This window comes from Podarcis melisellensis (genome assembly GCF_964234715.1).
Source record: "Podarcis melisellensis genome assembly, chromosome: 4".
NCBI classification, from domain to species: domain Eukaryota; kingdom Metazoa; phylum Chordata; class Lepidosauria; order Squamata; family Lacertidae; genus Podarcis; species Podarcis melisellensis.
This window is the reverse complement of record NC_138531.1, coordinates 36047672-36336029: the sequence shown is the minus strand read 5'-3', so window position 1 is coordinate 36336029 and position 288358 is coordinate 36047672. Positions and strand designations below refer to the sequence as shown.

The 288358-nt window shown below is 41.0% G+C and overlaps 1 protein-coding gene across 6 annotated transcripts; it reads left to right on the top strand.

Moving 5' to 3' along the window:
- The first annotated feature begins 62871 nt into the window (after positions 1–62871).
- NLGN4X (neuroligin 4 X-linked) lies at positions 62872–216883 on the top strand. 6 transcript variants are annotated; one of them, XM_081907558.1, is made up of 8 exons: positions 62872–63645; positions 85057–85141; positions 98659–99535; positions 132132–132191; positions 135668–135820; positions 194451–194636; positions 198019–198808; positions 213208–216883. In XM_081907558.1, exons 3-8 carry the CDS (start codon positions 99064–99066, stop codon positions 214052–214054), a joined length of 2508 nt encoding a protein of 835 aa, XP_081763684.1. In that variant the 5' UTR covers positions 62872–63645; positions 85057–85141; positions 98659–99063; the 3' UTR covers positions 214055–216883. The 6 variants fall into 6 exon arrangements, with proteins under 6 accessions (XP_081763684.1, XP_081763686.1, XP_081763683.1 ...); XM_081907559.1 differs by lacking the exon at positions 62872–63645 and adding an exon at positions 63839–63857; XM_081907560.1 differs by lacking the exon at positions 85057–85141 and having other exon boundaries at positions 62872–63270.
- The last annotated feature ends 71475 nt before the right edge of the window (positions 216884–288358 follow it).

Here is a 288358-nt window from a genome sequence, read left to right as displayed (position 1 = left end):
ATAGTGTTCTATATGCTAGGAGATTGTTTTTAGTCCAGCTCCTCATCTCAAAGTGTTATAGCACAGCATGGATGCTACCATGTGTTTAACATCTAAGTCACACATACCAGTGTGTACCTATTTATCTACTTGCACATCGTGCTTTCAAACTGCTAGGTTGGCAGGAGCTGGGACCAAGCAACGGGAGCTCACCCCATCACGGGGATTCAAACTGCCAACCTTCTGATCAGCAAGCCCTAGGCTCTGTGGTTTAACCCACAGCATCACTCGCATCCCATTAACTGTGCATAGAAATGCACATATTGTTGAAAATGGCATGCAAAATGCATTTAATGGGGGCAATGAGCTTTGCAAAAATGTGTATAAAGGAGAAATTCAAAATAAAATGCTGCTGGATTCTCACAAGTTTATTGTTTGTTTCGTGTTCTTTAAATGCACAAACTGATGTGGAAATGTAGAGAACTACACTGAACCTAGCAATGGGAAAATAAGAAACTGAGAGAATCCGAAAGTGACAGATTTGCACACACCTACACCATGATCAGCATAACATCTGCAGCTCCCCACACCATGTAGAACCCTAAAAGTGATTAGGGTTTTATTGCCATGCACAGTGACAGGCAGACTGCAGTGCCTGAATGTTGCGGCAGTGTTAAGTGCATGGTCCTGCAGCCCTCACCAGTGGACCCATCCTATTCATGTAAGTACAGTGGTGCCTCAGGTTACATACACTTCAGGTTACATATGCTACAGGTTATAGACTCCGCTAACCCAGAAATAGTACCTTGGGTTAAGAACTTTGCTTCAGGTGGTGTGGCGGCAGCAGGAGGCCCCATTAGCTAAAGTGGTACTTCAGGTTAAGAACGGACCTCTGGGACAAATTAAGTACTTAACCCAAGGTACCACTGTAATGTAATCACCAAATCCTCTGGCAACAAATACACTTTGTTACAAAATACTTCATTTTGTCATTCCCAAATCTCCTTCCTTTCAGCTTCAGTAGATGCCCCTGTGTTCTAGTATCATGAGAGATTTTCTGCACATCCTGCACTCACCTCCTTTTTTTAAAAAAAAAAGATATTTATTAAAGTTTTACAAAGAGAAAGAGGTTACAAAGTAAAAAAGAAGAAAAATGAAAAATAAAAAGTACAAAAATACAAAGAAAAAATACAAAATACAAAATACAAAAAAAAGAAAACAGTTAAAAACAAATCAATCTTTTCATATCTTATATTTCATTTACTTGTTTCCCTGACCTCCTCACGCCTCCCTTTTTTGTATTCCAGTTAAATTAGTTAATTCAGCAAATCCTTTCCCTCTTTGTTTTTATCTTAATCCTTTACCTTAATGTATTGTAACTTTACCTTCTCGCTTAATAACAATCCATTTTTACATACTCTTTTATAACATTACTGCCAAAACCACTTAACTTCATTCTGACATCATTCTAACATTCCTTAATTTAAATTTCTTCCAATCTTCTTCCACCAGCTCTTCTCCCTGGTCTCGGATTCTGCCAGTCATTTCCGCCAGTTCCATATAGTCCATAACTTTCATCTGCCATTCTTCCAGGGCATCCTGCACCCACCTCCACCCTTCTTTCTCGCTTTCCCTCCTAAACTAAAAAATATTGTCAAAACTCAATTAGGGGAGTGGTTCCAACTTAAATCTGCTCTTTGTCTTTATATGTTTCCACAGATGCCTGGCTGCTACTTTTACATGAGCTGATACAATGTGGCCAGCAATGTGTTAAAACCTTTATGACAAATATTGCGACTTAATGCAGTAGTCCAGAATTTTATATTCCCTTAATCTAAGGATCTCCTTTTCTGCTTCTGTAATCCTGCATTAATCCTTTCACAGCTAAAAGAAACACACTATTGTACTGCAGAGATCAGTGTCAGGCTCAGTTGCATTTAACATCTTTATTAATGAACTGGAAGAAAGTGTAAGCAGCACATCAACAGCAGTTGGAGACCATAATAAATTAGTTTACCGCAAAACACCACTAAAGACAAATAATGCTATTAATATAAGAAGACCTAGAAGGTAACAAACAGAAATTTAACCTGGAAAACAGGCTGTTATGCAAATAGGGGGGCATTCAGAAGAAAAATACCAGTGCTGCATTCCAAATATCCTCTTTTTGAATAGCCAGAATCGATGAGAAAGAGAACAATAGGAACCGAAGTGCTGTACCTTCTTACCCAAGAGTAAGCCCCATTTAGTGCAGTGAGATTTCTCAGCAGATAGCTGTAGAGCTCCATTGGAAAGACACTTTCGATGCCTGCTTACTCAAAATCCTGTTTACCATGTCATTTAATGGGACTTTCTGCCATGAACAGGTGGGATGTAGAGAAGTGGTGGGAGGAAGCAGCTGAGGAACCACCAAGCAAAGAGTTAGAGAATGGTGAGATGATGATGAGGGAGAAGAGGAGGAGCGGGAGGTGTCAGAAGCTGAAGAGGTAACTGGGCTTCGTGAGCTGGGAAAGTCTGTGGCAGAGATCAGTCCAGAATCAGTGGCAGAAGCTGATGCAAGAGAATGGGGTAAAGGAGACCAGGAGGCAGAGATGAGTCAGGCTGATGAAGAGTCCTGCTGTGACAATCTCCCCTTTCCTTGTCTCCCAGAACCAGAGGAGGCATAAAGAGGGTGGAGGAAAGGTTGGCATCACACAGGTGCAGTCTCCATTTGCTTGGGGGGGAACCCTGGAGAGGTGGCAAAGCATCCACAGGGCAAGACCTACCAAGAATGAGCTGCTGGGCTCATTACACCTGACACTCTGCCAAGACTGTGCGGTGTTACCTCCAACTTGAAGGGTGTGATTTACTGCGTGCTCGCTTTTGTCACTTACATTCTAGTAGGCGAGTAGCAGTCTGAAAAGCATTTCCACCTGGCCAAGATCAGGCCTAGGAGGAACTATTGACACATGTATGCTGAAATATAGGGAAAGATGACTATTGAGCACTGTATACCAGACCACTCACAATCTGTTTGCAATTGTGTAGTAGAATAAAGGTAAAGGTACCCCTGCCCGTACGGGCCAGTCTTGACAGACTCTGGGGTTGTGCGCCCATCTCACTTAAGAGGCCAGGGGCCAGCGCTGTCCGGAGACACTTCCGGGTCACGTGGTCAGCATGACATCGCTGCTCTGGCGAGCCAGAGCCGCACACGGAAACGCTGTTTACCTTCCCGCTGGTAAGCGGTCCCTATTTATCTACTTGCACCCGGAGGTGCTTTTGAACTGCTAGGTTGGCAGGCACTGGGACCGAGCAGCGGGAGCGCACCCCGCCGCAGGGATTCGAACCGCCGACCTTTCGATCGGCAAGTCCTAGGCACTGAGGCATTAACCCACAGCGCCACCTGCGTAATGTGCTGCAAATCTGGATTTTGACTGTGTAATATCAGTTGCTCAATAGCAGCCAACCTTATAGAACTACAAGGGCCACTACTGCTGATGTTGTGCTTCCTCTTATTGCCCTGCCTTTAATTTATTTATTTTTGTTGATGTCATCAGTGGCACTAATGGCAGCCACACTCTTCTTCTTTCCCTCCCACTCTCCCTTGCAGGTAGAAGTGCCTTTCATGCTCTGCTGCGAGCTCTTGGTTCCTGGAGCTCCTTAGCAGTATGGATGTACTGCCCTCACATTAAGTTTTTTATATACAGTACACAACATAGCAAGAAAATAGCATTCGGTTCACAGCATCAATGATAAAGCATCATAACACATGGAAAGAACAGCTGACTCCTGTAAAGTTAATGAAGCCAGTCACATTCAGGTATCCCACTTGGACAAATATTTACTTGGAATCATCCACCATTCTTTTCATGCTTGCATAGTGGTTGGATGACAATACCTGTAACTCTGTACCTAGATATCCGTATTGGCTCCACATTAAATCATTTAATTGTCTCACCTCTCTCTGTCTTGGACCATTTGTGTACAGGGAGGAAAAAGAAGATCCATACTAAAATTTCTCCTGAGTTTCTTACTGGACAGCAATTTGTGTGACCATTCTAGGTGTCTCCTTGATAATTTTCGGTTGCTTTGTTTACTGAGGTATCATCAGCATCTTTGTTTTCTACATTTCGGTCACCATCTTTCTCTAGTGTGTATCACTCTTTGTAAGTGATTTGTGAGTTCTGAGTTTAAATAATAATGTACTTAAGGCTATTTATTTCCTAATACCCAATGGCACATATGGCTTACAACATTGCATTATATTTCTATTTCATTGTGTTGACATAATTAACATTTTAATAACATTTCAATCAGGACAATCTGTCAGCGAAACACACGCTGATTTAATTTCTGCTGAATTTCTCTTAGGCTTGCTAATGTGTCATACCAGCAGTAAAACTCTGTAGTAGATTACAGGATTGTGTTATGACTGTGCTGCGGCAGAAATGACTGCATCCTTCAACTTAAGTGTAATTCTGAAAGCCTAATACTGGGGTGGGGGGGTGGGGGTAGTATGTGGGTATATATGTACACCCAGACCCACACCCACCCTGATCCTCAGCACCTTTGTGTGGGTGTAAGTCCAATTGACCTCAGTGGAGCTTGCTTCTGAGTAAAAATGCATAGGAAGGCAAGTCTTCTTGAAATCAATAGGGCTTCTTGCCACAAAAAAAGATGGCTTAGGTCCTGGACCTAAGTGGATAGTGCATGAATCATTATGGCAGAACTCATAGCTTCAACCCTATGGCTTCCACAGCGTGCTGCAAGGGGGGTTGACCTTTATGAAGTAGCAGATACAATCATTATCTGATACCTGAAGAAATGTCTCTCCCAATACCAGCCTGGCCATGGAGGAAGATTTCCTTGTTGTCCTCTCACCAGGTGAAGTGCCTAGTGTGGTGACGTGTGAAAGGACCCTATCTGGGATGTAGAGATGGGCATATACCGGTATGTCAATTTTGGTTTCTATCAGTTTCTCATTTTTCCAGTCTGAAATTCAGCTCTCCACATTTCTACAAGGTCATCATGAAAATGGTTAACATTTTAGTAGGAATTTCTCCTAATGTGCAGATTTCTAGCACAAAATCTTTTCCTGATATAATGCATTTCTATATGCTGTTTTAACTAAAACAGGGCTTTTTTCCAGCTGTAACTCACGGGGATTAAGTTCCTCTCAGGTGGGCTCCATTGCTATTATAAGAGAACGAGGAAGGTGTTCATGGTGAGTTCTGGCACCTCTTTTTCTAGAAAAATAGCACTGCACTAAAATATACATTTTAATGCACAACTTTACCCTGGGTAAAGCATGGTGTACACATTAGGCATTTGAAAAAACAACAACAGAAGGATAGTTACTTTGATTCACTTCTTTCCCAGGCACCAGCACTCTGATAACAGACAAGTTTTCCCACAGATATTTGCGACATGAAGCTGAAAAGGAGAAATAAATTGCCAAATTTCCCCTCTGAGTTTTACTCAGAGAATTAAAGCACGAGCCACCATCACTTATGAATGCAATCAAATGCACATTTACCTATGGGGAAGTAATCCCCAGTGAGCACATTATAACTTACTTCTAAGTAAACATCACACCGACACATCCTGTCAAATTAAATGTAATTCCAAAGGTGAGCTGACAAAAAGAATAAATATAACCAAAAGAGTAAAGCAAGGATGCGTCCTGGCACCTCACCTATTCAATCTATTCTTAAATGACCTGGCTCACTATCTCGAGGACGTAAATGGGCATCCTTCATCATTAGGACACCATAAAATAAAACTGCTTCGGTGCACGGATGATACTACAATCCTCTCTCAGACACAGGTCAGTCTCAGAAGTCTTTTGAAATTGTTCTCTTCCTTTGGCAGATCAACTCCCTGGGAATTAACTATGGAAAATCCAAAATCATGGATTTTTTCCTGAAAGCCATCAAATTGCCAAATGGAGACTAGACAATTACCCCATTGATCAGGTCAAATACTTCAAATACTTAGGAATATTCTACCAGTCAAATTTAAATTGGAGAACACACAGATGCCAAATGATCATTCAAGCAAAATGTACCTCTTCTGCTATTCTTCATTTTTTCTTCTGCAGAGGCAACCAGCTAGTCCCTGCTGCAATAAAAATCTTTAATGCCAAGGCTATCTCTCAGTTATTGTATGGCATTCCAATTAGGATACAGGCATTTAATAGAGAAGTTGAACAAATTCAAGCCACTTTCCTTTGCAAGATCCTTGGTGCCCCTAAATGCATAAGCTATCTAACCTTATGCGTCGAAAGCAGCCAACGCCTGGTGGAAACCAACGCGTGGCTCATTACAATCAAGGCCTGGCTGAAAATACATTACAGAACAACATCAAATTCCCTTTTCAACTTCTATGCTTGAAGACCGTACATCAGCTGGATGGTATTATACAGTAGAGCAATTCAGGACAAAATGCACAGTTTGGGTATTGCTCTGGAGAACCTCGAAGTATGTGATGAGGGCTACATACTCTAAACAATCAAGCAGCAGCTTTATGACCATGAAAAACAGCATCTATCTCCTTACACTCCAAGACACTGTTCTCTGGAGGCCCTAGGCATAACTACATCTTAAGGATTTTGTACCAATTACCTAAGGGACCTACTACTACCTTCCCAATGAAGAGCTTTTATGCTCACAAGACTAAATGCTTTTCCCTCTGCAGTGATTACAGGTAGATACTTGCAAATTTTTATCAAGCCCGCCTGTGTGCCTGGAAACACGGAGTGCCAGATTCACTGGACCATATTCTTTTGGACTGCCCTTTGCACAGCAGACTGTACAACAGATGCTGAGCAAGATGCTGGACCTGCAACCCACGGCTCCGAGAGAAAGCCAAATGAGGTTCCTCCTAGCGGACAGGGACAAGGATGTTACTACCTCAATGGCTTCCTTTTTAATCTCCATCTCACTCAAAAGGGTTCTGAATGAATCATCCCTGGAATAGACAGGGTGAAGCAGAACAAATGAGTGCCTTGTGACCCTCAACAACCTTACTCCTGTCCCTTTTAAATTTGTCCCACAGATTTGAAATGTCTTAACTTGTAATGCCAATAAAGGTATTTGTATTGTATTGTATTGTAAGTAAATATTCCTGCTATATGGTGAGTCTTTTAAAAGAGGCCCCGTGGAACATGTGTACTCTGTATCCACCCTGTATTGCATTTCTTATTTCATTGGGTAAAGTGGGACCTTTTAGGTGCTTCTTCTTTCTTTCTTTTTGCTTTTGAAAGGGACATCTAATGTGTTGCTCCAAAGATGTTGGACCCCCATCATATAATCCATCAGCCTAAATGGTCAGTAAAATAAGGAGGACACCATATTGACTTATGGTCATCAATGTGTTCAACCCAGGAATTTATGAACAGCAGCATTGCTAATATTCTCACTAAGGACTGAATATCATCTTCTCTCTATTTTTTCTAGAATGTTGCATTTTGGCCTTTTCTGCTATGCACACATAGTCCCGGCATCAAACAAGCTTATAAAAATGAAAAGAAAACCTTATGTGGGCTCTTGTCATTGATGTTGAGTATCTAGTGCTGGAGGAAAGACATTACATAAGCACACGATTAATATTAAGGAGTTTATATTCAAATATTCTTATTTTTCTCCAAATGTTAGGTGTCATTAGTCCCCTAGAGAATTATACTTTTAAAACTCATCCTGTCTCTATTATCATCATTGCTAGTGCAAACAAGAAAAGATGCTGGTTTGTACCATTAAAGCAATTCTACTAAAATAAACAAACCATTTTACTTTTATATAATGGTTGAGGGTAATGAGATGTCTGGGGAAAAATAATACTGACAATGAATCATAGAATCTCAGAATTATGCAGTTGGAAGGGACTCAATGGGTCATCTAGTCTGACCCCTGCAATGCAGGAATCCTTTGCCCGATGCTGGGCTCAAACCCGCGACCCTGAGATTAAGAGTCTCGTGCTCTACCAACTGAAGTGCATCTTTCATTTGGTTAATTTTGTAGAAGATGGGGAGAGGGCTGAATTTTATTTATTCTGATAAATATTTTCCTTTATTCATTCAGAAAACTAAAATGTATGGCCTTGCAATTATGGAAGTCAGAGGAAATTGTATTTGCCAGCGGATATTTTGATTCATTAAACATGTCCAGTAATTAATGATTACTCTCTGGAGGGCTAACCTTTGAATGCATTCATTATTCCTTTCTTCCCATCTTTGCCTTTAGCTGTCCTAGCTTTTAGGATTGGATGTCCTTCAACTTTGGCTCCTCTGCTGCTTTCTCCCAAGAGGCTTTTCTGTAGTCGTGCTTTGATTTTCTCCAGCTCTTTAAGTCATCTGGCATATAACCCATCTATCCTTCTCCTTTTGTTCATCTGGGAACTGATGGCTCTCTACCAAAGTGTTGAATTCTCCAGAGAACCTTGCAGCCGCTCCTCTGTAAATAACTACAGTGTACAATGGTTTGCAGGCTTTTTTAAAAAAAAAAATCTAGAATAAGCTTGCAGTGAATTTTGTAAAGCATCTATAGGGTTTCATGCCTTCTCTAGAGTAGAAATGCTGTAGTTGTTCAGTTGTTGTTGTTGTTGTGTGGCTTTTTTCTGTTTTTTAATAGTAGTGTCTGACTTTCCCCAGTTGACCTTTAAGATTTATGTCAGTTTAAACAATCAACTTACATGGCCTTGCTTTCGCATTGTTCTAGCTATTCAAAAGCTTGTACATGCATGCAATTTTCAAACAGAACAGATACTTTTACCACAACAGATGTGGTTTTGTTGTTGAACATGCAATTAGTCTCTATCAGACAACAAATACATACACTATGTTTGTGTGTATTAGAGGAGGAGGGAAAAATTGGGTGTACATTTTGCTTTGTTAGAACCCTATTTTCTTATTGAATTTAGAACCTAATGAAACTTCACTAGAACACTAATAGAAACTGTCCACCTCTATTCCTTTGTGCCAGAGCATCTTCCTTGTTATTGATGCTATTCCCACACTGGTAGAGCTTTAGAACCGCTTATAGTGGAAGTCTCTGTTGTATTTTTCTTGTCAGGCAGCATTTGTTTTGTTTTATTTCTTGGGCTCTTTACTGCCTTAACATTACTATGGACTTCTCTGGATTGCACATTTTCCCTGCAGGAAATGGACTAATCTTTTCCCCTCTCAAGGTCAAATTTCTGTTGAATCTTGAAGACTAACGGTGCACATTCAGAAGGGCTTTAAATTTACAAAGCGCTGCGTAAACCGTAACTAATCCTTGCCATGCCCAAGGGAGACGAGTAAATTTTCTGGAGCAGATGGTACCCATTCCTCATAGAAATGTTGATTAATAAGGAACAGGGTTTTTTCTTTTTTCTTTTGCACAAATACCTGTAACTAGATACTTCTAACTTACCCACTTCACACCCCAGATTCAATACATGCCTACTTCTGAGGGAAATGCTACTGTTGTGGGACTAGCCCTCTGATCAACTGGAGTGAAATCACAGTTGACTGAAGATGCTGAAAGCACAGTGGGAGGAAATCGAAGGCACGGATGCTCTGAACTGCTCTCATGGCACAAAAATGTGCTGACTGTCGAAAGAAGGAATTGCTCAGTGTTGCATATTTTTCTCTGTTTTTGTGTGTGTCTCCAAAGCCTGAAACGGGTGCCTCGGGGTCTGGGACTAGCCTGATGAACTACTGTGAACTTTCTGGGCAACCCTCTCCAGGCAAGAAGGGACAAGGGATGTACAGCATTACCTTCCACATGACTAGAAGGGACTATGAAGCCTTTGCCCAGCCACCTGCTCAAATGCACTTCAGGCTCCAACTTAAGCTCAGGTCCCTCAGGCTAGAGTTGGTTATGGCTGCATGTGAACATAAGAATAAAGGAAACCGTCTCATACTGGGTCGATTGTTTGCTCTGATTGACAGCAGAACTTCATGGTCTCTAGGTGAGGTCTTTCCAATCACCTGCTACTTTCCAATCACAACTCTCCATGGAGGCGTGGACCAATTCTCTGTCCAGGGCAGCTGCCTACCAGTTGCATCTTGTATACAAGCTGAGACCCTACCTGCCAATGGACTGTCTTGCCAGAGTGGTGCATGCTCTGGTTATCTCCCGCTTGGACTACTGCATGCGGCTACTACATGGACTACCACATGGGGCTACCTTTGAAGGTGACTTGGAAACTACAGCTAATCCAGAATGCTGACTGGGAGTGGCTGCCGAGACCATATAATACCAGTCCTGAAAGACCTACATTAGCTCCCAGTACGTTTCCGAGCACAATTCAAAGTGCTGGGGCTGACCTTTAAAGCCCTAAATGTCCTTGGCCCAGTATACCTGAAGGAGTGTCTCCACCCCCATCGTTCAACCCGGACACTGAGGTCCAGCGCCAAGGGCCTTCTGGCGGTTCCCTCACTGCGAGAAGTGAGGCTACAGGGAGCCAGGCAGAGGGCCTTCTTGGTAGTGGTGCCCGCCCTGTGGAATGCCCTCCCACCAGATGTCAAGGAAATAAACAACTATCTGACTTTTAGAAGACATCTGAAGTTAGCCCTGTTTAGGAAAGTTTTTAATGTTTGATGTTTTATTGTGTTTTCAATATCCTGTTGGAAGCTGCTCAGAGTGGCTGTGGAGGCCCTGCCAGATGGGCAGGGTATAAGTAAATAATAATGATAATAATAATAATAATAATAATAATAATAATAATAATAATAATAATAATTTGATGCTTTTAACTGAAGATGCCATATCTGGGACCATCTGGAGGCAAAGCCAGTGCTTCTGTCGCTGAGCAACAGCCTCTCCTCACATCTCTCCCCAGTGTTCGCCCCAATGTTATACTTTTTACTCTGAAGAAGAAAAAGAGTGTTGTCATTAGATAAACATATCAAACTGTTATGTACTAAGCTTGGATCCTAGAACAGTTGGCAAGTAGGATCCTAGAATGCAACAACTGATTGGCTTGCAGCAGCAGCCCAATCAGACCCCAGGAGGAAGCTAATCAGCCTATTAGGCTGGTAGGACCATAGAATGCAACAACTGATTGGCCTGCTGTAGCAGCCCAATCAGGATCCAGGAAGGAAGCAGAATCAGCCAATCAGGTGGGACTCATTGTGTAAAGAATGTAAATAAAAGCTTGAGGTTTTGGGGGAAACCAATCACTGTTTTACAAGCTGCAATAAACAGCATGAAATCATTGCAGGACTCTGAGTATATTTCACAAACCTTGTCAGCTAGAATGTCTAAGTCAAGAGTGGGAGACCTCATGACCAGGATCCAAATGAGGCCCCTTAGAAGTCTCTCTCGACCGCACCTCTCACTAGACCTGTTTCGCCTTTCTCTCAAGTGCCTTTGCCTGGCTGGAATGTGCCATTGAATTCTGATGGATGCCTAGAATGTTATTTTTGTTTCAGACATTACAGATTGTGGACAAAGTGAACTGTTTCAAGAAGTGGCAGAAAGATATATCTAAATTTGTCTGGCAGGGCAAAAAGCCCAGAATTAAATTTAAGATATTAATTGATGCAAAAGACAGAGGAGGGTTTGCCCTGCCGGACCTAAGACTGTACTATGAATCAGCAGCTTTCTGCTGGTTGAAGGACTGGCTACTTCTTGAGAATACAGACATTTTGGATTTGGAAGGATTTGATAATAGATTCGGTTGGCATGCATATATTTGGTATGACAAGGTAAAAATTCATAAAGGATTTAAAAACCATATTGTTAGGAAAGCATTGTATAATGTCTGGACTCGATATAAGGATTTGTTGGAAAATAAAACTCCTAGGTGGTTGTCACCAATGGAAGCTAAGGAAGTAAAAAGACCTAATATGGAATCCAAATGGCCAAAATATTGTGAAATCTTAGAGCAAGAGAGTGGAAAAATTAAATTACAGAGTTTTGAGAAAGTAAAGTCCAAAGTATGAGATTGGCTTCATTATCATCAAATAATGGAGGTGTTTAAACAAGACAGGAAAATTGGTTTCCAGTGGTAGAGATCTAAATTAGAAACAGAGCTGTTAGAACCCAATACTAAGAACTTATCAAGAATGTACGACTTGCTGTTGAAATGGAATACATTGGATGAAACAGTTAAATCAGCTATGATTAAATGGGCACAAGACTTTGGTCATGACATTATGTTTGCGGATTGGGAACATTTATGGACCACCGGTATAAAATTTACGGCATGTAATGCCTTAAGAGAAAATATTATGAAAATGATCTACAGGTGGTACATGACCCCAACCAAGCTCGCAAAAATTTATCATCTGCCCAATAACAAATGCTGGAAATGTAATGAGACGGAAGGAACCTTTTATCACCTTTGGTGGACCTGCCCGAAGATTAAAGCCTTTTGGGAAATGATTTATAATGAAATTAAGAAGGTACTTAAATGTACTTTTCATAAGAAACCAGAGGCATTTCTCTTGGGCATGGTCGGCCAATTGCTGTCAAAGAAGGATAGGACATTTTTTATGTATGCTACCACAGCGGCAAGGATTCTTTTACCAAAGTATTGGAAGACACAAGAACTACCCACACTGGAAGAATGGCAGACAAAGGTGATTGACTATATGGGACTAGCAGAGATGACCGACAGAATCCGTGACCAAAAAAAAGAGACGGTGGAAGAAGATTGGATCAAATTTAAAGTATATCTGAAAAACTGTTGTAAAATTGATGAATGCTAAAATGTCAAGGGAAAGGAAAATATAGAATTACAGCTGTAATCGAATAAGGGTTAATCGAATAAGGGATGCAGAAAAGGGGAGGTAAGGGGAAGTCCGAGAAGCAAGGTTATGAAAATAAGTTTTTTGAAATTATACATGTTTATATGTTTTGGGTTTGTTTTTGTGTGTGTATTGTTTTGTTTTTTATCTGTGTTGGAAAACTAATAAAAATTTTTTTTAAAAAAAGAATTCTGATGGATGCCTCTTGCTTGTCTGGATCGAGAATAGAAAGAGAGAACAGGTCACCATCTCATAGAATCCTCACCTGCTTCCACTTACATGTTCCCAATGTCTCTGGTCTATCACTACCAGACTTCCCTTTTCTTAGCTGACTCAAAATGAGAACAATCATTTTGATTCGGGTTCACATGCTACAAATTGGGTTGTTCCAATATACTGGCAGAATGGTCCCATGCTCCCAGCTGAATGTTCATCCTTTCCTCCCTGGACTAGCATCCCAGGACTCAGAAAGAACAGAATCAAGGACTGGTAAGAGTCCCCTTTCTCTTGAAATAATTTATAGAATCATAGAATTGTAGTTGGAAAGGATCCCGAGGATCGTCTAGCCAAACTCTTCGCTTCAATTCTCAGCTTTACTGTAAAAATGCCCCACGCCCTCCTCCCCTTCCTCAGAGGTTGTATTGTATTGTGCAGCTGTGCCTTAACCCCTTCAACTTCTTCTCCCTCCACTTGTGGGAAGCCAGTGCTTAATCATTTAATTGCTATTTTGTTATTCTTTCATTTAAAAAAATCTCAATTTCTCGAAAAAGAAATGGCAGGGATTGAAATCGCCTTGTAAAAAAAACAAAGCCACAGTATGTCATCGCATGAACCATGCCTTTTAAACCATCTTTACACTGAGATTTCTCTCTCCCCTTCCTATAAAATCAGATTATTATTTTTTTGAAAAGCAAACACCAAAGTTGCCTTATATGAAATCAGTCCCCAAGATTTATATAGTTTATAAGTTATCTCATGCTGTGCTGTTGTTGTTTGTTGGCCTATCAGAGATTAACAGTGCAATCCTACGCATGTCTAATCAGAAGTAAACATCATCGAGACTTTCTCCCAAGTAAATGTGCTGATTTGAATTACTAGGACAATTTAACACATATTTCAGTTCCTTACCATCCCTAAGGAACACAAGATGCAGAATTAATCATTTGCACCAGTTAAGCGTAGGGAGCGTTACTGGAGTGGGGAGTTCCAACTTCCCCAAGTGTTGAACATCTTCCTTTTGCACTGATTCTGCACTCCCCCTGTTATAAATCTGATCAACAAAACAAAGTACTAGGTGATCACTGTGAGGTCAACATGACTTCCCTGTGGCTTGAAAAAGGCTAAATTAGCGCATGCTGTGTGGTCATTAAAAACCTGTTAATAAAAGATCTGGGAACCCTCACCACAGACCTCTTCACATAATGTTGTTAAGTGCACAGGCTGCCATGTTTTTGTGTATACAAAAATTACCATGAGCCTAGCTGAAGAGAGAGTGCTGATGAAAATAATTAAGCCCATGCCTTTGATATTATCCCGTTGCTTCAGGGTATTCAAATTATCTATGAATGCAAAGCATGAACCTTATTCCTTGGTGAAAATAGATTTCCTTGTCCCCAAGCTGTTGTGAAACCATCAGGACATTCTTATTTGGTGCTTGTGCAAGATGGCATGTAATAAAATAGTTTTGATGGAAATGGGGTCAGCTCAGCCAGTAGCAAAGTACAGATCCTCCCACTATCACCAGAGCAATGCATCAGTTTGGATTGAAATATGCACGGCATCACTGCTCTCCTGAGTAATTAGAAGTACACTGTAATTGCCTATTCTGCTTTTTACAGAGTTATCAGCCTGGCTCCTTAATAGAAGCTGCATAAATAATATTTCAGAAATAGCCAAAAGTGGTTCTGTGGGAAGGACTGCATATTTTGAAGATAACATGTTATGTTAGAAATTCTTCAAAGGCAAAAATTCCATGTTTCAGGAGGGCAACAATGGACATTGGTGGAACTGGAAAATTAATTATTCTACATTCCTTAAATACTGACTATGCAAGTGTTTATCTTCTGGTTCAAGTCAATGAGACCACTTTCCTTAAAAAAAAAAATACCACTGACTCCTACTTATTCATACACACACACACACATATATATCATTTTATTTGTATTCCACCTTCCCATAGTTAAAATCATTCTAAATGTGGCTTACAACATGAAAAAATACATAATTACAAACAAAACAAAGGTAGATAAATAAAACATCAAAAAGTATGCAACCAGATTGAAACAGTTTCCACATAAATCATAAGATCTAAAATAAGGAATAATAATAATAATAATAATAATAATAATAATAATAATAATAATAATAATAATATCAAGAGCAGCAACAACCTCTCCAACAAGCCTACCCCCCAAAACAATATCCCAGCCCATGAGTCTGTTCATCAGCCTCAGCTTTTGTAGCTGGAGTCAGTCAAGGCCCCTTCCTCCTAGCCAAATTGAAAAAGTCCTACAAGGAAGGAAGCAGACCTTTCAGGACTTACAGCCAAGGGAGGAATCCAGTGTCACATGCTTCTGATCATTCCACCAGCACAAGCATTTCTGCTTGCCAGATGAAATGATTTTCCCAAGCACCCTTCCCCACTGGATTTAGGGAGGCATGGGAAGGAGAGAGGGAGAGGGGCACCACATTACACTAAAGGAAGCCCTTCTGCTACTTTTCACTGTCGTGCCAAGTTAGTTGAATCCAGGCCTAAATAGATTTGATAAGGACTAGACCCCATTGAGCACAGTGGGATTTCCTTCCAGGTTTCAATGCATAGGGACTGTCCTGTGAAAAGCAGTAAGTGCCTGCATGCTTTTTTGTGGGCCTGGTTCAGGCACTTATTTGACCTAGTGTTTCAATTGCCATGCATAAAGCATCTACACAACACAGTAGCCCTCTTCTTACTCATAGAAGGTGGCTGTCTGAACTTGGGAGCCTCCTGTACTCATGGAACTTCACACATTTTAGAACCCTGATTTCTCAGGGTTCCAAAACAAGTACAGAAAGCTCTCTGCTTCGGATAGTTGTCTTCAACAAGCTGGAAGGCTTGTTGAAAATAAGATCAGTCCAGAGGGTGGGGAGGAGAAGCTATCATGCCTTTTCCCACTATCCCCATCATCTGCTTATTTTGCAGTATTTGTGATGTCTGAAGACAACTAATATGCAGGTATTTCATATGGAAGCCTTATAGATAGGATGGCTAAGTATCAGTGCCTGAAGTGTTGGTTATTCTTACCTTTTTAATGAATTCTGCTACATCTGTTTTATCACAACACAGAATGCCGACGCTGGTCCAGAGGGAATTCCCCCCCCCCCCCAGTGCATGCACAACAGTTTTCCAGTAAAGAGTTTCTGAGAAAAACCTAAAGAAAACTGCAGCAGATACAAGAATGATTTATAGAAGTTTCTCTTTCATGAAGGATGAGCAGGTAGTTCGGAGAGCCATATCCTTGACTCAGAAGGAAACATGATTTCTCTTGGAGCACAAATGATAGGTATGTAATGCCAGTTCACCACAGGACAAGCTTGTAGAGCCTTACTAATGCTGGGCCACCAGGATTTCAGAAAGCTATTTGTACAACTGTTTAGTTAATTCTACTGTTGAATACAAAGCTTTGATTTATAAGTTCTTACTTGACACTCAAGATGAACATGACAGCTTTATCAGTCAGGAACCGTTGCAATCCATGTTATAAACACTTACCTTAATTTAAGCAGGACTCCAGAAAACCCACAAGAACTCTCTCTAGTGCAGTAAGGAGGAAGCTATTTTTAAAAACACTTAAACACATGTGTTTAGGTGAGCACTCTATGACTACTCTGTATCCATAAATCCAAGCATTGAAAACCACTTCTGGGAGTGAATTGTTTCCGTTCCAACTTGCTGTCTTTAACTGTACACAAACAGAGCTAAGAACTCTTTAGTATGCAGTGTATTGTACATTACTACTTCCCAACTCTCAGCAGTTGGCTTCAGTGAAGACGGCAACTTTAGAGTCATTTACAGCTCTCTCGGGGACTGTTTTTAATCATGCTAGGTTGGAGTAATTTTTCGGCAATATTTCTCTTAAGCCAGTTTATCAGATGCTACAGAGAGGTGCTGCATCACTATTAGGCAGGTCATATTGTGGCAAGTGATTCCTATGGTTGGGTAGATTAAATGCTCTTTATGGCTTCCTGAGCATAGCCTTCCATGATGAGGCAAGTGCATGAATGCATACAGATGATCCAGCTCTTCCAGGGTGATCTCTTTCATCCTACTGGAGGCCAGAAATGATTCTAGGGATGAGGTACAGATCCTTGTTGTTTACCCTAATAGCTTATATTCATAAAATCATGTAATTGTAGAGTTGGGAGGGATCCCGATGGTCATATAGTCCAACCCCCTGAAATTCAGGCATCAGAGCCAAAGAATCCTTGACAGATGACCACTTGATCTCTGTCTAAAAACCTCCAGCGAAGGAGAGCCCACCACTTCCTGAAGGAGTCCATTCCACTATCAAACAGCTCTTAACATCAGAAAGTTCTTCCTAATGTTTGGTTGGAATCTCCATTCATGTACAGTCATACCTTGTTTTGTGACCGGGATCCGTTTTGGAGCCCTGGCTGTTAGCCAAAAAGGATGCAGGGCAAAACGTTACATCTGCACATGTGAGCGGAGCGGTTTGCACTTCTGTTCATGCGCGAAACGTGATTTAGCGCTTCTGTGCATGTGCGAGCGGCAAAACTGGAAGTAACCCGTTCTGGTACTTCCGGGTTTGCCAAAGCGGACGCTAGATGAGGCGGATGTTCGTGGAGGTATTACTGTAATTTGAATCTATTGGTGCTACCCTCTGGAGTAGCAGAAAACAAGTTTGTTCATCTTCCTTGTGACAACCCTTCAGATATTTGAATATAGCTATCCAATCCTTTCTCAGTCTCCTCTTTTCTAGGTTAAATATACCCAATGTTCCAGCTTGTCAATATCTTTATTAAACTATGGTGTCTAGAACTGGACACAGTAGTCTAGGTAGGGTCTGACAAAGCAAAACAGAGTAGTACTATTACTTCCCTTAATACGTCTGTTAATACAGCCTAGAACTGGTGCAAAAAGAAGATATATATGAATGTATATATGAATGCATATATTATCCAAGAATTGTTTGCATTTTTTACGGAAATTCAGGAAAAAACTGGCTTCTTTTTAAAAATAAGGAGGAAAATTGGAATTAGAAAAAAATATCTGTGGATAAGCTTGACATCAAGATTTTAAGAAACTTCCAACCATATAACTTTGGATATATGAAGTAGCAACACAGATCCTTGAAGACTGAGCTGCACTTTACTGTCTCTTTTCTAGCTGGTGAAATTGTTGATTACCATTGTGATTGTAAAACCTTTTTATTGTTCTTCAGCTGTTCCAGATTATGTGAAAAAAAGCAAAAAGTAGGGGAAACACAACCCATTTTCCCCAGCTTTAAGTTGCATTCATCATGTTGGCAGTCAGAAAGTAAAATTTGACGCGAATTCATCATTCCTTTGGAAGCTGTGAAGAGAGGAGAGGAGTTTTAACACTGGAAAACAGGAATCTCCAAGGCACGATTCTTAAATTATTAGGCAGGGTGCTTCCTGTGGCTTCTACAGATTTGGGCCATATAGGATTAATACAGAAAACAAATAAACAGTGGCTTTTAGTTCCAGTAATCAAGACCAATAAGACCAGAACTTGGTTATCTGCAGAAATATTTGTGAATTCTAAAATGGGCAGCTACAGCAGGAATTTAAATTGAATTAGTTAACAAGCTACAAAACCATAGATTGTGAAGATACTTAGGAGCTCATATTGTCCAACTTATTGCTAAACCCAGTGTCTGAAATGCACAATATACACAACTGCAGTATCCCTGGCAATTGACTTTCCAGGCAGCAAGTTTCCCATGAGAAAGTATAGCTCTCAGAGTCAAAAGCAAGGTTTGTCATACAGCACTTAGACACTGAAAACCTTCAGATGACACCAGTGGAGACTTTTAAAAGCCAGATTGATCATGTTGGGTGGTTTTCATTGCATTATAATTGTAAACTGCTTTGCTATTTTTAAAAATGAAATTGTGGCATACTTTATTTATTTATTTATTTATTTACTACGACCATCTCTTGAGGATCAAGGTAAAATCTACAAAGATAATGTAAGAGTTGTTGCTCATGTCTGTTGGTGGGGCTTTTTGTTAGATATATGCTATTTATCTCTGTCCTTCCAATGCTTCACCACACCTTTTCAGTTGGAGGCTGTTGATCATTCAGACAAAACAAAACCTATATTCTTAGCTTCCTGTCTGTTTTCTTTTCTTCCTTAGCATAGATTTTTTTTTTTGTAATAGCATTTGTGCCACTCATCCTTCAAGTCAATGAAGGCTAGTTTCACTTGACACAATCTCCTAGTAACAAAATTCAATACATTTTCTTACATTTTATTATTAGTTTTTAATGATTTCTTCTGTTTATGGTTACTAGTAAAACATACGCGGGTCACCAAAACATGTTTAACTAACTGCTGTGAAACATTTACTTTGCTTCAAGAGTTAGGAGCTTTTACAACAAATTACTTTCAGAAGGGTCAATAAATCATTTATAAGGCAATAAACAACCTTTAAAATATCAAATGAGTTTGTAGTGGTCATTGACTGGTGAGAGCTGCTTAGTGAGCCATCCATGGGAAAATAAAATAAATGTCAACTTATATGCTGCATAAATATCAATTTTATGTTAATTCAATAATCTTTATAATTACAGATACAACCCTGTAAGCATAATAGGAAAAAAATTGCATATAGAGCTTTTTGATGTTTAAATGACCTATGGCTACAGTATTCCTATTTCTGCTATATCTTTAATTTGCAAATTCATTGGGGGCAGAATTGTTATTTACTAGCAAAGCCTGGCTGCCATTAAACTTTGCTTTTTTCCTCCAATTCATGTGCTCGCTTGGGCACACCATATGGGTGCCTTTTCTAGCTGATTGGAATACCTAAAGTGGGACTTGTCCATTGGCTGTTAAAAGGTCGTTGATGCCTCATTCAGAGAGGGTGTTATTTCAGCAGCAGCAGCAGCAGCAGCAGCAAAGGAGGCTGCAAGTTGTCTACTCACCCCTAGCGACTTTGTCAAGTCCTCAAAACTAATCTATGACAGAGATTGTCTCTGAACCTAGGTTGGTCAGGATGAAGGCATACTCTTTACGTTTATGTTTATTGGACTCTCAGAACCTTCTCTATAAAATGCCATGTCTGGAGCTTTTGTTTTTCAGTTATGAAACTACATTTTCTGTTGCAAATCTTCATTTGATGATTGCTGGCCATTTGCCGCACAAAGAATATACTACGAATTAGAAATTTGATAGCGTTCCTCCATCATTTTTGCCATAAACACAGTGATGCACAGTCTTTGTGTAAGCAAATGAACATGATTTAGCTTTTCCGCTTCTAAGGGCAAAAAATCATCAAGAAAAGATTTAGAAAACAAAGCACCATTAAGTGTGCTCATCTAAATGATAATAGAGCTGACTGGAACATGTCCTTCATTTTTTTTTTTAAAAAAAGGTTTGCCTCAAATTGGATGCCAATTTCTATGGAGCTATAAATAAACTAATGGAAGATTTGAGAGGGAGAAACAAACTTCCGATTGTGTATTGTTTTTTCTCTCTTTTTTTAAGGAGCAATGAATTTTATTTCACATTTTCCTCAAAGAATGAATGACTGGTAGTGCTCTTCAGGTCTTATGCACCAAAATAACGTAAACAGGTTGTGGAGGGCAGTGGGGATGAGTATGCTGCTCTGCCCCTGTCACCATTCCAGTCACTCTGAAAAGGTGCCTGAAAAGGCCTAGCATGCTTTGGTCAACCCAAGTTTGTTCCCACACCATGGTCAGGTACTCATAGGCATGGAGGAGAGATTTAATTCCATGTGTGTTTCAAGCTGAATATCGTAAACCCACACTTTTTGAAACAATAGGCAAACCAAGACCCACCAATGTGTGAAAGGTGGGCCCAGGCGTTGAGGGGCCTGCCCAAAGTGCTTGCTTTTGGCTTGATCAAGCTCACAGGCAGTTTGTCTTTCTTCAGAGGTACCATGCAGTACTGCTGGAATGCAGAAGATGTGGTGCTCTAGATGCTGGTCCTCTAGACTCTACCTATGAGCCTTGGCCAGCGTGGCCAAAGGTCAGGAAAGATGAGATCTGTAGTCCAGCAACATCTGGAGGACCACAAGTCCCCATACACTGCTATATTGTAAGGAGTGACCACTCCCCCCCAAAAAACGATCACTTAGCAGTGCTTTTTTTCGGAGGGAACGCATACCCCTAAACATTTTGTGAATCTAAGTTTGGCCTCATTGAGGGGCAGTATTTCAATATGAGTAGGAAAATGCGAGTACCCCTAAACATTTTTGTTAGGAAAAAAAGACTGCTTAATTGTGATTGTGAGGTCTGGGTAGATTGTTCTCACTGGATATTGCTTGTATTCATCCATCCATCCATCCATTCTTTTCTCTTTTTTTGTATTTTTATATCCCCAGTCCAGTAGCTCAAGGGAGTACACAAAAATCAATCTACTTCATTAGTGCTATAAAATGGAATCATAAATGTGCGTAATAAAAGCAGGCTAAAACTAATTAAAACAGAATTAACAATAGAAACATCCCCCTTTAACTAGCCAGTAAAATAAAGTCCAAACCAAAATGTCTACCTGCTCACTGGTGCTTACACAATTGCTTCCTTGCCTGTTGTTGTTGTTGTTGTTTCTATACAGTCCTTCATCTGAAGATAACACAGCAGTTCACAAGATGTGAGCTGCTCATATGTTTAGTAACTCCATAGCTGACAAGACCAAAAAATCATGGAAGAGACTATTCATCTCACCTGTATTTGTAGCTGAAAAGATTTCTGGGTCGTCTGCACTCAGTCCCAGAGCCTTAAAAAAAAGAAGAAGAGTGCAACAAGCAGAGTCACAAAAAATAAGAGCTTGTTTTTGGAAGTTTTGCATTTTCATCAGGTAATGTGCATATTGGCCAGGTAATGTGCACACAATTATGCCATTGTATGCGCATTTCCCCAAGTGTCTTGGGAATCTTTTGTTTAAAATTATTTAACAATCTACTCTTCATGGTTCACAGTCATTAAGCGAGGGACAACAGTAACAGAAAATAAGGCTGTGTTTCATTGAAATTCAACTCAAACTAAAAACAGACACTATGGTAAGAGCATATTATGCATAACCCCTGGAGAACATGCAAACCTCTGCCTAGATATCAACATTTCCTAAGGTTTGCTGGAAATAATGCACAATCCCTGGAGAATGTACAACAACCTGTTAACATATACAGAACTGTCTAAGTACCAGCGGCAGGGGAAAAGATTCTAAGCTTTCTCCCGCTTCCACAGGACTCACAATGCTGGAAACTGAATTGTGGCTCATAATATTGTCACCTATATTAGGAATGGGCTAAATTGGTTTGTTTTGTATTTTCATATGAACCTTGCTCATTCCTAAAAACAAACAAACATGTGAACTGAAATATAGCTGTCATTTACAATGTACATTATTCTGAATTTTGTTTTGCTGTTCTCCAACTGAAACACGCATGCAATAGAGCATATAATATGGGAAGATGTGCATTAAAAATAATGGCAAATGGAAAAAATGCCCAATATTGGGCAGTATGGGCATACAAAAATCTCTCTATAATTTTTGAGAATTTTTGATGAATGGGTGAAGTCCCTGAAGAGGATGGAGCAAGCTTGTTTTCTCCTGCTCCAGAGGCTAGGATCCAAACCAAAGTGACAAGAAAAGAGATTTTGACTAAGAGCTGGAAGAACTTTCTGACAGGAAGAGCTGTTTGACAGTGGAACTGACTCCCTTGGAAAGGGGGTGGACTCTCCTTCCTTGGAGGTTTTTAAGAAGAGGCTGGATGGCCCCTTTTCAGGGACGCTTTAGCTAAGATTCCTGCATTACCGGGGCTTGGATTGTATGACCCTCAAGGTACCTTCCAACTCTACAATTCTATGATTATATGAAATGTGCGCTCAAATGCTGAAATATATATATATCATTATCACTTTTAAATAAATGAATAATTGATGCAGAAACTTCTAACTGGAAACTGAGAAACCAAAACTGCAGATTCATTTTCCATCATCTCTATCAGGGATGTCCAACTGGTTGACCTTGATCGACAGGTTGATCCCCGAGTGCTAGTGGTCAATCACGGTCGATTGCGGGCTCATTTTCCTTCGGGGAGGGGGGAGAACGTCCGCCCCGCCCCTTGCAAAAAAAGGAAGGCGGGGTTAACACTGTGTGGTTTATTGTTGGTGAGCGACCCCTAACATGATGTTTCATGGTACTTCCTCTTTTCTGTTACCAAAGGGTTGTTTGGTGATCCCTATTCACCTAACCAAGCTACAGTGCTCAAAGTGGTTTAACAATCATTCTCTCTTCTAGGGAGCTCAGGGAATGTAACTGTGTGAGGGATAGAGGGCCCACTTAACATGTCTCTGGACCCTTAAAAGACTATACTTTCCAGGAAGCCATGACTGCTTAAAGTCGTATGATACTTCTTAAAATGTATTGTGCAAAGGGGGCATTAGGAAAGTGTCTCTGTCAGACAGAGATGCATTCTTTCAGATACTTGGGACGCTAACTGCATGCTTGAAAAAGCATGTTTCTCATTCATGCGTTATACATTTCCTGAAGAAAACACCTATGTGTTACCACAGTAGCTTCAGCAAAATGATTACGGCTTGAGGCGGCCTGCAGTAAGCCACGGCTGGAGGGAAAGCGTAACATTTCTTCTCCCACCTCCTTGGGTGCACACAATAAAACAACTTTGTCAAGATTAAATGCTATGTACAGAAATGGGAATGAATAGAAATGAAATGTCACAAAAATAATTTTTTGCTAGGAGGAAGGTAATTTTCTTAGGAAAGCTTTGACAAATGCAAAATACTAGCTCCAGTAGTTCATAAACAGTGCAAATGTCTTTATCGCACAAGTTATACATTGTGTTAGTTGTAAAGTTCCATTTATAGATATATCTTTAATCAATTCTTCTTTTACTAGACTTAAGTATATGACTTCCAGGAATAGATGTTTAGCTCAGTAACACCTCTGATTCTCTGCAGCCTCTTGTGCACTAATATTTTAGATAGCAAGAAAAGAAATAAATGGCTCATATCTATTCAGTTGCCAACATTGCTTCAGTCTACTGCCATTGTCCCTGTATTTTAATTCTTATAAATCCCCCAAGTTTTTTCTCTTCGTATATTGCCTGCATACTGGAATTTGCTGTATACTTCGCAGCACTGTGAAGTACGGTAGGTGGAAAGGGAGGGATCTTAGGACCAATCAATAACTGCTTTGAAAAAAGTCCTACTCAGCCCATTGGGATAGGGGATTAACAAGAACCCACACCACATATCAGGAGAGAGGGAGGGTGCAACAAAGTGATGTGCACAAGGCCTTCCCTCACCTTCACTCCAGGAGCCCTTCTCCTGAGTCATATTTGTAGAATGGGAAAGAGTAGAGGGAAATGTGCCTTTGCAGCAAGAGTGGAAACACGTTTTGAAAAACACTATGTGGCTTTCTCTGCAGCTTCCTGTCAGATGTAGGTTCCATAATTTCTTGGGAACAAGGCCACATTTCATTGCAATGCCTCACTTCCAAGGCATTCTGGGAAGTGTGGAATTGGTGTGAGGGTCTCTCCATCCTTTTATCTCAGCTGCTCTCCCCCAAGGCATACAGTTTTGGCCAGTGATTTCAAATAGTTGGCCTCAAGGCCCCCCGAACCCACTCCCCAGAATAAAGACATGACGACACAGTAATTAAGGTTAATGTTAATGGACATAATTTAGGCCACAACTTTATTGATTATAGAATGTGAGCGATATTGGCTTAGGCATTGGTAAACAAGACTATATCTGACTTCCGGCCCGCTTTGCTGGAAGTCTGCTAAGGGTAAACCCCAAAGGGGGAGCCCTGCTGACGTGAACCGACTCAAGCATCCCCTGGGTTCCCTGGGGTCGTGGCATAGTCCTAGCCCATCCGGGGGCTTCGGACAAGATCCAGACTCCTGGATTCCTTTAACGGAATACCGTACAGGATGAAGGGGCAGGTGATGTCCGCACCTCCCCTCTCCCACACACTGCTATTCTGGCAAAAGGGAATGAAATGGCATCGCACCAGGGTTTAAATTGCCCCAGCCACACCCTCAAGCCTCCTGATTGGGTGCTCGGTGCTGTGACATGGCCGGGACACCTTGCCATGACATGGGAGGTGGGTGGAGGTGTGCCAGGGAAGCCAGAGCACAACACGCCCCTGCTGTGAGGCGGAAGCGACTTGCCTTATACAAATAAAAATACACAGGAAAGGAAAATGGGGTGAACAATATGTTATGATTGATTTAGCATGTTCCATAGTCACAACCTGTAGTTCAATTTGATTTAATTCAGAAATATTCTACAAGTGGTTTTCCCATCTGAAATCTTCACAAAAGCATTCATGGGAGCATTTGTGAATATTTCTCCTCCTCCTCCTCCTCCTCCAGGTTTCCAGTGCTTCCACATATTCCAAGTTTAGTAAGCTTGTCCCTGAGGGAATTTTATTTTTAAAAGGACCTCAGGAAATGGCAGCACATTATGGTTTCATATCTCTCTTCACCCATGCTCCCCATGTCCTCGCTTTTAGAAAAAATAATAATTCTAATTACTTTTTCTCCAGGATATTAGAAAAGCTTCATCTGTACTTCCTTTCTTTTTGTAATTCCATTTGAAGCCAGAAGACTTGCATTCATTTTGTAATGTCTTGAAATCATTGGTGTACTCCATTGCTTATCTGGGGGTCCCTGCCATAGCTTAATTGCTTTATTGGTTTACAGTCCCAAAGGAGACAATTCCCAGTTGTTCAATCCCAAATTTGTGTTTGCATAGAGAGATTTAATTTAAACTCATGTTAATTGTTATGCCTATGAAGAGCTCTGCATGTTGCAAGATAAAACTCGCCAGTGCGTAAATATATGCCCATTTTGAACACATTGCCAAACATGAAAAAACAAAAAAACTGTGTGTTTTGATAATAACCTCAAAATACAGTCAGGAGCAGCAAGCCCATTTTGGAAAAAAAATGCTATTGACTTATGGGGGTGAGAAATCACTTTTATTATTAATGCTGTAATTGCTAACATTTCTCTTTTGCTAACAATTTGCAGATACATTGTCCTGCTCAAGGGAAGTCATAGTACCACTCTGTTCTGCTTTGGTCAGACAATACCTAAAGTATTGTGCCCAATTCTGCACAACACAATTTAAGAAGGATATTGACAAACTAGATCATGTGCAGAGGAGGGCAACCAAGATGAACAAGGGACTGAAAACCAAGCCTTATAAAGAATGGTTGAGGGAGTTGAGTATGTTTGCCCTGGATAAGAGAAGACAGAGAGGAGATAGCCATCTTCAAATAGCTAAAGTGCTCTTGGTCCATCATATGAAACCAAAAGAGTAAACTAGAATATAAGCTTTAACCCACTACATAGGTTGCACAGCACCTTCAAATACAGTTACTGTGAAGGCCCTTGTGTTCTCACTCTTTTCCCAGAATTCTTTATCAACAGGATTTATCTGACAGGCTGTTATCTGATGTAAACCCATGCAAACAATAAGCAATGGTGGCATATATACAGCATCAATGGCCCTGTAGAGCCGAGGATGGTAAACAATGCCTGATGTTGAGCAGAATGTCTGAGAAACAGTCTAGAGATTTCCATGCAGTGTTATACCTGCTTTCACTTCTTTCTCTTAATAAAATAAAAGGAGAAATCATTTATTTGATAGGGTGTGTCAGCTTTATTTCCCCAGATGTGTAAATGGAGTAGTTCCACCTCCCTCAGTCTTGGTTCCCAGATTTGTAGGAGTTTCATGTGCAATGTTTTTGACTGGCACGCAAGGTAGCGCTATACTGTGTACCCATTAGAGAAAGCCATGTGCGTGCTTCAAATATTTGATTCATGAGAAACAGAACATGGGGCCTGGATCCAACGAATCTGTGGCAGGGCACTGCTCATATCATGCTGCAGAAGGGGTAAGACTATTATTTCTGCTTCTCGTTTCCCCCTGCAGGTTCCTGCACTCTGAATCTACTTCTTTTGGACCACCATGAAAGGTGGCATGGGGGGCATCAGAGGGAAGGAGGACCTGGCAAAAATACTACTCCCCTTCTTGCCTTTAGGATGCTCCACTAGCTCAATGAACTTTGTACAAATGGAAAGAGCCCTTCTGCTAAGAGAAAGCAAGTCTAGATCCAAGCCTAAATCTATTAAAAGTTGCCAAAATCTGCACATTAAAAAATAAGAAATGGAAGTAAAAATGTCAGCATAATTAGGGACCAGATAGAGGAGAAACATAAAACTCAAGTGCCCAATGTGAAAATACAAAGTGAAAAGCTGAGTGTGACTGTTAGCTTACATGCACAAATGTGACTTGTGCAGGTATCTCATATTGAATGAAAAGCTAATTTTAATCACAAGATCTTTATTCAAAAAGTAAGGAAAAAATATTGGTTGAAAAATAGAAACAGGAGTCAATACCATGCAACATTACTATCAAAACTCAAATAAGCATTTATTGTATCTCCTCTTGATGTGAATAGAGGAAGCAAAAAAATCATCAAGGCAAAGTCTCCCAGAACAGTCTACATCATTCATCCTTCCTGTGAACTGGAACATGGACAGAATATTAAGAAGAACAACACTGTCATTAATAAACAACAAGGAAAATGCATGTTTTCCAAGGCCTTTTACGCTCCCTGTTGTGCCATCAGGATACAAAGGCCGGTGGGATGAGATTACATCAGAATCTATCTATGGATGCAGTGTGGAAATCATAACAGTGAACATCTGGAGGTAACTTTTTACTGTGTAACTGCTAAAGCCCTTCGGAGTGCTTTGAAAATGCACCTGCTATTAGCTAGCAAAGTGCTCAAGTGGGATTCTGGTATCTCTTAAACCAAACTAGCATTGAGCACAAGCCTGTATGAATACAATGGCAATAGTATGGTAGAAACCACTTTACAGAGACCAGCTCCCATGCTGTTTCTAAACTGTATACTTGTAATTCAGCTCAAGCCAATGATGCCAAGAGTTTTAAACTCGGGAACATCAATCCATAAAGAAGTCTTTGGCTGGTGTTTGTTTTTAGGCCTCAAAAAGGCTAATAGTAGCTGGTGTTATGGGCAAAGTGTGTTAATTCAATTATTAATTTTACTTAGGCTGAGATGCAGTCCATTCTGACTTTACCAAAGGACAAAACTGTGTTGTTGTTGGTCTATCATGGGTCACCTTGCCCACAAGTCTCTCATAAAATGTTTCTCTGAAACCCTTTAGGGAAGGGAAGACTTACTTCAATGAGATTATCTGAATGGAGAATGGCTGAACCACATCCATGACCGTTTCTGACTTCTGATTATCTCCTCCCAGTTCCAAGGAGGTTAACGGGGAAGAGGTCTACAATTGCATGCAGCACATACCATTTGCATCCTTTTATTAATAGATAGGCCATGTATTTTCAATTCAGTAACCTATTTCAGTGACACAGGAGAAACACAATGGCCACAAAAACAAGAGTACCTCTCATAGTTACAGTTGGGACATGTTTTCACCAAAGTTTAATAGGCCATTGATTGTAATGATGATTTCAAGGGTCCAGTTTGTCACTGAAACCAACATGGTTTATGAAAGTTTAACTTTGGCTGAATTGTAGTGTAATATTTTATATTTTGAAACAAATGTTTGTTGTTTCACAGTCCCCTAATGAAAATCCTTAGGGTTTTAAATATATCAGATTGATCATTGTTTAACAAAAGTATTTTCAAGAGCACTTTTGGGAAGAGCATTTTAAAAGATGCCTACATTTTCAACATCAAGATAGTTTAGGAGTGATTAACATGGTACCCACTAGAAGTTGCTGGAATCTCTGACCATTGATCATACAAACTGGGATTGATGGAAGTTGTAATCCAATAAGACTATGTTGGCTATTTCTGATGTAGGCGGTATTCCTGTGTATTTCACATTTGTTGCTTCTTTCAGCAGCAGGGAATATAATCTCCCATTGCAATGTTGTTCAGTGTGATGTAACAAATTTAGAAAAAGTTCTGAACAGTGCTATAGTATGTTTGTATTGAAGAAATCAATGGTTTTTGGTAGAAAAGGTAATGTTTTGCTTAAGTCAACCTAAGAGACTCAGTCTTTCTGAGGATCACTGGTGAATGCTACCTCCCTCTATTCCACTCACCCAAGGGCAGGAATGCTAATAAAAAAGAAATTCAAAGAAATACATTGCAGCCTGCAGTCTTGAACATTGACAAAAGTGTTGGCTTGGAAATGCTAATATGGCACCTGATACGTTGTACTCGGAGGTTCTGAAGTAAATATACAGTTGTTTAATCAAAGCTCCAAATGTGCTCTGATGCACACAGAGAGCTCTCCTGCCAAGAGGAACATTCTCATTGACTTCCTATCCTTTCACATGCACAGAACTTTACCCTTCATCCAAGTGGATAGAACAGCTGATCCTTAAGGAATCACTTGGTAGGAAGCATTTTAAGTGTTGTGAATAAGTATAAGAAAAAAATATCTCATGGACCCTGGATAGGCAAACTAAGGCCCGGGGCCGGATTCGGCCTAATCGCCTTCTAAATCCAGCCCATGGATGGTTGGGGGAATCAGCGTGTTTTTACATGAGTAGAATGTGTCCTTTTATTTAAAATGCATATCTGGGTTATTTGTGGGGCATAGGAATTCATTCATTCCCCCCAAAAAGATATAGTCTGACCCCCCACCACCACCACCACAAGGTCTGAGGGACAGTGGACCACCCCCCTGCTGAAAACATTTGCTGACCCCTGTCATAGACCAAATGGTAACAATCATGCTGCGAATAATTGCTGCATTGGCTGCACACTTCTGTGCTATTTTCCCAAACTTACAGTAGTTTTACTACTGCAAAACGTGGCACAATACCCATTATAGCCTTTGCCACACTTATTGGCCAGTGACACAGAGCCATCCAGTTCAGAACCACCATGTTGGATTTTGGGAAAGTTTGTATCCATTTGGATGGCTTGAGGAGGCCTTCTCCAAGGTCTTGTCCCCGTTTCATGTTGCAAGCTGCTGTGATTCTGTTCTTCCATGGACCATCAGTGCCACCAACAATGATTATTTGTTTACAGTCCACTGCAGCATTCCTGGTGACCTCAAATGCTTGGAATACTTCTAACTTATTTGTGGGTTAGCTAAAAACCTCATGCAGATGAGTGAATTTTTATCTTTTTCAGGATAGGTATCGAACATTCCTAAAAAGCTGTCTGGAGACCAGAGATAGAACCATCCTATGGTGGTGGGAAGTAACCACAACAGCCATAGTCTTGCTGTAGCGATTGCAAGAGGCTTCTGCCTCTTCCCCTCCTCTGGAAGTTATTTTCTTTCCTCCCTCCCATTGCAGCCAATGGGAATTACTTGTGCCAGGAATGGAGTAGTTTGGGACCCGTTAGAGGATATGCCATTTCAGCGGCCCCCAGCATGCCTATTACCTCTGGGACATTTACACCCACAGGACTTTCTATGGGCACACTGGGATGGATGACATAAGTGTTGTCCTGCTGGTGGACCTCCCACTCCAATGACAGAGTGAGCCTTGCACCACTTCCAATGACCCTTTAGCTGGACTTTGGGTGGCATTGGAATTGTTCCCTCCATAATACATTAAGCAGCAGGTGCTTGTTTGAAATGGACACAGGATATGTGCATGGATTGAGAGGTTCAGTTCCTGGCCTGAATCCTCCAGGGTGAAATCAATCACCTTCAGAGGAGTTGTAGCAATGAATGGTTTCACTTTCTCCTTTGTTTCCTTTCCTTTTCCCTTTTCATTCTATTTCTCTTTCACAATCCCAATCCCAATGTTTGATATGTTTGTATTCTAACCATGAGCTTTGTTCTGTAGAATAATTTGAGGCTATTATCTCTTATTTTGATACTTCTTAAACTATTGATCATGACCCAGCACCATGACCCTCTCTTCTCAGATGTGTCATTATGAGAAATTGGAAAAGCACAGAAACTCCATCAATGACACACAATATGGGAAGTGCTGGTTATGAGAAAATTGGCATGCGACTTACTAGATAAATGTAGCAACTCTTCTGCCACCTGGGCCCCATCTATTTCTCTCTTCTCATTTTTATAAGTTATTTTCACTGAACTGCCATCACATCTGCAACAATCCTAATTTCTTGAAATGCATTCGTAATGGAACTTCTCCATGGCTAGAGGGGAAAGGAGCATATATGGCTAGAAAAAAATATTATCAAAACAAACCTTGTGGGTGCCATTAAGGCATTGCTAGTCTAGGGATGGGATGACTCAGAATTCCACCAGTGTCATATCCTGTGGCTTGGGGACAAGCTGGATACAGTGGTACCTCAGGTTACATACGCTTCAGGTTACATACGCTTCAGGTTACAGACTCCACTAACCCCGAAATAGTGCTTCAGGTTAAGAACTTTGCTTCAGGATGAGAACAGAAATCGTGCTCCGGTGGCGCGGCAGCAGCAGGAGGCCCCATTAGCTAAAGTGGTGCTTCAGGTTAAGAACAGTTTCAGGTTAAGTACGGACCTCCGGAACGAATTAAGTACTTAACCTGAGGGACCACTGTACTTTAAGAGGCAGGGAGAGGCTGTTGCTTTAAGTTTGTTTCCTTTTACTTCCTTGTAGCATGTAACAAATAATAATGCATGGCATGACACTACCACCCCCTATCTCCTCGCATCCTGCCTTGCCAGCCACTGTGGGGCTCTGATTCAGTTGTTCCACAAAATGTGCTTTGGGATGAAAAACAAGCAACCCAAGTCAGAATTTCCTTCTCCTGCCCTGCCACCAACCAGATTTCACAGTTACCTAAAGGTCAGGAGAGAAGGGATTCTGAACAACACCTTGACAATTATCTTCTGTTCCTTGGTTGTTTGGCAGGAAAATGGAAACTGTGCAAACAAATGCTCTGGGTGGCACAGGAGAGAGAAAAGATTTTATTGTCATTTCTAGAGAGAAATGAACAAATGAAAGAGAGATGTGCATAAAAGTGTGTATAATTCACGTTTACCCAAGGAAGATATCCACAAGCTAAATACATTACACAATTCACTTGATCTGCACTTGTAAACAATGAATCAGATGTGCTACATGTCAGGAATTATGCACTTTTTCATCCATTTATTAGAAATTGTTTTCATTTAATTCTTTTAAAAACAAATGCACATGGAAATCTGATCTTGCTGCAAGGAACAGCATATCCTTCTATTCTCCTGACAGAGGGGAAACAAAAGGCATTGGATGCCACTGCTTAGAAGAAAAGCTACAGAGGCATTCTCCAGGTAAGATGTGTGATTCTGGAGGTAGAAGAGGGGTTTCTCAAGGACTTGAATTGCCTTTTCTCAAGGACTAAGGATCTTTTGGAAGGGGTGACACTCAAGGACTTGTTGAGTTTTGCAGGAGGACTAAATACCTATGCACTATGCTTTTAGGTATAAACCAAATCATATTTTAAGTGTACAACAAAAAATGCAAAGCATGGATGGGATAAACAGATATTTACAAACATGCCCGTAATAGAAGAACGCTCGCTGTGCAATGTATGAAATAGCCTTAACTGCTCACCATCTTGGGGGGTTCACTTGCCATTCCCTCAGCTGTGTGGCTTGCCCATTGCAGCCATTTACTTGGCCAACAAATACCTGCAGTCCAGCTGCTCTCTGCCAGACTGCGTGGATCTGCAGAGGGCCTAATAGAGGTGGGGAAGGAGGGCATGTTTAGGCAAGGATTCAGCCATGGCAATTCCAGGCTTGAAGTCGGCCCTGGGCAAGATACCCTGTGCAGAGGACTCAACCTGTGTCGCTGCACCATCTTGACTTTTCCACCACTGCTGCCTCACTTTCTTTCTCCTGGATGCCTTGCTATTATCCCAGTTTCTCTGCTCTCTCCCCACCACCTTACCAGGAAGTAGGCTCAACAGGAAGCACTTTCAACTAAGAAGGGGAGCCCTGTCATGAAGTAGTGAGCAAGTATCGCTGGGTGGGGCCCCCCAGGCAAGTGGTAACAATTAGTCCCCAAAGTGGCTGCCAGCATTCCCCAGCCCCTATAAATCTTCGAGTTAACCTGCTGAGGGTGGAGAGAACATGCTTTGTATGAGACAGATGTTTGATGTTCTGTAGCTGGTGCCAGAGATGACACAAATAAATCCTGATAACCCGTTTGGTGCCTGCGTGTGAGTGATTAGTAGCTTGGAGGGAGGACTCAGAAAGTGACCCCCTCCATGACAGGCCATTCCCATTTGGTCATCACCCTGGGCAGTCTACTCCCTCTCGGCACCTACTATATCAGGTGGCAGTGGGAAGCAGGCAGAAGGATGGACAAGTCACCTTGTGGGCAACTTTCTAGGGGGCTGCTTTCCACTGGTGGATGTAGCAGAAGTAGATGTGGCTACAGAAATCTCCACCCTCCATCCAAGCAAGCAAGAGATAGCATCAAGGACATATTCCAGCCAGGTAAAATCATTAGAAGACAGTGAACGTGTCCAGTGAGGACTTCAGTCTGGGAAGGAGACATGGCCTGGGCAGAGTCCCAGGGCAAGACTGAGGATTGGAGGGTCCCATTTGGCCCCCTGGGGTCTGGATTCCCAACATTCAAACCTGCAGTCTGGTCCTAGTGGGCCATCTGGGCTTAAGGGCTTTTGTCTCTTTTGGCTCCTGGCTCAGACCTCCTGTTGTCCTACATGGAGATGATTCATTTTTATTTCAATTTTCTGTTAGTCTGATTTCTCCAGCCTTTCCCCTTTATATTTACTGGGTACAAGAAAACACAGTGCAGAAATCAACCGACTCCTCCTTTTGTAGCAGAACGCTATGGCTGTGATAGAGGGTCTCTATAGCAATGGCCCATAAACTCTTCATTGGCGAAGTCGGGGGATGCAAATCAAGAGCTAAGACACCCAAGGTCCTGCCCTTGCTAGTGTAACAAACAGCATTCAATTAGCTTTCCTGGTTTGCTATTGGCAGCCTATGTGTTTTGCCTTATTTTAAATCCTGGACTCCCTTTACAGCAGGCATATTACTGCCACGGATCATAGTCACTGCTTGCTGTTCTCCTGGAAGAATTATACTTAAGCAGTGGTTTCAAATAAGCCACTTTCTGACTTAGATGGATTTATTCTATCAAAGCTATCCATTCTTCATCAGGGGGAGCCTCTTTTATGTCCACAAATGCTGGCAGCAAAGGACGTCTAGAACTGCATTAAAGCTATGGGGATGTGGGCAAAGACAGCAGGAGTTTTGACAAAGGCAGCAATTCAGTTGGTTTGCTGCGGTTGAATCAATCAATTTGGGAGCAGCACACTCTCTCATCACTCCATATTACGGGAGAAGAACCAAAGAGCCTAGTTCTTTTGAGGCCAACCTTCCAGAGTTGGGGATGGGGGTGCATTCCTTGGGTAGGTATGGATGAGCTTATCTCCATTTCATATTTTTCCAACTGTCAATCTTCCACATTTCCAGATCATTTTACATTAGAAAAAGCAGTCTTCATGGGGGGGGGGGAGCCACGACAATTCTATTGTGAACTTCTCCTGATATGCATATTTTTGCATGCAATTACACACACACACACACACACACACACACACGTATATATACATATATATATATAATATTCTGATGCACACTTTATCTAGCTAGCAGATGAATTTTTGTACATGTTGACTTGACACGTTGACTTGACTGGAGTACCTACTGCATTGAAAATTCAAAGAAGTGTGAATTTCGAAGGCTGTCTATTGCTTTGGATTGCATAGTATTTCAGAAAATGCAAATTTGGTAGGTTCACCTTTAAATGCAAACCACAGGTGCTGCGTTGACCTAAGGTTGAAGGGGCCCAGCTCATGCATGTGATGTCATATGTGTGGCATGTGACATCACACGTATCTCCCAATGCTGCACAGGGTGGTGCAGCCTTCTGTTAGATGTGGGAAGGCCCAATGGGGCCCAACACAGGCCACAGAATATTGAAGGGGGCCTTCTCCTTGGAAATTTTGGGGGTCCCTCAGCCCCCACCCCCATGGTGCCTCTGATGCAAACTGAGACTACATTTGTCCACAAAGCACTATGTTCCCACTTTAAACTGTCATGGCTTCCCCCAAATAATACTAGAAGCTGCAGTTTGGGTTAGGGTACTGAGAGTTGTTAGGAGACTCCCATTCCCCTCCCAGAGCTACCATTCCCAGAGTGGTTTAAGAATCAATCCCACCTCCCTGGCATTATAACTGTTTAAGGACAATTGCAGACCAAGAAAAGCAATGGAGGAGAGTGTTGAGGAGAGTCTGCAAAGGTGTGTGGTCTGGCGAGAGTCCCAGGAGCTCAACAAAGTCCTGAAGGGCTGCATCCAGCTCCTGAGCCTGAAACTCTCCATTCCTGCTCTATGTTATTGATCTCAGAACAATATTTCATCCCTAGCACTTCCTCATAATTATTTCCACCACCACTTGCCTTCCCCTAAATCTCTAAAGCAGCTGCTAGGTTTTCTTCCTCCAGTCATCTCCTGTGCCTTCAGCGCTTACATCAGCAGAGCACATAAGTCTTCCCTTTTGCATATCACAGTTGAATTTCTGCATGTATTTCAACTGCTGGAGGCACAGTCGTCCCGTGATTTCTTGCTAAAATCCTGTAACTTTTTATACCACAAATGTTCTGGGTTATTTTTGTTGCACTTTAGCTCCTCCAGACATCGATGGTGTGGCAGCATTGGGGAAGCATTGCAGAAGAAACGAAAGCAGATAAACCCACCACTTACGCACTATTATTGTTTCAAGAACATGTTGCAAAATACACCTGCAATAAATTAGCACTCTACAGGGGCCACTAATCCCTGGAGAATTATTATTGGAATGCATTCTACATTGGATTCATGTGTTGTTCAAGATTCCCAGGGGAAATTCCCACTTTCATGCCTGCTAAATAGTTTAATGGAAACCCTCAGTGTGTCACTTTTAAGCTGGGGTCATGAATATTGTGTGTAATAGGTAAGGGTGTGAACTGTGAGCTAGCAGGTCCTATTCACAAATGGCCAGTGTGATACTTGTAGTTGAAGTGGGGTGGGGTGGGGGGACATTAATGGGATATATTCTGGCATCTGTATCTATTTGAATGCGTAGTGTGCATACACACATACACACACACAAACACACAAATGGATCTCCTGTTATCTAGTTTGGGAGGAAGAAATTACTTCGCACACTGATAGTCTGCTGGCCTCATGCACTCATAAGAAAAACTGAACAGCAGCCACTTACCTCGTGCGCACACTAAACGATAGTACTTGTATTTCTCCAGATAAGAGCCTGGAGAACAAGTGGCCTGAAACCATTTGCCCTACTGAGAGGATAGCCCAATTAAGATAATGGCCAAGGTGCCCTTGCTCTGTGCTGTTTTCAATTATACATGAATAAAAAAATGTTAAATCAATATGCCAATCTGCTCTTCCAGTACCCTCTAATAATAAAAAGGCTTTGAAGGAGCCCCAAAATGTCAGTAACATGGGAGATGCATAAAATGCACCAGGGCACAATCTTGCATCCTCAGAGAGTGATGGTTGAGGCTCTATCTGGCCCCAGGATCATTTACAATGTTATTAAGACCTGTAGGGTCAATTCAAAGGGCCTTAGGAATAAGACTGCTAATATATCTAGATGATATCTTAATAGCAGCTCCATCAGATGAACCTCCATTAGTTCACATAAAGGCCACAATTCATTTATTAAAAGCCTTGGGCTTTGTAATAAAGGAGTGGAAAAATCAATCTTTTCACTTCAAAAATCAATAGCCTACTTACATTTTTTGGGGGTGGGGGTGGGGAAAATACTCGGACCATGACAATAATGATACCTTGGGAAAAGAAAAGAGTTAATACCAAAAGGAGGAGGCGGGGGGGGGGGAAGTGTCTGCCGAGGTAAAAGACTTTCAGGTGCATTATGTGGTTAGACATTTTTCTGTCATCTCGTTCCCTTTTCAACTATTTCCAGATTGTATAAAGAGCTTGTATCTGAGCTGGCCTTCAAACGCCACACCTGTGCATTTGAGGCAGAGTGGAGGTGGCAGATTAGATTTCAGGAAGTTTAAAATATTCCATAGTTGCATGGAAAGTGACCTAACATAATTCAAGTGAGTTCAGCATATCATGCTTCTGGGGAGGGGTCATAGGTGATGGAGCAGAGTCATAGTTGTGGATCTAGACCAGGGGCGGCAAACTCAAATTCATCGGGGGCCGCATCAGCAGTTTGGTCACCCTCAAAGGGCCGGTTGTATCTGTAGGACTATGTGTCCACTCTTTATTATCATAAATTATTGTCACTGCATTCAATTATTACTGTTTTTTGTAATAATGTAAGTAATAACTAGCTCTGAAAGCAGAAACATAGTCAGAATAATGGCAAGTAGATATTCAAATGTACAATTATTCTACAATTTATTGAAAAATGGTTTTTGGTAACAGACAGTAATTATTTTTTTAAAACATACAAATATTGCCAAACACTGTTTATTACACATATGGCAAACACAAGGCATTAACATTTTTTTAACTTTTCTGACTAGATGACTGACATCGTTTTCCTGAGGTCAGTCCATCGATGTCTGGCGTTAGGTCTTGTGCTGTAGCAATCCGCAAAACAGCATGGAGGTTGGCATGCGCTGAATATAAAAACAAGTGGAGGTTTCCTGAATGCATGTAAAGTGGAGGTTTCCTGTGTAGAACGGCCGGCGCCGCTAGAAGGCAGACGTTCTCTGGCTTGTAGGCTGCCGCACATGCGCTGAAGAGGCGGCTTTCTTGTGTCAAAAAAAAAAAAAAGCGATGATAAAAGGTGAAGGCTGGTGGCCCATGGTGGCTACACAGGCCACATGACGAGGTCTGGCGGGCCGAATTTGGCCCGTGGGCCTTGTGTTTGACACCCGTGATCTAGACTGTCTCAATTCAATCCCCAGTATCTCCTGGACAGCTGCTGCCAGTCATTGCAGACTACAGATAAACCAGTGACCGCTCCTCACTTAAAATGGGGGGCGCCCTTTGCGCGGACGCGTGCAGCCCCTAGATCTGGAGCGGCTCCAACAGCATAGGCTTGGCTTTGCCTTCCCTCAGGTGGGATACCAATCCCACCTGGGGGAAGCGTTGCCAAGGAGACCAGGCCAGGTAGGGGAGGGATTACCTGCCCACACAATAGAGGGAGGATCTTACCTGGGAATCCTCACTTGGCTCCAGAGCTTCTCCCACCCTACCCACCCTCAGTTAATGTCTTATTTTGCAGGTTAACTTTTCTTCACAGGTTTTGCAGGTTAACTTTTCTTCATAGGTATGCGGGCACTGCTACTTTAAGGTCGCTGTTAAAGGGCCGGAAAGGAATTTTGCTGCATTGGCAGGTTTCGCCTTTCCCGTAGCAAAACGTCACAACTTTGGCGGTATCAGGCCTTGGGCAGAATCCTTTAGTCCATATTCCTCTTTGCAGCGGCGATACCAGGGTTCCCCATTAAAGGGGTTTCTGAAGGGAGGCTTTGACCATACGCCGAAAGGTTGTCATTGCTCTCCCCTGCGGTGGCGGCGTTACAGGGGCGGCTATCTCTGCTTGAACATATGTTCTCCAGAGCTGGCCCATCCCCCACACACACTGGATAACCCTGATGCTCCCTAGGTCTCCGGCTGGGGACTGGGGAAGGAGAACGCCCAATGCCTGAGCCAAGGTCTACCCACATTTGAAATTTAATAAAGTTGCGGCCAATTTAATCCCATAGCATGTTGTCTTGAGTCGTTATTCCACATGACGGGGGGGGGGCGCGGGATCTGGGGACTCCGCCTGTCCAAGCAATGATCTGACTCACTATAATTTTATTATTTTATTATTGAGTTTCCCCAGTCACTTTGGGTAGCTTCCAAAACATATAAAAACAAAGCAAACCATCAAACATAAAAAACTCCCCGATACAGGGCTGCCTCTTCTGCACATGTTCCAGCTTGTCAATAGCCTTCTTAAATTGTGGTACCCAGAACTGGACACCATACTCCAGGTGTGGTTTGACCAAGGCAGAATGCAATGAGACTGTTAATTCCCTTGGCCAGGACAATTGACGTCTGTTGATACGTTTGTAAGGTAAATCTGTTTTGTCATATTCAAGTGGTGTTATCTTTTTACTTAGAATGACAAAAGCTAATTCTGGTGTTTTGAGTAGGTGTTTATCACTTATCATATGCACAAATCTACTTTCATTTGTATATGATTTGATTTAATGTGTCTCTCTGGTAATTGCATCTTCCTGATCCTTTTAAGTAACTTGAAGGTAATGAAGTGAGGGAGCCACTAGGAGGTATTGGGTGACTTCCAGTTATACTACAGAGAAAAGTGAGGAAATCAAATTGCAGAATTCTACTCATAGTCATTGTATAATTCAATAACATTGCAGCAATCATTGCAGCAAAGGTTTACAATGCTATGAATTATCCCCTGCTTTCTGTTGGCATTGCTTCCCAAGAATAACTTAGTTCAGAGTTTGGGTAATCTGTATCTAAGCATTCCATAATTTATAGCTTTGTGGACCAGTTATGTCATCCTACCTTTGTAAAAACTTTGTGAATTATATATTGGTTGCAAGAATAACTGTGATATGTGATGATTTTTTTTAAAGGTTTCCCGATAATGACATTGGAGGAAAACTACTAATCTACTAAATATTTTGAAAAGTGCGTTAGTCTGTCCTTTTCTTTCTTTGTTCTCTATACATTCGGACACCTCTCAAGAGATCATTGACAAACATGGTGTGAAAGTTTCATTGACATTCAGACACCATTTTGAATAAATATGGTGGACCAAAATGAGACTTTGCTCATTTTTTTGGCATAGGTTTGGCTGCCTCTTGAGATAATGTTCCTAAATATGGCATGAGAGTTCTTGAGGTGGGAGTGTTTGGACAATGAATGCCATTTTTAACAAAGGTGGCAGACTGAAACATGGCTTTCATGTGACTTTGCTATGTATGGTTTTTGGCATAGTTTTGGACAGCTCTTAAGATATTGCTACCAAACTTGGCACAAGGTGGGATGGGATGGGAGTCTACTTCAATGTTTCATTGCCAGTCACCATTCTGAATCCAGATGATGAACCAAAATGTGGCTTTAGATTGACTTTAAGCAATTTTAAAAATATAGTTCTCCTCAAAAAGTGAGTTCCTGTCAAAAAGCAATTTCACTCAGCTATTTCACAGTAACCCCCTAAACTCAGGCATTTGCTATTGTCATCACAAATTATTATTTGGGGAACATGCTTATAAACTTAAGATCATAACTTAAGAAGTATTAAGAGAGTCATCTGCCTTTTTGTTCAAAACCGATCAAGCTTCAGCTTGACAACTGAAGTTTTTGCCTGCAGATGTATCTACGCCAAATTATGACATTAAATGCATATTTGCATTTATTTTTTTGAAAACCACAGGTTTCAAAGATCATTGACCAACAGACACGATAATCATGGGGAGTCATGTAAGATGTGGAGGGAGTAACTTAACCCTTTAATCTTCTGCTATGATCCTTAGGTGAATCTGTCTTCTGAAGCTAGTACTAGCTTTGGGGGGGGGGGGTAAATCTCCCATTGCAAATCTCTCCTGAATGCAAATAGCACTTTCGAAGTTTTCCTAAAGATCATAGCGGTTTGCAGGTTTTTTTGTGAATCAAGAAGGAGGGTTGGGAGAAGAAATGAGGGGTGGCTTCTCTGTGTTACGACTTTCCATATTTGTGTGTTATTGGAACTGTAGAGTTTGTGCGTGTGTGCCTAGATTTTGAGAGAAGTATTGAGGTTTTGCTTTCCTGTTTTCCTTTAGGTTTCAACAATGTTGTGTGTGAGTTTGTGTGTTTTTGACTGCTGTGAGAACAAGATGTTAGACTAAATGAGTCTTTGTTCTGATCCAGCAGGATATTCTACCTTGGTGATTATAGCATGGGCTTTCTATACATGGATACCTGTTGTGGAATCATCTTATTAAATACAAGCAGAGGTTTCTCGTTGTTAAGGCAGATGCACTCAGTGCACTCCCAAGCCATTTACTCCTGATGCTTGTAGTTTCTAGTTATGTCTCCTCTGTGAGAGGAGGCTGTGGTTTGTGAGGAGAAGTTGGTGGTCCCAATAGATAACTCCCTAGGCTGCATCACACTTCACAGAAACCAATTGGCAATAACATCCTTGTCTTCATACCTTATAAAAACAAGCACACCATAGGATCTGGAGATGTAACTTAAATATCCTCCTCTCTATGCTTCCAACAGTGGAGGCATTGATCAGGGTTGGTAGTCATGAATGTGTTATGAATGTGTCTAATCCCTTTTGCTATATCACTATATTAATCACTGGACTTTAGGTATTCCGTAACTTCTTTTTAAACAGACATCATGCAATGTAAACATTTTCCCTCAATACAGAAGTTGTTACCTTGAATTACCAAGTGCAAAAGTCTAATTATTTGGATGCCATGACAGTATTTGTTTGAGATGCATGACCTTTTGCAGAAGTTACTTCACTTCATGAGCAGGTATTACTGAGCTTATGTTAATGTACCTGTGAACACTCTATACTGTCAAGATTGTTGTTGCTGGTGACTCTGGGATAAGAACTCAGGATTAGGCATTAGAAACCATTTAAGGATGTACTAATCCACTTTGCAAATTGGAAAGTCAACATCTTATTTCTAACGAAGAGGCAGGCCAACAGTATCTTCTATTTCCTTGTGATTTCTGCACATTTAAAGTATTAACAACAACCTCGTATATTATATATTATAAAAAGGCATTCTATTAATGCCATCAATAGAATGTTGTATCAAATGTAAGGAGTGGGAGTTTTCAGTTGAATGTGTTTTGGTAAAAAGTGTCAGGCTGCAGAATTTTGTATTATGTGTGCAAAAAACCAGAGAATGACATTATTACCTGAACTTTATCACAGAATGAGCTGACTTTTATTTGTCTACTTCTCTGAGAAAAATGCACGGTGCTTTTGTTAGGAATGCCAAAGCTATTACACAGATTGCAAAATATAACAAATCCTCAATGAAAAAAAAGGTCAGTTGTATTTGCTTCAGGACTAAGAATAGCCAATGGAAGATGTTTATATGTCTACCCTGAGTTCCAGAAACATTTAGCAGAGGACGTCATAAAGAGCCATTCAGCATTTCCTAATTTCTCAGTGGAGGATATTTTGGCAGTGACATTTGAAAACATGGAAACAGTAGAATTCCAGTAGCAGTAATGACTGATTTATCTCTATAATTGTGTCCTATTTTATGCTTAAGATTAGGATGCTAAGAGCCAAAGCAGATGTAGGAGAATAAACAACCACAAGGATAATACTATGCAAACAGATGATAAATGTAGTTTATGAATTCTTTCTTCTTCAGGACATTAAGACAACCAGAAAAATGAGGAAACGATGGTGAAAGGGACTTTTTATCCAGATTCAGAGGCAGAATAATTCTGACTACTAGATGGTGGACAAATCCCAAGGAATGGCAATAACTTTCTTGCTCTGCTGTTAATTTCTCCAAATATCCAGGGGGGGGGGGGAAACACTGGACAAGGACATTTCATATTTCCACACAGATACCATCATATGACTGACCAGAAAGCTGCCTGCTGAGCACTGAAAGAGAGTATTGGAGAATGTTTTTTTTTTAAATGAAAAGTTTCATTTAACTTATTTAAAACGCTGTGGAGGGAAATCCTCTGCTGCTGTCATTTAATCTGAGTGGGTGGAGAGATTTCTCAGAACTATTCAGCTTTCTGGTCAGCCATTCAGGTTTCTGGAAAACCTCATGAAGGTAATTTTGGAGTGGCCTTTTCTAAGCAGGCATTCTTTGAAAGAAGGAGACAGAGAAACTAGCTGAAAGCGACTGTAAATAATGGCTAAAAGCAGAAAGAGACACCACTCAGAAACTCCATAATGGTTTTTTGGGGTAGGAACAAGAGCAAGGCCATCCCCATACACAAATGTTTCTTTGATAGTCTCCTGATGACCTTTACACATGGATTTTTCCCCCCAGACATTCCCCCACATGAATGGTTGTGGGGAAACAGGCACAAATATTAGCACAGCACTAATTCTGACCAAAGAATTGCTGAAGAATTGATGCTTTTGAATTATGGTGCTGGAGGAGACTCTTGAGAGTCCCATGGACTGCAAGAAGACCAAACCTCTCCATTCTTAAGGAAATCAGCCCTGAGTGCTCACTGGAAGGACAGATCCTGAAGCTGAGGCTCCAATACTTTGGCCACCTCATGAGAAGAGAAGACTCCCTGGAGAAGACCCTGATGTTGGGAAAGATGGAGGGCACAAGGAGAAGGGGACAACAGAGGACGAGATGGTTGGACAGTGTTCTCGAAGCTACAAACATGAGTCTGACCAAACTGTGGGAGGCAGTGGAAGACAGAAGTGCCTGGCGTGCTCTGGTCCATGGGGTCATGAAGAGTCAGACACAACTAAACAAAATTCTGACCAGGTTGCATAAGGTATGTCTTATGAATGCCCAAGACACAACTAAAATTGTCTTAGTTCAATGACTGAAATTGTCATCTCCACCTGTAGTTGAAAACATTAGACTTTCAACACTGGAAAAAAAGGAAGGAGGTACCATTTGTAATTGTCAGACTGGAAATAAAAGAGGCAGGACAAAAAGTATGGAATTAAACAAGGCCACTAGCTACTACTTAAGTAAAAAAAGAGCTAAAAGACCCCTGGACAGTTACATCCAGTCAAAGGTGACTATGGGGTTGTGGCACTCATCTCACTTTCAGGCTGAGGGAGCCAGACAGCTTTCCAGGTCATGAGGCCAGCATGACTAAACCGCTTCTGGCACAACAGAACACCATAACGGAAGCCAGAGCGCACGGGAATGCTGTTTACCTTCCCACCACAGTGGTACATATTTATCTACTTCCACTGACGTGCTTTTGAACTGCTAGATTGGCAGAAGCTGGGACAGAGCAACAGGAGCTCACTCCGTCGTGGGGATTCAAACAGCTGACCTTCTGACTGACAGGCCCAAGAGGCTCAGTGGTTTAGACCATAGTGTCCCAGCTGTGTCCCAGCTACTACTTAAGAACCTCAAAACTCAAGAACTTACCAACTTATAAACTTAGTAGGGGAAATGAGACCAACTGTGGGAAATATGCAAATCCTTCGTCATGCTCCTAAGCTTGGGTAAGGGAAGTTAGCTGGTTCCAATTCCAGCTCGCTCCCCCGATATTCATTAAGAGGAGAAAGGTGGTTTTACCCACTCAAAGCCCCACAACTCTTAGGTGACTGACAGAGGTTAACCTCAACTGTGATCCATACGCCCTCAAAGCAAATTTCTGGAATCTCAATTCAGCTGAAAAGTGCCTCCGGGTAATTAGAATTTCTGTTAGCATCTTCCCTTGCCTGCACACACCTGCCAAGTGATCAAGACCAATCAAGTCAATCAAATCGGTCTCATCATCCAACACCCACTACTAACTGCTCCTTTCCAGCAGTACAGTATGGAGCAGGTGAACAAAAATTTCTCCTGCCAGCCAAACAAAGCAAGAGAAGAAAATTATTATTCTCAGCCCCAACTATGGCGACCTGTTCTATTTACACTGCATACTGGGAGGGAAGGCTGTGTGCCATATCTTGTGAAGGAGGAGGAAGCCAGCAGGAAGTCCTTCTGTATTCTCTGCCTGCTTCTCCTGTGTCTTGATCCTAGCATCCTTTTCAAACTGGAAGTGGCTTATTGCCAGTCTTCTGGTTCCTCCACAAAGGTGCTCTTAAGTAGAATCCTTTCAGTTGGAACAGGAGCTAAGTTGTCCAGGAAATGGACAAACAAGATGGCTATTCCTTTTCCAGTGAAGGCTATTATTTATTCTGTTTTGGAATATACACTGTGACACTGAAAATTTGGATCACATTATATTAATATAAAACATCTTAAATTAAAAACAACAACCAAGCAACCATCTGTGGCGATCACACAGGGTCCCCGGATGTTTCACAGTCTATTGACCCTGTGCCACCACTGTGGTTGCTTCCTTCTCTGCCACCACCCCGTTTCTCACGGGGACACACGGAGTCCAGACAGTTGTTAACATAAACCATTAATTAAGTTTATTTTTAAATGCAGGAACAAGCGTATGGTTACAGTTTATTTTTCTCGTGTCAGTTTCCTAATCTTAGTTCCTAACAACTCCAAACTGATTATTCCAACTATCTATCTGACTCAACTTAACAATTCCTCTCACTCTCTCACAATACAACTCGACCAATCCACTGTCTATTCCGCCCTCTTCCTTCTCCAACACCCAAGCCTCAACTCCCAACTCCCAAACCTCAACTGACGTTCAAAACCTCCCACTCTATCTTTTACTTCCCCCTTGCATTCTCACTGGCCAATCACATCACACCCATTTTAACCCTTTCCTTGATCCATCCTAGGAGGCAATCGCCACACCATCTAAACAGAATTTCAGCAAAAGTTAGCTCCCAGAAACAAGTAAAATAGAGATCCCCGTGCTTCAACATCATCCTTCAAACTTGTTGATGCATGGATTCCCATAAACTGAGTCCTATGGCAACAGAGAAATGATGGCAGTGGTGGTGTGAGTGGTGTGTTTGTAAGACATGGAGGTACCATTTCATTATTCCTTCTAACATACCAAATGCTGGACGTAGTATCTTGTTAACCTGAGGTCGTCTCTCAGATTTCAGTTTCAGTGGGATATTGAAAGCAGTCATTCTTAAAAGTGAAGGGCCTTCCAAAATTAATCATAAGATATGAATTCATTCTGTGTTATCGACATGTTTTTTCAGATACATTCTAATTTTAATTTTAACAGGGCCATTTCTTATTAAACGAGTTCTGTTTGGCATTGTTATATCAAAAGCAATTTCACAGGTGTTTATGCATAATATAACTTTACTGATTGAACCAATGTTAATAGCAGGGTTTCAGAAGTCCTCTGGTTTCCCTCCCAACATTCTTACCTTACTGAAAGGGAAACATAATGAACTACTTTAATAATAAAACCTTAAAATGAGGTGAACACATTAAAATTGAATTACAATAAATACATAGGAGTCACAGCCAGTCAATGAGCAACAGATCTCCAAAGGGATGATCTTGCCTTCCTCTCCTTGGATCTCTGTACCTTTTAACTAATAAGGCTATATGTTTAGCAATTCGTTGTATTAGTTTTAAAAAACTGTACAAGCTCTATGGGTTTTCTGAGGCATGACCTATGAACAGCAGTGTCCTTATTGCCTGGAAATCTAACATTTTCTAGCTGACTGCCCATTGCTGCATCGCTGCCTCTTACTATACATTAACAAGGGGAACGTTGCAGATTTCCACATAGTATTTATCACTCCCAGTACCTCTTAAAGCTATGTGTCTATGGACCATAGCTCCAATATTTCAAGAAATCAGAAAACTAGCATACTACCCCAAAATGGTAAAACGCTAGATTAGCAGAACATATCCTCCCCAGATATAATCCTTGTTGACATTTGATCCCAGAAATAGGTGTAGCCTTTATTGCATCACCTCTATCTAATCATAGGGCTGTGACCTGAAAGCAACATTTTGGACCCATGGAGCTAATGGCAGAAGCAACAGTTTACATCTGTTGGATCCAGACTTAAGTCATGCTCAGTGCAGAACATTTGAAATCAATGGGATTTAAGTCAGTCAGGACTTACAGAGCAATCATAACCATGTCTACCTAGAAGTTCTATTGAATTCAATGGGACTTACTCTTGGATATGCAAAGTTAGGATTGCAGTCCCATTGATTTCAGTATGTTTACTCTAAACATGACTAAATCTGGATGCAACCCTATGTGGGCTTCTGGAAAAAGAAACCCCGAGTTCTGAGACTGCTTCAGCTGTGAGATCTGAATTGCCCCAATAAAATTTGACTAGAAAGCCAGGAGGATCGGCCTCTGAATTGGCTTCCAAAGATTGTCTTCAGTTGTCGGTGGTAAAGAAGGCAATGGATGCCCTTCATTTATTTCAATGGTGCACTGCCCTGCCATCTTGAGGGCAACCCCCACCCACAATTATTAGGATGGATTGGTTTTTAATATATTTCTGCCCTCAAGAGGGGCTGTAAATAAGAGTTATGAGAATCTGGTGTCAGAGGCAGTTTTAGGGAAGTCCAACCAGTTCGGCTGCAGGGGGAACCACAACAGTGCTATAGTGCAAGAGGCACAAGAGGCAGGGGATGTTGAATTTTAGTGTTGCACCTGATGCCGCTGAAATTTGAGATCCCAAAGTCTGCCAATGCTGGTGTTAGTGTAGGAGCACAAATATGATTTGCAGCATTCACACACTGCCTGTCTCTGCAAATTGTGCTGGAGAGTTTCAAAAACACTGGTGCTTTGGGGGCACCAGACTGTGGCAGAAGAATAAATGAAGGAACCTCATGTGCCATCAGTGGTCTTCTTAGGTAGCTAGCGGATGACTGGACAGCTACCTTCTTTTCAGGATACATTGTCAATGTATTCCCACTTCTGGTATCGAGTCTAGTCACCTCATTTCACCTGCAGAAGTAGAGGTCATATTGATAAGAAACAGTTGCCCATTTCTAAATGAGAGCATTTCCCTGGGCAGTGAAAGCTGGCCCACTAGGTCTTTTCAGGCATTGGCTCACCAACCTCACAGCTCCACCTGCTTGTATTCTGACTTACAGACAATCCAGGGGATGTCACTGCAAGTCAGCTTCTGCTTCCTTAGTGTCAGTGTCATCCCTATAGAACTCAGGAAGGAAGAGTACAGGGACAAAAATAGAAATAGTTGACTCTGCCTTTGATGGCTTCTGCCTCCATTGGCTGTTGTTATCCCTGCCTTCTGCCCTCTTGGTGCCAATGGGCACCAGCTAACACTGTCCCTGGGTACCACGTTTTGACCCACCAGACCCAGCCACTGCCAAGCTCCTCTGTTGAGAGTTGCTTGACCAAGTGTGTGTGTGTGTGTGTGTGGGAAATAGCTCCCATCCATGCATACTTTGAGACAACCTAGTCACATCTGAATGAAATATTTTTACTCTCCTATTCCAAGCAATGGGGAAAACCGTTAGTTCACCATCTCCTAGCAGTGCACTGCCCTCTCCTCCGGGAATAAGAAGTTGATAGTATACACAGAAATGTTGATTCTCTTACTTTTTTTCCCCAAATACTTTTTATTGCTTTTTTGTAACAACAAATAAAATAAATACTCTTACATTCAAAAATTTGTATGTCTTCTTATTTACCCTGCGCCTTATTGGTTCTCTTACTTTTAAGGAAGATACACCTTTGTGGTATTTTGTTAGTGGGTTATGCCTGTAGAGGAGCTTTGTATTTATGGAGAAATACAAAGATTTCATGTTTTATTCTATATTATGTATATATTATGTTTCTATAGTGTCAAAAATGTAATAAGATTTCCATTTTCACTTGGCGCTAGTAACACCAACCATACATTTCCTTCATAATCTTTTATTTTTTGCCTCAAGGAAAATAGACTGGGGCTATGTACACCGGATACCTGTAAAACACATTTGAATCGCATTATTTCCCTCAAAGGATAATGGGCACTACAGACCCTCCAGATGTCCCTATTTTCCAGGAATGTCCCTCATTTAGAGAAGCCATCCTGGTTTCTGATTTGATCCCGGAATATTCCACTTTTCCTTAGGATGTCCCTATGTTCATTGGAGAAATGTTGGAGGGAATGGTAGGATGTTCCTATTTTCACTGGAAATATGTTGGAGGGTATGGCGTTATCTGACCCCCGAGACATTTGAAGGCAATGCTGTATAGGGAAGGATTTTTTAAAAAAATATTTACTGTTTTATTATCTTTTTATATATGTTGGAAGCTGCCTACAGTGGCTGGGGCAACCCAGTAAGATGTGTGGAGGTATAAATAGTAAAACTATCATTATGGAACGGGACGTCCCTATTTTCATTGAAAAAATGTTGAAGGGTATGGCATGTAGTTTATCCATCACAGAGTTACAATTAGCAGCAATCCCTAATAAACGCTAAATGCCCAAAATTTGCTGCAGGGGACCACGTGCTTCAGAAGTACTTTAACACTTAAAGCATATGCCACCTTATTCAAAGTGATCCACCTTATATATGAGAGCCAGTGTGGTATAGTGGTTAAGAGCGGTGGACTCGTAATCTGGTGAACTGGGTTGTGTCTCCGCTCCTCCACATGCAGCTGCTGGGTGACCTTGGGCTAGTCACACTTCTCTGAAGTCTCTCAGCCTCATGCACCTCAGAGTTTTTGTTGTGGGGAAGGCAGGGAAAGGAGATTGCTGGCCGCTTTGAGACTCCTTAGGGTAGTGATAAAGTGGGATATCAAATCCAAACTCTTCTACTTCTTATATGCCACCTTATTCAAAGTGATCTAAACATTGGATTAGAAATGGTGATTCTTTCTTCTGTGACCTTATCAAATCACACCTCACTTCATACTCCCAAATATCTTCAGGGTACCACTGTGCCTTAGCTTCCTTGTGCTTTTCTTCTATCTGGGCCCATAGACACCTTAAAGATCACTGCACTGAGATTGCCAAGGAGCATAAACAGAAGTAATAAGTGACTCTACTAGGAGCTAAGCACTTCCCTATCATAAAATACAATTCCTTACTTTCATGAAATGATTATATACTTCTAAATCTTTGGCATTATTGTTATTTCTGAGCCTCCCTATGTATCAAAAATTGTGACGTTACTTTGAGGAAGATAATGGAGATTCAATTACTTTCATAGTTTATCATCCTGAAAAAGAACATGGCCACACAGTAAAATGGATATTTTCTTTATATGTGAATCCTGTGCTGCTGAATTACTTAAAATACGCAAGAAAAGTCAGGTGACTCCCTCTCTCTCTCTCCCCACTCCCTCCCTCTCTTTTTCATATGCTAGATTAACCCCAGTTTAATTGCGGGGGGGGGGGAGGAGGTGCAAATTGCAATTTGTGTATCTTTGGACGCAATGATGTACAGCACTTTTCAAATCACATGAAAAATGCAGCACCTGCAGTTTGCTTGATAGAAAATATTTACAGTAACTATCTCTGGGGTAGAGAAGGGGAACATAATTACACTACTGCAGATTCTCATGCTTAGTTTAGAGAAAATGCATAACATGTTAATGGAAGGGTTTTAAGTGAAGCAGAGTGAAATAACACAAATAAAAACACTTCCGTCAACTAATACCAAATGTTAATCAAGGGCATGAGCCTGCATGGGGGAAGCAAGCACTTTTGAGTCCTATTTATTTTAAAGGGAGTGAATTAGGTGCACGCTTAGAAGTCCTGCTAATTTCAGTCGGAGACTTCAGTGTATCAGTTTAGCAGGGTCAGGCTCAACCCAAAAGTACATAATGTCTTTGAAAATCCTAACCATAAGGTTAGCTATATTTCTTTCCACCAAGCCTAGTGTATCTCATAAGAGCTATGAAGCCCAGACACGATCAAGACAAAGTTAAGAGTTATTTAGTCCCACTAATTTTCACTGAGTAAGGAATGTTGCAATCCTCACCACTTATATGGTATGGGAGGAAGCCCCACTGAAGTAATAGAGAGTAAATATTCATAGAAATGGGCAATAAAGCTCTTCCACTGAAATCAAAAAGCTAAATCATATCCATCCTTTTATATTTGATTCTTATGTTTATTTTGTATTTTAGACAACACTTAATATCACAGCTACTGCTGGAACCAACCATCCTTCCATAATTTCCTTTTTCTCTTATAAAATAGAAGACAAGGGCTAGCAGTGTAAGACACAGGGTGGAATTCGAAATTGTACTGATATGGATACTAGCCATAATACGGCTATAAGCCATGGTGGTTTTGCTCTGCCTTGCTGGTCAGAGACAGTAAATGCTTCTGAATAGCAGTTGTTAGAAACTAACTTGAAGGGATAGTTCTTTTGAGCTGATGGCTTGATTGCTGTCTTCCCATAGGTATCTAAGTGGCCACTGTGAGAACAGGATATGGGAAGAGATGGGCCATGGCCTGATCTAGCAGAGTTTTCTTATGCAAATACGGTTATTCCATCAGCACAAACATTCTTGCTTGTAAGACAGAGCGATCTCCCCTGTCCTCATTGCTCCTACTCATTGTTACATGGAAAACCATATATCTAAAGGCATCCAAATCGGTGCAGTTTAGAATATTTTGGTCTGCCATCTTGATTCAAATTGGTGTCCGACCATGTCCAAACATAAACAAAAAAATGTTTCCGGAATCATCATACCAAATTAGGTGGTGGTATGTTCAGAAGCGTCCAAATGTAAAGAGAAGAGACAGGAAGACAAAACACATTCCAACATATGTTGTAGAGGTTGTCATTATTGCACCTCCCCAAGTGACTAAAGCCCCATATAGCCTGTTTGAAATCAGATTTGTATTTGTGGTCTTTTCAGCTGCTCACACAATACGTCCTTTTTAATGTAGATGCTACAAAGCTTATAAACAAAAACTCCTTCCAGCTTAAATTGTCCTTATGAAGCAATGAAAGTAAAAGCACAGATAAACATGATTATGAATGACACCCGTTTATTTGCTGTATTTATGACAGAAATCCCATTATGCAGACACTTTGATGGATGTGATAAAAGAGAAGTTTCCTGAATACAGGCCGAAGGAGTGTTTGTAAATCTGAACATTCTAAAACGTTTCTCTGTGTCTGTAGCCATTGAAATGCCTTTAACCAGATAAAATGGGAAAGAATAGATTTGAATCCTTTCAATGTGGTTCCTATTGAAACCAGACAGGCACTTACAATTTTGATATTTTGCTACCACTTGAAAACATTCCTGTTACACCAAGTGTTTTCAGATAATTAATTTGTTTCAGTGCGGATCATTTGTTCTGTATTTTACAAATTTATAATTTTGTGATGCCTTAATTATTTTATTGTACACTATCGGGATATTTATGATTTATAAAAAGCCAACTCATGGAAAGTAAATAAATCTGCTATATATATGGTTTTAACAATGTGTCCATATGTGCTTGTAGCAGAGGTGGGGGGTTTGTAGGGTTTTGTTTTTGTTGTTCTGGTTTTTATTATATATTTTGTGTTTTTATCTTGTATTTTTATTCCATGCACAGCCCTAAGATTTACGGGTGAAGGGCTGTATACAAATTTAATAACATTAATTGCAGTGTCCAGCACTTCCCCTTCCACATTTCCTTCTCCAGAACAGAAGAGCCTGAGTGAGAGTGCTAATTTTGAGATAACACAAGCACCTTCTCCCCAGCTTTGGAGCTACAGAGGCAGTAGTGATCACTGCATTACTTCTGGGTCAATCTCTGCCCTCCTCTGCCCACACTGCACTTTTGATATCAAAATGGATACACTACGACCTTTGATGTTGATTTAAGTGTTCTGATAATCACATATATTCCAATCCCACACCATTTGCGCGTCGAGGTCCCCAAGATACCCCCAAAGAAAAACACAATTGACCCTTAATTTTTGTTTATTTGTTTAAGGTTTTTGGTATAATTTTGGCTACAACTTTATTCAAATTACAGCAATGTGAGTGGTTGCTTAGGCATTGGTAGCACTAACTGACCCCGCACGGGGACAGCTCTGACATTCGCACCCCCCGCGAAGTCAGGAAGGGTAAGTCACCTGGGGAGAGAGACGGGACTGGGAATCATGCCTCACCTCTACCCAGAATGCTCCCAGGGGCTTGCGTGGCCCTAGTCCCTTGCCAGGGGGTTTCGGACAAAAGCATGGGGAGCCCCTGGGTTCCTTTAACTGAAAACCCTTGAAGCAGCAGTAGCATTTTGGAGGGGCAGGCACAGCCGAATCCATACCCCTCCACCAACCAATTCCCAGACCAATGCCTAACCGCAAACCTTACAAGTTGTGACGATTTGCTATGCAGTAGGCAAAAACCAAATGGCACCAGCCAATCAGCCAAATGGACAAAATTCCTACCAGGCCCCTGCCCCAAAGCAGACGACCCCATGACAGGCATAGCAAGGTCAAGCAAACAGCCTAACATTAGGGAAGGGAGGGCGGGTGAGCCGAAGCACGCAGCGAAAAGAGGAAGTTCGTCGCTGCGTGCATTGTATTTAACAAATAGGGCTGTCAATCAACAAATGGCAACATCTAGATTTCTCCAGTAACAGCCCGACCCTGCTTAAAGGATGGCCAAACCATTTGCCTAGCAACAGTGAGGTGTCTTGTCAGCCCCAACCGCAACTCGTGCTCTCCATGAGGGACAACGCACTTTTGTGCTTTAAAAGTCAGGCTCAGTTGCCTGTAAAGGGCCCAGACACAATTTGATGACCAGTATAGATGGTATAGGGTTGGGCCAATATGTTTACCTCTCATCAGCAGTCTGAACCAGATGAAGTTCCAAAGCAGTTTCCAAAGCCAGTCCAGTATTGACAGCAATGCGCTAATTCTGTCTGGAATTCAAAAGCATGAATTCCTTTGGTTGTGTTAGTCTTCTCCAGAGAGAGAGAGAGATGCACTTGGCAGGCTAAGGTGGCAAAAAGCATGACAAGCCACCAGCAGATCATATAATTGCATCTCCCTCTGCCCAGGATGGCATCAGAATTTTATTTTTTTTTAATCAAAAGCAGAGCACCCTTAGAGCACTGAGCACAGCTATTGCATCTTTATGTAATTTAAATTGAGTTTTGTTGAGATGTAAACCTCTTACGAGATTCTTGAAATATAAAGCAGCATATAAGTTGATTAATAAATAAATATTGCAAAAAAGAGGAAAAGAATAGAGGGGTTCATTCTGTTGTCTGCTAAATTTGGGCAACAAGGATTCTAGAAAATCTAAATGGCTTGGCTGCTGGCTCACTACATACTATTATTATTATTATTATTATTATTATTATTATTATTATTATTATTAAACTTCTTTTAAAACCTGCCTCTTTCCTTGTTCTGAAATGTGTTGTTTTGGATACGAAGCATAATCACCCTCTTTTTCTTTTTTTAATGTCGTAAAAATCAAAACAGCTAGCAACCCTGAGGAAAGTCTGCTTCACCTAGGATTGAATAAGTTTGTTGATTATAAATGGGAATGTATCAATAAATAATCCTGCCTGAAACATTGTGCCTCCTGCTTTTCAACTGTATTTGGGTAAGTTATCTCAGAAACGCAGCAGGTGCAGAGAGACTTTCTCATTTCTAGCGCTGTCATCACAAGCAGCAAATTTTATGCTTTTTGACGATTGACAAATGATGTTTTTTTATGGGATTGACACTAAATAAGAATTTAATTTAGTGGGGCTGCCTTGTTGACTAGTGCACAGAGAGCCCAGCTCAAGGCCTGAGCTTATTTAGGACATTGTAACACAGAGAGAGAGATGTTCTAGTTTTTAAATTTACTTTTAAATGTATGTATTGTTTTCCCACATGGGCATAGTGAATATTACTGCATAGTACAGATTGGGACGTGGGTGGCGCTGTGGGTTCAACTGCAGAGCCTAGGGCTTGCCAATCAGAAGGTTGGCAGTTTGAATCCCCACAACGGGGTGAGCTCCCGTTGCTCAGTCCCTGCTCCTGCCAACCTAGCAGTTTGAAAGCACGTCAAAGTGCAAGTAGATAAATAGGTACCGCTCCGGCGGGAAAGTAAACAGCATTTCCGTGTGCTGCTCTGGTTCACCAGAAGCGGCTTAGTCATGCTGTCCACATGACCTGGAAGCTGTACGCCTTGGCCAATAAAATGAGATGAGTGCCACAACCCCAGAGTCATCCGCAACTGGACCTAACGGTCAAGGGTCCCTTTACCTTTATAGATTGAATGGCTATAGGGCAGAGCTGGAGGGCTCCACAAAGAGATTCCCTCAAGTAACTATGTCTACCCACAATTCTCGTCTAACTGTTCCACTTTGCTCATGGTTCCCCACTTCTTGCAGTTCGACAGTAACAAAAGAGTGAAAGGAGATTAAATGTGGTGGAATGTGGGACAGAGTTAGAGTGAGTGGCAGGTGGAGAGTGTTGAGAATGACATCGGCTGGGAGAATGAGAGGGAATGAGGTGAAAGAGACAATGGTTGCACAGAAGTAAAGTTAACTGTTTAGGAGGTTAGGATATTGCCTCTCGGTCATGTTGATTTTTGCTTAGCCGAAGGACAGGACAAAGTTGGAATAAGCAACTGTTCAGTATGTCCTGAGGTAGCTTAGGGATGCATTCCTGAGTCCCTCCTGTAGAAGCACCCACCACTGGCAGAGGAAGAGGAGTGCGGGGGGAGTATACTGCCCCCGGCAGTGCGATACTGGCAGGGTGCCATCACGGCTGCCCCACCCCAAGGACACGCACCAGACCCTGCCTGCTCTTTGCCCCCCAGTGCCGGAGCATGAAGCTCCACCACTGGCACCAACAAGCCACAAGTTGCAATACCAGTGTGGGAGACCCAACTGTATATCATCTGAAAACAGAGAAGAATGAAGCAATGGTTCTGCAATGGTTCAATGCAAAGAGGAAACAAGGCCACTGATTTGGAAGGAGGATTTATCAAGTATAAGAGTTTTCTAAGGCATCATAATCCTAATACCTGCAGATGATTTTGGCTTTTAATTTGTTCTTATTGCCACAGCTCTCACAGAGTTCATGTTGAAAGACTTTCAATAAAAACTAAACAACTTAAACAAACATATCCTCAGCCTAAATGAAGGTTAAAGCCCTGTAAGAAATTTGTGGTTTGAGGACCCGATCCCTGCTTTGTGGAATGAAGACACACAGACACAGAATATAAGGTTAATGGGCAAGAAAAGGCCACAACTTTATTGATTACAGCAAGTGAAAAGGTATTGGCTTAGGCATTGGACCACGACAGAATGACTCCACCCACTCTGAGAGGGGGTGAGCCCAAAGGGGGTTTATTCACCAGAAGGTGGAGCCTGTTGATGCTAATACAACTATAGGCTCTCCCCTGATGTCACAGAGGGTCGTGCCATGGCCCCCCGCCACACAGGCATCGGACAGGATCCACGACCGCCAGATTCCTTTAACGGAATACCCAAAATTGAAGGGGTAGGCAATGGCCATACCTAGCCCTTCCACACACCAAGAACACATTCCAATGCCTAACCTACCCACCAATACCAAGAAAGTTGTGATGATTGCTACCAGGTAGGCGAAAAAACCAAAAGACCTAATGCCAGATGTAAAAATTCCTACCAGGCCCCCTGGAAAACCTGGGTGACCAACCTAAGGTCCATAGCAAGGCCAAGAGAAAAAATTAAGCCCTAAGCTCTAAGGGAGTGGAGGATAGGTGACTCGCGACGGGAAGGTGGAAAATGAGGCAGAAGGGCTGGCGCAGCAGTAACTTAAACTGCAATCCACGCCCCCTCAAAGCCGCCGGTTGGGCGCTTACCTGGGGGCGTGGTGCGCCAGCCAGGTGAGCAGGGGCAGGGGGCATAACGCCCCCTGCATGACACAGAAATCACCTCCCGCCCACAACACCTCCCCTCTTGTAGGAGGAGAGGCTTTACAATTAGTGAAATGTTTTCCAAAGTGACCACATTTTAACAGTCATAATGTAAGTCCACCTGAGCCTACATGGATAATAATAATAATAATAATAATAATAATAATAATAATAATAATAATAATAATAATAATATATTTGTACCCTGCCCACCTGACTGGGTTGACAAAACAGTTCATTGGTATCTGTCCTAGTAGGAAAAGGTGCAAAAGCTACACTCAGCCTTGTAACATATTCGAAGTAAGATCCTCTTTAATAGCTGAGGAGATAAATGGAACACATTTTATCCCTGGATTCCGTACTCTCTATAAAATTGCCAATAAACATCCCCTCTCAGACTGAAGGTTCCGATAAAAGTAGTAGTGGGTTATTCTCAAGCTGATGTTAATATTTCCCTTCTCAATTGGGTATTGGCTGTTAGGGAAGGAGATAGTAGAAGATTTCCAGTGCTCTCCACTGCTGTCACTCTTCTTTGCCCAAAACCAAGTGATATTTGAGGATTTTTCTGTATCAATATCTTTTTAACACCTTCACACCTTGTGTCTGCTGTCCTTAGCATTCACATCATGGGATATATGTATATATTTAAAATGTTTGCAAATATTGAGCATTTGTGCCTGTTTAAAGATAAAGGCATTATGCACCGCCAGTACTGTCTGCCTTGGAAATAATCTATCTCCAATATAAGAGAGGAACGATGTAGGAATGTGTGATTAGCCTCTGATTATTTCAGTCTTCAGCAGCAGTGTGTGTTGTTGGCATCCATCTGTCTCAAGAGACAATGGATTGTGCCTTTGGGGGTGAAATTAAGCTGCTGGAGAATCACAGTGCCAGTTGTGGCTGTAGGGACCGGTAACTCGTAACTGCTGCCTCCCACATTTTTGCTGCATTATTAGCAATGAAGTCTGGGCAGTGTGGATGGAGGTCCTGGGCTGCCCAGATAACAATACCTCCCTCTCATCCACACTGATGTGGTCCAAAGGGAAGCAGAGCAATACATTTGGCACCAGTTTGGTTACCGGAATTGATGGAATTTGACCTACAAGAACTGGTCCTACAATTTGACCTACAAGAACTGGTCCAATGGTAAAAATTCAAACTCTTCTTCTAAAGAACTTTACATTTTACATGATGTATTTGTTTTCATATTTTAATCTTCTATTCTGCCTTGGGAGAAAGGTGGTATATAAATGCAATAAATATATGTTTTAAAAGGATGACAGAACATCATTTTGAAGCCTATTTACCATTGCCAAGATTGCCTCCACATTGTAAGCTGTTTTGTCTCTAATTGCAATTACTTGGATGAAAGGGAGGGTGAGATCTGGCTCATCCGTGGATACAGCTGTAGTTATCTGGCAATTATTTCTGCAACCATGATAGCACCTTTTGAAGGTGGCATGTTCAGAAGAATTGTCTCTAGGTCACTTGCACTGTACCTAGGCATGTGCCAAGTCATACATATCCTCCATATTGTTTGCTATTACTCAAGAAATAATGTGGCTAAATTTTTGACCATGTGAGTGACTTGTGGTGGGAAATCATATGGCCCATGTGAATTTCCAGATCCATTTGACATCAGATATTGAAATGTCATTATCTATTTTATTTAACCAGAAATTCAGAATCTATCTCTGCTTAAGCTGACAACTACTTCTGGCTAGCCTTCTCTACCTTAAAAGTAGAAAGGAGTGAAGCTTTTTCTATCAATAAAATTATTGGGAAACGCTTCAGTATATGACATTCTCCTTCTCATTCAGTTCTTAAAGCCCAGATTTCTGAAAGACTCCTTTAATCAACGCTAGCAAGAGGAACAAAGACTTCTGATTTCAAGAATTGTTAGTGAAGTGGGTATTGACATTTTAGTATTTTGATGTGAAATGTATCCATACTCCACCTTTGCTTTGCTATTTCATATGCTTTGATTTGCTTTTGCAGGCCTGCCTGTTATTGTTTCCTCCCAAACTAAAAAGCATGAAGGTTTTTTGAAAAGGTCTTCCTGCCTCCCAAAGAAACCAGCTTCTTCAAGATTTGCTTTTCCTTTCTTCCAGAATATGGCTTCCACTGTGTTTCAGGCCAGGTGTTGGATTAATAAACAGCAGTGCGGATGTCAAAGAGCAAACAAAATGAGTGACTTCAACCAAGGCTCAATGGAAGTGGAATAATTGAGATAGAGACTTGCTTCTCTCTGTCCTTCCTAATGTCAGAAAGCCTGATAAAACAAAACATCAAACATTAAAAACTTCCCTATAGAAGGCTACCTTCAGATGTCTTCTAAAAATTGTATAGTTATTTATCTCCTTGACATCTGATGAGAGGAAGTTCCACAGGATGGGTGCCACTACTGAGAAGGCCCTCTGCCTGGTTCCCTGTAAACGTTGGTGAGCCACTCCCAATGAGTGTAGACAGTGCTGAACTAGGTGAACTGATGGTTCAGGCTCTGTGTAAGACAGCTCCCTGTATTCCTGTGTCATTGGCTGTCCTTCTCCTCAACTCAGCAAGCACCAAGCACCAACAACCTGAACTCTAACTCCAGCACCCCTCTCTGATGCCTGGACCTATCATGCCTACACTTCCATTGGCCCCTGTAGTCCAGCTGCAGCCAATCACACTGTCTAACTGAAAATTCCAAACCTGCACCCACCAGTAGAACTATGCATATCTTTTTACCTTTCTTTTACATGTTGAGAATTCTAACACCAACCCTGTCAGTTAAGGCCCCAAGTGACAGTCAAACTAACTTTCACCAGACCAGACAGAAAACTTCCCACATCAAACACATTACTATGTACGTTGCAATACAAATGTCAGAATGCATTACACAATGCCCATTAAACCTTAATTCAAATAAACAGGTTTTCTTCACAATGTCATTTGTACATTTAACTCTGGAAGGTTGTAGATGCCACATATCAGAGAGAAACCAGTGTCTACAAGACTGGATCAGAAAGTCATGGGTTCAAACGTTGTCTCTGCCATGACCTCATTATGTGGCCTTAGGCAAGGTACCCTTCCCCATTCTCAGTTCCCCAGTCTGCATATGGAGATACAGTCTTACCTCATGCTACGGACACTTCAAATTATGTGCTTTCGGGTTGCTGACTGTGGAAAACCTGGAAGTACCAGAATGGGTTACTTCCGGGTTTCCCCGCTTGCACATGAGCAGAAGCACCAAATCGCGCTAGTACCTGCGCAGGTGCGACAGTTGCACACGTGCCTCCATCATGGATTATGTCCGCAACCTGAGATTCCACTGTAATAATACTGACTTGCCATATTGGGTTGTTGCTGTTGTCAAACGCTTTTATAGACTGCTTCACGGCATAAGGCCTTTGAAGTGGTGTACAAGATAAAAAGAGAATGAAACACAAAGTCTAAAAAATAACAAAACCATCCCTCCAAACTCCCCAAACCACAAAACAATGTCCTCAGATATGAAACAGATATTCCATAAGTGACTGGGTTACAGTGTGGAACGTGACTGCTGATGCTGCCATTGCTGCAACACTGGTAAGAGAACGCCTGAAGTCTTGCACCCATGTGGCTTGCTCTGAGGTTCTGGCTGCAACCTCTCAAGCAACCTGGTTGCTAACCATGATGTCACAGCAAACAACAAATGTGGAAGATTTTAGTGATTTTCTTCCCTCTGCGGGAGCTACGATGCTGCTAACAGTATGTAGGAGGAGGTTTGGTTGGAGGAAGAAGCGAAAGGCTTCAGGGCTTCCAGTGCCAAATAGCAGACCTAAGCAAAGGTGATGTGGTGCAAGAGTTGGGAAGAGGAGTGAGGATGTCATATGCCAGAGACCAGAGCAGTTGACAGACCTTCCTGTGAATGAGGTGATAATGAGACTTTCAAGATTTATTGTTGTTTGTGACAGATTAGCATAGAGGAAGTCAGAGAATGAGGAATATAAGCAGAGGAATGAGACTGAAGACTCTTTCCTTGGATGGAGTCCCTACTTCATTAGCAGTTTAAATGTTAACACTCTTTCCTGGATTGTTTGCATTTCTAATTAAGGGCACCTCAGCTGGCTGATGATTTTGTGTTAAACATCTATGTGTTGAACCTATGCAATCAAAAGTAAGCACCCCAAATTCAACAGAGTTTATTTGTTTAATTCCATGGATTTATGCATAGGATTGCAGTTATGCAACATGGCTGATCAGCGATGTGAACCCAGATCTCCTTAGCCAAGTTCTAACATCTTACCCACTGCACCCTCCTTTTCCAGATCCCTATTCTATGCCTGTCAGCTGACACCATCTATTGCAGCTGTTATTTGGGAGTATATACTATACTATACTATACTATACTATACTATACTATACTATACTATACTATACTATACTATACTATACTATAATATACTATACTATACTATAATCTATACTGTACTATACTGCAAATCTCTATACTATATTTGCAGTAGTCTGTCATCACACTATTTTCATTGGCTTTTAAAGGTAAAGGTGGCAATGAGGAAGGATGGTGCAGGAAGAAGAAGGAAAGGACTCTTAAGAGAAGGCCTTGGTGGAGGGAAGAAGGGTCTTTCTCTGTGTGGCAGTTTTAGTCCTCTGATAACAAGTGGAACAGAAAGAAGAAATTATGGAAGGGACAGATGGAAGTGGATGGGTTTAAAGGAGACATTTGCAGTGCTGTGGAGGAGCAATGGGGGGCATTGTTAAAAAGAAAGGGGTTATGTCAGGGTCCTTCCCTTCTCGATGTACTCAAACTTCTTGATATTTCATTCTTCTGCTGCCTCACATGAGAGACATAAAGAATGTGGAACCATCAAATATTCCATAATAGTTTCACACAATGTCTTTCATTCCTGGTACCATATGTGGTCTTCAACATGAAGTTCCAGATTCAGTGTACAGTGATAGCTTGGGTTACATACGCTTCAGGTTACATACGCTTCAGGTTTCAGACTCTGCTAACCCAGAAATAGTACCTCGGGTTAAGAACTTTCCTTCAGGATGAGAACAGAAATCTTGCTCCGGTGGCGCGGCAGCAGCAGGAGGCCCCATTAGCTAAAGTGGTGCTTCAGGTTAAGAACGGACCTCAGGAACGAATTAAGTACTTAACCCGAGGTACCACTGTAGTTATTTAGAGCAGCTATTTCATTGATGAGCAACATCCATTAACTGAACTTGCCCTTGAACACACAGTACCATATGTCATCATGGTGCATACATGCAAAGGGGGCTACAAAAGAGGGAGGCATGGAAATGAGGGTGAAGATAAAAGTGGGGGTACAAAAGGGGCTGCAAAACATGAGGGGATGGTGGCTTTGTAATTGGGCAGAAGGTGATAGTGTTGTTTAGAAGTTGCAATATGTGGAAGGACAAAGAGGATGCTATCGTAGGGGTGATGTATGAGCATGAGAGGGTTTCAGAAAAGTAAGGGGAGATATAGGGTGAAGGTGAAACTTGGTGTTGCAAAACAGAAGAGAAAGGTGGCTTCAGAAATAGGGTTGGGAAGATGGAAAGGGGGTTTAGTAGTTGCATGGTGTGTGAAAGGGTCAATGGGGGAGAAGGGATTGCTGTGTGTAGCAAGAAGGTGGCAGGGCTCCCTTAGTATGCGTATGCACATACAGCATCCTGAACCTTTGGATTCTCCTTGGGGATGGAGCTAGATGGCTGTCCTGATGAGTAGACATATCAGGATTTGGCACAAATGAGTGGTCTTAAATCCATCTACAGTGGTACCTCGGGTTAAGAAATTAAATCGTTCCGGAGGTCCATTCTTAACCTGAAACTGTTCTTAACCTGAAGCACCACTTTAGCTAATGGGGCCTCCCACTGTAGCAGCACTGCCGGAGCACGATTTCTGTTCTCATCCTGAAACAAAGTTCTGAACCTGAAGCACTATTTCTGGAGTCTGTAACCTGAAGTGTATGTAACCCGAGGTACCACTGTATACTCAGAATAACCCTCCCACCTGTGGTTTGATGGTCTATTGAAGTAAATCAGGTTCAAATAACCCTGATCCCAGTCCTTACTGCGACCTATCATAACCCGAGTCTTAGTTTTGATACATCATTATTATCAAAAGCATTTATATCCCACCTTTTACCTAAAGAACTCAAGGTGGCACACATGGTTCTCCCCCCATTTAAACTCCACAACAACCCTGTGAGATAGGTTGGTTTGATATTCAAATTCAAACCAAACGTGGAGCCACTATATTGTACTAGAAAAGGCATCTGCAACTCGTATGAGGTGTGTGTGAGAGAGTGATACTCATGTGTCCATCACAGCATTTCTCAGTCATCCTATCAGGTGCAGCAATTTCCTATGATTTGTTACTATTGGAACAAGTTTGCAGGCGTTCACTGCTGGTAGTGGAAACACCATTTCAGCAGGCATGGTGGCACGAAAGGGTTAAGAGCGTGCACTGAGTAAAAGAGAAGCTAGACCAAAAAGTAGGCAGGGACTCTAGAGAGGAGGAGGAGTCTTTCCTTCTAGATACCCCCGCTTTTTCCTTTTCTTTTTTATTCCTACATGTGTACAATGCCCACCTGTTCAACCACTACAGCCACCCTTGATCCTTCTGTTCCAGCTGGTTTGCACTAGGCTTCGATGCTCTTTGCATGCGGTTGTAGATGTAGGTATGCTTCCTGTAGCGATGGGGCCGGCTGCGGAGATCTATTGGCTGCCGGCTTTGTAAATTCCATTCAGTTTGGTCCAATCGCGGGAGGAGACAGCCTGGCACAGCCTGGACCGCTCGCTCGCTCTTCAATCTCGCTCTGCCTCGCCGATCAGTCTCGCTCTCCCTCTCGCTGTCGCTTGTCTCCCTGCAATAGGCAAGCGGAGCTCCCACTCCCAGACCCAACGCGCCTTCTTCTTCTTCTTCTTCCGCTGCTGCTGCCGCTGCTGCCGCCGCCGATTGCAATGCATTTGCCGCTTGAATGTAGGTCATTTACAACAGAAAGCGCCGGGTTCTTTCAAACCTAGTGCTGTTGTGGTTGCTGCCGGTTTGGGGTTGTTGGTTGGTTGGTTGGTTGGTTGGTTTGTTTGGTCGCTCTCCACCACCAAGATTTTCTGCTCTCTTTTTTTTTTTTTGCGAGGGGCTGTTGCATTCCTCTGGACTAAAGGGGGAAAAAACAACCCAAAACAAAACCGTGTTGGATTTCACACGCACACCACGCGAGCTAGGGGGTGGGGGGAGGAAAAGAAGCTGGACCCCGGCGAAGCCTGCTGTGTGCTGCGATTCTGCTGGAAGTCGCCTGCGAAGAAACAGGCTGCCAAGGACCCCTAAAACACAGAGGCAGCTTCCTCCGCCGAGGTAGGTACAAACCAGAGCTCTGTCCTTTTTGCCTTTTCCTTCCCAAACTCCCCCCCCCACCTCTTCGTTTGCAGCTGGTACTCCAGAGGGGGGACTGGTTTGCTGCAGTCGTCTCTGCACTGTTTTCGGGGGGGGGAGCATTGCCACCCTCTTATTGGGAAAAAGGGAATACTTCCCGTTTCTCAGCACTGGAGATGATTTCCATGTCTCATGTATGTAATGCATCTCTAGATCTCTTTGCCCAGGCACCCTCCTATGTCCCTGGACCACCGCTCTTAAGGGATGGGGGGCACTTTGCTGCAGTCAGCTCTTTAGGAAGGCTCCGGGGCTCTGTGTGAGATGTTTACAAAGTAGCTCTGCCTTTACAGGCAAATAAACAGAAGAGTGTGGCGGAGAGGGAACGGGGGGGGGGGGGACGGACGGGGACGGCGGCTCATATCTGCAGTACACAGAGAGAGATAGAGCATTGCTACAGTTTCAGCAAACGGGGGAAGGCAGAGCTTGGGAAAGGAAACAGCACCCCGGTGCCCTGTTCTTTGCAGCGGGGGTGGGTGTTGAGAGAGGCACGCTAAGCTTTGATTTAACCTCTCTCCCCCCCCCCCATGTCTTTTCCTAAGAAGGAACGATTTTGGAGGCTCCCTGGAGGCATTCAGCAAGTCCTTTTCTTTTTCTTCATCTGCCGGAGGCTGCCTGTTGTTTTTTAAACCCACGTGATTGATTTCCAGGGTGGCATTGGGGTGGGTTCTTCTCTCCCCCCCCCCGCCTCTATCGGCCCTCTTTATTATTTGTTTGTATGGTGGAGGTGGGGGTATAAAGAGGGTAACATAAATCGCTTATTCTACAAAGAAGCGGGGCAGGACCCCCGGGCAGGGGTGGGGGGTGGAAATGAAGAGAGCAGGATTGCAGGGACGGGAGGGGATTTGTCTGTCCAGAGATTTCTGCACCTTCCTGGAAACTGGCTTTGCGGGGGGGGGGGAGGGAGGGAGAAGCGGACGCTGCCTCATCTCTTGCCTTGAATGGTTTATCAAAGCTGCCAACTCTTGACTTTCTAGTGGAAAGTTAAGAAGCCTAGGACTGATCCTCTCCCCCCACACCCACTTCTGCCTAAATGCCCAGAATCCAGGGGCTGCCTCTGCTCATTGCTGCCTCCCCCTCCTTCTCTGCACTGCAGCTGCTTTCATTTTCCGACCCCCCCCCCCTCCCCGCTCGTGCTTTTCACTCTGCAGGGCGCTGTGAATGATGCTCTGTCCCTTCTGCAGCCACCCATGAAGGGGGTCAGAAGAGCGGCCGCCTAACTTGTTACCCTCTCCTCTCCCCCACACCTTTTGCTTAAGCGGTTTCCTTATCCTCACCCCCACACAACCCCCCCCCTTCCCCAGCCTGCGTGGTGGGACCTCTGTGACGTGTTTAAGATTGCAAGAAAGGAAGACCCTAGTTGTGGGACGAGAAGCAGAGCTTTCCCCGCACCCACCCCCTGTCAAACCACTGCAGACACGTCCAAGTCCCTGATGCAGACAGGTCTCCTCCATCTGCTGTCCCTCTTTGGCACCAAAAGGGTTCAGCTACACACACACAAATCCACTTTCAGCCTGTCAGGCTAACCCATCGAGTTTCTCTAACCATGCAGAGATGCCAGACAGTTTTGGACATCCTCTTGCTTTCCTCTCAGTGACCAACTTTGCCGCCTCTTGGTTTGCCAGACCCATTTCTGTGGGTTTTGTTTTTTCAGGTTAAGATGCCTATCCCATTCCTTCCGCAAGTTTCCCAGCCATTTGCCAGGTGATCACGGCTGCCACTGCTGCAGCCAGCCCCCAAGGGTAAAGTGAAGTGAAGTCACCAACCACGCAGGCAACCCCCCACCATCTTGCAGCAACAGTTAGTGATCCTGTTTGATAGGATCTGTGCCTCAGGGTTGACAAGAACCAGGTACAAGAAAGGAAATCCTAGAGGTCAAGAATACCCACCTAGGGGGTATATTCTCTGCTTTGAGTATCCTGTAAGTAGCTACAGTAAGAGATGGAAGAAGGAAAGTGGATTTCCTAGTCTGGCCATCATGCTCCCTAGCTGGCTTTCCGGTTAGTGGAGATTTACAGGTTGTGGTTTCCTGGTTTCCATTTTGAGTGCAGAGAGGGATGCATTGGAAAGTGGCTGCATTCAGCGACTGGTTAATTATGATCCTTACAGTTCAAAGCTATGACAGTGAGTTATTTCAAGGGAAGTGGTGGTAGAAATAAAGCAAAGCTAATTGTCGCAGTAGAACATTTTCCATTCTGAAAACCAGCAAGACAACCATCTCTATCAGTCCTTTTGCTATCCATACAGGATAAAGAGAAGAAGAAGAATATAACTTTATTTCTTTTCTTCTTGCGCCTTTTTTTCTTTTTTGGGTAGAAAGAAGCAGGTGTTGCTCTTGCGAGAAGATTCCACAAGGTGGTGGTGTGGACACTTCTTAATGATGTGTATTTTATTTATTTTTTGAAGGAGGTTTGGTCAATTGCTTGAATGGCTTTGCTTCCATGCACTTCTCTCTGTATCTTAAAAAGACTCATTGTGTGTCTGTTTTGCAAATGACAAAAGCAGGATTGTTGTACAAATCATGGGATATATTCAGCCGGGCCTACTCTCCTTTCCGTTGATAGTGTCTTCTTGGGAAAGAGAAGGGCTTAATGAGATCTCGAAGTTATATCTATTTTTATATATATGAGAATTTCAAGAAGGGCAGGAACTGGTTGTGTTTGCGATGAGATGTAGCAATGGTATTAAATGATATGCAATAGAATAAACTCTCTTCAATTCTTGGTTGTGTTCAATAAATCAAGTGTTCTGGATTAAACTGTAACAGGTCTGGTGATTCAGTAACCAGAGGCAAAGACTTGATGTGGCTATTGAATCCATTACACTAGCTGTCTTTGATTTTGCTGCCAAGTTCTTGCTTTGGTTTGTGTGTGTGTTGTGGAGAGCATTGCAGTCCCTGAGATGTAAACAATTTCTCTTCTTGAGATACATTATTTTATTTTATTTTTAATGGAGTAAAAGAAGCAAGGAGAGAATATATACCCTTGCTGTAACTTTCACTGAGGGAAGAGGGGAAAGGTCTTCCTCTAAGCTGAAAAAATATTTTGAATCTGTATGTTTAAGGTGGGGCATATAGGACAATATAGAGATAGTGTGGCTTGAAAGGAAAGGGCAAAAGGGCGTAGCAATTTGGCAGCATTTTCATGTGGACATAACTTGGATTGCTACTTTCTTATCGTTTTTAGGAATCTCTGCAATATGGAGCTTAGTGCAAATTTGAAACTCAGATTTATGGAAGGCCAGAAGTATTTTTCTTACGTAATACAGAGAGATATTGAGACATAAATGGTTTCCTTGCTATTTTGGGAACAGGATATGGTTGATGGTATCATTCTGTTTTATTCACTGGATGGAAACCTTTCATTCCTATTTGAATTTATTGGTTTATAAATTATTGTTTCCAGTGACAGGTGGCCCTTGATCTGGTATAGGAGTGTATCTTACTGGTTTTAATCATGTAAAACTCTTCATATATAAAAGTGCTGTCTATCAATAATTTACACAAGCATAAACATTTTGGTGGCATACCAATGAAATTAAAAACCAAAGAAGTTATTTAATGTTAAATTTTATTCTGAAATGATTCAGTAAAAAATTGCCTTGCCTTTCTTCATAACTATGGGGAATAAATGCAAATGTAATTTCATTTGTTCCTTGGATCATAATTGCATTGGGTCTCTCATGCTGTTTCTTTCTAGTGGTTTCTCATTAATTCTATAATACTTCCAGGCCCTAATATAGTCTAGACATATGAGGAAAATGGCTGGTTTATTACCCTACAAATACAGTTACCTTTAAATCTATGTGTTGCATGCGTCAGAATATTTCATTTCCAGAGTGAATAGGAAATGTGTTGGCAAATAAGAATAATAATTAAACTAAACTAATGCAAATAAAAACTGACTGCCATATATGATAGGTAAAATGAAAGTAATTCCTTTTGTACATTGTGTCTATTGTCATCTCAGCAGAATTAACTATTATTATTGAATTTTGACTGTATTATGAAGTAAAAAAAAAACCCAAACCAACTCCATGTGTCCCACTTCGCTGCACAAATGCTCTCTTGAATCTGTTCACTGAACTTCATGTTCTTTAACAGCCAGTTTGTCTCCAAAAGAAAAATGATAAAAGGTTTGTAAAAAATGGCTGTCTTAATACGAGGATGCCAAGCTGAAGTTCATCAGTAGTCAGCGAGATGAAGCTGTGAATCACAAGGAAGAGGCACTTGCTTGCAGTCTCCAAATGGAAATGGCTTTAAAATGTCCGTTTCTTGCATGGGGGCAGGAAAGCGTGCACTGCTGTTTTTGATGGGCCCTCAGTTCAGCTGCTACTTGTCTTTTAAAGGTGAGGGCCTGTTCTCTGAGGAGTTCGAATCACCCACTGTGTGGCACAGATCCACTTGTGTGGAACAGCAGCTGTGTTTAAACCTCATAGAAGGTGCTGTCATTCTGCCATTTTATGACCTTCTGTGTAGGGGGGGGGGGGGAAAACAACAACAACAGAGTGACAGGAGGCTTTTGTGTGCCCAAGGTTCATTAGCAATGCATATGCCTAAGTACCTGGAAACCTAGGAATAAAGAAAAAAGAAATGTTATAAAACCAGGCCAAATGCACAAAACTAGCACTAAGCCATTCAGAGCCACAGTGGGGCTTTCCGTCCAACCTGCATCTGTTCTTTGTCACCATGCAGCTCAGGTGTACTGAAGCGATGTTTGTAAAGCATTTATGTTATGAGCCATTTTGATCCCCACATCTGACAGGGTTATGTATTCAGCTCTCTCACCTTTTAATGGGCCTCGTTCTGTTTGCTTTAGTAGTCTCCTGATATGAATTCCAAGGGAGGGGGAAATGCTTGTTGTCTGATAGAAATGAGATTTCATTGGCACTATTCCTGGAAATAATGGGTAGTGAAAGCCCGCTCAGTAGATCCGAAGGTGAGGGGGAAAAGCAGGAGGTGGGGGTGGGAAATGAAAATTGTGTGTGCACAATGGAAAATTCCTAAATATAACAAGTTGCCATTTATCTTTTGGAATATTAGGAACAACCATCTTTGATGTTCACAGTTTTTAAGGGTTTTTTTTTGGGGGGGGCAGTTCTTCTTATTCCATCCTATCTTCACAACTCATCAGCTTAGGCTAAAATATATGACTTGCCCAAAACCATATGGTGAGTTTCATGACTTACACTTCTCTCTTTCAACCTCAACATTTTGTTCAGGGGACCACGTGAATTTGTGAGGGAAATGGTTGAGAATTTTTCTAAAAGAAAATTGGTACATTTTTTTTTAAAAAAAGAAATATTCAAAAGTAAGAATGGGATGCAAATTTCCCCCTCTGCAATCAGGTTTGACAGTTTCTTGTTCCTAATTCACATTTACATAAATTAAAAAGTAATTTAATTTGTGATTCCAAGACTCTGGAGAGGAAGAGTGGAAGAACAGCAGAGCAGCATAAAGAAAAGAGCTATCTTCAGAATGAAGGCTTTGCCAAAAGGCCCAATTTGGAAAACAAAAAGTTTGGAGTTGTGGGTTATGACCCTTGATAATCAGCTTTATTTCACCTTATCTGATCTACCTGTTCCATAATGAAAAGCATATATTGGGGGTGGCAAACCCGTGGCCCTCGGTTAATGTTGCACTAAAATAGTGGCAAGAAACTTTTTAGCTTGAAGGCTGCACTGCTACATGAGTAACCTTGGGGATGACCTGTTGGTGGGGGGTGGGGCCAGCACTGAAGTGGATGGATTAACAGGTGTGATGTTTACCTTTGTGGAGAAGACCACATTCCAGCCATGCAAAAGCCAGAGGTTTCTACAAACACATTACTCTGTCCAGCAAAATAAGAGGCATTATCATTGTTCATGTACACATTCCAGCCAAGCAAAAGCCCCTGAGGTCATGGAGCAGGGTCATTGAGGTGTGTTGTAGGGGGAGAGGTGTTACCTTGAGAAAGGGGGGCGGGGTAGAGAAGCCTGAAGCATTGCATTCATCTCCTGTGCCTTAGGTCACCTCCTCCATCACCCCAGGTCTACACCTACCACTACCATCATCCTTGCCCACTGGCCTTCCTCGCTGTGGCTAATAGGAACTGGAGTCTAATAATATTGGCAGTGTCATAGTGGAGGAGTGAAGGTTCTTCATCCTTGGCACAAACAGAACCTGTGAAACATTTTACTGTATGTACTTAACTGAGACCAGAGACCATAGCCCATTGAAACATTGTCCTGAACCCATGTGGGCTCAAAGTGAAGACATGGAAGGACTGCACATGTAAGACTGGCATCCAGTGTCCTTTTTGGACCTTATATTTTGGTTGCACACACTTAGAAACATCTGCATGATAATCAGTCTTTAAGAATGATTCAAATTTGTCAATGAAAATGGAGATAGGGGCTATTTAGTAAATACTTGAAGCTCCAGAAAGCTTCTGATAAAACCACGAGTCCTCACCAAACTTTGGATACACATGATATGTGGCTTTGTCTTTGTATGGACTATTGTAAATGATTAAAGAACAGGAAGGAGATGGCCAGAATAAATGGAAGGATATAAGCAATGGACTTCCCCAAGTATTTCTGTTGGGAGGAACTGATGCTGCTTAACTTACTAATAGTAAATGATCTGGAGTCAGGACTGAGTAATAAGGTTATTAGGTTTATGGATGCCACCCAATTATTCAGGAAGGTGAAATTCAAAGCAGGCAGAAGAATTTCAGAAGCATTTCTTCAAAATGCTGAAAGGGCAACAAAATGGCAAATGATATTCATTGCAAATAAGAGCAGGTGATATCATTGCTCTTGCAGCAAAGTATTCTAAGTTAATGCATTTGCTGATGAAATTTGAATTGGCTGTGATTACACAGGACTAAAAAGATCATGGGAAGTGGTGGACTGTTCACTGCAAATGTCAGCTTGGTATGCCTCAAGTGTTTCGAATTATTAGGAAATGGCCTGAAAACAAAACAGTTGGTATAATGCCTTTATATCAATTGATGGTTCAGCCATATTTGGAATGCTGGTTTATATCACTGATAATAGAAGAAAAGTATAGGTAGGACAGGCCAAGATTTGTAACCAAAGGATCTACTGAAAAGAGGTGGGTAGGAAGGAGGAGCAGGATGCCAGCATCGGCAGTAGATGGACCAAGGGTACTGTAGGCAGGTGTGAAGGAGTGGAAGGGATGGGCAGCAAGCATGAAGAAGAGTTTGGATTTGATATCCTGCTTTATCACTACCCGAAGGAGTCTCAAAGCAGCTAACATTCGCTTCCTCCCCCACAACAAAGGAGTCAGCAGAGCACGATAAGTTCTAATTCCTTTTTGGCCAGCCAAATGACTGTATGCTACCCTAGAAATATTTATATCCTGGCAAATTGCATCCTCAAAAGTGGAATCATGTTAGACCTTGCTGTCTGAGTGAAGCAACCATCTCAGACATCAGATGCTGGGGACAGTGAGTGACCATGAGGTGTTGGGAGACAGCCTACCCTGTGCTTCTAAGCTAGGCTGCTGCTCCCTGGAATATGCCTCATCACCAATCTCAAAACAAGATTAAAATTTCAGACCGTTGGCATCTGCATGTGAAATGGGGGTGCCATCTTGTCCTTTACCTCAGGCAAAAAAGAAAAAAATGTCTTGAAGGCTCTTGGTGGAATTATGCCAAGAGATAATGCCAATGCAGCAGACCTTTTTCACGGATGAAGTCTCTAGCTGGAGAGTTGTGGTAGAATCCATAACAGCCTACCAAAGGGAGCTGGCCTTGAAAATGTTAGCCTTGAAAGGGGTCTAAATCCAGAATGATATCATTTTCCTTCCTGCTACATTTTGGAATAATATTGAACTCATTTTTAAATGCTTTGTTCTCCCCTTAACTGTTCATTGTTGAGATAACAACCTCTGAAGTCATTTCAACCTCTTGATTTGTTTACAGATTCAGGATGTGTATCAAAGACTAAACTGAGTTGAAAGACACCTCCAAATTCTTTTCATTTATTCCTATAATTGTAGGCCATGACAGCGCTGACAGAATCAGATATTTGCACTCTCTGTAAAGGATGGCTTCATCACACTGAACACATCTGTGCACTTTAACTGTAATGTGCTCACATTCCAACCCTGTCTTTAATGTACTTGGAGTGTGATTCATTTGAGTAATGCGGTGAGATTTCCAAGGTTCCTCTCTCCCACAGTATTTTGTGAATGCTCTTCTTCTTAATGGAGATGTTAAAACTTTTAAGAGAGCCAGGCTTTGAAAATTACTGTAACTCTTATTAGAAGCACATGATAGAAAATATCACAATGAGCTGATAAAAAGACTTGGCCCAGGGAAGAGAAAAATGCAGTATCACTCATTATTAAAATAAGTTGGTTTTTTAAAGGCACCAATTTACTCATGGGCAGAATGGGGCTATTTTGTTGGATTCATGTAAGAAGACCATATCTGAGAGTGACTGACAGAGTAAATGGAAAAATTGGAAATTTGTAATGACACTATTGAAGTCCTGAAAAGTATAAATCTATATATTATTTAAATTAAAAGCTTGAGTGAAGTATAAATTTATAATTGTTCATTACAGATTCTGTTATATCTTATCCAATGTGGACTACACACTTACAGTAATGTGTTTGCCCCTGAATAAAGTTTCCACATCTGCTCAGGCAGCAGCCATAGATCATTGTGTTCAGAAGGTTCCATCACTGCTATCTCTGGCTAACAGGATTAAGTATAACAGGGCTAGAAAATATCCCCATTTTGAGACCCCAGACTGCAGGTCTCTCTCCCCAAAACAGCATTGAGCTGGACATGGGTGGCCCAAATGCTTGAATTAAGGTAGCTCCATATGTCACATTCTGTCAGATTTTGATAACAGGCTATGGAGATAACTAGTTGTATCCCTTGTTAAGTTTTCTTGTACTGCATTAGTGTTGGATTACATGTAACAATTAGACCTAATATCTGCTTTACCAAAGATTTTTCACTGCCTTTTATTTGTTCCGCCATTCAGAAATTATTTTGTTCTTGTTAACTTTTCAGTGTGCTATTCACTCCTTAAGGTAATGAAGATTAAAGTGAAACCCATGGTGATGGGATAGCTTTGGTTTGGTTTATTTAGGTGAATAAATCCATTCCAGAAGAGTAGCCTTATTGGATTCCCATTGGTGCCCTTGTGCTCATGGGTTCCCACAGCCACCTGGGAAGTGGTGTCAAGGGGATACAGGAGGCACCTGCCCAAATCACCCTCCCCATCTCTTCTGTGATCATTGGTTTCCTTCGGATCAAAAACCCTGCTGTGAGTGCAAGGAACCAGTTGAGTTCTACCCTCTGTCTATTGTCCCATGTTTTAGTGGTATCTTCAAGACAATACAGAATACAGTGGTACCTTGGTTCTCAAACTTAATCCGTTCCGGGAGTCCTTTTGACTCCTGAAACCCTTCAAAAACCAAGGCGCGGCTTCTGATTGGCTGCAGAAGCTTCCTGCATTCAAGCGGAAGCCATGTCAGACATCCAGCTTCCAAAAAACATTCACAAACCGGAACACTTACTTCCAGGTTTGTGGTGTTCAGGAGCCGATTTGCTCGTCAACTACCGGTAAGCTGTTTGATAACCAAGGTACCACTGTACCTTTTAATGTGATACAAACTTTCATAGGCACTTTGCAAAATTTATTTATTTAATATTATTAATTTATTGTATTTATAGCCCACATTTTTCTCCAGGGACCTCAGGATGGTGTACATGGTTCTCCCCAAATAACCTTGTGATGTAGGTTACATTGAGAGACAGTGACTGGCCCAAGGCAAACCAGTGAGGCCTGAGTGGGGATTTCACAAATGAAACCTCCCAATGCTTGCCTGACATTGTATCTGCAGGGCCTCACATGCTTGCTTGGTGACGGACTGTTTTTGAACGAGGAGTGCACCTGTGTATAGATGGGACAATTCAGTAGACATTGTACAGCTAATGAGGTTTTGGGTATAATATTTGCTGCTGGTCTCCTTTAGATGAAAGGAAAATAAGTAGCTTGTACTATCCCTTGGAGTGCTGAATCAGTAGAACATGGTTTAAATTATGCACAGCTGGAGAGACAAGCTGCAGCACTGGAGGCTGTAAATTAGATAATGCAACCTCTCTGCAGAAGGTATGTAGCCCAAATTTGTGTGTGCTGTGTTTGTAGACATTCATAGGGCATGCATGAAATTGGAAGGTGTTATGCAGCTCTGAAGTTCAGTAATGTCTGAATAAACTGGCACTTATTCTATCCTTGCATTGGTGCTTGTATGGTATTAACCAGTTTGTATCATACCAGTTTTGGAATTGGTCCACCTTCCTTTCTTATGTGGAAAACTGTTTGTATTCTGATAATACTAAACCGATTCCTTTACCATTGGGTTTCTTATTAGCAATATTAGCAGTCATTGGAACCCAATAGTAAATTGTGGTTGGTAAGCAGCCCTGGTTTTCTGGTGGCAACTTGCTCACCTCCCATGAAGTGTTTTTAAAGATGTTACACATAAAGCCATTTGGTGACCAGACAGTGGGCTCTGTTATTCCTTTTAGAATGTATATCAGCCTTGATCTCTTTCTTTCTCCTACCACACTGGTACCGTAAGTAAATATTATACAATAGACAGAATGTTGAGTTTTGAGCATGAAACCTCCTCATTTGTATCACTTTTTGTTGTCCAATTTTGAGCCTTCTGTTTTTGAAAGGTTTTAAAACAGGCATAGGGAGGAAATCTTATTTGTCAAAATGGCTTCCTGCAAAAGAAAAATAGTGGCCATGAGCTGAACACAGTTAGAATCCCAGTCTTTTGGAAGGGTTCAACACTTCTTATTCTGAAAATTCATACTTCAGAGCTTCCTACTGAATCCATGATGATCAGAGTTGAGTTGGATTAGGGTTGAGGGTTGGATTACGGTTCCACTTCTATATGGAAAACACTGCTTTCGTGAACCGAGGCTCCCAAAAACTAGGAATCCAAGCTATTATCTTTTACTCCAGATTCCCACTTCTGCTTGCTACAGAAATGTATCAGTTATCATTTTCTTGCTCTTGGGCCAAAGAATCAGGGGATAAAATTAACACCTACTGTGTAAATATTTTTATCTGTAATCGGACCCATTACTGAAAGAGATAAATTTAAAAGTTGATGATTATTGTGGCTTTCCTAACCAGTGTTCCATGTAATCTTATTGCATACTCAAGGGAAACAAATGATCATATACGATGTATTATGCACTCTAGAAAGTTTCATATAGAATGATTGCCAAATATGTAATATTCACCAGAACTGGTAGGGTTTCATTTGATAGATTTTTGAAAATATGTCTAGCGTATTGTTAGTTTCTGCCAGGACTACTGCATTCTTGTTCTCAGCAGTGCAATGGAGATGCTTAGGAATTTTTAATATTCCATTTCTGGGGATGATACAGATCTCATCTCCCCTGTCATAAAAGTATCAGTCAGCTATTACTGGCTGTCATTATTTTAATATCCTTTCCTCCTGATGCAGTGTAGCATTTTGCACTGAACTCTGCTGCTTGTTTAGAAAGGAGATAGCCATGAAACAGACTGGAATTGGAATTTCTCTACTGCTGCAATGTAATACGGACACACAGAATGACTGAGATTGCATTTGAAAGCACACTTCTAGTGCAACCCAAAGTGTGTTTCCTGAGAAATAAGCCCCACTCAGATCCAAATATGTGTGTACATGGTTTATTTTAATCTGACTTTGGAGCAGTAGTGGTTGGTTTGGTGAGGCCTTGATGCTTAAACGACCTCTTATAACTGGTGTCACTGCACCTCACAGGAAAGGACCTGGTGATGGGTAGGTCAGCGTGGCAGGATTATCAGAAAGGAAGTTGTCAAAGCTGTTTCCCAATTCCTAATTTTTACATTTGTACATCACCTTTCTTCCATTATTATTATTTCTGAAGTTATTCTGGCTCTTGTGTGTTGCTGTAAAAGAGAAACAAAATAGTAAAGATATTGTAATAGTGCTCCTAGAACCATTGCAGCCGCTTGAGGCCCAAGTGACTCCAGCAACTAGAAGTGCCTATCCTGAGCTTCAGGTTGGTTCATCATCTATGGCCTTTTCTGAACAGGAATAGTCTGCATACAGTTATCTATGTTCTGGTATCTTCCTGGATGGACTACTTTAATAGCCTTTATGCTCTTGAAGATGAACCAAAGGTGCAAAATGCAGTGACCAGGGTGTTGATGGAGCAATGAGCTTGTTGCATATAATTCCTGTTCTCTGTTACGTTGGTTGCCACTTATCTTCCAGGTTCAATTCAAGGTGCTAATGTTGACATTCAAAATCCTAAAAGACCTGGGGTCCACATATATGAGGGAATGCTTTCTTTCATATCAGTTTGCTTCTCATTAAAGTCAACAGATGAGCCTCTCATGTTGGTCTCTACATTAAATGATGTGTGTACTGTAGCTTTTACAGTAATGGCTCCATCACATCACTAAGATGATTCTTTCCCCCACTTCATATTCATTTAGACACTAGGTTAAAAACCTCATTTTTGTCAGGCTTTCAGAAAGGCAACTTTGCATTTGATCCTGCTGTATTTATACTCTCTATTAGAATTATTCAACGCTTATTATGTTTTGTATTGCCTTATTCTGATATAAACCACGCTGTGAGCATTTTTGTTTAAAGGCATGATGGAGGCATCTTAATAAATAAATAATTTCACACCCGAAGTCATGCTAAACGGTTACTCAGTTCAGTTCAAAGTTCTGCATGTGTGCTTCTTATAAGAAACAGCTATATGTGGACAAGTGTAAACATTCATGATTACCCAGAAGTGGCTGAGCCACAGCAGTGTGTTGCAAACAGTTATTCTGAGCTTGCTGTGTTTAAATGTTATGCCTAATGTGAAATGGTTGGGAAATGCTTTGGTAGAGTCGGGATGGGGTCTATTAGAAATTGCCATAATGTATACGTTCTGCTACGACGTTGACAGGAGTGCCTGAGGGTTGAGAGATCAAATTTCTCCATCTGTTAACAAGATATTTTGTATGCCAAATAGTAGGCAAACACTTGATTAGATTTAAATGTCTAATGGATTCTGCTGTCTGGGCTGGAGCTGCATGACGTCCGGAAGCAAACAGACTGATGCAATCATTTCGGCACTTATGATTCAATACCTGATATGTGTCCTGAGATATCTCAATTTTGTCTGAGCAAGTCTGTCAAACCTTTATTTTCAAATATAGACACCTCCCTGATGATATTATGAAAACATTCCCATTCAAACAAAGAGTCTCATTGAATGTATTCATATATCCTTTTTAATGCATCTTCTTTCAGCATTGAAACACAATTTTTAATTATTTCAACAGTCTGCATATCACTTAATCACAGTCATCTCTAAATATTGTACAGGAGACCCAATACAATAAGACTAACTTACAATCAGAATTTATTTTAAAATTGTACTGGAAAAAAGTATTCAGTAAGTGCTGGAAGTTCAATACAAGAAGAGGCTCTGGGTCAGGCCGGTGGCCCATCTAGTCCAGCATTCTGTTCTCGCATTGGCCAACCAGATTCCCATGGGAAACCCAGAAGCAGGTTTCCAGCAGAGGAGCACCATCCCCTTCTGTTGTTTATACCAACTGGGATTCAGAGGCATTATTGCCTCTAGTTCTAGAAGGAGAGCATAGCCATCATGGCTAATAGCCACCAGTAGTCCTCTCCTGCATGAATACGTCTAATCCACTTTTAAAACCATCTTGATTGGTGGCCCCCACTGCCTTCCTGGGAACAAGCACTCCCATACCCTGAACCTGTTCATTCAGATGGAGTGCAACACCATTCAGAACAAGCCACTGGCCAGTTTTCCTGACACAGGAACCACCATCCCATAGTGCCTCCATCATCTGAAGGTTTGACTTTTGTGACAATTTATCATACACTTTATTGTCATTGCCACCGTGATGATGATTTAAATGTATGATGAACCGTTTTGTCACAGCAGTAAACAAATGTTAGGTGCCTGGGTGTTCACAGCTTTTCAGGAACATTTTCCTGGTGCCAGGTTTTGTTCCAGATGCTCATAGCCATCTTGGGCTCATATACACCTGGCACTATGATGGTATGAGAAAGTAACCAGTGAACTGGGCTATTCAGCGGTGGCCAGGGAGATACAAGGCTCAAATACAGTGGTACCTCTGGTTACGTACTTAATTCATTCCAGAGGTCTGTTCTTAACTTGAAACTGTTCTCAACCTGAGACACCACTTTAGCTAATGGGGCCTCCCACTGCTGCCATGCTGCCGTCGCGCGATTTCTGTTCGCATCCTGAAGCAAGGTTCTTAACCCGAGGTACTATTTCTGGGTTAGCGGAGTCTGTAACCTGAAGCGTCTGTAACCTGAGGTACCACTGTACATAGAGTATAGCTCAGAACTGCCCTTTCCCCCTGAACGGATGAGGGTAGTGGTATGCATTTACGTGAGACAAATATTCACTTACATATTTTATGAGAACAGAATGAATTACATTCTTTAAGGCTCAAGCACCTGTTTTTATTTTTTATATGAATCATAGGAATTCTTCGCTGCTTCCATTTTTCATTTTAATTAAAAGTGTGTCAATGCTACATTTTTAATAATGGGTTGCAAAACTGAACAATGGACTGATGAGATGGGAGTAGGGTTTTCTAATCATGGAATGCATATTTATAAAATCTCAAGTGCTGTATTTATTTTATAGTGATTAAAGGATCTATGTAATGAAGATTCATAACTTTTTTAGTTTTATCTAAACTGTATTAGTGTGTGCAGTTTAGATAAAACTAAAAAAAAAAAAAATGTGCTCGGAAACATACTGGGAGCCAATGTAGGTCTTTCAAGACCGGTGTCTTGAAAGGCAACCCTCACAAGGCAACCAGGGTGAGGGTTCCAGCCAAGCTTGGACCAATCCTTCCCACAGGCTCCTCACAACATCCCCCCTTCACTAAATTGCTGCTGCCCAATGGCATTTCCACACAGCATTAATCTACCTAACAAAAGACCGCATGCTGCACATTGACTGTAACAATAAAGATTTGATCCAATTTCAACATGAACCTGCTTTGGAACTTCACCTTCCAGCAGAGCCACTGGTGAAACTAAAGGAAGTTTGAAAAAATATAGTTTCTGAGATGGGATGCTGTTAAAAGCAGGGAAAAGCTTTTCAAACCCAACCTGGCTGTGTTCAAGCCTCTGGATGTCCTTAAGAATTTCAGTTAAAGGAACATGGGCATGCATGAGCAAGCCTTATTACTGGAATGCCATTTGTTGAAATAACTCTGGTAGCATTCTGATTCAAAATTATTGTGCTGGCACATCTTTCTGCAGTACTGGCATGATATCCTTGCGGCACTGGTACAGTGTTATACTTTGCAGCAGTAGTTCCGGTGCATCTGTTGGAACATCCTTTCTTAGACATTTATCTGCTTTTGCAGCCATTCTTAGGCTCAAACTGAAATCCCTTTGGGGATTCCTGTACCCTTTTGAAGTCAAAAATACAAATCTACACTTCTTCACCAAAGATGGTTTGATTTGTTTCCTTATCTATGTCATTTTAAGGACGTGTTCACTCACTCACATACATAGACACATATTGCATGTTAGCCACAGGAAAAGGGCTTGGATGATGTAGATTTTCTGGTTCCCTGTTTATAGCTAGCTTGCCATGGGCACAGTAGCAATCTCTATCCCATTCTGCAGGCTATACAACAGCTTTCTCAATGGTATCACCACAGTTATAGAAGCCTAGCTGTCAACTTTTCCCTTTTCTTGTGAGGAATCCTATTCGGAATAAGGGAATTTCCCTTTAAAAAAGGGAAAAGTTGACAGCTATGTATAGAAGTGCATTCTGATGGAAGGAAGTTTGGCTACATTCTTGCTTGCTTTTAGGTGTCAAGTAAAAATTAGTGATATATAGTGTTGGGGTCAGGTTTCCAAAACTCACCTTGTAGGATGCCCTTGACATGAGCACTCCCTCCTTTAGGTTGTCCAAGTCACCACTGTAAAGCAGAGGTAGCCTTCCTATTCTGCTTAATACTTCTGTTGCCTATTGCCTATTCTTTCAGAACAGCAATAAGTAAGGAACAAGAACTCTGAGTTATCTTGACACAGGAGTCCATAGTGGTTGTAAGTCTTCTGTTAAACAGTTTCTCACTAAAGTGTTTTCAGTTTGGATTTTGATCTACCGTACCTACAAAGTTAACTATGCCTAGAAACCATAATGTTAATATTCTGTCTTGGAGAGGAGGGATGCTTTTGATGGTTGATGCCCTCTATGGAGCTATCTGTAGCCCTTGGTCTGGTAATGTTTCTTTGAGGTAACATATTAAAAAACCAAAGAACTTTGCAAGGGGTTATTTGGCTCTAATATTTGGATTTTATACACTGTCTATCTTACATATACCCTCAAAATCTTTATAATTTTTTTTTCAGTTTTGTGTTCACTTGTCTTACCATGGCAGTCTTCTAATTAGTCCCAGAGCAAGGCATGTTTATAGCCTCAGCACTGGTTCTGTGTTTCCCTATACTGCCACAAATAAAATGACCCCTGATCTTGGCATATCATTTCCAACTCACAGATATCTCTGTGTGGAATTACTGTCTCATTGTAAGTTCTCAGTCTTACATTTTTGGTTATAACCCCCACAGGTTTTTCTCTCATTTTCTCGCTCTCTCTCTTGAAGGACATTTTGAGAAACTACATCCGAGATCACATTTGCCTTGGCTCAAGTATCCAACTTGTATTGCACTCCAGTCCCATTTGTTTCTAAGGGAATTGTCTATTTCTCTGGTCTGTTGATACCAAGGTACAGATGTAGAATTCTTCCTGTTGGTAGCCTGCTTTTGCTACAGTTTCATTCTCTGTATACATTGCAACACTTACCTATGGCTGGACACTTTCTATATCTGAGATTGCCTCCACAATTTGTTCACTTATCTTTATGGACTCTGGATCCAGATACCTGTGGTGGTCACATTCTGATGTGTGCGCCCATTTCTTGTTCTTCTAAATTCCTTCCCTCCTTCTGCAAAACCCTGACCCTGCCATGCTTGGGTGACTTTGGGCATCCACCTACCCTTACTGCTTCAATTGAAACATTTGGAATTCATTTCCTCTTAAATCTTGCATTCTGCTCTCTACTACAAAAGTAAATCGTTCAAGTTGATTATCATTTCTGAAGTCAGATCATGGTCTCCCAGGAGTTATAGATTTTTAAAGTTTACAATCTGAAAGTCCCAACACTATCAAATACTTGATTAGTGACCTAGGGCCTCAAAGTTTCATGGCTGGCCCACCAGTTTAAGGTTCGTAAAGAATTCTATTTGTTTCCCTTGTTGAGCCCTGAGGTGCCACTTAAATTTGTTTAGAACTACTGAAAATTAGCCTGTTCCTACCAGCTTAATGGCATGCTATGGTGCTATGGTCTCTCTCTCTCTCTCTCTCTCTCTCTCTCTCTCTCTCTCTCTCTCTCTCTCTCTCTCTCTCTCTCTCTCCAGGAACATCTTTTTCACCCATTAGGAACATAAGAAGAGCCCTGCTGGATTAGGCCAGTGGCCAATCTAGTCTAGGATCCTGTCCTCACAGTGGCCAACCAGATGCCTATGAAAAACTTGCTTTCTCTGGCTTTTATATAGATAATGAATTTCTGCCCCCCCCCCCCCAGTATTCTGCTGCATTGCCAATGAGTTTCAGCTTTGCTGGGGCCTTGAGACATTCCATCTTTTTGCTACAGTTTCCCATCTCTTATATTTCTTTTTCATTTTGTCTGTAATGAGGAGCTGGTCACTGTAGATATAAAATGATTTATTAAGGAACTACATATATGCAAAAGGTTTATGCTCTTTGAACTGCTTTCCCATTCCCTATAGCCCTGTCCTTTCTTTTTTATCCAAACTTCTTAATCCGGCTAAGGTAGATGTCCCATTTATAATTGTGTAATCACTGGTTCTCAAACCACTTGAAAATTGCCAATAGTCTTGATGGGTCATGTGTTATTTTTCTCCCTGTGGTAGCAATTGTAATACAGTGTGCTAGATACCATGGTTTTTAATTGTATTGTTAATGTTTCTTATATTTCTTATATTGCATTTTACTGTATTACAATTTGTATTCCATAGAATTCAAATTATATTAAATAAAACACTGCCAAAAGATTGCATGTGGAAGGGGGAGTTAGCAGAAATTGTCTCCCAACCCACCCCTGAACAGGGGAACAACTCAGAGCTATGCTTTTATCTTAAACACCAGCTTAGCACCAAATCTTAAATCTCAAAGTCATGATTCATCTGCAGTGCGTTTCTCTGTGCTGAACCAACATTACACTTCCGGCTTATAAGGTCCTTTGATATGCCAGTCAAGCTATATTGATCCGAAGGAAAAATATGTGGAAAATCTAAGGTGCTTTCCCTTAAATTAGTTTTGTTGTGTATACTGTTGCTTTGAATTGCTATGGTATCGATTGATCTTCAGGTTGTTGAAACAACAATTGCGTGTGCTGAGAGGAGTCATGAGCTAATCCTGTCAACTTGCTTCTGATACTTGTTTAGCTATTACAGGTGATACTCCTTAATTCATCTGCAGTTTTGGGCTCTGCCACTTAAGTGCCTATCTTCCCAAATTAATCAAAAAAGGAAGAAACTGTGGCAGAAACCAGGTTCAGGTTAAGCACTGAGCAATCAACACCACAAATCTGTCCTACAGTGCTGGAAATTTCACTAAGAAACTTCTAAAAGAATGAAGAGTATCCATAACAGTTTTGAAAGCTACTTTAATGATTTTATATTATCTGTCCCAGAATAGGAGAAACCCAGAGGATCTTTTATTAAATAATCTTACAATACTTGCTTGTAGATGTACGAACTTTCCTCTTTTTTGTTTTGTTAACTGTAGGAAAGTATAGTAACATACTAACTACATGTGGTATTTAGTTAAGTTTGGGGTATGTTTATTTTATGGCAAAATTGACCCACTAATGATTAGTTGCTCTAGTTAAGTTTAAGTCAGGAGGACTTACAACTGTTTGGTTCCGACTTGTAACTCATGTATATTGCCTGAACATTTGTAAGCCAACAAATACTGGTGTGTGTTTGTGTGTTAGTTAGTGGTAATATTTTTAGCATTTGCTGTGATTAGGCTAATTGCATCTCTTTCAATATTCATCAACTATAAAAACTGAAGATAATGGCTTGTTATTGGATTAATCTGCAAGGTAATCGGGTCTTGGTTGTTAATTTACTCTTGCTAAATTATTGTTGTTTTGAGTAACCTTTTATTTTGTCTTTACTATTGATCTGCTGTGTTATATTAGTTACGTTTTTATATTGCTTGCTAAAACAATATAATCAATCGTGTGGGGTAGGGAGCTGTCCAAAGTAGTGAAGTCTAGTTACATGGAAGGGATTTTTCTGGATGTTTTATTGTCATTGATGTGACTCCTCGAATAGGCCTCTGAAAGGACAGGCTAATATTTAGTGTCTTAAAAACAAAACAAAACCACAGCCCCATATTAGTATATCTGGGTTGTGTTTGGCTGTTTGTGTGGATCTCAAGGGCACTTGCAGAAACTAGCTCAACATCTTTAGACGTGGGAAGCTGGTTAGAAATTTTTTAACTTGGATCGTATAGGATTTTTATTCCTCAGAGATAACTGGGATAACTATATACAAATAAGAAGATAACATTGTGGCAAACTAGCTTTCAATAGTGGAGGTTTGGATAGCTTAAGTCAAAGGCTCCTGCAATTTATTTTATTTATTTAACAGCTGAATACATAAAATAAATTACACTGAACTTGTCGTTGACTTAGATTACTTAAATCTTATCCCAATTTAATAACTGAGGAGAAAACCTAGTCCGTTCCCCCTTGTGCACACAGCTCCGTGTGCTTTGGATTGGGGCCTGTTGCCTTCAACACATAAGTGAGCCACTAAATGCTTCATATATATAGCTTCAGTAAACTCAGACCCTAGTTTCCTTTGTTAGTTGGCAACCCAAGATTACAGCACAGTTTCCTGGTTTGAATATAACTGTAATTTCAAGAAAGCAAGGCAGCAAAGTTGAAGCTGGCACATAAAAGGAAGGGGGAACAAGTGAGAGAGTATGTTTGCCTGATTCTCATGTTAATAAGCCATGATTGATTAAACTATGATTGATGTATGAACTGGCCCATTGGTTTGGTTAAGCACAGTGTGCTAATCAACTTCACCGGTTTCCTTCAAAAATGTAAAATGGACAAGAAATCTCTTCTACTTTTTAGCATTTTGTATGAACTGGCCCATTGGTTTGGTTAAGCATAGTGTGCTAATCAACTTCACTGGTTTCCTTCAAAAATGTAAAATAGACAAGAAATCTCTTCTACTTTTTAGCATTTTGTACAATTCTTAGAATATGATAATTCAACCCCACTTTGTCACTTGACATAGAAATTTTCTTTGTGCATACATATGCTTCTTATGTATGCTTATCATGTTGAGATTGTTGAGAAGAGAGCAATTGAAACTCATGCAGATTAAGTCTAAATAAGTACTGCAAATGGTCAGCAAAGGTCAATTTGGTTAAGTAGGGATGTGCAGATTAAATAAAATCAGAAAGCTTAAAAATTACAAGCTGATGATCAAGAAGAGTTCAGAAAAAGCAGAAATAGTATAAAACAATGACAAAGTAAGTTTTCACAATGTCTCAAGTTATGTATGCCTAATGACTCTCTTCAGACAAACATTGCTTGAATAAATATAAATTATAAACTACATATAACAATTTAATTTGTTACTGTCTATAGATCTGCTTTGGGCTATGTGGCTTGAATAATCTACAGTGGGAACCTTAAAGCACATAGGATATAAGAACCAAGAGCCTCAGGCATACTGTCTTCCGAGGATTAAAAAACAACCTGGAAGTTAGGAACAGAATATTATGTATGATTACAAGGAAATCATTTTGGCTTAGAAACCATATGCCTGCATGCTTATAGCATGCATGCCTTACACAAAATGCTGTAGAGAAAGGAACCTGTTGAACGCAACTTCCATCAGCATCAACTAGCATGGGCAATGGCAGGAATGGTGAGACGACTACAGGTTCTCCCTAAACCTTAATAGTGTCCAGGTATTCTGAGAGAAAGGAAGAGTGAAATGAAATTAAAAAGCATGATCATGATTGAGTCCTTGATAAATAACATTTGGAGGCATCTTGACCTTCATAGAAAGTTTTTAAAAATGGAGAAAAAGTAGTGTGGGCATATTAATTTAAGATGGCGTGTTGTCATTTCTTTTACTGAAGGGCAATCTCTACCTCTTTCTGTTTCCGACAGGGGAAAAATGTGTTAACATCTAAAATGGCATCATGCTACCTCACACAGATAGAATTTGAAGGCTTCTAAAGCTGCAACGCTGTTGGTAAGCATTTTTATAGTAGTCCTCCCTAAAACCCAGTTAATACTTTAATCATTTTCACTTATTCACGAGTCAGAGCAGATGAGACATAACTGAATATTCTACCTCTTTGATTTGGTAAAAAGCACCTCTGGATGGTGCTGAGAGTGGCAGGATCATGGTACAGAGATGTTAGGGGATTTCTGATTTTTTTGGGGTGTGTGTGTAAATAATCATGCATACTATATATCTGGCAACATTTCCCTTTGGTTATTTACACTTACTCTGTAATATAATAAAAGAAACTTTACTCAAAATCCTCTACTCGGCTCTGAACTTTTTATATCAGAGATTATGTGTCTTTGATTCTTTCTCATATGGTTTTTGGAAGGCACTATTTTCATGACTATAGTATCTGGTCATAGATGCTGCAGTGCAACACCATTGAACGGGACATTTCATGGAAGTAGTGTAGGAGTTGTAGATTAAACCACTATATAATTCAGGGCCTTGATATCATTGTGGACTAGTTCCTTCCCTGAAGTTTTTAGGTTGTTTTATCTAAAGGATGAAAAAGGTCAAGATTTTGTGTCCTCCCCCTTATTTTCTCCTCTTTTCCAATGGTTTTGTTGTTGTTATCACTTTCTTGTTTTTATGATACTGTGCAATAAAAGAAAATTGAGATAGTCCTATTCCTTGTTTAGCTAAGCTCAAACAAACAAAAAATAATGCCCATGAGAACATTTGGTATTAGTGTATTATTATGGTGGCTGTGAATAAAGCTTTTGATTTTGATAGGTCTATATATTGGTGACACAGATGGGGGTGATATGTTCTGAGACATAGCTGCTATTATTGCTAGTGACAGGGCTTCCATTAATAGATGCAGTGGCTCAGAGGCTGTGAGCGTGAAATGAACTGATCTAAGCAGAAAAGAGAGCAAAACAAGCTGAATTGTGCATTTAAAAATTTACGGTGGGTCAGTGAGACCAGGATACAACTGTGAACTTCTTTTTTTAAGAAAGAAGCAGCAGCGATAATAAATGAGGGCACCAGGGCAAATTACAACTATTAATTGAATGCTGTTGCTTAGACATAGAATATACTTGGTTGTGCTTCCTTAAATTATAAATTAATGGCTGCCAAAGAGAACCTGCCCTATCAAGAGTGTGTAGTCTCATGAATTACTTGTAAGCTATGTAAGATAATAATCTTTTTCAATGCAAAGATGAGGCTGGGTGGGCTTATAAAAACTAGAATTATGGAGTGCTGGTATAATGTATGAATGGTGAAATCTGTGAGTCAAATCTCATCTTACCCACAAGCTCACTAGGTGGTCTTAAGATAAGGCATTATTATACTTTTTTTTTTTTCATTTGCACCCTATGATCATAAGATTGGTCTATCTTGGGGTGTGATTATAAGTAATTACTCTCATGGCTCTCACCATGCTTGACTATTGGCTCTGGTACCTGGGTGATGAAAGTTGTAGTTTGGCAACATCTGGAGTTTCCCCCAGTTGGTATATGAAGCAGTTTGAAATATTTATCGGTGCTTTTAACACTATTGGGTTGTCCTTTATGGTGACATTGCCTTGGTGGAAGTCACTTCCACAAGCTGCTTTTTGGTGGACACCCCCCCCCGTGGCTCCCACTTCCAGATCTCTGTTCCAGAGGAACCCTGCCCCCCACTCTCAGAAAACGCTTTCCATGAGGTGATGGGAGGCTTAAGTCAATATGGGAATTGGGAAAAATGGTGGTGCGATTTGAATGAATGAAAACATTGTCTGCTAAGGTAAAGCCACATTACACATAATGATATTTTGTTTGCTTGTTGTTTTTTTTAGGAGATGATGGGTTGGGGAAGGTTGGATCCAAACATGTTCTTCCACTCATGGAACAGCTATTTCCATCAGCAACAGTACACTCTCATAAACAGCAAATCCCTTTTGTGAGTGGAGGGTCTCACTCCATCCAAGTATGGATCCATCCAAGTATCCTCTCTAAACTCTAGAAATTTAATTCAAATTTCTCTGGTGCTCTATGCATCCAGACTTCTAATATCTCCATAGTTTAGTGTATCTCTGTTACTCAGAGACTTTACAGTAGCCCTATTTCATTTGGAGCACATAGCAATAGTGACAGAAAATTCTAATCACTAAAGACAGTGTTATGAAACTGGTTGGTGATGGTGACTTGCAATGAATCCATTATAGGCAAATATTAAGTTTCTGTATATAGAGACCTGCATTTGCTAGATAAATGTAGCTGCCTCTTTCAGTGTCCAAAGGAATTCTAAGGCAAATGCATGAAGGCAAATGCCTTGACGCATGGAAGCAGCCTTTCATGTGTGGATTTGCTTTCTACTCTGGTTTGGCTTTCTAGACTTTGTTCTATGCATTGAAAGGAAAATAGAAGAAAGGTTAAACACCTATATCTACCATCCAGTGTTCACAATAAGTCATAGCAGATGGGTCCTGCAGAAATGGTTTATGCAACTTTGGAAGTACTGATCACTGTTCTTTTGGCATGAAGGTGGCTTAAATTAAGGTATATCCTCAAACAGGTTATCTAAGTTGACCTTAATGTTGTTGGAAATCACTCATGTTAGGGATGGAGGGAAAATGTGGAATATAGACATGTTTTAATGGTACTGATCAAACTGTGACAAATACTTAAGAATTAAAACTTTGCAGGCTGGGACTTCCCCACCCACAACATTGTTAAATGTTCATAACAACTCATTTATCTTCACTGAGGGCGATGATGTTCGGTGGGGGGGATAATGTGAGTAATTTTAAAATTGTTCAGTTTACTTAGAGAAGTTCATAAACATTGATTTGTCACATCATGTATGACAAAATGTTTTTTGATCTCCAAACTTTGAGTGCTGCTGGAACAAAGCAGTGCAATAAAATGATTTTAACTGATGAGACATAACTGCATCAGTCTATTTCCATGCCAAATGTAAGCAATCCACCTCAATTATGCTAATTGGTGCCCTAAAAGAAAATGTTACAGCTGTTTGGTAAATCAGGAAGGTAGAGAGTTTCTTTTTCAGCAGAAAACATTCCACAGTGTTCTTGCAATATAATAGTCAAACTGTTTGTATCTACATTTTTTAAAAAATAAATCAATCATATAATTTGGCATCTCATTCTCATCATCAAAGTTGCCTATGTTTGCATAGGTTGTGCATATTTTCAGGTTCTGGTGAATCTGAAGGTCTATATTTGGTCTGTTTGAAGAATTCTGCTTCATCAGTTTTGCCTCATTTGTCCAAAACAAATGGACAGGTTGCAGTAGTAAGAGGAAGATGGGAATTGTGACCAGTACTATATCTCTTAATAAAGATCTTCATGTTGTTGTTTTTGGAATTTCTGTCCAACACAGGCTTTCAGACTGCTCAGTCATATCTCTGTCCTCTTAATAATTTTAAATAGGTGAATGCAACATACCAATAAAATATTTATTTATATGAAAAGCACACTCTCTATTCAGTTTTGCAATATTGGTTAAAAACCTTTGGTCCCTAGCCCGGCTTTCCATCAGTGAAGGAATTGCCAGAAGTATGCCATAGCTCCTCTGGGAAATGCTAAATTCTAGATGGATCCTAAAACAGTACTATCAATGAGATTATATGGTTTCATCCCCCCCCCCCGCCCTTGTCAAAGGAGCATCAGGATTGGGAATGTGTAGGTTTTATTATCAAATGTTGCAATAGCTAAAAGCTAACAGACATTACTGAATTTTCATTTAATGCATTTAAGTCAAATCAAATACCACATATAGGTTGTTTCTGCCATGAAATACAGTGCTAGCAATTAGATGTATAATTGAAGATAGCAATGGAAAGCCACTCCACATGCCATCAAGTGCAGTGCAGAGTCTGGAAAGCCTAAATGTTGGCCTATTTTACTGGATATCAAAACATTTCATTTGGGAATTAATTAACACTGGAAACACATTGTGGTAAACTCTTTAGGCATATCTGAGCCTGGCTTGAGTTCATGCTGTCCGAAGAACACCGCCGTTAGTTGGATATCCTGCTGCTGGCAACCTATAAACACATGTGGTCACTTTCATGATCCAAATGTCTGTAGGAATTAGTTGCACTCCTATGGGCCATAGTAGCAAACTTGTCAGTTCTCCTGAATACTGTGTTGATGGCAGAAATAATTGTCCTCCAGCTTGACTGTGGGAAAGCATAGAGGGAAATGACCCTAACAAATGGTGATTCAGCCATTTTGTGACATGCTGGGATTCCAGAAATTATTGGAACAATAACAGCTAACGAGAAGAAGACTTTCCAAGCTTTGAGGAACCTGATTAAAAATTGTGCAACCGATTCTCACCCCCACCCCCCATGCTGCAAAGCACATGACAGCATATCAACTGAGAAGCAGGGAGGCAGGAGCCAAATGGGCATCACCTCCCCATTGCAGGCTATTCTGTACAAATGCCAAATCCTGGTTGGTCTGTTAGTTATGAAGCAGGATCTGTATGATGACGAGGCCAAATGAAACTCAAAGGATAAGAACACAAAACACATGATTAGCAGGCCCAGAAACCTACCAACCAACCTGGAGCTAAGCCCAAATTTCTCTGAGGTTATTTTTCCTGAGAATGTTTCTGATACCTTGCTTTTTCTCACTCTTCCCAAAAGGCCACTTTGCTGAATATACAGCAACATTTTTTTGTGGTGATCACAATTTCATCTCCACCCCCAATACCCCAGAAGAACACCAGGCATTGTGGCTTATGGAAAATGATTGCCAGCATGTCAAAACATTTGCAGCAGCCAAGAAACCAAACCAAACAAAAAACAAAAACGAAAAACAATGGAGGGTGGGGGACAACTAAGCCGTTCCACTGTCGGTGTTAATTTTGACCTTATATACTGTGAGAAACTGTTGAAGAATTTATCCACACACCTCAGGACAATTGGCTGAAATGGTGCCCCAATTTCTCTGCCCAAAATAGGCTTCAAAATGTTGCAGGGTCTTCTACCATACTACTTTCCAAATGTACCTTTGCTAACTGATTAATATACTGGGGATGTCTGTTTATGATTGCCAAGTATAATTACTTTCTCTCTCACCAATTTGTTTTGATTGTGCCATAAAAGAGCATTCTCTTGGCATTTAGAGTATGATAATTCAGGGAAAACCAATCAGAACAACCAGCACTTATCTCTGTGACTATATTGCCTTTGCATAACTTATCAGCATTCTAGCTGAGCGATGCATAACAACCGTGTTTTCTGTCCTGAATCAGACAAATTGTTCTTAGCTAGAGGTACCTAGCACAACACCTTCCCTTGGAACGTGGTTAACACTTATGTCCACACAGCACCCTATGTGACTTTTGCAACCACTGCTGGACAGAGATAGCTTGCTCACTGTGATCCTTATACTGGTAACCTTTCAATTGCAATGTGCTCTATGGGACTTCCCTTGAAGTTGATCTGGAAGCTGCAACTGATGAAGAATGCTTCAGCGAGGTTGCTGAGATGTCCACATATTTTACCTGTGCTGAGGTAACTGAATTGGTTGCCAACCAGCTACCTAGTCAGGTTTACAGTACTCTTGTTAACATAAAAACCCTGAACAACTCGGGACCAGGTTACCTAAAATAATTCCTGCATAGACCTTTAATATCACTTAGATCATCTGGGGAAAATTCTACTCATGGCACTGGACCCTTCATAATATCACAGAGCATTGATCTGAAAACAGGCATTTTCTACAGTTGCCCCTCTTCTGTGGAATACCCATCCCTCTGCCATACACAAAGTAACATTCATGTCAACTGCGTTCCATTGCTGACAGAGGGGGAGAGTGTGGAAAGACAGGTGGAGGTAATAAGCAGAAGGGGGAGGAAGAGCCAATTTGCAGTAGAAGCCAGAGAACAAGGAGAGTGCCGAGAACAAGGAGAAGGGAAGGGGGAGTTCAAAGGAGAAGATGCAGACTGACAGCTGTAGCTCAGGCTCAGAGGGAGCGCTACCGGGAATTGCCCATCCCCAGGTGTGTAGGCTTGCAAAGATTAATGAAAGGTGTGAACAGGAAAGGAAGCGTAAGTGGAGCTTTAAAAGGGGGAGGAGGAAGGGGCCTCAGACTTAGTAACAGCAAACTTGGAAGCTGACGCTGAGTGACTGAGCTCCAGAGTGATTTGTGTGTTTTGAGCAATAAAACCTGAGTTAATTGCTGCCAGCGTTGTCTTGCTTCGGTGGGAAAGACCCAACCATAACAAATCATCAGTTGCTGCAGATGTGTTGTGAAGACTTATCTCTGCCCAAGCTTTCCCTGACCTGTATTATCAGACCTGTTTTATGTGAATCCCCTAATACCTGTTTTATTATTTTACATGGTTTTATGCTGCTGGTTTATTGGTTTCGGACTGCATTTCTTATTGATACTTCTTAACATAAATGTACTCCACTTAGATTTTTGAAATATTAAGCAATTTATAAATGCCTTTAAAGATGCTAGAAATACTTGGGACTATGGTAACCTGGGTTCAAGTTCCTGCTCAGCCATGATGCGTATTGAATTATTTTGAGCTAGTTATTATCTCTCTGTTGAAGCTATTTCATAAGAATGTTGTATGTTTAAAATGGGACAAACACAAATCATTTGCCCTTAGGGGAAACATGATATGCAAATACGATGAATTAAAAAGAGTAAGAGCTCCTCCAGACAAACTGTTTGTTCAGCACTCATCCTGACTTGCTTGCACAATAAATTTGGTCTTTATTAAACATTCATTCTGATTCGTTTACAGGGTAGTTATATGACAATGAATATTCATTCTGCACCCATCCTGGTTGGGATCCCATTAATTATTTCTTCATCCCACACTTTTAAATTCATTTCCCCATCACTTTCCAAACCACAAAAAGTTGCACTGGTTAATAACCACTTAATCCACTTCAATTGAAAAAAATCTAAAGCTACAGTATGCCATTGAATCCTTCCTGAAAAATAGGAATGGTCTGGAGGCACCCTAAGTGAATAAAATTCAGAAATGTGCACACAGAGCTCCTGTGCTAAACTACCCATTTACATAGGCACCTATGTGCAAAGATTCCATTGCATAAGCATAGCTGCCCTAAACAACAAAGAGAATAGGAAAATATGCACCCATTAGAATTCTGTGTGTATGCTTGACCTCTTTGTATCAGAGCCATATTGTGCCACTCATGCTCCTATGAGTCATGTACTTTGTTCATACCAGCTTTGGAGATTAATGTAAGTGTTATTTTTGTCCACTGCCTAGTTTCAGCCAACTGCTACGGGCTATTGGATTTAGTGACACTGAGCAATGAAGAAAATAAATATTATTGCCTAGAGCACTGTGTTACAGGGCATGCCAAGAAAAAAAAAGTTATAAGGTTTTGTTAGATTATAAAGAATCCTAAAGGATGCTGGGAAGGGGCCAGAAACCTAAAGCACTAAATAGTATAGAAAAACGATGCCAGATCATTTCATTTTTTCTTTTTTTTAACCCACCACTTAAAATGTCCTAGTTCAGGACGGCAGAGCTTCTGATTTTCCTAGTGAATGCATTCTGCCAGGCGTCTATTGTAGCTAGGGATGGATGGACCTGTCACTTTCAGTTCTTTGTTTATCTTTTTTTTCCAATTGTGAATTCAGTTCTCCAGATTTCCACAGCAATTTGGGATTATGATTATGATTATTTTTTAAAATGTAATGAAAATTCATCGGCATTTTAGTGTAGATTTCTCCTAATAAACACAAATCTGTATGCAGTTTTGACTAAAGTACATATTTTTGCAAGTAATTTCCCCTGATATAATGCATTATCAGTATGTTATCTTTCACTAATATATTTCTTTCTGTGCACACCTCCCCATAATATATGCATTTTTGTAAGCATTGCTTTGTTGGAGAACTGCATTGCAAAATTCAGATAGGTGTGAATTTCAAAACGGTTTCAGAAAGTGATAATTCAGTAGGTTTGTCTAGTAAAGAAAATGCCACAGTCTACTGCATCTGGTCCAGCTGACTCCTTCTGAATTAGGCCCTGGAGCATAATAAAACTTGAAAACAATGACACAAAGTAAGATGCCTAAACAAAGTAAGATGCCTAAACATGCTCAGTGTTTTGTTTATATGATCAGTTGATCTCCCAGGAAATATTCATCCAGGTCTAACCTTGTGCCATCACAACAAATATATTTTTATTAGTACTTATGAACATTTAAAGCTCTTTACAATCACAAAATCTATTATCACTTAACAAAATCAAGTCTTTTACCAAATCACTTGTTACTGAACCTGGTACCTTCAGCTATTCATTACTAAGGAGGGTGGTTGGCTGCAGAAGTTCTGTTAACTGGACTGTTACCAAAAGCTGTCTGTATGATCCTTATTGTAGGAATGTTTCTTCTGGATAGCACTTGTTGAAAGTTTCAACAAATGTGTGTGTGTGTGTGTTTGTGTGTGTACATGTGCATGGCACGTGTGCTTGTGTTTTTTTGTGGGGAAAGAGAATATTTTGCTCCTGAATATTATTTTTGTTTTCTGACTTCTTCCTCTTCTGGAACAAAGATGCTGAATTGAGTTAAAATTCTGAAAGCTCATTGATGTGCAAAAATGTAATTAAGCACTGGAAGACATTTTTAAATTTTATGTGTTTGGCTGGATGATAGGGGCTGTCAAGCAAATCATTTTAACAGGTTTAGCTCTGTTATTGCAGAAAAGCACTGAGACAGCATGTTTTCTTACTAGGGACTTGCCATGAATAATAAAATTCTGTCTTACTTCCCTTATTATCTGTTTTCCTTTCCTGTAGGGGGAATAAGACAGGATTCTAAGCCTCTGCTCATATAATTAAATTGCATTTCTACTGTATTTTCCATTTTGTAGTGAAATATATCATACAGAAAAGACCCATTCTCATTTTGGCACCACTTCTGAAATACTGGATTTCATTCTGTAATTGATCATTTTTAGTCTTTCATCCATTCTAGATTGAAAAGGATAAAGAACCGGATCTTCTGTCACTGAAATGACAATGCCTTAATCTCCTTTCTGCTTGCTATTTGAATAGTAACCTGGGAGCTGCCTTACTGGGAAAACTATGAGTCCATTTAACTTCCTATTCTTACTCAGACTGATTGTAGAAAAGTATATAGGTATACAGAAGAGTAATAATAACTCATTCCTACCAGCCAGTTCCTGTAGTCTAAGCTTTAAGTACATTGCTATCAAGGAGATCTACACCTAATTCACAAATGACCCCATACTTGTGTGAGCTTCAGACTTTCCTAAGTAATCATTATGTGTGCTTGGAATCTACAGATCTTGAATGCAGTCTCAGAAAAGTCTGAGAGAAGGGTAAAGTGAATAAGTCAGCCTGTTTTGCTCACACAAAATCCAGTGTCAGCGTCATTATCCCACGGGGTTTTGGATAGAGGCAAACTGTTTTGTATAGCATCCAAAAGTATGATAAGGGTGGTATTAACTTGGATTGACACTGGAATGCAACACACACACACTTTAGCTCATGGATCAAATGGGAATTGAGGTGTGTGTGTGTGTGTCCGTGCACATGTGTGTGTAAATAAAAGTAAATAGCAAAGACAAACCAACCAACCAGACATTCTTGAATGAAAAATTATAGCAGAAGTGTTAAATGAGAAGAGGACTATGCCTTGTCTGATCAGGACTCATGAGTACTGGGTCTGCCTATAGCATTTAGTGGAAGTCCCCTACCCTTATTTCCAAAGGGAATGTTGTTTTGGACTTTGAAAGTTGAGAGGTCACAGCTGTGTAAAGGACTGTGTGCATGGACAGAATCCAGACAGGGACCTTCTTGTATGGGAGACGTTACTACCTTGATTCTGCCCATAGCAGTTAAAGCACAACTGTTCACATCATTGAGCATCCCTGCTCCAATTCTTATAGTTGTGCACTGTATCCCCCCAATAATCAGGACAAGTAACTCTGGGACAAATTCTACATGTTGTATGTTCTGCCTTCTCCCAACCATATATTTCCTTCCTTATCCACAGCTGTTGCCCTGTGAAAAGGGAGAGGCAGACACAGGAAGCCACTGGCTCTCTGTAAGACCACCCATTGGCAAACACAGCCTTAGAGGATGCAAACAAAGCAAAGCTAATCTGTGTGTCATGCAAAGTCTTTTGTGAGGTTGGGGAAGGAAGATTGTTGTTGCTGTCGTTCTGCCATTTATGCATGGTAATCTAGGGAAACATGTTCTCCTGAACAAACTCAGAAGGTATAACAATCATTTAAAACAAGGTTGTGAAAAGCTCTGGAGTAGCTTAGAAATGTTTTCCCCTCACTGTTAAGTAAATACAAGCAACAGAGCTACTAGCATAATTGCAAAAGGTCAACATTTCCATGACCTATGACAGGTGACTCTAAGGCCCTGTTCTAAACAACAACAGATGGTAATGAAACTCTGCCTGGGATGCACTTCAGGCTGCGGAAATAGCTCACATCATTAAGTAGACTTGGAGCGGTAGAGCTCTTGCTTTGCATTCAAAAGGTGTCATGTTCAACCACTGGTATCTCCAGGTAGGACTGCCAAAGACTCCAGTCTGAATCCCTATATTCAGGGTCAGTGTATTTGCGTACCACATTTTCTACAAATACATCTGTGCCCAAAGCATTTTACAGGATAGACAACTGAAATGCCATAACTGTGGTTTGAATACATTGCAATGCAACATGATAAATCCATCATTTAATTCAAAACAGTGGCAAATGTTTAAATGAACATAAAACATACCAGTTGGTCAGTTAGCAATATCCAATGCCAGTAATATTACAGTGGTATCTCAGGTTAAAAAATGAATTCATTCTGGAGGTCTGTTCTTAACCTGAAACTGTTCTTAACCTGAAGCACCACTTTAGCTAATGGGGCCTCCCGCTGCTGCTGCACTGCCAGTGCACGATTTCTGTTCTCATCCTGAAACAAAGTTCTTAACTTGAGGTAGTATTTCTGGGTTAGCAGAGTCTGTAACCTGAAGTGTCTGTAACCCAAGGTACCACTGTATTATAATACCCACAGTATCCAATGCATTCCAACGGTTTATTATGAGACCTAAGAGATCTCACTCATATGAAACTCGAGGAAAAAGACAAAAAGATAAAGCAAAATAACCACCAGGTGCTTCAGGCAGCCCACCACTACAGTAAATACCATTCTCTCACCTGGGCCTCAAATTTTGGTCCCAAAGGTGCACACTCATCCTTGTGGTAACTCCCCTATTGGCTGACTCTAGAAAGCAGAGCACCAAGAGAGGCAAGATGTCCCCATTAAAGGTTACGGTTCTAAAGAGAGCATAAAAGTCTTTGCATACTGACAGAGCCATTGTCTGCTGGTTTAGACAATACTGAGCTAGAGATACTCTGGCCAAATTCTCTGCGACTGCCATAAAATGTAGGGAACAAGCTGTGCTACCAAAATGATTAAGGTTTTAAATTATAATTTTAGGTTATATTTTAGTGATCAAGATTTAATTTTTTTTTTAACTGCCTCTATATCTGAATTGTGTCTGTTATACCCAACTGCAATTCAATGTATTCCTGCTGTGTTTTATCATTTCCCTGATATTGTAAGTGACCCGGAACTGGTCTGTGACCGTAATAATAAAATTCTATTCTATACTGAGCTAGAGAGACCAGTGACATAATTCAGTATCTGTGAATCCTAAGAACCCTACTCCACAATCTTCCACACAAAAGCAAGCCATAAGATATATAAACAAATAATGCCGATAATCTTGTGTGTGTGTGTGTGCCTGTGCGCATATGTGTTTACTGTTAGAGGAAGTCAAGTACCTCCCAGCAGATGGGAAAATTTGCTCCAATGTGCTCAGTGATCTAACTCTTAGAGTTTAGTTTCAATGAATTTCTGTATGAGAATGTGGTTAATACAGTTTAGTTTTAGCTGTAGTTGGGGTGCTGTCCCTAGTGGAGTGGAATCACTCGTGTTTTCTTTTCCTTTGACTGAAAATGTTTCTCACATTACATTTTTGTGTATTCCATGATGCAACATTCATACAATTCATCCGACATTTTCCTTTAGGTTAGCTTGATATGAGTCTAAATGCTACGGAAACTTCTTGTCACTGCCCTGACATTTAACAGTGTAAGCAAAGTCCTACATTAAAATTAGGCCACTTCCTCAGGGCAAATGTGGGGGAGGGAGTTATCTAGATAGAGAGTGCTGAGTGCTCACTTCTTTAAAGAACCCTGGCATGGATTTGTTGAATATTTTGGACCTTATGTGGAAAATTGCAACTTAATGAGGAACTTGAAAGGACACTTCTGTGTTGAGTACATTTTATAGCTAAAATAATGTAGCTATGACAACATGTTCCTTGACAATGGAAAAATTAACAAATTTCACGTTTGCTTTAGTTATTTATTTATTTTTAGTAGATTTGCTTTCAGCTTTCTCATTCCAAAGTCTCATGGTAGGGTTATACATAAAAATGTGCAGAGAAGCAGGCAGGGATAGAAATAATCAAGGAAGGTCTGTGGCTCAGTGGTAGAGCACATGCTTAGCTTTGGAAAAGACTCCTGTTTGGAATCCTGGGGAGATGCTTCTGATCAATGGAGACTATACACAGCAAGATGAAGCAGAATAAGGCTGCTTCTGCCTATGTCCCAATTAAAATGTTAGGCAAATAGCTAAGCCTAACAAGTATAAACAAGTCATCTCAAACTGTTCTGAATGATACTCAGATTTGAGCTTGACTCTTCATGGGGCAAGAGGTGCAATGCATTTTCACACATGTGACTAAAGCCACCTTTGACCTCTTTCACTACTATTGTATGCATGTGAATGATGTTAATGAGAAGTAAGAGAACTTTTTTTCAACACCACATCTACATTTTAGTCAGCAACAGTTCTGCATTTGCTTGAAACAAGCCAGGCAAAGGGGGAGAAATGCACAAAACACCCTAAATTACAACCCAGTGTGCTGAAGTAGATACTCATTGGACTTAAAATATTGGACTACAGCATCCTGGAGTCAAATCTGTGCTAGTCACACTCAGCATAATGCTTCTGGGTTAAAATGGGGATGAGATATGATATATGCTGCTCTGAGCCCCTTAGAAGCAGTGATGTAAATAAATAGTCAATGCACAAAATAGTAATCAAAGCTGGTCCCCTCTGTTCAATGCCACTGAAATCTTCTCTAAGTTAAAATTTATTTTTTCACATACACAGACAGCAGATGGTTCTGCAGCTAGTTATATAGCTGCTGAGAAATGAAATGTGCAGTGTCACTGCCCAGTGGAGATAGCAGCTACCGTTTAATGGTGTGCTACTCAAGCATTTCTCATTAGCTGTATGTCCCACTGGACTGAAAGGCATTGGAGAATTCCTATATCCTTAAATGGCAGCATGATGTTAATCTAGCAGAAATGGATGAAGGTGATGAAATGGCAGGGAAACAAATTGAAGATTTATTTTAAAATATTGTCAGCAGCAGAGTGTATGTTAATTCTCCCTTTCCCTTCTTTGTTTATTGCACAGGTTGATTTATCATGCTGGAGTTAACTGGAAGGAGCCACCGTGCCAACGTAGCAGAGTAAATGTTGAACATCTTGCCACTTCTGATTCTTGGATTGTGATATCAGCACCGAAATAGAAGCAGACCCAAGGGATGGGCTTTAAGCAAAAGAACTCCCTTGCTTTTTGTGCCACGGGGATCTGTCTATGGTCGTTCTGCTGAGACACATACAACACTCATTTTGGGGGCTTCTTTCTGCCTTGGCAATATTGTTTTTGCCCCTTATTTTATTTTCCTTGGTCAACTCCTCCCTCCCCTCCCCCCCACTTGCACACTCCCCTCCCTCCTCACTTTTTTGCCCTTTCCCGACTAATTTGATTCTCCATCTGGGTGTGGAAGACAGAGGCCTGCGAATGTTGATGTAAATCATGTCAAGGCCAATGGGACTCTTATGGCTGCCTTTGATCTTTACTCCTGTTTGTGTCATGTTGAATTCTAATTTCCTCTTCTGGATAACTGCTCTAGCGATACGGTTTACGCTTATCGATGGACAAGCACAATACCCAGTCGTAACCACGAATTATGGCAAAATACGTGGTGTAAGAACACCTTTGCCCAATGAAATACTTGGTCCTGTGGAGCAATACTTGGGAGTCCCTTATGCTTCTCCTCCAACCGGGGAAAGACGATTCCAGCCCCCGGAGCCTCCATCCTCCTGGACCGGCACACGGAATGCCACACAATTTGCTGCTGTCTGCCCACAGTATCTGGATGAGAGATCACTGCTCAACGACATGCTGCCTGTTTGGTTTACTGCCAACTTGGATACTGTGATGACGTATGTTCAAGATCAAAATGAAGACTGCCTGTATCTGAATATTTATGTGCCCACTGAGGATGGTAAGTACATTATTCAGCCATAAGCCGGCCAACTAGCCTGCCTACTACAAATAAGTGAGACTAGGGTATTCGACTGTAGAACATGCTGTAGTCACCTTTCAGCTTTCTCCTTGACTCTTGTTAGACAAAAATGTTATAAAACACAGAGGCTTGTTTATATTAATGCTGATGTGTGTGTCGGCTGTGCATATTTTGCTATCAGAATGCAATTCTATTTTCAGATGTATATCAATCCCCACCACAATGGTTGTTCATGGAGGAAAAGTCAATAAATAATAAGAAAAAGAAGAACAACATTAAACCCATTCAAATAGGAAATGAGTTGCTTTGATTATTAGTGTACTATATAGGCCCTCTGAAGAGAAAATAGGTATAGTGTATTTTATTTTGTAGAAGACTTCTGAAATGTCATTGTTTATGTAGGAACTCGTTATACTTCACATTTCTTCGAACTTGTTTGATGAAGGTGATTGCAGTATAAAGACCTCATCATTTTTAGAAGATTTGCCATTTTAATAATGCTGTACATATATCATTCATGCTGGCAATTAAAAATGGGTTAGTCAACAGCTATTGCACAGCAATGAGGAGTCACCATCATTTCTGCCCCACCCCCACCTTCTGGAACATCCTTCTCTAATAATTTCTCTCTTGATACCTTTTATTGCAAATCCTAATGACATACTTTTCCTGTAACTGGAACAATCTTTTAAACAACATTTTTCTGTAACATACTAACAATGTACTTTGAAAAAGACACCATCGGAGGTATTGATTTCTGGCTTGCAGGCCATGCCTTATTCGAAAAATAACTTACTGGTTCTACTTCACAGAATAATGGAGAATTGTTCTACGTAATGATGTTGGTAAACACTCCAATACAGACCATTTCTGTTAATGTCTTATTTTAATAACTGTATGATTTGTCCCCAGTCTTGTAACCTGTGCAATGTAGGTATGGAAGACTGAATGCCATTAAGTGCTTCATTTTCAATAGCTAAACACTTATATATGTATTTGAGTATCCAAACTGTTGTAATTCCCTTGCTTTGACTGCTGCTTGGATCTGAGTACGTATTGTTGCTGGCTAAATCATTTTTCACTTCAGACGTGGAAATGTAGAAAGTGTAGTAGATGGAATATAATATAGGACACTTAAGCCACCACAAATCATTCTCCCCCACATCAAGGGTGGAGATCCTACAGTTCCAATGGACCTCAGAATAACGTCCTTCAAGCTGCCACCTGCTTCTTCTGTCACACTGCAGCACAGCAAAAAACATTTGTATCAAACTGAGATCCTCCTCTCACTTTACCTCTCACTTTCAATGCACTGAAAAAGTCAGTGCATTGATCTCCCACAGGTCATCTTGCTCGGCAATGTTTCCCCTGTGCTGGCAGTAATCTAGGATCCTGGGGTTTTCATGAGTTACGGGGAGCTCCAAGGTAAGGTATGAGACAGCCTTAGTTTAAATGACCTAGCCAAATTGCAGCTAGCTTGGTAAGAAAAACAGCAGGGAAGAATTCAGTGCAGTTTCTCTGTTCCTCTGGTTCAGAGAGAAGGCTGCAGCATAGACTTTCTGTCTCCTTTCTTTTCTTTTGCAAGTTAAAACAAAGGAGATCTCACCTAGCTGTTCTTGGACACGTAGGAATTCAAATAAGTGCCAGGGTTTCTCCTTTTACTTCAATATTCAAAAAAGCTCAATGACATGGTGTACACAATGCAGGGTGCTACACTGTAGGGGGCAGAGATGGGAAAACTGTGGTCCTCTACCAATGACATTGGACTCCTACTCCCATCAACCACAGCCATCACAGCCAATGTTCAAAGAAGATGGAAATTTTAGCCCAATAATATCTGGAGCACCAAAGGTTCTCTGCTGGTGATCTGTGGAGCTCCCTGTGTGCATTTGAATGCTCATCAGAAGCACTCTTTGTAGAGCAACTCCTGGTTGATACTTCATCCTGAAGTTTTCCCCCTATGAACTCTGTGCACAGCTTTAGACCAAATTTCTTATTATTATTTGGAATGGGAGACTTTCATATCATTAGTGGCATATGAGTTTGGAAAATATGATCTAGGACAATCCTTAATCACAACTAATCTGAAAAGCTCCTGTTTGTAGGTAACTAGAAGGAAATATTTAAAAGTGTGAGTATTGTGTGTGGGTGGGGGAGGGGATTCAATGTAAATTTTAAAAGGGATACATATATTTTTCCTATGTTGTCCTTGGAGGAAACTGATGGCAGATTGATTCAGTTCCTTCTTGGTAAGTTGAAATCTCTGAGCTAAGCCCTTTGTAAAGTAATTAGCATGACAGTTTTGTTCTAAAGAGCAGCAAACTAATTCAAGTAACAACAGCTTGGGCATGTAACAAAAGTGTTTTAACACCAGCTGTTGTTGTTTTTCCTGAACATGCATGCCTGGGGGGAAAATATTCCTTCCAAAGCTTGCTTCATGCACTTTTAATTAAGAGGTGACCCCACAGAAATTATTGTCTCTCCCACCTTCTTCTTCTTCTTGCCATGAACAATCACTGAAATTTTTGAAAGGTTGTACTTACTCAAGAAACCAACAGAGGGCTCTTCAAGACTTTGAGATGCAGGTGATCTGTGATGGAAGCTTGAGAGCTTTCCAAATCATTGGTTTCCTAGTTTGGGGAATTCCTTCTTTGTAGCAGGCAACATCTTTTTGTTTTGTTAAGTATGGGGGAGGCAATTGGAGGTGTGCAAAATTATTAAGAGTAGGGCAGCTGGAAGTTTGATTCAGGGATATTTTAAACTAATGACTCATCTTTAATTTATCAGGTGATATCCAGCATTAATCGTACTCAGAGTAGACTTGTTGAAACCAAGTTCATAGCTTTTAATGGGTTGGCTCTGAGTTGGATATCACCCATTCTCTCTCTTTTTGGCATGCAGAAGGGACCATGCAGTAAGGGCACAATTTGGGGAGCAGCTTTAAGGACAGAAATTGTGGGGAAATGACAGAAGTCATTGTACAATGACAAAAGTAATTGTGTTTACTACAAATGGGTAAAAGGGATGCGGGTGGCGCTGTGGTGTAAACCACTGAGCCTTGGGCTTGCACACTGTTTGCCGGACCATCCATGGGCCGGATTGAGAAGGTGATTGGGCCGCATCCGGCCCCCAGGCCTTAGTTTGCCTACCCATGCAGCTTGCCGATCAGACGGTCGGCAGTTTGAATCCCTGTGACGGGGTGAGGTCCTGCTGTTCGGTCCGAGCTCCTGCCAACCTAGCAGTTCAAAAGCACGTCAAAGTGCAAGTAGATAAATAGGTTGCGGGAAGGAAAATGGTGTTTCCATGTGCTGCTCTGGTTTCACCAGAAGGGGCTTAGTCATGCTGGCCGCATGACCCGAAAACACTGTCTGCAGACAAACATTGGCTCCCTCGGCCATTAAAGCACCGCAACCCCAGAGATGTTCGCGACTGGGGTCAGGGGTCCTTTACCTTTTACAAATGGGTAATATGCCCCATCATCCTTGAAGGTGTGGGAGATATGACATGAAACAGCTTTTCTGCTCTGCAGGTTTCTCTATTTCCTAGTTTGATGTCTTACGCCATACTAGGTCTGTTTGAAGCTGTGTATCTTTGTGTAGTTGTTTGTTTTCCTTTTTTATGTTTATAAAATAATGAGACGGTAAACTGTGCTTAATTTAGGGGCAATAGCACTCTGTGTTGCACGACGTCCTTCTTGGTCTTTCTCTCTCTCTCCATCTGATCTTTTAATATATATCGGGCAAAATTGGTATTGTGCGTTGAAAAACTTATGACTGTAACATTCAGTTGGAGTGGCTTCTTGAGAGGCATCATTCGGAGTCAAGAGAACACTATGTATAGGAGGAGAGATATCTAAAATAAGTTGAAGGATCCAAGATGTCTTACTTACTTTCTGGTCAGATACCATGGCACTATGGTCAGGACTTTGGCCTGCTGTTATACAAAATGAAGAAGAAAGAGAACTGCTTGGGGAGGAATCAAGAGGACAAGTGCAACTTTTCCACTCCCAACAGCAGCTCGATATTCCATTCTCGTAGATTACTGGTGATATCAGGCAATACTGCTGCTTTGGGACAGATTGTAAGTAATTCCTCGCAGATCTCTAGCCCAATGGTTGCCATTAATTTGATTTGAACTGATTTTATAATGAATTGATTTTAGAATGCTGTATTATTTTACTGTTGTTAGCCACTCTGAGCCCGGCTTCAGCTGGGGAGGGCGGGATATAAATAAAATTTTATTATTATTATTATTATTAAGTGAATATAGAAGCACTGGTGTGATCACCTCTCCTTTATCTGATGCCAGTCTCTTCCTCAGCTCTTTCCTTGTTGTTATGCAAAATACTTTGTTGCATTTTACGGTTAATTGAAAATAGAAAAAGACCCTGCAATCCTACTTTTGTGACTCTGGAAGCTAAGGACAAATTGACACTATTGAAGAAGACAATGACCTCCTTTTGCCTCCACAATGTGCATATGTCTATAGAGCACATGTTTGGATGTTTGGCATATTGACCCAATGAGAAATCTGCTTCTTTCAACTGAGAAAATACAACGACGCATTGATAGTTATTTTCTTTTCTGTCCAGTTATTCTACATGGAAGGATGCTGTCACCTTTTCATCTGCACTTTGGATTTGGCTGCCAGAATTTTTGACCCTATGAGACTCCTTTTTCCCCCTCAGGGTGGACAGTTCTCTCTTTCCCATAATAGCCTTCTTGCTTTGGAGAGTTGCCTGAGCTTCTGTTTATAGTGTGGTGTCCTCTATATGTCACAGCAGAGTAGATTCGCCCTCCCAGATGTAATCTGCTTTATCATTTTCACCTCAGCTGACTCTGGATTTAGTGTTTCTGTACACTGCACTCTGGCAACAAAACGCTTAGTCATTTGAGCCCTGGCCCAGGCCTTCAGATGAATTATTTAACAATAGCCTCAACCTTACTTAACAATCTGTAGTGTGAAATCTCTGTAACCTAAATTGCAAAGCATAGAATGAAGGGGGTCAATAATAATAGGAATTTTTAACTCATCCAGGATCACTGACAGTGCGTTCAGATGAGTGAAAACAACTGCTTGAGGCATGGGCCTGGAGAACAGTAGCTATTATTTTATTTTCATCCTGCTCTTTCCCTAAGGAGTTTAAACAGGTGATTGTTGTGCTCCTCTGCCCATTTAATCCTCATGTAAGGTAAGGTTAGCGGAGAAATATTGACCTAGTTTGAGCCAGATTAGAAACCATGTGCATTGCTCTGGCTTTCATGCTTTTTAAAATATAAGGTGCTTTTTATTCTACTTTTAAACAAACCAAAGTTAGATCTGAGGGATGGCTATTATTATTTTTTCATTTTTGTTAATTTAGTCAATGAATTTATCCATAGTTTTAACTTGATAGGTCTCCCAATCAGTGGCGTAGCGTGGGTTGTCAGCACCCGGGGCAAGGCAAGTACTTTGTGCCCCCTAACCCGTGGATTTGCGCCCCCTAACCCATGGATTTGCGCCCCCTAACCCCCAGATGTTGCACCCGGTGTGGCCGGCCCCCCTGCACCCCCCACGCTACGCCACTGCTCCCAATGCCCAAATGCCACAAGTTCAACCTTTAGTCACCCACGATGGATGGTTGCTTCATTGTCAAGAGAATCATCTTCATTTTATTTGGAGGGCTCCTATATTACTAGGTGCTCTGCAATAGCATTTTAGAAGCTAATTCCCTGGCCACAGGTTCATAATCTTACCCCAGTCACTACAATGTGGGGAAAGCCATAGCTCAGTGGTAGAGCACTGTATGCCTTGTATACAGATGGTCCCAGGTTCGGTCTTAGGTCTAAAACCCTGCAGAGCTACTGCCAGTCAGAATAGGCATTACTTGAGCTAGAAGGACTAATGCTCTGACTAATGCTCTGAGTATAAGGCAGATTCCTATATTCTTAACTGGAAGTTTAAGGCAGTAGGTGAAAAGGCCCCAGAGGAAACAGGAACAACAACAATGTCCCAAAATCTACAAGATCTTTAAAGTACATATAAAAGAAAATGCAGTGTTTTAAACAGCGTATGGGGGGGGGGGCAGGGAGAATAAAGGTGAGAGGAATGTTAGCTATTCAGAGAAGGGAGTTCCAAATCAGAGGAAGAACCCAGTGAATCTCCAAAGATGCCAAGAAAAAAAAGATCTAGGCAAGAAGATTAGTTGAGCAAATCATGCATAATATTTCTCATCTTTCTCTTGTCTTGTATCGGCCATTTCATTTCAGTCTTATGGGGATGCCTCTGCTGTATACAGCTTCTTCTTTCAGTTTCTGAACCTGTCCCAAATTGGACTCCACTAAAATAAAATATAATTTAATTCCCAGTAATAGTGCTCCATACTAGCATAGAAACTCTGCACCTGCCATTATACAGATGAGGCATGTGAGAAGCTTCTCTCAGGGATGGAGTAGAATTCAGCTGTCTTGCTGAATTTGTAATGAAAAGAGGAAATGTTTTACTTCTTCTTACCACATGGATATTTTATGATGCATCCCTTTCTCTTAGGGATCAATGATACATTTAATTTTGTGCACCTTTTTTTTAAACTAAAGGCTGCACAAGGATGCAAAGTTGAGTGCAGAACCAGCTGGGGAAGGGGCTGCTCATTTCCCCCCGCTTTCTCCTCCTTGCCATTTTTAACCTCTCCCTTGGGAGCAAAGCTGCAAGTTCTACTGTCTTTTCTTTAATTTAAGAATTGATTTGGAGTGAGAAACAGTTCAGGAGAAAGGTGTTAAGCGGCTACTGACCCACTCAACATTGCAGCTGACCACAGTTCCATGGAACCACACATAACATGTAATCTGGCTGCCAGCAGCAGTGGACTTTTACCTTACTTTGGCACTATCAGAAACCCTGAACAACACAGCACAGTGCATTTTAAAAGATGAATGTCTCCCTTTTTTCTATGTCTCCAATCTGCTCAGTGACTGATGAGGCGCTGGTGGAGGGGAGGGCTATAGCCTTGATTCTCCATGATCTGACACTTGTAGAAGACTGTTCTACCCTTCCAGACAACGCAGATGAGAGTACTAAGTCAATTCTGGGATACCACAGCTATCAGCTGGATGCTCTACCCAATAGAATCTTAAGAATACTGCTGCTCTATCCCTCCTGGTCATTGCAAAACTTATCTGTAAGATTAATTAAAATGAGCTTCAGTTCAGTTCCTTTACTACAAGGTTTTACGAGTTAAAACACTGTATGGGGAATTTAGAGATGTGAGTTACAAGTCTGCCTTAGGTGAGCTTTTGCCATTTATTCCTTTTTAGCTCCTAGACTCTCTAGGATTAATGCTTTCAATGCAATTGAAGAGATTCGTTTATAACCACGCTCAGTTTTGCTTCTTCTTTTTAAAAGGGCTCTCAGTAAGAAACAAATCACTCTGGATATGACAACAGAGGCTAGTTCGCAGCAACATCTAATTTTGAGGGACTCAGCAAAATCCAAAAAGCAGTGTTATTAAACCTAGGACTAGTGTTTCATTGAAACATGTAAGGGAAAGAGTGAAAAGGACGGAGCGAGACTTGGTATTGCATTTTCCCACTTGCTTGTATCTGAATAATGAAAAAGAAATCGCCATAATAATGCAACTAATTTTTTTTAAAAAACAGCTCAGATAATACAAACTACTGGGTAACTTTTTTTTTTTGCTAAAGGAAGGTGCATGCAGCTCCATGAAAAGCTCTGTACTGTTCTCATCAGGTAGGACTTGTGCTATCAGGAGTAGATAGAGCACAACATAATTACATTTCTCAGTTACTTCTGCCCATCAGGTACAAATTTCAAAATTGCTTCCCAGCCAACAAAATATCTGCTCATAATAATCACACACAGAATTCTGATTTCCCCACTCCCAATCCTAAATATAATGTTGCTTTAGATAGGGGAGGGGGATTACCCCCTACTGCTAAAAATTAATAAACGGTAGAATTTTGATTATTTGGAGTATTGAAGGGAAGATTGCAGGCTGGTGGGAAAATACAGGCTAAGCTTTCATTCCAAGCCAGGGCCTCACCTGGGATAGAGGCATCAATATGAAGAAGCTGTTGATGGCCCATCTGAGAGCCTGGGCAGACTGAGGTTGCCAGAGGTGATGGGGTGTGGGTTTGTAGTGGCAGAAAAAGAGGGTCTTTTAGGAAGGTGTACTGGGAAGAAGGATTGGGGGGGAAAGACTGGGATTCATGTTGAGCAGACTGACAGAAGACTGGCTGGGAAAGATGCCTGTAATCTTGCTACCACTCAGCAGAGAGCGGGGGGTGGCACCCAACTTCTGTAACCACATTAAAAATATGCAACAGGTTAAGGAACCATAGCACAACTGAAACTAACCAACTTTCCATTTTGTCACAACCTGTGATAATTATGTGAAGAGTTTTGGAATGACTGAATGTTCTATTCCTTGATAGATTTCTTCCTCAAGTGACTCTGGTTGGATGCAGATAAGTTTTGCTAATGGGCAACTTGCAACATTAGAAACAAATTGACATACACTGCATGTTTACAGGTGACCCAGTTTCCATATGGTGGCATGTCTGTTGCACCAAATTTATTTGTTTTTCAGTATTATTATTTTATGCTAAAACTTTTGGCCAGGTACTGTTCTCTGACATAGTAGAAATCTCTTGATGAGCCAGGAAGTCAGTGAGTTTTCTTGAGCATCTAATTGTATGCTTCGATTGTCTAGAAGAAATCTAGATGAGGATCTCCCCCCCACAACAGTTTGGAGTTCTCTTTCTGGGAAGATCCACTCACATGATTGCTGTTTAGCTGTTTTCCCCATGGTTGTTTGTGTCTGTTTTCCGCATCCAAACAATGGAATTGTTTGCTGCGCACTACCATAGAGAATGATGGAAGGTGAAGCTGTTTTGGTCTGGATGCCTAATTAATACCTTTTTATTCTGCATTATTTCACTAGGTGCTGCGCTGTAGTGGCATCTAGTGTCACCATGCAGGCATTTATCAATATAAGAATGGCAGCCCAAAATGGGGACATCCCATATGTTCCCATCTGAAAAGAAAGTACACTGATAAATAGAACTTGCAGTGTCTATTCAAGTAACCAACCTGATTATATAACCCATATTGATTGTATGAACTTATTCTTAGAATCCATTTTATATAGATAGAACTATAAACTAAATGGCATGTGCCAGCTGTGCATTTCAAGCATGAGCTTAAGACTTCATAATATGAGCATATAAGACACTGGAACAAGGTATATGTTGATTGGATGAGAGTTAGCCAATTTAATCCTACGTTGGTGATTTTCAAATGAGAGAGATTCAATGTCCTGCCTAGCAACATAGCTTCTTCTCTGTCAGGTTTCTTCTAATGCCCCTATAAATCTCATATGCAAAGTAGATCTGGTTACTTCTCCTGTCTGGATGGTATGGCAAACCGATCTGGATAGCAGCCATTCCATTCTTTTAGTTTATATAACATCAAAGGATTTTCCACTTTGATAATACATTAATATTCTTTTAAATATTGGTATTTATACTGGGGCTACTATGGAAGAGACAGTTCTTGCTTTTTTGTTCATTCCTGCCAAATTATATTATTATTATTATTATTATTATTATCATTATTATTATTATTATTATTTTCTTAAGTACTGCTTAATGCCAAAATAGGTTTATGCCATTTAGAAATTATAAAAACCAATTGCACAGACATTAAAATATTAGCCCCACCCCTTTCATATGGAGCTACAGAATTGGCAGTTACTTCCAAAGTGAGTTAAGGTCTCTTATCATAGCTATCCTAATACTTGTAACTCTAACCCTCTCTCTTTTGTCAGTAAATCCTGGATGGACTGCTAAAAAATATGATTAACATGGAAAGGCCAGTACTTTGAAATCTTTAAACTAGTGTGGCGCCCAAATCATGCCAAAGGTAAATTGCTTTGCATTTGAGTCTGTGGAATCAGATTAAATACATTACACTATATCATATGACTCCAGGCTGACAGAAATAAGCAATGTTGTTATGGAGACAGACCATGAAATTAGGTTTGAAGGAGAAGTCTAAAAGTGAGGGACTCTGTGAGCTAAAAATTAATATTGGCCATTCCTATTCAAATGCAGGTCTTTTGTGAGCTCCCTGACTGAAGAAATGAACAACATCACTCAATAAAATGAATGTTAAGCTCAGAGACCTATACAAATAATGTTATTATAGTTTCCTTTTTCAAAATCATATAGCCCTCCTTTGTTTTTGAATACTGCATCAGCTTTCAGCTGTTTGCTTTGCCTTAAAAACAGACTGTGGAACAGCTAATGGATTGTTGCTGATCATTTCCCGACTAGCTACATTAGTCAATACTCTTTTTTTCTTAGCCAGTTCTGGAGCCACCACAGCTGAGGAAAAGCTGAGGTTAAGATGGTATGATAGGTGTGAGGTGAGCTGCTCTGGGAGCCATAGATCAGGATGGCTTCTGGGGAGTTGCCCTGACCTGTCCTGACAATTCCTCTGTGGATTCCAGGGCTCACCTGCTACCTGCCTCTGTTTCTCTCCAGTGGAGGCTGGTCCACCTGCCCCATAAACCTCAGTCTGCTCTCAGCCAGCCCACCTGCCTGCCTGATTTCTTACAAACTGCCCAGAGGTGGCACTGTCTATCCTCTTTAGAAGTTGCCCTTCTAAAACTCAGAAGGTAAAAGAATGGAGACAAAAGTAGAATTAGTTAGCTCTCCTTGCCTTCTACCTTACGTGTTCCAATGGGCACTAGCTACTATTAGGCAGTTCTCAAATTCTGAAAGCTTTTATCAGAAGCTTGTAATATGATGTGGGTTCTTGGTGGTTTTTCCTTCTTTTTTAATAAGCATCAAATCCCACGAGGCACACCCAAACTGTTCAATGTGCCTAAGTAGCTCTCTCAATTCCAGCTTCAGCAAAGAAGGTAGGAAGCAAATAGGAGAGAATCTGTGAAGGAACACAGTGCATGTGAAATTATTCTAACCATCAGCCCCCATTAATAAAAGTGCCTGGAATGTAATGAGAATATGAGGCTGTACATCTTGCTACCTTTCTGCCAGTTCACCCAGAATCGCATAGTTTTGCCCATTTCTCCTTCAGATATTCAGTTGTGCATGTTACATTTCATGTTGGAATAACCGATTATTTGTGTGCCTTATTTGCACCTAAAATAAAAAATGCTACACTGTGGAATTGTAGATTTGGGGGAGAAGACTGTCAATGATCACTAGCCATTATGACTAGTTTTCACCTCCACTGTTGGAGGAAGGGTATCTCTGAATGCTAGGTGCTGGGTACCACAGGTGAGGAGTGTGCCATTGTGCTCAGGTCCTGCTTTGAGGCTTCCCATAAGCATCTGGTTGGCTACTGTGAAAGCAGGATGCTTGACAAGATGAGCAATTAGTCTTCTCCAGCAGGGCTTAATGAGAATGTAAGAGTCTGATTGTTCCAACCAAATTCTGTGAACCGAATACTGTATTATCCAGTCTTGCCTTATTATCCCGTTTTCATTTTAAGAACAATCACATTCTTACATCCTCTTGTCAATAAAGGTATCACAGAAATGTACTTCGAAAAGAAACCAAACGATTAAGTCTAGGTCACAGCTTCCATTAGCACCTGTCTATTTTTAACTGCTTCCAATCAATTCTTCATTTGCTTCAGAGGGGAAGAAAAGACTAGTCTGATGGTCCCAGTATCTTCTTGATTTAGATTACGCATCAATAAAACACATAGGGAGCCATCCGGCAAAAGTTATTTGTGACTCAAGTCCTATTTAAATCAATAGAACCTGTTAGTCAAGAGTGAAACTAGATTGTGTATTTGCTTTTTGCACATGTGTTTATGTGCTTTTAAAATGGTAGCCATAGGGCTGTGATCCAGATGGGGACCGTGATATCGATAGAGCTGATTGTTATTTTTTAATCCTCCCCCCTGCTTGTTATTCTGGAGAGAAAAAAACACTTTCCCTGAAGCTATTTGTACTATAGCATGGTGGGAAAGAATTGAACTCTGCTCATTCTGTAGTTTCATTGTGGGTTGGGACACTCTTCACGCATACAGCTTCTATCTAGAATACAAAGAAATGTGTAAATACACAACTGACATAACTTGCTGTTTGGCTCTCGGTGCCATAAATTCCTCATACATTCCAAGGATATAAATAGCAGATAGTGTGTACAACACAAAAGAAAAGACTGAGTTTCTGATTCCTGTTAAATATTGCAATAACTTTAGTTAACGTTGCCTTGACCAACCTGGTGTCTCCCATATTTTTTGTACTACAATGCCCATCAGCTTCTGCCACCATTGAGGACTGATATGAGGTGTAGTCTCAAACACCTAGTGCTCAAGTAGCCAATGTGGTGTCCTCCAGATGTTGTTGGACTCCAACTTCCATCAGCTCCAGACATCAGAGACAATGGTCAAGGATGATGGGAGTTGTAGTCCAACAACTTCTGTAGGGCACCACATTGGCTACCCCTAATCTCAAGGGCACCAGGTTGGTTAAAAACAACCATAATTTGAATATGCCCCATATGAAGAAGTACTTTTGTTTGTCCTGAATCTTCTAGTGTTCAACTTTGCTAGATAACCAAGAGTTCTAGCAAAGACAGATTTAGGACAGTACAACCAGTTCCACCACACTGCCAAGCCTAGGGAGTGCTGCAAGGCATCATAATTATGACGTAGTTAACTGAGCAGAATGGGAGGTGGCAGGGGGTTCCAAATTTGGTCCCACACAGGGCGCTGCTGAAATTTAAAAGACCAAAGTCCACCCCTGGATTTAGGGTTATGCGTAGAGAGTAGAGCCATATATTTTAGTTAGTATGACTAATTTGATATCTCTCAGTATTTCCCTTGTTCCCATGCTCATCTTCAGATAGTTCCTTTCTTGTGTTTGTGGCTTATTTGCTAAACAATGCTCACCATGTACAATTGCGCCATGTATTGATCAATAAGCTTGATTGTGGAAAAAATGTAGGTATGCATTAACCTGTTTCAGAAATTTAATGTGAATGCAGTGAACCTGTATTGACTAGTGGCAGTGACATTGAACTAGCATCCTGCTCTCACTGATATAACATGTTCATTATATGGTCTCAAAAAGACCCCTGCATGTATATGCATAACTCTTCTTTGTAAGTTTGGGAACTGTGGATTTCCAGTATTCTTTCTGTGTGCAAAAAAAGAGCCCAACATGCATAAAGTTGTACTTCTGGACCTTTTGTCAGACAGTACAGCAAGAGCAGTACTTTGGGAACTATGTGGTTACTGGACTGAAAAGGACTCTTGAAACCTCTCTTGGGATTTCAGAGTGAATGGCCAATTCCAATTCAACTTGACATAAAATTTTGATGAGGTACCTAGCTGCAAAATGATTTCAATATTTTAAAAGTGAACAGGATTCTGAAAATACCATTGTCTTGCTCATCTGCAACATGACCTTGGCTTTGGAGAATGGATTTAGTAGTGTTTTATTTTTCATTCTGTATTTTTCTTCCCCTCCTGTACCAGAAACTTTAATTTAATACTGTATCTCAAAAAGCATTGCAAATCAACTCTCATTTATTAGGAAGTCGATTTAAAATGTGCCATGTGCTCATTTTATACAGATGATGCTTGATTTAAGCATATCTTATTCTCCTTAATTTGGTGAGCTACCAGCAGTTTGGCTTTTCTTCTTTCTGGGTTTTTTGCTGACATATTTTTCCCTGTCAGCTTTTTTCGATTTTCAGCAAGGTTTGTTTCCCTTCTACTGCTTTACCCCTGAGTAGAAAGCAGCACTGATGCATTCATGTTCTTGACATTTCCTTTACTCTTCCTGAGATGTCTTTATAATGATATATTTTAAGAGCCTCTTAGCTGCCTTTCACATTTGGATTTAAATACATTTTCTTCCTTGCCCATTTCTGTGCATACATTATTTGCTTTTGTCTCACATACTTTTAATGATACCATCATCTTCACATTGAGCAAATTCAGATTAGCTCAATTAGACCACCGGCAACCTGGAGCTTTCCCAGGGCTGCCATATGTCCGGATTGCCTTTAAAAAAGCTCAACCATTTTGGGGTGTCCTGGTTTCTACTTTTTGAAATATGGCAACCCTTTCCTGACCTTGCCACTGCCCCACCCTGCTGAGTGCAGCACTACCACCACTGGGGGGGCATCGCTGCCACTCTGCTCTCCCTTCATGCAGGCTGATGTAAAAAAAGGGACATCTCATAACTACACTCTTGCTTAATCTTTCTCAGCTTCATTTTCCACCTCTAACATAACAACAGCACTTCTCGAAACCTCCGGTCCAAAAGTGTGGAATTGTTGAAATCATTTTATAGAAAGGCAGGGATTGGGCCTGCCAACGTTGTTGGACTCCAACACCCATTGGACACAACAGCATGGTCCATTGTTATGGATGATGAGAGTTATAATCCAACAGCATCTAGAGGAACACAAGTCCCCTATTCCTGCAGCAAAGGAACAGGTCATATTTAAAAATCCGTCACACATATGTTAAGGTCACCGTTTCTGTGTCAGTTCCTGAATCCCACTTTTGACGTACAAGGGTGTTGGCTTAAGTGTGAAGTCTGACAATTTAATTTGTTAATTAATTGCATTTATAATCTGGATTTACGTAATTCGCACAATTGTTAGGGCAAGAAATGCTCTTTGGGGGCATGCAATGTTAGTACATTTGATCTTTATGCCACCAGTGCCAAGGAGATTACAAATGTAGCTGTCAAACTAAGCCACTGCATTTCAGTGTTTTTCCAGCTCCTCTAATACCTCTTCATATTTCCTTTGGTCAAACGCTCTTAGCTTCTTTGATATTATTGCATGCCACCCCAATATCTGAGTGGTGCAAGATTCCAGATGATGCTTACCCAGATTTGTGTTTCCTTTGGAGTGACATACACCAGAGAATGTGGTGTCTTTATGGTATATGGTTTATTTACACACATATACAACATGAGCCTATGATGGAGAGGTTCACAGCACTACCATCCCAAGAGGCCCTTGCTTTCTCCATAGCTGCAGCCTTGAATTCAAAAAAGAGATCAGGCATCAATCTGATCCTCTCACTTCCCAGCCTGTTGCTTCCCAGTCTCCAGTTTTTCCTCCTCTTTCTAGCTTCGAGCTCCCACCACTCAACCCAACTCTCTCCTCTTTCAACTCTGGCCTTTTTCTTTCTAACTACCAGTGAGTTTGACCTTTATGTGAATATTCCTTGGTCCTTTGTGTCAAAAGATTTAGAAGTCAAAGTTCCACACAGAAGAAATGAAAGCGTTCAGCAATAATGCTGAGGATGATCTGACTGGCAGGCCACATCTTGCTAAACACACACACACACACCTGGACCCCCTCCCCCATATACACTGGTATAATGGAGACAGATGACAGGCATATTTTTCTCTAACGAGAAAACACAGAGGCATAAATGAAATCTACAATTATTCATAACATTTCCTGACCACCCCAAGCCTACATTGTTGTGCACTGCTGTTCTGTGCTGCTGTTTTGTGATTTTATTTTTATTTTGTTGTTGTTGGCATCCATATGTCTCAAGAGACAATGGTGTGCACCTCTGAGGGTGAAGCCAAACCTCTGCATTAGTGGGCTGCAAGCCCGGACAGTGTGTATGGAGGTTCTGGGTGGTCTACATGACAAGACCTTCTTCTCGGCCTCACTGATGTGTTCCAAAGGAAAGCAGAGCAATACATTTGACACCAGCTTGGCTGCAGAAATTGCTGGAAGGAGGCATACAATGCACCATGCAACTGTCATAGGAATTCCACTCCAGATTTGCGTAGGGTTTACTCCTTAGGCGTTTGTTCTCCCAGAACTGTCCCGCAAGCCATCAGAATTTTCCTAGAAGGGCTACCTTCCCAGTTTGACGAGCCCCATCTACCCTTTACTTCCCTTTCTAGCACATGCAGAAACTACCTTCCTGATTGTTGGACCCACTATTGGTGTCATCCACTCAATTTGCTGGAGTGTGTCTTCACTTGTAGGGGAACTCTCTAACTCACAGAGGGTTTGAGACCTATCAGATACCCTCACCTGGTTTAGCTGGCCAGTTGAAGCTGTTTCTTGGGGTGTGGCCACTTTCATATGCTGACAGCTTCTTGGAGTTGCAGGTGAGAGCTGAGTGCAGGGCATGGACCAAAGGTGGACAAAGCACCCCAGAAGGAGCATGATGTTTCCCCTTCCCTAATACTCCATATACCCCAGTGGACTTGTAAGCGCAAGTAATATATACATAATAAGTTTGTCAGGGAAATATTAGAAAATTCATGAATTATTCTGATTTAGGAATCTGCAATGTCAGGAGATGGCAGAAGACCTGGAAAGTGGCTACTGGCCTTCTCATTTGTTCACAGCACAGCTAGGTTCTCCACTCTTGTCAGAAATAGGTTGCATCTCCATGGTAGGTGGTAGCTATTTTCTGAGGATTCAGCAGCCTTTTCCAAACTCATGACCTCCAGAATTTTTGGGGGGATGACAACTCCCATTAGGAATCATCACCTGGTTGCTAGAAACATTGGATTCCTGTTTTTCTATCTATTGCCACTGATCCTATTCTACAAATAAGGATATAGCATTTGAAGCCAGAAGGTATTATGATCCTAAAGCTTGCTTGTTTATATGATAAACAAAATGTGTGCACCCATTTAAATTATCATATCCCAATTTAATCTTTACCACGTAGCAAATTCTTTGGAAGAATACGCTTCTGCTTCTGTTGACTGAATTTCTATATTTGGATTTACTAACTATCCTTTAAGATCCAAGGTTTAAATTTGCATGCATATTACTAGTTTATAGGCCTCAGGAAAAAAAAGGAGCAGTCAACTCAGATATGTTTTCATATTACTTGATTATCACCATCTGGGAAATTACTCAAATCAAATACTTTTGACAACATTGCAGATTAAACTTCAGCCCTGACATCTTTATTGCATGAACACTTAAGCTTTATTGCACATTCATAAAATTTTGTTGTTTTTCTTCCATATTTAAAAGGTGAAAGCAACTGTATTGTCTTGGTTAAAACAGTCTATTATATGATTACATATTTATTTGTTTTTTTGCCTGCTCCAGAAGTGTAAAAACTGCCTGATAGACTGTGAATATAAATTTGTAAAACATCGATTTCCAGATCAACTTGTGTCTGTTCTTCTTGCTTGCTCTCTCTTACTATTTTTTTATTACTATTACTATTCCTTTATAAATCTAATAAATAAATAAATGAAATAACTTCATTTATTCCTCATATTCTTAGTACTTTTCAGGACATACACCCTTTTTGCATATCTTTAATTTACTGACAGTGCAACCCTATACATAGACCTATTCAGAAATTAGCCCCTTTAAGTTCAATGGAACTTACTCCCAGGTAACTGTGTTTAGGATTATAGTCTGATTGTCTTTTTGCAAATACTAAGAAACAATCTAAAAGCACATCGGCCAATAATGCTGGGACAGGAGATGCTATACTTGACATTCAACCATGTCATTTCTGACTTGCATTCTGCAGTGGTGCTGTTCTGGGAATTCTGCATCATGTTATGCCCTTGAACCTTTTGTTCATTTCTTATCTACTTGCTGTTAAGCTTCACTATCTCCACATGCTGGTCTTCTGATCCTGGCTACCTATAAATACTTCCAGAGCACATTCTAGCTCTTGCTCAAACAAAAGGCAAACTCTTGGTCAGCGACTCTTGATCTCCACTCCTGTAATTTCTCCCTGCTGTTCGCCTCTTATCCTGCTTGAGCCTGATTGCTTGCTTTTGTTTCAATTCTTTAATAGCTACTGAGACATCTTTGCTGCAACTATATTGCCTCTTTCACTTTGGCACCATTGTTATTTGTTTCCTCTTCATCTGATAACTTATCACCTTGGTCTAAACCACTGAGCCTCCTGGGCTTGCCAATAGCAATGTCAGCAGTTTGAATCTACATGACAGGGTGAGCTCCCATTGCCCTGTCCCAGCTCCTGCCAACCTAGCAGTTCCAAAGCATATGAATGCGAGTAGATAAACAGGTACTGCTGCGGCAGGAAGGTAAATGGCGTTTCCATGTGCCCTGGCTTCCGTCACAGTGTCCTGTTGCACCAGAAGTGGTTTAGTCATGGTGGCCACATGCTGTCTGTGGACAAACGCCAGCTCCCTTGGCCTGAAAGTAGAGATGAACGCTGCACCTCATAGTCAAGTTGACTGGACATAACCATGCAGGGGTCCTTTACCTTTTACTTTACCTGTTATAAATGTTTTGTATTCCAAGTGGCTCAAGTGTCAACAGTTCTGAGAAATGCCTTTCATTTACTCACAGCCTGGTGAGCCCATCAAAGCCGTTGGCTGATTTGTGGTGTGGTGGGGCAGCTACCTTGGCCAAGAAGGACGGACAACCCTCCCATGAAATCTCAGGGCCCCCTCCCTTTTATATGATCTAGCTTGATCTCAGGGTGGGGGAGGATCTCCCTTTAAAAAGACTGGCCACCATCTCTCCCAGCCTCCTACAGCAGGAATATATTTGTAATTGGACATGTAATCAGTTCCAGCTGTATTTTTTCAGTCGTAAAATAGTCAATTGTTTATTGGAACTAAACCCTTTTTAAAAGCTTTTAATACTGGTTAACACTTGTACTTTTACACTTAAATAAGGGAATTGAAAAGAACACTGATAGTTTTGATGGTTGCAAGAAGAGTTCCATCCATGGCCTACATTAATATCAGAGTTCATGGTAGTAAAAAGCAAGGACTTTGCCTCTAGGTTTGGGCAGAAATGTGTAGCTATAAATGAGAACTCCTTGCATTGCCTTAGCTTGTATGGTAGATTAAACTAAATACTTCCGTCAAAAGAGCTGTCAATGTGACATGTTTTAATGAGTTCTAAATGCACTTAAAGCATTTTAAATCAGAGGAGCAGTTACCATAGCAGCCACTGTGTCATATGAGAATTAAGAAACCTGTTAAGACTTTCTTTTGCTAATTTGAGATGAGGAACATTAACACACACAAAAGGCAATATTCTTGGTTTGTCATTTCCACAGTCTCTTCACTTTGTAAGATATTGGGGTATGAATATTTGCTTCATTATTTTAACACTATGTTCTGTTTGATTAACAATTTATGTGTAATGCTTTTAAAAAATATAGCAATGCAAATTGATTGTCTAAATTTAGCTTCACCAGAAGAACAAAAAGACAAAACAAAAAAGAGTAGCCTGGGAGGAAAGCTTCCCTAGCATTCCTCACATATAACCACAATTGATGAATCCATTAGTTATTTGGATTTCTTAACCTCCCTCTGTAGCTAGCTCAGGGGAATTAGCATAAAAAAATTATAAAGCGTGCCCAAAAGATATAAAATATATTTCTACTTTCCCTTTGCTCATTAGATTTATTTTTTAACGTTTTCCTTCCACTCCACTCCCCTTAATAGATCACATACTTTTCTGTTTCTCTTGACCTTACGAGTGCTTTTTATTCTGTGGTTCCTGTTTTTCTTTGACTCATTTCTGAAACTCACTCCTCACTCTCACTTTCATTCATATGTCTGCGCTTTCTGTGTATCCTTGCCACAGGGGCTTCGAGTTTTAAACCTGAAGCTGCCCTCTCTCTTAATATTCTTCCAATATCTGTTCTTCCCACTCCTCTTCCCAGTTCTCATTCACATAGTCACTGCCTCAGTTTCATCAAAACAGTCCTTTTCTCTAGTAAGTCTTAGCTCAAATAGTTTCAGCAGCTTGAAAAAGTGCCTGATTGCAAGTTGGAGTGGGAACTCAAGCTTTGAAATAATTGCTGCCCCATCAAGAGTGAGGGCAATGCTCCCCTTACTCTGAAGAAGAAAAGTTGGATTTGATATCGCACTTTATCACTACCCTAAGGAGTCTCAAGGGACGCGGGTGGCACTGTGGGTTAAACCACAGAGTCTAGGACTTGCTGATCAGAAGGTTGGTGGTTCGAATCCCCGCAACGGGGTGAGCTCCCATTGCTCAGTCCCTGCTTCTGCCAACCTAGCAGTTCGAAAGCACGTCAAAGTGCAAGTAGATAAATAGGTACCACCCCAGCGGGGAGGTAAACAGTGTTTCCGTGCGCTGCTCTGGTTCGCCAGAAGTGGTTTAGTCATGCTGGCCACATGACCTGGAAGCTGTACACCTGCTCCCTCGGCCAATAAAGCGAGATGAGCGCTACAACCCCAGAGTCGGCCACAACTGGACCTAATGGTCAGGGGCCCCTTTACCTTAAGGAGTCTCAAAGCGGCTAACAATCTCCTTCCCCTTCCTCCCTCACAACAAACACTCTGTGAGGTGAGTGAAGCTGAGAGACTTCATAGAAGTGTGACTAGCCCAAGGTCACCCAGCAGCTGCATGTGGAGGAGCAGGGAATCGAACCTGGTTCACCAGATTACGACTCCACTGCTCTTACAGTACACTGAATTGGCTTTGTGGCATATGATTGGCTTTGTAATGGCACTGAATGTCTATAGTTTGGAAGGAGAAGTAGGAGAAGCCTGGGTGCTGTTGTTTAAATGGTACTGAAGCAGTTGAATAAGCTGTGAATTTCAGCAAAATGTGTGTGTGTGAGAGAGAGAGAGAGGGAGAGAGAGAAAGGGAGAAAGGGAGAGAGAGAGAGAGAGAGAGAGAGAGAGAGAGAGAGAGAGAGAGAGATATTATGGACCTTTCAGCTTCCCCCATCCCATCCCCAGTACTAATTTAATGCTGAAAACATTCACTGGTGAATATTTGGCACAGTACTCATCTCTTATCTACCTGACAGATAACAAACTCTTTGTCAACACTGTATGGATTAATACTTTCTGCTCAATAGCTGGAGCCTTGATTTCCATTTCACAGCAATGCAATTCTGCTAGTGACCGGAAAGGAACATTGGCAGGTGATACACAACTGAGGTTTTAGTGATAGATATGCACACATATTCACCGTTTTTTAACCATAGAATCAAAGAATCATAGAGTTGGAAGAGAACACAAGGGCCATCGAGTCCAACCCCCTGCCAAGCAAGAAACACCATGATCTTCTGGAGGATATTGCTTGCAGTGTCATTGGTTCCCACACGAACCAAGAGGAAGGGGTATTTGTCAGTGGGTTTTATGATTCCTTGCAGTCGTTCAGTTACATCTTGGATCTTAGCCCGGGGAGACAGCACACTTCCCGAAACGTCTTCATACCAATAGTTTTCATACCAGTCTTCATACCAATAGTTTGCAGTGCATTTTCACTGAAAATCCTGTTGGCTCTTAATTTACTGCATGCTAGAAGTTAGCTTGTATTTAGGAGTCACAGAATTCCATATAAAGCATTATATGGGAAGCATTATCAACTCTGTGCCTATTTTGCCCATGGGAAATAAATCAAGAAAGGGAGGTTAAGTGAGTCTAAACATTTTACAGTCTCATGCTGAATGGACAGCAGGGTTAGCTACACATCCTGCATCTCTTGACTTCCATTCCCTTGTGCAGCTACTACACAGATGGCTTCCTTCTGTATGTTTTTATTTTTACATGAAATAAGAAAAGAAAAAAAAGGAAAAGGAAGAAACCATCCATGGAGAGATAGTCTACTACTTTCATATTGCTTCCTTGATCAAGAATCATGACCTCTAAATAGACATCGAAGTATGGATGCTGTGAGATGCCTTCAAGGCTGCTTGAACAGAGTTCTACTCTCACAATGAGACACACACAGAGATAGATAGATAGAGAGAGAGATATTTTCAGCAGGAGCTCACTGGAGCTCAGGTTGACATTCTAAGAAAACAAGGGAGAAGTTCATGGTGAGCTCCAGCTCATCTTTTTCTAGAAAAATAGCTCTGTCTCCCTCTCCCTCTCCCCCATATATCCAAGATGCACTGCCTTTCCATTGAAAGTACACTTGAATATATTTTCAAATGGAGAGGTTATCTGATATGAGGCCGCCACATTGGCGGATAGTTTTGGCAGATAGTACAGATAAGAAAAGGAAGGTCTTGGAAATGTAAATGGAAGAAGCAATAGGGGGGAAAACAGATTGGGAGAAATCAAGAAGTAGCAATGGATGATACTGGGAAGTTTTCAGAGACAACTCGGGTGCAGATGGAGAAACATGAGTGGATCATGTTTCATATTTAATTTCCACAAAGCAGCTTGTGTGGGAAAGATAGGCAAGCTGGGTTTTGCATACCCATCCCATGCAATTTCTTTTTTTCAGTGTCATACTAACCATACAAAAACACAACCATGATTTAGTCATCCCTTTATCCCAGCTGTGGCTACCAAGTAAAATGAGTCCCATAGTTGCCCCAATGTATAGTCTGAAGGCACAGGAGGCCACCACCTTGCTGAAGCTAAGCAGATGAGGTCTGGTCAGTGCCTGGTTGAGAGACCACCTGGGATCTACATCTATATCATCTATATTCTATGGTGGAAGAAAGGCAGGGTAATAAATGTAACAAAATGTATAAATAGTGCCTCTGGCACAGGGTAAGCCAGAGCTGGAGTATGCTGGGCACCAAATGAGAAATGTGGAGAGTATTTGGATTAAAATAACATACAATATTTTATTGGATTTGTTTTGATTGTATACTATTCTTTGCTGATGTTATAATCTTTCTTGGGGGTCCCCTAATGGAGCCCAAAGGCACAGCATAAATGCTATAAATAAGTTTTGCTATGCCCAACTTGAGATGTTGATGAGATAACCAGGAGAAGGTATCAGAAAGGCAGAGGATCTCAGATTGTTGTTGTTTAGTCGTTTAGTCATGTCCGACTCTTCGTGACCCCATGGACCAGAGCACGCCAGGCACTTCTGTCTTCCACTGCCTCCCACAGTTTGGTCAAACTCATGCTGGTAGCTTCAAGAACACTATCCAACCATCTCGTCCTCTGTCATCCCCTTCTCCTTGTGCCCTCCATCTTTCCCAACATCAGGGTCTTTTCCAGGGAGTCTTCTCTTCTCATGAGGTGGCCAAAGTACTGGAGCCTCAGCTTCACGATCTGTCCTTCCAGTGAGCACTCAGGGCTGATTGCCTTAAGAATGGATAGGTTTGTTCTTCTTGCAGTCCATGGGACTCTCAAGAGTCTCCTCCAGCACCATAATTCAAAACCATCAATTCTTCGGCAATCAGCCTTCTTTATGGTCCATCTCTCACTTTCATACATCACTACTGGGAAAACCATAGCTTTAACTATACGGACCTTTGCTGGAAAGGTGATGTCTCTACTTTTTAAGATGCTGTCTAGGTTTGTCATTGCTTTTCTGGATCTCAGATTAGGGTTAGAAAATGTATATTGGGAGAGGCCTCCGCACAAAATGGCAGTGGAGCTGTGAGAACAAATGTGATCACATAAGAAGGAGTGCGTAGAGACCACAGAGTAGAAGACCAAAGACTGAGCCCTGTGAGACTGCTATAGGGAGATGGAAAAATGACAGCTGAGAAAGAAGGAAGAAGAAGAAGAAAAATGCACTTTGATGTAAGGCATTTGCACAGAGCAAGGAATTATTGATAGCTTAGGTATATTTCTTTTCTTCTGATCCTAGCTGTGCCTTTCCTTTAAATGCAAGCCCCATTTATACCACATGCAGTGCAAGCAAGCAGGCAAGCACTTCCAGAATTTTAACAAGTGGATATAAATTAATATTGTCACACCAGTGGAAGAAAAAAATTGGAATGGAGAGCACTTGCAGCTTAGACAGATCATACGAATATTGATGGAACATAAAACCAAAAGAATGTGTTTAGTTTTACAGCCATGGTGGTACAAATATTTTTTATTGCAGGCTGATATTATTAATTTGCATGGTGAAGGAAAGGTGGGATAAATGCAGTAAATCAATGAATTGGCTTTAAAAAGATTTTTTTGCAGCGCTTCCCATTTTCTTTTGATCACACATTTCTGCTTAACTTCATAACTCCCCTCTCTATTATTCCTTCTTGCAAAACCCCATCTCTACTGTGCCGCTAGCATGAATTCCTGATTTCACTTGTCCTTTAAGTTACCTAGCTCAGTGCATAGAACATTTCATGGTCATCTAGAGTGGCTATGTTCTCTGTTAAAAATATTATTGATAGCATCTTACTATGTCACATACAGCTGAATTACTCTCAATTGCTTGAGCAATGATGGCCACCTTTGAGAGTCTGCTTAAGTTGAAGGCGATGTCAAGGAGACAGAAACATTGTTCTTCATTCTGAGGCACTTATGAAGTAGCATTTAGTTATATATCTGTTCAGCTGAAGAGAGGTGTGGCTAGAATAAAATACTATGCCCATCTCCGCAGTGCTTATATCAGGGTTCAGGCACAATTATGCAGCACGTCTGATGTATACAGTCCAAGCGTGCTGGAATTCTAAGCCCAACAAGGTTCTAAGCCATCTATTGGGCTGATGGAGATGATTATGAAGTCAGGGTGCACCATGCATTTTGCATAGCTGGTTTCCTAACATTTGGCACAGGCCAGTCATAGATAATAGGCTCTTGCTTTTCTAGATTCATTGGGGCACATTAAGAGGGGTAAAGAATGAAACTGGACTTTCTGCAAGTAATTTTAATGTCAGGACCCTGCAATTGCTCTAGAGGCTTCCATTCCCTTCCCTCATGCATTTCCTTCTGCAGCAAAATTTTGTGAACCATCTTCTAATGCTTGTCCCATCTTATGATTTAAAGTGAATCATGAATAGAGTATTAGTGGGCACGCTGACCATAGTTAAAAATGAAAAGGGAAGGGAATGGATATTCATGTTAGACAGATGAAGGAAAGTAATGGAGTACCTGCTTCCCATATTTTCAATATGATTCACTGCAACTGCATTGGGTTCTTACAGAACTGCTAGACATTTGATTAAGACACAACATCCTTTTGGTACTTAATGAGTGTGTATTTATTTTTACTGATGACTTATGCATTGATTATTTAATTCATTCTAATGACATTAAAAAAAAACCAAAAAACTTTAAAATATGCAATTTTCTGCTTCTTTTCCACTAGTAGTTCCACTGAGATAAATAGAACTGTGAAAAGAGAGGGAGGGGGGGACTTGATTCAAGAATGAATTCCCTAGGGAACGTTCATTATTCCATCTTTCCAGTGAAATTGCTTTATGCCATTCTGTGACGATAACAAATGAATATGCAATATTGGAGTGCTGGTGTATATGAATGCACAAGTAGCCATTTGCAATAATGAATCCCTCTGGTGCTCTTGCTATTTTTAAGGTACACTTTAATACTTCTGAATAAATTCCTTCGTTTTAATGTTCCAAACATCATGACAGATTGTAGCAGAACTTTTCCAAGGTGCCATGCCCAAGCAATTAGCAATGGTCTCTACAGAGAGTCTCCACAGCATGGTGGCAGTTCACACAAACCTGCAATCCCCCTGGTAGCTCCACATACTTCTGAGAATCTTTAGTAGGAAACTGTCAGCTATTGTGACCTTGCTGAATTTGCTTTTTTTTTCAAAATAGTTGTGTCTATTTTTGACTCCGTTTGGGGTACTTTGGAAAAATATGTGTCTCAGAGTGCATTCTTGGCATTAGTAATAATCAGCTGATGCATATGCTAAAAGACTACATATGGAAACCTTGCCTAATGTAACACCTTATTTGCAAGGGTTGTGTCGAACTGATTACAAGACACACGGGCCTTGTGGAAGTGAATTTCTATAGGATTTGTGGGATTCCTTCTTTGATATGGACAACACACTCATACTGCCTGACTGGCCAATTTTGATCCTACCAATGTATTTGATTCTTCTTTCCAATTTAGACCTTTATAATATAGAATCCCCCCCCCTTTAGTTTATTCCTAATTGTTATATTCCTAATTGTTATATTGGCCTAGACTGTGTACATAGCCATATTTTTAGAAGGCACATCTACACACCTTTTCATCTTATTAAAAGTATGCCTTACACAGTGGGAAAGGCCATCTTCAAGTGGGTCTGGGAAAGCTATTGTTCATACTTGAACAAGTTACATCATTGGCATCATACATAATGTTCAGCTCAATGATAAAGTCAATTCAAATTGAGAAAAATATCCTTAAAATACCCTTAAAGTGGTGGTTCCAAAACATTTGTATTCCTTTATTTAATTTCATTTCCCTCCATCTTTCTTCCAAGGAAATTCATGTATATGATTCCATTTTTTAAAAAAATCTCATATCAGTCTTGTGATGTAGGTTAGGCTGAGAGTAACCCCAGTGTTGCTGAGAAAGTGGTGAGACCCTTCTGAGCTGACAGTGGGATCAGGATTGGAGGCACTGAATCACAATGGCTCTGATCCTCTCTCCAGGGTCATTTTCACATAATAGCACTGGGCGATTGTCTTTTAGTCACCTGGCTAAAAGCTGTGCTGTGAAGTGCCACAGTGTACTATCTTAACCCCAGTGCTGTTCAACATCTATAGGAAGTAATGGGAGCATTCATTATCATATCTGTGGCATGGTGTCATCTGTGCACTGATGATATCCAGTTCTACTTCTGTAACCTCTGAATCAGGAGAGGCAATGCAAACCCTTGCCTGGTGGTTGAACTCTGTGGTGGGCTAGATGAGAGTCAATAAACCAACTCTGAATTTTGGCAACATGAAAGCACTGTGGGGAACATTTCTCAAATCCAGATAATTGGTGAATTGCCTAATTTGGATAGGGCAAAAGAAGAGGTTTGTAGTCTGTGGGCTCCTGGGTCCATCGTTATCATTAGAAGCCCAGGTGACATCAATGGCTAGGAGTTCCTTCTACCAGCTTGGGCTGCTAAGACAGCTACAGTCATCTCAGGACCAGGATAGCATGACCACTGTTGCCCATGTGTTTGGTAACCTTCAGGCTCTATGTGCTCTATTGGGCTGCCCTTGAGATTGGTCCAGAAGCTGTAGCTGGTATAAAACGCAACAACTCAACTGCTCATTGGAGTGGGATATTGCAAAAACGTTATGCCACTGCTAAGTTTAAGGTGCTGGTTTGGGGACCCGACCAATCACTGTAGACGAGGGCCTTCTGTGTGGATACCAGCTTATCAGGAGGTCTGTGCCACACAAAGTAGGAATTGGCCATTTAGTGTGGCACCTACCCTTTGGAGTTCCCCCTTCTTGAAGATTAGACAGGAGTTGTCTCTGTGGTCTTTTTTGTGCCTACTGAAGATTTGTCATCCAATAAGCCTTTTAAGTTGAGATCTTTCCCAGTTTGTATCTGTAGTGGAGTGATTTTTGAGTGGTTTTCAATATGTCATTTTTGTATTATCACCTGCTGCTTGCCACCATGAGCTCCTTTGGGAGGAAGAACAGGGTACAAGTTAAATAAACATGCAAACAAATATTCAGAACATTGGCCCATTCATCTTACTATTGCTTACACTGTTTGACAGTGGCTCTTAAGGGTTTCAGTTGGTAGTTTCTCCCAGCCCAACTTGGAGATTTCAAGTCCCTTCTGCATGTAAATCAGACAATCTTCCAGTGAACCACAGCTGTAGTCTTGTTAGAACTCTACAACTAACAACATAAATTTTGGTAAAAGAGTGTTTTTGTACATCTATTCTTCTCAGTAACACAACAATTTGCAATTTGAGATTCACTAAGAATGTAATTAAACTATGTTCTCAGAATGACCAACTGGACATGTTGACAGCAACCTAAGTATGCTATTCCTTTAACTCACTGACAAACTGCGATGTGTGCATTGCATTGCGACGGGTTACATCACTGGTCATGACATGATGTAACCCAACGCAGCATGATGTAAGCGTCGTGATACATTGGAGATTTAAAGAAACAGCAATGTTTCATATTTAAAATTTAGCTTGGGGAATTTCCTTCTGTCCTGTCTTTTTGACCTTAATGATGATCTTTTAAAATATATGCATTATTTGATTGTGTTATTAAAGGAATACTAAACAGTGAAGCGTAGGAAAAATATGGTACAAAATGGTGACAAGTTTGAATGTTCCTGACTTCTACGTGTATCCTAATGGTTAGCTGACTATAAGGGCAAAAATTGGGGTATCCTGTATTAAACTGATAACTGCTTGTAGCATACTCTGGTCTGGATAGTGGCAATTATTCTTTAGGAATGGCCCAGGCTTGCAGTAGGGTATTGGATTGTGGCAGGTTTTTATCTTAATGTGGCTTGAATTATTCACCATGCAGTTAAATATAAGTGATTGCAACTTGGTGGTGAAAAAGTACCCTAAGCATGTTATTCTATGCTTCCTTCGTACATTGAACCCAATAGGACTACTGTGTATGAGATCAGACTGGAAGTGACACATCTCATCTTTTTGATCCTTGGTATGTCTATTCTGATATATTAAAAGTGACCTGAACTCACTTAGATAAGGTATTTCACTTCTTAATTAACTTTGGAGTAGCCTCTTGAGTCTAGACTTTTAGCTGCGCTTCTTTTGTCCTTCTTCTTTATTCTGGGTTATACAGTTTTTCTGTCTTCCTGCTATGGCCCGTTTAAATATTCTCCATGCTGTGTCTAGAATGATTTTTCACTGCAGATTGTGTTTATGGAAGAGAGACTCAAAATAAGATAAGTGGAATCCACAGGGAGAAATTGCAGCAGTTAACATAAAAACTAATCAGATCATGACAAGAGGATTATGGACAGAAGAGTGTGTTTTAAATAGTCAAGGAGAAACCTGCAATATTGGCTTGTAGACTGGATGTTGAGCATAATGAACTGAGCACAACAGTGAAATTGTAAACCTAGGAGCCTGAGCAAAGAGGGAATACCTAAGATTTTCAAACTGATGAAAATTAATTACCCTTGGGTATAGGTAAATGGAAGATTTTCTTTCTTTGCGGTCTAAAAAGACACATTACTGTGAAATTTTGTGGTACAATTATTTAATACTTCCCATTTCTGGACCTTGCTTTGCAAAGGATTGCACAGATTAATATTACTATGAACTAGTCTTTACAGCAGCCTTTGTTAGTTTGGTGCCCTCCAAATGTTCTGAACTACAACTCCTTACTAGTCCCAGCCGGCACAGCCCCAGTTTTATACAATGTACGCTGCCAAATCCATCAGTCATTTTCATGAGCAAAGCTACTGGAAAAAAGTGCTGAAGTAGTTACTGCTAGACTCATCAATAGCAGATTACTGTGGACCACAGGGGATCCTGACACAAGGTGGAAAACCCTGGAGTGATGTAAGTGAAAATATTAAAGAGGAGGAGGTTGAGGTAATGAAAATAAGACACTCAAAAGAACCTGGAAACAAAGGCAGGAAGAAAGTTAAGGGAACACATAAGAACAAAGAACCATTCTGAACTTTGCTGAAGTGTAGTGAGAAAAAGGAGATAAAAACCAAAGGAGTGAGATATGTATTAAATTATGGGAGAATAGGGAAATGAATAGTGGCTGACAACTAGCAGTTAGTTAGGGATAGACAAGTCTGCCTATTCCAGGTCAATAGAACTCTTCCGGATGTGTGCACTCATAAGTCTGTTCTGTCGTCTTTCTCTAGTAAACTGTAGTTTTAATAAAGCCACATGAAAGTCAAATCATATTTCCTAACATATATTTCGCTCAAAACGTGCATTTTGAAATGTATTTTGATAGCTTTCTGGAGGAGACTTGCATCAAGGTTCAGGATCCGTGGAAGCCAACAGTGCTATCTGAACCATGTCTACTTAGAAGTAAGTCCTGCTGAACTCAATGGGGCTTACACGCATGGGAATAATGTTAGGATTATAGCTAGAATTCTGCTCAGCATATTTTCCCAGAAGGTATGCATCAGATCAGTTCATATTAGAGACCACATCAAATTCTGAGGGACTAAAAATGGGATGATGTTTATGAAGAAGAAAGCCAAATTATATTTTGATCATATTACAGATTTTTGCATACAGAAAAGTCAATGTACATAGCTTGGGGTGGAGTATCAAAGGACACTTAAGTAAGTGGGAACACAAAAACAGAAACTTTGTCTACCAATACTGTATGGAAACAAAAATGACAAAAGCTCAGTTGTGATGGGCTTCAAGGGCTGGCCAGTACTTTGCCCACACTTTGTCATTTCAGTAGGACCCAATCCACACTACTATGTACCAGCCAGGAATGCATTTTTAAACAAAAAATATATTCACGAGGTTCCAAACCATAATGATGTTAGCCACCTGCATAATGTCAGCTGGTAATGGAGCCCAAAGGGCTGGAGCTGCAGCAGTAAAAGTCTGGTTTCTGGTACAAACTGAGCATACCTCTAGGGCATGTGGTATTCTCAACAGCCCCATCTGAGCAGCACAGTTGCCAGACAGGGATACAGGTTCCTCCACTAATCTGAGTTAACACCAAAACACAAATGGGAAGTAGAACTGCACAAAGTAGCCCTTGCCTGTGGTATCTGTGCATAGAATGGAAACATCTGAAAAGCATAGAGCAGCTTGGGCATGTGCAGCCTTCCATGCAACCTGGAATCCCAATTACTCAGGTGTCCAGATGACATACAAGGTTGAACATGTGAAGGCTTCACCCCGTTTTAGCCATTCACATTCTATGAATTGACACCAGGGGCTGGTTGCGGCCTTACTGCCTACTTGCAAGTTGGTATTAACCATGAGCAGTATCCCTGGATATGGCTAAAAGTCTTCATATGAATACAGGTCATCATACTGTAAAAGAAATGCAACAGAGAGACTGGAAATGTTTCTTGTGGTGTGTATATAAGCTGCACAGGGAGAACCATGTTGTGTTAAAAGTCAGGTGAAGTGACATCTACTCTCTTCATCTACATTTACCGTGCTTATTGCCTTTGTTGGTGTGATTTACCAGGGAACATCCTTCCACAGTCAGAAAAGCAGACAGGTCCCGGGGTCAAATGCAAACTTCCAGGACTCTCTATGTGGCCCTTGGCACTTTCCCCAGATGACACGCCTTCTCAGCTCTGCTTTGTGCCTCAAGTGTTTATGCCTGGCTGAAATGTTTCCTTGAGTTCGGATAATGTCTCTTTGTTGCTCAGATGTAGAGAGGTATATGAGAGCATGTATAGAAACCAGCCTAGTGTATAAAGGTAAAAATTGCATTTATTGCCCATTTATGGTCTCTGGCCTCCATATGCCATTGGCTTATGGATCCTGGAAAATTGTCCAGTTGGAAAATATTGTCTGCTCCTAATGTACGGTAAACTAAACATCTTTTGGATTTGTGGCCCTGATGTTTTACCTCATTAGCTTTCACGGTACCATCTGGTTCAACCCGTGTCAACACAACTTTTTTGGCTTCTCTCTCTCTCTCTCTCTCTCTCTCTCTCTCTCTCTCTCTCCGTATCCCACTAAATGAGAAAACTCAACATGGCAAAATTATACGCAACAGAAGGGGGAGCCTTATAAAGAATGAATAATGTCACTCATAGTTTAGAGAAATGTCACACCAAGCTTATATGAATCAATTTTTCCCACATGCACAGAACACCATCTGTGCGAGGGATTGTACATACTGTACTACTCTCTTCCCCTGTGGCTCCCCTCATAGTCACTCAAGACTTGAAATGGATTTTCCCCAAAGATCTTAGCCCTACGAGAGTTCCTGCATGTTATGTCTCAATATATCCAGATCTATGGGGAATTCTTGATTCTAAATAAGAGCTGTAATACTGTTTCTTACTTCTGTTTTGCTCTCATGGTAAGTAAAATGTTGTGCATAACTATGGCAGGTATAATGTGCCTGGAACTGAATGTGTAATCCACACATAGGCCTGAATCTTTCACACTCAGATGATTCTCAGTTAAAAATTAGATGTTTTAAGTTCATTGTTGCTGATGGTGGAAATGTGTATTCAGTGAAACAAATATCCTGACTTCTCTGTGTTGCGTAATATTTTCCATGTGCTTTATCTGTGTTAATTATTTTGTTTGTATTAATAATAATTACATTAAATTCATTTCAAATATTACAGTGATTTTTGTCAGAAGATGAGCTACATTTGGCATGTCCAAGATGTTGGGTATGCCCGGTAGGATTTTTGACTTTTCCACTCTGAACAGCAACAGACCCAAATTTCTATTTGCCATGTCACAAAAGTGTATACCTCTCCTTGGTGTACAGAATAGTTGTGTAGTTCTTTGGATCCAAACCATAATGACTTGGGAACAGAGATAATGGCACAACTTAGGCAGGCATCTGAAACAGAATTTCATATTCATTTTTCACCACTTATCCCCAATCTTTTAAAATCTTTGCTAATTAAAAAGTCTTATTTGATGAATATTGTACTAAGATAGTGCACTGAAAATTGGACTGTCAACTGAATTACAAAGAATTCATGTATACAGAATGTATTTTTTCTTATCAATTTTGAATGCAAAATAGGCAATCATTTTAAATAAAATTAATTGCATTGTCACAACATTTGATTTTTTCCTACCAGTTTTTTTCTGATTTGTTGTCTTTAGCATTTATGTTAGTGTGCAATTTGCATCCTTTTTTTCAGATTCAAATTTTGACTTTTTGTGTTACTTTTTTTTCCTTTTTTCCACTTTTTGGATAGTTTTTTTTTCCTTTAAATTTTTGGGAACCTGCTGTTTTTGAATTCTCTTTTTTCCCTTTATTCTCCTGCTCACTCTGATCCCAGGAGCCAACACAAAGAAAAGCGCAGATGATATAACCAGTAATGATCGTGGGGAAGACGAAGGTATTTTTTGTTTTTGTTTTCCCAAAAACTGAAACGTGATATGCATGAACATTAACTTTCCCCCTTCTTTATTTAATCACACACATTTCAGTGTGCTGCTTTATTTTCTTCTTATCTGGAATCAACTTTCCTTTCCACCTGTTTTTTTCTTCTTCCAAAATTAAGACACAAATTAGCATTTAGATGACTGCAGTTCCCCTTTGAGATAAGTGTACAGGTTATCTGTAAATATGTGTGAAGTGAGTAACATAAATATTATTTACAACCAAAAATGCTTCCTTATTCCCAGTCCGAATTTTTGCCTAGGAAAAGGGGAAAAAATATGGAATTGAAACCTTGCATGTGTATCTTTTCCTTTATCCTTTTTAGTACATTTTGTAAATTCACCTTCACCTTATCTCCCTTTTTCTCTTCCCCGTATAGTGGATGCAATTACTTTGTCTCCAGTTTCAGTCCCTGCTCCCCTGATATTTCAAAGGAAATGTTTAATTTCTTTTATTCTTTAAAGCTTTCTTCCTTTGCATGTATCCGGGACAACGTTAACACTACCATTTACTCCCATATTGCTCCCAGAAATATGGTTTGTGTGTTTATATATTATATATAGCACACTAGTGATGCCCATCCTTTTGGGATGTTCATCACTTCCATGTTATTGTAAACATGCACGGAAGCATAATCATGTGGGTATATGTTTTATATATTTTTTTATATATGAAGTCTGTGAAGTGTCATGGATACAACTACTTAGGTTGTAGCAACTGCGTTATTCTGGTAGGTGTAAAGGAAGCCTAACTGTGGTGGGGACTTTTTTTTGGGGGGGGGTTGCAGGATTCATTTAAACCCCTGTGGATTATTGGGTGCTTGTTATGCAATGCAAGATTTTTAAAACTTTACCCGTAAGGATGGAGGCAAGTACCTTAATAATATGACATGACGATGTTTCTCTTTCTCTGTTTAATAATAAGCACATACACTATAAGAATACACTATCAGCGTTTGGTTATATTCAGATTAATCACAAACTCTTACAAATTTCAGAGAAAATCTTAATTCACTCTTTATTGTTCCACATTTAATAGCAGCTTTAATAACAGACCACTATGCTTTGAACCCTTTTCAGACAAAAATTACACCTAGCTTGTTTCTTAATGTTACACATCCTGACAAAGGTTTGCATAAACAGATGAATTATCTGAGTCTGCCACTTTCATGCATTCTGGATTTCAACCTCACATCCTTGGTGTCTGGTCTTTTCTTAGCTTATTTCACTTCTTTTCTGTGTTTTGGAATTTGACACTATTTCAACTAGCATGGTAACATTTGCCCTTTCTGTTCCCTTCAGAAATCTTTATAGTTATGGTGCGGTCACCTCTTAATCTCCTTCTTTCTCGAGAGTTTAGAATTATGGTGGCTTTTCTGACCTTTTCAAGTACAGCTGCTGAGATCTATGCTTCCTTGTTATTGCAACTGTTCACCTTCTTTTCCATTGCTCTGCTGCTGTAATAATGCCTTTCCAAATAAAGTAATTAGACATTTAGTTCATACACGGCAAATAGATTCTGTCATGCAAGGGCTGAGCTCAGAAATTAGTTTTTCTGTAAAGTACGTCTACCCTCCCTCCCTCCCTAAGTTTGATTATTTGATTTCTATACCACTTAATATATTAAATAACATTTTCTGTTCCTCTTATGGGGGCAGATCTGAAGGAGGGCTGCCAGTTGCTGCCCCCTATGCTAGAGTCTATATCTTCCATTTATGCTAGGTAAAGGAAGGTATTGTATTCCATACTGGTATCTTGAACAGCACTACAAATGTGATTCTTAGTAGAAAATGGATGTTTTATTTATCTTTCCAAGGATACGTGAAAATATACTTCTTTCTTAGTTGCAAGTCTGTTGGTTGTTAGCTAGCACATACCTAACACAGGGGCAGACCTTCATAATATGCTGCCTTGTGCGAGGCCATTTGATGCCATCCCCACAGCCCTCACAGTGCTGGCTTGAGCTGGGCATTGAGAAGGAGATGTGAGGCTCTGACAGGTTCCTAGTGCTCTCCTCGGCTGCATGCTTGGTGCAACTACACCACAAACACTGCCCTAAATCCTCCTCTGCCTACCATGTGTTCTAGAACCAATACAGATACATTGGTGAATCAACATTTTTCTCCACCAACCTCTGGATTCAAATCAAGAAAATGTGGGAGTATAAAACACCACATACTGGTTTGATAACGAGCGGTAGATTGTGGACTAAAGGGAAATACTATTTCCCATTAACATAGAACTATTAATTGCCTGGCAATTTATTAAATAGAATATGCAACTATCAGCACCAACTAATTTAGGAGAGCTTTTCTGAAGGGTGGTTGAAAGGTACTGTGGTCCTCCGCCCTACCTCCAAATAAAGTCACTTACAGCTATATCCACCACTTTTATACATACCTTTGGTTTGCTAAATGGGGGACTCTTCTAATGGGTGACCAAAATTGGTTGTTCCCAAGATACTACTCTTTTTTTCAGTTGACAAACTGGGGGAAAGCCATTTTGCTTCTGTTTGGAAATCCCAGTTCAGCCCCACAGATGCTTCTAAAAGTGGTTTCAGTGGCAGGGAGGCTTCTTACAATAATGGGAGAGAAAGGTTACTTATTTTTGCATCTTTCTCCTCCTCCTTTTTCCGTGAAACATTTTGGTCTTTTTAAGTATTTTTGAAGCAAGCAACGGGATGGCAAATTGCGAATGTCATTCCTAGCGTTCCTCCGTTGATTCAATTTAATTAGTTTAGACAAAGCAGGATGCAGATATAAAACTCTTTTTGTCTCCCTAATATCTGTCAAGATATTTTGCCTGAAGATTTTCCCCACCCACTTCACATCTTACTGTGAATGATAATTTTTGGTGGGGTTAGTTTGTTGAATATGCTTCAAGAACTGCAACATTATCAGTTTCGGAAATTGAGGAAGACAGAAAGACATGGGACGGTGCTGCTATTTATGTTAATAAACTTATTAAAAGTTTGCTATTTTAAAATAATGTTTATGTTATAAACCACCTCATAATGACACTTTCTGTACATTACTTACTTCAACTTATGTATTTTGCATGTGAGATTCCTACATTAACTTGAAGCCTAGTATTGTGTGATACATATTCCAAAAGCAACACAGCTCTGTTTCAAGTTGTGATCCAGGTGAGACTCAGCAGATATAGTTCCCCGCCTCCACCACCATTACAGTTGTGCAATGAGAGATGCTGTCATCTATGGTACTTTTGGCCCTTTCCGGGCTTATCTACAAGCCCTATCTCCTTTTTTATTCTGGTCCTAACTGAAGATAAGCAGACTAGTAGATAAGAAAAATAGATGAAGTGAGAAAATATGCAAAAATTATTGACACTTTGCAGGGGCGGGGATAGGCAACAGTTTTCCTTTAATACTTGTATTACTTTCTTGTGTTTTCCTTACTTGTGTTCTTTTCAGATATACATGATCAGAACAGCAAGAAGCCAGTGATGGTCTACATCCATGGTGGATCATATATGGAAGGTACAGGGAATATTGTTGACGGCAGCATACTGGCCAGCTATGGAAATGTCATTGTTGTAACCATCAACTACAGGCTAGGGGTTCTAGGTAAGTTCCCCCCTTTTTTCTTTCTTAAATCAATGAGCGATAACAGTTCTTCAGAGCCACTTCTGATTTATTTCTCTTAAAACATTTAATGGTTGATACATTCTATATGCTGGTTCATGCTGGAAAATCCCAGTGGGTGTAATGGAAAGATACCCTCCTCCATGCAGTGTTTTCAGACTCTGTGGTTCTAATTTGATGGATGCATTTTATAATGAACTATGCCTATTAGTCTCTTCCATCTTCTGGGAAAGAGCACTGAGGCAAAGCTTTGTATAATCAATTCGATTTCCTTTTAGTCAACTCTTGCCACGTTGGTTATTGCTTGCGTTGCTCCGTGAGGTTTTTCAGATAACATATATTAGATTGGAGAAACTGAATTATATAATTATATTGGTAGGCGATGTTTTTTTCTTGAATGTGACCACTTCTGCTGTTGCCTAAATCACTGGCTGGGTCATGATGGTATGAATTCAAGGCAGCCAAGATAAGTTTTCTTTGTGACTCAGTGACTTCCTTGCCTTGGGCTAATAACACTTACAAACACACTCTTATAACAACCTTCCTTGCCAATAATGAGCTGGTAGCAACAAACAATGAAACTACATTTGAATATAAAATATTAAATTTGCCAACATATTAGCAGATACATGTGGATTTTGTTTTGTAACGATTTGCTGGGTGGTGAGGAATGCAAATTGTGGCTACTATTCGTTTCAAAATCTCATGCTATATAAAGAATGAGTCACCTGAAGGTTGCCATTATTTTCTCACTGGCACTTGACTGAATTATGCCTGCTTTAAGCTTCCTCATGAAAGTTAAAGGCTTCTGGTTGTTAAAATGTGATGAAACATAGACCAGAAAATTAGTTCGCCTTATTTTACTTAGCTAATAAAATAGCTATGCTTTTTATTTTTTTAAAAAACTAATTGTTGTTTCAATAATACATTTTTATTCCCCTACTTTTGCTAAAACAACAACAACAAAACCATCAAGCAGGAGTGCTTTTTAGCTTTCTGTAGTGCATCTTCATTTCCTTAAATGAACCATTACTAAAGCACTGTGATTTTGTCTATCAATAAATAAGGCACTCAACATGGACCTGGCCGTGAAAGCAGTCAGGAATGCAACTGGCGGAAGGGGCTGTGGCCAAATTGCTGACAAGAGCTAAGCATTCAAAAGCATTAGGCCTCTTTTGTTTGGCATGCACTAGTTGAGAGTTTGTTTTCAGCCTCAGTTCAAGGTGCTGGTTTTAACCTTTAAGCCCTACATGGCTTGGGACCTGGTTATTTTAAGGACCACAGTATTTTCCTCACATCTGAGCCATTGCTCCAGAACCCTTGATCCTATGAAGGATGGTGGGTAGATACTAGGATTAGAGCCTTTTCTGTTGTGGCACCCACCTTGCAGAATATCCACCTGCGATTCATCATACTCCAACACTTTAATGATTTACATAGTTATATGAAACATGGCTATTCATTAAAGTGTTTGGCTAAATGCCCTTTTGGTTTATTTCATTGAATTCCCACTTTGATCCTTACTTTTTACAAATGATTTTATCATTTCTCTAGTCTGTTACATTAATGTTGGTTCATCGTGATTGCTGTTGTGGTTTTAGGAGTGTTGCATATGTTATGAAATATTGTATTTTTTTTAAAGCAGCTTTGAGTGGGATACAAGTTTTTTTAAAAATAAAATTAAATACATTAAATATATTTCATCCCCTATCCAATACCTACCTCTCAGAAGAATAACAGTGAAATTTTAACTATAGCCACTGAGAAGTAAGTATTGAATCCAATGTGTTTATTCCCAGGTAATGGGGTTAGGATCATGGTCTTGATGTGCTGGTTCTCTCATATGATATTGTGATTAAAATAAAAAAGAATAAGAAAAAATGGTTCAGCTGATGCATTGATGTTGAAGGCTGTAAGGAGCAAAAACAAACTGGCATTTGTGAGCCATGTTCATAGTTCCTACTTCTGTGCTTTGTTTGGTTGCATGCGGTTAGTTCTTAAGCAGTGTCTGTTGGGCTAGGCTGGCAGTGGTGATGATCTCTCTTCACACTTGCAGCTTAGTCTGACCAGTTGAGAACACCTGGGCAGTCCAGGGTTATTAGTACTTGTCTGCAATCTGGCTGTACCACAGTTATGCATCTTGGTCAATCTCCACCTTTTGGCTCTCTGGGTGCCCAGCACCTGTATGTGCCTCCTCCATTCCCCTCCTCTGCACTGCTGACATATCCAAGCATATGAGTCAGTTAAGCGCATCATTGAGGGAGGGAGGCAGCTCACCCTTGCTTTAACCTGCCTCCACTTCTTGGAAGTGATGGGTGACACATAACAGCAATTTTAAATGCCACGACCCACCTCCATGCAAAATATCCTTCTGCTACCAAGTCTGTCCTCTGTCCCTGTCCCTTCTCCCACTCAGAGGCATGAGAAAACGTTGGCTCCTTGCCCGTTTCCTGTTCATGTTCCTGATTAATAAACTGGCATCTCCTGTGCATGTTGGACATTAAAAATACCTTATGGTTGGATTATTCTTGTTTGACAATGTCACAGTTAATGCTAGCTGCCTTGAGCACTTCTTCGGATGTGGGAAGCAATATGCTAATTTCTTAACAAATAATAAAAAATGTGTTTCCTTTAATACTATCAATCACGGATGTCAGAGTAACTTGTAGGTTCAGTTTCTAGCGTGGGTAGTCATTCCACAATTGTAGTGCAAACAATTATCCTAGATTCTGCCTTCAGTCCAATTTTATAATTTTCTTTGCAGGATGAAATGTTGGGGAGATAGATGTGCAGACATCTGTGCAAGCTAGCCAGGGGTTGAATAGTGGAGAATGCATATATAATTTTTTTATTGAACTCATAGGAGACCACCTGTTTCCAAATGTGCATTCTGTTAAAAGCAGTGCCTAGCATCCATATTTGGATATTCCTTCAGTTTATACCTGCTGTTCCTAGATTTCTGTAGTTATTCTAAAGCATGGGGCAGAAACTCAAAGTTTTTGAGCTTTTTGCCTATTTCCCAAAATTTCCCTGGACATATGGCAAGCCTACTCTATGACTGCAGTCCTAAATGCACATATTCAATAGGGTTTACAGACAAAATGTAATTATGCAATCTAATAGTATATTACTAGTCCCAATAATACATTTCAGTTTGTACAATACACAAATATTTACAAATTTAACAGTTGCTTATTTTAATATTTCTTCTTCTTCACTTAGACCATTTAATATCAATGATGAAGCATGTGAACTATAACAATTTAAGTTTTGCTCTAAAGCCATCAGGCAAAGACGGGCAAGGGGGGTGTCACATGCAAACACTTCACTAAAATACAGCAGTTATGATTCATTTAAGTTAAAAGTCTTAAAACATGTTGAATTTCTGTTATAAGCCACCTGCTAACTGAAAACAAAATTGTTGTTAAAAGCAACACATTAGGCTCTTTGCGGTTTTTTGTGTTCAGGAATGATTTTCCCTATCCCCACCCGTTTGTGATGTTTAAAATGTCATACCCATCTCTGCTCAGCAAGAATCCACCTTCCTCTTAGTCTAGAGATTATTTAATTATATCTATTCACCTGATCCATGTTCAAGTGGTTAATAAAACTCAGCAAGAAAACATGCCTCATATATGCCTTTATTCCCAGACAAAGCTAACTAAGCTAGTCTCAAGATTTTGCAACATTTCATCTGCACACTGAGCCTTTCTGTAGATCTGAAATTCTGATACAACTATGGGGCCTTAAATGCACCGAGAGGGCTGTATAAGGATCTGTTGAGTATATCGGTTGAGTCACACACTGAACTACACTAGAGTGACATGCATATATAACTGATACTCAGGATGTTTGTAAAGCTTTGTTCAGATATAGGGGAAGTAGTGAAGAAGGCAAAGACTGAGTTGAGGGCCTTTCTTTCCTTCTATACTACGAATAAAACAATCACTACTAGCCAGGTTCCGTACTTTCACAAATAACAACACATGCACCAGAATAAGGCTGTGGGTAGTTATAGAGGTGGACTTGAAATGAGAGATGGAAGAGAAATGAGGTTTGGTTCACATTTTAATGCAAACTTGCTTAATTTGCACTTCCTGAAACAAGACGTAAACTGAAACACAGCTATCTTGAGAAATGCACACTTTTGTGGTGTATCTCAGTGGCGTAGCGTGGGTTGTCAGCACCCGGGGCAAGGCAAGTAATTTGCGCCCCCTAACCCGTGGATTTGTGCCCCCTAACCCTAACCCCCAGATGTTGCGCCCGGTGCGGCTGGCCCCCCCCTGCACCCCCCACGCTACACCACTGTGTATCTTCAACTAAAAATGCATGTATTGGGAATAAAAAGTGCATATGCACGCAACATACAAAGAATCATTATATTAGAGGGAACTGCTTGCAAAAAAAACATGCATATTAGGCAGAATTACATACAAAACTTAAGAAAAATATAAGCATATTTTCAGGATGTACCTTAGGCACAAGCTGCTAATACTCAATTCAAGTTATACTACCTGTTGTGGCATGTACTACACAGTCCCATTTAATTTATTACTCTCTTGGATTTTGACAATAAAATTTGCTAGTTAAATTTGCTCCTTAGGAAAAAAATGCAGCCCTTTCATGGGCAGAGGAATGGATTAACTAGAGACTAGCAGAGAAAGCTGAGATAAAAAGGTATTTTGATACAAATGGTTTCTTTGAAAGGTTGGGAGAGATTGGTTCTTCCTCCTCCTCCCCCGCCCCCAAATTGCAGCTGCAAGTGAAAGGATTATATATACAACTGATTATTAAAGTCTTCTCAGATAAACCTTCTTTAAAGTGCCAATAAGCCTGATAAAGAATATCAGCAATTTAGTATGAAATACTGCTCAAAGCAGCTGTACTTATCACCTCCCAAAAGGCAATGGATTAAATGTTGAAAAACTTACATATATTTAGACCCGAAAACCAACCAGAAGTACACCCAAAAAGCTTGGATTATATTCCAGCAGCTAATTATGGACAGCTCAAGTGAGGACTGGAGTGGGGACCATAGCCTTGCGTATATATGTTCAGATAATCAAAGTCTCCAAAGGTGGGCACTTGGAGAAGAAATTTGTCTCACACCTTCTGAGCTTCATGCATCCATGTTTTCTGAGTGCTATGTGCATAGACCAGGCTTCCTCAACCTCGGCCCTCCAGATGTTTTTGGCCTACAACTCCCATGATCCCTAGCTAGCAGGACCAGTGGTCAGGGATGCTGGGAATTGTAGTCTCAAAACATCTGGAAGGCCGAGGTTGAGGAAGCCTGGCATAGACTTTCTAGGCACAAATTGTATCTCTTTCTTGGGAGGGTACAGATCAGTCTGTTGGATATGGGCTCAATGCAGACAAGGCTGAAATGCACAGAAGTCAGGCTGGTCCAACTGGTTGCAATCTGGCTACCTCAAGCCGAGTGTTCATTTGTACCACTTCAATCTGTGGAATAGGCACTTGCTCATTCAAATGTTCATTCTGCACCTCTAAGGCATTGCTCTTTTAGTCTGGCAGCGCCTGAAATGCCCCACCCATTGACATTAGGCAGGTGTACTGTACTGTATTCTTTTCAGCGTCTGGTGAAAATGTCTCTACTTTGGTAAACTTAACCAGACATATACAGCTGGCATATATTTAAATCTGATTATAAGTGTTAATAGTGTCACCTCAGCATTCTATGCATCTGGATAGGCTTGTCTAAACAGAAATGTTTTTAGCAGGTGCTGAAAAGAGTACAGGGTATGCACCTGCTTGATCTCAATGGGCAGGGAGTTCCAAAGTGAAGGCGCTACCTCATTAAACAACTGAGTTATTACAAATGCAGAACATGTATTATGTAGCACCTGTAGTAGTGCCAAATCCACTGATCATTGTGGCTGGTTGGGCACATGTGGAGTAAGATGCTCTTGTAAGTACAGTGGTACCTCAGGTTACATACGCTTCAGGTTACATACGCTTCAGGTTACAGACTCTGCTAACCCAGAAATAGTACCTTGGGTTAACAACTTTGCTTCAGGATGAGAACAGAAATCGTGCTCCGGCGGCACAGTGGCAGCAGGAGGCCCCATTAGCTAAAGTGGTGCTTCAAGTTAAGAACAATTTCAGGTTAAGAACAGACCTCAGGAATGAATTAAGTACATAACCCGAGGTACCACTGTAAAGTGGTCTCAAGTTGTTAGGGTTTTATATACGAATAGTGTTGTAAGCAAGTACTTGCTCTGTCTCACGCACAGCCAAAAACCACAAGACAGCAAGTGAAAAATCAGTATTTATTTCTTTTGCGTGCTGAGGTCCCACAACACCCCTAACCCAATAACTCAGACATCACACATAATTTTTGTTTGGTTTTTGGCATAATTTTGGCCACAACTTTATTTTTATACAAATTGAGAGTGGTTGCTTAGGCATTGGTATGACTACCTGTCCCCACCCCGCCTTGGGGGACAGCACTGACTCCTTAGCCAGTCCCGGAGGAATCATGGTCAGAGTCAGATGGAGCTGCGTAACAGACTCTCACTGCTCCGCGCATGTTCCTTGAAGCTTACACGGCCCGCACCCTGCCGTCAGGGTTTGGACGAAGGGGATGGTAAGCTTCAGAATTCCTTTAACGGAATACCCGTCAGCAGCAGCATTGGAGGGGCAGGCACAGCCAATCCATACCCCTCCACCAACCAATTTTTACCAATGCCTAACCGCCAACCTTACAAGTTGTGACGATTTGCTACGCAGTAGGCAAAACCCAAAGGCACACACTAATCAGCCAATTGGGCAAATTCCTACTGGGCCCTCGCACCAATGCGAGCGACCCCATGACAGGCAGAGCAAGGTCAAGCGCAAGCCCAAATCAAGGGAGGGCGGGCGGGAGATCCGATGTCCACAGCAAAAGAGAAAGAGAAAGCTGTGGACCCTGCTTATATATGGGGACTAAACCCACCCCTAAATTGGCAACATCCTTTTTGCCCCAGTAACAACTTCAACCAATCTGCTCCAGCCCATTGCCCTTAATGAGCTGGTCACTATCTGGGGTTTGTTTGGCCCCATCCGCAACACGTGCTCTCTCTTTTAGGAGAACACGCTTTCTGTGCTGAAAGGAGCAGCAGGGCTTTCTTTGTCCCAAATCAAGTGGCCACTGGACAAAGCATTCCAAACAGGTTTATACATTTGGCACAAATTCCACACATTCCATTTAGTTACAATTTCCTATCCAATTCCTATCGAATCCAAATACTGAGTTTCCCTCACCCCATTTCCATGATTGGTCCAAATTACCAACAGTGTGAGCATGCATACTATCATCTTTAACAGAGAGCACCGTGTGATTGGTCAATACCACACAAAGGGAGCGTCATGAGATTGGTCACCTTTACCAAATTCTTTGGGCATGCTCAGTACACCAGGATTTTATTTCGTCATTCCACTACAAGAGTAACACCTTGAACTTGGAGCAGAAACAGATTGACGACTGGTGCAGAGGCGTTATGTGCTGACAAGGCCTCACCGCTGTCAGCAATTATGCTGCAACATCAAGAATTCTTTGTTGGAGTCTCTTCGCTGGCTGCTACACGCTCTCCCCCAAGTTGATGATAATAAAACAGTAACAACAAAACAAACAAGAGTATACAATATTCAACTGTAGGGTATCTAACCTTAAAAAACAGGGGAAATGTGCATTTCATATGAAGAGAAGAGAAGAGAAGAGTTAGGATTTGATATCCTGCTTTATCACTACCCGAAGGAGTCTCAAAGTGGCTAACATTCTCCTTTCCCTTCCTCCCACACAACAAACACTCTGTGAGGTGAGTGGGGCTGAGAGACTTCAGAGAAGTGTGACTAGCCCAAGGTCACCCAGCAGCTGCATGTGGAGGAGCTGGGAATCAAACCCGGTTCACCAGAATACGAGTCCACTGCTCTGAACCACTACACCACACTGGCTCTCACATTTCCTATCTCCTTCTGGGAGATGGATTTAAAATTGGAGCAATGCATGCAGTTTTTAAAAGCACAGGAGGACATTTCTGGGTTGGAAGTGAAAGTGGACTTGCTCCTGCTTCTGAGAATATTCTGGTCTGCTTTTCAGTATCTTTCAAAAATGTAATCTTGCAGAAAAGAACAACTTTATAAATTATCCAGTTGTCAATTTTCCTTTCACAGTTATCTAAGCTTGAGATGACCAGAAGGCAGCTGTGTGGCGGGCACTTAGAACGTATTGACCATATTGCTCTCTGTGTATGTCTTTCCTTCTTGCTTTCTGTTACTGTCCTTTTCTTTTTGGTAGAAGATATAATATCTGATAAAAGTATGCATTTATAATTTGAGGGGGAGGGGGAGGAATTGTTCCAGCAGGATTTTGAAAGGCAAGGCAGAACACAAAAATACTGTGCATGCCATGAGGCGTATAAAGTAGATTGCTTGTTGGAAGTGACAAGTAGCTCATAGCAAATTTCATGTAAGCATATTTCCAGCTACAGTTTTTAAAGCTTATGTGGCAGCTGTCAGTTTCTTATTAAAGTTTTTATTTTAATCAGATGTTGCTGGGGGGCGGTGCTGGGAATTTTCACTTAGTTGCATTGTGGCATAAAAGCCCAATTCACCACAATGTACTACGCATATTCTCCTCATAAACTGGGGCTTATAGCTGTCAATGGGCAAAGCCTCCCCAATTCTCAGTTTGGAATAGGATCAACTAAAATGATTTATTCCTCACTCCTGGAAACTACGCCCTCCCCCCCCCAAAAAAGGTAATACTCAGAAAATAAATGGTATTATTTCTGTGCCGATTATGAAGTTTGAGCCCTATCATGCTCCCAGTGACACCATCAAAAGCATAATAGCGCCTGAATGCTTGCATAATAAGATTTGATTGAAACTGTTGGATTCACACTTGCTTTCATTCAACTGTCAAAGGAAGTGGAAAGGTTTAAAGAAAAAAAATCATTTCCATGACAAAAGCCTGGCAGAGAAATATGCAAACCAGCAAGATTTTCTGTGCACTTTTTATTGACATCACTGCAACCAGGGAAGATCCATCTTCCTGCTTTCTCCAGGGAGACTCCCCTGTTACCTCATCTGATGTTACATTGGAACTGAGCAAAAGACCTTCCTCCATACCACCATTCCTCCCAATACTTCTGAGTTCCCATGTGCTGCTTTTAGACATTGTCACTGTTTCGTTGGATGATTTCTAAAATCATTTTTGTGTATGAGTGTTTCCGTGTGCTGCTCTGGTTCGCCAGAAGTGGCTTAGGCATGCTGGCCACATGACCTGGAAGCCATACGCCGGCTCCCTTGGCCAATAAAGTGAGATGAGCGCTGCAACCCCAGAGTCAGTCACGACTGGACTTAATGGTCAGAGGTCCCTTTACCTTTACCTATTTGAAGAAAAGCCTAAATGCTCAAAAGTCTGGACCAAAGCTTCCTCAGTAATTTCCCTGGCTTCATAGTATGACTGCCTCCATAAGGTTTTCATATGGTTTGAGGATGCTGCCAGTGTAATCGTTAGATTGCTGGTCTAATACTGAAGAAACCAGGGTTCAAATCTGCAATCAGCCATGAAGCTTACTGAGTGACCAATTATCTGTCAGTCTACAGGGGTGTGATAGGGTTAAAAACAGAAGGGGGAGGAAGTAATTATAAGGAAAACAGGGTATAAATGCAATAATCAATCAATCAATCAATCCTCCTTGAAATCAATCAATCAATCCTCCTTGAAAGCTACTAGTTTGTATAACAGTATGTTTGTGCCAGAATTCAGCTTTTGAATATCTTTTCTGCAAATGCTCTTATCAGTGGCAAGGTCAAAGAATGGAACCCAAAGCATGGATCAGATTGTTCTGTTCTGGAGCAAAGCTTGTATTTTGTGTTTTTTAATCTGGTATTTTCATGCTATGGATGGAGGGCAGAATACAAGTTTTGATTACAACAAGAACAGCAGCAGCAGCAACAACAACAACAACACAAACTCCATATTTCATGCTTCCAAAAGCTGTGCTTAATGCTACCATTTTCCTTTTGAGGGAAAATCAGCAGAATGGACCCCGTTCCAGTGCCATGATCCAATCCTGACTTGCTCCGGTTTCCTACTGAAGATCATCTGTCCCTCCCTCCAGTTGTTTCCAGTCCCCTGAACCTGATACTTGCAATAATAAAAGGCTGGATTGGAGCCCTTCTGGCTGCTTTCCTTTCAAAATAAATGTGGCAGCATTAAGCACACTTTTAGAAAATGTGATTAATGAAGTGTGTAGTTTGGCCATTAAGGTCCGGTGGGTTGATCATATAATCGGGAATCAATCAGTGTGCATGCAACATCTAAATGAAACTCAATGTTAAATGGTGTTAGTATGTGAATTGAATGTGTCGCCAGAGGGCTAAAGAGCTAGCATAGTTTACGGAAGTTGTATGCGGCATGCTTAATCAAAGCACTCACCTCTAGAATCTTACCTGATAAAGTTAAAACACTTTAGCCCTACTTGTTTTGTTTCCCCCTCTGCCCTTGATCATGCTCTTGTAGTGGGTAAAGTGAAAGCTGTTCTGTGGTTCTAACATCAACAGACATTAAGGCATAAGGAGAACGAGTCTACTGAGAGAAGCCTTGATTAATTCTATTTATTAGTGGCATGTGCCATTGATAAAACAGTGTAATTTAAACAGGCAGGCTCAGCAGGAAGTTACTATGCTCCTGGGTATAATCGCCAAATTTAAGATCTAATCAGCCTTCTGGCTGGCAAGTTGTAGTTTTCTCAAGTGAGTTTTCTCTCCAGACGAAATTGCAAGGTCAGCTTCTGCTACAGAGATATTCAAGCAATGATGCACTGACGAATGTATGATATTCTGTATATTAAGCAATTTCCCCTTGATTCAGTGAACATATAGTGATGACCTTTCTGCTATTAAAATGGGGGGGGGGGCAATCCTTGTAAATTATATTTTTTCCAGATCTGCTAAGGCTAAGAAAATTCACAATCAGAAGCTTTTTTCTGTTGTGTTTATCACTTGCTGAGTCAGCAACCACAGCTGCAAATTGAATATATGTTTAAAAGTGCATTTGAATTCACATCTGCATATGACTGCTGACTATCTTCATTGCATTGCTTTCAATATACTATGCATTCTGATTCACATTCTGGCACAACTGGCCATCATGAGTCATTCACACCCTTTTGCACTATTTAATCTACTACTACAGGATGTTCTATTCTTCTGCCTTTTCCTTCTGCTCCGTAAAATTACTTAAAAAATGATTTGTATCATACAGAAATCTATTTTGTACCAAAATAGCTCTTCATAATTTTACAAAATATATATTTAGTCAAATTATCGTATATTGAATATTCAGAATGGATCCAGTGAAATCCATTTATATAAGTCTAGTTTTTTCAATGGGCCTTCTTTGAGTATGATTTAGTTGGATATCACCCATAGAACCTGGAGTAAATAATCCAAACTTATTTCAACATATCTTCAGTAAAGGCTTTGTATATGTTCTGGTACAAGTCTATAAATTGTTTCTCCTGAGCATATTTTGAAACACATGGAGAAAAATACATGGCAGTCTTGGTTTTTCTACTCCCTATTTTGTAAAAGCATTCTCCCAAAAGCTTTTGTATGAGATCAGCGAATGTTATATGGAGTTCCAATTTTTTCAGAATTGTTACACTTATCTACAATCAAGCCCATCTGGGCCCATCACCTCCTGGCAAATAGAAGGGGAAGAAAAGGAGGCAGTGAGAGATTTTACTTTCTTGGGCTCCATGATCACTGCAGATGGTGACAGCAGTCACGAAATTAAAAGACACCTGCTCCTTGGGAAAAAGGCGATGGCAAACCTAGACAGTATCTTAAAAAGCAGAGACATCACCTTGCGAACAAAGGTTTGTATAGTTAAAGCCATGGTTTTCCCAGTAGTGATGTATGGAAGTGAGAGCTGGACCATAAAGAAGGCTGATCGCCGAAGAATTGATGCTTTTGAATTATGGTGCTGGAGGAGACTCTTGAGAGTCCCATGGACTGCAAGAAGATCAAACCGATCCATTCTTAAGGAAATCAGCCCTGAGTGCTCACTGGAAGGACAGATCATGAAGCTGAGGCTCCAATACTTTGGCCACCTCATGAGAAGAGAAGACTCCCTGGAAAAGACCCTGATGTTGGGAAAGATTGAGGGCACAAAGAGAAGGGGATGACAGAGGACAAGATGGTTGGGCAGTGTTCTTGAAGCTGCAAACATGAGTCTGACCAAACTGTGGGAGGCAGTGGAAGACAGCAGTGCCTGGCATGCCCTGGTCCATGGGGTCACGAAGAGTCGAACACGACTAAACGACTAAACAACAACAACAACACAATCAAGTAACTTCTACTCACTGTAGTCTCATTGAAATTAATATGCCTAAATTAGTTATATCCTTTAGTTTCAATGGGTCTGCTCTATCTTACATTGACTAAACATTCCAATTCGCCTTAGTCTGAGTCTGCATCTATACCTCATACAGGGATTCTTGCTTGATACACTTTCTTTCAAGTATAAGCTGGCTGTTTTGAAGACCACAACAGAAAAGGCAAGATATTGTAATCATTGCTATTGATAATCCATAGTTATTTAAAACATAACAGAATGTAAAAATGGGCATCTTGTTTCTTTTATGTCCAAGCCAAACACCTGATTAACGATCTCTTGCTGATTCTCAAAACCAACTGCTATTGATCCTTACCACCTATGATGTCCCCTCAATATATTCTCCCAAGAGACAATTATATAGCTTCTTTGTTCCCCTGAAAGTAAAGATGTAACAAACAGGATTAATGGAATCAATATTTCCAAACAAGCCAAATGAGACAATTGAAACATTAGATCTTAGATGACATTAGATCAGGACAATTTACCACAACTGTTCAAAACAAATGAAAGGTGAGACCGTGTGAAAGCACTTCTCATCTTCCCACATTTGCAAATGTTGTTTTAGCTTATAAGGGGTATTCTAAGGTTGCCAAGTTTCTTGAGGGGAAGCTATGACTGTTTGAAGTGGTACACTACCGCTTAAATGTATAGCGCCTTAAATGGGTTTAAAATGTGGAGTGGACCTATTCAAGGTGCTCGTTGTTGTGATTCTCTTGCTGTTTTACTGCCCCCTACCACTTTGTTAAATAAATCCTGATTTGGATCCAGAGGCAGATGAGCTCTTGTGCTATGGGTTCTTCAGTTGTAGCTGCATCTGCTGTGTATGCAGGAGGTTCCAGGTTCAGTTTTCAGCATACCTTTCCTCTAACCCTGGAGAGCTGCTGTCACTCAGTGAAAACAGCAATGAGCTCGATGGACCAACAGTCTGGCTCAGCATAAGGCAACTTCCTGTATTCCTATACCACCACACTACATCACCTGTGCCTCCACAAAACTACTCTTAAGGGATGGCGGATTCTCTAGAATAGCATGTGATAGGGCACTGGGTGATGATAGGTGATACAGACAGGGAAACTATGAGGCTGCCTTGAATGAACAGCATATTTCTGCTCATGCAAGAAATCTCTGGATCCAAGTTCATGTTTGTTGTATAATCCATGTGAAAAAGGAGAAAACTGGATAGGCAGCTTGCTTCCTGTGGATGCCCAGGATCATGACAGCCGCTTCAGCACAGTGCTTTCCCACACTGTGAATAGGAACATGTATGTGAATTTTGTAACCCCATAGGTGGAGAAGGTCACAAGGGCTTTTATTGCAGAATGAGAAGAAGTGTAGTTCTGGATGCATGTAAGTTTAAAATCAGAGAACAAATACATTCTGAAAAAGCCTTGTTACTGCATTAGCACTAAATTACATTGGGCCATTATTGCTTTTTTGTGGAGAGCATCATCCAAATGTAATTTATGTGATAGATACGGTATTCTCTTTGAAGTAAAAAAGTGTAGCCACAGAAATTGACAGGGTGTAACTATGCATTTAGTTTTCCATGCCTTCTGTCTCTTCAGTGTGAGTGCTTTTCTTTGCTTCATATGTAGAACACTAACCTGGTGTTAAAGAAGGCAGTGAATCCCCTCATCATGGACAGCTCCTTGTATGTGCTAGATATCAGTGTGTGAACAGGAGCCTCCAGATGGGAGTGACATGCACACGTTTAATGATCTGATATTCTTCACCAATCAAGGTACGACTGAACATTCTATTACTGGACAGCATCAAGCAAATAAGAATACTCCAATGAAGGTAATTTTAGGACATTAGCAGAGTGGCAGTCCCTCCCACCCCTAAAAACGCAAATTGTAATGTTGACAGTTTTCACATTAGCATTGTTATTTGTTGTACCTGTTCTCCCCCGCAAAGAAAACCATATTCAAACCTGATTTGAATCTTTGCAAAGCATCAATCTGATGTGCATTTTCTCCCAGTAGGGTTTGTCAGTACATAGAAGCACTGTCAAATAATTTTTAGACACATCAGTTTGTGAAGTATTTGTTTTCTTTAATTGGCTGCTGTCAGGAACAAGCCAGCAGTAAATCACATGAAGTACGTGGAGTTATCTCTTTATTAGAAAGGGGAGGGGGACAGGATCTGCACAGGAGTGCCATGCCTAATGAGCATAGCAACTCTTCTTCAGTAGGTCTTGGCCCCATGAAGCAGTTGTGGAGACTGAAGGTCCCTGTCTTCTCGCAGCTGCCTAAGCTCCCCTCCTCTCCAGGGTTTTTCCCCAAACAATCTGAGAATGTGCCTGCATGCCTGTCAATGCTCCATCCTTTTTGTGCTTCTCTTGGTTCTGGGAGACCAGGAGTAGGATGCCTCTTCATCATCTTGCTTCATCTCTGCTTCTTGGCCTCCTTCATCCTACTCTCCTGCTGCAGCTTCTCGCTCTCGTTCTGGACCGCTCTCTGCCACAGGCTCCTCCCACTCACTAAGCCTTCTTACCTCTTCAACTTCTGGCACCTTCTCCCATTCTTCTCCCTCTGACCACTCAATGTCACACCACCACCAATCCCCTGGCTTTGAGCCTTCTTCCCGTGCAGGTTCCCCAGCTGGTTCCTCCTACCATTCCTCTTCCTCTGTGTCCAACCAGTCCAGGACAGCTGCTTCAGTTTTGCTTTGTTTTAGAATAGTCTCTCCTCAGTTTCAGATTTTTCTGGGTTCTCCAGGGGAGGGTTGAGGCAGGGCACAATATGGCAATTGTGGTTCTCTCAGGGGTGTCTGAAGGTATATTTTCCAAGCCCCTGAACTTCTTCTCCCAGCCGTAATACTCTGGTTATGAACTTAATTTGTTCTGGAGGTCCGTTCTTAAACTGAAACCATTCTTAACCTGAGGTAGCACTTTAGCTGATGGGGCCTCCCGCTGCCACCATGCCGCGGTTGCACAATTTCTGTTCTCATCCTGGGGCAAAGTTCTTAACCCGAGGTACTACTTCCAGGTTAACAGAGTCTGTAACTTGAAGTGTTTGTAACCTGAGGTGTTTGTAACCCGAGGTACCACTGTACTTTATTGCATTTGCATCACTGTATGTTGGGGCATTTGGTAATGAACATTGTATGCACAGACACCAGCCATTCCTTGAGCACCACTCTGACATGGCTGGATGCGAATGATACCCAAAGAAATTGTATCAGTGTAATTGCTTATGACAGTAGGGGAGTGAGCATAGAAAAGGCCGCAAATGTGACTTTTGTTGCTGAAAAAATATCCAAAGAACAGGTGAAAGGAAAGACAGGCAGAAAAACAACAACCCAGGGTTGTGGTATTCTCCTGATGGTGATGATGATAATAATGGCTTGATTTTGTATGAATTTCTGTTTGGGGTGATATCCAAGTAAGTCATACAGAGTAGACCCATTGAAATCAACAGACTTAAGAAACTTAAATTTTGTATGAATTTTCAATGGATCTACTGTTCAGTATGACAAAACATTAACTATTGCCCACAGTGCTTTATTTCACAAGAACTATAGAACTATTTACTTATTTAATTACTGACAGATTAATTTAAAGTTAACACAATGTTTCATGCAGCAGCACCTTGTTTCAATTTAGCAATGCTTGAGTAAGCACTGTAGCTAAGTACAGCATGCCTGCTTTGTTTCCGTCTGCCTTTTATTTCACCTGCCCTGTGGGTAGCTAAATACTACAATTTTAAGAGTTGATCATTTGTGAATAAATGTGGCCTGACACTGAGGTGGCACAGAAAAGACCTCTTAACTGGAGTTAAAAATAAGCTAGAGTTGTGATGGACAAAGTGGCCCACCAAACAAAAGAGCCTGGTATTGCTGTTTTAGAACAAACAACTACGTTAAGGATCGCCACACCAAATAATCGAGGGCAGAAATTGCATATCTGTAAATTTCATGCCTAAATCCTAAAACAGCTGGAATCTTTAGCTCTTCTTCCTGCATCTTCACTGTCTGCTCTTTGGTTGAAGTTGGCATTCCAGTTCTTTAGCCGACATTGAGAGTTAAAAACATTTGCTTGTGATCTTGTTTTGGTCAAATGAAAAATAATTGGATTTGAATGTACTGAACCCAAAATGTGCTCTTTTCAATCAATAAACAGTTAATTGATGCAGAGAATTGTCTCATTAAATCTTTGTATAATGTGCATTTTACAATCACTCACACTCAGTAGGAATAATTTTGTAAAATTCAATACCAAATCTTATTACCAATCACAGTAGCCTTCTGCAAATATTTACCAGTGGGGCAGTGTGCACCAAAAAACAAACACCAGGAGAGGACTGCATATCATGTTGTTCTTACATGTAAAATTTATGGTCAGAAACTGGAGTCTCATGGGCTACCAATTAACCTATCATTTGTCTGTTACCTTACAGCAGATGAAGAAGCCCTTTAACTCTGGGGAATATCTCCATAATTGGCTTCAAGAAGGAGGAAAGATTGATGGCAATATTTTTTTTTAATAATATTTATTAACAGTTTAAAGATTACAGAAAAAAGCAAAAGAATTAAACAATACAATACAATACAAAAACAAAGACACTACATAAGAATAACACTAAAACATTGAATTAACAAAACAAAACAAAAACACTTTAAAACACATCCAATAGAAAGATTGCTGGCAATATGTCCAGAACAGTATACTGGTATGGTATGTGCTTTCACTTTCAGCCAGCTACTGGTAGGAGCAAGTGAGCAAAAGAGAGGATAGAAGGGACTTGGTGCCTCTCATTGCTATCTGCCCTAAACAGACACACTTGCCATTGTAGTGTCTCACAAGTAACCTAAGTCTGGGTTTTCCAGTAAATTAATCCATTTCTACCTGATTGCTAATGATAAAGGGTTTTTTAAAATAAATATTTTAAGAAGTTTTTAAATAATTAGACATCACTATTATCTTGAAGACAGAGGCAAGAGTAATAACAGAATGGTTGCAAAAAATGAAGCAAATAACCATTTCAAACCTTCTGGAAAAGTCTGGGTGGTTAAACCAAAATAATTTTATAAATTAAGTTTTGGATAATAAAGTCCAACAAATGAAATTCTAATTGCAATTGGTGCAGAATAAGTTGCAGAATAAGTATGCAGGATTTTCCATCTCCATAGGAGTTTTTCATTAAACCAAATGTAAAATACCATCTGTCAAAATGTAAAATAAAAATTATGCACATGGGGCATAATTTATAGTCCCTTATTCTATGGCGCATACAGTTCCTTATTACAAGCTAGGATTTATCTGTGTTAAATTAGTAAATTTCCATGATGGGAAATTTTCGTATTAAAATACTGTTTAGATTTTTAAGAGATTTGATACTTTTCCATTTGCCTTTTGATGTGGGGATTCTTTAATATCTATCTGCACTTACTGCATAGTACTATTTGTAGAAAATAACTTATTGGGAGTAAATCATCTCAAACAAACCCACCACAGGAAAGATGCATCCTGGTTACTGGGGGCGGGGGGGAAGGAAGGGCAAACAATGGAAACTTCAAGGACTATTAGAAAATGCCACAGAATCAGAAAAAGTGCACTGAAGGGGAGAGGAAACAGCAGGCCTTTAGTATCCAAAGGATTCCTATTGCTTGGTGTCCGAACAACTCATTTATCAACTACAACTCTCACTTCCCTAAAAACACTTACAGGTGGGAGCAACCAGGCTGGCTAATTGCTTAGAAGGTTACCTGCACATTTTGCTTCATAACTTTCTTAATAGGAGAACTAGAAACCTATTTTTCTCCATCAGACCTGGTTACAAATGATATGAAAAGTTTCCCCAAGCCATAAAAGTATTTTGATGATCAATGTGTAAATTTAGTATAATTTCACTTGCTACTTGCATATTCTTCTAGAACTCAATAGTTCTATAGGTCAAATTTATTCACGATAGCATTTAGGTGAAATGCCCCAACACAACATTAGACTTGTTTTATATGCATACCAGAGAGCATGTGTTACAGTGCAAGCTTTGCAAGACAAGGAAAAAGTTGACATCAAACCCAGAGGGAACAATTTATACAGCCTATTACAGGAGCTGTACCTCAAACTCAAGCACAAGGAGGAGACCTGACAACACTAATCGGCTTGAGAGCAGAAGACACTGCCTCAGTGACAGGCTTTTGACCTTTAACAAAAATCAATCTCTGTGATTATGAAAGACACTAAGCCTACTATAACAAACCCAAGTGCATGAGTAGCCTTTGCTAAAAGAGTAAGTGGTACCCTTCTCTCAAAAGAGAGTCTCCAAAACTAATGGAGAAAAGTAACCGTACTATGAGAGATTTCTCAGCTGCCGAATAAGAAATACCATGTTGCTTGTAAACGTTTGGAGATAAGGGAATAAGTTCCACTTCGACAGGAAATCATTCTTGCTAAATGAATTTCTACTATTTAATTGTTCATAATCTCAAGAGCATGGGGCTGGGTAGAGGGAGTGTAAGAAATGTATGGAGGCTATAGCCGAACTATCTTGAAACTAGCCATCAGTGATAACAGCATTTGGAATGAGGCCTGCTGTTTCAGCACAGGAAACATGATGGATTTGTGGCTTTCAAGCAATCAGACACATTCTGCCACAGACCTTTGAAATATACATCATTTCATGAACCTCCATCTCCAAATTCCCCAATCAGTAGGAAGTTTTGGGGGCAACTCTTTATTTAGTCCACTTTCTTCCTCTGGTGACTTTCACAATATGACACTGTGTTTGCTCGATCACACTTCCCAAAGGGTATTCTCTGTAATTATGAAGAATTTTAAAGAAAAATAAATAGATGAAACTTCTCATTGTTATTAGGAAAAGAGAAATGAATAAATTTAAATAGGCTATACCTGAGTAAGTTATACATGAAGTAGATCCATTATAATCAGTGGACTTAGTCATGACTAATGTTATGTATTGAAGTTCTCACCCTGGCCACCAGGAGTATTGCGTATATAGTTTTCACTCAGGTCCACGTCAGTTACTTTAGGCGGGAAACCCTGGGTTGTTGTTGCTACGGTGTTGACAGCCGGCTGCCTATAAAAGCAGGCAGCTGAGCTGTTTGCGGTTCAATTCTGTTCCAGCTTACAAATAAAGAGCTGCTTTGGAGAAATCACTGCGTCATCTGCTATTTACCCACTATTTAATAACACTATTTAATTGATTTGTAAGCTGGAACAGAACTGAACCGCAAACAGCTCAGCAGCCAGCTGTCAACATTGTAGCAACAACAACCCAGGGTTTCCCGCCTAAAGTAACTGACGTGGACCTGAGTGACAACTATATACACAATACTTCTGGTGGTCAGGGTGAGAACTTCAATACATAACACCTAACATAAATACATGGATATCAATGAATGAGCTGCAGCATCATACTAGTGGGGAATACCCTTCCCTCCTTCCTACGGCCCCCTGTCTATTCCACAGAATCTCATCGAACCTTCCATAGCAGATGCAGTTCAGGGAAAGGGGAGCAAAGGTAAATACCATTCAAACAAGTGGACATTTATAACACAAGTAGGATGCCACAACTGGGGGGGGGGGGAATGCAACATGTGACTTCTCTACAGCATTTCACTTGAAATCTTTAAGGGTGTTTTCTTTTTAAAATATTAATTCCAAATTTAAAATGTTTTTAATAAAAAAAACTTTCTTACATTCCATATTTATCAGTTAATTTCGTCATTTAATTCATGTATTTTAAGAGCTTTATAGTCGTTTTATAGTGGCTTACAACAGCACAGCGAAATTGTTTTTCAAAAATGGTTTCGGTTTGTTTTGCATAATGGAACTTTATCAAAGAGGGGATTTTCTAAAATCTCTCATCATAGGAAGTCAAGTTGTTATCCTTCCCTTTATCCTTTATAATGCCGTAGCATGCTGATTTGTTGGGTTAGATAGTAGTAACAAGAAATGTAAATGAGACAAATAAGTTGCATGGAATTTATCCCATATCACTGGTATCCCATCTCTTCTTTCCATAATGAAATGGCCTCATTCTGTCAATTGCAGCTTTTCTCACCCACTGACAGATCACACTCTACATTCTATTAAAGGTTGTTGTTTTTTTAAGGCTCTTGCATATGGTTTCAAAAATGTTGCATTGGGGTTTGACGTTTTCCAGTTTTTAACTCAGAAATTATACCTCATATAGGAAAATAATTAAAGTGGAAATTATTCAGCTTGTGATCTGGTTCTGAATTTGCTTTCCTATACTGTATGTTTCCATTCCTTCATCCCAACTGTTTTGTACATAGGCACTGTAATATATATTTATAAATTTAGATTGACACAATATTGCCTGCCCAATGCAGTTTTTGATGACAGTGTGTATTCCACAGTGTTGTTGTACAATGAGTCCAACTCTACCTTTTTTGAGAGGTGCTTTCACTGAACTTTTTATTTTATTTTGTATATTTTACAATTTGATCCTATACATATTTTCTTTGCAGCTATTCTCTCTATATTCAATTATGCTTATATGCCAATTAATGGTGCATCAGACTGCAAGATCAGATTACAAGAAATTTATATTTGTGGGATTACATTAACCACATGGATGTGTTTAAATTAATGATTGTGATATCATTTAATATTCTAGCAAATACTCAAATATCATCTTGCAGAGCCTCTTGCCTAGACATGAAATTTCACAGTTTTAAACATAATAACATATTCTGAACTAGAGCTACAGCCCAATTAGTCTAATAATCTACTGGTTGAATTTGAATATGGACAAATAACATTTCTGAAGCAAGAAACGTATTTTATTTGTTTTATCTAAAATTAAACTCCAGTTTTGCTAATATGTAGATTACTATGTTTCGCTTTACATCTGTTCTGAGTTGCCCAGGGGACAATCAGGGTTGGAGACAGTCCCAAGTAATAATTACTAGATTTAAAAGTGTGTAGGAATATATTTGTCCTGGAAGCTCTGAGTGCATCCTGCAATCTGTTTTGTAAGTAGTGTGGCTAATCCAGTTATGTCTGCTTATCTCCTATACTCCATCTTTAAAATGTTTTAAACGGTTGACTAGGACAGCAACATCACACCCAGCTTTTGTTTAATGGATTATTGAAGTTAGAGGAAGCAAATGGTGCCAGCAATGTCATAAGTAAAAACCTTGTTATGTGCCTGGCTCTCCTGATATACTTTTAAACTGCCCCCTGCATTTAACTTGCAATATATCTCTTTATTTTATTTTTTTTAAAAAAATAGGTTTTTGTTAATAGTTTCTTTTATCGACACCATCAAATTAATTTGAATTGACCTACTTTACTCCCTACAATACGTAATAGCACCTACACATATCTCTAAGTACTTTAATTGAGTTTCTTATCTGATTTTTTTCCCCCTATGGCTTTCGCAGAAGGATTTGGGTTAGATTGTTGCATCTCTTGCCTTAGAGCAGGAAGCTCACTGTATTGTTGCTCAGTTTCCAAGTGCCATTGTATGCAAGGATGGGAAGAAAGAGTCATTATCTCAAAAAGTACGCTGCAAGGCGGCAAGGGAGAGATTAATCTTGATTGGTTTCTCCCCACATGCCCAACACAAAATTAATTGCCACCAATTGTTCTGGTGAGCAACCTTTTTGATATATGAACTACATCAGGTCCAAATATTAGCAGCACTACTGTTGTTTCCACTGCCGTCTGATTGTAGCTCTCAGTGTCTTAGGGTGGTTTTTCTACTACTTTATCAGGGTAGGCAGCAGATAACAGCACATTGCTGCAAAAATACGTGGGGCTAGACCTGGCTGCAGTTGTAGGCCTCTAAAAGCTCTACAGCTTCTCTGTAGGCATGCCACATTTTTACCTCCTCTTTTTTTTTTGCTCCTGTGCCACTCGAGGCATCCATGTCATAGGCTAGTTACCAGTGCTTTAAATAGGTCTCAGTATGAGTCATCTCCAAAAATAACACTGTACCTGGGAGAAGAAAGGATCGAAGAAGATTGGAAGAAATTTAAGATTTATTTACAGAAATATTGTGATTTAGTGGAATGTTAAGAAGGATGCTTGGTTATAAAGAATTGGCCATCACTAAATTGGATCGGAATTTGATGATAAGTGAGATTAAGAGAAACAAAATTTGTTGGAGAACTGTTATATTATATTTAAATGAGTGGTTACAAAATTGCAAATAAGATGATAATTTGCTTGGAAAAATTTATTAACGATGTAAGTGGGAGCGGGAGACGTGAGGAAGTCTAAAGAAGTTATGAAATTTTGTTAAAACAAAGCAATGCTGTTTATTATTTTTGTATCTCTTTTATTAAAAACCCCAATAAATATTTTAAAAAATAAAATAAAAAAATAACACTGTAAAATGGGCTAGTCACTCACTCTCACTCCAACCTACCTTCCAGAGTTGTTGTGAGGATAAAAGGGAGAGGAGTAGAAATATGTATGCCGTCCTGAGCTCCTTGGAAGAAAGGTCGGCTATAAATGCAATAGAATAAATAAGTGAATAAAGTCAATATAGATTGAACTGTTTTACCATCATATAATTTCACCCCCAGGACTGCTGAGGGTACCTTCTGCCCTTCCATGAATTTGGGAGGATGAGTGGACTTCCCTAAACTGGGAAGTAAATTTCCACCTATCTTTAGATAGAAGCCCAATTCTGAACCAGGTAGCCAAGCATCTGACATAACAGGGTTCTTCTTATTTTATTATTTATACCCAGCCCAACTGGCTGAGTTTCCCCAGCCACTCTGGGCAGCTCCCAACAGAGGACAAAAAACGAATAAAATTTCAAACATTAAAAACTTCCCTAAACAGGACCACCTTCAGATGTCTTCTAAAAGTCAGATACATGTATATTTCCTTGACATCTGATGGGAGGGTGTTCCACAGGGTGGGTGCCACTACTGAGAAGGCCCTCTGCCTGGTTCCCTGTAACTCTGCAGGGAGGGAACCACCAGAAGGCTCTCGGTGCTGGACCTCAGTCTCTGGGCTGAACCATGTGAGGGCTTTAAAAGTCAGCACCAACACTTTGAATTGCGCTCAGAAATGTAATGGAAACCAATGTAGGTCTTTCAGGACCCGTGTTATATGGTCTCGGCAGCCACACCCAGTCACCAGTCTGGCTGCTGCATTCTGGATTAGTTGTAGTTTCTGGGTCACCTTCAAAAGTAGCCCCACGTAGAGCGCATTGCAATAATCCAAGCAGGAGATACCTAGAGCATGCACCACTCTGGCGAGACTGTCTGTGGGCAGGTAGGGTCTCAGCCTGCGTACCAGATGGAGCTGTTAGACAGCTGCCCTGGACACAGAATTGACCTGCACCTCCATGGACAGCTGTGAGGGCATGTACTGATTTATGCTAGCAAATTGCAAACATGAACTCACAAGAGGCATTCACAGGAGAATTTAGGAATAACATTGCTACATTCTTAACTCTAAGTCACAATGTGATTGAATAAGACAGGCAATGGGACAAGTAGCTGAAAGCTAGTTTCAGCACATTCCATGAGAATGGAGAAAAGCTGCACTGGGGGTTGGCTAAATTTAATTCCAGACCTTAAATTTCATTTTATACAGTTTAATAATGGTTTGTCTCAGTTTAATTCAGTTTACTGTCATAGGAGGTAATTCATACAATTACACTGAGTTACAATTTTCTCCAATGAGCCTATGCAGGGTGGGGGGATCTACCCTGCTAAAAATTAAAGGACATTTTTCAGCTGTATTTGGTTAAAAAAATATAAAGTAATATAGAAAGCCAGACAGGAGAAACAAAGGCAATGTGTGACTTTAATAGAGGAGAAGCGATTAAAATGATCTCACTGTCAGTTTATCTTGAGACTGCATACTAGCATCCATTCTGTAACGCATTGTTACTGCATAATATTAGATCTTCTCCCAAACGCATTAATTTTCATGCAGTAAGATCTTGCCTTTAATCCATGTTCCTATAAATGATTTTATGTCCCCTACTTTTGCTTATGACTCAGCCATCCTTGCTGCTATCCCCCCCCCCAGTTTTATCAATAGAACCAAATTGTATTCTTAATATATCATTACATAAAACTATGCCTAGCACAAAAAACAACAATGGTGATGTTTGGCCAAGCTAAATGATTTTGAAACATAAACTAAAGCTTAAATCCAACACTTTCCACACATCTGTAGTAGTACAGTTGCTGTTTTAGCCAGTGTGTTTAAGAATGAACTTGTAGCTTATTGTCTGCAGGTTTGGTCACATGTAGAGAGTGAGTGTAGGGTTTTTCCCTCCCCACAAAATTTAGGTTGTGCTCAAATAGAGAAAGGTTCTGTATCTGCAGTCACAGATGTTGTCATGTGCCTCTAGCCAGTAAACCCTGGAAACTTGAACATAGGGATAGCTCCCCCCCCCAAAAAAAAGTGGTTCATGTACTGTATTGTGGGAATACAGGAGCATATAAGAGGAAAAATGTCTCTGCCTGAGCTATGGCAAACCTACTTATTGTGGTGAAATTTTGTCAGGAGCTAATGATTGCTGTCATTGGCAGTACTTTGACTCAGTACCACAGTTCTCATCTGCCATACCACAGCTTCCACTGGACAGAGGGAAATGGCCCAAGACAATGTCTCCCACACTGCTCCCACCATGCCCCACCCCTCCACACAGAAACCAAAATGATGCTTGTACACATGCCAGACAAATGAAAATATTGAGGATCCATTCTGGATCTTTCACAACAGTTGGGGTTGGTTTTATTTGTGTGTTGTTGTTTTTTTGCAGTTAGAAGAAAAATGTATAATACTCTAAAACACTAGCTAAATACCAATGACATTATGTGACAGTATGACAAACATTCAGAAAAAAGAAACTATACCACTACAAATTGTTCAGAAGCACTCTTGGGCATGGTTTAAGTTTTTTGAAAAAAAATATAATGGTGGCTAAAGGTTTACTATATGCTTGTGAAACATGGACCACTTATAAACGCCATCTCCAACTCCTCGAAAGATTCCATCAACAGTGTCTCCGAAAATTTTTACACATTACTTGGAAAAGACGGGCGAACTAATATCAGTGTACTGGAAGAAGCAAAGATCACCAGTGTTGAAGTAATGATTCTTCAACATCAACTTCGATAGACTGGTCATGTTGTGTGGATGCCTGATGATTGTCTTCCAAAGCAACTACTCTATTCCAAACTTAAAAATGGAAAGCATAATGCTGGTGGTCAACAAAAGAGGTTTAAAGACTGTTTCAAGGCAAATCTAAAAAAATGTAGTACAGTGGTACCTCTGGTTACATACTTAATCCATTCCGGAGGTCCGTTCTTAACCTGAACTTTAGCTAATGCTAAAGTGGGGCTAGCACCACTTTAGCTAATGGGGCCTCCCGCTGCTGCCATGCTGCCACATGATTTCTGTTCTCATCCTGAAGCAAAGTTCTTAACACAAGGTATTATTTCTGGGTTAGTGGAGTCTGTAACCTGAAGCGTATGTAACCCGAGGTACCACTGTATAAACACCGACAACTGGGAAACACTGGCCTGCAAGCACTCCAGTTGGAGAACAGCCTTTACCAAAGGTGTGATGGGCTTTGAAGACACTCGAACTCAGGACACAAGGGAGAAACGTGCTAAGAGGAAGGCATGCTTGGCAAATCCACACTGTGATCAACTCCTGCCTGGAAACCAATGTCCCCACTGTGGAAGGACCTGTGGATCCAGAATTGGCCTCCACAGTCACCTATGGACTCAATGTTAAAACCGTGTTTATGGAACACAATCTTACTTGGCTACGAGTGATCACAAAAGAAGAAGAAGAAGACGACTGCACAAGGCTCCTGCCCTCCTCAAATTCACAGCACTTTAACTCTTAAAAATGGAAAAACACACTTTTTCTTTTCTTTTTTTTTCAAAATACCGTCTCCACAGAAGTAAGAACACAGAAATCTAATTTAGCACATAAAAGTAGCTAGTTGAATATGGGTTTTGCCAAAATTGCAATGGTTTTTTTTGGGGGGGGCGGCAAAGTGTGGGATTCTCACTCAGTCTTTCATTGGATACTGGTCAGATTTAGGTCCAGAGATGGATGGAACATTGAACTTTTTGAAATGTGTTTTCTCTTTTTGTTGTTGTCCATTTAAGTCTATAATCTTATGAATCTTAATTTCAGAGTAATCGCTATTAGATTTAGCAGGACTGACTCTCGATTAAGTGTGCAGACTTTCTGCACATAGTACATACGAGCAAATAAATATCTGTTTATTATAAAACTTACTATCTGGGCAGTCATACCTCAGGTTGTGAATGGCACGTTCGCAACCCACAGCACTGCATCTGCACGTGCGTATGACGCGATTTGGTACTTCTGCACATGCGCGTGACATCATTTTGCGCTTCTGCACATGCACAAGTGCCGAAACCCAGAAGTAATCTGTTCCGGTACTTCCAGGTTCGGTGCGGTCCACAACCCAAAAACATGCAACCTGCAGTGTTTGCAGTGTGGAGAGATATAAATCTATGTTCTTCTGTGCAGTTTAGAGAGGAAGATAATATTACATTTACACAGAGGTTGTATAGATTCAAAACAACTTTAAGTGCTAGGGAGAGGAATGAAGTATCACTTGCTGGCTTCACAGTTACCTCTGTCTGCAGTGGAGATGGGCAGGGGACCGAAGAATACAGTACTGAGATTATTTATGGTAGACTCTGAAAGGATTGGATGCCTTTGCCCTTAAAGTGTGGGTAAAACTACAAGCCACATTCATTTTGAAAGATCCTACATTTTGATCCTGGTCCATATTAGGGACATGTGCTGAAAATATGGCTGGTATTTTCCCGACAAGGTTGTAGTAAAAAGCACCTATGAGGCAAATAGCAGCTGGGGAGGGGTGATTTTGGTCAATGGGAAACAGTCATTGGGCTGTTCTGATCTGTATTGGAAGTGCAGAGCCACATCAACTCAAGGTCTCCTGGAAGCCATTCCTTAAAAATGAAAGTAGCTGCATTGAGCACATTTTCATTTTCTTTCTTTCTTTTTTAAAGCACCATTAATGTTGCATGTAGTCTGGTCCTAGCTTGCACTTTTTTGTTGCTGTTCCTCCTGTAAATGATACTGCTTCTTCTGTTGTTGGCTTAGCTTCAAATTCTCATTGAGGTTCTGGTTTGGAATGTTTGTTCTTATTCAGGATTTCATTCATAATTTGAACGGGCCTGGGCTTTTGCAGCATAACAAGATTGCTGTCTTCAGTTCTTTACAAGTGTGAATTCTATTAATTTTATTGAGTTCAACTCAGAAGTAGGTTTGTACAGAATTGGAGCATTCAATTCTGGTGGTCAGTAATTATCAGTAATATTGCAAAGGCTAATGGTTCATTATTTCAAACATGCTCCTTTCCCTTGTGATGAGTTCGGTATGCTAAAGTAAATACATGAGACACAAATGACATGAGGGTAGACATATCCAGATGTTTGTATTGCGCTAAGTGCCCAGCTGGAGCAAGGATGTGGTTGAATGGGGGCTTGTCATGAAGAATTGCCACCAGGGACTGTGGAGCAATTGCTCCAGATGGACACTGTGCAATCCAAACATCCAAATTTGTGCTATTTGTGTTTCATGTATTTACTTTTGCTTACTGCTGCCACAAGGGAAAGAAGCGTTTTGATCTCTGGGCTAAAATGGGAATGACACACCACGAAGTCATGGAGTTCCCACGAAGCAACATTTGCAGCCAGGACTTGTGGGACTTCATCAAGTGAAACTTCAGCAGAAAATGATGGTAGCCCTCTGCTGCCTACTGTCGTCTCCTCCCTATAAGGAAGAGATTTTTGAGGAAAGGGGAAGGGGTTACAGGGAAGAGGGGAATGTAGATTGGCCTGCTCAAGTTTGTCACCAGGAAGAACAAAAAATGTGTGCTGTGCCAAAACCTGTCCTTTGATTCCTCATCCAAAATATATGCTATTTCTCAGGGCACTTTAGAATTTTAGTGGGGTTGAGCTTACCTTATCACTGGGTTTTTTAAAAAATATTTCTTTGTCAAATCTTCTAGTGTTCTGCAGTCCTCCCAACTGCCTGTGCTTCCTGATCTGGAAGAGACCTATGTGGGAAGTTACCTCATGTTGATAGCTTTTAACTGAAGCAGGGGAAACCAGGGGAGGGGCAGCCTACCAAATACTTGAGATTATGATATACTATTTTGTTTTCAAAGCCAGCCCCACTTTAGCCTTTTTTAATGCACTAATTACTTTCTGTCTTCTTTTATAAAAGTGTTTCTGCATAAAATATCAGGATGGCGTGCATCTGTAAAAACACAAAACACCATTAGTATCAATACAGATAGCCATTACAGTGACTGGTTAATCAATTAAACATCTGTAAACTAAGGCCTGTCTACATAAAAAGATCTTCAAGAGATGCCTGTAGTCAAAAGGGAGGATGCCTGTCAAATCTCTTCTAAAAGAGTGTTCCACGGATTGGGACCAGTGACACACCATGCCAACATCTAGTGAAGACCCTGTCAGACCTAAGTTTTTAGTATGTTAAAAATAAAAAAGACAAGGAATCTCCTCCCTGGAAGAGAGGGGAGTGGTTGTGGGCGGGAGCACGACTCCACCCCTAGCAGGTGCCTCTGAGGGGGTGTTACAGCAGCCTATATGCTGTGGCGCCAGCCCCTCCTTGGCCTCATTCTCCGCTCCGTCGTCTCGTCGTGAGTCACCCACCCTCCACTCCCTTTGAGCTCAGGGTCTTAGTTCCTTGGCCTTGCTATGGACCTTAGGTTGGTCGCCCTGGTTGTCCGGGGGGCCTGGTAGGAATTTTTCCATTTGGCATTACGCTTTTTGGTTTTTTCGCCTACCTCGTAGCAATCGTCACAACTTTTGTGGTATTGGTGGGTAGGTTAGGCATTGGAAAATGTGTTGTGGTGTCGAAGAGCTAGGTGTGGCCATCGCCTGCACCTTCAATTTTGGGTATTCCGTTAAAGGAATCTGGCGGTCGTGTATTTTGTCCGATGCCTGTGTGGCAGGAGGCCATGGCACAACCCGCGGTGACATCAGGGGAGAGCCTATAGTTGGATGAGCATCAACAGGCTCCACCTACTGGTGAATAAACCCCCCTTGTTTTAGACATCCAATGCCTAAGCCAATACCTTTTCACTGCTGTAATCAATAAAGTTGTGGCCTTTTCTTGCCCATTAACCTTATATCTTGTGTCCTTTCGTATTCATTTCACATTGTGGGGGTCGGGTCCTCGAACCACAACTACAATTACCCAAAAGCCCAGATGAGAATGTCATGAGTTTTTCAATGCTGACACTCAAGAAGGGTACAGAGCGCAGATTATGAGAAGGATTATTTGAAGAATGAAAGAAAGGACACCCCAGACATGCTTTGGGTAACTTGAACATAGGAGCCAACTCCTAGGTTCAAGGAGCTTTCAACATTTTGATCAAAACCAAATTGGGTAAATTTATTCAAAATGGCAACAGAATCTCTTTACTTAACTCCTCCTGCAAAAATAAAAATAATCATTGAATGGATTCAGTAACCCAATTACAAAAATATTTGGTAACTAGTCATGAAATTGTATGAGAGTAAAGAAAATCCCATAAAATCCTGCATCCGTTGAGACCCCAGAAATTCTCAATATGCATATTGGTACAAAAAGAGTAATTGTCATAGACAAAAAATAACTTGCTGTGATTCAATATCTATGATGTGATAGTAGTATGCACAGAGAACATGTCTCTGTATGTGACACACATATTTTCAGGCAAACTAATTAACTAAATCATTATTTTCAGAAATTATCTAGACTATTGACAATGTAAGGTGCATTATCTCTTAATGTTGGTTTCATATTGCTTCTGCATTTTTTACTGTTTTACAAATGAAATAAAAATAAGAAACGTGCTTATCTCAAAGAAAAAATAGGCAGTTTCTGAAGATGGATTTTTTTAATTCTTGCATTTCAGAAGCAGCTCTCATTGTAGTTATTCATATTGTATAACTGATGGGCTACATTTTTTGTAATATCTTTTATTTAGAGTTAATCTTAAACACTCAGAAACATAAGCTAGTGCAGGACACGCCTTTATTCTGATAAAAAGCAGCATATTATTTATTACATTTCCATCCTTCTCTCTCCGCAATGAGCTAAGAACATCATACACAGGGCTGTCATAATTCCCTCTAATGCAAAAATGGGATGTTCTAATGGAGATCAGTTTGGCAATGAATTGAGGCTTCCCCTCCTCAAAAAAGGTAGTTGTTTCTTCATACAGAAATATATATGTTTGCAAGACTTTTGTAAAAATAATAATCCTGGATAGCTCTGTTATCCTGTATAGCTCAGATGGTTAGAGCACGGTGCTGAGAATGCTAAGGTTACAGGTTCAATCCCTGTATGGGACAACTGCATATTCCTGCATTGCAGGAGGTTGGACTAGATCAGGCATGGCCAAACTTGGCCCTCCATATGTTTTGGGACTACAATCCCCATCATCCCTGACCACTGGTCCTGTTAGCTAGGGATGATGGTAGTTGTAGTCCCAAAACATCTGGAGGGCCAAGCTTGGCCATGCCTGGACTAGATGATTTTCAGGGTACTTTCCAACTCTTCAACTCTATGATTCTTTGAAATGACATAGACTGATAGGGACTTGTGGTCTGTGAGCTTCCAGGAGCTATTGGTTACTGACAGCCATTAAAACATTGAAAGTTCAGGGTGTCAGTTGGAAATAAAGGGAAGGGGAAAGGAATTAGGCTGCTTGAGTAGTATCCTTGGAGGAGAGAATTAAGGTTGGATAGGTTGCATATTAGGTTAACAGCCTCCCATCCTCATCCTATATGGAAGGAATTCATGGGGGATGAAATGAAAAGGACATTTTTTTCATTTGCCAACTCTATAGAAGCCTCTCTTGCTCTCTAAAAATAAACACTCAGGTTCAGGGCTAGCCTTTAAAGCTGTATAGAACAGCAGTGGAAGCTCCCAGAAGGGGTGAGAAAGTAAAAAAAAAAAGGGGGGCAGGGGGCTTTCTTTCTTCCAGTTTGTTGAAACCTTTTCCCAGTCTGAGAGTCCCCAACAGTATGTGGTTGATCCATTTCCAGGTTCTATTGTGCCTCAATCAGTAATACTCCTGTCAGGGAGTGGTGGAACCATGTAATGTGTTCGTGACAACTCTGGAAAGTAGGTTAAACGGGCAAGAGGTCACCCAGAGGGATTTACCCCCGAGCAGGGGTGAAACATGGCTCTCTCCAGTACATGTCTCATGCTATCTACAGCAACAGATGTGGTCTCTTCTCTTTCTCCTGAGAACCATTTAAAAGTCTCTCCATTGTGAAGAATCCCAGATTTCAAAGGATGCAAGGGTGGAGATGGAAGGAATATGCTGAATCTACTTTATCTTCACAAATTATCTAAAATTATGTATAGCAGATGGGTTTTTAGCTATCTAGACAGTTGCCACTTCATATTTTCAGTTCCTTTAAATGCATATCATGAGACTGGATGTGTGTTGTTTTCTAATTCTACCTATGCCTCTACTGAAATGCTTCCTCCGGTAACAATGGTGTTACAACAAATGCCAGCCTTAATGAGTCCAGACTATTCCTTATCTCCCGATGTGATGGAATATGCTGGTGAATTCTATAGTAGTAATAATTTTATCTTTGTCAAGAGTTCTGAACTTCCTGCTAATGGCCTTTCTGAAACATCATAGATCTCTGAGATCCCATAATGACTTCAGAACATAATCAACACTGTCAGCTGGAGCCACTGCTCTTTTCAGTTTCAGTACAATATGCTATTTCACCCTGAAACACAGCTGATAAGAAACACACCAGCATCTGTTTTGCTCATATATGTTGTTTTTGCAAAAACTACATAATTGCTAAATGGCAGAAAGGGGAACCTGCATGATTTTACTAGCATAGCTAGCTTTGCAAATCCAAATCCTCAGGCTCATTTTCCTAATGTTATCTTTTTTTAAAAAAAAATTTTTTAAAAAAAATTCAATGATTTGAGAAGCCCAGAGGCAGGAAAAATCTCAAAAATGCCTGCTTTGTTATTGTGATGCAGTTTGATCTCTGCTGAAAGAAGCAAATTTTGTAAAGACATTTTCAGCTGTAAAGAATTGCTTAAACAGACAGGTCTTGCTTGAGTAACTAAACTCAAGTTGCGGGTGGAAGGAGAGAAATGTAATCTCCTTTATGGGAGAGGTAGTCTAGTAGCAAATTGAAACTTTTTTTATTGTTTGAATCAGGAAATGTAGTAGCAATTATCCCAAAATCCTTATGACTGTTTGCTGGCTTTTGGTGCCAGACGCAGGTGGCGCTGTGGGTTAAAGCCTCAGCGCCTAGGACTTGCCGATCGAAAGGTCGGCGGTTCGAATCCCTGTGGCGGGGTGCGCTCCCGCTGCTCGGTCCCAGCGCCTGCCAACCTAGCAGTTCGAAAGCACCTCCGGGTGCAAGTAGATAAATAGGGACCGCTTACCAGCGGGAAGGTAAACGGCGTTTCCGTGTGCGGCTCTGGCTCACCAGATGCAGCTTTGTCACACTGGCCACGTGACCCGGAAGTGTCTCCGGACAGCGCTGGCCCCTGGCCTCTTAAGTGAGATGGGCGCACAACCCCAGAGTCTGTCAAGACTGGCCCGTACGGGCAGGGGTACCTTTACCTTTACTGGCATCTGAAACCAGCTACTTGGTTTCAAGATATAATAGACTGGGCCTTTGCTCAGTGATAAAGCATCTGCTTTACTTTCAGAGGTCATAATCCTCACTGCACGCACATGCTCATATATTGAGCATAGAAATCTGACTCCAGCTACAAAAGCTGAGGCTGCTGAAGAGGCCAGAGACCATCTTGGTTGTGGGTTCTGGAAGACCTACTCCTGCTGGCCTTTTCCCACCTGACCTGGGAGGGTGGGGTACTGACTGACCCCATCTATAAAAGCTGAGGCTGCTGAACAGACTCTTGGCCTGGGGTGTTCTTTAGTGGGCAGTTGTTGTGGAGGGTGTTGTTGCTATTACAGCCATACTTCATGTTACGTTTGCTTCAAGTTGTGCGTTTTCAGGTTGCGTCCCACGGTGACCCGGAAGTACCAGAAAGGGTTACTTCTGGGCTTCGCCGCTTGCACATGCGCAGACACACAAAATGATGTCATGCGCATGTGCAGAAGTGGAGAATCGTGACACGTGGGTTGCATTCTTTTCATGTTACAAACGGGCCTCCAGAATGGATCCCATTCACAACCAGAGATAGCACTATGTTGATATTATTTTTTTATCATTATTTTGTGATTTATGTGGAAATTGTTCAGTTTTTTTGTGTACTTTTTGATGTCTTATTTATTCTAAATGACTATATTTGATTTTTTTTGTGTTTCCTATTGTAAGCCAATCCTTGAGCATGGATTTAACTATGGAAAGGTGGCATACAAATAAAATGTTATGTTCTCACATACGTTTAAAAACAAAAGCCTATCAGTGAACTCTTAAGATTGAAGAAGGGAATCTCAACTTTGCTCATTTTTGGAACAATGGAACAAATGGGGATATTTCTTTAATACAGTGGTAACTTGGGTTAATTCGCTTCAGGTTACAGATGCTTCAGGTTACAGACTCCACTAACCCAGAAATATTACCTTGGGTTAAGAACTTTGCTTCAGGATGAGAACAGAAATCATGCAGCGGTGGCGCAGTGGCAGCAGGAGGCCCCATTAGCTAAAGTGGTGCTTCAGGTTAAGAACGGACCTCCAGAATGAATTAAGTACTTAACCTGAGGTACCACTGTACCTAGTTTTTCCATAAGTAATAACTGCAGTGTACTATCACAATCGTGGGATATAGTCAACAACAGGACATAAGAAATTGATTCGACTTTATCACAATATGCTAGGATGGTTATTTCAATGCCTTGTTTTGTGTGAATCTGAACCCATTTTGATTTATTCAAACTTGATACCTAGCTTGCAGGTGTTTAGCATACCAATGTTTCTTCATGCCAGCTACCAGCAGATACACTGTAGCTGCTGCAGAAAGCCAGTGTCGAGAAGTGGCTTTACAAGCACCTTGGATTGCCACTGATTAAGTTTATTAATCACAATATACGGAGGACTGTATTCACTTAATCACACACTATGCTGAAAATAGTGTTGGAAAATGTGCAGTGATTACTTGATGAGAATTCTTAAAACTCTCAGGGAAAACCATAATTAAGGCAATTAATACCTAGTGATTAGTACCCATTCTAACTCACAAACTTTGTGTACTGGAATAATCAGATAAAGAGTTTCACCATCTGGATGTACTTAACATAAATACATTATACTCTTGCAACAGAAAGGTTCTGCATCAGAACTGCTTTCTGTGGAAAAGTACAGGAAGCTCTTCAATAAACACATTAAATTTCTCTTTCTTTGGAAAAAAACAAAATGTACAATTACCTACATAGCTCAAATAATCCTGCTTTACAAGGAATTATGAATCCAAACAGCACTCCATACCTTTAGACTTTTTTTGCCACCCTTGCTCAGGAAATGTCTCTCTCTACACAATCCTAAACCACGCCTCTGTGTTCAGGGAATGATCACAGTGGCCCTTTCCAATTCTGTCCTCCTACATGTTCAGAAAAACTAAATGTTCTCCCCATGAGCAAGCTTTTAAAATTATTATTTTTTAAGATGTACAGTGGTACCTCAGGTTACATACACTTCAGGTTACATAGGCTTCAGGTTACACACTCCGTTAACCTAGAAATAGTGCTTCAGGTTAAGAACTTTGCTTCAGGATAAGAACAGAAATAGGGCTCCAGCGGCGTGGCAGCAGCAGGAGGCCCCATTAGCTAAAGTGGTGCTTCAGGTTAAGAACAGTTTCAGGTTAAGAAGGGACCTCCGGAACGAATTAAGTACTTAACCTGAGGTACCACTGTATGTGCTTATCAATGGAACTCTTCATTTTATTGTAAGCTGCTTGAGTATTCCACTTCAAATCTGGAATCCAAATCTAAACATCTGTCTGTCCGTCTGATCTCAAGTGGCTTCAACACAAAAATTATCTGCACAACTCACTCACTTCAGTAGCAATTGATGAGATAAATCAGTAGATAGTGTCCAATCTAACCTGATGCTACAGTACTGCCTTGTATAATTATCATCTGAACTTATCCCCAATACTTATTAGTATGAAGTTTATTATACTTTTAGAACAAATGATAGTGATGGGAAAAGGTAATTCGACAGCCCTTTAAAAATAATTAGAAATACTCATTCAAAATATTCCAGGAAGACAAACTGATTAAGTGGAGAGTCTTGCAGAAATGAAAACCGAAGCACAATATTTATACTCTATTATTATTCATAGGGGATTTGTGATGTCAGGAAACCCATCCTAATATCTTCTACAGGCAATGTGCAGGAAGGAATGCAAAATGATAGTGGTCCCCCACCCCACCCCCAGAAAATTAGTGTAAGGAAAGGTTTCTCCCCATTAAAAGGCAAAAGAGAGAAAAATATCTACTTTTAAAAGCATATAAAAAATCTGCAAGTCTAATTGTTGCAGCTGGAAAGATATTGAATTCTACTCCAAATGGAACTTGAGCTGAATTTCCAGGTTGCCATTGGAGCAGCTTAATTTCTAGACTAGACACTGGCTGATTTTTAGTGGATTTTAATATTCAGCATGGAAATAGTTTGAAAGACAAAAGTCAGCACATTCCCAAAAGTCCATAGGCTATGCTAGGCTTTTTCGCACATGCACGGAGACAGGCATGCATCCTAGGTTATTTGGAAGGTTAGAGTACATTGCTTTCAAAATCTACTGCAGCAATCTGGAACAGAACTCAGAGGTTTCATTTATTCCAGTGCCCTACATTTCCCAAGCTAATCTTGAATTTCAAGCATACCCTTTTCAACTGGTGGGAGTCCCATTTGTGGAACACTCTCTCAACGGAGGCTTGACTGGCACAGTCATTATCTAGCATTCATCATCAGCTTCATAAAATAAAATAAAATTCCTCTTCCTGCAGGCTTTCTGAGCCTGCTAGATGTTTTATGTGGGCTGACAGTTCAATTTTATTGAATTGTATTCTTAAACCATTTTGTGGATGTATGTGATGTTTTAACTTTTTAACCCAACCTGGGATCATAATGAAGGGTGGGAGTGGGATATAAATTCTTGTAATAAATATAAACAAAAATCAATGAATTCTAGAATATTTGTGTACCCCAAATCACTTAAGCCCTTGTCCATGTGATTAAACCATGTTAGGGTTTGGGGGGGGGGAATTGTTGACAAGGTTTTATTAAGCAAGGAGGGAGAAAGAGGGAAAAAGCAATAGGAATAATTCAGATAACCACCGTATACAATGTAATTAAATCTCTAATCAGATAAAAACTAAAAACAAGAGGGAATGGAATCCAATTAACCAATCTTCCAACAGTGAGCAGTTAAATTGTTGCTGAGCTGACTGTGGTCCTAGGCCGTGAGGCAGCTTTAGGCATCGCAGGCTCTGTGACTTTGTGGAGCTGCCTCTGGGTGAATTCTGAGTGAGGACAAAAGACTCCACTGTCTTCCCTGGATGGTGCTTTTAATTCACTCGCCCTGTGGTCTCTGCAGCCTTTTTCCTTCCTCAAATCTTCCGCTCTTCATCAGAATGTCACTCACGCACAACGAGAACAACAAGCATCCTCCTCAGAATGTCAAGGCATCTTTTTGGGTGAATTCACCCTGCGAGGTTACATAAAATTGCAATGGGTTTATCGGTTACTACTGCTATATGCACATTTATCAATGTACAGTGGTACCTGGGGTAACATACGCTTCAGGTTACAGACTCTACTAACCCAGAAATAGTGCTTCAAGTTAACAACTTTGCTTCAGGTTAAGAACAGAAATCGGGCTCCGGTGGCGTGGCGGCAGCGGGAGGCCCCATTAGCTAAAGTGGTGCTTCAGGTTAAGAACAGTTTCAGGTTAAGAACAGACCTCCGGAACGGATTAAGTACTTAACCCGAGGCACCACTGTATAGATCTTTTCATGATCTGTAACCTGGATTAAGTCGGATTCAGATATGTGTAGAAATCAGATAGGAATACACATAGACAAAAGCCCCTTTCAGGTGTTATAATCAGGTAGATGAAGAGAGTGGGGCAATGCCCAATCCCCCCGCCTTCAGCATTCCTGCATTTGGAAGCAAGGTCTGACAAGGATAGCCTACTCTATGCATGTCATTCCCCACTCCAGCCCATGATTTACAATACAACCCTGATCATCATCCATTCTCCTCACTTCTCTATTGAGCAATATTCAGAATAATTTAAATACCTCTGCACAGTGCTTTCCCCCCTAGAAAAAAAGGTGCCGGTACTCACCATGAATTTGTTACAGTACAGTAACTGCCACGCTTTTTAACAGCAACAAAAAAGAGGTGCTAGTACTGCGTACCCTTGAGTACCCCCTTTGAAAACCCACCCACTGCTTCTGCAGCTTGTGGTCCAGGGGGAATCTCCGTGTGTAGAGCAGCCGTCTCTCTTCAGACTTCTCCATCTGTAGGGGTGGGGACAGCAGGCATCACCCTGTTTACTTCTTCCACATTATTATGATCACTTGGAAATGAATGGGTGATAGCTATCTTCACATGTCTGAAGGGGTGTCAGATGGATGATGGAGCAAGCTTCTCTTCTGCTGCTTGAGGAGGTAAGACAAGAAAGGAGATTCTGACTAAAGATTAGGAAGAACTTTTTGATGGTAAGAGTTGCTTGATGATGGAACAGACTACCTTGGATTGTGGTGAAAAACTTTGTTAGAAGTTTTTGAACAGAGGTTGGTTTCTTACAACTCTCTTAACATGGCTGCATAAAGCATGAATGCATGTTCTTTTGTATATTTGGTTGCTCCTTGCATGATTAAGTACCCTGGAAAAACTGCATTTTGCTTTTTTAATTTAATTTTGAAGTACTCACCAGTTTTCAAATCAGCCCCTCACTCCTCTATTGAGCAATATTTAGAATAATTCAAATCCTTCTGTAGCTTGTAACACAGGTTTCAAAAGTATAAAACAGCTCACACAAAGCAACATAAGATCGGGTGGAGATTTAAAGGCAGGATATCATTTTGCTTTTCCACAGAAAGCATTAAGCTCAGAATGATTCCTCTTTCAGTCAGGCTAATGTACATCACTGTAAATAGATTTTGATATGATACCTGTCAGCTGCAGGTAGAGTAGCAAGAAATTCCTGTCTAAGAGCCTGGATAGCAATCACTAGTGACCAATGCTCTTGTTAGGTATAGGGCAACTATTCCTGTAACTTGAATTGGTTTTAACCTTTCTAAATGTTGAATATTAGATCGTTGTAACATGCCATGGGAACTGCTGGTGAAGGGTAGGAAGATAGGAAGCTTATAACAACAATTGAGACCATTGGCCTATGTTGCTCAGCATTTTCTACACTTCCTGGAAGCAGGTCTCCAGGGTTTCAGGCAGAACTCTCTCCCAGTCCTACCTGGAGAGGCTGGAGATTGAACCTGAGACCTTCTGCATGCAAAGCAGATGGTCTATCACTGAGGTACAGGCCTTCCCTGCAGTTTGCGGGTAGTAGATTTATGAGTAATAAAGTTGATAATAACCAGAATGACCAGTGCTCTCATTGACCAATGCTGGATCAACCAGCGCTATTATTAGATACAGAGGAATTTCCTATGTTCCTACAAGGTGGTCATCTTCTGTTTCTGACAGCAAAGGATGGTGTGTAAAAGTAAGGACTAATCGTGCTACAATGGTGCTTTAAATATATGCAGTGTTAAACATGGAATATTTCAATATATAACATATAAACCTGTGGGCTATGAATCATTTACCTTGTCTTCATGCTCGCATAAAGAATGGTATACTTCTAAGGTATTCTTTAATGAAGTGCCATGTTCATAAAAGCTGAGGAAGGATCTTAAATGGTTATATATTTTATATGCTACATCTGTCAAAAATATTTTTAACAGAGCACCCAGAATTAGAAAAGAAGGGGAGGTGTTAAAGAGAAAGTCTGTGAACCATTTACTTTAATTGGAAGCCATTTATGTAGTAACTTCTCAGAGGGGCTTGCATGCAATTCCTATTAATCATCATCACAAGAAGTCCTCGGAGTATGCAATGGGAGAAAAAAGAGAGCTAGTAACAGGGTCTCTTTTAAGATTTATTTTTGGCTGCTGGGATTTTCATCAAAGTCATTGTTAAGGCTAGCGATCAGTCAACGTCAGGCTGAGATGGTGCTGATGACTAGGCTCAGATAGCTCCTTGTCAAGGAGGCAAATGTTTAGGATGGTACCTTTTGAATTAAGCAATTCAGTCAGGTACTCACAATAGACCTGATAAACTTCATGTACAGCTCAGGAAATGACCATAATGCCAAGAGACAGACAGAAAAGGCTGAACTTTGATGCACTGTCACACACATTTTCATAGATGACATATGGAACTCTGATAAAAAGAGTTTCATATTCCTAAAGTTGTACTTTTACAAAAAAAGTTTTAATATTTAACTACTAACATGAGTTTGACCAAACTGTGGGAGGCAGTGGAAGACAGGAGTGACTGGTCCATGGGATCCCGAAGAGTCAGACATGACTAAATGACTAAACAACAACAAATTTAACTAATTTATATGATGCGATTACCAATTTTATCTCTGCTGTGATATTTGTGTAGAGTTTCAAAGTCTCTGCAGCAATGGTGAACTGATTGTTGTGGTCCATATACTGCAGGGAACAGATGAATCCAGATGGATTTTTGAAGTCTCTGGAGTGACTTCCTGCAGTTCAGGCCAGCAGCCTTGTCAAGGGCCTGGTACATTTGGAAGGAGAGCATTACTCAGGTCATAGATACAGTTTCTCCCAAACAACCTCGGAATAAATAACAAAGCCGCTTCAGCACCTTGGTATGCAGAGGAGCTGAAGGCAATAAGACAGCTAGCTTAATGCCTAAAGTGAAGAGGCAGAAATCTCAGGATGTGTTTGACTGAACACAGTTAATAATCCACCGTATATCTTATTCTGTGGTTATGGTGGTGGCAATGAGGGAACAGGCGCAATAGACAGTAGAGATTTGTTCAAGATGTAGAACCAGGTAGGGTATTGTTTTCTCACATATTTTGTAATTAAAATCTGTGTCCTGTTAATACTTCAAGAGAAATAGTGTGTCTCAGGGAACTCTGGCATTGGTTAGCCCATGTTCTATATGATTTTGTAAGCAGTAGTGTCAAATTAGATGCTCAATTTTATGTGGTTACAAGTTTACAGCCCAGTTGTTCACTATTCTGTTACTTCAGCAAAGTCAGGGTTGTGGCTGTGGGGCTTCAGACATAGTTGCAAAGGAACATCTTGCTGAAGTGATGTGAGCAGCCATATCCCTCCATATACTGCTTTGTTGTCTTTTTGCCGACTGGAAGAGCATCCATAGCAGCCTTGCAGATAAACCACAGGGATAAACAAAGCAGCCAGGTTTCAGGGGGAAATAAGCTTGTGAGATTGTTTTCTTGTCATGTTTCTTGTGAGATTGTTCTCTATTAGTTTGACTCCTTTTCTTTAGGTGAAATAATAAGTGTGTGAGCACTAGAGGTAGTAATCTTCACACCATACTTTCCCTCTTGGGAGGCCATAATAGAATATTGAGAACTTATTGATTATACCCAGTGTGGAACACAAAACTTTCAAATGTACAATGCAATGAAAAATACAAATGCATTAGTACGGACTGCCCCTTTAAACCTGAATATCACTATTATATTGCTGAATACACGCTAAACATTCAAAGCACATCTCCCCCAAATAATTCTGGGAACTGTACCTTACGCCTCACAGAACATACAGTTTCCAGCACCCTTAACAGTTTTCAGCAATCTTCTGAAGATGTCCGTGCTTTAACTGTATGTTTTATGCACAGCCTTGAGCTACATTCATATGCCTAAGTACTACAAATATAAACTTGGTCTTAAACCTACAACAAGTTGATGCATGCAATTGTATTCTGCCCACCCCCCCATCAGATATTTCATTTTACTTTCCATTTTATAGTCTTTATCATTCTAGATTATACTATAGTAAAAAAGAGGGCCTTCTCTGTGGTAGCCTCATTGCCTCAGAACTCTGTCCTAATGTTCCTTTAACCTCCTCCCTGTTATCTTTTCAGGGATAGCAGAAAACCACTCTTTTTTTAGATAGCCTTGCCTTGTTCTTTTTATTGTGCAAGTTCTGCTGCTGTTTGTCGAGACAGTTTATTGAGTTCATCTGTCTGTTTTATTGGGCATTGTTTTTTATTGTTTTATCTTGTATACCTCTATGAAATTTTATGGATAGCAGTATACAAAAATCAAATAAATAATAAACAATAACTGAAAGTTATGTACCATCTACTGAGAGGATGTTATATTCATGCTGTTGCAACTGTTAGTTACTGGGTAGAATACATGGCAGTACAGCAAAAGAGCACTCAGCCTCATTTCATTGGAATTTCTTATTTGTAGCCGCAAACAGAGTTACTCCAAATTCTGTCATTGAACTTTCAGCAAAAGCAGGACTGTGTTTATTCATGGAAACAAAGTATGGAAAATCAGAATTTCAAAAAATGATGTCTGTTTTATTCTTGGGCTCATTGAGCAGAATCTCAAATATCTGCAGGTCTTGAATTTCAGAGGATCAAGAACCTTAATTCTTAGGAACATAGAAAGCTGGTTCATTCCTAGTCACATCATTAGTCAGTCTAGCTCTGCTGTAGCAGCTGTCCAGGGTTTCAGACAGAGTCTTTCCCAAGTTGGGGATAAAAGGTAAAGGTAAAAGGTAAAGGAACCCTGGATGGTTAAGTCCAGTCAAAGGTGACTATTGGGTTGCAGCGCTCATCTTGCTTTCATGTTGAGGGAACCAGCGTTTGTCCACAGACAGCCTTCCAGGTCATATTGGCCAGCAGGATTAAACCACTTCTGGCACAACGGGACACCGTGACAGAAACCAGAGTGCATGGAAACACTGTTTACCTTCCCGCCGCAGTGGTACCTGTTTATCTACTTGCACTGGCGTTCTTTCAAACTGCTAGGTTGGCAGGAGCTGGGACACAGCAATGGGAGCTCACCCCGTCACGGGGATTCAAACCAAGCCCAAGAAGCTCAGTGGTTTAGACCACAATGCCACCCACATCCCTCAAGTTAGGGATACCAGTGATTGAGCCCAGGGCCTTTAAACTAAAAAGAATGTGTTCTCTGCCACTGAATTAAGTCTCTTCTTGCAGCTTTGCAGAAACAGATTTTGTTATTGATAGCCATTCAGGACTATTATTCAATAGCTTGAGATTGATGTTACCTTTAGATGTAAAAGAATTATTTAGAGAGTGTTGGTTGGTTGTTGTTTCTAAAAGTGAAACTGAATAATAGTAGTTGATTTCAGATAACGTCACTGCAATAAAAATAGCTGATAGAAGGTCCTGATAGCCCTCGCTTTATTTTTCATTTTAAGCATCAGTGCTGTCAGTTGGCAGTTATTAAAGTGATAGCATTGTCTTGCTTGGCCAATTAAGGTGCTTTTCTCAAAAGAAATCTGTGATTTGGCAATATGATTAAATTTACACAATTCTTTAATTCAAAATAGCCCATCTCATAAGTAGGGTTGCCATAATCCGGACTTTCCTGAACATGTATGGGAGTCAAAGGACAAAAATAGCATCCAGGGGAAATTTTTCAAAAAAATTGCAACATGTCCAGAAGCCTTTTTGTTTGGGGTGAAGAGAACATGTGTGCACAAGAACTGCCATTCTGGGATCACAAAAAACTGTGCTCTGGAAGCGGAAGTGCTGCTTCCTTTCCTTCTGAAGAGCAAGGCCGTTGCTAGCCAAGCGCATGCAGGATAGGGGGTGGCAGGGGTGGGGTTGTGATGTGTGTGTGCAGTGGAGCACTCAGAGAGAGGTGGGATGTGTACCTGCCCCGGTCCCCTTGGTCCCTTGCCCTGCACTGCCTCTCCATGTGCATAATGCCGAGCTCCCCATGCTAGGAAGCTCCTTGAACCCTCATGGCAAAGGAAGTGCAGGCTGGATCTCTGCCGCTGCCAGTGCTGTGAGGGCTGCTGCAGAAGGGGTGGTGTAGGCTTCCCTGCAGTAGCGTAGTTAGGAAGGGCATGGAAGGAGGACTCCAAGCTCCATCACTACCAGTGTGGTGTAGAGGTTAAGAGCAGTGGACTTGTAATCTGGTGAACTGGGTTCGCATCCCCGCTCCTCCACATGCAGCTGCTGGGTGACCTTGGGCCAGTCACACTTCTCTGAAGTCTCTCAGCCTCACTCACCTCACAGAGTTTTTGTTGTGGAGGAGGAAGGGAAAGGAGATTGTTAGCTGCTTCGAGACTCCTTAGGGTAGTGATAAAGCGGGATATCAAATCCAAACTCTTCTTCATGCATGATTGACTGGCTGACCCCCAATCATTTCACCTGAGGATAATTGCTACTTCTCCACTGGACTAAAGCCCCTCGGGTGGCAGCTTGCACCTTTACTGCCCAGCCTGCGCTGGTGAGCGAGGGAAGGGCGACGAGGGGCAGGGGCCATGCCTCTCCTCAGCCCACGAGGCCAAGTGAAGGGACCTGCCTCATTTTCCCCACAAACACAGAGCAAGCCCTTCAGGCAGCTTCTCTGATTTTCCTCTGCTAGCTCCAGTATTCAGTGCCGAGGATATCGCAGAAAATTCCTTACTACAGCATTAAGAAGTCAGAGCAGAACACCATCCTGTTGGTTTTGTTGTTGTTTTGTTAGCAGTGGATACAGTCCTTTCATTAGTCAAAGGATTTAAGCTACTTCTTTAAATGATAACTTCCCAAAACAGCTAGCAAAGTCTAAACAAACAAATTTTAATCCGAACAACCCCAATAAAACTAACATTTAACAAGATGCAGAAGTAAAAACATATGGATGAACTGAATTGCACATGAAACTAGATCTAAAAGGCTTTGTCAAATAAATACATCCATCTGGTACCAATAACCAATAACCTGCTGGTGTCAGGCAAGTCTCGCTTTGGGAACGCCATGTCAAGACTGCGGGAACATCCAAAACCCCTCACAGCACCTTCTCAAAATCAGACAGACTTTGAGAAGGTGGCAGGGAAGGTGATCCTAGTCCACGAGCAAAGGTTTTTGCACAGAAGGGGCCCAGATCGTGGCTTAAGGTGGTTCTGGGGATTGTGCAAAGAATACATAAGTATCCCTTTCCTTACCTGGGCATGCTAACTCATGAGAGAGAGAGAGAGAGAGAGAGAGAGAGAGAGAGAGAGAGAGAGAGAGAGTTACCCCTATGCCATATTTTCAGCAACTTTGGGGTTTGTTTAACAAAGGCTTTCGGGGTGTCCTGGTTTTTACTTTTTGAAATTGGGCAACACTATCATAATAAAAGTTAAACTGTCCAGTCTCTCCTAGCATTTGCAGGACTTGCTCCTTGTGGCTAATACGCTATCTTCCTGAATATTCATTTTGGGTTTTTTAAAAGTAAATTGAGTATGTACAAACAGTTCATTATAATACACTTGAGAAATCTAATTAATCACCTAAGATACTCTTCCAGGGACACCTTTTAATTCCTTTTTCTTCCTGCTAGAGTGCTAGATTGGAGCTAATGAAACTGGGTGGCCATTATCCAAAGAACAAAAATGGGAAAATTCAAAATGGTGCAGACTGGTATTTGTAAAAAGCGTCCCAATGCAACTCCAGTAGTCCCCAGGATAATAATCTTCTTTCAAAAACAGATCTGTTCTCCAGGCATGAAAAGTCTATCTATTGGCCATGCTGACTGAGGCTTATGGGAATTGAAGTCCAGCAAGCTCTGGAGAGCCACAGGTTCCCCATAGGAAAGTCTATCTATTGGCCATGCTGACTGGGGCTTATGGGAATTGAAGTCCAGCAAGCTCTGGAGAGCCACAGGTTCCCTGTTCCTGCATTAACTCCCCACTCTGCCCTCCTGTCACTGGGAAGGTTTAAAGGTGACTTGCTTCTGACTTCACTCACCACTCGCATGAATATACCCAGAAGGGAATATGGACTTCTGACTGAAAACAGTTCCTATTCCTGCAGTAAAGCAAATGTAATCTGTGTGTCAGAAAGATCCGATGGAAGAGGGCAAGGGGACGGGTGGAGAAAATGGAAAGAAGAGGTGAAGATGAGAATTGAAGACCAAGAAGCAAAGACAGGAAATGGACATACAGGATGAGGTTTTTTAAATGAGTGATGCCAAGTGGAAAGATGGCATACGCTATATAAGTGGTATTTGTAGCATAACCAAAGTGTTAAAACACCATTAAGCTTTGTTGAAACCCTTTTCAATTACACCAGTACAATAACTGAGCCACCCTGCAAACTTCTTTTTATAAGAGGACAGCCCATAAATAATGTAAATAAAAGATCAAGAGGTACCCAAGCCTTGGTTTTGGCATACTGTGTCCACTTTACATAAGACGTTTCGATAAGTACAGCAATATAATTTTCCTTTTCTACACTTTTCCTTTTCTATGACTATTTTAATAAGCATAACGCAAGTAAGAAGACAACTCTGGTTGTCTTTCAGCATGGGAAGGCGAAATATTTTGTCAGTTTGTCACAGTGTGGGTCTGGCTCTGTAGGAAAGTTAAAAACCAACACCTGCTATGTCTAATTTGCCTGCTTTTCAATACCAACAATTTTCGCTAACTTCTCCACTGAGAACTAAAACTGGTATCTGACTGCAAGCTGTGAATGCAAGGAATTGCGAAAAATAAATGTCATTTTCCTTGCAGGCCAGATGCAGTCAGACGATTTGAGGTGGGGGCTCTGAGCTACCATGGCCTTTTGCAGAACGTTTATAGACCCATTCCCATTCTTTATGATCTCCTGCAAACACATACCCCTCCCAGTCCCTTTTTGTAGCGTATGTTATTTGCTAAAGTAAAATAGTGGAATCAACTAAGTATCTTCTGAAATGAGACTGTGAAAGTTATTTACCAAAAAAATAAAAAAATCCCAATGTACGGATAAACAAAACAATCATTTTTTTGTTCCTTCCATTTCCCCCCATTATTATGTTCCGTTCTCCCTGTTTTCACAATTTTCAAAATAGTTAACATGAAAATTTGTATGTACCTAATATGCACATTTCATATTCAATTTTATCCAATATACCACATTTTGCACATTAATTTCACTCTAAGGATTTTTTTGGTACACACTTTGTACTAATGTATCGTGTGTTTTTATTTGCACTTTTTGAAAGGAGACCAACATTGCTAAAATTGAACAAGTATAAAATTCAAAGGATAGCTGTGTTTCGGTTTGTATATTGCTCCAGAATGTATAAATTGAATTGTTTCCCCATTCCAACTCACAAGGAAATGTCTGTGAGGATATGTGATGATTTTTTATTTTGTAGCTCCCACAAGGTCAGAAGTTATCATTTTGGGGTGTGCCCAATAGGACTTGTAAGAGGGCAAGTGGTATTAGTAGGGGAAAAGTGCATGATCCCCAGGAAAGACTAGAGTTGGGAAAATGTCACCTGTCCAACAAGGACCCTTTGTGGGACACTGATGAGGGAAAGGATCATTGGTGGGTTGAGATTTGACTCCCCCTCTGCTCTCCCCTAAATGTTTTGCTTCTCTCAAACACTTGGTGTTTCCCTAGTCAGCTTGGTTTTGTTTATCGAGGGAGAGACACAGTTGTGCATTGTTTGGACAGTTAAGACTACAGAACGTCTCAGTAGCTTAGGGACTCCCTTATCTACCTCAGGATGCCTTCCTAGCAGCACAAACCAACTCATGAGAACCTTCCTCAAATGACCCTTATTTGCCTTGTAATTTAGGGTATAAAAAGAGCTGATTCAGGCCTCTGGTGCATTAGAATCCTCACTTTCTTCATGTTTCTCTGTCATTTTTCTCCTCAGGTCTTAAATATACTGTCTTTTTTTGTGAGACTTTTGTTCATTGAGGAGGAAAAAAATGTTTAACAGATTGCAACAGATTTAGGCAGGTCTGGGCAGCAGGTGCAAAGAGACATAGAACTAATACAAAACTGAAACAAATATAGCAGTGACTTAAAAGCAAGATGGATATAGACTAAAGAACATTAACCTCTTTCCTTCCTCCTGGTGTTTGCTGCTGATAGATTTCACACCAGGATGTCTTAGGTCTTTGATGTGCACTATTGAGTATCACCCTTTTGTAAGATGCATGTCCCAGACTTCACCCTCATAAAATACTTGTATTATTAGAAAACCATAAGACTTTTGTTTTGTTTTCAGTAATTAAAGAAATACCTTAAGTATGGTTGATTTGTTTACTCTTGATTAGATCAGCAACCTCACCATTTTTTGTCAGTATCGTTCTTATTTTATGCTATATTTATTTTCTTAGGGCTACTTTAATGAGGGAAAAGTAATACTGTAGTCCTCTTTCTGGCAAGATATAATTTTTAGGGCAGTCTTTCCCAACCAGTTGTCTTGTGGATGTGAAACTCCCATCATCCCTGAACATTGGCCATGTTGTCAGGGGAGCTGAAGTGAATCCAGCACAGTTGGACCAGGAAGGGATGGAGGAGAGAGGGAGAGATATTAGGTTTGATTAACACTTTAGAAGCTAACTGATTTGCGCTTCCAAACTGAAACACATCTCTTCCTCTAAATTCATACTTCTCTGTATTTGCAGATGCAGTTCTCCAAACAAATGATGTGTACAAAATGGATATATTAGGAAAGAGTGTGCATAAAAAACACATACATTGGAGAAGATAACATAAAAATTCATTATATATGGGGGGGATTGTAAATATGGAAAATTGCTAGGCATAGCTGCATACAAAGATGCTTGTTCTACCCCACTTCCTGCCATGCCCTACTTTTCAATATTAACTTTTCGGTTTTGAATTTTATTCTGCCTCAGGAACTGAAGTGAAGGTATCAGAATATATACCTTGCCATTATTGCTTGGAGAGCAAAAATATTGCACTGAAAACATAGGATTTTAATGCAGGTTTCTCAATAGGTTGTAACATGGGAACAAAATGGACAACATTCCCCCAAGTTCTAGCCAAAGGTAACCACCCATCCCTAATACATTGTTGGACTTTGGCTCCCATCACTCCCAGGTGGCGTGACCAATAATCAGGGATGATGGGAATTGCAGTCCAACAATATATTTAGCTACTTCTTATCCAGAAAGTATGTTTGAAGCTACACTGATCATTTATTGGAACACTTCCATAATTTCAATGGCCATTTGGCCTCAGAAGTAAGTAATGTAATAACAGAATGAGGAAGGAATTGAGGAGACATTTCTCTAGTAATGTTCACCATTATTTTTCTTGTGGATGCATGCCTATACCTGGGTTATCTCCCTGAGTTGTCGTTTGCTTTCAGTCAATTGGTTTTTGTTTTCCCTTGAATTACTCACTTTCTTGACATGCATGTTTAATAAAGTTAATATAGTTAACATTAAAAAAAGAAAGAAATTGAGGCCACACCATCATTTGGACCGAATGATGGTGGTTTTTTTCCCTTCCTTATTTGACTTTAGTCAGCATTTCAGCTTGTTTCCTTGAGCCATCTGAGGCTATCTTGTTAGAACCTATCACTTTCATTCTGTTCACTTCCTACTGTTCATGTTGGTGGATCAGAGGTGTTTTTTTCAGTTGAATTGGAGCATAGAATCTCTTCAGGAGCCATCTCACAGGCCTGGGAGAAATCAGAAGTAATCATGCCTAGGCCTGTGAAGGATCAGTTTCCTGACTCTCACACACACCATTCAAAACACATTGTAGTAATTACAAGTAGAGAACTAAACCAAACAAGGTGTTCTGTGCCATAGAGAAGATTGCGACAGATAGCCCAAGAAAGTGAACTGAGCCGTTTATCACAGAGAGAGGATGACTGATAAAGGACACATTCCTGCCCTTGGATGCAAAGAGAGGAAAGTGTAGGTAAATAGCTGCATCCACAGTCTCAGCAGTGATTCCATCCCACTTCAGGGGCAAAGCACCCTTTGCCAGGGGATATTCACACCAGCATCAGTTGGGTACTGATTGCTGGGAGCTGCCCTGCCCTCTCATCCTTGTAGCACATTTAGCCCTAGATCAAGGCTTCCCAAACTGTGGTCCATGGACCTCCGATGGTTGGTGAGCATCGTATGGTTGTTCCACAAATAGGGCACATGCAGTTTGAATTTTACAGAATTCTGTGGAATTCCAAATGCAAATACAATAAAATACAATATGAGAAGCAATCAAAATATAATTAAATATCATACAGCACCTAGCATAGCATGTTACCATTGCTACAGCAGGTGGGGGTGGGGGGACAACACCATTAAGTGCTCTGCAAGACCCTCAGCAGTTTTCAAGTGGGTGAGGGCAGGGAGTTGGGGAATCCTTAGAACATGGGAAATTGCAAGGGTGAATGTGCTGAGCAATATAGAACTCCAGTACACAAAGTTCCCACCCTCAGAAGCTTCAAGTGATGGAGAAGAGCTTAGCTCACTCATCCCAGCTGTTCCCTACATGATGCTATCCATGTGCTTGTGTTCATGTGGAGTGACTGTGGTGCCTTAAAAGGGCTGTTGTAATGGAACACTGTTTGTTTCCTTTGCAATGGTTCTGAAACTTAAACAGCAACATTAGTTTAAGATTTTTCAGAAACTTCTATTTAATATATTTATTGCTGTTCCAATTTGAACTATTTGGTATTAGTAATAAAAAGAGTGAATTTGGAACACCAAGTAGCCTTCAGCTACTATGTAGTTTGGGGTACATGATTTGTTTGGCGGAAATGAAGGAGAAAACACACACGCAATGTGTGTTTTTCATGCTCAAAAAGCAGAAGCATAAGAGTGATATCTGCAACGGAATTTCTGCCAGACTGAAAATGGATTTGATATGGAGTCAGCCCTTGAGCTATAGTGTGAAGAAAAACAATAGGTTCTTCTGCCGTGATGTAATTCTAGATAATTTTGTTTTGGAAATGGATAGTAGGGATTGTTACAGTTCTTTGTTCCTGAAATAAATCATTTTGAAAGAATGAGGATTAAAATACATGCAAAAAATGTTCCAGAATTATAGGTTTCAACTTTCAAAAAATATGTTTTCTTCTTAGACAAAGGCTACATTGCCAACAGCCTTTAGTTACCCTTTTCCCAGGAATTTTCACAGATTATACCATGAACTGGAGTTTGCATTACTAAGTGAGATAAAATGAAACTATAGATTTGATAATTTATTGCTTGCACAGTGAAAAAGCAGGCCTATTGACACCAGGTGGCACCCACAGGCAGCTGTTGAGGGTTCACAGCTACCAACACCACTGCTGGCCTCCCTCTCTGCTGCTCTGCAGATAACCACAAGGCAGTTCTGCATTCAATATTGTGATTGTATACAATGTGTGTATGATCTTTACAATTAATTGGTAGCCAGTGCAAAAATAGAGCTATATGTTTGCTCCATCTGACTCAAGTCAAAGTTCTGGCAGCCATATTTAGGGCTAACAAAAGTTTCTCAACACTCTTCAAAGGGAGTCCCAAGTTGGTAAAGTGCACGACAGTAGTTTAATCTGGCTGTTACAAAGACCTAACTCACTGTGGTAAGATCTGCCCTATCCAGGAAGTGGACACAGGAAGAAGAAGAAGTAGTAGAAGCAGCTGTTCTGGGCACAGTTGCCACATGGTTGTTTAGATGGGTGCTACATTGGGCCTAGGATATATACTCCGTCTGATTGTTAAAGGATACTTCAACCCCAGCCCAGGCTGAATGGATCAGAAGGTTGTATTTCCATCCAATTCAATCCATTGCTGACACCAGACACTGTTCTAGAATCTCCACTGCCTTTATAGGATATGAAGAACAAGAAAGCAAGAGCTGGGTGCCACCAGCATACTAATAGTACCTCAGCCCAAACATTTGAATGACTTGATTTGGTGGCTTCATGTATATTTTAAAAAGCGTTGAAAGCAGATGGAACCCTGATGCACTCTTTAAGCCCCAACCACCTTCTGAAAGCTAAATGTCAGGAAATGTCAAAACCAGTTGAGCTTGGTACCTCCCAGCCTGATACTCCCAATGTGACATAGAAGGGTACCATGGTCAATGATGCCATATCACCATGTGAAGTCCAGGAGAACCAAGATTGTTGTATACACCCATATATCTTTTGAAGCACATCAGCCAGTGACTCGAGCAAGCAAAAGTGGCTTCAGTCTCAAAACCAGGCTGGACACCAGACAAAAATTGAACTAATTTAATCAGGAAATGCTGGGCTTGAGGTTTTATTGCATGCTCAAACTTCTTACCCATGATTAGAATATTCAAATTGGGCTGGGGTTGTTTAATTTGAGGGTTCAAACAAAAATTGCTTTACTAAGAGACATACTCCAGCCTACTTCAACACAGTTATAAAAATATCCTCCCTCAGTGAAGCATTAATTACTTTGACTGCCCAACAGACTAGCTTCCATCTGACTGCTCAAATGAGCCAAAAGGAGCAAAGGGTGAATATGCAAATGATAGGTCTCACATTTCCAAGATTTCTCCGTATCCTCAGGCTTCACAAACTGAAAGGTATCCATGGAAACCTGCTAAGAGGGAGCTGTAGATACATCCAGCACTGACTCTGTATACAAGTAGTTCAAATCAGAATAAATATAATTGATTTTATCCACAAAACCTTTTGCAGACTGATCACACTGGCCTTCTTCTAACTTCCCTCAAGGGCTAAACTATAGAAGTCCCCTCACCTTTTGGAAAAGCTTATCTGGATGACACTGCAGAGATTTGATGGTGGCAAGGCATAAGACTTATTTGCCATTAACAGTGCCTCAGAATATGTTCTAAGATGGGCTCTAGCCCATGTTTGACTGGATGTGCCATGAGATTTTCTGCACTGACAATCACTCTAGCCATTTCATCACAAATAGTTCGGCAGTAAACTGTGATGCCAACTGGGCTGCACTAATAAAGAAAGAACAGCTGTGAACTTGTGTTTGGATTCATCACCTGACTGCAAACATCATCAGAACCACTAGTCACAGTAAAGAAAACTCATTAGAAAGCTATCTGGAGCCATCAGATTGCATATACCAATTTAAAAGGTCCCTGCAGAATTCTGAGTCAAACTTTAACCAGGTAATGAACAATCCATAGCAAGAGAATTCCATCAAATTCCCTCATCCATAGCTCATCTTCCTGCCCGGTGCAGAACACATAGTTGAAAACAGGGCTGAACAAAAATGGTATGAGCCTCAAATTCACTATAATGTTAGCATAAAGTAAAATTGGGAAGGGCCATTTATATATTTTTGAGCAAAGAAGGAGGGGTATCCCAGAGGTTCAAGGGTGCCTAGTCTTTATTGTTGCAGCATGTGTTATTCTTTTTCTTCCTCTCGCTCTCTCTTTTTTAAAAAAAATCCTTTAACTCTGCCACCTATTGTACTGACAGTGGCACACCTGCCAGAACCCGCTAGTTCTTCCAGCACCCATGTTGTTCTGGTGGCTACTGAGAGGACTGTTGCCACTATTGCCACAGGCGGGGGGGGGGAGCAATGTACCAACAGAAAATGGTAATCCCTTTGAACCTGAGGTCACTTTCATCAAGTCAGACTGTGGCAGAGGGCTGTTATATGGTCTTCCAGGGTACGGTAGCAGCGCTGGATTTACATATAAGTTAAACAAGCTATAGCTTAGGGTCCCACTCTCTTGGGCACCCCAAAATAAATTCAAGGAAAAAACTGGATGTACATTTCCAAAAATAAGATAAAAAGCAAATAAAAGTAAACCTACATACAGCAAGTGTTTTGTGTTTTGTAGGCTCCTATGATGTAAGTAATGGGCCTCGCCTGCTATCCTGCTCCCTAAAATATCACTGGTTTGCTCATTTCTATATATCGGGTGCCTACATTCTGCATGTGCAAATGGCTTTAGGTCCATAAATTACCATATAGCATATATTCAACACAAAAAACAGCAACAATTTGTTGTTGACAAAGGGCAGGTGGACATATAAAGGGCCCTATTACCTTCAGTAGCTTGGGGCCTCATCAAACCTAAATCTGGCCTTGTACGGTAGGCAGGACTAGTTAACGCCTTGGGGCCCATGGGGTCATTTCTGACCCGGAGAAATGCACCCCACAACCTATCATACTACTATAGCTGCAACTAAATTTCTCCTCCAGTAGGGGAAAGGAACTCTGTGAGCACCAGGGAAAGCTTCTGCTCTGCAGGCGCATGTGGACTTGCACACACTAAGTTGGTGAGCCCCACAGTACAGTTATGGAACCCCTGTGTTATTTCGAGACCACAGTAAATATTAACTTGATAGCTTAGTTTGCTGATCAATGCCAGGAGTACAACTCAACCCTCTAAAAGCAAACTGAGATGAGTGCTGGGGAAAACCCTGAGGTTGCAGAAATTATTATTATTTAAATAGAGATGTTTTAAAACAGAAACATAAAGGGGAAAGGCACACTCAAATCAGACCAATGAAGATTAAACACATTCTGTGGCTACAGAAAATTGAGTGTCTGTTAGAAAAGAAGGGGCTGTATTCAGGGTTTGACATGAACCCTGAACAAAAGCATTTCTGTTAGGAAGTGAGCATGCACTGCAATATTTTGTTGTAGGTCCGACTTATTTCTTAATGAATGCTTAAAATAATATGAAATAGCAAATAAAACATTGTCCAACAGAACGGCTTTCTTTTTAAAAAAGGAAATCATCCATAGTATGTTGCAGTCTCTAAGTATTTATAAATCTTCACATTTCTTAATACAAGTAGGAGGCCTTCCAGTTCTGTATGTTTAAGTTTGAAAAGAGAATCCTTGTCGTGACTCTAAAATGGCTTTTGGCCAATATTATGATCTAGTATTCAAAGCATGAAAGGATACATATTCTCATCAAGAGGAGAAATATTTGTTCATTCATTTGATGTCAGGTGAGACTGACTGCTTTTGCCTTGATGATTAGGTTTTAAATTAAGAAAACTTGCTCTTGCAGTTAATGAGGATCAGCAGAGAACTATGGAAGATGAAAAAGAGAAACCTTAATTTCTTAAACATGAGATAGTCATTGATGGTGATCTCTGTCACCTTTCAGTGTATTTGATAGGAATTGAAAATCACAAGATTAAAAATTCAGGGATCGAAACGTGTTCCTGCTCCCAGTGCTAATTATAACACTATGCTAAAGTTATCTTGGGTCAATCTCTCCCAGTGCAGACATTGTTCCCATCTCTCACATGGTTTCTGGGTTCTCAGAATACATTGTTGTAACAGATTTGGCAGCCAGATTGTATCACCTCCTCCCTTATTTGAAATGGATTCATGTAACAAAGAGAAGCTCCTTTATACAAAGAACCTTTCAATTTTTTTGAATTAATAAAGGTTGGATTCATCTGATCTTTTAATGATAGGTTTAGGTTGTAAAAATAAATTTAAAAATAAAATGCAAAACTTTATCACACAAAGGTTGACTCTCAATATGTATTCACAAAACCCTGGTTTCAATATCATCCTTGCAGTTGTTTTCTGTCTGTTTTCTCTGCATGCACACACCTGCAGCATGTGAAGGCAGTATGCAACAATGGGATGGAGAAGTGCTCATATGAAATGGAACAGAGTGAATCCATTCTCTGATGAGAAAAGACTTTCCATCATAGCACACATACAGTTGTACCTCGGGTTACAGACACGTCAGGTTACAGACTCCGTTAACCCAGAAATAGTACCTCGGTTTAAGAACTTTGCTTCAGGGTGAGAACAGAAATCATGCAGCGGCAGTGCAGCGGCAGCAGGACGCCCCATTAGCTAAAGTAGTACCTCAGGTTAAGAACAGTTTCAGGTTAAGAATGGACCTCCAGAATGAATTAAGTTCTTAACCTGAGGCACCACTGTACTGGAAATCTCAAGGCCTTTGCATGTGTTTAGATAAATATAAGGAAAATATCATGGTCAAAGTCCAGCAAATTAAAAAATAGGCTTAAGTGCATTTAAGTTTGTCGCCAGTGCCAATCTTCTCGCTGCCATATTTTAATTCTCAAGACAATATCTACAACTTATCGAGGTTTTGTGTTTCTGTTTATTAAAACATTTGAGTACTGAGTGCAGCCACTTAAGGTTACTACCAAGAAAGTTTGTAAAAACAGCTTTTGTTGGTACAGCTCATTTTTGACATATTTAATGTGGGGGGAGAAGGAGAGATGGCTGCTTTTGAGGGGAAATAGTGCTCACTTGCCTGCTTTATAACTCACCTACAAAAGTTGCAAGCTACCTGACAACCCCACTATACATGTGCAGAAGGTTCTCATTAGATATTTTACACTTTCATCATTTAAATTGTGCTACTGGATAAATCTTATTAAGTCTGTTTTAATTACCAGGACAATGTCCATAATTCAGCTATTTCTTTGTGTTTCAGTATGTGAAAGTATTGCATGTATTACATGCAGACACTTACTTAAGAAAAGCAACTGATGAAGTCTTGATATATTGTTGTTGTTGTTGTTTTTGTTTTACAGCTGGTATACCTCAGTTTTAATATATTTAATGCTGAAAAAATGGTTTTAATATATTTAATTTTTTCTGGTTGAGTTTGAGAAGTGGGAATGTTGGGCAAGTAGGGTGGTCTTACAGAGAACAATCTTCTGTTTGAAGCTGTCCTCTGTTTGAAAGGCTGCCTGGTCCAAATCCAGTTTAAAGATAATGCATCATAAAAAGGGAAAGCAGGGACCTTGAATTTACCCACTCACAGTAACTGCATGGACAGCACAATAAGCAGTCACACAGCTCGTCTGACCATACTCTTTGCCACCGTAGTGAGATGCCCTCCCCTAATTTACATCTATATATGACCATTTGCATATGCATTTTTTCTTGCAAATCTGCATTCCCTTTTTATCCTCTTGTTTTGTGATGCGTTTCTCTCCTTTCTTTGGCACTGTGCAATTGGCCATCCTATGGGCAAAGGACACATTGGAGGCAGTATGTAGATGGTGCGTTATAGAATAATGACAGCAGACAAGGCTGGTCCAAGCCGTTCCTCAGACTGAAGCACCCTGCTTCAGGTGGCTTGATGTAAAGAGGAGGAAATCTTTGCAACGGACCAGCTCAAACAAAATGTCAGCCAACAGTGACAGCAGGATTAGCAGGGATGACAATTGTTGCTAGGTTAATACCATATGACATTAGATTAATGGCACTGCTTGTAGGAATCTGGAGATTGGATTTCTCTGCTACATTTTATAAAATAAAATAAAAAAGCTTTGAATCTCATTACAGAGGTCTGCCTCTTTTATTAATATTGCTGTTAACCACTAGAATGAGATTGCTAAGAGATAATCTTCAAAATAATTGGCATACATAGATTCTTACAAAATAAATAAATTAGGATTTTAACTAAATCCCATAGTTTTGGGGTCCTTGATCATGATTCCAAATGCAAGCAGCTTTGCTCTCCAGTATCCTGAGAAATAAGAATACCTCCTCACTAGCCCCCAAAACCCTATAAGTAGCTATTGGCAGACAATGTGTTCTGCACTTGCCTTGCTGATCATTTGCAAATGCTAATGGCAAACCCCTTTCAATGTAGAACTATGCTGTGTTTATAAATCTCCCAAGTGGGAGTTTGATATATTATGGATCTTTGTACAAGTGCAACATTCTTAAATAATTTGCTGAGATAAGGTCTGTGCAGTTAAAATCAAGCTTGAAGATGGGAGGCTCAAAATGGCATATTTGGACATTGTGAGCTGTGCAGAATTGCTCCAGTCAATGTGAACTAATGTAATGTTTCAGGTGTGCTGATTTCAGCAGAACAAAGCAAATCATACACACTCAGGTAATTGGTGGCATTCTGAGTTGCAAGACCACCTGCAAACATGGCACATTTCATTTCTAAAATCTGATAACCAGATAAAAGAGGCCATGGAGGAGAGGGGGGAAGCAGTATAACATTTTGTACTTATCTTGATGCCAACAGCAAAATAGCTAATATTCACTTTTCTCATAAAATCTGTTGTACTATATTGCATTTTGTGCATTATTTCGTAATTATGTATATGAATTCTTATTGTTGTCATGCATTACTGACATTATGCTTGCTTTCTCAATTGACAATTCATTTGTTCTGAATTTATTTCTGTACCTATGTGGCAACAAACTTGGATTTGCAGCCACATTTACTTAATATTCTACAGTGACCTGCAGCCAGTCTTGGCATATGGATTAACATACAAGTATGATACACTCACTATTCACAAACATTTGCTAGCCTCACCTCCTTCACACACTACATGTTAAGTATGCACTGAAAACCATGAGTACACCTAAGAAAATGTAGTGTACAATGTCAGGGAACTGCCATCAGCTCAGATCTGAGAGGTGGAAGGGCAGTTGTGTTATAGGGAACCTCTGAAAATCTTGCGAAGCAGTTCCTCCTCTGGCGAGGAGGGAAACCCCACCTCCAGTGGAGAGGAAGAGGTGGGAGCAGGGGATGCTAGGGAGAGCCTCAACACCGAGCCTGAGCAAACCAGAGGGGAGGGAAGTACCCCTTTGCCAGCACCCATGCTGCACAGTAGGTTTAGGCGCAGGGAAGGGAGGAGAAGGTTGGGGGTCACGCGACTGTTATGCTGGAGGAGGTATAAGGACCGCCCACTCCCAGATTCTGCTAGCGAGTGAGCCAGACATGAACTTGCGAGGCTCTTCACTGTAAATAGTTTGCACTAATAATAAAGCCTGGGAAAGACAGGTCGGAGTCTTGCCTGTCTGCTCTCGAGCAACCACACCAGCACCTGACACACAAACTAGCAGAAAGACATTTTTTTATATTGAGATAAAAGAAATTTGGATTACCTCACCCCCCCACCCTATACAATCTAGGGGCAGCAGGAAATCCCATTATTATCTTGACTTCCAGGCTTCTATGGGGCATTTTAAAATGTTACTGACTTTTAATCAGATTTAGCAGATTTCTAAGACTAAAAGGGAAAAAAATCTGTATTACTTTTTATTATTACTATTGGAGGTTATGAAAAAAGAAGAGATGATAATTCCTATATCTATGCAATCCTCTGCACCTGGGAGGGGATCACTGTGTTCTCAAAGTTTGTGTTAAATATATTTAACTACATCTGTGGCCTTTCAAAAACTGGAAGAAAGAAGGAAATATGTGTTGTGAATATGTGCATGGCCTATAGCAAATTCTGTGACTGGTGAGCTAAAATTACCCCCCCCCTTCTTTTTCTTTTTTTGCCTTATAGGTTTTCTAAGCACTGGAGACCAAGCTGCAAAAGGCAATTATGGATTGCTTGACCAAATCCAAGCTTTACGATGGATTGAAGAAAATATTGGATCATTTGGAGGAGACCCAAAAAGAGTTACTATTTTTGGATCTGGGGCAGGAGCCTCCTGTGTCAGTCTGTTGACATTGTCTCACTATTCAGAAGGTAACAATTCACCTAGCTAAATACCAGAAATTTTAAACGGGATAATTTAATGTGAGTTGCAAAGGTCATTTGGAGCCTCAAATAATATCCCAGTATTCCATTCTTCTTCTTTTTTTTGGGGGGGGGGGGAGAGATAACTAGATTATTTTCATGTGGCATGCAACCCAAGGAGCCGATCAGGGAGAGCAAACATTTTGCAGAAAATACAAGCATACTTCCAGAAGCATAAATAGTATTTTGTCATGTAAAAAGTTACCCTGCTAAATCAGTTTTTATGTAAAAATATAACAGGGGTGCTTTTTTTAGGGGGTGGCACTGTTAAAGCCTGTATTATTTTTGTTACGTTTGGATAAAATGGGGGTGGGCTGCTAAATGGGAAAAAATAGTGGTGTAATTGATTTTCACAGAAACACACAGAGCGCGAACAAGACTGAGTGTATGGGGGGGGCTCATTTAATTTCACAGCACTCAGGTGTTGTAGTGACAATAAAGGTTTATTACTATTATTATTATTAATAATAATGCCAAATGTATCCACATCCCCTCGCTGATAAAGACCTAGCTTGCTGTGTAACTAGCTAGCTTTCCCCCTTATTTGAGAAGTTAATACATACTTTGCAGATCATAGTCAAACAGAATTCATTGCTAATTATGTTACAATTTGATGGGTAGTTGTTGTTTTTAAAAAGATTGATCACATTCTGATTTTTTTTCTGGAGCAATTATTTCTGGAGCATTCCCAAAATAAGGTGTCATGCCTGTATTGTGTTGGTTGTTGTTTTTTAGAGCATATAGTTTTCTCACCTGAAATCCACCTGGGAAAGACATTTTTTTATCCAGCTGCTAGGCTATGCTCAAGCGAAGCAGAGCAGCTTTAGGTCAGCTTCGAGTTGCTTCACATCACTGGAGCATAGCAAAAAAAAAAGTCATACTAGGCCATTGAATCTGACCCCAAATTCCCAATATTTTAGGGGAGGGGAATGCAGATACGTTTTAAGTTATTGATGTGGCCAGTGTTTAAATGAAGAGATGTCCATTCAAAAAACCGAGGATTATGTTTTCAGAATTAAACTCTTGGAATTCATACCTATTACATTGATTTTAGCCTCACGTTTCTTCTTCTTCAAATTACATGATGTATAGCTTCTGTGAGACAGAAGAAAACGTATGATTTTCCTCTGACCTTATTTGTGCAAGTCATTCACAGAAAATGGAAATGATTGCTGGCGGCTGTCATTCCCGTAAAGTCCTTGGGCACCATTCAGTTCAGGGAAGTAACTGATACATAGAGAGGCCAGCAAAGCTCACATAGGCACAGGTTCAGACCCAGACAGATATGAGCTCTCAAAGAGAGGCAGCAGCAGGACTCCTGGCTTACTCCTATTGGCACCATGTGCCACATACAGAATGAGAGCCTCACATAGCCAGTGGGCCCTCTCCAATCTACACAAACCCAACAAAACGACCTGTTCTAGTCCCAAGAAGGAGCCAACAGAGTAGGCATGAGTGATCATAGTTAACAACTACTGGGACCAGGTTGAAATCTTGCATGCCTTGACATCCACAACCCTGCTTCTTCATTGACAAGTAGAATGCCTTAAAGGATCAGGCCTCTTGACTGGAACCCAGCAGTCTATCATTTCTCCAGGAATTTGTAGCAAGCATGCTGCCTGTGTCAGTGCATCGCCTCTGTGGAGGCAAGTCCATACCATTGGCACCTTACTGGAACTGTGCTCATGGGCTGCAGTCTCTAGACCTGACTGAGGGGTTTCAGCCATTTCATTCTCAGATGTCTCTGACATCTGAGCCTTGGGTGCCCCCAAGCTTCAGGGGTGATGCGCAGAGAGGGTCCTTCCTTTGCTGACACCACAAGTCCCCCAGTCTCTGAAATTGCTGGAATCCAGGGTCATGACACCAAGAGAGCAGGGAGACTTGAACCCACATAGAACCATTAGATGGGGAAAGTCCACCTCTTGCCAAAAGATTCTTGGGAGAAGAAGGTTGTCTATGGGGAGGTTCAACTTCAACAGAGGTTTTCATGGATGTGGTTCAACGTTTCCCTTTTTTAAAGGGAAATTCCCTTATTCCGAATAGGATTCCTCACAAGAAAAGGGAAAGGTTGACAGCTATGCTCCTTATGCCTTTGTTTCATCCAATGGATGGATGTGTCCCTGTTAAATTGAAATCAGGATTGCAAATAGACTGTACCTGCAATTAGGGGTGGGGTGAAATCCTGCCCCTGCAGAAGGACACTCTGCAGAGGGTAGACACCCACACCCTAGCAGTTCTAGCAGGTTTTACCTCAGATGCTTTGCAGGGCTGGAAGAGATTTTCTTAGCAGCCCCAAATAAGTCATTTGACAGCCAGAGTTGGGAGAATGTAAAATGCAAGAGCAGGACTGAAAAAGGCGAAGCCGGAGCAACTGCTCTTCAAGTAGGATTGGAAAAGGAATTCATTCAGCATCATTGAAGATAGCCAAACTGAGCATGGCCAGTGGATGTGTTGCCCACCCCTCGCCCAAGGCATAGGCTTTTGCTGGGAAATATGCAACAGATTGAGGCTGTGACCCAGTCACTTAGGAACAAGTTGAAATTGTCAATGGCAATCAGCTAGGAATCATCTTAATGACAGCTCTGATGTTATACCTATTGATATAATTTTAGACAATAAACAGAAGAATTAGTATTCATTCCCCACTATTTTAAATTATTAATTTAGGCTTACTACATTTGATATTATAGTAGCATGTCACTATATTAGAAATACCCCCAGCTGATGCTGTTCTCCTCCTCCTCCTAATTACAGAACTATTTTTTGACGTTCCTGTAAGAGAGATGGTTTTTTAAACAAACAAACAAACAAACAAAAAACCCCAAAAATCACACACAGCCACCAAACTAGTTTAAATTTTAATTTGCATTTTGGTATGTTCTTTGTGCTTCTGTATGCATTGAGAGACGTATACAGTGAAAGGGGCAAACTGTAAGGACGCAACATTTGGCTACATGGTTATGATGCAGGCTATTCTCCAGATTGTGGCTCTCATCCATATGAAAATATGTGTATGTTTACTACAATGTACTGAATATTTATGGATATTTGTGAAGCATTTCATCCCTAGACATTTGCACTGGATTCATTGTATTCATGAATATTAAGTACTAGGAATAATTTAGCTAGCCATAGATTAGTGACAGAGGGGGAAGAGCTAAATTAAGAGCAATAATTTCTTGTGGTTTTTTCTTCTTCATGGAATGGAAATGGAATGAAACTTGCTCTTCACTAGAATGTACTTCCTGTAAGTGATGCACAAAAGGTTCTTTTGCTTGGTGGTCAATGCTGCTTGTTCATGTATTTTAATTTTTAACTTCTGCACCTGCAGGTCTGTTCCAAAAGGCAATCATACAAAGTGGAACAGCCCTGTCCAGCTGGGCAGTGAACTACCAGCCTGCCAAGTACACTGCAATTTTGGCAGAAAAAGTAGGCTGCAACACGCTGGACACTACAGACTTAGTTGAATGCTTTCGGAATAAGAACTACAAAGAACTCATTCAGCAAACTATCACACCAGCTACATACCACATTGCCTTTGGGCCTGTGATTGATGGGGATGTAATTCCAGATGATCCTCAGATCCTGATGGAGCAGGGAGAATTTCTCAACTATGACATAATGCTAGGCGTAAACCAAGGGGAAGGCTTAAAATTTGTAGATGGAATTGTAGATAATGAAGAGGGCGTTTCTCCAAACGATTTTGATTTCTCCGTATCCAATTTTGTGGACAATTTGTATGGCTATCCAGAAGGGAAAGACACACTACGAGAGACCATTAAGTTCATGTACACAGACTGGGCAGATAAGGAGAATCCCGAAACGCGAAGAAAGACCCTGGTGGCTTTGTTTACTGACCATCAGTGGGTTGCTCCAGCTGTCGCCACAGCTGACCTGCATGCCCAATATGGCTCCCCAACGTACTTCTATGCATTTTATCACCACTGCCAGAGTGAAATGAAACCCAGCTGGGCTGACTCAGCACACGGCGATGAAGTCCCTTATGTCTTCGGTATTCCTATGATTGGCCCTACGGAACTGTTCAACTGCAACTTTTCAAAGAACGATGTCATGCTCAGTGCGGTAGTTATGACTTACTGGACAAACTTCGCCAAAACTGGGTAGGTTTTGCCACTTCCTGGCTTTCCCCCTGTGCTATCTTTCCCAAATTCTAGCCATGAGTATTGGGTCTAATTAAGTGCTGCAGCTTTTGGCAGCTGCTGTTTCACAGAGTGCTTCTTTGCAAGAGAATTAAAGCAATATTTCCAGAATGCTGGCAGGCAAGGCTAAATTAAAGGGCTTTGGAGGTGTTGCCTGTACACACAAAAGCACAGGAAGGCAGTGGGATGATCTTTTAGGCAGTGCAAAAAAGAAGAGTCCAAAAAACAAACATTTGCGTATACAGTAATTAGGGTATTCTGATTTTATATGGGAAAGTGCGAATTTAGAACTATTATACTGTAAAATGTCCTGTGATCTTCAAATGATGGTGGTATATAAATTTAATAAATAATAATAACAACAACAACTAGTTACTATAATTTAAATAGAAATATAGTACATCTCACCAAAATGTGGTACATCTCACCAAAATATAGTACATCTCACCTGTGTGTTCGTTCAGTATACTATCCGGGTGCTATCTGTTGATATGCAACTTCAAGGCCCCTACTCTCCCATTATAATCAAAGTGGATTTGGATTTGGACAGCCCCTCACATAGAGGACACCTGCAAATAGAGGACAGCCCTCTGCAAAGTAGGACACACAGCCACCCTAGCCACACAGACATCCTTCTCTGATCCTGAAAACTCTCTCTGGTATAGCATTCTTGTACATTTTTATTGTGCTGTGCAGATGGTTTTTGCCAGTAGTGAGAACTTGCCCAGTGCCAGGCTTGAAGGGACCCTGAGCAAGCTATGCACTCCATGTGCACTCCCAAAGCAACCTTGCCAGGGATCAGCTGCAGCATGGAAAGGATCAGTAGCCCAGTTTTGGTAGCCTGGTAGTCCTTCTCCCAAGTGCTGAGAGAGAAGTACCAGACCAGGCAAGTGCAGTCACTACAATCAATTCCCCCAAAGTGACTCTGTGACCCAGTGTAGTACACTCTGTAAACTAGTCCCAAGGGCATTACGGTAATGAGGATGACAGTGTTTTTAGTCACTTGACTCAGCACTTTTCTTCTTAGCGTCAGGTTCTAGTTTTTTAAAAAATAAAGGAATGCCATGGCTGGCCTTTCAGTGCCCTGGCAAATTCCTGGCCATGACATGTTTCAACTCCAGGCCTGCCACTGTCTCCCTGTCTTGCGAGAGAGAGAAAAAGTTTTCTTTATTCACTGTGCAGAATTATAAATGAGATTCAGAAAGACAGAGTCACTCACCATACAGAGGCACTTGCTGATATAAAGGACTCTAAAACAGCTTTAATCGTCATTCCTTTTAAGGAAGCTGTAGGTAAACCATAGCTCTTTGGTGGGGAAATGGTAAAGTTTTAAAGTGGATTCTCAGTAAGTATTTTGTGAGTAAACAAAACACAAGTGTGTGTGTGTGTGTGTGTGTTTGTGTTTGTAGTGTAGATATGCCCTTCTCTTTTGAGCCAATGAGCATATTTGGAATTTTCAGAAAGCGTTGTGAGGATGTGGCATAACACAAAGTATCTGCTGTGGAGCATGGCATAGCACAAAACAGCTTTTTGTGGGGATGTGTGTCATAGCACAATGTAGCACAAAGTAGCTGTTACATCTAAAAGAACAGAAAAAGACAGGAAACCAAAATGGTGTGGGAATGCCTCTCCCCTCAACCAAGAGAGAAAAGTCACCCACATTAGCCAACACCTCATCACTCATGAAGAAAACCTCTTTGCACCTCTTCTCTATTCAGAAAGGGTGGGTGTCCAGTTCTGGCATGCAATGAAATGTGGGCATGTTTAAGAGAGTGTGTTCAGTGTAATAATAATAATAATAATAATAATAATAATAATAATAATTTTTATTTATATCCTGCCCTCCCCAGCCGAAGCCAGGCTCAGAGCGGCTAACAACAGTAAGACAGTTTACATAAAATCACAATCAATTAATAGAAATACATTCTAAAATCCATTCTAAAATCAATTCAGAATCAAATTAATGGCAACCATTTTGCTAGAGTTCTATGAGGATTACCAAAGGAGGGGGTCACACTGTGCCTTGGCCAAAGGCCTGGTGGAACAGCTCTGTCTTTCAGGCCCTGCAGAAAGACGTCAAGTCCCATAGGGCCCTAGTCTCTTGTGACAGAGGAGAGGCCAAGCCATGAACAGAGCAGAAAGGGCAAACAAGCTCTCATACATTGTGACTTTTTGTAGGATACTTGCTGAGACATTTCAGAGGCACCATAGGAATGCTGGGCACATTGCTTCCCTCAGGCACTGCCCTAATGCCCCCAGTACAAACTCTGTGCTGTGCAAAACCTCCTAGATAATCCACCTTTGCTTCATAAGAAATGATTGTTTAGTTTCCTAAAAAAAAAAACCCCCTTTTTTGGCTGTTGGAAACAGTTCTTTCTCTCCATTGCCTTCTCTCACTACCTGGTGTGAAAAATGATGCATTGCAGTTTCACATAAAAACAATGCTGTTATTAAGGCATGAATGTTCTTGAAAGCCATAGTCCTCAGGTTAAGGTTATAAAATACACTGAAGGAAAAGGAAAGTATGGTATAGATCAAACAAGCCCATTGTGCCTCCTCAACAGAATTACCTAGCTGCCTTTCAAAAGATATCAAGGGAACACGGGGAAAAGAGATCTCTCGAAAGAACAGTGTTTCCTTCCCTCATCCAATGAATTATATTAATGTGTAGCCCCTTAAGACAAAGAAGAAACTTCTTGTATATGTTTTGCAAAGGCAAATAAGGAAACATAACAGTGAAGGTGGACGTAAAATGCTCATTAATAAAGCTGAGGAAGTACTATTTCTTCAGGAATGTTGCAACGTTTTCCCCTCCAAAAAGCAAGCAGAGTTTGTTGTTCTGATTTTTGCTTTTGAAATTTGCTTTCCCCCCCCTCCTCTTTTTTCTTGCCTCGGTATTGAATTAAAATAAATGTCCTTGTGGCACACTAAAGGCCCATAAATCTTTCCAATGAACATTTAATGGCAGAACTGGGCTTTTAGAACTGCAGCTTGACTGCAGTGCAGAGAACAGTATGCAGCAATATCGGAGAATTCAAAGAAATGTGTAGCATCCTCCTGACGCATTTCAGGAGTAAGCAGATCTTTTAGTACTTAAGAAAGCCAGGATCACATTGTGTGATGTATTTTCTGCAGTCACTACCCCCCCAAACCCAAGCAATTAATTGTATAAATCAAAGAAACTGGGCGCAAATACATCCTTCTCTGAATTGTGAGTGGACTGCCACTGCTTTCTCTGGAATTGCATAGGGGAGCCCCAAATCCTAAACTAAATTGTCACCTCTTGAAAGCCATGATAAGAACACCCCCTCTGCAGGCCACACAGGAGAGACCAAAACTGTCCAACCCAGAAGAGGTCTTCTCAATCAAGGCTTTTGAGTGGAATTTGCATCATGGTAGAGCCCCGCATAAAGGGAGTATGGTGTCAAAGTCTGAATGGGGCAAACAATGCTCTTTCAGATTTCCTTTCCAATTGATATTTGCCATGGTTGATGCTTGGTGCAATGACATTATCCTTTCTGAAGATTAGAATGTAATTACATTGCTGCTCATAACTTTGACTGCAGATAAGCATTGCTCTATGTCATCCGTGTACACTATGGCGGTGAGATCAAGTAGGGAATGAGTGAACTGTTCAACCAATGATGAACATTTGTGCATCTGGACTTCCAGATTCTCTTCTTCTCCTTCTAGCCACACACACACACACACACACACACACACACACACCTGCTTCAGAGGGGAGGGGGGAGCCTTGTTGTGTGAGCCAATGCCTGTTCATGCTACAATTGGATCTCACCCAATTTTTACCCATATCTGTTCAGTCCAATGGGGCCATTCCCATGGAATTGCATGGAGGAATTAAACTTAAAGGTTTCTTCGAAAGTGGGAAATGTCTCTGCGCTGGAAAGGCTAAACAGGTCAGGAGACAAGAGGCTTGAGTGTTCTTGTTTTTTTAATAAAAGAAAATTAATTTTAAATAGAGATTGTATACAACAAACATAACAATTTACCAGTATTTATTTTTATATAAAAAAAGGTTCTCTCAAACCTTCTGAACTCCCTCCTTCCTTTCATGCGTTCCGTTTCTAAATTTTATTCCTGCATCCAATGTTTATTCCTTCCAGTAGCACTATACATGACAAAGCCATTTTTCACCTTTTCACCCCTTGCTTTTTCCTGTAAGACCTATTGCAGTCATTAAGAGTCGTCAACAGGCTCATCACAGCTATCTGCCAATCACCCATTCCCACCACCCTTCTGAGTAATACCCCTCCCCACCTTCTCACTATATAGAAGGGTCTGGAAACTTCTGTTTCAGTGTATCTGAAGAAGTGTGCATGCACACGAAAGCTCATACCAAGAACTGACTTAGTTGGTCTTTAAGGTGCTACTGGAAGGAATTTTTATTGTTTTGACTATGGCAGACCAACACGGCTACCTATCTGTAACTGTTCCAATGTTTATGTTATTTTACAAGTGTCATTGTATTCCTGCCAATGATTTCAACTGTTTACAGTGGTCTCTCAGATATTCCAGTCTTTCACAAATATTTGGTCTTCCTGCTTTCTGATCCTTCCCCTCAGTCTTGCCATTTTGGCATATTCCATCAGCTTGATCTGCCACTCTTCTCTGGTCAGTTCTTTTTCTTCTTTCCATCTCTGGGCTAAGAGCATCTTTGCTGCTGCCGTTGCATACATAAACAGTCCTTTACTTTCTTTTGGTAGTTCCACACCTATAATTCCTAACATAAAAGCCTCTGTTTTTTAAACAAAGGTTATCTTAAACATTTTTTTCCCAATTCATTATATATCATTTCCCAGAATGTTGTTAAAACCCCACATGGCCACCGCATATGATAAAAGGTACCTTCTTTCCTTTTACATTTCCAGCACACATTTTTGCTATTTTACTAGGTGTCAAATACCAACGGTACATCATTTTTATATAATTTTCTTTCAGCGAACAGCAAGCTGTAAATTTCAAATCCTCTTTCCATAGCTTTTCCTATGATGAAAACTGTGTATTATAACCAAAATCTCTTGCCTAGTGTATTATTACAGATTTAACTTCTCCATCTTTAGTAAACCATTCTAAAACTAATTGATACATTTTCAAAATTAATTTCACATTATTTTGCAACAGATCTTTTTCAAACCTTGATATCTCTTTACCCTTCTATTTATCCAATTTGAAGATATCATTTAATTGATTATACTGTAGCCAGTATTTTAATAGCTCTCTGGTGTCTTCGACCTTTTTCAATTTTAATTGATCTTCCACTTCTGTTAGCAGCTCTTTATAGGTTGCCCAATCACCTCTCATATTTAGTTTTTTAACAGATATTGCTTAAACTGGGTTCCTCTCTTCCCAACAATAATGATGTATTATCGTTAATAAACAGTGCTTGTAGAATCAAACATGTAGGTGTTTGAAATATATAGAGAACAATTCCCAGGATGTCACAACCTTCTGTATCTGCTTATTATTTATATTACTGTTATTATTATTCCTGCAGGGTGTTAACAAGTTAGGCTTCAGCATTTATCTAAGGATTACAAAAGCTCCCTCATGATCCCATCTGTCAGTATTACTCATAATTTCAAGCAGTTTTGCACAGGCCGCCTGCTCAAGAGCTAATTTCAGCAGGGTGTACATAAAATTGTACACTCTCCTGGGTCTGGATTTATACCATACTTCCTAAAGACAGCAAAAATCTTTAGGAAGGGCCATTAATCATTTTACCATGCACCCAACTGTTAATATGATTACTAGGTCGAAATGAGACTGACTATAACAAATATTCCCTATTTGGATTTGCTCTAAATTGACAATAAGCTTTTGGAACTGTGTGACCTTGAAATCCCACCTGCTCTGTTGAAAAGTGAAGTATTTTCAGTTTTGCTAACCTTTTAGTACTCATAATAATATCATAGTCATTGGAGAAAATCACAAAATATGGAATCAATAAGAGAGAATGAATAGAATCTAAAGATGGTGTTCTGCAATTGCACTGTATATTTTGTGTTCTTTTCCTTTTTTTACTAAAAACCAAACTACCTGTATTTTAAAAAATACATCTTCTTACAAAAATGATGGTCACAGTTCTACACCATTCACAAGCAAAGATGAAGATATGCAAAACTCCAGTTTAACTTGTCTTACTGAACACACTGCAGTCCAGTTCCTTAAAAGAGATTTTCCCAACCACTTGGCCTTCAGATTTTTCAGACTGTGAGGAACACAAGAGCCTTGGTGAATGCTTGCCATGTTGCAACATTTCTGGCAAAGCAATAACACTCTGGGTAGAGGTTAAACTAGATTCTTATAAAGAGTAATGCAGCACCCTGCACTGATAACACTAAATGTAGAATTGAAGGAGGGGATAGTGTGCCACTTCTGAAAAAGCCCAACCTATACCCCATGGTAATTAACAACTGCTGCCTTGTCACAAATACTCTCTTTGGAGGCAAGGTACATGAGAGGCAGATACAAGTGGCAACACCACTGCAGGTACCTCCTAAATACAGGTACTGAATATCTAGACCAGTGTTTCCCAAACTTGGGTCTCCAGCTGTTTTTGGACTACAGTTCCCATCATCCCTGACCCCTAGCTAACGCTTATCTAGACCCATTCCATTCCATAACTAGTTTGGGGACTGAAACTGCCATAGTCACCTCTGTCAGGAGAGGGGTGTGTGAATGCAAACCTGTTAGTCTTACTATACAGCTTTTAATACCATCCTCTTAGATCCCTCTACAGGAGATAAGTATTTGGGGTACTGTTTTGCAGTGGTTCCAATCTTCTCTCCAGGAATGGTTCCAGAAGGTAGCATTGGATAAGTGCTTCTTGGCCCCCTGGAACACTTCAGCTATTGGTTGCTGCAGGGCACTATATTGTTTTCAGACCTATTTTAATATCTAGATTATGTTGTTGGGAGTCATTATTAGGAGTTTTGGAGCCAGATGTCATAAGTATGCCGATGTCCTGAGCATACCCAGCCCAAAAAGGACAAATGGTTGATAGTTTATATTCTTTATTGAGAAACCACACACATTACGGTAGCTCAGAACATGAACATGACTAAGTAGATGGCATCCCTTCCCCAGGCTTGTGCTCTCGGCTGGACTGCTGGAGCAATGGCCTGGCCATGCTTCCACCCTCATTTGATGCAGGTGCACAAACAACCTGCAATTTCTTAAACTGTGCCTGTCTCTCCAAGCCCATCCTGGTTCTGGAGTACAACGAGGAAGGTAATGGAGCAGATTCTACTGCCCCACTCTCAGACACTGTCTCTTCCTCTGCTTCTTCCTCTGCTCTTAGTTCATTCTGCCCTTCCTCTGGTCCCAGCTCCAGCCCCACATCCTGCACCTCCTCCCTCATATCCAACTGCACAGAGTCTTCTCCTTCCTGCAGCCCTGGCTCCAGCTTCACAGTAGGCACAAATCTCCATATATCACTCTCCCTTTCCCCTGGATCAGCTTCCAGCCCCACAGCCTCAGCCACACACACCAGCAAGTCCTGCCAGCTGATGATATCCAACTCAATTTCTCTGTAACATCTGAATTGGGAATGGGTCTGAATGCAGTAATGGGCTAGGTGAGGGCTAATCAACTGTCTGAATCCTAGCGGGTGAGTGCTTCCTGGATCTCAGAAGTTAGTATGTTGTGTGCCCGGGATGGGATCACACTCTCCCTGAAGGAGGAAGTTCATAGCAAGCATTGATCTGACTGCACACCAAGTGGAGGGCTATGTGCTTGCATTTCTCAGGGTCAGATAATGAGTGATAGCACCAATCAACTTTTGACCATCACTACTGCTAGTACAGCCCTTTTAGGGGTGTCAGATAAGAACAGCATACCGGTTGAATCGAATGCATATTTCCATATACAGAATATGTGTGCAGAAGTCTGTTCCTGTATATGTGTCTCTTTAGTTGTACTGGAAGTTGTGCTCCTGATATTGAAAGGATCCCTTCCTCATCATAGTTCCTGTTGTTTTCCCCCCTATAGTATATTTAGCTTTCTCTGGTGTGCTGTCTCTAACATAGTGGTCATTGTCTGCTATGAGACTGAAATATGGTCACTTTCTCTCAAGCAGAGTCTTGAAAACTTAATGAGCTTGCAACCTGGAATGTTTAAGCAAGTATTCCACGGGGACACAATTTATATTTGTACTGTTTATGTTTGTAAGAAATAACTGGTGTAGCTGTCTAGCCTCCCAGTAAAATCAGGAATACCTAGCCCCTCATGTTATACACACACACACAATCTGACATGTTTTCAATTCCTAAATAAGGAAGCAACTGTTGGGATACTGCCAGGGAGACAAAGGCCATCATGACCCCACGTCGATTCCAGACGATCCATCAATCGCCCGTAGACACGCAGTATCATTCCATTAGCGACACAAGCTCCAGAAATAGCTTGCCACATTCCAGAGCTGATGCACGCTCTATCAGCAGATAATGCACAGCGAAAGATGCACACAGGAGAGCATTATTTACAATTTTATTCAGCGTTGGTCAGAACAAAGAAAACAAGACTGCCTGCGTTGATGTCTCAGGCACAGAGAGAAAATGAAAGCATAGACACAACATAAACTTCCTGTGAACAGGAAATATGCAGACTCTGTGACTCACAAAGCCTGCTCCCTTTTAAGGTGGAACGGAAATATCCTAACAGCAACATCCAGAATCTTACTGTACAGTTAATACTTAGTGCATCATTTGGAGGTTCTGCACTATTCCTCTAATTGGCACAGACCTCAGACCTCCTATGCTTACAAACTGCACACTGTTTGATGGGCCCACTACAAGAACTTGGTTTTGAGGAGAGGGCAGTGCTGCAAAACCACTAAGTGTCAAAAGATATGACAGCAAAAAGCATTTTGTGTTCCAGCCTGTAACTGGAGCTAGCATATGAAATGTGACAAAGGGTAGTGGCTGTTGAAAGCGGGAGAACATTAGGAATCAAAAGCAGCTATTTACTGATGCGGTATTTCCAGTTCCACCAGCTTTATTCTTCAGTGTGCTCACAGAAATGAGACTGAAATGCTTGTGTGCAATCCCCTCCAAACAGTACTGTTTAAAATGCCATTAAGTGAGCAGAGAAGGCACTGTATAAATGTTTGCGGCATACACTTTGATGTGCTACCCTCATCACTAAATCTCAGATGGCTTTGTACATGATGGGTTAACTCCTTTTGCTTCTGTTTGGAAGCAAATTGGTAATTGCAAGCTTTCTCATAGGAGGGCGTACCACTACTCTTCTTTCCAAGAGTTTTATTCCCACTTGTACCATTGGCAAGTGCATGCACACACATTATCATCATATACCTCATTGGTAGAGCATCTGCATAGCATGCAAAAGGTCTCAGAGCTGGAAAATATCCCAGGTGTGAAACTGGGCAGCCATTAACAGTCAGTGAATATAATACTGAGCTAGATGCTCCAGTCATCTGACTCAGTATAACTTGACAGCTTCCCATGTGTCTGTAGTGGAGAACTGCTTGAGAAGTCTCCCACCGACATACACAGCCAAAAGTACAAAGGCATTCACTTTAGATCTGGATGCAGAGGAAACAAGCATAGGAAATGATAAAAGAATCAGCTCAAACACAGAAGATATACCCCACATTCGAGCCTATTTGTTTGGATGGTCCGAGAAGGGCTGTTGCCCAGTGATAGAGTACAGTCATACCTTCGGGTTGCGAACGTGATCAGTGTGGAAGGCACGTTCGCAACCCACAGCGCTGTGTCTGCGCATACGCGTGATGCAATCCGGTGCTTCTGCGCATGTGCGAGCACCGAAACCTGGAAATAACCCATTTTGGTACTTCTGGGTTTGGCCCGGTCTGCAGCCTGAAAACTCACAACCCACAGTGTTCATAACCCAAGGTATGACTGTACTTGCTTTGTATGGAGGTGGGCCCAGCTACAATCCCTGAGTACTCTAGTTAGAGTTGGGAAAGACCTCTGTCCATGGTGCTGGAAAGTTGCTTCAAGTTTAGTGTAGACAGTACTGTGCTAGCTTAAGAAACTTAGTCTGACTTAGTAAAGGGCAGCTTCTAGTATGCAGCAGGTCATGTAGTACAAACTTCACAGCATTCTGCAAAAACAGGGATTAAACATTAAAGGAAGCCTTTGCATACTAATGCACAGTTCCATGGCAATCAACAAAAGCTGTAGTGAGAGCAGGCAGTTAATTTTAAAGAAATGTTGTACATGTACTGAATCTTTCTGACATTTTGAACCAGAGAAGAATTGGGGGGGGGGGATAGCATTTGACTTCTAATGCAGCCAAGGATTACTAGCTGCAAAAGCTCACATTCCGAGCTAAGTGATATCAAACTTTTGTAACGTTTCTATATTATAGAAAAATATCCGCCCCCCTTACCAGAAGGCTACATTTTCCTGTTACTCTCCCAAGATTGCTTGAATATTTTCCCACATGGATGATACTGAACTATAACCACTTGAGGTTGGCACTTCGCTCCATCCTGTACCTTAGGAGCACATTTTATCTCTCCATTTCATTTCAAATTTCAGGTGGAATAAGAATCAACAAACTCCAGCTTCTTAGGTCTTAGCTTCTGCAGAATATGAGCATCAAAATTAATTAAAACAGATTTTGACAGTATTATCATTTGAGAGGTGGGATTGGTATTGTAGTACATAGATTAATGGTTTAAACAACCAGCATACCTTTCAAGATGCAAAATGCGTTGTCGCCATCATTTTTGGACTCTACTGAATATTGGCATCTCATGTTTTGACATGAGTTCCTGGTCAAGTACCATATTGTCAAAATCATAGTTATTTAGGTCTACAGCTGGTTCTGTGCAGCTCCTGATCTAGCAAGTCTACTTTGAAGTGAAGTGAAGTCTACCTTAGCTAAATTGGGATCATATTATCCCACTGCTTACTCTTCAGGATTTACCAGGATTTCCCTTCCCTTCCCTTCCCTTCCCTTCCCTTCCCTTCCCTTCCCTTATTTGTAAAACAACTAATACTGTGGCATTCTTTACAAACAAAATTAATAGGTTTTGCCGAAGATGTTGAAGTCCTGCAGAATGGCAACAATAGTGTTTTAAACATGGATATTGCAACATAAGGTTTGCTAATAATATTAAAAATAATAATGCAGTATCAAATTATTTCCTTAGAACTAAGCACACAATATGCAAAATTCATAAATTATATAAGCTAATGTTCTCCCCACATTGGGCTATTCAGAAGTTTTAATGCTGCATTGAATGGCAAGAGAATTTCCCTTTCGTTAAAAATAGTAATAATGAAAGGCTAATTCTGTCAAAGGAACAGAAGGATATTATTAAGCTTAAATAATACTTTTGCCTGCTGTAATAACCAGCAGCTCTGTTTGAACAATGAAGGAACCTTTGGAGCATTTAATTGTGCTTATGGATATTTTGAATATATTTTGAAAAGTTGTAGCATTCTGCGAAAAGCAATACTGTAATGCTCGTTTCTAAAATAAATGAATGTAACATGTTTGGAAATAAAAATGAGAAACCTTGGTGTAATGCATTCTGCACTCTGGAGCAATATTGAAAAAGCACTAATTCGTCAAACAGAACCTGAGGAAAAAATGTAGCTTATAACAAAAGACAGAATGCTGAGCTCAGCCATTGCAGTGCAACAAAGATATTCACATATTTGTCTTATTTCGGGGAAAGAATACATAACTGCTGTTGAAGCATGAAGCAAGGCTCCGTATCTCATAAATATTATCCCCCCACCATTTCTGTTTTGAAAGCAATGTGAGTCCTTTGTTGCAGTGTCTAATAAGGATGCCTAATAATCGGAGTAATGATAATCACTCTGATGCAACAAGGCGATCTCTCGGAGTGGAAACAGATTTCCACCCATGGACCTTTCCTTCTGTATGCATAAAAAGGCTACTGGCAAGAAATGGGCATTTATTGCCCATGGGTGAGCAGGCAGTGCTTTCCCTTGCCCCTGGTGCAACTGATGATCAAAGCTGACAGCAATGGCTATCTGGGTGAAACAGAGATTGCTCACTGCAGCATGCCTTCCTGTGTTTGCAGTTCCTTGATATGCACTGGGCATGTGCAGCAAAACACTGGGAACCTGCTGCATTCTCCCAGCTGTCTTTGCCACTGATTAGGCTGTTAGCAGAACTTGCAAGAGCCCATGTGGTGTAGTGGTTAAAGTACTGGACTAAGACCTGGCAGACCAGGGTTCAAATCCCCACTCTGTCACAAAGCTCAATGGATGACCTTGGGCCAGTCACAGCATCTCAGCCTAACCTACCTCACAGGGATGTTGTGGGAATTAAATGTATACCACCTTGAGCTTCTTTGAGAAAAAAAAGGACAATATGAATGCATAAATAAATAAATAAATAAATAAATAAATAAATAAATGCTCCCTTAGATTTTCTTCACTATTTCAATTACCCACATTTCTGTAATGCTGTTTGTTCATGGCTATGGATGAGTCCCTTCCAACTCATCCAGAACTTTATTCAGACTTTTCTAGTGTCCACACTTAATATTTAACAACAGGGGGAAAAAGCTGTAGGGACTTTTTAAGCATATAACTTGAACACTCAAAAACCACAATTTCCTGCCACTCACTTACCCTCCATGCCACCTTCTCCTCTTACTATGTAGGTATGTGGGGAGTAAAAAATGGCAGAAGTCTCCTTTGGAGGAAAGGATGTAGCTCAGGCCCTAGGTTTAATCCCTGGTATCTCCAGGTAGGGCTGAGAAAGACTCCTGCTGGAGAGTCAGTGGTATCCAGTATTTGCAATATGAGCCACAGGGACCAGTGGTCTGGCCCACAATAAGGCAGCTTCTTATATTGTGGAAAGAAAAATCTTCATGGGGTCTCCCCTTGGTTGCACATGCCTCACAGAAGGTAGTTTTCCTTCTGAAATTCTTAGTCAAGTTTCATAATTCCTAGCAAGGAATGATGTTCTGCATGTAATTTTCAGCTGATAATGCATTTGAAGGGAGTGATCTCTGCCGTTTTACCCTCTCCACATTTTCCCATGGTAACACCTATTACTTGTGGGAGGTGATAGTGTTTTTGGAGGATAAGGGATCTGATTTGAAAAGGAGGAACCTGTTCAGGCTGGCGGGGGCAGTACTTTCTGCATAGTTCTAGTTAGAAGTGCATTGGGAAGGGAATTCAGTACAAAGGAATAGGAGTAAAACAAATCAGATCACAATTTTGCTATCCTGTTTGTGAGAAGTGAAATCAGAAGAGCACCTATATAAGCCAATTTGCCAGTTTGTAGTGTTTGTCCAAATCACCCCTTTTGAAGAAACAGTCTGATCTAAACATAATACTGTACAGAAAACTAGCTCTGATTATATATATGAACTTGAAGAACCAAAACCTGGCATCAATATCCTGAAATAAACATTGTTAAAGCTTGTAGTAGTATAGAATCATAGAATCATAGAGTTGGAAGAGACCACAAGGGCCATCGAGTCCAACCCCCTGCCAAGCAGGAAACACCATCAGAGCACTCCTGACATATGGTTGTCAAGCCTCTGCTTAAAGACCTCCAAAGAAGGAGACTCCACCACACTCCTTGGCAGCAAATTCCACTGTCGAACAGCTCTTACTGTCAGGAAGTTCTTCCTAATGTTTAGGTGGAATCTTCTTTCTTGTAGTTTGGATCCATTGCACGTGTCCGCTTCTCTGGAGCAGCAGAAAACAACCTTTCTCCCTCCTCTATGTGACATCCTTTTATATATTTGAACATGGCTATCATATCACCCCTTAACCTCCTCTTCTCCAGGCTAAACATGCCCAGCTCCCTTAGCCGTTCCTCATAAGGCATCGTTTCCAGGCCTTTGACCATTTTGGTTGCCCTCCTCTGGACACGTTCCAGTTTGTCAGTGTCCTTCTTGAACTGTGGTGCCCCGAACTGGACACAGTACTCCAGGTGAGGTCTGACCAGAGCAGAATACAGTGGCACTATTACTTCCCTTGATCTAGATGCTATACTCCTATTGATAGGAGTATATCCGAGCATGTAATTATTTTCCAGGCTTGGGACTGCTTTGTAATTGTTAAGTTGTGGGTGAACATATCAGACGACACAGCGATTCTTGAAACAGCTCTTGTTTATTCACAGGCCAGAACAGAACTGAACTGAAGGGTTCAGTAAGCCTGCTTATATAGAGCTCCAGTACAATGTAACTGTAACAATTTTCTAAAACTATCCAATCACTGAACGTCACTTTTGATCTCTTATTTGCATAACTATCTACAGTATCCCCCTGCTGGCCCAGGGTGCGAGTACATAACAGTAACTGTTCAGTACATAACAGTAATATTGTTTTGTTTGTATATTTACAGGGATCCGAACCAACCTGTTCCCCAGGATACAAAGTTTATCCATACGAAACCCAATCGTTTTGAAGAAGTAGCCTGGTCTAAATATAATCCAAAGGACCAACTTTATTTACACATTGGCTTGAAACCCAGAGTCCGGGATCACTACCGAGCAACGAAAGTTGCTTTCTGGCTAGAACTTGTTCCACATTTACACAACCTGAATGAAATATTCCAGTATGTCTCCACAACAACAAAGGTGCCGCCTCCTGATATGACATCATTCCCTTACGTCACTAGGCGTTCTCCTGGTGGGAAGTTCACCACCAAGCGCCCACTGATGACACCGAGCAACAATCCGAAGCATTCGAAAGACACACAGAAAACGTCTCCAGATGATGCAAGTGTTCTGATAGAAAACAAGAGAGATTATTCCACAGAGCTGAGTGTTACCATTGCCGTAGGGGCATCTCTGTTATTCCTCAACATATTAGCATTTGCCGCATTGTACTATAAAAAAGACAAGCGACGTCATGAGACGCACAGACGCCCCAGTCCACAGCGGAACACCACCAACGATATCGCCCACATACAGAACGAAGAGATAATGTCATTGCAGATGAAGCAGCTGGAGCACGATCACGAGTGTGAGTCACTACAGGCACATGACACCCTGAGACTCACCTGTCCACCTGATTATACCCTCACTCTTAGAAGATCTCCAGATGACATTCCACTCATGACGCCCAACACCATAACCATGATTCCAAACACATTAACAGGAATGCAGCCTTTGCATACTTTCAACACTTTCAGCGGAGGACAAAACAGTACTAATTTGCCCCATGGACATTCCACCACTAGGGTATAGCTCTGTTATTCGCCCCACCCCATGCCACCCGGAAGATTAAAAATAAGGAAAATAAGGGGGGAAAGCAAAGAAAATAAATCATACTCTCCATCAAGCAACTTGTCTAAACAAAACAAAAAAGATATAGAGAAAGAGAGAAAGGCAGACACAATTTTCTTACAGATCCTTTTCATAGGAACTCTGATATTCTATTAAAAAAAAAGATCACCTTCTCAAACCCTGTGAAATGTGAAATGTGTACATTGCTATTAGGATACTGCTTTAATATCTCAACCACTCTGATTGAAAGTTAAGAGTTGAGGCCTGAAGAGAATCACTTAGAAAGGATATGTATTGAGTGTAACAAACAGAAGCAGAAACTTCTGGAAACACAGAGCCAGTGACTGTACAGTTTTTTTAATAAATAAAATTTTAAAAAAATGTTCTATATGTGCCATACCATGAATGGCCCTTGTTATACAAAAGACATCACCATGGGCTTTTACCCATCATAAGAAGCTGTAATCCAGAATGGGGAAATAAGATTTTATTATTAAAAAAAAATAGGACTGACTATGCAGTAAATACGTATAGTTCTGTGCAAAGAGATGACTTGCCAGCCTGAACTATATTTAAGAAACTTTGTAAAAACAAATGTACATAGCTGTGAGTTTTAAAAAGAAGAAGCTTTTATTGGTGTTTTCAGTTTGAAAAGAGCTTTTAGAAAGATTGTGCTTTCAGTTGTGATCTATGTGTATAAACATTAATCATACCACCTCTGTTTCCTCCCAGACCAAAAGGAGGGTTTTCTTCTTAATTACTAGTGGTAAACCAACACATGAGGGTTTCTTTTTTTCTCCCTAATGTTTCATTTCTAGGAGAACATGATGTCATGCCGAGGATACAGACGACTGTGTGGCCTGCCAGATTTTCTTTTACAGGTTACACACATGCATGTTAAGGCATTCATAGATAGGAAACAGTTGGGTTTGTTTTCCTAAAAATATATAAATATATAAATATATAAATCCTTTTTTTCCTTTCCTTTCCTATTTTTGTGTTAGCCTTCATATACCGCAACACAGAGAAACAGATTGAAGAATTACAAAAAAGCTTGTTAAAATTGAGCTATGAGTCTATATTTTTTGTTTTGTTTTTATTTCTTTTGGGTATCTGCTATGCCATGAATCATTGCTTTCCAAATTGTGAGTGCCCTGATGCGTATTAAGAAGGCCTGCCTCTCTGGCCAGTCTTTTTCTGAGGAAGATTAGTTCTGCCTGCACCAGCAGTCTGCAGATGAGGTTGATCGGAGAAGCAACTGCTCTGCTATTTTGAACAAGGGAAACACATGAAGTGGAAGATGGGGAAGAAATAGTTTCTATTTACTGTTCGTTTAATAAAGTATGAGGGAAGATGTGGACGGAACAGTCTATAAAGAGCTTTTGGCCCAGTAGTAATTTGTAACCAAGCCCACAGTCTTTTGTTGCACCACAGAAAGGATGGATGGCCTGGAGAGCTAGAAGAAAACCATATCAAATGTACAATAGGTGAGTCGCCTTGAAGAAGCTGGATCATTTTACTGTGCAAAAGCATCAAACCTTTTTCTTAATTCCTCACTCTATTCCCGTTAACAGGGGAGTTTGGTATGAAAGGCAGCTGTTCCAACAAGATACTTGGCACCTCTGTATAAAGTTTTTAAAAAATATCAACTGTTATAAAGGTAGAATTGAGTTATTAATAAGTGAAGAATGGTTTATATTTTGTCTTTAGAAAACTGAAGTTAAAGTTGGTAACCAAAGATATTTGAACAGAGTTGCTCTGCACATGATCATATCTTTCCCAGGATGTATATTGTATTTTTTATTTCCCTGTGTTAAAAAGGGCACAATGCTGTATTATCATCCCCAGATAATCATATCTGACACAAGATGCCTTCTGCCTTTAGACTAGACAGCTTGCAACATACTAACTTACAGCTACTTTGACATCTTCTCATCTAGCTGTGTTATAGGCACAGCTCCATACTGTTTCTGGCAAAGAAAGCAGGTCCTGCCATTGAGAATCGCAAAAAGTGGATTGGCAATCCAGCAAATTGACTACTGTGGCCCATACTGAAGTCTGGTTGGAAATTGAAAACTTGTATATGCTTTCTGCTTCTTGGTGAGGGTTTACATGAGCTTAGAGCTTGGTTTGTCACCCAGTATTAAATGGGGATGCAGGAAAAAAACAATTGCCTTCCATGATCTTTACTGTAATCTTAATTAAAGCTGGGCCTATTCTATGCCATTCTCACAATTGACGCATTGCCTCCACTAAGACACAACAGTTCTTCACGACTTGTGGGATTAAAGAGAAAGGGATGTGATGGCATCTTAGTTGGGTATGTTTGTTATGTGAATTATGGTATTTGTTTAGTATTTCCAGTTGTCTTCTGCTAGCAACATGTACAGTACTGTGTCAGGCTTGTGACATTTGGGTAAAACCGTTTCTGTAAGTGAATGATTTTAGCTTTTAAAAATGATGACAATGACGTCACTTTAATAATCTAATACGTCTGGACAGATGTATGATTTATAAATGGAAATTTTTAGGCTCTTCATAGGATTCTATAATAATAACAACAAAGTATACTTTAAAAAAAAACTATAAAAGGAAAGAAAAAAGAACTTTCCCAGGCTTTTCTTCTTGACCTTAAGAGGCACGCAGGGTTTCTTTTTATTATTGTTTCTGCATTTTTCTTTTCTTTTTTGGTTCTGCCTTAAGTAAGGATAGAAGATATATATGGCTGGACACATATGTATAAACTTTTCAGCAGCATTTTTAATAATAAAATATCACAGTATTTTCTAATGCTTTGTGCAAAGAATTATGTGTTTATCCTTTTTGTAAAGAAAACAATCGTTTTAAAAACCTGACACCTGTACTTAAGCTCTCCGGTCTCCATAGAGGCTTGTCATGTATGGCAGCGGGTTCAACTGGTAGGCTGGATTTGGGTTCATATTATAATTAGCATTGCTGTAAGCCTATTGCCAAGGGAAATCCATGCCTGATGCTGAAGTATCAAACAGCAAGTACTATTTGTTATTGCATATGAATTCCATCACTTTTCTGAAGGTGTTGTTGGTGCCAAATGGAAATGAAATGCTTGAACAGCAACATGTGCCCAAATGTATGCATTAGGAGACATTTTCATGAAAACTTTAAACCAAAGGGGATCACAGTGTTATGAAAATATGGATAACTGAATTTAATACTGGAAAGATGAGAAACAGAGATAAAGAGGAAACGTTATATTAGACCACGCCTTCTTGCAGATCAGGAATTAGCTGTCTGTCGCCTGTACTACTAGGCTAAAAGGCTAGACTTTCAATTAAAGCTCACTATTTCTCTAAAATATTGAAGCAGCTATTGATAACTACAGCATATGGAAACCTTGATTGCAGCCTTCCTGGTGTGACCAGGAAGTGTGTCCAGTCCCAGCAAACATGTTGAGAACAAATACTTAGATCACTTCTTTTTGCCTACAGTTAGCACCGTCAAGCATAGATTTCAAGTGCAGGGAAGCATTCATGCAGGCCAAATGCAAGACCTGGGAATCTATTCACTACGACAAACACTCAAAAGATAGTGGCTCAGGTTGAGAGAAAAGATAAAATGGGAGAAGCTTGTCTCTCTGGGTAAGTAAGTTCCAGTTGATTTATTTTAATGTATTGTCTCCTTCTCCCTCAAGGCTCAAGATGGTAAAAACAATGTGTGTTTGTGTGCGATTTTCATTTTACAGATACAGTGGTACTTTGGGTTAAGAACTTAATTCGTTCTGGAGGTCCATTCTTAACCTGAAATTGTTCTTAACCTGAGGTACCACTTTAGCTAGTGGGGCCTCCCACTGGTGCCACACCACCACCGCACAATTTCTGTTCTCATCCTGAAGCAAAGTTCTTAACTTGAGGTGCTATTTCTGAGTTAGCGGAGTCTGTAACCTGAAGTGTCTGTAACCCAAGGTACCACTGTAAGGCTTTTTATTTAAAGCACTTAATATTTGAAATTATTTTAAAGATTTATGTGTTTTCTTAAAATACCTTCATCAAATTTGGTTTCAGTGCAAATTACAATTCCAGTCCGTACTTCAACTTTTGCGAACAAAAGAATGTAAGAAAAGTCCAACTGGATCAGGCCAATGGTCCACCTACTCCAGCATCTTGTTCTCACAGTGGCCAACCAGGTGCTTACATGAAACCCACCAATAGGACCTTAACACAACAATGCTGTTCCCCCCAATTGTGATTCCTAGCAACTGACATACAGAGGTATGCCCCTCTGAGAATGGAGGTAGAACACAGCCATTGTGGTCAGATGGAAACTTCTATCCACAGAAGGCTTTTGCTTCAACAGAAAGATTCCTTTGGTAGATGAGGACACAATTGCTTTTGCTGATTCCTTGCTCTCCCAACTTCCTCCCTGCTGCATAATCCATGATCTGTGATCAGAAGGTGCACTTCCATTTGCCAAAGGGGAAGCCTTGATCCATCCCCAAATAAGTGCTCTTTGGAACAAAAGTAGATTTTCTTGGAGGATCTGCTTCTGTGTTTGCATATAGAACAGGTACACTTATGCACTCCTGTGGGAAGAAAATAGATATATACATAAAAGCAGATATTGTGAAGTTGTTTTGGAGGTTGCTGTTTGACTTATTGGGGGCTTTGCTTCATCCTGAGCAGGAAATAGTACATTCATGTGAGAAGGCTACTTTTTAAATTTTCTTTTGGGATACAGATCCCCCTTTTTAAAAACTATAAATCTCAGAGAAATAAATACTTTTTCTTGTACACAATCCATTATTAACATTCCAAATTTCTTGTATCTTGCCAACAGGCTACTTGAGCAGAATCTAAGGCGTAAGGGAACTGCGGAGTAATTATGAGTGGAACTGAAGGAATGTACTCACCCCTATAATTATAATCTACTCATCCCTAGAATTATAAAAGAGTCCAGATTGTCTAAACTTCAGCTATTTAAATGTTAGCCATTTAACCATTGATACAACTGTATGTGCTGAATGTTTAATCACACATTTGCATATCTGAACATTTGGGATGTTCCCCAGATCATTTCTGTGAAAATGTATAGCCATAATTTTGTTCACAAAATCTACTAAGGGATGGGGGAGAAAATTATTTGGTTTGCATTTTGATGCAAACTGACCTAATTTTCCAGTCCTGGATGTACATGCAGGTTGGAATGTACTTCTTTGAATTTTGTGACACCATTTCAATTAGGGGGGGGGAAGGCACACAAGGATGTGTATTTTATGAGGGAAATGCATTTGAGGTATGCATTGAAAAGTATACAAAATGTGCATTTTAAAGGAATAATGTGTATCAAGTATGCATTAGAGCATGGGTAGGCAAACTAAGGCCCAGGGGCCAGATCCGGCCCAATCACCTTCTAAATCTGGCCTGTGGACAGTCTGGGAATCAGCGTGTTTTTACATGAGTAGAATATGCTCTTTTATTTAAAATGCATCTCTATGTTATTTGTGGGGCATAGGAATTCATTCTCCCCCCCCTTCAAAATATAGTCGGGCCCCCCACAAGATCTGAGGGACAGTGGACCTGCCCCCTGCATTAGAGGGAAAAGTTGAAATGTGAATTTTTCACTTTTTAAAAAAATCTACAGAAGGGTATAGAAGAGAAACGACCTATCATTAAGTGCATGCAAAGTGGTCATGAAACAGAAAGTCTTTGGAATCAGCTGCCTGAATGTTCAGTCAGGTGGCACAGTTCATATTGTAGCCCGAGTGGTACCTTTGGGGAACACAGCTCTATCTGCAAGAGTTTTTGCAGAAATCAGTTATGGGAGTAGGGATGCTAAAGTTCTGGGGCCTGCTTCTATATCAAGATTTCCCCAGTCACCTTATACTTCTCTAATTATGCACTAATGTGTGAAAGACTACTGTTAACTGGTACATCATGGATACAGTCAGCCACAGTGTGTCTAATTGTGTGACAGCATTTTGCTTAGCCTGTAAAATCAAGGGAATTGCAGCTGATTATATTTGTAGTCAGCTAGTTAATGTGTAGTCATCCATATATAGTTTTCTGTATACAAACTGAATATCTCGCTGTTCATGCAGATTAAATAAGACAGTAGAGGCAAGTACATGGGAACACAGCAGCAATGGTTTTTTGGATATCACCCAGAAGTCCACCTGCCAGACATGGATCCTTTCTAAAAAGCCAACCATAAACAAAATATTTTTAACTCCTTATGCAAGCTTCAAGTAATAATTCAAGGTCTGAATTATGCTGCTTTGTAGTATAGAGATATGTGTCCCCTTTCTTTTATATTTTTAACTGACCATTATAGCTCTAAATAGGTAGCTCTTTTGGTCTGTTAGAATAAAGCGCACATGGACCACATGCTACAAACATTTTAAAGCATTCTGTTCTTTTCAGAAATTATCAGACTGAGTTCAAACTTTTGCTGCTAACAGTGTTCTAACAAGAGCCCTTAAATCATACAAAATGTATCAAAAGGGCTAAGTGCCACTTGTGTTTTTTTTGTTTTATGCCATCGAGTATTGTACATAGCAAATTATTTTTGACAAATTTACAGAAAGAGTGCATATGAACTGGATAACATTATAGAGGACATCTTACAATTTCGGAAGTTTCAGTTTGGGTACATTTAGATCAGATATATATATATATATATATATATATATATATATATATATATATATATATGAATGAGAGAGATTTATTCAAGGTCTGCTATAACTAAATTATGATTGGTAGCATGAAGATAAAATATTATTGGTGATAGCTCTGTGGATTAATTCTCATGCTCAGGATCTAATCCATCATCTTTGAAGAAGGAGAGAGATTTCTTTAGAAAGAACTAAAATTACACCTTTCAAAGTTGTTTCTCATATCAAAAGGAAATGCATCAGACCTCGCTACTTTTCACCAATTCTCTTGAGCATGACATACTCAGTGATGTTCACTGACCTTGTGCAAAGACATTCTGATTGCTGTGTGGGATGTGACTAGGTTAGTTGACTCACATTATTTTATTAGCTGGAGTTCTCTGGTATCTCTAATGTAATCCTGTTTGCCCCTGCAAAGGTTCTACATTTTGCTTTTCTCAGTTGATCTGGGATTATTCGCTTGTCACCTACCACTGACAATGATTATGGCACATCCACAAGACTCCACTGGTTTATAGTGCGTGGTAGAAGAATTTGGCCTAATTCAGTCACACTGACCTCAAGCAGAGAGTTTCAGAAATTTGAATTAGGGAGGGAGAGGGGAGGAACACAAGATGGAAGGGTTTAATGCAAAGGGTATAGCTCCAAGCAGCCCCATGCAGAGTGGAGGACAGCCAGACACACTTGCCCCGGGCTTCAGAGGGCGAGGTTGGCTGGGGTGCCCTTCCAGGGGCCTGTTGGACTTAAGTGGTTATGACAAGAACTTTATCCTAACAAGACTCCCAACCCAGGCCTCAGACAAACTATGCAGAAGCCTGGGTGGTCATAGTAATGCTACCATCTCCTAGAGGTGGGATCTGTGCTTTTAAGGAAGATGTTCAGAAGGTTTTATGTCCACAGATGAGTGTTCCAAGAGTTATTTGGTCTTTATTTTCTCCCGCTACTCTCTTCCTCTGTTCTTACAACAGCCAGACTAGCAGAAATTAGGGCCAGACCAATGGCACAGAAGATGCTGAAATGCATTCCTCTTCTCCAGAGCTGCAATCTGGAAAGTCGAAGTAATCACTCCTAGTCACTGAGTACATTTTTCATCTTGTGCTGCATTTCTTGGCTCTGTCTAGTTTCTCAGCATGACAGGTTTTGAGTGACTGAGGTCTGCCATACAGTGGATATTCATCTGTGGAGGTTTCATGTCCTTCATGTCTAGTTCCTCTATTTTCGCCCTTTATCTTTTTCTCCCCAAGGGCAGCAGTGACAGGCATTGATCTACCTGACTTTTCTCCTTTTATCCTGCCAACTACCAAAACTTATTAGCTATAATCTCTGCCCCGTTCAGTTTTTGCTGTCTTTGGTGAGTGCAGGTGTATTTAACCCCCGAGATGCCCCTACACACTCCCTAGTATCTAGCCTACTCAACCTTATCTCCTTATCTTATGCTTTTGACCATTTGATCTGTGTTACTTCTTGCTGAATGTCTCCAATATTTAGTGGATTCAGTCCTGGATAAAACAAGAGCTGGTGCTACTGACGCTGCTCATCAACACAAGGTGAACTGGACATCTATTTGTCCTAGACAGTATTAGTGGAAATCAATTGCTTCATACTGGTAGTCATGATAGTGCCAGTGCAACTCCTGGAGAAGGTAATATTGTTCAGCTTCTAAACCTTAAGTTTCAATATCAGAAATATCTGTGTTTAGGGTGTAGGCTATGTGTAGGCTGATTTTGGTTGGTATTGCCACCATCCTCATTATGGTGATATGTAGTAGTCATGTGGTCAAATTCAAATATCCCTGCTAAATGTTGCAGACATTTGAAAAATATGGGAAGAATATGGGGAAAATATTGGTTCATCTTGGGTGTCAAAATGGGTCGACCCCAGTTTTGTGTCAACATCAAATGAGCCTCACCTACTTTGGGGGCAACCAGTGACACTCCCAACAGATTTACATGGGACTTCTGATATAAATGATCGTGGAAGGATAAGAAGTTGAAGGTTTCAAAAAGGTAGGTATGAGGAACGCCTGAGATAATTTTGCATGTCTTATCAAAATTCATTCATCCTACCTTGAACTTCTCTTCATGATTTGCCTGAGCAGATGCAACCGTCTTTGCATCCATGGAAGTGAAACATAGGAGTGTACAGAATGCCTTTCCCACCCTGACTTCTGATACAGTCCACACATTATCAACATTTTAATGGGCTCCTTTGATATTTCTCTGATCTTTCCACCTGAAGAGGAATCTCTACATTCACTACAAATTTTGCTTTAAGACTCATGTCCATGGCAATCCTAGATCAAAGAAATAATAAATCAAACATCTACATAAGGAAGAAAAGTATGTGTGGTGTACTACTGCAAACTGCTGCATAAGCACGTAAGAGTTAAGGATCCTGTAGAATAACTTCTGTGGCAGTCTGGTGTCTCAAGCTGTGACCTTCTGTTGTCATTAAGTCTTAAGTTTAAAAGTAGTACTGAGTGTTGTTGTGTGATCAAGCCTTCATTGTCCTTGACATTCTTTTTCATTCCTGCCGAATACTTGGAAAACCTCAGAGAGGAGAATTATAAATGTTTGACAGAAGATTTCTAAAAACCCATATGCATATTTTGCAGGCCTTTTCTCACAACTTGTGAGCATAGGAGCCAAGTCCTTGGGGTCGAGGTCCCTTCACCCCGCCTAAAATATTTGAGAGTGCTGGGCCCCCCAAAGTTGATGGGCATTGCCATTCAAATGATGTGTGTGTGCCATGTCATGTGATTGATTATGCAGTGTGGGACTTACCCCCCCCCATATTTTACTCAAGTTGGCACCCCTGCTTATGAGTTTCTCCACTTTCAAAGCAAAATCCCTCTTACCTTTAAAAAGGGAGATAATCTTATCAATATCAAAAAGCAGGGCCCAAGCATAGGAGAAAAGACATATATCTGGATATCTGAGGTGGGAGGGAGACCAAGTTACAATCCCATTTCGGGGGTGAGGCGTTGAATCTAAATCATAACCCATGTGTGATGAAATTTATATAAATATATTTGTATTTATGTAGCTATTGTCCAGATCTTGCGAATGGGGCCATTCAGAAGCAGTGTTAGATCAAAACAAGCATTATGAACATTGAATTCCGGGCCCAGGCCTATCTCTAGAGCAGAAAGAGGATGTTCAAGCATTCAGCTTTAAGTTTCAGAAGCAGATATTTGTGCTTTTTTATATGGCTTGCTGGTCAGATGCATGGCATTTTAGTAGTAGTAGTAGTAGTAGCAGTAGTAGTAGTAGTAGTAAGAACTACCTGTCCCATAGATCCATGTTCAGAGACAGAAGGAAGGGACAGCTGATAGAAGATACAAAGAAACACAATAATTAGGGGCATTGATTTCAGGTACAATAAGGACCACTGCTGCTAATTAGATTACGAGCCCAAAATATATGACACCAAATGTTTAGTTCAAACACATACCCCACTGTACTGTCACATCTAGCTATATATAATGTTGTGAAATGTTGAATCTGAAAAAAATAATCTCAACCTACTTTGGAATTACTTATCTTATACAATAGGAGAGAAAAAGAAAGAAAGAAAGAAAGAAAGAAAGAAAGAAAGAAAGAAAGAAAGAAAGAAAGAAGCAATCTTATATGCAGAATGCATAGCCCTATGCAGTCGTTTTGCAGAAGCTGAAAGAAATTTCAGTAAACAAGTCCTAACAAACAAACAGGTCAGGTTAGGACAAGAAAGGTTAAGCCACTCATTTGGACTACCACATGCAAATTTGCAAGTAAAAAAATAGTATTAAAACAACAACAAGAACAGACAAAAATTGACACCACAAAAATTGACAAACACATTGTGGCAAGAAAGAATTTCCCATTGTAGCACTTCACAGGGTAACAATATGGATAGGCTTTTGTGTTCTTGGAATCCATTTGTGTTAGGGTTCCAGAAGGTATGGAAAGCCCATGAACACTGGAGCCAGGGTTGAAGACCTGTGCAACCTCAGGGTCCTCCTCTTAAAATATGAAGTGATGCATCACAGAGAACTTTGTTTGACACTGCATGAAACAGACACTGAAAATATGATGAAAACCTGTCAAGGGGATAGGATCAAAGGGTACAGAGAAGCATTATATCTGAATTGCTTAGAACTTATTAATATGGTTCTGAATTTACAAGGAGCAAAGGGATGTAATCAAGGAGTAAGCTTTTTTCTACACATGATGCACCTCCATATGACACTTGCCTAAAGGGTGTTATTCTTTCAGTCTTATCCCCAATGCTATGAACACATTCCAACTGCATGCACCAGTTCTGTCAAATGTGGCCTCATCTGGTTTTTTGATAGGTGGAGGGAAGAACCTACATTGCCCTGCTGTTGTTGATTTGCTCTGCTGTGTTCTTTTCTTATATTTTCTGCTGTTGTTTTGGTGGTTTTGCTTTCATATACATAGCACCTTGTGCTACTTTTGGAAACAAGTGATGCAAATGTTTTAAATGTTTTAACAGCTAATTGTTACATAAACCAGACAGAATATAGATGCTGAAGTATCTCCTGAAGCTGGATAATCCTGAAAGGGGGTGGGGATGAGGGGTGGGGGCAGCAACAAGGATACTGTAGTAAATCAAAGTGATTTCTATAGAGACAGAAAATTCATTTCCGTATCATGGCTGTGATCCAGCAAGGACAGGAAAAAACAGAATGTAACTCAATCAAACGTGAAGATGCACCTGTATTTTCCTCCATCCCAATTAAATTAGAAGTTTGAGGACTGTGCAGAGGCATATCTGGTGTATGTGAAATTATAGAATGTGACCAATGGAGTTTTTGACTGTTTGATTTTTAAATCCATCATTCAAACCTCAGTTGTTTTTGCTTGCACTGTTGATGGTCTGACTTCCAAGAGCAATGGAGTAGAATACCACCTTCCTGGCCTTCAGTCTGCATTTATTGCTATGGGAAGGGAACATAGTTAAATGCCAAATCACTTGGTTTGATGCTTAATATATTAAAATGGCTCTCCAAGATGCAGCTCCCTTTGCAATGCTACAGCTGATTGGAGTAGGCAGCAGTACTGGGCCAGACCTGACTCAATATAAGGCAGTGTTTAGGTGAGAAGAAAGATGGCAAAAGGAAGACTTGAGTGCTTTCAGCTCTTTGCTCTGGAGCAACAGGTGAAGTCATACTGGTTTTGTGCTCAGGTCAATGCTTGCCATAGATATCTTTTTATTGTGGGAACAGGATTCTGGACCATTGGCCTGACCCAGCAGACTCTACTTTATTTTATTATGTTCTGTTTTCTGGAGGGGGGCAAATTATTTTGTTGTTAGTTGGATTGGAGGGGAGTGTGTGTGTTGGAATCTAATGGAAGATCCCATTGTTCAAGTAGCTGGGCCAGGGCCACAAGGGCCCAAGTATGGGTTGTTAGTATAAGAAAGGAAGCTGCTGTGTGCCAGAAGGGAAATGGTTGGTCCCCCTCCCTCACTTGGCTGGTAGTGAGACAGACAATAGTGTGTGATAGAGCTGGGCTTGGAAGCAAGCAGAAGCCTGAGAGTGATAGCCAGGATAGATTTCTGCTTGAATTCAAGTCTATGACTATGGGAGAAGCAAAGCTTTCTGGGGTGTTAATGCTGAAAGCTCCCACATCATAGGCTCAGGTTGTATATCTGCGTAGATAAATCATATATTAGAAAGCCACCATAGTCTCCACTGTCCTTCATTCCAAGGAAACCAAACCCTGGGTAAATATCTGGAACTTCTGGAATCTCATACCACATGGAGATTGAGGTGATGTGCAACAATATTATCAGCTATTACATTCCCTTCTCTACAGGAAAAAGCCCTAACCATTAGGAGAGTTCACTTCCTGTCTTCCATAACAAGGAAGAGTTTAGGTGAACTGATGTTCTTCAGAGAGAGGAGGGAGAACCTTAGCAAGTCCAAGGAAGCCCCTTTGTACACAGCTTCTCTTCCCTTTGCCAAAGAAGAAAAATAGACAGAACAAACTTTCTCCCAAGAGAACTACCAGGACATGGTACAAAACCTGACAAGACACATTGGCTGTCTTCTTTCCCCCCAGTAAAACAGGTGAGTTGCTTCCAAACTCGTATTCGATTTCACAAAGGTAAGGTGTGTACATAGTGGATAGTTGACATCAGTCACACAGTTGTAGTACTGTATAGTATAACCAGAAGTACCACAAATCAAGAGAGCATAATAAAGTAGTGCTATCTTGCTCTTCCTTGGAAATACCAGTAGTTACACTCTTTGATCAGACGTATTAAAGTGTGCCGACTTAAATGTCAGAGCTCCAGCACAGTGCCATAGAGAGAGTTGTTCAAAGGCAAGAAATGGCACTCAGGTTCTAACACAGATTTATTCCCCCCTCAATGACCTAGAAAACCTATTCCCTGTTTCTTCTTCATCCCCCTTCCTCTCCATCTTTTGTTAGTAATTAGGCAAAGGAGCTGGCATTTTTGTTTCACCTCCTCTAAGCTCTAGCCATAGAAAGAGCTGTAAAGTTCAAATTATGGTGTCCTCTCTAAGGAAAGGTATAGCATGAAATCTTTAGTGCCTCTGCATCAGGAGAACTTTCATTTAAAGGGCAGCCAGTCAGAACAAGGAGACTGGTGGGTTTTGAAATTATCTAAAGGGTGAATCTTTAGTAGGAGGACAGAGCCTCCATTAGCTATATGACGGTTGTGTCATCTCCAGATTATTATTTTTTTGAAAAAACAAACAAACCAATGAAGGTCAGTCTCCTAGGATTGTGGCTGGAATCCAGAAGGTTCTCTTGTATGAGGAGAAGCAGCTTCCACTTCCACAAAGTTTTCCCTCCCAATTTCCACTGATTCTCTTCCCCTTGTGCAACATCCTATACTAGTCTGGAGGATCCCACCTCCCCAAGCCTCAGGACTGGCTTTTCAATGGGAGGCAAGAAAGCTTGTTGCACAAGCCAGGAATGCCAACTTGGTTCCGTGACTGTGGGTGCCCAGGGTCCTGCGTGCCAAGCAGCATGCATGGCCCTGGCACCAAAAATTGTGGGTGCCCAGCCCATTCGTGGAGAATTTTGTGGGGGCTCAGGCACCCAGGGCCCCAGGGAGTTGGAACCTATGGCACAAGCAGAATTCTACTCATGCTTTTATTCTGGATTCAGCCCTCCATGGTAGAGGAGGAGAGCAAGAAGATAAACACTCAACAAAACATCTGTTTGCTAAAATGCATTTGTACACACACAAATCTGGAAGGTAGAAAGCTGTACCCTACCATGCTGCATTTGGAAGTTTCTGTTGTTGTCAAATGTTTAGGATTTGCCAGGAGAAATATTGTTTACCCTTGAAACATTGGTTTATCACAGAATCAAAGTAATATCTAGGCCAGTTTATGCAAGCAAATTGCATAATAGGGAAAAAAATTGTTTTGAGACTTTGAAAAGATGAACAGTTGCTGTTACCATCTACAACAAAATGCAAAGCAGGCTTGTAGGTTTCTGGTCTGTCAAAATTAGGAATTGTGGTGGGAGTTTTAAAAGATAGTAAAATTACTCAAGAGTGGTGGTCCTCTTATCCATAGAATGAAGCTAATTTCACTTAAGGTGAAAATCCAAATGGATTTTGAATTTATTATTCAGGCGAAGGGAAGCTTAAACAATTCTGGTGGTAAAGTCTGCATAATTTCTTTGGTGAAAGGGATCATTGCCATATATTCCTAAACCAACCCATTATTCATTACAACATAAAAACACAGGGTGGTATTTAGCTATGGCTTACTCAATTTCAGTGGACTTACTCTGAGTAAAACTTAGTTTGAATAGAGCCCACAGTAATTATGATATTTCATACCATGTTATCAAGTTGGCATGAACAGTGTAAAAAAATCACTTTATAACCTTTTGAGATTACTGAGCTAATTTATAATTGAAAGAGAAGTTGTGAAGCTTCTAGACTACAGTCTCTCTACCCACATATCAAGTTTCCAATCTGAATGGCCCTCCCTTTTACTTGTAGGCGCACCACTCCCTATATATACTGGCCCAGACCTTGCTGTTTCCATCACCAGGGCCTTCTTGTGGTCCCACTGATGGCTATGACTCGAAACAGAGCCTTCTCTGTTGTGGTGTCTCATTTATGCAATTCCCTGTTCTCAGAGGTGCCGCAAGTCAGTCAGTCTCATTATTGAAGTTTCATCACCAAGGCTCCTGGGTGATATCAATATTTATATTTTGGTGGAAGCATCTCTACTGCTTTGGCCATCTCTTGATTTTATCTAATATTCATTTGCAAATTGTTTTATAGCGAGCATTTTAATTATTCAGCTATTGAATTCCAAATGGCCCTGCCATCCTAACTGGTTGAAGAGTAGAATATAAAGGAATGAAATAAATACATAAATTTGTGAATGAAAAATTTTGCCCTCAAGGGCAAAAGGTGTGATTAATGTCATGCGTAATTTAATGCTGCCCATGGAAAGTTTCCTGAAACTTTATGTTATTTCCCATAGACTTGCAGGAGTGTGTGGTCTGGAGAGAAAGAGTGGCTAAGTAGAGTCCTGAAGGCCAAATGATGAGGTCTGGAGAATTGTGTTTGGCTTCCAAACCTTCAAGTCCACATCCCTGTGATAAAGTGTTGTTAGAGCCAGTGTGGTGTAGTGGTTAAGAGTGGTAGTCTCGTAATCTGGGTAACCAGGTTAGTGTCTCCACTCCTCCACATGCAGCTGCTGGGTGACCTTGGGCCAGTCACGCTTCTTTGAAGTCTCTCGGCCCCACTCACCTCACAGAGTGTTTGTTGTGGGGGAGGAAGGGAAAGGAGAATGTTAGCCGCTTTGAGACTCCTTAAAGGGGGTGAAAGGCGGGATATCAAATACAAACTCCTCCTCCTCCTCCTCCTCCTCCTCCTCCTCCTCCTCCTCCTCTTCTTCTTCTTCTTCTTCCTTCTTCTTCTTCTTCTTCTTCTTCTTCTTCTTCTTCTTCTTCTTCTGCCAGTGCTGTTCTGGAGTCTTTCTAAGCATGGGGTTGAGTGTTCCTTTGCTATATTATTCCTTTGCTGTTGTTTGGGAGGCTAGGCCTGAGAGTGCTTTGGATCAGGAATAATGCCAAGTAGGTGATGAGGCGAAATGGCTGATGTTCTCACAGCTGAAGGAAGACGCAGACTGTGAAAGGCTACAGATCTGCAGAGGAAAGCACACTTGGCATTCTATGGAGCTAGGGGATGAATGGGTGGGTGTAAATAAATGTTTAATGTATTTTCACTTCTCTTCTTTTTTAGCAAGCAAAGCCATCAGCAATATTTTATTTCATTAGGCGTTCACACGTCTCATTGTTATGATAATTTCATTTTTTCCTGAGAACAAAGTAGCTGATCAATCCTGGAGAGAGAGGGAGAGAGAGAGAGAGAGAGAGAAATCATACTTCCAGTACCGCTGAAAGGTCAAAGCAGAATTGTAAGAGGCTATATTGGGAGCCACTGTGCTCTCAAAAGAGTGCAATGATATTACGGATCTGCAGACAAGTACTATACATCTAAATTGAGCCCTAAGCAGGAGATTGATTGCTCCAGTGACAGCTGGCTAAAAAAAGAAGCTGTAATTTGAAAAGTGAAATATAGGAAGATTTATCTCATACTTACGCATCTCCAGCTAAAGAGAGATATACGGCATGACAAGATCCTATAACCGTCTGTAACTGGCCATGCAGAATTAGAATTAAAGTGCATTGGAGAAAGGGAGGGAGAGAGAAGCTTCCCTGAATTAATGATCATTGGAGAGGCTCAGTAGGACCTCATTTCTCTTTTTACCTATATTGCCCATTTATGTAAAATACCTTATGAATTTTACTTGGTATTAAGGACTATCATTCCAAAGAAGGCTGTTTATTCTGGCAGCTTGGATGATGAACACACACACACACACACACACACAATATTATAGACAGTGTATGATTTTAAAGAAATACAGCAAGGTTTCTTTTATAATTGGCCAATCTTTTTTTTTTTAAACACCTTTGAATAATGGATGAAGCTATATAATATGCTAGAAATCATTAAGGACCTATCCTAGTCATTTGAGGTATTAGTGCAATGTCAGTCACTGAATACGCACACACACACATACATTGGTTTAATCAGTCCTGTCTTTCTTGCCCTGTGGAATGCAGCTGTTAAGAACTGAAACAAAACAACAACAACAACAACAGGAGGAGGAGGAGGAGGAGGAATGTCAATATTTTCAGCAGTCCTCAGCATGTTTGCTCAGGAGTAAGTCCAGCTGTGTTCAATGGGGCCTGCTCCCAAATAAGCGCAAATTTTTAGCTGCAGCCTGAGTTTGTATAATAATTCAAGAGGTGCCAGACACATGTAACTACTGGCTGCTCTCTTCCTCCTGAAGTTAGGCCTGAAAGAAGCAGTCTATTGTAGCCAGTACCATAGTTTACAATCTGTGGTTACTTGCAGTGTGTGTTTTGTGGGTACCACACACACACACACACACACACACAACGTTTGTTTCTTTAGTGTGTAAATGTTGTAAATGATGGTTGATGACCTCTGTAAAAATGAGGTTTATTTCCAGGCTCAGAATCAAAAGCTGTGGTTTGTGAGAACCATTTGTGGATGCTTGTGGATGCTGCCATCTGGGTGTGGGTGGCAACCAAAAACCATTGGACATAACCATGTATATCTCAGCATCCATATGGCTATGATCCCAAGTGGTGTGCTTGTTATGACGCAAGGCTAGGCCTCGTGTGGGGATTAGGCAGAAGGCTGGGCCACGCCCATGCTTTTTTCTAAAAAAAATGTTTAGGGGTACTCTCATTTTGACTCAAGAAAATCACAATTTTTACAGTTCAAATTGGGAAAAATAAATACAATAAATGGACAAAAGTACAAAGATTCACAAAATGTTAAGGGGTATGTGCACCCTCCCAGGAAAAAAGCACTGGCCATGCCATATAAAAGACTCTGGCTGTGCTATAATCAAAAGTGATTGACAGGCAGAGCAGGAGGTGCTGCATTGCCAGCCTGACTTCAGAGCACCATGCAACACTGCTGGTTATGAGAGGCAGAGGAGCATCAGGGAGCTCAGCATGGTGCATGCGCAGTGGCAGAGTCCGTCAAATGCTGCTGATCCTGTACCTGCACCGTGCCGAGCTCCTCACTGCCACGTCTTCCCATCTCAGTAGCCAGAAGTGATATATGGCACTGGGAAAGGTCTGAAGGCCTGTGTGTTTGGCTGAAATCACAGTCTTCCCCATGCTCCAGGTTCCTGCTCATGAGAGGATAGTAATCATGTTCAAAGTGGGAAGGTTATGGTGAGGGAGTCATGTTCCCCTGAACATCACCTTCAGGTGCAGAATTTGTGAATGCTTGAATGCTGATTTCCAGAAAGTCAGACTTCACTTCTCTATATAGAGCCTCATTTCATATTATAAGAGAAGTAGAATGCATTTTGTAAACCTACCAGTGAGTACAGGGCAGTAAATAATAATAATAATAATAATAATAATAATAATAATAATAATAATAATAATAAATGCAGTTCCCTTCAAAGTCTCTCAGTCCCTCCCTCCCGCTCCCTCCTCTCACATTATTTTACTTTTCATAAAGTTTTCAGCACTGATGGACAGCCATCACACTCTTGATCAGAGGTGTCCAAACTTTTTTAAAAGAGGGCTAGATTTGATGAAGTGAACATGCATGAGGGCTTACCAAAGTTGAGCTTTTTTTAGGATTGAGGTTGTTGAATTTTTTTTAGGATTTTTACCCCAGATAGTAAACTGCCACAAGGGCCTGATTAAACTAACTGGCGGACCGGATTAGGCCCCCAGGCTAGACTTTGGACATGCCTTCTCTTGACATGCACATACAGCAGTGACTGCAACTGTCGAATGGACAATGTGTTCTGATTCCTTGTATACCCTCTCCTGAAAAGTAGACCACCAAGTCAGATGGATAGGACTTCATGAGTCGAAAACTTTTTGAAATTAAATTAAAATTCTGCTAATCAGGGCAATGTTTGGTGGAGCAGCAGCTAAATGGCAGTGTTAACATATCCACAGAGTCATCTTTGTAAATTCTAGTAAGAAGAATCAGTTACTATTTTCACCACATTGTTCCTGGAAGATCAATTTATATATATATATTAATTTGTTCTCAGTGGCAATATTTATTTTCTATTGTTTAATCTCTCAAGTTCCCCCCTCCAACACACACACACATTTTCTTTTCCATTCTGCTTCTAATTAACATTTCACATCTCTTAATTTATTTCCCGGATTTCAGTAATTTAGTCCCATGAACACTTCAAAGGGTGGGGGGAGCAGAAGAAGAAAAAACCAGTGCAAATTTTGAGCAGATTGCTTAATTGCTTAAGTAGTTAATTTGCTATTACACAGAAGCTCATACATAGCGAGCGGTCTTTAACCTTTTAAAATTCCATCTGAAGATATCTGAAGATTAGAGCTCAGAAGTATTGAAAATCTTTTAATACCCAATTGTTTGTTGGGCTGTTATGAGATGCATTAAAAGAAAGAGGTAACTCATGTATTTATGTACTTTAGTTCCAGCTTTGTGTACTGCTAATGTGCGACAGCTCCCTAAAGGCAGTGTCTTTTCATCTAATACACTCTGAAATCATAGCTATCTATCAGCATCTTAGTTTGACAAAAGAAGAACTACTCTGCATGGCTCTTTGGAGGAAATTCATAAGCATAGCAGCACCCATTTCATACCTTGGGGGAAGAACCTTGTCAGATGTTTAATCTAATCTGTATAACAAATTACAGGTTGCAATTTCTTTATGTTTTTCTTGCTTTCTTTCAAGCCTTTTCTCTTCATAACTTCACAGAGGCATTGGGATAAAAGTCTTCTAAAAAATTCCCACTTCCTACACAACCAAAGGAAAGACGCTCTGTTTTCCTTTGTATCTGCACAACCTTGGCCACCTCCAATGGGTCCTTTAATAGAAGAGGAAGATTCTCATTGCTGGATGACAAGAAGCCCCAGACCAAATTTTCTCTTTTATCCTGACAACAACCTAACTAGATTGGGCTGAGGTCATCCAGTGAGCTTCATGGCTTGAGCTGGGATTTTAACCCTAGTCTTTCCCTTCCTAGTTCCGCTCACCACTGCAGCAGTTATCACAACAAATTATCACAGCGAGCAAAATACTAGCAAACCCACCCCCACCCCCATTTATGCACGTCCAATGTGTGTTTACATGCATCACTCAGAACCCAGAAGTGATCCAGAAATGTCATAAAGACGTCACTGAAATGTCACTAAAAGGGCGGAACTGGATGTTTGCAGGATTGAAGGGGAGGAGGAAGGGTGGAGATCAGCAGTGGCTTGAGGAAGGTCAAAGTGCAGAGACAGATGAACAGAAAAGTTGGGAGATGTTGGGAGAAGAGAGGGGAGCCAGCTGTCACGTTATCTCTGGAGAGTATTTCTGACACCCCTTCTCCTAGAACTCGTCGTTCATTGAGGGTGCAAGAGCAAAGGACTCAATTAGGCCCTGGCAGCCACCGTAAGGGGAAGTGCTGTTGCTAAAAAGGGAGGAGCGAGGAGTGAGGAGCTCAGCTGGAACAACACAGTTATGGGAGAGTGACTGGATTTCTTTGTCTCTCACCATGATGTTTGAATAAACTCATTAATAAGAACTCTCTTTGTTTTTTCCTGCTTTGCGCTACCACCGGGGGAGGGATAGCATTCCCCAAGCCTGACAGCAGACTTTTAAGTGGGTTTCAGTTATAAATGATTTCACTGACGTGTGCAGTGTCTTGGAATGTAACCCCCATGTAAAGGGGGGGGGGTGTCTGTACAAAAACTCAAGACAAGTCAGCTTCAAATCATTGTTGGTTTGCTAATATTGTTTCAGTTAACAGTTGCTAATCAAACAGCAACTTCTCACAATTGGGTTTGCAAGAACAGCAATATTTTGCAGACTTGAGGGAGGCAGTTTAGGTTCTTAGAGCCCAATGCTCTAATGACTAAGGTGAGTTCACCCCTATTGTGTGTGTGTGTTTATCTGCCAAATGAGGATAAATCTTTATGTATCAGACCAAGGAACCCCCAAGGGATTGCTCAGGTGGTACAGCATAAGACTCTTAATCTCAGGTTCCTGGGTTCGAACCCCATGTTGGGTGAAAGATTTCTGAATTGCAAGGAATTGAACTAGCTGATCCTTGTGGTCCCTGCCAACTCTACAATACTATGATTCCATGAAGTGGCTTTAGTCCATGAAAATGTATGCCACAATAAATCTGTCAAAACTTTAAGATGCTACAAGACTTGGTTCTTTACGTTATACCTGTGTTTCATTCCGATTTTGTAGGTAATTTCTGCCATGTAATATACTTTTAATTAATAGATAAGGTAAAGGTACCCCTGCCCATACGGGCCAGTCTTGCCAGACTCTAGGGTTGTGCACTCATCTCACTCTATAGGCCGGGAGCCAGCGCTGTCCGCAGACACTTCTGGGTCACGTGGCCAGCGTGACAAGCTGCATCTGGCAAGCCAGCACAGCACACGGAACGCCATTTACCTTCCCGCTATAAAGCAGTCCCTATTTATCTACTTGCACCCGAGGGTGCTTTCGAATTGCTAGGTTGGCAGGTGCTGGGACCGAACGACGGGAGCGCACCCCGCCACGGGGATTTGAACCGCCGACCTTTCCATCGGCAAGTCCTAGGCACTGAGGCTTTAACCCACAGCGTCACCCGCGTCCAATTAATAGATACAATGGTGCAAAATGCAGCCAATGGCATGAAGATGCATGCCAAGATTGTTGTCAACATAAATGGGCCAATTGGTTCCTTACTAGAGCAATAAACACAAAGAAATAGAATGTTGTCTACTACTGAAGCTATGTGAAAAACACACAATTCTCCTGATGCATCAGGATCCCCCAAATTGCTTCAAAATGCCAATTTCCCAAGAGGCATTCATTTACCAGGTGTTCAGTTGGCCTTTTTTATGAAATAAACTTTACAATATAATAATAATAATAATAATAATAATAATAATAATAATAATAATAATAATAATAATAAAAATAATAAAAACCTTTATTGTCACTATATTGACAATATACCACCTGTGTGCAGTGAAATTAATCGAGCTCCCCCCATACACTCAGCCTTGTTCACTCTCTGTGTGCTTGTCAGAAGTCAATTACACCACTATTTTTTTCCATTCAGCAGCCCAACAGCCCATGGATAAAAACTGTTCTTTAACCTGTTGATGTGGCTGACTATACTTCTGTATTTCCTGCCTGAAGGTAGGAGATTAAAGAAGTGCTGGGCAGGGTGTAAGTCGTCCCTAAGAATTTTCCTTGCTCTCCTCAGGCAGCAGTCTCCCGCGATGTCATCTAGTGAACTCCAGGGACAGCCCATGATGTCATGTGCTGTATTCGCCACCCTCTGTAGGGACTTCCTGTCCGTGGCTGTCAAACTAGTGTACCACACTGTAATACGGTATGAGAGGACACTTTCTATTGTGGACTGGTAGAAGGAGATCATCAATTTTTGTTTGACATTGTTCTTTCGCAAGATCCTGAGGAAATGGAGCCTCTGTTGGGCCTTCCTAACCACCTGGGTTAGCACAAGACTCTACAGTGCTCTTGAGATAAACAGGGTATGCTTGTTCAGAATACTGAATCAATTAGCCTTTTATTGTTCTTATTTTATAAGATGCATGGATTCGCTTTGAGTTTGTAGTTTTACGAGAAGAGTGGCTGGGTTGTAGCTCATGAACTATGGGTGACTCCTGGGTGAGAATCTGCTAGACTTATCACAGTGTTTGGTAATTGTGGAAATGGGATGCCAGGCTGGATGGGCTTTTGGGTTGATCCAGTAGGGTTCTTGTAATGTTCTCATGGTATACTCCACCATATCTGAAGGCAGCAGGCTTGTAGGGGGTACAAGACTAGCAGCATGACACATTGTACAATAGCAGGTAATGGCCATAGGGGTGTTGCCACCTCACCCAGAATCTGCCACCTGAGGTGGTTGCTTCATTCTATCTAATAGTCACTTCACATATAGATTTTTCCAAGTTTATTGTCTGCGAATCTGGAGAAATTTCTTCTTCTTCATGTGGGTGACCTATATCAATGCTTCTAGTCAATTTCCAACATACAAAATAAAAGAATCCAGTTGAAATTCAATAAATACTATCACAGAAGAACACCAGCAACCCACCTTTCTATTATACAAAACTATATATAAAAAGTGTCCCTGTCCAAAATAAGTGAAATAGTAACTACAACAAGCAACATTAGAAATCCTCAGCAGGAAGAAGATGTTGACTCTAACACCAATGGTACCATTGTTAAAAGTAATGAAACTGCTAAAATGTATTAAAAAGCTTGGAGAAATATATTTGCCTGATGCTGAAAAGATTGTACAGAGGGTGCCGACAAGCGTCTCTGGAAGAATAAGTCTATTTCTGGCTATATATTTCTCTCCCTTCTCCTCTCAAGTACAAATGCTCTCCTGCTTCTCTTTTTGGTGAAACCATCATACAACATCCTATCTGCATCAGTATCAACTCTAACTGTGTTTAGAATGCTAGAAACCTTAGGTCTTTACCAGGCCAAAAAATCAAAGCTGAATTTCTTAAATGCATCAGGTTCAATAAAGTTTCTTCTTCCTCCTCTATTATTTTAGCTAGGTTGTGCTCTTAATTTTTAAGGTATGGGCCATTATAGGTGTGTAGTTCAACACAGGGTTTCTCCACCTTGCAAAGGGCATGGCTCAGCTGTGTAGCAGTAATTGGTAAATTATATTAAAGAGGGGTTTTTCTAGCCAAATCTGGTTGTGCTTTGCCCCAAGTTATATTTTCCTTTCATTATTGCCATTCTCCCATTTAATTTACTTCTGGAATTTATTAATTTTATGTAAATGTTTGATCTCTCAATCTTTTCCAATTTTACCCACTTTAAAGATCACGTGGAAAGATGCAAACATACATTCAAACCAGACTGTGAGCAGACTTTATGCAAAAGAGAGAGGCTTATGTAAATATTAGCTGACGGGTTCCAAAGGACCGGCCTTTGTAATCCTAGGGGTTTGAGGAGGGGAGACTAGAAAATTAAGCAGCACTTGGCTAAATGTAAATATATTTCCCCCTTCCTGTGTATGGCTTTTTCAGTAATTACTTTTATGACCTTTCGGCAGCATCACACAAAAGCAAGGGCCACTTCTTAGTGCAACAAAACTGCCTTTTTTCAAAATGTTGTCATAAAAATTTCACAGCGTCTTTCTCCCTCCCTCCCTCCCTCGCCCTCTCTCTCTCTTCCAATGAATGAATTGCTTGGACTGCTTCCCATTTCAACATGACTCATGTTTTCTAATAACTTCCATGGCTTAAAAGGAATAAAGAAATAGGCTAGATCATCCCTAAGGTTTATTGTGCTGGAGCTCCAGAGACTAATTTGAGCCGAAGAGCAGAAGGGATTGGCCTTGGGATGTATTGCTCGTTTCTGGAACATGGCAAGAAATAATGAAGTACTTTGGAGATTGTGCAGAGTGCCTTTTATCTCTGACAAAGCACCCACAGGTCCTCTCTCTTTATCTGTAATAAGGGATATGGGCCTCCTTCCAGGACCAAGGTGCTAAATTCCAGTGTGCTAGTCCCGTGGGTTTCCATGAGGCAAGGTCCAAGTCCAGTCCGAGGTCGAGGGTGCAATATAGAGGCTGTCCGTCAAAGCTGAAGCAGGGAGTCAGGTGAGGTCAAGAGATCCGGCAGGAAAGGGTGCAGGCAGGAACTGGCTACCAACAACATTGCTCCCGCAATTTGGGACTGGGGCTGGCTGGCTTTTATCTGCCCCGAGGCACAGGGCAGCCCCGGTTCACAGGTGACTCGCCTCTCCTGGCCTGGAGGCGAGCACTCCTCCTGCGGGAACTTAGTTCCCTCCGCCTCTCTGCCCTGAGCCTCTGCAGCTCAGGAGAGGCTGGAGGGTTACCGGACCCAGAGGCAACCTCAGCCTCCCCTGACAGGGCTGAGAGTGGAGCACCTGCAGGCAATGGGTCCTCCATCACCTCAGGAGCCAGAGCAGACTCAGCTGGTGCCTGCACCTGAGGATCCAGTGCTGAGGACCCTTCAGGCTCAAGCCCCAGCCCCGGCTCAGCTGGTTCTGGAGGATGGGAATCCTGTGCAGGCTGGGATTCCTCAGGTTCAGCTTCCGAGTCTGAATCCCAGGCCATCACATCCAGCCAGGTTTCACCCCTGTCATCTCATACTACAAATAACAATGTTCTCAGGTCCCACTATCCAATCATGAAGAATTAGTAACTGAACATTACTATATGCACATTAAATTCATGTTGACTGTACTGGCTACCAATTAGTTTCTAGGCCCAATTCAAAGTGCTATAAAGCATTAAACAACCCAGGACCATAATACCTCAAGGACCACCTCTCTCCATAGACCCTGTAATCATCATCTGAGGTCCTTCTTAATATGCCTGCACTGTGAGATGTCTGGAGGGAAGCAACACAAGAACAGGCCTTTTCTGCAGTGGCTCCCTGTTTGTGGAATGCTCTTCCCAGGGAGGCCTGCCTGGTGCCTTCATTACATATCTTTGTGCACCAGGCAAAACTCTTCTGCTAGGCCTTTAGCTAATTTAACAATAAACAGCCTTTTAAATTGGGATGGGGTATTGTTGTTGTTTGTTAGTTTGGTATGTATTTTTGTGTTTTTATACTGTAAACTGCCCCTTGATCCTTGGGCGATATAAAAAATTTAATAATAATAATAATAATAATAATAATAATAGACATCCAAGAGGGGTTTCCTGGGGTTTCCCAGGGCTTTTAGTCATTTTTTGGGGGAGGGAGGGGAGGTCACATTAGAAACACATTAGAAATTACCCCGTAGGAGTCAATGGAAATCACTGACTCGTTATATGGATGCTTGCATAACAAATGATTTCCAACATTTGCATTGTGGTTGGATAATGAGCTCTGTGTTTACAAGAAAATAGCACTAATAACTATATACCCCCCAGTTGCTTTATTTGCTTGTTTCCATTTCTTTAATTCTTTAATTTCTTTAATTTAATCTGCTTTCATTCCATTGCATTTATTTACTGGCAATTTATCACGATGCACTAGATGCTGCTATAAATTGCATATTATATCATCTCAATATTGCCAGCTAACAATTTTCATATTACCTTTACTGTTATTTCATTGCCTTTTTCATGCCCATTTCATCTTCATTTTCTTTTTTTCTTTTTTAAAATTCATTTTTTATTAATTTTTCATCAATAACAATCCAATGGAGGCCACATTAATACAATGCCAAATCACAATACAATCAAAAGAGCCGATTAAACAGTTCCGAATTAAACATTTTTGGATGACTTCCCTGGTTCTGGCTACCAGGAGTTGATGTTTTTGCTTGATCCTGCACCAATTTTCTTAATTAATCCAAGTTCCATAATTCCGATCTTAATCCTTTGTTCTAGCAGCCGCTGTGTTTAATAAATCCAAATCCATTAACTTGCATAGGGGATTTATATCCTGTAGCTGTGTGGAATATTTGTTTACCTTCTTCACTTCCTTCATGTTGTAACCAGTCAATTTTTCTTCAGCATTGCCCCTCCTTCGAAAGCTCTTTACTAGGTGTGTCACAAGTCCATTTTTCCTATCTGAAACCGAAAGCAGAAAGAAGTCCAGCTGCAACTTCTGACTTACTTTCAGTGTTCATCTCCTTGTTTCTTCTAATGAGCTGGTGTCTCACCAAAACCATCATAAATCAGAACCAGAGCTCTCTACAAATAATCACAGTATTTCACACAGTCTATTCTTTCAAGCACTCCGTAAAGAAAATTATAAGTCCTTCTTGCATTCCTTATATAGTTGTAATCCATTAGTAATTTCCTTCCATTAATAATTTATTCTTTTTCGGTGAAGGCTTGCCGATTCATAGCAAAAATAATGTATAAAGAGAACAAAGGCTCCCTCACTTAAGTAGCATTTCGATTACGATGACGAGGGTCCTCTCCAGATCAAAACCTTGGCACTCAGTGGCTGATTCATTTTGCAGGTTATCTTTCTCCTTCTTCCAAAACATGTCTGTTTCTGATGTCCATACATCTTAAAAGAAACAGAGATACCTCTGTTCATAGCGACCACATTGGGAGTTTCCAATACATGCAGTGCTATGCCCTCTGCCTCTCTGCCCCCGCATTCCATCGGAGTGAGAAGCAGTTATGATCCATGAGAGAAAGCTCCCACCAACCCAGGGGTGGGGGGCTTGCAAGGATAGGTAAAGGTAAAGGTACCCCTGCCCATACGGGCCAGTCTTGACAGACTCTGGGGTTGTGCACCCATCTCACTTAAGAGGCCAGGGGCCAGCGCTGTCCGGAGACACTTCCGGGTCACGTGGCCAGCGTGACATCGCTGCTCTGGCGAGCCAGAGCCGCACACGGAAACGCCGTTTACCTTCCCGCTGGTAAGCGGTCCCTATTTATCTACTTGCACCCGGAGGTGCTTTCGAACTGCTAGGTTGGCAGGCGCTGGGACCGAATGACGGGAGCGCACCCCGCTGCAGGGATTCGAACCGCCGACCTTTCGATCGGCAAATCCTAGGCGCTGAGGCTTTAACCCACAGCGCCACCTGCGCTGATAATTACTCCCAAATTAACTGCACGGATGGCATCCACTACTATGGGATCAGCAGTTCGCCATGGTGACTGCACTGGAAGTCCCCGTTTCATCTTCATTTTCTCTAATTTGTGTCCTCCTTTTTTCCAACTTTTAATATCTGATCCTGCTATCATTATTTGTCAGGAATTGGTAACAAATAATCCCGGCCAAGAATGCAAATAGATGAGAGAGAGAGAGAGAGAGAGAGAGAGAGAGAGAGAGAGAGAAGAAGAAGAAGAAGAAGAAGAAGAAGAAGAAGAAGAAGAAGAAGAAGAAGACGACGACAAATATGTTTGGCCATAGATGATGATCTGGCACCTAGTTGGAAAGAAAGCACGGGTACTAGATTACAAATCTATTTGTTGCTGGGGGGGAGGGGAATAACCTGTTGTGTACACCTACAGTGACAGGAGTGAGTGTCATGATGTGGTTCTTTGAAAACAGGAGGATATTAGGATTTCAGGGAAAACGGAGATTCCAGCCAAAAAACTAAGAGACTCTCCCAATTCAGATGTCCACACCTAGCTCAGGGACACGGGAATGGGTGAATCTGTAGGGTTAAGTGATTTAAGGGTCAGGGCCTGTTGCCTTTTCTGTGCATGGAGACCTCTTCACATGGATAGCTCATGATGTGGTCTTTCTTATAAGGAAGGACCAGACTACATCCGAGACACAGAAGCAGATGTAGTGCTTCTTCCTCTTTTGGCTGAAAAAGCTGCTTGAAATGCTGGAGGAGAGGAAACTTCACTGCTTTGGCGGCCATTGCAGACCTACACTTGAAACATTGTGAAGTGAAATCTGTTTCAGAGGGGATTTCCATCCGCTCTTGGCTCCCTTTATCTCTCTTGAATGGCTACACAATTTAAATGAGACAAGTCCAACATTTCTAGGTGGACCAGTGGGGATATTTAGCAATTCCAAAAACTGATTGTATGAAGCATATCTAGCTGTTTCAAGATGAGTTTCAGAGTGTTCGGCCCAGCATCTCTCTTTCAAAATCTTGGTCACAGTGATTTTGGATTTACCATATTTAATAAGCATGACTCCACGCTTTCAGACCAATTCCCAGCTCATAGTTTTACATTTCACACTGTGTAAACAAGCAAAGCAACATGATCCACTCTTTCCTCTCTTTTTTTTATTGATCTCCAAGGATGATCACAACTCACAACTATAGTTGTTTTCATTATATACACCCTAAGCATCCCTTTGATCTCCATGTCAAACAAAAGTGGATCTTCCATAGTTCAGTATTTACAACACATGTCATTTGGAGTTGAACATATTCTTATGAGTTTGGGGTGGGGAAAGGCTGTATGCCAGAACCCTTCCAACCCCTGGATCCAACAGGTGTTAAGCCAGGCTGACTTCCTAATGAGGAGATCACCTGGGTGATGGGCCATTAAAGGGAACAAAGGGTGTGGATCTGTGTGAGATTGTAAATGTGTAGGGTCTCTCCCCTAACTTGTGGATAGTTATGTAGAAGGGCAAAGCCAGAACTGAGAGCAGGGAGTTTGAAGTGATGTGAGTGGCAAGCAAAGCAGGAAACTGGGAACTGAGAGAGACAGAGGAATGATTGATTTCTGTTTGAATCCAAGGCTGTGGCTATGGGGAAGCAAGGCCCTTTTGGGGAGTTAATACTGTGAACCCCTCCATCATAGGCTAAGGTTGCATATATATCTGTAAACAAACCATATATCATAAAGATACCACTATGCCTCATTCTGAAGGAAAAAGTGAACTCCAAGGCTGGATGTCCTGAAATCTCACACTGCTCAAATATTGGGGTGGCATGCAACAATATCTTATAATCTCAACCTTCTGGCTTGCCCTTGGGGGCTTGCAGCCTGGGAGCCCAGTTCTTTCCTTTGTGATGAAGGTAATTTCAGAAGACCTGGAGCATGTCGGAAGAGCCCACACTGTGGCTCATTCCTACACCAGCTTTATCCTGCCTAGAAACTGAAGCAATGCTGGTATGATACACATGCCCCATGGGCTTCTTACTTTTCAGCTTGGGAAAGAACCCTTAGCTTATAAATGATGTGGACAACCTTAGATGTCAGTCTAATTTCAGATACTCCTACAGCGACAATGCCTCCCATAGATCTGGCAGTTGTGCTGGAGGTGAGAGGTTTTCCTGGGCTTGGGATAATAATAATAATTTATTATTTATACCCCACCTGTCGGGCCGGGCCTTCCCAGCCACTCTGGGCAGCTTCCAAAAGGATATTAAAAACACCATAAAACACCGAACATTAAAAACTTTCTTAGACAGAGCTGCCTTCAGATTTCTTCTAAAAGTCAGATAGTTTTTGATTTCCTTGACATCTGGTGGGAGGGAGTTCCACAGGGCGGGCACCACTACCAAGAAGGCCCTCTGCCTGGTTCCCTTGAGGCTGGACCTCAGTGTCTGGGGTTAATGCTTTCCGATTTTCACAGAGCCAGGAAGTAGATCACAGCTTGCCTGCCTATTTGACCAATGGCAGGTGGACTGCCACCTCATCCAGTTTTGAAAATCTGTTTGTACATGTTTCATTTGTTGTGTAATAATGCTTACCAATGTAACATAGAGTTAAAGTCGTAGTGATTAATTTATTTTCCAAATAAACACACAAAACCAATAGCACATCCTTAAATAGCAGTAACTAATAAAGGGAAAGGTTATATATTTTTTAAAAAATGTATGGTTTATCTGCTTTAAAGATTAAAGAAAACCCAAATCATTGGAAAGATGAATAATACTTCCCTGCCTCCCTGCTCCCCGTCAGTCATTTTTAGTCAAGAGATTGAGCCCCAGTGTATGTGTGCATTTGTGTTCCTATTTACCTGGAAGCATCAAAAGCACATGCAACAAGGTCATTATGGAAGGTGGTGGTGGGGAGTCTTGCAATTATTCCCCACGACTGTCATTAATTCCTAAGCAGAACAGCCTTCCTTGAGATAAGGAAAGAGCAGCCTTTCAAAAATAGAATGCTGGTGCTTCTTGTGTAATATCAAAGGATACGGGTGAGTGGGTAGTTCTGGATGTGAAAACATCAGATCCCAGGTGTCAATCAACATTTCCATGCAGACAAGCTTTGACAGTGTTACGGCTGTGGAAATAAGGAGGTCTGAAACCTAGTGGCAACTACTGAAGTTAAGTTTCTTGATGCAGAACTGGATAACAATATGCTGCCAAAAAAGCAGACACATGCCTTTCAAAAAGGTAGGGTGGTCTATGGAATTCCTTCTCTGTCCTCCACCCCCCAATGAAAGTAAGAATAGCTCTCTCTCATAAATGTTGATATCATGAGCCACGATTATACCATCTGTGAGTGTTTAGGGCAGTGAGGTGGGGACCTGTAGCCCTCCAGAATTTCTTGGACTACAACTCTCACCATCCCTGATCACTTGTCATACTGATCGGGGCTAATGGGACTAGGAGTCTAACGATCTCTGGAGGGTCACACATCCTCCACCCCAGTTTAGAGGGGGTGTCTCTCTGTCAGCAAGCAAAGCCGTTACTATGCTTGAAGAGCTCCTTGACACATTTTGTTTTCCCTGGAAGTTTGGCACATGGGAAATGTCAATGTTTGGATTTTCTGAGGTGGTGTACACATGATGACTCTGTCCCAATATAGCTGTGAAAGTCTACCTAAATGCTACAGTATTCTTTGTGGATATTTTTATCCCAATTCAGGCTGTGTAACTGTGTGCAAGAATAAAGTGGGGCATATTGTTGCTATCGAGGCTGGCCCAAGACATTTTGCTGCCTGAGGCAAAGGATGAGGTGGCCTCCCGCCCCCTTCTATGTACAGAAGCCAATGGAAGACCGTCTTCTCTACACCACCAATAAGTAGCAAGTTTGCTGAAACTGTAGCTGCTTACAGGAGCAGAGCAACAGACACCAAGCTTTGTGCAGAAATGTATTTGTAGAAAGATGGGGCATATACATAAACTATGGACTCAGCTACGCTCGTCAATTATATTGTTATAACTGTGTTATAAACATGTGACACTAGAAGGTGATGTAGAGCAGTGCTCCATTCCCAATGGGGTTTTCCCATTAAGAGCATATTTTTTTCTATATCACAGGGGTAGCCAACCTTTTTATACCTACTGCCTTCTTGATGGTAAAATTTCCTTACCACCCACCAGCGCTTGATGGAAGGAGGATTCAGCTTGTACCATAGAACCCCCTACCGCCCACCTAGAATCCTGAAACACCCACTAGTGAGTGGTAGGGACCAGGTTGACAACCCCTGCTATAGCGTTTTTAAATTCTGTATAGATCCAGCCTATGCCTACTGTGACTATGTCTGCTGGAATGCTTTGCTTGGCGAAGGTCCTTTCCCAGTGATGCTATGATGATGCATTGGGTGGGAGAGCAGGCAACTAGATAAGACATCTGGCCATCTAATTCACAAGCACAGGTCATCAAGAAGCAGCACTACAGATGTGCACTGATTTAGGATAATAAGAATGGCTGTGGGTTGTGGGTAGAAGGAGGGGCTGGTGCAACTGTTCTCACGTCCCCCAGTGTATACTCCCTGATGTGTCTACCTATCTCTAATGATAGGACAGCCCTTCTTCCTCCAGAGCTTTGCCTAATCTTGGAAAACAAAATGGGGAGGTTGTTTTGGTTCAGTTCTAAGGCGGACAGATTCAGATTGCTAGGAGTGAAAGGGTTGACCCCTTTCCCCAGCACAATCCCCCCCCCACTGAATAGTGACAGCCCTTCTATTTTCTCTGCAAACGAAAAGTTAGATAACTGCATGCCTCTTGTGCAATTTTCCTGTAATGAGGCAAATATCAGCTTTCAGGAGGGGCACAATTTTTATTGGGGGAAATGCCATTATCCTGACCTGAATCAGGGGTCCCCCATGCAGTTAAAAGTGAAGAGGTAGAAGATCCGATCACAAATTTATGCCCTTTCTCACGGGGAAGGCAATGAATGCAGGGAACAGGGTTCAATATGGTGGTACCTTGGTTTTCAAACCTCTCCATTGATGAACGTTTCGGAACTTGAACGCCATAAACCCAGAAGTAAATGCTGCCATTTTCAAACACGGCTCAAAAGTCGATTGCCTTCCGTTGAGTGTAGATGTTATTTTTATCAATTTTCTCTATTAAATTTGCATACTGCCCTTTGCACTTCAATTTTTGAACGTTTCAAAACTCGAACGGTCTTCCAGATGGATTATGTTTGAAAACCGAGGTACCACTGTAGTCCTTAATGCCCCAGATTATGGATTTGTGCTGAAATTGTGACAAATTAATCCTAGGTTTTTGTTTTTTAAAATAAGAATCTGTTGTCCAGAAACAGGGACATCAACAGTACAATCCATGTCTGCTTAGAAGTCCTAGTCATACTGATTTAAATAGGGTTTCATTCTCTGACAAGTGTGTTTATGATTGCAGCCTAAATCTGCAATACTATTCCTACATACTAGCAGTGGCGTAGCGTGGGGGGTGCCAGGGGTGCCGGCCGCACCGGGCGCAACATGGGCGGGGGGCGCACTCACACTAGCAGCTCTCTGCCCCTACTAAAATCCACGCGTTAGGGAGCCCGCGCTCGCTCGGCTTGGCGAGGGGGTCGCGGAAGGGGGAGAGCAAAGCCTTCTGTTGCGGGCAAAAAAAGGAGAGGAAGCCGGGCGGGCGGGCTGGCTGGCTGGCGGGGGTCTGGCTGCGCCTGCTGCTGCCGTTGCCGCTGCTGCCGGGCTTTGACAGCTTGGCGAAGCGGAGGGAGAGGAGCTTTATGGTAATTTGAGCCGAGCCGAGCAGGGAGTCTGGCGAGGGGGCGGGAAGAGACTTTCCCCCCTTTTTCCCACCTCGCCTGGTCAAAAAGGAGAGCGGAGTCTCCTCAGGGCGCCCTCAGGCAGGGCAGGGCAAGGCAAGCAGAGCGAGGAGGAGAGAGAGGGGAAGGGGGGGGGAGCAGCCAGGAAACGCCGAGGTGTGGAGGGGGAATCAATTAAGGAGAGAAAGCGAAAAGCCTTGGAGAAAGGGAAAAAAGGAAAGAAAAGAGGCAGCTCCGGCAGAGCGCGGGGGAAAGAGAAGCCTCGCTGCTGCTGCTTGGGAGAGTAAATTACTGTACTTGCCTTGCCCCGGGTTAGGGGGCGCAAATTACTTGCCTTGCCCCGGGTTAGGGGGTGCAAATTACTTGCCTTGCCCCGGGTGCTGATAACCCACGCTACGCCGCTGCATACTAGGGAATAAACCCTACTGGGATTTACTTATTAGTAGGCATGGCTAGTGCTGTAGGTGTGCTCTATGTATTCATTTTCTGTCATTTTTGAATTTATGGGCAGGCGACTGATTTGTGGGTTGTTTTTTAAAGAAGAGTATTGACAACCCTTTATGCAACTCTGGCTTGTATGGAAGATAGCATTTCTTCTGGGGAAACTGTGTCAGGAAATTCTTACCAAATGTAATGGTGAACTTCCTGTGTAATCTCTTTATTGTTAAAGTCCTCAGGATGGCTCTAAGCTTCTTTCTATAGAATAGTCATCCTTCTCTGTTAAATTATGTAAGCAATTCCTGTTCACAGTCTGTAGAACTTCGCTGACTTTATCCCAGGTAAAACTGTGAAAGAATTGCCTAGAAAAGGAAGCTTTTATAACTATTGTACTAGATCTTCTATAAAGCAAGGATAACCTCTCAAGAACTACCTCCTCCTACTGTTCCTTTCTACTTTGCCAACACCTGAAAATTACAGCGATTTACAGCCATTTTTCAGCGCACCTGTTTAGCTATATTTTGGACGATTTCTTAGAGTTGACATTCTCATTCTGTGCTTTAATCTTTCATATTCTAAAGACTATTCATCATAATTGACACATTTATCTCAGTCCAGCTAGGGGGGTGATGCTAGTGGTACTATTTCGTAATGGAATCTACCAGCCAAGGCATTTCTCATGCAGCCGCAGTGAGAGTCTCTGATCAGTGCCGTTCAGCTAATACAGAGAGAAGTCTTGGTTCATTATTAACTTTCCTCTCCCCTACCTAAAATCTGATCCTCTCTGTTCAGGGTTTCTAATCAAAGATATGTTAATTTTGCCATAGTTCATGTAGGTTTGACTGGTGCCAACAGTTGTCCTAGAGGATTGTCTGAATATGAGTTCACCAGTTATTGCTGGAATACAGTTCCCATCACCACAGACCAATGGCCTTCCTGTCTGGGGCTGATGGGAGCTGGAGTCCATGCAAGATCCGGAGAGTACTGCACTGACTATACTCATTCTAGTCGATAGACTTTAAATGCTACAGTTTGCATCAGTGCCTTTCCCGCTCCCACCTCAAGGACTGTACAAATACAACTCCAAAAGATATAATTTATTAACCTTTCTACAATCCTTTCTTTTATAGCAAATGATTAGAATAATCATAATTAGTGAAGTGCAAAGCATCCCAAAATAATTTGAATAATCAATGTCTTGAAATTTGCAGCAGCCCATGAAATATATGAATAATTCAAACTTCACGCCTTGTCTCAAACTCTTCAGATTTAGATAAGATAATGGCACTCTGCTACACATGATCATCACTTCTGAAATTAGAAGTGCTCTTTGCTTTAAGTGAGTGGGCCATTGTGCTGTGTTGCTCGAATCAGTAGTTTCACTGCAAAACAGGAAACTGTTTCAGAAGGAGCTAAAGCTGAGTTATAGATAGGAAGGTGTCACTTTTGTCCCATCCTGGATACTAATGCTGATAAATAAATTGCTCTTCTAGTGATAAACTTGAAAATCAGCTGTGTGGAAAATGATTTATATTTGCATAATTCAATAGTCTAAAAGCCGTTTTCTTTTATAGATGATCTGTGCTGAGAGCCAGATATGATTCACCTCCTTTTTATATTCATTGAGCCAATACAGTCCCTATACAACAAAGCACCATAATATCAGTTTAATTTTACATAAGCATTGATAGGGCTTTAATACAGCATTGACAACATTCTCTGCATTCTCAGTTAACTGAAGTGGTTCCAGCTTGGGACTGCATTAACTGGATGAATTCAGTGATGCTTCCTTAAGAGGTATCATCTATAGCATTGTAACTAGTGGTCTAATCAGGACTACACACATTTAGCAGTACAAATCTAAAAGGATTTTTTTAAAGAAAAAAAATCAATGTTGAAGAAAATCATAAAACCTAAAAGCAAACCATTTCAATCTATGCAAAATGATTTACAAAATAGAAGACAGGCTCAAGGATTGCTACAAATAAATAATATATTATTACATAATCGATTGGAGCAACTGAGCAGACAAATATAAGTCCCCCCATCCCCTTCTCTGAAGCCCTTAGGAAAACTCCAGCATGTCGTACATTAGGGGGGAAAAACATTCCTTTCTTTGTTCTCCCTCTGGCTGGCTTGCTTGCTTACCACTTAGCCTAGTAAGTGAGATGTAAGGGAAGTGTACTTGTTAAGTGGGTAGGAGGCAGTGGGGACTCAAGGGGATGAACTTGGATGGGCTTGAAAATAAGTGATTCTTTCTGGGGGGGTTGGATGTAGTTTGGCTTATTGCTAAGCATGGCCTATGGAAGCTGGCACAGTAATGCCTGACACTTCGCTAATGATAAGACCTCTGACAAGAGAAATCTGTCCTTTTACCAGCATTCCGGAAGGGGAAAGGAAAAAGGGTGGCAGAAAGACAGAGCGAGAGACAGAAGGGGTGGCTCTCATCACTTTTGGCTCCACCCACCAGCAACATGTAGCTCCATAGAGATTAGTTCCAATGCAATGTGGCTCTTAACTGAAAAGATTTCCCCTCTACTTGCCTACATCCATATGAATCTTCCCAAGCACTGAGGTCAGCATCAAGGACCTTTCTCACTCATTGGCAATGAAGTTCTCCAAGATTAGCAGACACCACAGAGGGGCTCTTCTCACTGGTTGCTCCTAATCTGTGGAAATCCCTTCCAGGGGGTACACAGTTGATCCCATCCGTTTTGGACTTCAAAAGAGTGTTGAAGACAAATCTCTTCTGAATACCATTCAAATGAATCACCCTAAGCATTAGGCTACTGGGTTATTGCCTTTTAGACTTTTAATTCTCTTGGCTTGAACTGTTTTCTTTAAAAAATAAATAGCTGTAGGTATAGTCAGTTGTTTGGGTTTTTGAAAAATGATTTTAAGTCATATTGCATTATTGAAATTGTTGTGTTGTGTTTCATATTTGTTGTAAGCTGCGTTGAGAGGACTATGTCCTGGACCTAAATAGTCTAAGGCAGGGGTCCATAAACTTTTTCAGCAGGGCTCCGGTCCACTGTCCCTCAGACCTTGTGAGGGGCCGGACTATATTTTGAAAAAAAAAAAATGAACAAATTCCTGTGCCCCACAAATAACCCAGAGATGCATTTTTAATAAAAGCACACCTTCCACTAATGTAAAAACATGCTGATTCCTGGACTGTCTGTGGGCCGGATTTAGAAGGAGATTTGGCCAGATCTAGCCCCCGGGCCTTAGTTTGCCTATCCATGGTCTAAGGTGGCCTAAATAATGTTTTAAAAAAATGAAGAAGAAGAAAGATTTTTTTACAACACTTTTCTTTCGGTTCAGACTTTTACAAAATGCTGCAGCCTCCTCAGGTGCTTGCACTTCCTGAACTGATAAAAAGCTCCACAAGAGGACTTGCCTCCTGATATTTTCTCTTAATTTAAAGAAGCTACCTGAGATCTGTGTGCTCACTGGTTTTGTTTTTAAGGAAATTTCTCCCTTTTAACTTCTTGGAAAAGTATATTTCTCTGCATTTATTTCTTTAAAAGTAAAAGAAGACTTCACTATTTTTTAAATGCCAATTTCCAGCTGCTAGGAATGTAGCAAAAGAGCCTGTACTTCCCAAGCTTGAAGAGAAGTTCAGAATGAAACATGGTCATGAGGGAGGGCTGTAAAATGAAGACAATTGAAGGGGTGGTTTGTAAAAAGAAGATGTACCTCCAGACTCTTAGCCACCTCTTAAGAAAGGTAAGCACCCCCCCACAAAAATCCCCTTTACACCCACTCATAAGAACTTCACAGACATTGTCTCTTCTCAGATATTTTAAATGTGATTTCTTTTTGTGTTAACTGATGGGTAATGGAAATGGGGGGGGCGGATGCAGAAGAAATATTAGACAGCACTATCTGATGCAAATAACCACAGTCAATGCTTTGATTATTGAAGGGCATTACATTAGTTCTTCCATTCAATGGTTTGAGTATTAGGCACAAAATTGGAGTCAGTCATTAGTGATGAATAGGCACCAAATGACTTGAACAGGGCTAACAAAAAAGACAATTTAGAGTTTGGAAGAGAAATAATATCTGCAATCATTCCTACAGATGCAGATTTCATATTAGCATTATTGAACAATTTAAGGAAAAACTACCGTATGTATGCCCAACAGGTCAAAACATCCTATAGTCAAGTGTACTTAAGGGACGTGTATTTTAAAAGCTAGTTCTACCAGCAACCCCTTTCATGTTTGCTGAGCTCTGACATTTGAATGTTGCATTATTGGGTAGATTTATTATTTTAATCAAAGAAAGAAAGCATTGATCAATAAATGGAACCTTTTTGCATTAATAATAATTGATCCCATATAACAACACATGGATCTTCCTAGCTCTCCTAATGCTAACATTTTCTTTTGATGCATAGCAAAAAGCAAATTAAGTAATTTTGCTGCAGTTAAAATGAAGATTAAAATGGATTGGTGTATTAGGGTGTTTTGTTTGGGTTTTTTTAAAAGCCTATCTACAGTATCATTTTTGTCTACTTAAAGAACAGGGTAATGTTCTATCAGAACTGTTTGACTTTGTTCTCATTGTAGCATAGTTGACTACTACTTTAATAATAATAATAATAATAATAATAATAATAATAATAATAATAATAATTTATTATTTATATCCCGCCCATCTGAGTTTCCCCAGCCACTCTGGGCGGCTCCCAATCGAGTGTTAAAAACAATACATTATTAAATATTAAAAACTTACCCAAACAGGGCTGCCTTCAGATGTCTTTGAAGAATAGGATAGCTGCTTATTTCCTTGACATCTGATGGGAGGGTGTTCCACAGAGTGGGCGCCATTACCGAGAAGGCCCTCTGTCTGGTTCCCTGTAACCTCACTTCTCGCAATGAGGGAACTGTCAGAAGGACCTCGACGCTGGATCTCAGTGTCCGGGCTGAATGATGGGGGTGAAGACACTCCTTCAGTGTCATGGTACTGCCAGAGAATGCAGGGGAGGAGTAGGAACAGGCAGAGGGAAGTGGGCAGGAAGTGGCGATTGAGGAAAGAGGGGAAAGCCAGGTGGCGGAACACTCTTAGATGTTGAACCAGAGCCTCAGCACCACACAGGAAGTTCTGGCACAGATAGTGAGACAATGCCTATTCTGTCTGCCAGGGAAAGGAGAGAGTTAAAGAGGAGGGGGGAGAGGCATCACATGAAACTTCCCTGCCTTTTCTGTTGGAGGAGAAGCCGGTGTAGGCCACTCCCAGAATCTGAACCGGAGGATTCAGATGCATGATTGTAATGCACTGTCTGTACATATGTAAAATAAAGACTGTATATATATATATTTATCTCTGAATGAGCAGAGGTACTTATTGCAAAGAGCATTCACAAGCCATCACATTCAGGTATACAGGACCGAGGCCATTTAGGGCTTTAAAGGACACTACCAACACTTTGAATTGTGCTTGGAAATGTACTGGGAGCCAATGCAGATCTCTCAGGACCTGTGTTATATGGTCCCAGCAGCCACTCCCAGTCACCAGTCTAGCTACCGCATTCTGGATTAATTGCAGCTTCAAAGGTGGCCCCACGTAGAGCACGTTGCAGTAGTCCAAGCGGGAGATATGCAGAGCACCACTCTAGCAAGACTGTCTGTGGGCAGATAGGGTCCCAGCCTGCGTACTAGATGGAGCTGGTAGACAGCTGCCCTGGACACCATTCTAAGTTGTTATTCAGAGTAGACCCACTAAAATTGATGGACCCAACTTAGGTTAATTTATTCCACTGAATCTACTCTGAGCAAAACTTAACTGAACCTGAGCTATTGAAATCTGCCTTATACCAAGTCCTTATATACTGGTCCATCGAGTTCAGTGTTATCTCTACTAACTGGCAGTGGCTTGGCAGGATTTCAGACCAAGTTCTCTCCCAGCCATACCTGGGATACTTCTGCATGCAAAGGAGATGCTCAGTCAGTGAGCTATGACCCCACCCCCAGGGAAACATCATGGTAAATATGAGATATGGTTAAGTTGATTAGCAGTAAAATGTCTTTGGGTGTGCGCATTAAAAAAAATAGCATATCAAACACTTGTAGGAAGAAATAGCAGCACAGTGCACTAGGCTGGTGAAACAGAACCAAGATTAGTAATCGGGGTAATCTAGCGACTATGTAGAGCCAGCAAAGTAAATTCAGCAAAAAATACTACAAATCACTAGCTTCATGCGGGGAGGGGGGATTTCCTAAAGGGGGATGACATGAGATCAAAGGAAACATTATTTGATTTGGTGGTGAAATATGACATTAGAGACATATAGTAAGGCAGCAGGGGCTACATTTTCATTATGTCTGCTTACTTGATGCCCACACAATAGTACTTTAGTTGAGTTCAACTATAGTTCATGCGGCACTGTAAAAATCACAGGGAAGAAAATCCAATCATCACAAAAGAGGAAGACTGTTAGTAGATCTGTCATTAGATATGTGAATGATGGCACAATATCCATTCGTAAACTTGAAGCACTCAGAAGCTTTTTAGTTTTTATTTCATCTTGAGTTTAAGCATCGAGTTTAAGACTCCCAGTAGTGGAAGGCATTAGGAGAGGTGTGGAGAACCTTTGGTCCTCCAAAAGTTTCATGGGCTTTGGGAAGGAGACACCAGGGGAACATTTAGGGGACTAGCTTAGTCCCCCTGATCCACTCACCACACACCACTGGTTTGTGCATTGTTTTGGAAAGTGCAAGAAAGATAGTTCCAACTTTCAATGTGAAGTGAATTTGATTTCCTCCGCCATCCATATCTCTCACTGATACTTTTGTCCTGATATTGTTAAAACATACAGGAGCACCGTTAATGCAACCAGTGTGTATTCATGTTCTTTAATTAAAAAGATAATATTTATGCTACTGGAACCAATTGTATCAAGTTAATTTACAGTGAAGTTTGTAGCTGTGTTTGCACTGGATCAAGTGAACTATGAAATAACTTTTTAAGGTTATAGTACATCAGGTTTTTTTTATATATATACCATCACAGCAGTTTAACCATCCATTGAGATCTGCTCCAGAACAATTTCTATTACTGTGAGACTCTGCTTCTTTATTATGTAGTTGGATACAAACTGTGTGTGTACCTAATGCAGACAAAATACTGAGCAGTAGATAGATAGATATTTCACATGCCAACATTTCAGTAATGCTGGGCATGTTTCATGATCTGACGTAAGGTGAAAGTGGTGGAGGTGAGGCAGCAAATGGGGTGAAGCTGTAGATCAGTAGTAGATGGTATGATTTACCTGCAGAAAGTTTCAGCTTTGATTCTTGGCATATTTCATTAAAGCCCCTTGGGTTGATGGTCTGAGAAAGATGCCTGGCCCCACAGAGAGCTGTTCCTAGATCATCCACCCTCGTCCCACATCTAAAGTCAAAATAACCAAATAAAAACAACAAACCAAAGTAACAGAGCTGAAATATAATAAAGAAAGGCTCTATAAGATTAAATGAACTCTCCAAGCAAAAGAGGGGGAATGTGGAGGAATGATCAAGGCGGGTGGGAGGGGTAGTTGACTGAAGAAAAGATCAGGAACACGGGTCAGATGGCAGAACGTAAGGCTGGAAATAAGAGCGGAATAAGAGGGAGGCAGGGAGGGAAGGAAGTTCCAAGGCAACAAGGCAATAGACACTACTCAGAAGGTAAGCAACTTGCGGCACCACAAGACAGTCCAGCAGCGTCCTGTTTGGCAGCGCGAAGCACGTGCCCCCAATCACATCACACTGCCGCTTTTATAGGCCCCGGGAATCACACCACTCACCCTGATTGGCATGATCCGAGGGCCTAATGGTTAAGGCTTGGGCCACACCTAACTACAACCCACCCTGCGGGGGTGTCCTGGGGGCGCAAGTGCAACCAGGACCCTCGTTACGGAGGATCCCACTTACCACACATTACAATATAAAGGGCCTCTCTCCCCTCACAATACCTTTAAGCACAGAGTCTAAAATTGCCTATCTGCACCACTGAAGTGCATTGGTGGACCAATGAACTGGTTTATTATAAAGCAGCTTCATATATGCTCAATTAAATAAAATCTAGAACTGGGTGGAATCCAAACACTTCTTTACCAGAACTGTGGAGCAGGAATGCTGAGCTTTCAAACGCCACAGGTCTTTCTTATATGCAGTTCAAGTAACTTGCAAAACACCAAATGTGAGCGAAATCTGGGTATTTGTATTGCTGCATTCAGGACTACTTCTGCGTTTTCTTGCTGGATAGCTTTACTGAATTATTGTGAGATGTGGATAATGAACAGGATGCCAGGAAAAGGGGCAGCGAAAGCAGTCAAAGACACAAGGAAATGCCATGTATCTATCTCACCAATATTCCCTAGTATTCCACATAAAAACCTTTGGGTAGATTCCTTAGGCTTTTCCTTGCCAAAATGGGTTCCAGATAAGCAACAGTCTGGAAACCTAGCCTGTATCTTACCATAGCCTGACTGCTATTTTGGCACTTGTTAGTTAGGTGGTTAATGAAATTGGCTTGGCAGTAGCCCTGCATTGGATGCATTTCAGACATGGGAAAGCATCATCTGATATTCTGAATTGGTGGTAGCAAATCAAACAGGCATCACTGGCATGGGGCAGCTTGCTCATTCCTGATCTCTCCTTGGCACATTAGAATATGGATGAGCTGGATTACTTTGTAGGGGATTGATATAAAACATGGACGTAGTTCAGTCAATGCATGCAAGATCTTGCCTTTGGGAAGGATATCAGACTAGATTATATCTGGAACTCTTTCAATCATGTGTTTCTCAGACATTTCAGGGAATCCAAAACAAGAAAACAAGTGAAATGAGATAGCATGGGAAGCGGCTGTCCTTGAGATAATTTATCTTGAATCAATATGTGTTACATAAGATAAAATCTATAAAACATAGTTTTCTTTATCATACTCTGGCTTTTGAAGATAAAAGATGAAAGTTGTAGCTGATGTTAGTCTTACTCAGAGTAGATCCATTGAGATTAATGAATTGAATAGGACTAGCGTTGCATACATTCTACAATGTAAAGCAATAATCCGTATTTGGGGGAAGGGGAAACACCAGTGCTAAAGCAAGTAAGATGGATTTACAAAAGGCTAGAGGGATAATAATTATTAATAATAATATATTATTATAGCTTAAGGATGGTGGAATAAAACTCTTTTTACTTGGCATCTAAACATAATTAAGGAAAATGTTAACCAGATCTCCCAGAGGAAGAAGGCTCCATAGACCATTCAAGAGTCCCACAGTTTAAAATATGTAACTCCTATCATCACTCCAGATTTCTTACTTGACCTATAGTCAAATTGTATAGCACTGGGGCAAGGAGTGATGGACAGATATTGTCAGATGCCTGGTAGATCAAGTGGCAAGGGGAAGAAGTTATGTTTGCTTTAATATGTTTGGAAAATCTCTCTCTTTATTCGGTAGTGGTGCCCGCCCTGTGGAATGCCCTCCCATCAGATGTCAAAGAAATAAACAACTATCTGACTTTTAGAAGACTTCTGAAGGCAGCCCTGTTTAGGGAAGCTTTTAATATTTGATTAATCATTGTATTTTAATATTTTGTTGGAAGCTGCCCCGAGAGGCTGGGGAAACCCAGCCAGATGGGCGGGGTATAAATAATAAATTAATATTAATTTAAAAAATACTCGGTGTATTTCAAAGCATACAGTTTAACCGGAGAGTCATTATGCCAAGGGTATTTACTATGCCGCATAGTCAAGATTTGTCTTTGAAGCTGATAAGGGCAAGAATTTCCCCGAAGGAAATTTAAAAATGACTCAGTTTCTTTCAACGAGGCAGCATGAGCAGAGAAATATAGGTCAAGGGAGAAGGCTGGAAATAGTTTGGAACTATTCCCAAGGTTGTCTGACAACAGCTAACCCTTCTAGTTTCCTGCACTTGGCTTGATCCTCAAGGGCTTTGGCTTTGACTGCAACCCTAAAACAGTAATGTTCAGCCTTCTTCAGTGGGTCAGCAGAAAGTCTGTGCACTGCTTAGGTCTTGCTTCAATGAGACACAAGCCTGGCATTTTCACTGTGAAGAGCAGGGAAGGGAAGTCCTGTTCCTAGATCTTCCAACTCAGAGCTGGTTTCTGTTATATTCCAGGTGCAATCTCTGCAGTCTTTCTCGCAAGTGTACCTCATAAAGCACAATGAAATTTGTTTCCAGGATAACCTCAAACCAAACATCACAGAGCTAAACATGCATATGAATGGGTGCCAAGAGTTTCTGGGGACACTAATAGGCTTACTTCTGATAATATGTCCGTCTTTCAATACAGAACATAGATGGATTCTCTCAGAATGAAAACCTTTACACATCTTCACTAGAATGTCCTTTTCTCCAGGAACCCACTAATGCAAATTAGCATAATATATTTTACCCTGATCTTCTGATCTGTGTTAATGCTGCATTAAAACATTCCACTTCTGTGCTTGTTTCCTCAGACATGAACAAACAAAAAAGGAAAAACAGAAAAGGTGTTTCAATAACCATCAGTAGAGGATGCCTGAAGGTGTTCAATCTAGCAAGGAAACCTAACCTAATTGCCTACATAGGGGCCGGGGAGTATCACCTGATGCCTTTGGTTGTTGTTGTTGTTGTTACAGCCTGCCTTTCTAGTCTTTTTGGTCTTCCTGCATTTTCTTTCTTTGGCCAGCAGTCAAAGTTGGCAAAGAGGTTGACCATCCCTTGGTTTGGGATTCAGGAGGCTCCGCTGTGTGTCAGAGAGCTATGCAAAGGAGCAGACAGAGTTATGTTGCGGAATCATGGATGGGAGACTATTAAGAGAACTTATGAAAGTAGGGAAGGGTCATCTGTATTAGTATTCTCAAGTGGAAAGGACTGTAATGTGAGTCAGAGAGCAGCAGAGACTCACAACTATGCAATAGGAACCAATCTATGAACCTGAGAAAATGGGGACCAGTAAACAAGTCCTAGTATTAAGTAGGAATACTGCAGGATCAGGGATGTGATGGCCTTTCAAATGTTGGATTCTCTTGCAACCAGCATAGCTATATGCTATGATGTAGAAATGTGGTTGGGGGGGGGGAATGGAAACCGGGTGAAAGCAGAATTGACAAATTTCTCCATCTCCAGTTCAAGCAGACTAAAGCAGGCGTCTGATTTCCATTCTTTGATGAATCCTGCTAGCAACAAATTGTTACATAGCATGTAAAATTTTAAGATAATACAAGGGATAAACATATGCAGGAAGACTGCAGGAAGGAAACAATTGGACATGCCACATATTAGACCACAAAGTGTCTACAGAGATCACAAAGATTATGGCAGGTAGGAAAAAATGATTCCAAAAGGCCTTATTTCACTCCTGCAGTTGCTTTTCTGCTTTCTTTTCATTCCCTGATAATATCACGTCCAGATGCCTGTGGCTCCTGTTTGTTAATCGTATCGGGAACTGCCTCAGAGGCAAAAATGAGTGTTAAAAAAGAGGGAAATAACACAGAGCAGTTTCCCTTTCTGTCTTCCACCCCCTCTGAGCTGTCCTCTTGGTGAAGCTTCGACTGGAGAAAGTTTCATTTCTTTCAGAGTATGTACATCAGATAAAATTCAGTCCCTGGCAATAATGTCTGCTACCGCTTCGTTCTAAAGCCTCAGAAGAAGAAAATCTCAGTTATCTGAATGAACAGAGCTTTTGTTGTTTCTGCTTTTAAATTTGATACCTTGACTTCATGCACAGACAAGAAAAGCATGTTCCCAAGGCAGAAAGCTACTCCCCCCCTCCACCTCTCAATGAAACAAAGCAAGGCAAGGGGCAAGACACAAATGTTATGAACACTATTCAGGCTGATTTTCCCTTCTGATCCTTATCACATCACAATAAAGGTTAAGCTTTTCATCTCTTCCTGAGCTATTTATGTTACTTTTAAAGATCCAAATAGATACGTTCTATCCATATTTCATTCAGAACAAATTCCCCCTTGCTTTTCAGAAACGCTTCCCTCTGTGTGTATATGTGTGTGTGTGTTTATATTCATATCTTGTACAGAAAATCCCTTAATCTTTTTTCAAGGGCATCCTAGGACAGCACTACAGATGAGCCAAAAGCTAGTTTTTTCAAGGCATTTGATGACTATTTAAAATTTTAAAAAACCACAACAGCTACATATACACATATTTGCATATGCATATACAAATATTTGTGTTTGCTGTGTGCTTCTAAGAAATGTATGTGGAGAGAGATCTATAAGCTCCTATTTTAAACAAAAAGATAAAGCTGTGGGTGAATGGTGAACTTTTGCTGCATAAACACTATACATTTGAAGTACCGACAAACTTTAGCTTTTCCCGTTCATGCTCTAATTCATTGCCCAGAGTAAGTGCAAAGAATCTTGGGGCATAAAGGCGTCACATCACAGATTCTACTTCATTCGTTGTTAGTGGAGGAAAGGGGAGGACATGATTCAGACTGTTGTTTCTGGTGGAAACCCATGTCTCTTATAATGTGTAATCCAGAAGCAAGGAGTATAGTCCCCATCAGATGTTGTTGGACATCCCTGGCTATTTGCCATGTTTTGGGAGGCAGATGGGAGAAGGAGTCCATCAACATTTAGACATCACCACATTGACTACTTGCCATGTAGCCTATTCTCAGCATGGCTGTCCTCTTTCTTCCTCTATATAGTTATGGTTTGGGAGAAGCAGGATGACCTTACAAATTATTGTGAGATGTGCAGATAAGACAATAATGGTTGAGTAGGATAGTGATCATGAATCCATTAAGTCAAGGTGAGAATGATGGTGAATCCCCTTCTCTGGTACTATAAAATAAAGCTTTTCTATGGTGCTTGCTATGCAGAAGTGCCAATACAATTCTTTCTGATTTCTGTTAGGCAAATGCTTCCAAATCAGTGCAGATATTTTTATCAGCTCAGCCAACTGTCAGCTAAATAAAGTACATTATGTAATGTGATGTTAGAGCACTGAAGGCAGCCAGCAGCTACGTTGCTTCTGGAATTCGCAGCAGATGCACAAGAGCAAAATACTGCACTTGGAATCAAGATGAAATAAGTAGAAAGGCCATTTTAATGTACTGCTCCACAAGCAATATTGACTGTATACTAAGGACAAGGGACAGGGGATCTGAGAGCCAAACACAGCACCCAAAAGCTTTCCGTCTTTCCCTTTTATAACTCTGTATCTCAAGGATGCCACCACCATGCACACATTTAGAGCTGAGCAAATGTGGCTCTCCCAAACCTGATGCATGATGTATAGATGGCGTATTTCGGGAGGGGCAATTCAATGATTGTGGGAGGTGAGCGACATTTCCTGCTTGGCAGGGGGTTGGACTCGATGCCCTTGTGGTCTCTTCCAACTCTATGATTCTATGATTTGTTCCCCAAAAATTGTGCTCTGCCCCCCCCCCATTGTGGGCAGTGTTGATTCCCGCCCCCTCATTTTTTAAAAATATAATGTTCTTCTTGTAGTGCAACAGATACCAGTAGCAGCAACGCTCTTGGTACTGGCAGCAAACAGTTCTTTGTGGTGAACTGCATGCAACAGTAGGGAGATGCAAAGAGTTAATAGCTGTAGGAAGGGCCACCCAAAGGCAGAAGCGGGGAGTCGGGGATCCTAGTTGTTATTTCTGTTCTGGATAAATGGCTGCTTGATTATAGAGGTGTGTATTAAAATAAATGAACAGCATTAGTCTGCTGTTTTTAGAAGCTGGGTGACTTTTTGTGGGCTTCTCTCGGTTCTCAGCAGCTGCCACCTTCTACCTCACAAGCTGCAGGGGGCCATGGCTCTGTGGTAAAGTATGCAAAAGGTCTCAGGTTCATTTCCTGGCTTCTCTAGGTAGGGTCGGAGGAGGCTTCTGCAATTCTAGAGAGTTGCTGCCAGTCAGAATAGACAATACTAATGGTCTGATTATTTACAAACTGGTAAATAGCAACCTCTGTCCAGAGTGGGACTCTGGTGGCACTGTGGTCTAAACCACAGAGCTGAGGGCTTGCCAATCAGAAGGTTGGCAGTTCGAATCCCCACGATGGGGTGAGCTCCCGTTGCTTAGTCCCAGCTCCTGCCAACCTAGCAGTTCGAAAGCACGTCAAAGTGCAAGTAGATAAATAGGAACCGTTCTGGCAGGAAGGTAAACGGCATTTCCATGCGCTGCTCTGGTTCACCAGAAGCGGCTTAGTCTTGCTGGCCACATGACCTCGAAGCTGTATGCTGGCTTCCTCGGGCAATAAAGTGAGATGAGTGCTGCAACCCCAGAGTCGTCCCCTCAGGCGTCCCTTTACCTTTATGTCCAGAGTGTTAGCTATTTTTTGAGTTATTTAGAGTGATGGCAGTGGTTTCACCCTTAAACTTCAGTGATGAAGCAGACTGCACACACGAGACTTGAAGATGAATCTTTACATGTCAGGATGGCAACAACTGAGTAATTTGTATTATTCATATATACTGTGTTGGCCCGAATATAAGCCGCACTTGAATATAAGCTGCACCTTTAAAATTGGGGGGAGGGGGACAGAAAAAGAAAAAAAATACCTGAATATAAGCCGCTTCCTTCCTCGCTGCTCCTGGCTGTATACTTGGGGGGGGGGGTACTGCATTGCTGGCGGCCTTTCCCCTTCCTCTCTCCCTTCCCAGCCTTGGGGGAGAGGACCGGGAACTACACCTGGGGCAGGTGCAGCTTTGCTGTGCTCCTGGCACTGTTTGCCCTGCCCTCCTGGCTGCATACCGTAAGGTCGTGAATATAAGCTGCACTTTAACTTTTCATGGTCGGAATTAGGGGGGGAAATGTGGCTTCTATTCGGGCCAATGCGGTATTAATTCCAATGCAATGTGTTTCTCTCCCTTGAGCCCAAGAGAGCTTTTAGTCCTTTTTCTTTCAAAACTTCTTCATAGCAGTGCATAAGTTTAATCGCTTGCCTGCCCTCACAAACTCCTCTGGACAGCATCTGCTTGTAGTCTTCACGCTCCCATATTCTCTGTCAACAAAACAATGGCAAAACAACCAGCCAACTTCCAATCCCCCCCCCCACTCTCTAAGAGACACACACGTTTAAAAAACAAATTAGCAAGGCAATGTTTCAGCGTTTCTGTGACCTTGATTGGAGTCACCTGCTTTGCAGCTGCTGCGTATGGTTTCTTTTCCCCCAGTACAATTTATTCTTTGTAAAATACGTTTTCTAGCAAATGCAGCACAAATGCTAACACAGAGTGACATTTTGTTGTCATCGATGTAACACCTTTGACAGATGCCTGTCAAGAGCTAAGGTGGCTCCCATTTGTCCCATTTGGCCCAACTATCATGCATCTTAGCCACTTATTCCAAAGCTCTGTGACACAGTCCAACTGCTCTTAAAACACCCTTTCCCTTCAGTCTGAGCAGCAAGAGTTGTTTCAGCAGAGCTCTCGACTTATTACACACCTCAGCGGCACTTGTGCACAAGCAAAGAAACACACTGGGTAGGGAACAGCTGAGGTGCATAAATTCAAGGGCTCTGCCAAAGCTTCTGTTGCTGTTTACACTGGGAAAGAGGATTTAAGCAGTCCCTTGCATGGGAGTGAGTCAGTGGGCCAAGCCAATGTTGCAGGCTCTTCAGCTTTTGCATCGCTGAAACTATGGCAGTGGTTAGAAACCAGGTACAGGCAGAGTAAATGAGAATTTAACAGGGGTCAGCAAACTTTTTCAGCAGGGGGCCGGTCCACTGTCCCTCAGACCTTGGGGGGGTGGACTAAATTTTTTTTTTTGGGGGGGGAGAATGAACAAATTCCTATGCCCCACAAATAACCCAGAGATGCATTTTAAATACAAGCACACATTCTATTCATGTAAAAACATGCTGGTTCCTGGACTGTCCACGGGCTGGATTTAGAAGGTGATTGGGCCAGATCTGGCCCTTGGGCCTTAGTTTGCCTACCCATGATTTAGAACCTGCAACAGCTATGATCATCGCAGCCTGATTCGATATAACAATGATTTGGAAATCAGACCAACCAGTTAAAATTTTGCAGTGGTATAAAATAGTGTGGGATATATGTCAACAAAACTCATTTATTGTAAAAGAGATTTTGAAGGCTCCGCACAAAATTCTATTAAAAATGAGCCTGTTTGAGATTTTAAATTCCAATAGTTAACGAAGTTCAAGCTTATATGTTTTCTCTCGCTTACACAAACTTCTTATAAATAAAATAACCAACAATACCTAATAAGTACATTTCACAATGTTCTTGAGACCTTAATTGACTATTTGTATTGGAGTTTATGACATGATGCTTCCATTTCTCGTTTTATATGGATAAATGAATTATTTTGGTTTTTGAATGATGTTATTTTTGGCAACAAAGTAAGAGTACTTATAGTTGGATATATATATATATATATATATATATATATATATATATATATATATATATATATCTGTGGATATATTAGGGTTTAGGTCTGCTTGGCTCATTCTGTGATGCCCTTTTAGTATTAATCCTTCACATTTGATAAAATTTGATAAATTTGATAAAAACCTCATCTACCACAGAAGGATTAAACACACTTTATTGAAAGCACTGTAAAAATTATGATAGAAGTAATTAAATTATTGTTAAGATTCACTAGTATATTTGTAACTTATGCAAATTATTTCATTTCGCTATTTCTAGAGCCATCTCCCAAATTTACCTTTTCCCCATCCTACATAACAACAGGAATCACAGTCATATTAGCCTTACAATGAGATAGTGGCTATATATATATAAAAATGGGGTGAAGAGTACAAATACTTTATTTAGTTCTTGAAGCTATATTGGATGAAAAGAAGAGAGACAAGCCTGTTAGTTCAATGTGACCTTCTGTGCTGAGTGCTGGGATACTGTAGAATGGTGCATTTGAACTAGTCGAGATATACAGACACAAATTACTCCATTTTGTGAGCAGCACTTTCCTTGCAGCATTGCCTGCCAGAGGCTAGGACCTGATTAGCATTATCTTTTGGTGGACAAGTTAAATGCTGAGGCTGGCAATTTGGCCCTTCTGAATTACAGAGAAATTCCAACAGCGAAAAATCTGCAAGATCGTTTGCAGTTAAGAGAAATCCATTGGCATGTCAGAACAAGCCCTACAGTCTTCTAGCCCACAGTCTAAAAGTGCTTAAAAACAGAGATAAATGCTTTGCGATTTCCATTATGTGCTGGCTTTATAGAGGTTAAATATAGTGAAGAAAAAGTGCTTGTGTAGATCCATGTTCTTCAACAATAGTTTAAAGGCTTTTCCAGATAAAGCATTCCTAGCAGCCTTCAAATGTTCCCCATATAATCCATTATGTTATTCAGAGATACGCTCACCTGAATTCAAAGTCAGAAAAGAATCTTCTGCACAGTTTGAGCTGTAGGAGTAGCAGCTTATAACACACATATTTCATCTTCTAAGAATGTTGGAGTTTCTGGATTCTTTAGGACAGAATTTTGTATTCTTGCTATTGCTTGCTTGCCACCAAAGGCCATTTAGGCAGAATCAGCTCCAGTTTGGGTCCAATGCTGGTATATGATAGCTAACAGACTGGCATAGGTTCCTGTAGATTTTGGTCCAGTTAAGTCCCATCCTCTTCTAGCATCAAAACACCCTGTTTCAGGGAGCAGTTCTTCCAGGACTCACATCTAAGATGGTCTGTAGAATCATAAAATGGTGGAGTTGGAAAGGGCCACAAGAGCTATCTTGCAGGAAAGGTCCTGGACCTACAACCCTGAGATTAAGGGGTCTTATGCTCTACATAGAGACATCACCTTGCCAACAAAGGTCCATATAGTAAAAGCTATGGTTTTCCCAGTAGTGATGTATGGAAGTGAAAGCTGGACCATAAAGAAGGCTGATCACCAAAGAATTGATGCTTTTGAATTATGGTGCTGGAGGAGACTCTTGAGAGTCCCATGGACTGCAAGAAGATCAAATGTATCCATTCTTAAGGAAATCAGCCCTGAATGCTCACTGGAAGGACAGATCGTGAAGCTGAGGCTCCAATACTTTGGCCACCTCATGAGAAGAGAAGACTCCCTGGAAAAGACCCTGATGTTGGGAAAGATGGAGGGCACAAGGAGAAGGGGATGACAGAGGACAAGATGGTTGGATAGTGTTATCTTAATGGTCTTAATAGTGTTCTCGAAGCTACCAGCATGAGTTTGACCAAACTGCGGAAGGCAGTGGAAGACAGAAATGCCTGGCGTGCTCTGGTCCATGGGGTCACGAAGAGTCGGACACGACTAAACAACTAAACAACAACAACATGCTCCACCAGTTGAGCTATCTGTACGATTCATGCAAAACTTAATATTGTTATGAGTTTGAGGGTGCCTAAATTCCTGGACCCAGTAAGTGTTAAAACTTAATCAAGCCTCCTGAATTTCAGCAAGGGTTAAAATATAAGGCAGGCTAGCTTCCTCTTGAGGTAATTGCCTGGGTAATGGACCATTAAGATAACAAAGGGAAGGCAAGGAGCCACTATGAAAGCAGTGGAGAAGAGGCTCTGTGCCATAGGGCAAATAGGTGGGGCTCCTCTTCTCTCTCTTAGATTGCTAGTAGGACAAAACAGGAATATTGAGGTTAGAGTTGGCTGTGATGTGACTGAGAGGAAGAACCTGCAGGCTGGGCAGGTAGAGAAAAGGCCGTAGTTGATGTCTGTTTTGAATCAAAGGCTGCTTCTATGAGAGAAGCGGGACCCTTTGGGAGTGTTAATGTGGTAAACCCCTTCAACACAGGCTCAGGTTGTATATATGTGTACATAAACCATATATCATAAAGACACCACAGTCTCCATTGTGCCTCATTTCCAAAAGGAAACACAGACCCTAGGCGAGTGACTGTAACTCCTGCAATCTGACACCACTTGGAGATTGGGATGGTGGGCAACCATATTAAGGAGAAGAGGCAAATGCAGTCCTTTGATAGTGACACAGCAATATCCATTGCCTTAAATAGGGAATGTATGTACAGTACAAAGCCACTTCATCAATGCCTGTTTTCTCTTTAAGGCGAACATAGATAACACCCCTCCCCCCAGTGTTTCAATCTTCTGCTTAATTTAATGAAGAAGTGTTAGCTCTAACCTTTTGACACAGAATTTCCAGTTATACCTGCATGGATTTGAATGTTAGTGAATGTTACAGAATACCTTTATATCCCTGTTTTTAATGTCTGGTTTAACCTTTTAAACCACATTAACCTTTGCATTATTATTGGTGGTGTGAAACTGTACTACATTTTGGTATTCATAAATTCCTTTCCTGCTCTCACCAGGTTTAATGGCAGTCATGGGTTACCACTACCATAAAATATTTTTAAAAGCTGTCCTCACCAATTGTAGTGATTTACTCATCCCAAATCTCGAGCCATGCCGACAAGCTGATGCTCATTAATGTGATTGTGTATTTTGTCATCCTAATTTGACATCTTGGATTTTATTGACAATGTGCATGTGCGTGCGTTATGTATATATTCCTCACCAGGAAGCAATGCGATTACCAGTCTGCAGATTTCAATTGCCAGCAGCAACAAACATTTTCCCCCACAATTTTCATAAAAGAAAAGTGTGTAGATCTAAGCATTTAGTTGCCTCTCCATCAGAGAGCCTTGAGACATTTATTTGTTTGGGTATTGTTAGGATAGCTGGTAATAATTTGACAGTTACAAAATATAAATCCTTCCTTTTTGGGGGAAGGATGTGATAAACAATGCAACTTCAGGAAAACAAGACGGAATGCATTGTGTTCTAGATACACACTTTGACAGGCTCTGCTTAAAATGAATACAACTCAAGATAATTGGCAGAACTAAACAACACAAAGAGACTGATGTGGGTTGAAAATGGCCACAACGTTTCTGGATTAGAGTTTATTAGAGTTGGATGTGACATAGTGCAAGGATACAATCTTCTAGCAGCCAGCCTGCTGACCGATGTCTCCTTTGAGCCTGCATACTGGGACAACCTTAAAGATTTGGCCTGATTTTTAGAGCCATCATTCTAGGGATTGTTCCTCTGATCCCCACCCCACCCCAGCAAAATGTGTGTGTGGAAGCCAGTTCTAGCCCCCCACAGCATATGAGGCTAAGGCTATAGTGCCATTCCTTTATGGGAATTCACCAGTGGTCAATGGATCCTGCCCTGTTCCTTTCCTGAGCCACAAGCAAAATTGTGGCAGACTGAATCTCTATCACTGTTCACATACAACCACTGCTACTGATGAATTGAAAACCTCGCAGCAGAATGCCAGTCATGCTCCATCCAGGGTGGGGGTGTTGGTGATGGCAATGCCAAAGCCACATTTATAATCCAGGAGTGAACCAAGGAGGGTATGTTCTCTCTCAGGTCCTCCCTCAACTCCAAGAGATGATAGGATCCTGGAGTGAAACCAGCTAAGGCCAGGACATAACTAGCTGAAGTCATTTTGCTGGGCTTCTCCATGCTGAGAGTTTGGCTCCCTCTCTGAACTGAACAAAGGGGGCACCTTGCTTATAACAGGGGAACCATGACGTCTGGATTTATACTATGCATGTTTTAACTATTATCCCTCTCCTTAAAAAAGAAGAAAACCCTCTCAGCATCACCACCAGGGTTGCCATTTAGATGACTCTGAACAGTTCCAGACCTTTCTTAGATATGCTGAACTTGGAATCATCACAGTGCAGAAGGGGCATGTGGAGGTTTTACTGAGCTTTTCTTGTGGCTGTGAAATTATTTCTTATTCACATTTTCTAGGAATGGAGTATACTGAGAATCCTGCTACAGGAGTATCCTTTGTGATAAATATGCCCTTTTCTGTCAGTGAGGCAAAGGCTGTTTTCACCTCCACCCCACCCCACTCCGTCTCCATGAACCAGTAACCTTTTAGTATGACCAAGTCACCAATGAATTATATACATTGGGACTTCATTTGAATCTTTTAAGATGCTCTGGTTCTGACCTTTTCATGCAAGATAAGTCAAATGTGGTGACATTATCACATTGCATATTTTATTCTTTTTATATTCATCATTTGTCAGAACTCTATAGGGGGGAAATGATCGCAATGCCATTTTTACCTTCAAATGCAATAAAACATCATTGCATAAGGCTTTGCAGGTAATTTATTGTGCTCCAGCAAAGCATATTTCTACAGAAAAGAGACTCTGATAATGTGGGTTATTCATTCCCATTGGCTTCTTTTTTTATTGTCCCTTCTAATGATATTATCATTAAACACAAACGAGCCCTTCCTGCTGAATTCATTTGGATCAAATACTGTAGTAATGTTACAAATTTGTGGGGAAGGAAGAAGGTTGTATGCAAGATCCTTCTAAACACAGGATCCGGCAAGTGTTAAAATATGAGCCAAGCTAGCTTCCTGTATTGAGGTAGTAGGCCATTAAGGAAAAGAAAGGAAAGGGGTTCTGTGTGAGACACAAATGTGTGGGGCCCCCTCAAGTCAACTCCCTCACAGTCTTGGAATCCTGGACACTGTAATTTACCCCTCACAGAGTTACAATTCCCAGAAACCCTTAGCAAACAACAGTGGCCAGAATTCATTAAGGGAGAAAATATTACAAAAGCTGGGTGCCTGCCCCTCTCTCTGCCGAGCGGTGGCAAGAATCTGTGGGGTCCCAGGCACTCACACAGCGTCTGTGCTCCTTTGGAGAATTGAAGACACAGTGGAGACTGTTGTGACTTTAAGAAATATGGTTTATTCACCTATTTACTCCCAGAGGGAGTCCAGATCTTGCAGCATAGCCCTTTTCAGAGGTGCTAGTACCCCACAGCAGTGCAGGCAACCTTCTTCCTGCCTGCCCACCCAAGGTGGATCTCAGCTCTTCTTCCTGCTTCTTCCTCCCAGCAACCATTGCCCACCCAACCCAGAGCAGTTATCCTGGCAACCTTCCAAATCCCCAATCTCTGGTCACACCTGGGACAAGGGGGAAGGAGTTCTCTTGTATTGTTAACGTCCCTCAATCATTATTTTGATAGCTGTAGCTCAGCTTGTTCTGTGTAAACTAGCCCAGGAATTACTTTGCAGGTTGCATTCTCCCTTCATATCACAAATAACCAAAATCCTAGCATTTATTAATCTCTAGAGTTTAGGGGGGGTGTCCCCCACTTAAATCTTTAACACCATGCTTTGAATGTGCTTTACAGGTATAGTGTGCAGGCAGCCAGGCCAGTTGGTGAATGTAACTCTACAGCTCTCTGCATCTGGGCCTTGGGATTCCTCCTAGCCACAATCGTTACCTGCTGTGCTCCACATCCTCCTTGGGTTTGTTTGTTTGGCTGGCATATGCTACTGAACTGTGATAATATCTATTGCTTTCCTGGAGTGTGTGTGTGCGTGTGTAAACCTCTGTTGTGTGGTTACTTTTCAAAAGTTACTGTGCTGCACTAACTTTTGTCTCCATCCACCACTTGGGTGTGGTCCTCAGAGGATTGTCCATGAGAGAATGTGGTCCTCAGCTTGAGAAAGGTTCTCCTGGTACATGTAATGATGGTGGTGGATATTAGATTAGGGCTGTATAATACTGAGCCACCAGTTATTTTTGAATCTGCAATTATATAAATGGAATCTTCTTGCTGAAATATAATTTATCTGGCACTTTGGGAACGCAAAGTAGAATCTGATGTATACCTGTTTTGAAATACATTTTAAAAGACCTACGCATCAAGCAAACAAGCTATTTCTCTGAGCCTTGTAATTCACAGAGTATCAGGACTTCCTTTTCCTTTTTTATTATCAAAAGTGGGCTGCAGCTATAAATAAGATAAGTCATCCTTGACACTTGGCATTCTATTTAGGCTTGTGTGGGCTGTGGCATTTCTCTCTGTGACTCAGAACTTTGCTATTTGTCAGCAGAATGCCTGCCGATGGAGTTAACATTTGTTTCAGTGACATGGAAGCCTGAAAATGTGCACTGATCTTTGGGTGGAGGGGCTGGTGGGTTTATTTTAAGGATCCTGTGCCAGCTTAAAAAAATATTTTTTACAGGTGTTTTTTGGATGAACTAGGTAAAAAGGCTAAGAGCAAAATCTACAGAGAGGGTTTTTTTTGCAAGTTCCTTTATGCATACCCTGGTTTCGAAATAGCAAATAGAAAGATGTCCTTAAGGGCAGAAGGAACATGAAGATTTCCCTGGAATCTCAGCTATTCAGGGTTCCAGATCCTGAGGAAGTATTCTGGGTCCCCTTCCTACAGCCATCCATGAAGTACATTTGGGCTGGTGACCTTTATTCAGTTCCTTTTGGGCATCCATCTGGGGAGAGTGCATATGCCAAGAGTGGGTGAAGTGAGAAGCAGAAGTAGGTTGAGTGACACATGTTGCTTGTCTCCGTCCAGGCAAGCAAAAGACATTATCAGAGTTCAAGAATATGTTCTAGCCAGGCAAAAGCACCCAGTGAGGTGCTGCAAAGTAGGGCTGGTGAGGGGTTTGGCCTGGGGAGAGTTCCAAGGGTCTTGGCCAGGCTCAGCTATTCATCTGAACACAAGATTTTGCAGGGCATCTCCTTAAACCTGGTGCTGATTCTGAAGTGTGCATTCCTATCCAGGTACATGATGACATATTACACACATAAGTAGAGCTGGACTGGAACCATAGTATTTAGGGGTCTGTAGTTTGCATTTCTGTGGCTTCCCCTGTGCTCAAACTGGGGGGAAAGTTCTTGTGACACCTAAGCCATCTTTCATCAAGCACACAGTCATACCAGCCAAGTGCCCCAGAAAAAAAAGAGATATCACGTTTCTTGGTGTGAGATTGCAGTGGCCATTTTGGGTGCCATGATCTCGCTTGCTCTTGGTCTGCACTCTCACCCCAAAGCACAGGTAATGTGACAGGTAATGTGCAAAGCACAGGTAATGTGACTTGCCTAGGAGCATGTCCCAGGAGACACACATACTGATTTTGGGTCTCCAAAAGTTGGATGGTATCCAAAGTTGTGTACATAGAAATCCTGAGTCAAGTATTATGACATGAACTCCCCCCTCCCCACTTCCTGCAGTGATGTTGCTGTGCGATTCATCTGTAGTCAAGATAGGAAACTATGCCAACAATCCTAGGAGTTCAATGGGGCTTCTCATTGTAGGCGTTGCTGTGAAAATATGTTTTCCATTATTGTGTTTATTCTTTCCATAGTATTTCCAACCATCCCATGCTGCCAGAACATTTTTAGGAGCTTCTTGCAAATGTCTTTGTGAGCTGTTCTGGGGAGGAGGAAAAAACCCAGGCCATTTAACAAAGTGTTCTTCTATTAAAGCGTTAAACAGTTGATTTAGGAAGGAGGAAACGGGAGGGGGAAGGAAACCTCTTCTACATTAGAGCTTCGAAGTGTGTTCTGATGAAGATGATTCTCATTTGCAGCTGCCCTCCTTGGTGAAAAGAGCTGGCAAACAAGGCAAAGGCTCCTTGCCAGGAAAGAACAAGGAAAGGGGAGGGGAAGTGGGGCAAGATACTTTGCAGGTGTCCCTGTAGCGATTCCCGCTTGATTACATCTTAAACACTATCTGTGAAAATGACACAGGCTTGTTCTTTCTCGGTGAGCTCCTGCTATTTTTGCAGCTGGGAGAAGACGTTCACTCATGTCCACACACTCCACTAATTAGGAAAGGAGAGCATGAAGTAGGCAAAGTTATTGGCCGGTGGAGGGGAGGGGACGGCACACAGACTGCAGTGTCCCTTTGTCATAGTTTATGACTCAGGGGGCATGTGCTACAATAGCAAGATTTCCATTTTGCTTCAGTCCCGTTGTCCACTGTTTCTGCACTTGCATACTGGCCAAGCTGTGGTTTATGCCTTTTATCCGCAGGGAGATCTCCTATGTCTTTAGCAACTGCCTGGTAGTTGGAGATTCAACAGGGCAAACTTTTCACAGCAGTTAGAATTAGTGGTGGTTGGGTGGGATTACTGGTGGGATTTTTGCTTAGCTTTCTTTAAATAATCTAATATTAGATAACACCGAGCTAACAATTAAATAAATTAAATAAATTTTAAAACCAATTTTTTTTCTCTCTCTCTCACGCACAGTGGTACGTCGGGTTACAAACACCTCGGGTTACAAACACTTTGGGTTACAAACTCCGCTAACTCGGAAGTAGTACCTTGGGTTAAGAACTTTGCCCCAGGATGAGGACAGAAATCACACGGTGGCAGCGGGAGGCCCCATTAGCTAGACAGTTTCAGGTTAAGAACAGACCTCCCGAACGAATTAAGTTTGTAACCCGAGGTACCACTCTCTCTCTCTCTCTCTCTCTCTCTCTCTCTCTGTGTGTGTGTGTGTGTGTGTATCTCAGCATCCACACATCAGAACTCCCTCAGGTGTCTTCACTGTACACTTTTGGTGCCTGGTAAAAAATAGTTCTAGTTTTTCCAAACTTTTACTAGCCATTTTTAAATGAGAGGTGGTAGTTTGTCCTTCCTAATATTGAAATACAAGATGCTTCTTCTACTTACTTATGCATACTAAATAAGGCAATCAGTATCTAATAGTGTTTACTTTGAAGGAAGCCTCATTGAGATCAATGGGACTTGCTCCCAAATAAATGTGTGTAGGGCTATGCCCCCCTTTTAATACATGGGGTGGATATTTTGCTGAAAGCTGGCATCTTACCTCAGTATGATGAAAATATGCTCCACTAGATCAGAGGTTGCCAATTTGGGGGGGGGGTGTCTTTGGGCACACATAGAATTCTACAAATATTTAAGGCACCAGACACACTTTATCCCCCTCCCTAAATAATAAATGACCACCCATCTACTCATATATCTTTACTGCGACGCAGGCGGTGCTGTGGATTAAACCACTGAGCCTCTTGGGCTTGCCGATTGGAAGGTCAGTGCTTCAAATCCAGATGGCGGTGGTTAGCTCCCATTGCTTTGTCCTAGCTTCTGCCAGCCCAGCAGTTCAAAAGCAGAACATTGCAAGTAGATAAATAGGTACCACTGTGGCAGGAAGTTAAACGGCATTTCTGTGCACTCTGGCTTCTGTCATGGTGTCCATCATGTGGCCAGCGGTTTAGTCATGCTGGCCACATGACTTGGAAAGCTGTATGTGGACAAACACCTCAGCCTGAAGCAAGATGAGCACCACACTCCATAGTCGCCTTTGACCAGACTTAACCGTTCGGGGTCCTTAACCATTACCTTTTACATATATATAACATACTTATATACATATATGTAGCTCATAACATATACACATATGTACACACATGCATGTGGGCCTCCAGGCCTCTCTATCTGTCTACATCACATCTCCAAATATTTGTGCCCTCCTTGAGTGTTTTGGCTTGACTCAAATTTGTCCTTGAATTCTGATAAGGCCTCTTGCGTTTGGAATGGAGGATAGACTGCTTTGTAAGACTACTGTGGAGATTACCCTGCAGTAGAAAGGTAAAATTTTGGGAAAGATTGAGAGCACAAGGAGAAGGGGACGACAGAGGACAAGATGGTTGGACAGTGTTCTCGAAGCTATGAACATGAGTTTGACCAAACTGCGGGAGGCAGTGGAAGACAGGAGTGCCCGGCGTGTTCTGGTCCATGGGGTCACGAAGAGTTGGGCACGACTAAAAGACTAAACAATAGCAACAAGAAATGTAAAATGCACATTCAGTGGGGCTTACTCCTAAGTGTGTATAGGATTGCACCCTAAATCTCAGACATGAGTGACAGTTCAGCGGTACTTCCCTACTCCCATCTTCCCATTTGAAGCCCAGCCAATTAAAGTGTCTAGTGGTGGGTAGCTTATTAGGCAGTCTTTAGGCATGAGAGTGATGTGTCACAAAGGAGATCCAACAGGGGGTATGCTGTGATTCAGAGGTGATGAACTGAAACGGCAGTAATGGTAGAATGGCTGACTTCTTCCCTTAATCATAGGGCTTATCTGGAAACTTCAATCCAGATGTTATGAAGTGGAAGAAACTGTGCATTATTTCTAACTTCAGAGTCTCTTGGTGGGGTTCCTTACAACTATGGACAGCAGAAAGAAAGCAGTTTAAATCTAAATTGTAACATCTATGCAGCCCTGCGTGGCACCCTGTCAGAAAACTCAGAATGAAGCCATAAAGCGAGTGATCCCTAATCTGCAAGAATCTGCCAGGTGAGGTACTTGTCAATATTTTTCTCTCTGGGAATTGGTCTTGTACTCTTGGAGCACAGTAGGAGGTGAGCAGTTGCAGAAAGTGGAGCAACTGACAGTCGTTTATCCAAAGCTCAGAATATGACAGAGGAATTTCTCAGAAGGGTAGAAATCAAGCTGAAAGGAATTTCTTTTAATTATTATTATCCAGAATTTGAGATCAGAATTTGAACTTCTATGGCTTTATGCTTGTCATTTTTGTCATTTGTGCAGTCACTCCCCAAACCCACCATTATCAAATGGATAATACCACTGCTTGTCTGCTGAAAAATACAGAGTGCCATTGCATGTCCAATGTGACAGATTAGCTTAATAGGATTGCAAAATTAAAAAAAAAACAAGTTTATTGATTTAACATCCAGAAAAACTTTCTGACAGTAAGAGCTGTTCAACAGTGGAATGGTCTCCTTAGAGAGGTTGTGAACTCTCCTTCCTTGGAGATTTTAAAGCAGAGATTGGATGGTCATCTGTCATGGATGCTTTATTTGAGATTCCTGCATTGCAGAGTGTTGGACTAGATGACCCTTGGATGCGTTGCAACTCTATGATTTATTTAACTGTATGTTTTTTATCTGCTCTCATTCTAAATTGTTTGGAAGTCACACACACCTTTACCAGTATCAAATATATCAACAAGGATGGTTTTAGCAGATTATTTAATATTTAATGGTTATCTGTTGGTGATCAGCCATAATCCACAGGTGTAAGAAAAGTATTTTATCTCAGCAATGGACACCTTAATGTACAGAAAAGTATTTTGGATTTATTGGGTTAGATCTAGAGATCCAGTTTTGGAAGAAGGTAAACAGAAAATTACTTTCCTCCTCCCCTCTGCCCCCTCAAAGGTTTCCCTAGTTAAAATTAATGGACCTAAGTTTGTCATGTCGATTAATTTAATGAGTCTGCTCTGAACAGAAAAAAACATTGGGTGCAACCCCATGTGTGTGTGTGTTGGGGTGCAATTCAACCTGCTCTTAATTTGAGCTTTGCATATACTGAGTTTCATGCTTTTTATCAGAAAATGCACGAGTCTACCTTTAACTGTGCCTTGGCCTCCGCCCTGTTGATGTGTGATGTCAGCTGGATTGTTTGTCGGCAAATGATGCTGGGAATGGTTTCTGTTTGCCTGAACCCAATCGATGCAAATGATGGCTCTCTTGAAACACAAAGCACAATGCCCAAGAGCCATTTCACATTAAATGGGTAGGTGCCAAGCATTCCACATGTATCCTCTATAAAACTGTAAATTGCACACCGAGGAAATGTGTGTGTTTCTTTCATATGTGTACCTCAAAAGTACACAAGGCAGGGGGGCTGGGATTGGCCGTGGCTCCCTGCTGGGTGTACACTTGGTACAAAATGCACTTTTGTCATTGTGCAATATGTGAAGTAGCCCTGAAGTTCCATTCATCACGGGCTCTTGGCACATATATCAAATGCTCATTCACTGAAATGAATTAAGCGTGTGCGGTGGCAGCGCATGATAGATTTCACCCAGCGAGTTTATCTGGATTGAACTATTCTAGCTCCATACACTTCACAGCTGGGTGATCAGTGGCCAGCAGTCAGTCTGCTAATCTTCAAATCATTAATTAGCAGGATAAACCTCTTATTACTGAGCTCATTATGGGTGAAATTCTTCCCCTCTGTGCATAAGACCTTTGCAGCACTTAAGTACCTCTTGTGCATTATATTAAGGTCTTAATCACTTCTCACTTGGTGCTGAGCCTCTGCATGGGGTGAATTTCTTGGTATATAATTTATAAAACCTCTTAGATCTAAGCAGAAAAAAGGGTGGAGGGACATACAATATAGGGCAGGCAATTTACTCTGCCTTTATGCTTGTCATCAGTTTATTGTCAGAGATTACTTAGACTTAGGAAAGAAAATGCTTGAAGCAACCTATGGGTTGTAAATACTTGAGGTCAACCATTATTGTTGCTGCAAGTCAGCCCTTTTGGCGTTCCTGTTCTTCATTTTGACACGCAGCAACATTTCTACATTACTAGTGAATGACTGTCTTCAGGGATAGAATAGGATTGCTCTTGCTGGTGTTGGCCAACCCCCCTTTAAGAAGTAATGGCTACTTTATGCTAGAAATTAGAATTTCAACCAACATCTAAAGCAAGGATGGGAAGCCTGTGATCCTCAAGAAAGTCTTAAATTTCAGCTCTCATCATACTTGACCATTGGTCATGCTGGCTGGGGTTTATGGATGTTGGAGTCCAACCACAGCTAGAAGGTCACAGGAACTCCATCTTTGACCTAAAGCAATATTTTGAGATAAAGCAGAGGTTTCCTGTTTGGATAAAACGTCTAATAAATTTTGAAGGAAACCAAAATCATTCAGATAATACTAAAGAAATTTGTCAGGGTGTTTCTGGACATCCATTTTGCCAAAAGCAAAATTTCAAAATTTTGAGCAATGGCAATTCCAATGTATTTTTCAAAAACTTTAAAAAAAAACATTTTCACACCATTTTTATATGTGTGCAGATTCCACCTTGGTGTTGCTTTTAATCAGAGCAATAATTATAGTTCCTATAATGTCCTCCAGAAATGAGACAGTACTTTAACTTGAATGGTTGAAAACTCTACATGTTTCCTACAATAAAAGATGTGAAATTTCCTTTAGTCTTGCCAGTAGTAACCATCAAAGTATTTTGCATTACTTTGTACATATGAATTACTTTGCACTAAAGGTATCGCCCGCAGCACAACTCAAAAGCATCATTATCTTCTTATGTTGGAGCCTGCTCTGCTTCTATTCAACACTTTGACTGTTCCCCACTAATTGAAATGACCCCCTTAAATGTACTTTAAAAACACTGCACATAAGCATATGAATAGGGTAAGCAATTAAAACTGACTACTGCTGATAGGGTGCATGATTTGAAAGTGAAAACCAGGCAAAGTATTCTAAAATAGTTGCTGTGTGGAAGCATGCATAAACATGTTTAGAATTCTCCCCTTTCCAGATGTTCTAAAAACAGTTGTGAAGCACAAATTGTCCGATGCAAAGCTTGACTTTTGAGCAAGCTAGAATTTTTAAATAATGCAAGAAGGTGGTTGGAAAAGTTACTGATTCATATCTAAAAAGGTTAAAGAGAAATACAACAGTGTTCTTCTTTGGAAAACAGCAAAACCAAACCCTTCCACTTCCCTGCTTACTGTTTTGGTCTTCTCTGCTGCCATGGCTCCATACACTCAGTCCTCAGGCTCAGAACTTCTGAGCAGTACTAGATCTGAGGACAAAACAGGCACACTCCGCAGCTCATTGTGAGTAGAGCTATCAGCATCAGATTTTAGCAGCCAGTCAGTCTCCCAACCTTAAGGATGTGCCCTGAGGACACAGAAATGAACAATGGGCATCAAAAAAGTCCTGCAGAACTTCCACTAACCAAGTTCCCACAACACCAAACCCTGCAGTCAATAGTTGCAGCAAAGGACACTGGTCATTTACCTGGCAGGTCGCAGCACACAGGAACTGGGGCTTTAGTGTTGATCCTCCAGCAAAGCCTATAGAGCTGTGTTTCACCTTGAGACTGGAGCTCAGTGAGTTTTGTTTTTGTTGCAATAATGTTGGTTTCAATAGGTTCCTTCTCTGTAGGGAGGAAGGGGATCCTGCTTAGGTTGTCTCCGCCCACCTCACCACTGACAGGAAGTAAAAAAAAAAAACCTTTCATGATAGAACACCTGGTGGCTGGAACAACCACCTTTCAGTTCAGCTTCCTGCCAGATCTACTGCAGGTAGCTGGCTGCTCCAGGTACAGCAAAAGAGAAAAGTTGGGAATGCCACTTTGGAAGGGATTTTCCTTTGTCCTTTCACTGTTGTTGTTGTTTTTCTTCCTGGTTCCTCTTTCCACTTCCTTCTGCTTATGGCTGCAGGATTGCTAGCTGTGATCCTCACTCTTGCTGCTGTCCAGGGTCCTGACCTCAATCCTACCAGATTGTCATGAACCACCTTATTTGAGCACTAACCACTTCTCGGCAGCTGATATTGCTTTGGGGTCAAGACAAGGACATCCACACATTCAGTTAGGATGCCTGCAAATGGGAAGCTTACACACACAAAGTTGTATGTGCAGAAACTTCCATATAATTTGGAACCTTGATCACACAAGGTTCCTGAGTACATGGGAACCTATGTGAGAACACTTTCCCTTTGAAAAAATCAAAATGCACATATATGGGGTGCCAATTGGAAGGAAGTCTTCTGTTAAGGGATTCTTTCTCGACCTAAATAATTTTTAATAGATATTTGAAGATAATAATAATAATAATAATAATAATAATAATAATAATAATAATAATAAATAGTTTATTTATACCCCGCCCACCTGGCTGGGTTTCCCCAGCCACTCTGGGCAGCTTCCAACAAAATATTAAAAATACATTAAAACATCAGTCATTAAAAACTTCCCTAAACAGGGCTGCCTTCGAATGTCTTCTAAAAGCCAGGTAGTTGTTTATTTCCTTGACATCTGATTGGAGAGTATTCCACAGGGCGGGCGCCACTACCGAGAAGGCCCTCTGCCTGGTTCCCTGTAACTTCGCTCCTTCAGGTATACTGGGCCGAGGCTGTTTAGGGTTTTAAAGGTCAGCACCAACACTTTGAATTGTGCTCGGAAACGTACTGGGAGCCAGTGTACGTTTTTCAAGACAGGTGTTATGTGGTCTCGGCAGCCACTCTCAGTCATTAGTCTAGCTGCGACATTCTGGATTAGTTGTAGTTTCAAAGGTGTGTACCCAAATGTATTGTTCCACCCCGACTGCTGTTTTGTATAACTAATCATGTTCAGCATCCATTGGCCCATGCTGAGGATTCATATCCACATCTGTATCTGTATCACACTGTATCACACTGAACTGAAGAGGGCCTAGAGAAACTTTGCAATACTGCCATATAGAAAATTCTGTTCATACTAGCTGTTCCTGTGGATCATATCTTCTATATGTATATCTTCCTTGCTGAATTAGGGTGTGAGTCTTGAATGAACAAAAAGGTAATGTTGTTGTCGGTGTTGGTTTCATTTGTAACAAATTATGCTCCTTTTCTTTTGTTTTAAATTCAGTTTCGTGGCGTGGTCATTGAGACTATAGCAGATGTGGGGAACCTGTGCCCCTCCAGATGTTTCTCAACTACAACTTTAATAATCCTTTGTCACTGGAGTTCAGCAACATCTGGTGGGCCAAAGGTTACCCACTCCTGAGCTACAGGAAATTGTCCTGTATGGCAAATGGACATAGCCAGGGCCTTTTTTCCAGTAGTAACTCAGTTCTGGCACATCTCAGGTGGGCACCATTGTCACTGTAAGAAAACAAGGGAGGCATTCATAGTTCAGCACCTTTTTAAAAAAGAAAAATAGCACTTGTCATAGCAGGAGAAAAGACTAAAACTTACATCTAGTTCAGCTCCCTACAGCTACACAGCACATTTTCACTCCACACTTCACCCACACAAAGCAGAGTGAGAGAGAATCAGAAAGTGGGTATATAATGACTTGAGATATAATGCTGTATATTAAAATACCACCAGCCGTCTTTTAATACAGTAATCAAATATTAACATTCCCAGAATTGAAGTCTTCTACAAAATCTGCAACAGCAAGTCAACATATTTTTCTAAACATGAAACCATGGCTCACTAATGAGTAAAAACAAAATACTGGCTGTGGTTAAATAGCATTTCCGAATTGCATGTATTCATCACTTTGTTGACAGTTGTAATAAATATAGCAATTATATGCACTTGTTTTCCCCAAAGTATAACTCTATTCCCAAAATTACTGATAATCATTGCCTACATGCAAGGCTTATACTTTTTAATAATCAGTTAAGCCTGCATTTATTTCTGTCCCATTCAGGTGTCTTTCAAAGTATTGGTGAGAGGTCAGTTTGCCCTGACAACTTGCCTACCGCTGCCCATTATCTATGCATCAGCACAGCTCTTTGCAACCTTTCCCTCTTTGAAATAGCTCTTTCAGTCCAATTGGCTTTACTGTACTTTGTTCCTGCCAAGCCAGACAGCTCTTCTCAGGCTGCACCATGAATTCCCATTTAAATCAATAGAAGGCACAAACATCTAATGATGAAAAATGGCACATTTGCACATGCTGCCCATGAGTCAGGATGACATTTAAAAAACACCTAAGAACGGGAAAGGTAATGATAAAAATTCCATGGAATTTATAGCTTCCTATCCTGGAGCACATTTCTGTGGGTGGGGTGGGGGTAAACTTCCTTCGTCAAACTTCTGGCTAGCATCCATTTCACTGAGAAAATTCTAAACAGAACAAAATGGGGATTTCGTTGATTACCAATTGCATACCCTCTTCTTCTTTTCTGTTTGCCTGAGACCTTTGGCTCCTCCAATGACAAATGATAAAATTAAAGCTTGAGGTGAACTTCCTAAAAGAGGCATAGCTAGTAATTAAGTGCCATTCTGATGAAAAAAACACTTCTCCAAGGCCCTCAAAAAAACAAGGGGGCTGGCTCCAGACATAGGCCCCATTTACACTATAGGTTTAAAGGAGTATTATGCTATTTTAAATGGTCACATCTTCCTCAGAAGAATCTAGAAACTGTAGTTTGTTAAGGTAGCTGTGTTAAGAGGCCCCTATTCCCTTTACAGGGCTATAATCCCCAGAGTGGTTTAACAATCAACTTTCACTCTGTGGGTGAAATAGGGGCCTCCTAACCACTCTCAGCAGGGACGCGGGTGGTGCTGTGGTTTAAACCACAGAGCCTAGGACTTGCCGATCAGAAGGTTGGCGGTTCGAATCCCCGCAACGGGGTGAGCTCCCGTTGCTCGGTCCCTGCTCCTGCCAACCTAGCAGTTCGAAAGCATGTCAAAGTGCAAGTAGATAAATAGGTACTGCTCCAACGGGAAGGTAAACGGCGTTTCCATACGCTGCTCTGGTTCACCAGAAGCGGCTTAGTCATGCTGGCCACATGACCCGGAAGCTGTATGCCGGCTCCCTCGGCCAATAAAGCAAGATGAGTGCCGCAATCCCAGAATCAGTCATGACTGGACGTAATGATCAGGGGTCCCCTTTACCTCCCTAACCATTCTCAGCACTTGAGAAATTTTGCCTCTTGCTACACCCACCACTACCATGCAGCCCATGGAAGGTTGCCCAGAAAGGGATACACCCCTTGAGCTGAAAAAGATTATCCATCCCTGCCCTAGAGGGACTCACTGAGGAAAGAGACTAAGTTCTATTATATATGATGTAATGCAAGTTTTTAAAATATACACTCACACATACACCCTAACCCTAACCCTCTTTATTTTGGTCTTTGACCAAACTGACAATGCTCCTAGTCTCAAATAAACCACTGCCCATTTCCAGAACTGCCTATCTCACAAAGGACTCTAGATATCTCGCTCTAAGGATGACTGTAGGTTTCTTATCTCTTGTAGTCAATGTAGCTGGATTCATCCATGGAAAGGCAATGAATTAACTGAAGTGGAAAAACAGGGAGGAAATTATGTCACAACTCGTTTGCTTCAAGCATGCATGTTCTGAGGGACCTGACCCTGTTCAGGGGTTTTTTCCCTTCAGTTGAGGACACGGCACACCCATATTTCATCACCTCTAGCAAATTTAATGTTTTCACAGTAGGAATACCTTTTGGCGCCATCAAATAAACAATACCATTAATGTAGGTCAACATTATCACTTGGCTGCTTGTATTTGTGGATGAATCTGCTTCTGGTTCATACACACACTTTTCTGTTGAAGCTTTCTAGTGGCTTCTGACAACTGGTAAAATAAAAAATTAAACAGCAATAGACAGCAATAAAAAGGTTGGTAGTAAACAAACATTGATGTTAAAATTACAAACCAATAGCCATCACTAAAAACTGTCCAGCAAAATGTATTGGCTTGTTTCTAAAGTAGCACGAAAGACCTAACACTTGCACCATGGGCCTTTCTCCCCACCTCTCTGCATGCACCCTGTGCCCTCTACTCCGAAGTAGGGAGGGAACCCAGAACAGATTTGTGCGGTGTACAGGGGGAGGAGAGCAGAAATCACTGCACTGGCAGGATGGTTACTTAGCACTACATTGGATACTAGCCACCATCCTGCTGCAGACTGGCCAAATCTTAAGCTCACCTATCCCCAAAAGTCTTGTAGTTGTAAGAGCCACCATGAATTTCTGCAATGGACTTGGCAAATTGGATATTGAAGTGACTCAGGATTTTTGTCCCACTCAATTGAAGAGAAGATCAACAGGATTTCAGCCTCACTCTGGTTGCTGCCAGTTATCATCTCTCTCATTTCTTTCGAGTTTTTGTAGTAGGAGTGGTAATAAGCAATATTCAATGCCAGTCATACTCAAGAGGAAACTCATTGATTTTCATGGGTTTATTCTGAGGATGACTTACTTGAATATCACTCATTAATGAAGATGATATTTCAGGTCTTCCGTGCAGCTTTTGCCAGCCTCATCAAGAGCTTTTGCCAGAACTCAGAAGTGGAAATCAGAACTATCAAAATTTATCTCATCTCATTCCACTCCCTCATAAGATTTTGTGGGTGGCAACAGAATTGAACAAACTAGTAGCAAACAAACAAACATTGGACAAATATATATATAGTTCAATGGAAAAAATGAAATGCATCAAGAATTCGAATGTCACAGTAGAGCAAAATATTTTTTTGCGGTAGCTTGGAGAATATAAAGTGTCCATTACTTATGTGGAGTGGATTTATAGGTGGAAATTTCCTATAAGGCTTCCCAAACTTTCAGAATCCTATTTTGAACTGGCAGAAATGTAGGTTTTTTATATAAAAACCCAAGTTTTACCCAAACTTTCAACAGTAATCCTAATACAAAAATAGCATGGTGGCAAATAAAGCTAGTGACGTTTGTTCCATTTTACACATGTCACAGGTTTTTCAGATACTATATTGCTGGAGGTATATGAATATTTATAAAGTAAGTGTAAAATGGCAGGGGGGATGTGTGCATTTTACACAAAGCATAGTCTTACAAAACTGGTATGAAAATTTAATGTGACTGAACTAAGGATGAGCTGTTCACATTCTTTTGGATTTTGTATATCCAAGTTTGATGACTTATGGTATGAAGACCATAGGACTCCAGTAGGATGGCTTTAGAAATTGCCTGTCCTTTGAATCACAACAATGGTACAGAGATCACCCACATGCCATAACTCATATGAGTCAGTGTATTCTCAAGGGAACCCTGTACAACATTTTATACTTGTTCGTCTGTATGTGTTTTAAACTGTCTGGAAGATAATAGGATGGAATCTACAATTATGCAATCAGACATCCTTTGCACAGTAGGACTTCCTTCCCCTTACCTTACAGCCTTCCTTGTCTCAGAAAATTGCTCTTTGAGGCTTCTTCAGGTTATGGGCAACGTTGGCTATTACCCATAGTGTGTCCTAGCTCTGCACAGAAATAGCTACCGGTACATACTGCTAGGTCCCTAATATTTGTAAAATGCCCATGTGCCTCTATGGATACTGGCACACAGCTAAAAAAATGTATCTGTGAGATATTTCCCATTTATCTGTGAGATGTGCCTACATAGTTAGGAGAAAATTAGGAAAAAAGTTTAAATGACCAACCACAACAACAATAGCTAATCACATGGGTCATTCCCACCAAACACTCCACCAGGAGGGATTGGCAGCTGATTCCATGGGGACACTCATGAATTAGGTAACTTAAAACATATTCTAGCCATGAGAGAGCTCTCACATGACTAGACAATATTTAATGACCAATGAAGATAAATGGGTACAGTATTTGTAAAACAAAATTATAGTGTGGCTGAGAGACAAAATCAGAGTACTTTTTACTGTGGGGTGCAGGTGGCGCTGTGGTATAAACCACAGAGCAGGTGGCGCTGTGGTATAATCCACTGAGCCTCTTTACCTATTGGAAAGTTGGTGGTTTGAATCCCAGCTTCTGCCAACCTAGCAGTTCAAAAGCATACCAGTGCAAGTAGATAAATAGGTACCACTGTGGCCGGGAGGTAAACAGCTTTTCCGTGCACTCTGGCTTCCATCACGGTGTCCCATTATGCCAGAAGTAGTTTAGCCATGCTGGTCACATGACTTGGAAAGCTGTCTGTGGACAAATGCTGGCTTCCTTGGCCTGAAAAGCCAGATGAGTGCCACTTCCCAGAGTCACCTTTGACTGCACTTAACCATCCAGCGGCCCTTTACCTTTACCTTACCTTTACTTTTTCTTGTCACCTTTGTGATCTAGATTCAAGTCCTCCTTGTACTGTTCTCTCATGATTCATGTTTAACATAAAACAGCAGCAGAACAGGTCCAGTTGTAACATAGTCTCTTATGTGTGAGCTCAGGAAATATTACACACAAGAAAAGAGTTCCTCTGTGGAACCACTCCATTTACTAGGAAATACAGGGTGAGTAAAATCTTGTAGATAATTCAAAACCCAAATGAATTATGTTAAAGCTTTGGAGGTGAAGAGAGTTGTATTTCATTTTTAACGAATTCATTTGTAACTTGACAGAGGGATATTATATTTTTAAACGCTGTGATGTCTCTAAGTTTTTTTTAATTAAAGTATTTATTGGTACAGATACAGGAACATGAGCTTTAAAATGTTGGGAAGGGTTGTGGTTTAGTGGCATAGCAAATGCTTTGCCCACAGAGTAAACCCTAGAATCTCCAAATAGGACTGGGAATGTCCCCTTCTCTGGAACACTGGACAGTCATTGCCAAACACTGTGAATAATACTAAGTTAGATGGGCCAATTGTCTAATTTGATATAAGGCAGCTTCCTATGTTCCTAGAAAGTATGTTGGAGTGACTTGTTGTAGTACTTATGTGATGTATTTTACAAAACACACACAAAGAGCTATGCACTTGTGCTGCACAGGAGCCCAGTTTTAAAAAGCCATTGCTGTTTAATTATCTAAACATTCGTTCTGACACATTATTGTAATAGCAGACAGCAGTTCAGATCATATAATTTTGCCATTTGTATTTTGTGTATGTGTGTAATCTTCTTCCTTATGAGACATTTTGTATGAGAGGACATAACACACAACTGTGAGCAATGAAATATAATTAATGGATCATTTTTAATTACCAAGAGGCAAATTCAAGGGTTTTTATTTGAGCAAAAACTGCCATTGGTCTCCATGGGAATACTGCTTGATTATGCATGGCAACACTGATTTGTAGCAAAATATCTCAACACGCTCCTGACACAGTATTTAATCAGTCAAATGCTTGTTGAAATCAATGGAAGCATGAAGTGCTTGAAAAGGAAACGTTTTGCCACCAATATAGACAATATTTGCTGTAGGACTTGGCAACATCAATGAAAACATAAATGGCTTGATACAGCCTGATTGACAGTCCCTTTGACTGCCATCTTCTGCATCCAGTATGAGGGCAGGGGTGGGAAGAGCTACAATTTGCCTAACTGATAACTTGCTATACTGTGCATCTAACCACATGATACTGTTTTTGCAAGTTGTCAGGAAAGTACTACTACTAATAATAATTATAACTTTAGTATTTGTACCCTATCCATCTGACCGGGTTGCCTCAGACACTCTGGTCAGCTTCCAACATATATAAAAACATAATAAAACATTACACATTAGAAAGCTTCCCTATACAGGGCTGCCTTCAGGGATGTCTTCTAAAGGCAATATAGTTACTCATCTCCTTGACATCTGATGGGAGGGTGTTCCATAGGGTGTGCACTACTACCAAGAAGGCTCTCTGCCTGTTTCCCTGTCGCTTCACTTCTCACAGTGAGGGACACCAGAACATCCTCAGTGCTGCATCTCAGTGTCCACAACATTCCTATGATCCACCAAGCTTGTGACTCTTTCTAAAAAAAGAAATGAGATATGTTTGACATGACTTATTTTTGAGAAACTCATGCTGGGTCTTAGTAATCACAGCATCCTTTTCTGAGTGCTCACAGACTGTTTAATTATCTGTTCAGGACATTTCCTGGTATCAATACCAAGCTTACTGGTCAGTTGTTACCTAGATCTTCTTCTTTTCCCCCTTTTGAAGACTGGGGCAACATTTGCCTGTCTCCAGTCTACAGAGACCTCACCTATTCTACAAAAATTCTCAAAGATTACAGACAGAGACTCTGAGATTACTTCTGCAAGCTCCTTTAGTACCATTGGATACAGCTCATCAGACCCTAGAGATTTGAATTCATTAAAGTAGCTAGGTGTTTCATTGCCATCTCCTTTCCTATCTTGGGCTGCAGCTCCCTCCTTGCACTGTTTATTGTGTTATCACCAGGTTGGGCACAGCTTTCCTTTTGGGTAGAAGGCAAAGTAGATGTTGAACAGTTCCACCTTCTCTTTGTCACCCATCACTTTTGCTACATGCTTGCCCAGAGTTTTTCTTTTCTTGTTTATGCCTAGATCACAAAGGCATGAGGAATATGGGTTCCTGCCTCAGCCTGTCCTGCCTTGTACAGACCCTGCTCTATATCCGACAAGTCTAAAATCCTGCCAAGGTATCTTGCCTAAGCTATGTGATTGTCTTAATATCTCTCTCTCTCTCTCTCTCTCTCTCTCTCTCTCTCTCTCTCTCTCTCTCTCTCTCTCTGTGTGTGTGTGTTTTACATACTTTTTAGACACAGCACACATCTTAGCTGTAAAAGTGGGGACAAGGCTGGAAAGTCAGCAAATGAGAGGCAAGGCTTCCTTGATCTGCTAGATGCACACTGCACCTTTCTTTTTCGTTTCCTTGGAAACCACATTGTGAGTAAGCAGAAAACAGAGCTCATCTTGTAAAATCTTGCTAATATGATTTAAAATTGTGCTTGAGATTCCTCCCATTCAGAGTGCTTTTGAAATGGGCATGGAAACTTATTCTTAAGGGTCCACACACTGAATAGCCCAATATTACCATATGTAACTTTCACAATAAATGTGTCAGAGATGGTTTCCATGAAATTTACAACAATTGCAATAGCAAACCAATGAATTAGGGGTGGGAATAGATAAATTAAAACTAAAGATAATTGAAAACCAATGATAAGCCTGAAAATACCCAGAATTTATTTCCAGCTGTTGGTTGCATGTGTTAGGCAAATGCCATTTTTATCAGTCATTAGCATATTTTAATAATTGGATGCTTACAACAGATCTGGCTGCATGGCACAACACACAAATGATTACTTTGCCATGCAGCCAGTATAATGGGTGTCTTAATAAGTCATGTGCTCATGATGAACATAAGAAAAGTCTCCTAGGTCAGGCCCATTTTGTACTTGTTCTTCTCTGTGTGTTTTAAGCTGTCTAGATAGTCTAGCATCCTATTCTCACAGTGGCCAACCAGATGCCTGCAGAAAACCTGCAAAGAGCACTCTCTCCTCCTGTGGCTTCCACCAACTTGTATTCAGAAGGATACTACCTCTGACCATGGAGGCAGAGTTTAGCCATCATGGCTAGTTACCATGCAGCCAGATCAACTTTGATTTGCATTAAGTTGCATCTTCATTTGTATCATATGCATATCCAGTGTAATTATGATCTCAAGATTTACTAAAGCTACTTTTACTTTGCAAATTTAGCATGGGCCATAATCAAAGATGGGAGCCCCAATCTCTTCCCATAGACCTATAGCAG

Coding starts and splice junctions, on each gene's coding strand:
- NLGN4X (XM_081907560.1), top strand. CDS start 99,064: ATGTCAAGGCCAATGGGACTCTTATGGCTGCCTTTGATCTTTACTCCT. Junction 194,637..198,018: donor ATTGTCTCACTATTCAGAAG/GTAACAATTCAC, acceptor CTGCACCTGCAG/GTCTGTTCCAAAAGGCAATC. Junction 198,809..213,207: donor ACAAACTTCGCCAAAACTGG/GTAGGTTTTGCC, acceptor GTATATTTACAG/GGATCCGAACCAACCTGTTC.